This window comes from Helicoverpa armigera, chromosome 17, assembly GCF_030705265.1.
Source record: "Helicoverpa armigera isolate CAAS_96S chromosome 17, ASM3070526v1, whole genome shotgun sequence".
NCBI classification, from domain to species: domain Eukaryota; kingdom Metazoa; phylum Arthropoda; class Insecta; order Lepidoptera; family Noctuidae; genus Helicoverpa; species Helicoverpa armigera.
In genome coordinates, this window is record NC_087136.1 from 3808179 (window position 1) to 4038077 (window position 229899).

Consider the following 229899-nt stretch of genomic DNA (forward strand, 5'->3'; position numbering starts at 1 on the left):
ATATGTATTTTACGTTATCGTATTTACATAAATAAGTTATTTCATCTATCAAAATCTAAACTCATTAAATTGATTGTTTAGGAGCTTCGCATGAAACAAATTGAACGCGAATATAATTGGATCCAACATGGCCGCCGGAAAATCGAATGATAAAACCAAAACTCGTGTTAATTTGATCCCATCTAATCTTAGAATAGACAATCTTACGATGCTACGTTAATTTAGATCGTAAACAAACCATATCGATTTTGTTTTGTATTACAACAATGCAAACGAAGAACAAAACGAGTATCCACAATTTAAAGTCAGGCATTTAAAGGCTCCAAGAAAAGAGGTGGTGATAGGAAAAGTCACAATAAGAGTAATGTCAAGTTATTACAACATTACTGACAAGAAAAAATCACTTTATTTGATGTTTTGGTAATAATCAGAGGGTCGAAAAATCTATAATTTTTAATTAAAATTAGCCATGATAAACGTTTAAATACTGGTTTTATATTCAAATATCGGGACCACAAATATTTATCAGCATGCAATATTACATTAAATTCTCTATTTTATTTTAAAGAAATAAAAACGATTTAAAACAAAAATACGTTTTATCTTCACATACAATTTTCCTAAAATCAATCGAACGATATGTGTATAAAATTACTTGCAAATACTGGCTGATATTTATTGCTTCGAACGTTTATTTAAAATAGTGCCTTTCAATCAGTATATTTACTTTTAAAATAGATTTATTGCTGGCTTGAAAACTCGAAATACGAAAAAAAAGTGTTCGGAATTCTAAAAAAAACTGTTTGAAATTGGAATGTTCAGTATGTTCAAGCGAACGAGTAATAGACAATAGAGAGCCCACATAGTCAGATTAGTTGGTGAACTGTAGGCACGTTGCAGATATCTGCATAATACGTACGTACCGACAATTTATTATTGAACGTGCTTTGCAGTACTCGCCAAGCTTTACACTGGCGTGGTAACTGCAACGCTGGTTCCAGATTTGAAAGATTGAAAAATAATTTAGCTTTAAGTAATAATTTTTTGTTAATAATAATTTTGTTTTCTTTTTTGTAAGTAAATTCTATTTCAATTTATGTAGGCGTAAATTTCCTAAATGTCCTCTAAAATGACTTAATTTGTAAGTCAGTTCAAGGGACAAGCGAAACGTTCCTTTTAGACCTCTACAACCGGCAAAGCAAACGCCATTTACTCGATTTAAACATCCCATTTAGAAAATAAATACGAACTCTCAACTCTAAACGAGGAGACAAAATAAATAGCTTAAATAATTACGTACACTAAGAAATAGCATCGTATTCCTTGGGGATTGAACTAAACTTTTGTCCTCAGTTGCCTCGCTTCACATGCTTCACAATTCAACTATTTCTAAGAGTTCCCGCAGACGAACAACTTATAGTCGACGATACTTTGGAGTGAGAAGATCAGAAAACCTTTGATTCGATTCGATTATCTTTGCATTAAATTGTAAGTTGACTATCGTCGGGCCAACGTTGGACTGACAATTTACAACTCTTGCACACTAGCGGAATTTGCGATCGTCAGGATGTTGCCACCCCGATAACATGTTTGGACTTTAAAAGAGACTATGACCCTTATGTTTGTTTCGGCGTTTCTTCTCAGGGATCAGTCAGTTAGGAAATGCCGACGTTCTTAAAGTGTAAAAGTGATTTAATGAACAAATAAACAAATAATAATTTCGATAATAAACAAATTGATATCTACCAGTTCAAACGATGACTGTATGTCGCGCGTAGAAAAACTGAGCGTACACATGCGACAAAATTCACTAGTGTGAAAGTCTCCAGTGTGCGGAGGCAAGTCAGATGACAGTGTTCCTTCCTCCATACTTTAGCACAAACTCTGCTTGAAATGCGTTTATTACGTAGTTGGAAGTTTTGAAACATATTTATTACCCCTCGTAGACCGTTCACAACTCCCGTTCTCATAGCATGCGAGATTGGAGTTGAATTTTTCACTTTGTTGCTTCGTTTTCGGTCACATAAAGTTCAAGCAACAAGTTGCTTGACCTTCTCTGTTTTGTCTTTTGATACCATTCTGTGAATAGTTTTTGGTTTAATTAAAATAGTTGGTATTTGAGTGACCTGTATTTGTTTAGGCTTTGATTTTGGAATGATCGAGAACTTTTAGCAAACAGTTGATATTTTATTTGGGCTTGTTACTGTAGTTCAATTTGTTTGTTTTTTTTGCACTAATTTGTTTTACAGTTTGTTTATTTTATTAGTAACAGAAGACAAAAAATATCCAGTATTTAATTGGGTACAAAGATTAAGTTCTCCCTTTTAGTCTAAAATTCCTTCGTGGAGTCGTATCTAATCGTACCGTTGTACCAGCTTTTAGCTAAAATAATATCGAACCACACGAACATCCCCTACATTGCTTAAGTACTAAACGTGGTTAATAATAATTTATTAGTGTGTTACACGTATGGTAATGGTACGGAACATTTTGGTAAATTAATTGTTCGATACACTTGCGAGCAAAATTACAGACAAAATGTAGTAATGTATTTTATTTAATTAAACAACGTATAAAGCAGGGTTCAAGTTAAATTACATTTCAGTAAATAGACGTGTATTTTAATCAGTATTAAATTATTAATTGAATATCGTAGATAAATATAGGTGAATTTGAAATGATGACACGTATGACGTAAGTCGCACGTAGGTTTTTGGGTAGCATACGTTTTCATACAGCGGGCAAGACAATTAAATTGTGGGAGTGGAAGGCAAAGTTTTATAAAACTGTCAAATAGCTATAGCTCAATAGTGCAATATTCTCAAATACTCTAAAACAATTCAAAGAATATTATAATATCTTCTGTGTTCCCTTATTTGTGGAAGTTACTGTAATACCATAGAGTACATTACCACAGATCCTCACTTGGGAATAAGGCTGAATACGTCTAAGCTTGCTTTCTAGTCTCATAACAGATTATAATAATTTGCGCAATTTCGCCGCAAACTGCCGATTAAATAGTCGGCCGACAGTTGGCCGATGTTGGGAAAAATATTTTTTTAAGAAAGTTTTAAATTCAATGAAAGTTTTTAATCAATGTGATACCGGCTAAATACCGTATCATTGTTATTTCACTCCCATACATCTCCATACTTATCAAGAGCCTGATATAACAGTCGGCCAACTAAAAGTTTGCAGTTTGTGTGTACTCTTAATATAGGAAAATTAATAATTGTTTTAATACTAAGACAAATATTGGAATATGAACTAACATGTTAATTAAAGTTAGCCGCAGTTTGTTCGGTTGTTCCGCTAAAATATACAAATATGGAATAATGGTTTATTGAACTGATTTATTAAAAAAAAAAGTAAAAGGTAAAAGGTTTTTCATAATGGAAAGTTTGTGGTTTAAGTGGTTGAGTAGCGCTGAGATAAATTATAGATAGATAGAAACGCAAAAATATTTTGTATTAGTTATGATACAAAGTTAAAAAATATCTGCAAAATAGCGAAGTTTTTTAAGGTAATTTAAAAGAATTAAATATTATTGTAGCCTTTCCTCATATAATTAATAGGTAAATGTATGTACCTGATAAATAACGTTCTTATGTGCGAATTTACAGTTCTGAAGGTAGTCATTAAACCATGTATGTAGCTACAAAACGCCAAAACAGCATCAACAGCCTAGTTTTCTGATCTCAACAATAAAAACAAGTAAATTACAGATTTTTATGAAGTGTTAACGAGCGAAACTTTGTGGAGGCTCATTAAACCATTAAGTACTGATAAGGAAACAGTAAGAAAGAGTTATAGCCATACAAAACACCGAACAAACTTCAGCCATTACAAGTTTATCAGTCGATAAAGATAGCCTTGTGTACTTGCCAGCAAAGAAAATTATAATTTCAAAGGTTTACGCAACTTTTGGATGGTGGTACCAAGTTTCAAATAAAGGGTGCAACCGAGAAGCTTGAGTTTCCTTGGTAGCTTGCGACGAACCGCCAAGAAATCACTGCATATTATAAGTAAAATAAAATCTTCTGCAGAGTCTGTCTGTTTGTTTGCGATAAACTCAAAAATTGTGTCATGTATTTTCATGCAATTTTCAATAAATAATAGAGCAATTAATGAGGAAGGTTTAGATTTCGATCTAAGTTTGAATGTGCCTCCGCTTGTTCTAATAATATTCTTCAGTGAAATGAAATGATACGCTGTGTTATTTAAGCATACATACCTACAATATTTCTTTACACATCATTTTATATTACGAATATCAAGTACCTATAAAATTAGGTACTTGTAAGTTGCATGAAAATATTTTTATTTTGAAAAATGATTTTGTTGTAGAATTGCATATAAATAGACAAACAGACGTTTGAAGCGATTCAGAGCGGTTCCTCCCTTTGTCCCAATCTAAAGTTGTGTGACATGCGGCAAGTTATGGAGCCCGTCGAGTTTGTGGCCTAAATTAAAGGCGATTTATACATGTGAGTTGGTAAATAATAATAAATTATATTTTAATTATATAATAATATTTTATTTATTTCACCAAAATAGAGAATAGAGAAACAAAACAAACAAAATAGAGAAAAGAATTTTAAGTTCAATAAATTAGTTTTTACTATACACATTTATAAAGACTAAACTTTTGTCCGTCAGTGTACCTTATGCTTTTAATTTTAGGAACTCAGACTTTAGAGGCAACGATTAAAAATATAGTGTTCGTGGAAAATAAGGTCGAGTGTATTTTCGTGAAATGAAAATACCAAAAGTCAATTACTGAATTAAGTTCAATCACAATAACATGAAAGAAAAATACTGAAACATTCGTGCTTACTACACGAATACTTGTCACAGATCAATAAATACGATAGAGAGTACACAACAATATCAGTAAACAAACTTTTTATGTGAGTGCGTAGTAAAATAACATGTTACAACGTTAGATCTATATTTATATTATTTCCCTAAACACGCATGACGAGATTATGTTACTGTAAAAGCTAGAAATTCGGCAAATCTTAAGATTTAAGAGTAATGCTAGGTTTTATCGCTGTCAGCTTAGTATATGTTGGTTTAAGGAATACCCAATGAGTTTTTCTTAAACAGTTAGTTAAATTGGCTGTTAGTCAAAACCGGAGGTACATAGTATACAGGTATCCGACTGCCTGTTTTCTTTCCAACATTTACCGTTAATGTGAGTCCTAAGACTTACCAACTGACTGGTGGTAATAGTTCGAATCGCAAACCTTTTTAGACATTTACAGTTAGGTACTGGCAAATCTTAGGTTAAAATGGAAAATTTTAGGTTTTACCATGTTTACCATATTTCTAGCTTTTACAGTAACAATTACACATATTTTTTATTCTATTTTCCGTGATCACACAATCAGTGAGTACAGTCATCGACACAAGTGTTTGGGTAACTCGCTCGTCCCTTGCGGCTGCAAAGTGTTAGGGATGAAATATGAATCCTCCTCGGACGTGCTTCCCGAATCACCGCGAATATTGGGTCTCAGCAGACTGCCTACATATATCATCCTGGTTATTTATATGCGGTCGCTTTCGAAACATTACCACCGTGCCAGGTTTTTTCGCCGGTTCACGTCATAAATTGAGTGCAGTTTTGTTTTTTGAAATGCTCTAAAATGTTTTGATAGTTCAGTTTATTCTCGATTTTGCATGTATTCCAAAAACTAAACCGTTATGTTAATGGAATATACGTATGTTAGGTATTGGATGTTATTAGAATTTTTTTCTAAAGTTTACGCAAAAACCTTTTCGACGTAAAATAAAACGATGTGAATTCCAAAAACTGATATCTGCAGACACCCTTCAAATAGAGCGAAAATACTCACGTTCTATAAAAAGCAATACTACAGAAACACTTAACTGCTACTCCGATAATAAATAAACAGTTTCTTACGAAATCTATATTACATTGAATCGCTGGAACGGTTTACCGGCTTGATTGTGAAGCGCTCTCAGCGGTGAGCACGCAATCGCTGCGATTTGTTGTTCCGCGGAACGGTTCCACTGAAGATTTTCTAAAAATACTCATCGGAACAGTAATAGAGTTATTGTCAATACGAACTGTGCTTGAGTGTACACTGTACACCCTTCAGACGAAATGAGTTAGTTTTTATAGCTATTAGAAGTAATGAAAAATGTTTTTATATTGCGTTTTGGAATTGTGTTGGATTGCAACGTTTTTTTTACAAATAGGTATTAGGGAAAATGGAGGCATGAACTGAGGTTGAATAAAACTTCAATTGATAAAATCTGGCCTACAAACTTTAATGTGAAACATCAGTCAATCATCAAAAAATATTTAGCCAGCTCCAAAATATGAATATTATATTTCAACCATAATTTACGTATCAACATAAAATGTGAAGCTCACAATTTCTGTGTTAATGATGCTCTTATATTCATGAACCTTCAAGAGCGCGGCCCGAAGTGGAGTCTATCATTTCATTTTACGTTGTAGACTAATAGTTTTGCCTCCAAGACGTTACAATTTTCAGAAGCCAAGATGTAGACTGCCAAATTAATTTCGCACGAGCGCCGATGAAATAGTTTTTTTCTTAACGTTTTTATTAGACTTTATGTAATGAGTTTTCACAAAGAAGCTTCGTAGAATAAATAATCCCCTCGCTCCTTTACGATCGTTTTAAAAGACTATGGAAATTAACTATGGTATGCATTTCTGAGAAAGGCAATTACTTATGCTAAGTAATTTAAAGAAAAATATGCGAGTAGGAAAGTAGGTGCCATTTTTCCTGCCAAGAAAGAAGATTACCGCAATTTTAAATGGTAATGAAGCCTGTACACAATGGCCCAAGCTGGTGCATTTGTGACATCGGCTTAATTGCTATATCAGTATGCATTATAACTCACTAATGTACACAACGATTAGAGTGTCTATTTACATAAAATGGGTCAAAAACCTACCTACCCTTTTCTTCTAAAATATTATTTACACCAAACCTTAGAGAAGATAAAACAATAAATTCCCTCAGTAATCCTCTCAGGATAATAATTTATCACTAAGCGCAACTTTTTTTATGATAACCGAAATTTTAAAATATGGTGACAACTTTCACAGCTTGATTACACTTTTATTAAAAAACTCCCGAATGAAGGTTCACAATATTAAAAAGTCCAGGAGTATAATTTAGTACTGAGCCAAAGGAAGCCTCGACTCCGTGTTATTTTTTTGTCTGACCTTTTTTGAAAGAATTATTGCTGTATTTTTAAAGAGAGAAAAGAAGTGCTGAATTAAATATCTAGCCTAGTTCATTTACCCTTCATTATGACAAATACATTTTTATCATACTTTAATCAGCGTTAACATAAAAGACGGGAAAATTGACCTGATAAATTATGTGTCTTGAAGTAGTCCTGACTTTTCTGGAGCTATCAATATAGTGTAAGTTGATTTTCCACTAACTTTTCAAATTATACTGATTTGAAGATGAAAAAAATAATAAGATAAATAAATATTGTACTTCTTTAAAGTTGCAAACATCTCTAAATATATCCCTGTATCCCCAGCCAATATTAGGAATTTTCATTTCGGGAACATGAAAACACTGAACAAAAATAAATTTATCATTCAATTTCAGTACAATACCTTTGTAGAACCTTTACAAAGTACAACGGTATCACAGGCAGAAGCCATAGTAATCTAGATCTTAATTAGTTTTCGGAACAGTGAAAGAGAATATATATTTTTTCAATAAATTCGAAATTTGAGAGGAAATATAGGAAATAGTGATAGCAAAAAATGCTGGCAAATCTGCTCAAAGGTAATTCATGCTTGTTGAAAATATAGATAAAAAACCCCTAACATACTATGTTTTGTTCAATAAAATTGTTCTGACTATATTTATTATGCTTCCTATGAAAAAAATTAGAATATTTATACGTACCTATTTCTTGTTCATTTTCAACTTCAAATAATAAATGCCTTCAGGAGTACCTAAGCATTAGCAATATGTTTTTATCAACCGACTTCGATAAAAAGAGTGGTTCTTTTTTCAGATGATTGTTTTTTTAACGGCACCTGATTTACTGAGTATTGGTCACAGAAGTAGTCAATAAAAAAAAACAAACCGTATGTCTCAAGTAGGTTTAGCTATATCACATTTCTTTTACATTTTTGCACCTACAAATTGAATGTTGCAAGACTTTATTCAAAGCTTTGAAATATCAATATCATAAATATCATTCTGGACTTAATACTGCAACATTTCTCAAATAGAAACAGTTCCCGAAATAATTTATCCAACTCATACAAGCGACACTCGAACAAAGCTGCATTGGTCAGCTTTATTTCATATACAAACAGTCAGAAAGTGCTTACATTGCACATTTAGACGTTTTTCGTTGCGTTCTTAGAGCACTTAACAAACCGGATACGACATTGCCAACCTCTGTTAAAAGTACAAGAGTGCCGCTCAAGATATGGATAGAAAGTCATTTATTCAAAGGAGGCTGAAATTCCGCACTTTTTGAAGGTTTTTTTTTTTACAAAGGTAGCCCGACATATATGCCCTTCCCCACTTCCTATGTTTTTTGGAAGAAGTAATGGTGGAACTGCTCTGTTTCTATGATTTAAAGAACCGGTTCCATAGAAAATTAATATTATGCTTGTGTTTGCCAATCTTGCTGTTTGCGAGGATAACGTTGTGATTGAAAATGTAGGTATGAGTGAGCTATCACAATTTGTTGCGTTGCCGCGCTGATTCGCATACAGATTGTGGTCATGGCAGTTCCGGTTGGTTACGTGCTCTAAGATTTAGACGTTTTTCGTTTCGTCGTCCATAGGGCACAAAGTTTCAGTCATGCGGACGAATAATGTGGTGTCCAAACAATTTTGTAAATGATCACATTGTGTAGTAACCAGGTTTATCTTGATTAGTTTTAGTGTAACGTAGTGCTTGGTGGACATTAATAACAAAAGTATGTGTTTTGTGAATGTATCACTGGGGATACTGTAGTAGCCAAGTAGACGTCACTTGTTCTTTTTTTGGATACAGTAGGTACTATGCATGCAGAGTGGATATAGTAGCTATATTTTTTTTATATAAATGCAGGATTTTGATAATGTATTTGACTGTCCAGTAGTATCCTTTCATGTTTATTCGTTCTACAAACGTAGCGAAACTATGCAGGTTACTTGTATACTTATCGTCATATGCTTCCATTAACTAGATCATATAAACTGTAAACGTATGATGCATTAAGAACGGCTATAAAGCACTTAATGTCTCCTTACTTAACGTTAACGACAGTAAATATAATTGCTACACGTCATAACCATATGGGTTTATGTCTACCTACCTATATATATATATATATATTATAATATTGCTAGTGAGAATGAAATTATACGGTCTGATATGATATTTTCTGCAAAAGAAAGTACGCTGAGACGGGTGCCAATGCGATTATTTTTCGTCAGATTCTCTTCTTTTTTCCAAAAATTATAAAGATATTTTGGTTTTTGACACTAAAAGTACGTAAAAAGAGAGAGAGATAAAAAATGTCAGTGCAAGTATTTTTTTACTTTGTTTTGTAACTTGCGCATAATAACTGAACTCTAGCCACAGTTTCGCTGATAATAAAAGCGTCATAATATGCAGCCGTTGTTTTCTATATAAAACACGAAAATATTGTTATAGTCGCCATTGCCATAAATAAAAATATATCCGATATTATATCAGACAGAAACAAAAGCCCGGATTTCGATGCAGATTTGTTTTTCGCGGAGCCTTATTCTGAAAAAAGAACCACTATTGAATTCACTTTGTATTCGCACTGTCAGGTACCTACAGTGACATTGTCAAAACCATTTTTCACGAGCACAGAGCTTGCACAGAGGTAAGTTCGTGATCCGTTTTTATATAATAATATTGATGAACAAAAACTGTGAACAATAAAATAACAATCCATGTCTGCAAAGTTTGTGACAGGCTTTGCGAGTTTGTGAACAAAACTGAATAATTGATACTTTCTAATCGAATATGGATACCATTTAATACTAAAAGCTATTTTGTTCCATTCTATTTTCAAAAGGTGAGTTTAAATGTGTTCGTAAGTTCAAAAACGAAGCGTAATTCTGCTAACTTTTCAGACTTGCCTTTTTACTTTTTCTTTTGACGAACTAACGAGGTCTAGTGATTTTATTTGGAAGTTTGAAGCCCGCATGTAACTTGTGTCAGCAACAAATATGGCAACAAAGGGTTGTGGTCCAGTTCGTTATAATCAAAGAGAAAGTCGTCGGGTCTTTCGTGTATCGAGTAATTCAAAGGAAATTGTTACAGCCGATGTACGATACTGGTTAGACGTTCCTTGATACGTAAGTAATGAGTAAAAAATGTTGAACGTCATTTGTTTATTAAAATTGTGTTTCATTTTATGGTGGTTTTTTTTCGAATCGAATTCTGTAAGTATGATTTTTGTTTTTGGCTTAGTAGTATGTAATAATTGACTGTGATAGTGAGTGAATATCATAAAATATTATAACTAAGAAGATAATAGTTATGGCAATGTTGCTTCGTGAGTAAAATATTTTGCCTTCTAAAAATGTTGAAAAATGGTGTAGGTAAGTAAAAATGTATTCAGCACTATTTCAGCTATTACAATGAACAAAAAACGCTACGAAACGGGCGTATACGGTACAATTTTAGCTTTTCAAATGTACGTAAAACCTAAATAAAATGATGACGTTGCTATTTTAGCATGATAAAATATAACATTCAGCGCAAAAATATAAATGCATGCATATAAAATAATACTTGTAACCAAAACTATTGTTCAGGACTTGAATATATTCTTTATTTAACCTAACTAACATTAATAACTTTGTCTGTCTGTCGAGTTCTAGCGTCCAAACTACTGATCGGATTTAAATGTTTGACACACGGATAGTCTAGCTATAGCCCATTAAGGCCATAGGTCTCTTTTAATCCCGATGCAGGAAGAAGTTCCTTCGGTACACGTCTATCAGTTAAACAAATACCTACCTATAAGTCACGAATAATTCCGAAAGTAGCTCCGTCCTTCTACATTAAAAGTATTCCGATAAACTATCAATGACATTGACGGTAATTAAATAACAAGCCACAAAAGGATAACGAGGCCTTGTCAGCACAAATGTACTAGTTTTGATATAAATTGGCTTTTCGTGAACATCGAGCAAACACTGAACGTATTGTCTGAACTATTTATTTCAGTTGTTTTTTGTTTGGTATCTGTGAAAAAGTAGATATTAGTTTTTCTAGTTGAATACTCGGTTTTGAGAAGCTGTTAGTATATTGTAATCTAGGTTGTGTTTAGGTAAAAAGAAGCCACTCTAGTTGTCATAGTACCAACATATTTAAAGCTTCAAAAGGGTAGAGGACAGAAAAGCGTTTTCCTTATTGATAAGCACTATCACCAAGATCTCTTACTGGGTATTTAACAAGAAAAGGACCCACAAGAAAGTTTTACTCGCATAAGAACCACTTTCATATGAACTATGAGAATATTAGTAGATATCAACCAAAAAAAGTTTGAAAAGAGACACGTACCTATACTTAATTTCTAATCCTCTAAAGCTACTTACTTACATAGTTCATACTCCTAACATCAGATCAATGCCGTAGATACAACATCCCGACGCCATAAACTTATCAGTACCACAGTTGACTGCACGAAACGTCAGTGACGCCACGTTACAGATTGACGTAATTATCATGGCGACGGCAACATAAGTCACCGTCATTTTCCGACGTTTCGTCATTTTTTTGCTCGAGTATAAATTGTGTATTTTTATGTTGGAAGGCTGGGATGGAAGGAGAACCTTCGCTTTTAAATTAATTGTGTATTTACGAAACGTTTGTTTTTCCAAGAAATGGTAAATTCTGGGTTTTGTTTATGTAAAACAGATATTTTTTACACCTTCTGATTTACTATAAAATTTATACATAAACAACTGGGACTTGAACCCAACGTACCTTTATTATTTATACCATTCGTAAAATCTATGTACATTATTTTGTTAATAACATTGCTTTAATTCCAAGGTGATAAGGGAAAACAATTTGTTCTCTGACTACTTAATTATTTTCATATTAGAACAATTCCAAATAAACCACTCAAAAAATCCGTGGCGTGTTACAAAACGAGTCTCTTTTAAATAATTAAATTTTGTTTTATCTCATCTCACTTTCAGAAGTGTTAGTAATTTCATCTCAAGTACACAAAGAACACTTATTCGAAGTTAATTGAATAATTCTGTGAATTCAATCATTGAGACAGAAAGTATTCGTTCCTAAAGTTTTCTTCAATTAAGAAGAACTTTAACCAATTAAACGTAATCTGTATCGATTTCATTGTAATTGAGAAGAATTAAAACGTCTGTATTACTTTGGTTCTTGAATTCTAAAGAGCAAGTAACATTAATTTCTTCGGAAATATATTTTATTATTAAAATTTTCCATAGAGAAACACTACAAGAAACTGTTCTTTTCGCTCCACTAAGATTACCAAAGCTAATTGGCTACATTCTCCGACTTCAACAAATCCATAAGCATTTAACAACTGGCCCATATTTATTGCAAACCAGTTTATTTCAGCTTTAAAATGTTCAACAAAGAAGTATACGTGACAAAGGCTGTACATACCAGAGTACACTTAAGGTCAACTGCAGCCACTTTTGGTGTTATTTATGCATTTATGTGCACGTGACCTGGGCTGAGCACACACTTAATAAAGAGAGGCGGAAAATAAGCAGCCATTTTTATGTTCGTTTTTGATGGAATAAGTAGGTTATGTAGACATGGAATGAGTAACTTGAAGTGATAGTTGGTCTAGTGGTGGCGAAATGCGACTGCTGTATACAGGTTTGATTCCCGGGTCGAGCCAAAATGGGTCTCTGGGTTTTATAGAAAATTTCACATAGCATACTGGAGTCTTTTAAAGTATGTTGGCACTTTTGAACTACAGAATTCTTAAGCGTTTTCAGACGTCGTACTAAGAGTCGTACTAAAAAGTACCTACAAATGTGATTTTAGAAATTAATCGTTTTCATTATCACCATATTCCGCATTATAAAAAATATACTTTACTATCTACCTATTTCCCTGAATCTTATTAGATAGGTACTTTAGTTCAAAGACTATCTACGTCATGTAACATTATGTACGCCCTAACCTTCTCTGTTACATGTTTTCCTGGTATACTTAAGGCAACATTATTAGGTAACATAAAGTAAAATGTATTGTTTATTTACGGTAACTTTGTTCATAAAAACAACCCATAGTCTTGTTAGTTCGCACAAAATCATTATTTTGAATATGTAGGTATCATGTTTTAGTACAAACTATGTTTATAATAATTAGGTATAATCTTTAGTAACGAAATATCTTTGGAATGTTTACATTATTATAAGCCTCGTTAGTCTGGGTATCGAAATATTTTTGATTAATTTCTACGAAGTTATTATGAATTTATGCCAATCTAACTATCTCAATGCCCTAGATTTTCACGAGAAAACAGTAGTTATACAACTTTTATACAAATAACTCTAACTATACGCATGCTTTTGAGTTTCTCGTAGAACAACTTGTAGAATACTTTTGATTTATAATTAAGTGATTATGGCCCATATTCAGTAGACTTGTAGAAGACTTTTGATTTAGAATTAAGGCCTATATTCACCACACAAACGTTTTTTTCTTAAAACAACGGTTTACTACGAACTTTCAAATTTCGTTCAATTTTCCAAGTAAACAGTTGTTTTAAGAATAGCAGACGTTTATATTGTCGGTGAACTTGTAAACGTGTTATCGGCTGGTCCTCCATTAAGTAAATAAAACCTTTATCCCTCACCACGACTAATAGCTAACTTAAGCATTCCAGTAAAACCATCTGGATGACATGTATTAGCTAATATTAGACAACAAACAAACATACACAAACATCTCTAAGTAGTTACGTCAATTATCTAAATGAAGCAACTTCTCGAGCGAAATGCTTCATATTAAAATAAAATAACAACTGAATTTAACAGAGAGTAGTACAATACCTTGCATATAGGGTTATCACTTTTACAAAGGTAACTAAATAGAAACTTGTTTTTTTAAACTCAGTTAAATATATTGGTATTCAGACTAGTTTCAATTATTATTAAAATGATGTTAGGATTACTTTCTTCAAGCGATCCGCATCTCACCACTGTGACCACTTCGCGAAACTGGATAAAAAGTCTAAATAAACACTTTCTCGATAAGTGAGCTATGTAATACAAATATTTTTGCTTTATAAGATTATGCGTAGAAGCCAAATTACTTTATCACAAGCGTCCAGTAAAACGCTTGTCAAAAAATGCATAATTTAACAATTAAAAAACTTGCATCAACCCTACACACAAGTACAAACTTGACCTTCTACAAAACGTTCCTCTCTATTATTTCTCCTTATATTTCCGTAAATATCTTGTACAAACAACGCTTAAGTACTAAATAAACGGTGCATTTACCGTCTTAATACGAAGTTATTATTTCCTTCCTTGTTACGGACGAAACTTCATTTACCGTAAGCGCAATTTCCGTAGTATCTCAAGCTCCTAATTAGATCATTATTATCAGCACACTCTAAGTACAACTTGAATTATGTTTCATTAAGTAAATAAACTTGAGTATATTTTGTAAGTCATTATTATGGTGTAACAGTGTTTTGTTTTGGTAAAATGTACTCGTATGATAGTGCAAAGATGAAACACACAAAAGTGAATTATTTTTAGGGTTCCGTACCTCAAAAGGAAAAAACGGAACCCTTATAGGATCACTTTGTTGTCCGTCTGTCTGTCTGTCTGTCTGTCAAGACCCTTTATCTCAAGAACGCGTGGACGTATCAAGCTGAAATTCACATGAAGTACTCAAGTCTATTGTCCCTTTAAGCTGTGAAAATATCAAACTTCTAAGCCAAGCCAATCAAAAGATACAGCCGATTATGTCGATATTTTCAACAAATTTTCGACACTCGCAAAGGAATCAAAACCTATAGGATACTTCTCGTAAACTCAGAGTCTTGAAATTTGGCATGAAGCATTGTCATATAATGCAAATATAGGAAAAATTACGAAAATCTCATTTTTTTAGTTATATAATGTAAAAAAAAATATTTGAATAAAATGAAACTTACTACCTTATTTCTCACGAACGAATAAAGGTATCAAATTGAAATTTATACCAAATACCAAGGTCTAATGTCTCTTTAGGCAGTGAAAAAATCAAACTTCTAAGTTAACGCGATCAAAAGGTACAGCAGTTATACCGACACCTTAGACGAATTTCCGTCACACGCTAGGGAATCAAAACCTACAAGGTACTTCCCGTCAACTCAGAAACTTGAAATTCGGCACGAAGCAACGTTATATAGTACAGATAAAGGAAAAATTGCGAAAATGATAAATTTGAAGTTACATAAAATATTAAAATATTATCAAATCAAATCAAATATTTTCCTCATTTCAATGGGGAATTTAAACGACCAAGTTTTACGGATTTGAGAAATCATTTCTTTGTAGTAAAAGAGTATACTCGCCGTTTATTTCCATTGTCACCAGGTCAGGATCTGATGATGGAAATCCTGAGAAATCGAGGGCAACTATCAGAAATTGCAGGCATGCATAGGATTAAAACTTGATTCTCAGATGTATGTCTGGTGATACTATCAAACAGTGAAGGTTTAGAGCTTTCTTGATGATGGAGACGTGAGAAAGTCGAGAGAACTCCTCAACGGTATGATTTAGTAACGTCGTGTTTGGGCTTATATTATTCGTATTAACGAGAACTTTTCACAAAAGTTAAAAATAAAAACTTTTTACAAAAAAAAAACAACTTCTAAAAACAACAAGAAAACTGTTTATATGCATCGGTCTAGATCTCGGTGGTAAAATAAATATAGATGCATCCTCCTAGACACCGACTTCTAGACCGATGCACCTAACATCTTTTTAATTTCTTTCTTGCTTTTGTTTTCTTGTTGCTTTTTTATATGTTTGAAGTTGGATTTGTTTGTAAAATGCTACAAAATAAAATAAAGCCGACTTTATAAAACAAAGAAACGGACAGAATTACACTTTTGTCAAGGCTCTAGAAACATAAAGCCAGCAGCCCTGAATCCTACTCTCTAGCAGTCGTTGTTACAATTCGACAGTTACAAGTCGTCAGGCAGTTTCGAAAAAAACCTGAAACTGGGGCTCGTTAGGTGATTAATCCCTCAAAAATAAAAGATCCCATTGGTACTAAATTCTCATCACCTAAAATAAAATAAGCTCCAACACAAGGTTACGTTATAAATTGTAAAGGAGTTCCCATAACTATATCTGATCTTTGCTATCGATCCCACAATGGCAGTCAAAACCTATCTATGTGGAAAGTTGCGGTTGGCGCGAGACTCGCTTTTTATCTATACAGGATTTGTACGGAACCCTCGGTGCGCGAGTCCGACTCGCACTTGGCCGGTTTATTTGACAATCTTTTCACTTAGAATTTTGTCAAAGTTTGGCTCAAGAATCTCCTCAAGTATTATAGAAGTCGCGGTTAGAACCATAAAGACAAAAGCAATTTGCTGTATTGCCGAAATAGAAATATAAAATAATATCTGATGTACTAGCATGTAAGCTGCCAAACACTATATGCTGCCAATACCCACAAAGCTTGGAAGATCTTCGAGATTTTGGTTCAAACGCACGTAGCGCTACGACGTAGTCTCGCTGTGATGTAGAGCTACGCTGTAGCTGATTTATCGCCGTATTACATTCAAAATAATATAATAAATATGTGGGTACATTATGTATTATGTACATTTATTAGATATCGGAGGGTCCGTTCAGATAGATCGGGGAGAGCATCGGCGCGAACTTTTCTTTTCACACAGACCGGAGCCGATTGGCTGCGCGAGCATTAAAGAGCATGCAAACGAAGCCAAACGTCAAGAAAAAATACAAGATCGGAGCCGGTCGGCTCCTCTTATTATTTCACACCGAGCGCATTCGAGCATTCTCAATGACAAAAACAGTGCGCCTGCAAAAATAAACCTTACTTCAAATACTAAGTACTCAATTTTCAACTTGTTAAGAATTTGCTCTGCTCTGTACGCGGAGACCGATAGGAGCAACCCTTAATTTTATTCAGGTGTTAAAGTGGTACATCCTGAGTACATGTGAACCAATGTCCCTTCTGAGGGTTTCCAAACCGACCTTTTTTCTCTGTATATGAAATGTACACGCATAAAATAACTTTTACACAAATAAAAAAGAGTTACCTTTCAAAGCTTCAAAACTCCAAACAAATCACGCACAAAAAAAAACTAAAATAAAAACCATTAGTTTGAACATTGAACATCAAAACTGGAAATTCTGGCCTCGTCACGTAGATTTTGAGTCGTTGATAAAGGGCTTGTCCGGACCACGCCGGTATGAATGATGGCCGCACTTTTTGCATGGCTTCATCAACTTTTTCCCGACTACCAAGTTGGGTAGGATGATGTTTTTCACGAATTATGTTTGACACCTGACCTGGTTTGGGGAGAGTAGGTCTAATGTATGATGGTACAGAAGTTGCCTTTACAAACGTACGTGGGTACCTATGTATTTTTTAGGTTTGTGTATTTATTGCTGGGGAGTTTGTTTTGCAACTTTTTTATAAATGTGTGGTAAGTAAGAAGTTTAGGTTACTTTCGGTTCGGTTTCCACCAGATTTTATTTTAATACCAATAAAAGTTGTACTATTGTTTTAATTTCATATTTTATTCACTTGTTAAGTTTGGTTTCACATTCACGTCATGTCAAAACATCAATCTAACTTTCATTATACATAGTGAAAATTTTCAATAATTATTAGATAAATTCACGTTTTAACTTTTGATATGTCTAGACTGGATTTGTGTTGAAATATTATTTAGCGATATTTGAGTTAAATTCTGTAAAGGCTTGTTACATACTACAAATTAATTACTAAGCACATTGTTTAAAACATTTAGCAAAATACACGTCGAATGTTCACAATTCATTTTAAGTTACATAAACGCTCAATACTTGGCTTGACAAGTATAGGTAAAGAAGTAACGATTGACCCTGATGATATTTTGCCAATGGGTTTTTATTCAGCTAGATCCCAGTTTTATCCCCTTATGCAAGTGTGTTTGTAAACAGTCAGAGTCAAGTAAATTGAATCCTTTGAATACCCATTCCCTTATGAACAAGTGACAATGACAAGGTTCTAAGACTTACAACTCCACAATTAAATATCATAGTTGTTAACTTCATAATTACCCTGTCTCTCCAAACTACAAAAGCATAACCGACTAGTGCAACTTCACATACTATGCATATCTCGTTAACCCTACAACGCCGACGCCTATTATTGTACCCCCGGTACAATAGTTCGTGTACAATATAATGCTTGTTCACGAATATCGATTGAAGTGAAGCCTGCACCAGGTTTGGCTAAGATATGGAGCTCTGAAAGGGTTATATTGGTGCAACGACACCTTGAATGCTATAGGTAGTTACGATATACCTAGTCATGTAGATAGATAGATAGATCTTTTCATCGTCCCAGTTAATATTTTAGTACAGCATTTGTAGTGCACTCTAAAACACTGGCACTCAGCTGAATCCGGCTAGACTGGAAGTTAACCCCAACATTGTTGGGAAAAGGGCTCGGGAGATGATGATTTGTAGTGGGGCCCACCAGGGCCAGAGCTTGCCGGGGATGCGGGATTGTTCGTAAATTACTGCCGCCCTGGTACATAGAGGTGTTTAGGAAGAACAGTGTGGGTTTTAGTAAGTAACACTGGCACACAGGCTTAGCAAGAGAAATTATTTGATAATTTCCCACTAAAAAGTATAGTATTTATGGCCGTAAGATGTCTAATATTAATGAATGAAAAAAACAACCACAAATAAACCGGCCAAGTGCGAGTCGGACTCGCACACCGAGGGTTCCGTACAAATCCTGTATAGATAAAAAGTGAGTCTCGCGCCAACCGTTCAGTTTAGAACAATCATAGTTATGATATTTTGTGAGACCAAAATAGTTAATATTTTTTATTGTATAGTAGTTTTAAATCGTGGAGAATGGTATGACGTTTCTTTGAATATAAATATTTTATCAAAATTCCATGGAGACGAATGTCCAGGATCGTTTGAAAAATATAAAAGACAAGCAGTTTCAGAGGATTGTACAGGTTGCAATGCTAGTTTTTATTATTAAAAACTTTTCATAAAGAAGGAGGATGTCAATTCGGATGACCAGGATCTGATGAAGATCTGGAAACCCTGAGAAATCGAGGGCAACTCTTGAATATTGTAGGCACGCATCGAGTCAAAACCAGACATGTGAGTGTATTTTTGAGGGTACTGGTAAACAGTGAAGGTTTTTAGCTGATTTGATAATGGAGACTACAGAGAGTCGAGGGAACTCCTGAACGGTATGTTGCAACTACCACGTGTTTGGGCTTATTTTATTCGTATCGGCGAAGACTTTCCACATAGACAATTTTGACTGCCATTGTGGGATCGATAGCAAAGATCAGATATAGTTATGGGAACTCCTTTACAATTTATAACGTAACCTTGTGTTGGAGCTTATTTTATTTAAGGTGATGAGAATTCAGTACTAATGGGATCTTTTATTTTTGAGGGATTAATCACCTAACGAGCCCCAGTTTCAGGTTTTTTTCGAAACTGCCTGACGACTTGTAACTGTCGAATTGTAACAACGACTGCTAGAGTGTAGGATTCGGGGCTGCTGGCTTTACGTTTCTAGAGCCTTGACAAAAGTGTAATTCTGTCCTTTTCTTTGTTTTATAAAGTCGGCTTTATTTTATTTTGTAGCATTTTACAAACAAATCCAACTTCAAACATATAAAAAAGCAACAAGAAAACAAAAGCAAGAAAGAAATTAAAAAGATGATAGCTGCATCGGTCTAGAAGTCGGTGTCTAGAGGATGCATCTATATTTATTTAACCACCGAGATCTAGACCGATGCATATAAACAGTTTTCTTGTTGTTTTTAGAAGTTGTTTTTTTTTGTAAAAAGTTTTTATTTTTAACTTTTGTGAAATGTTCTCGTCAATACGAATAATATAAGCCCAAACACGACGTTACTAAAACATACCGTTAAGGAGTTCTCTCGACTTTCTCACGTCTCCATCATCAGGTAAGCTCTAAACCTTCACTGTTTGATAGTATCACCAGACATACATCTGAGAATCAAGTTTTAATCCTATGCACGCCTACAATTTCTGATAGTTGCCCTCGATTTCTCAGGATTTCCATCATCAGATCCTGTCCTGATGACAATGGAAATAAACGGCGAGTATACTCTTTTACTACAAAGAAATGTTTTCTCAAATCCTACAAACTTGGTCGTTTAAATTCCCCATTGAAATGAGGAAAATATTTGATTTGATTTGATAATATTTTATGTAACTTCAAATTTATAATTTTCGCAATTTTTCCTTTATCTGTACTATATAACGGTGCTTCTTGCCGAATTTCAAGATTCTGAGTTCACGGGAAGTACCTTGTAGGTTTTGATTCCCTAGCGTGTGATGGAAATTCGTCTAAGGTGTCGGTATAACTACTGTATCTTTTGATCGCGTTAACTTAGAAGTTTGATTTTTTCACTGCCTAATGGGACAATAGACCTAGGTATTTGGTATAAATTTCAATTTGATACCTTTATTCGTTTGTGAGAAATAAGGTAGTAAGTTTCATTTTATTAAAATATTTTTTTTTACATTATATAACTAAAAAAATGAGATTTTCGTAATTTTTCCTATATTTGCATTATATGACAATGCTTCATGCCAAATTTCAAGACTCTGAGTTTACGAGAAGTATCCTGTAGGTTTTGATTCCTTTGCGAGTGTCGAAAATTTGTTGAAAATATCGACATAATCGGCTGTATCTTTTGATTGGCTTGGCTTAGAAGTTTGATATTTTCACAGCTTAAAGGGACAATAGACCTGAGTATTTCATGTGAATTTCAGATTGATACGTCCACGCGTTCTTGAGATAAAGGGTCTTGACAGACAGACAGACAGACAGACAGACAGACAGACAGACAGACAGACAGACAGACAGACAGACAGACAGACAGACAGACAGACAGACAGACGGACAACAAAGTGATCCTATAAGGGTTCCGTTTTTTCCTTTTGAGGTACGGAACCCTAAAAATAACGGTGATGTTTTGTTCAACAGAATATTGAGGTCTTACTCAAAGCTATCAATTCTAAAGAATAATAACCAAACATTTAACAATGTGTATTATTTTCTCTAACAAATTATTGTAAGCCGAACTCTTTTGTGGCGGTTTCCATCAAGTTGACTTAGTAGACGTTTGACATTTAACCTGGGCGCTCTCACTTTGAAGTTTAACGACCGCCTCGTTATAACAAGTTGTCTACTTCTATTACACAATACTATACTCTGTTGTTTGGATATTTTTAGTGGTGGAGCCGGGAGGCGTTTATTGTTAAGTTTTTTCTGTCTTCAGCTGTCTTTCATCTGCCGGTGGACGATCGAGGTAAATCCGCTTTGTTTCCTGCCTAGAGAAAATATGGACGTGCCTAAATGTTAATTTTGTCTGCTTTGAAAGTTACTTCGTCTACAGAGATGAAAAGAATTTAAGACAGATTCAAAAATATAGACAGTAAAATTAAAAATTATATCATAATTCTATAAAACTACTATTAAGTGATGTCCATAAAAAATCGCATAAGGTGTCGTGGTCTCCGAGCGAGAAATATTTATCGTAAGGTTATACTTATTTAACCAAAAACCAATATAATATATTATGATAACTAGTTGATATAACGCCTGTATGTATCCAGACTTTCAGAGTCAGAACCCGACTATTCAAATCAAAGTTCAAGTATCAATATTCAAGGAACGTATGTAAATACCAGGAAAGCATACGTAACGGAGTACTTTGAGAACCACAACATACATTCACATTCATATCACATGGTCAATTTCGTTTCTCTATGCTATCTCCAACCCGTTCATCCGGAACAAAATAATACAAAACAGTAATACAAGGAAATATACAAATAATTCTCAGAAAAGAAAAAAACTCAAAAGGAAAATGGTAATTGTCGTATGTGCAATAAACAAGATCTTCCATATTCTGTCGCCAAGTTTGGGAAAAATATTTGGCATACAAGAACAATCCTACCAAATAACATTGACCCTCTATATAAAGCTTATCTATTATATTCGAGTGTCATCTGTAAGTGGTCGTGTAAATGTGTGGTATGGTAAATATTTACAGAAATGTAATACTACCCTTAGGCTTGGTATTACGAAAAGTCAATTTATGCTAATATAAAAGTTTGTGGGAGATATATCGTGCACTATATGAGCTCGGAAATTGGCATGTACTATTTATATACATAATATAAAAAGGAAGAATTCCCATATATTAGTTACGGTTGGTATTATCTTATCAAACCGCTTCTTAGGTATGTAATATACATATTTGGTCAGGGCTACGTCCCATGTTTGGTCGACCATATTAAATTCTTCCTTTCGCGCCTTCGTCCGGGTATTTTACTTAACAAGTTAAACTGGAGACACGGGTCTTGAAAAATCCACTTGCTTTGCTTTTGTTAAAGGAGCCTTTTAAATTGAAATTCCTGTCTTAAAAGTGTTGAGCTTGCATTTAATTTGCCTTCAATAATGCATTTACTGACAAGAAAAGATCCTTTTATCTTAAGTTAAAAGTTTTTCACTTATTTGATATACCAAAGACTGAAAAAATATCTTACATTCGTATAAATCCGGCAACCCTATCTCGCTTATCTTCTCGAGTTTATTATGAAGAACTATTTGGTATGTATACTTGAAATATCTTCCACTAACCAGCTCCTAAGAAGTTATCCACTGTCTGGCAACAATATTAGGAAATTCTCTATCTATTTGGAACTCGAAAATAAAGTTGAACGACTCTGCTGTATTGTAGCAATATGTGATCGTTTAGATATAACTAAAATGGATATAGTGTATTATATACTTGATCGAATTTCGTTGCCAAACTACTTTATTATGCATTACTTATTAAACGACATACATTTTTATTTGAATAACCCATCTCCGACTGGATAAGGATTATTAACTATTCATAAAGATAGTCGATAACAAATTATATGTCTACCTATCGCTTACGGCCCTCCCTGAGGCTCCATACATATATTCAACAACTTTATCGACGAATTATTCTAGGGATGATATGAAATAGATAGGTAAGGCCGAAAAATCGCCGTTGGGTAAAAAACAGCCGTAAAATTGTGGTAATACCTCATTTATATACCCTTTTTATTGTTTGTCAATAATCACTTGGGGTCAAAAACAAATGGGAGCTTAGGACAAAGACTGGTTAATGCTGTGAAGGCAAATAAAGTTTATTTCGTGAGTTAGGTAGAGTCACGGAGAACAAAATGACTACCAGAGAGGTCATAACACTAAACAAGATGCTGGTATATGGGGGACAAAGAACGTTACTAGTTCCGCCGTTACAAGCCTTCTATTATTACTTTAAAAGTAAAGTCGACAATCGATCAATACCAATCTTGGACATACCGGTTTTCTTGATCGTGCTCACCGCAAGTTGCTTGACCTACAAGAAGGCGCCTGACCGAGCTTCCTTATGTCATCTCCGCTATATTTCCTTCTTCCGTGGTGGAGTCCATTCTACCAAGTAAAACGCTGTAACCACGCGCGTCCATACGTGTTTTACCCTATTTTCTACTACGTGTGTTTTAGACACAAACAAAAGTTACATAGCTATAAAACTTGTTCTGTAATCATTGTGTATCTTAGACACAATATCTTCAGAGAATTTTAGTTGAGAGTTGGTTAAAATAATGTCAGGTTTTTCTACAGTCGATAATTTACTATTAAGACGATCTGGACTGCAGAAAGCCCGAAGAAGAATTAGGGTTTTCTTTAAAAACAGACACGATTTTGTTTTCGATATCGGAATGTTAGTAATGGCGTTAAATATTTGAAAAAAAGTTTTCTTACCTTCTTTAAAATTCCACCGAAGACTTTTTATATAAAAACGGCCTCGACATTTTTTATAGAAAAAAGGGCTTTCTAACGCTTAATAATCCAAAGTAATAACATTGGTGAGCTCTCGGAAATTTCTAACAAAAGTTATCAATCTAAGTCGTAACCCTTTCAAGTCAGCCTTAGTTTTGAGATTTCAAAACAAAAGTTATCAATCTTGATTATATTGCTTTTATTATTGTCACGACATCAAAGGACCAATCTGCTGGATTTTCTTCAATAAGTGTGAAAATTAATTTGATTTCAGTATTTGGTTGGTTTCTTTGATTAAGTGCTTTGATTTACAAATAAAGCATTCTTCGTTTTATATTAGATTTGTGTTTATACAAACAATACTTGATAGGATAAAAAAATGATAACGTAAAAGTCAGGAACAAAGCCGACTATATCTGTATCTGTGTCTATTTTTATATAAAAAAACACAAACATCAAAATTGAGCACAACCTCTTTTTTTGGGCAATCGGTTAAAAAATCTTTCGTCTTCACCATTAAAGGACTGTACCTACATACGCAACTGCTACCTAAACATGACAAATATAGAATGGAGTCATCTCACGCCACGCAAAAAGGAGTAGCTACGCAACATCAATTTTCATAAAAGACGGTGAATATGCAAATAAAACGATACATTTATTTACCAACGTTATTGCCAGTATTACACGATATTGCACGTTCACCTGTTTTTATTTATTTATATTTGAATATATGAGCTTTGGCTTCTACCCCTTTACGCAGAAATGATGACCCTTTTGTGCGAACATCTTTAAAATGCTTTAATTAAATTGTGACTATGCTGTCTATGTATATCGGTTCAGAAAAAAATAAGTTTTTTTATAAAGCATTCCATTTTTTGTAACTTCTTGGTTAGTTCTTGGTATGTTGAGTGTGAAGTTCATGTTTGCAATTTGAGGGGTTACAAGACTCCTAAGACTGCAGATTCATTCTCTTGTCATTATTAAAAAACATCTAAAGGACTCATATGTTAACATTATCATAATACTCCATAAAAAGTTAACATACTACCGGAGAATTTTCAGATGAGTAGTACCTAATCAACAGAACCAATAACTACCTACTTATAGATAGACTTCGTTCTTCAACCAAACTAACTACAATCTATATCTTCTTAATCCACCAACCAAACCCCTAATCCTGATCATCGAAAAAGCAATTACTCAAAATCGTCTGTAACCGTCACTGAGATAAACACGGTGGCATCGTTCCAACTGGGCGGTGTACGGACAACGAACGTGTTCTATCGGGCTGACAGATCTTGGATCACAAGAGACCGACTTAAATCCGATCGTCCTACTTAATCCGAAGGGCTAAGGAACGCCTAAGCTTAAAGTTTTTGCAGGAGCATTTTGGTGCTGCTTTGTGATTTTGCTGCCAAGCTTAAAAGAGGTTTTAATCCTAAGAATTCTTGGGATATAACTGCTGGTAAAAATGGTTTAGAATAGGTATATAGGTCATATTTGTATATACATATAAGAGAATTTCTCTACTAATAAATGTTCGGTTGGGTGAAGATAAGGTTGTAAACTGTAAGATTTTTTTGATATGATTAAGCCATCGACACCACCACCACTTTCACACTAGCATATCAGGGAATGGCATTTTTATGACAAAGTTTCTGTAAGGTTAATATCCAATTTTGATTTTTTGTCACCACCAATGTGGTCTGTTTGTCAATTTAACGCAATATCCACGTGAAAGAAACACAAATAAAATACGTAATAGACACAAAAACCACGAAACTCAATTATTTTTGCATTTGCAAAACTGTATCAATAAAAATGTATTGGATAGCACAATACATAGAAGTACGTTTTTCACAGAGCAGGATAAGTCGTTTATTTTTTATTGTAAAATCTGCATATTTAAAAATCAACAAAATTGTAGTTTATATTATGTTCGATTGAAACATTCAGTATGCTATTCTTTATTCCGTGTAAATAAAAATGTAAATTGTAATCACTGAAACGTACGCAGAACATGCTAACATGATAGTTTTATAGCAGCTTTTGTAAATATCACTATCATTTAAATTCGCGGGGTTTAAGTATTATATTCCTCTTAATTTTAGTTCTAATTCCATTCAGCCTTGTTGCACAACATGTTTGTTTTATTACTAAAATACCAACCCAAAATAGGGGCAGAAAGACTGGCTTTTTTATGAGCCAGTATCATACTGATTCGACCTTCTTTGTCCGACACAGAAGTGTTGCGAACTTTATTCCCGACCTAAGCAGATGACTAGGGTTAACTTGACTCGGGTCACTCAGAAAGGCTTCGCCACTCATTCGTAAAATAGGTCAAGAGACGGATGAACAGTCCTATACGCGGCGATTTATCATTGTCGCCGACTTTCACATAAAAAAGACCAATTGCTCTCGTGAAAGGCCGATAGAACAGTTTGGCCTGTTTTTGAAATGTTCCACATTTGACCACTAGTTTCATAGACAGATGTCCTTTTCGATATCGGCGGCATTTCACGGTCTGTTTCGCGCATATAATTTGACAGATATAGGAGGAATATAGGAGACAAAAGCATATTCTTTGATTCTACATACCTACCTTACCTATATACATTTGTATCGTCGTGTAACATTGAACTAAATTTTAGAACAAAGACAGCTTGGAAAATCTAAGTTTGATATACCTACATAACTTTCACACAATCTTGTTTATGTAACTTAATACCTACACACACTTAACTTGATACTTGATAAACTGAAAGTTTCAGTAACAACGTTTGTTAATAAGTTATAAAGTGACTTCTGAAGCATAGGTGGTATGAACTTGGCGCGTGTGATTTGTAGACTGTTGGACTTAGCTGAGCTTTGTCTCTTCAAGTGAGATCTTTCTAGAATGCCTACTGTTTTGTTTTCATAATAATAATTTCAAGTGTTATTTATAACACTCAGCTTACAATCGATACAGATTAAGGAGGTAAAGGCAGACCTGTGTTGCTGGGGAGTCATTTGCGTCACTTCTTCTCAGCAAAAACACATATGTACTTAGAAAGTGGTCACGGGTGGCCGTTTTGGGAGTTGTGTTTTCTAAATTTTTGACTTTAATTTGCAGCCGAGTGATTTTTAATTTGAATAAGCAATTAGTCACAAAAACATCACAGGTGCATTTCACTGCAGAAACTCAAATTGTCTCACGTACTTATAGTACCAAGGTTCTATTTCAAAGCCCCTTCAAGTCTGACCAGTCCAGCAACGAAGCCACAATTCCTGATAAGTTAAGCCGCACGTTTCCTTGTCCTATCACTTGCAGTTTGAAGTGGTCTTCGAGCAATTGCGAAGGTGGTGGCCACGTCCAAGATGTAATGTTGGAGTTCTGACCGTTATATCGCTTCCTAATTGGCGGGAAGGACCGTCGGGTTGCAATTGTCTAGAATTTGTGTGGTGCGATTTTTGAATTAATCTTAGTTTTCTTACTAATAACATGACTCTTATCCCGTAGCTCTAAAAAAGAGCTATTATATTTTTAAATTAAACCGACCTTGAAAATTTTAAAAGCGTTAATTTTAAACACATGCCACTTTTTGTCATAACACCATCTACTACTATCTTTAATGTTATTCTTCTCGTAATAAATGTAATTAAAAGTGCAGCTATTCCAGTTAAAGGATACCCCCTAAATTATTAACATGACCCCCAGAGTGTATTTTATGCAATTTAAAAAGGTTAGAACGTGCTGAATAAAATATAAAAACGTATCTAGCCTAAAATCATTTATCGGTGTGAATAATAAAAATCTAATCCCATAGTGTATCGACCAGGGTTTGAGCGTAGAGCAATAGACCCGACTTGTTTACGATTCCATTTTCAAATGCATTCCATTTGTCTAATCGATTATCGAGATGTTCTCGTATCTTTATTTTGGTTTCGAGTAGTTGGTGTGTACTTGAATCGATTTGAGATGTTTAGAATCGACTTTCTAAATTACAAAGATGTTCTATGTAAGTTGACGTGATTAACTCAAGGTTAGATAATTAACTTTGAACATGAATTAGTTCTCTCAGGGATTATTTTATGAACTAAGCTTTACAGTAAATATAATGAAAGTTGTCTGCAGACATTAACGCGCGCGACTGTGTTTTAATTTCAGTCAAAAAGAAGTTAATTATCTAACATTAGAATTGGGCAAAATAATGATATCTAACGAATGAGGGTGTTTTGACAAGATATTCTTGCAAAATTCTCTTTGATTAAACTTAATTTTTCAATGTATAATTATACATATTCTCCCTTATTTTCAGGTGTCAACTAACAAGGAAAGCCAAAGGAACACGCTTGACCAAGCACAAGACCTAACTCCTGACTAATTGATTGGGGCGTCAATTGCAGTCAGCTTGTATGTCATAGAGGAATATATCTTGCAACAGAGACAGACATATTGTATTCTGATACTGTTGGAAACACTAGCCAACTAGTGGCACTATGCATTTGTAGGTAACTGACATGAGATATGTACTGGACATGGATAACAAATGACGAACGGAGATATCATAAAATACCTTATGAAAAAAGTGCGCTAAATACGGGTGTTCGACGGACGAGGAAATGTTACTTTTTTTTTACTTATCAGCAATCAATCAAGACCAATCTTTGAGTCAAGGAACCTGAGCACCTCATATTTAACTAATCTGACTGATCGTTTCGTCACGCCCACTGATAATTTTTGACCTAGAAGAAGGCGCCTAACCTACCTGCCTAATGGCACCTCCGCTCATATTTCCTTCCTCTATGGTACAGAATAAAACTTTATAGTAAGTTTACGCCACTTGCACTGAATAAAAGCTCACATCAGCCGTAAATCCAACGTTTAAATAAAATGCCTAGCTATTAGCAAAATTGACGAACTCTATTTACACAAAACGAAAATTCATCAACAAAAACATTATACCATTTTTTTTTTTAATCCAGCTCTCAATTCAAAATGTTTGTTGCTATATAATAAAGAATAACCCTTAAATGAAATAACGTACAATTTTGTATGTATTTTTGAAGGTTTTAAGCCACAACTGCTCTCCTGGCTCTAATAGATGGCGCGATATAAAACAGCGAACGCCATCATGTTGGTACCTAGTGGTCGCGGATTCTGGTGTGCGGTGTGTGGTCGCGCACTGTGGTCGCACATGAGCCCCGTGGTCGCCAAAATGTCCGTTTGTCGAACCACATTTTGTATACAATGTAACATCCACGACATACGAATTGGAAAAGCAAATTGGAACATTCGTTTCCGGTCATTTATTGTTAAATGAATGAATACATTTTTATGTAACATGCGCATGAATTTGGGCTTTTAAAATTAATGTAGCTTTTAATTTAAAATGAATTTTCCTCGTTCCTCGTTTTGGTTGCTGCGAATCTGCGAGTATGGGGTGGTTTACATTTTTATTACGTCACTTCGTTTTTACGTGCCAGTTTTTTGATTGTGTGTACAATCTTTATTGACTGTTTCAGGAACTTTTTGTACCGTTGTTTACCTCATTTATAAATATTTACTTTACTCGCACTTTGATAGCAAAGGCCTACTTGGAGGCTGAAATTTATGCTGAACTGAGCTGCTAAAAAGCTGAAACAAAGTATGGCGTGACAAAACTAACAAAAATCTAATCTATTTTATGCATGAAAAAACCGTCCACTGTCAATGCCCATTAGTCACATAAACCTCTCTGTAACACAAACCCCGAGCCCAAAACAAATGCACTTAGGTATTCCAAAATCCAGTGTTTTTGTTTCCCCCATACAAAGCCACAGTCTAACAAATAAACAACGACACAGTACGTATAGCTGTTTCACTTACCCAGTTAGTCCATTAACGTAGGTCCACTAGAATGAACCTAAGCCTATGTGAGCCTCACATACATAAATACACTAAATGGATGTCTCTGTATTCAGTGCAAAAGCACGTTCCGAAATAACAGACACCTAGTTTTTTAAACTATAGGTATAAAAAATGGCTTAAAAATACAGATGCTTTATAGTATATATATTTTTTTCATTTTTCAATTTTCCTGTTACTCAGTTTTCTTCGTACCGAAGTCAATTAAAAAATATGTTCTAAATTATTTTTACTGGAATTCAATAGTTCCATAAACTCGTATGAAATCCAAATTGAAATGTAAGGGAAGACGGGTTTAATATCGCCCAACCAAAATAGTTCATAATATTGAGTTCCGTGAAGACTTTATACAATAACCGTCGTTTGTAGGAACCGCAATAATCTTATGCTATATTGTGTCATACGAACATATGTAATATTGGAGACCCGGAACCACGGAGTAAGAAAAGATGAGCGGAGCTGCCGTAATGCAGGTGTAGGTCACGCGCCTTCTTCAATGTCAAATTTGTACGGTGGGCATGACCAAAACGATCAGTTAGTGAACTATCGAGGCGGTCGGGTTCTTTGGAACATCTATCAATGATTTTTTGTGAAATATATAAGGGTGAAAACAGAAACGTTCCTCGTCCCTCGCACACCCATATTTTGGCGGGCTTCTTTCTTAGGTAATTTTCCGTTATACCTACTCCGCTAGTCATTTTGTACTCCATGTCTGGAACGTACTCAAACCGCGATATGAGCTCAAATACTCCGGAATGCAATAACTATTTGACAAAACGCGAAGTTGCGACAAATATGATGGTGATAACTGCAATATTGCATACCGTCTACCCTGATAATGGTAACCCAAAACCGTTTGAGGACGCTTATTAAAAAAGTTACTTATTACGGTGACACATTGAAAAATTTGATGAAAAAAGTTTCAGCTTAAATGATAAGAAATGAGGAAAAATTTCTGGTGTTATATCAAAAAGTAATACGTATTAAGGGTATTTTTAACTTCGAATACCTTTCTTCTTTTAAAGATGGCTGTCGTGGACAAGAAGTTAAAGCATCTGCCTCTCAGGTATAAGTGTGCAGGTTCGACTCCAGGTGAGTGAACACATCATGAACACCATGGACTGAGTAAAGTAGAAGGAAAAAATCTTGCAGAAATCTGGGACCTAAAAGTCTGATTTCGCCAATCTATGTACTCTGCGCAATCGAAGTTCACTACTTCTCTTCATGAAATGTACTGTCATTATTTCTCTGTATGAAAAAAGTTCTGTACCCTGTGATAAAAAAAAACTAACAAGCTTCACAAGCTAGCTATATTACAAACAACAAAACTTCTTCAACATAACTATATAACTAATAACGTTATCAATTCACCGCGTGACTAATCTCCAAGTGTTTCAGACAGTTCAATATCAGATTAGGTTCCGGGGTGTTGAGTGGTTGCCATACATATACATATGCGTCGGTACGTCCGTTTCACTCCCGTGCTGTTTATTATGTATGCCACTCTGTAGCGTGGTAATACAATGGCATTTCTACCGGGAAAGGGGGATGATATGGTGGAAGGACTTCAGATACTTTTACCAGTGACTAAAGAGTAGTAGATATTAGATGTTATAGTATAGAGTATGTTGACGCCATTATTTCATCTGTTGCAATTACAATAATTACACATAAATAAAACGACTCTTAGAGTTGTCTGTGACTGTTAGAAGTAATTGTAATATTCATTTTTAGTTAGGGTGTGCATAGATTTTTTTCGCCCTTACTTTTCGATATTATAGGTCAGTTGCTTCTTTCTTCTAACCATTATTGACTTTCACACAATCCATCCAACGTTTCTTTGGCCTTCACGTTCCTCATTATATTCTCACTCCTCTGCACCATGGTTACCGGTTTCTCCACAGTTTTTCCACCAAATACCGTCACAATATACTTATCCACTTACAAAAGTGGCTGCAGTCTCTACGGACCAACTGACAACGATCAAAGTTTGCGTAGAAAATCTACATAAAAGAAAAAAAACTTCTTGGTACGGCAGCGGATAATTCCTGTGAGATCTTCCCTAAGCTATTTTAATTTTATGTAATGGATGCCAACGATCTAGCTGAGTTTGCAATTAATGGATAGAGGCAAATGTAATCATATCAGTTTGTGGTACTAAGTTTACTCTTAAAGTCAAAGAGAAAAATATCCTGCAGAAACAAGCTTGATGGGTAGAACGAAAGCCTCAACCTTTTTGTCTGTCTGTTTAGACTTATCTCTGAAATAGCTGGACTGTTTGTAACGGGAACTTTATTAGTAAAATAGCTGACATAATAAAGAGTAACTATGTATATTTCCGTATTTAGATAAAAATAAATAAGCTTTTTAGACAACTATTAGATTATTAGAATAATACTTAAGCTTCTATGTATGAATTGTGTATGTGTATGTATATGCTGTGGGTGAACCTAATAATAATAAATAAATAAATAAATAAACAACTAGTCAACATAACATTTTCGTGGAGCGGGATTGCAAAAAGGTCCTTTTAAAGGCTCTATTTATAAAAAAAGGCTTACAAAATACATCACTAAATTATATTTAGCCACGAACCACGAGCCACACATTCCTGGTGCGACTCAGGTGTCGCCTAATGGATTAACTCACTCATGTATTAACTTCATGTATGTGGGATATTGAATTAAAAGTTTATTCCGCTGATGTGATAAACACGTTGGTTTTCTTGGAAAGGAAAACTTGGTAATAACGTGCAAAATTTAATGCTTTAATGGTATAATTTGACGCGTGTTTTCTTTGTGGTGCGAAGTTAACATGCCTATTTTTTGAAAAACGGTATCCCACTAAATTATAAATGCGAAAATTCAGTTGTATGGACGTATGGTGGTGTCTCTATGTTTCCCAGGATGTAGATGAGTCCCCTGTTTTCAGAATTTATCTTGAAGATTGTTCATAACCCATATATTTTTTCCTGTTCCAGTATATGTATTCCTTAGATAGCTACCTAATTTTGAAATAACATTTAATAACTAAACTTTATCTTAATAAGCTAATTTTGTAATAATAACTAAGTAGGTCCTATTTTCTCAACCATGTTAATGAATGTTAAATAAGTTTATTAAATTAAAGTTACAAAGTTCAACAATATAAAACAGTGCCAATTAGTAACTAAGTAACTTTGACAAGTCTCGGTATATAATTCTTCGAAAGATCTAAAGAAAACAATGAGTACTTATAACAATAATCTTGGCGTCTGCAAAACTTGGCTATGCAAACTAAAAATGAAAGACTGAAAACTATTTATTAGCTAAGAGTTTGCAACAAATAATTAAGGTTTTATCGAGACTGTCGACAATGTTAATAAACTTCGCTCAGACCCGCTTCGAGAAAAATTAAAAAAGTAAAAAAAAAGAAAGATAAGTACGCAGTAATAAAACGATATTGAAAGATATTGTAAATTATTTACAGTGCAATGTAAAAAAATATATTTGCAATGCAAACTGCCAAGACTTTTTGAAAAAGGAAATTCGTAGAAGCGGAAAGAAGAATGTAGTTTTGAGTAATTTAATTACAATACTTTATTTACTATTAGTGATATTACTAGCTGGATTTTTTTCTTGTGTGATTACGGCAGATAGAAGAGATAGAGAAGATAATATGCTGCATCTAGGTACCTACCCTAAATGAAAATATGAGTACTACACTTTACTCGTAGCATCCCATATCATTGGTACAATAAAGTCCCGTTCATTATACATGGAATCCATTACGAATTCAGTTTCATCAAGCTACTTCAAAAGCCACCAAAACCGCTTGCAATTTAGAATAGTTACTCTATAGCTTTTGTGGTGCACAAAATTCTCCGAAAATTCGCTTTTTTATCGGGTTAATAGAACCATAAATTTCATTAGAAATACCACATACTCATACAAAGTCTTACCGAGAGGTATCGGGTGTTACTGTCAACTTCAGGTCAGTGGTAACAGTTTTATAGGAAAATCGTACTTATTACTATTGAGTTAAGGTGCATGACGGTTAATACTGATTTGCGGTCTACCGTACTGGTAACTGGGTTAAGGAGGTCAGATAGGCAGTCACTCTTTGTAGGTAAAACACTGGTACTCAGTTGCGTGTGATTAGACTGGAAGTCAACCTCAAAATAAGGCTGCCTGTCGACCGGAGCGGAGCTAGGCTGCTAAGATTGAGGAGCGGAGATTTTGTGCAATCCTATTGGTTAATATTTCTCAGTTTCTCGACTCCGCAGCCTAACTCCGCTCCGGTGGACAGGCAGCCTAAAGCTAGGAAGGTATATACATATATACCACATACCTATTCCAAAATATACAACCGAATGAAAACTAGCTCATGAAAGTGCTATGAAACTTTATGAAACTATCAACCTAATTATGCTACCGAATCTCATTCCATTTCAATACAATTGCAGTCATTTAGCTTGTTCGATGATACCATTATGTAGGAATAACTGTAAATAAGTCCAATTGAACATGTCATTTTATTGGCAATGTTAAATAACATGGAATTGGGATGCAGGTGACAAAAACATTTTATGTTGATACAATCTAAATTGCAAACCATTTATTTGTCACTAAAAATATTAGTTAGAAACAAATCAACAAACAAGGCTAGACAAAATAATAACGAAAACAGCTTAAAACACAATTTTACAATTCTGTTGTCGTTTTGTTTATTATTTATGGCACACCAACGATTTATTCACTAATACATTTACAAATCTTACCCTAATGCTTAAATCTAGAGTGAATTTGTCACTTACAGGTGAGCACAACACTGACATACAGTTTTCAGGAACATTAAATTAAGTTATTAGTTTTCAACAGAACGTAGCAATCTCCCATAGTACATTACTATCTCGATCTTGAGCAGTTTGCTTCTACTCACTAATAGGCCTTCTAGAACATTCGATCCATCATACCACAGATACTTAAACATTAAAGATTATTTCTAGTCCCAATGAAAATCGCGTTTTAATTAAAAGCAGTTGATTAGCCCACATCACTCTACCGTACAGCGTAGTGCGAGCATAGGTGTCGGCAAACCACAGCCGAATTATATAATCATAAACAAAGCTGAGTTAATGCCTGGTCCAGACCACAGCGCGTACCTGGCCAACTATACGTGGGATTGTAATTAGGGAAACGCGGTTTATTTGTGTGACGTAAATTCTTTTATATTGCCTAGTAGGTTACACCTGTGAAACTAATTGTGATTCTACGCTGTCCCTCAATCAAAAGCATCTTCGGTTTTATTAGTCTCTGAGATAATCTACTAAATTCTGTTAATTTTACTATCCACACTGTCTGCATTTTTTGTAAAGAGGCTTCATAAGAATTTTGCACTATACTTTCTCAGGTTTGACTTACCGCGAAATGTCCCGGTTGTCATTTATTGTAGCTATTTTTCCCCATAATGTCAGAATCGTCCCCAGACGTTTGACGTTCACTAATCCCCAAATAGTGGACTATCTTATTCCTAGGTAAGATAAGTACATAAGATTCCTTTATTGGTGGACCAAATTCATGACCCCTGAACCCCTAAACTGAAGCAAGTTTAAAATTATAACCCGGTTGTGACTCACTCAACGTGAAGGTCGTACCAGTACCTCTGTTATAACTTATTATAGCTATCTAGTTTATACCCGGAGTCCATTAGACCCACCCTGGGAATACTACGCATCTGTTATAGGGCACTTTGCGCAGTCCTTACAACGACCAGGCTCTAGGGACCTAATTAATTTCTTGTTCATATTTGAAAGACGTAAGGACAAAAGCTTTTGCAGGAGCAGGTATAAGCAAGAACGTTTAAAAAAGTTTTTATTCACAGTTTCTCACGACGGTAGTCCCTGAAGGGACAGCTGTAAATGTGTTAAAACAAGAAGTAGGTACCTATTTAAAGAATAGTTGATTGCCGGTAGACAGCAAAGGTTGTGAGAAAATAGTAGATACCTTTTTTGGAGGAAAATCATCAAATGACTCCTCCCTCTGTGACTCTTACTGACTAAAACCCCCATGTTTCTAGTTAAGTCCTTTATGTACCAGGACCGCGGTAACTCTTTCGAATGATCCCGCTGCCCTGTCAACAATTTAGTAGCATAAGGAAACATCTAGATAACAATCACTATAAACTATCCTTAACGCTTTCTCACTATGTCCAGATCAACATAAGCTGCAACAACCGATCATCTCCGATCTCCGCCGAATAGATACGAAGATATCGCATTTACCATTCAGCATAATTCGCTCCCCAGCCTAAGAAACGAGGATTCATTTAAAACTAGCCTTTTGCATGTTCAAAGCGATGCAATTATAGTCTTTTTGCCATTGATCTAGCATGCAAGACTGGTCTCAAGATGGTGGGGTCTCTTGTCTAACGGACGGACTCGTAATTGGTTTTTTAATTCAGTTCCATTTTGTTTTTGTTCCTTGCTGGCTGCATGTTCAATCAATGAAGCGTTTTTTATTGGAACTTTAGAAGAAGGATAATTTAGTGCGGTTATTGGAGAATGGTATTAAAAGTGGCACTAGTAACCACATTTTGGTGAAGGAGGTACTACAAAAAAGGTATGCACAAATCGGGTCAGGCAACTTTTAATAATTGGTCAAAATATTGTAAGTATCAGTTATTATTTTTTGTATTGTAATAAACTCACCGTTAATTAAGAACCTTATATATTTTTGAAAGTGCAGTACCTAGTTAGTAGAAGGAAATTAAGGAATAGTGAAACGTGTTTAGAAATAAGCATTAGCTTTGTAAATTATTTCTTTCCTGTCTTCTTTCTTTATTATATGTGTGTACAATTTGTAAATAAATAGGTAGAAAGAAGGAAAAATAATTGTACTTATGTTCAAAGTTTTCGAAATTATTAACATAATAAACGTTAAGTCCAGAAACATAACATTAAGACAAAAAAAATCTCATCAACAAAGAGTATCTACCTAAAGTAGACTCAGAGTTTACAAAGGAATAGCTACTTCATTAATTAATTTAAAAAATACTCTCTAATTAAACAATTTCTGAGCAGGAAAAGATTTTCTTGGACACTGATTTAATTTCAGAGATTGCATTAGCATCATAATACACCTGTAGAGAATGCTTCAGGCGTAGGGTAGAATATAAGTGAACATAATTTGTTTTACTTTAATTAATTTTAATATGTCATTGTAACGATTATAATGTAACAGTACTAAAATTAATAAAATAATATACTACTATTATGTACTAAGAGGTCACTCAAAATAAAGAATCATGCCATTTAAATCCTGACGTTTCAACACATTCTACATATGTCTATTTTTGTATCATAATAATGCACCTTTTTGTTTATTATTCTAATTTTATAAGGAATTCAAATCGACGATATATGCGTGTGTATAGAGATACGATACGTTAGAAAATATTAGAGCACTCTCCATAAGTGCAGCACTTTAAATTCCGTAAATATTAATGTTTTCTTAGGATGAGGGAAATTCGATGAACCTATTCCTGGGATAGAGGATAAACTTGTTTTAAATAGTACCTCCGTGTTAATCATTTGCCTTTTACCTTTTAGTTTTATAGAGAAAAAAATGCGGTATATCGAGGCGTAAAAGTTACAAATAATTAAAAATCGAATCTTAAGTACCTATCTCAAATTCCTATTTTAAGTTTCCACAAAAAAAAACCTTATCCCAATAAAACCTTTCTACCTACAAATACTCTTTCCCGCAACCCCAAAACGCAAAGCAACTGTATTCTCAAAGAAAATCTTCCCAAACACCGTAAGATCGATGACAATTTAAATCGCGACTAGCGAGCGTCCCTGCGCGGCCCGCAAGCGATACGAAACGGGCAATTTACATTAATTCCCTATATTTTTGTTGGTACTCTACAAGGAGTAAGGAAAGATAGGCGGAGATTCCATAAATGCAAGCATGTCCTGCTTCTACGTCAAATTCGTACGGTGGGCATGACCAAAACGATCTGTTACGAGTTAAGTAACCAGGCGTTTGAATTCTTTGAGACATCTGTCAACGATTTTTGGTATTACGGGAATGCTCGGGTCTAAAAAAGGCATATAAGGGCTAAGTTCCTCGTCCCCTGCATACCTGCATTTTGATGCGCTTCTTTCTTAGGAGAGGAATTATTTTTTAGGTGAAATTTCCCCTCCCGTTTTGGGTTAGCATCATGAGGGAGTATCAGACTCTTACTGACTTAAACCCATCTTGTTCCTTCTGAAGCTGTTTATGTACCATGGCCGCGATAACTCTTTCGAACAACCCCGCAGCCCCGGCATCGGCAGACCGTTATGGCACCTCCGCTAGTCATTTTATTTTCCATGGTAGTCGTTCTTTGTAATCTGCCGTATTATGCTAACTGGTACCGTGACCTGGTTCTAAACGGCTGACAGTTTAGTTTTACGAACATTAGACATCTTGTTTCCATGGGTGTTGGTTTATAATTTTATTGGGTAGGTACTTTTGTTTCCAGTTAAGGTCTGTGTATTGTGGGACTGTGACAGGATTTTTTTAGTTTTGAAACAGAGAACGTCAGTTTTCTTTTACGATTAGTTTCATAGATTAATTGAAAGAGAAAGTAAACCTCAGAATTGGGATTAGATCAGACCTAAAATATTTTTTGGCTAGTTATTATGTACTTCGAAATAAATTCAGCATGTGAAAATGTTGCTTTGCGAGCAGAAATTTTGCATTATAAATAAAATTATTTAAATAAAAAATTATCTTATTTTGCACCTCCTCTTTTTCTTCTTACCCTAGTTGTTGATATGAACAAACCCTTATCTCTCTTCAAGGATTTTGTGTCCACTTTCCTCGAAACTCGTAACAAGCAACTTAAGAATGATAGAGGGAAGATTTGGAATTATGAATAATTCATGACAATATGTGATCATTTCTATTGCGGACTCGAATTTGCAGCGGATGATCCCATAGGATACTGCCTCTGGTATTATCATAAGCTAAAAGGCCTAGTGGCAAGAAAGACCCCTACTTTAGCAATATATTGAGAGCGAATGTAAGTGTATGAATTTTTAATCAAACACAGAACAATATTTTCAGATTAAAATATTACCTATATTTAAAATATCATTTAAGTGAAAACAAAAATATCACACAAAAAATACACATTGATTAGGATCTCAAAGGATTCTATACAAAAATGCCACAAAAAATCACCGTGAAAAAAGTGTTCCAATTTCAAAAGCAGATAAAGTCAGAGACACACCGCAGAATATATTTCAATATATCATAATAAACAGGGAACAGCGATATGATCTCGTGTGTACGACGATTTACGACTCTCAGGAAATGAGTCGATCAACGAGCTCTCTCCGACACTTTGACATAGTTCTCATTGTGTCACGAGATTAAGTGTCGTGTTCCAGGTTAATGTCAGCAACTTAGATTTTATTGGTTGCCGCGGTATCTTTAGGTAATTATAACTTAATCGGTACGAGGAGACTAGTTAGATAAGATTTTAGGTTGTAAGTTATCATAATCCTTTGTAGGGAAGGTTTATATTTTAGGGATTTAATAGGAGAAAAAATATGTTTATTAGGCCTATTAAAAAGATATTGCCCTTTCAAACAATTTTACTCGTAAATGTTATTTTGATGGAAGCCATCGACGAGTAATTGTACAAAAATCTGTATTGATGAAAAACTCGAAAGTAATCATAAAAATGTTTTAGAAGCTATATTTAAATATCGCATTAAAATATCATTAGCCATCCCAGTGGGTTATTGATGCGATTTTTTCACTGACTCCGCAGGTGGGTGGAAGATTCCGTCCTAATGATCACTCGTTGTGCAAACAACTTTATAACGATTTTACGAACTTTATAAAAATAAATACCGAAACTCATCCTTTTGATGCTCCCCAAATGTAATTAAATAATAATCGGGAATGACAAAATTTTACGCTTATTTCGGAATAGCTGGAGTTGCAAATTAAAATCATTTCTTCGAACAGTTCCCAAAGTCATTTTAGTTTCATTTGAAATGATATTGCGAGGAAATTAAGTCATTCATTTTGTGTGAACTTCATTTGAATTTTGATTGAGCGAGAAAATTAAGTTTAACAACTTTGTTTTTCATTTAGGAAAGTCTATTAGGGCTCTTTTACAACAAGTCGCCCAAATTAAACGAATTTGAAAATAAGGAATAACAAAAATAAATCAAAGTGTTTCATTATTCCGAAAGGTCGGACTTTGACTGACTTGTTTACTGAACCAGAGTTCTTTTTACTTGTATAAATCTTGCATATCTAGATCGTGTTTAGAAATAAATCTGACCTTTTTTCTTTTAGTCAAATTGTGTGTCTTGTTTTAGGGATATCTTATTCGTTCAGTAATTTTATCTTCTGTAGCCTAACATGACCAACACATTGATTTACAAATCATTTATGTTAATGTTAATATACTGGAGGCACACTATAGAGATATATTGGTTTGTAATAACATCAAGGTTTGCATGTTCTGTCAGAAAACAAGCCCATGAATTCTAAATAGGAAAATACATATATTATGAGAAGTCAATCGTATTTCTTATATTTAGAGTACCTTCTAGATGAGATCCATCTAAATTTTTTTGGCTCAACCCTTTTTGAAGCACTGCAGAAACGTAGAACTTATACATAATTTAAAAAGAATAAATATATATGTACTAAATTACTTATGATTTCATTTTACCAACTGTAAATATCCAAACGAGATACGAATAATTTAATTCCAATGAGCCGGTTCCAATTAACCCTACAATACGATGTTGGTCGCCGAAATAGTATCATGAGGGCGGGGAAATAGTGGTAATTATTAATATAATACTATTAATAGTAACTACACATTCTGCTGTCTGTTTACTTTTAGATCAATTGAAGTTATTTATTATGTCTGGCACACTAGGAGTCCTCTTGCACTTAATTATTAAAGACTTGTCTTATTTTGACTTTATATTTCCTAGTATGTTGGAATCAAATCATGACCTTGTTAACACCACATGACTTGTTGTGATTAGGTGTACATAGGTACACCTAATCTGCCGATCCTTTTCCCAACTATGTTGGGGTCGGCCTCCAGTCTTACCGAATTCAGCTATGTATCAATGTGTTACAAGGAGCAACTGCCAATCTGACCGCCTCAACCCAGTTACCCGGGCAACCCAATACCCCTTGATAAATATAGTCTGTAAGTCCACCTAAAACTAAATAATTATAGCCTCAATTTCAGAACAAAATAGGCCGTAACAAGAGGCGTCTAATAACATAGTTTTACAAAGTCAATAGCTGTGATTACTAATTAGAGTGATCTGAAGAAATTCTTCGATCAAATGAAGCTGTTTGTTCTAGGCTAGTTATCTTATTAACGAAGTTAGCTTGCTTCAAAGTGATTGAGAAAATTTTGTACAAGATCAATGTTCTTCTAACTAGAAAAATCATTTTTTTTTAAATTCACCTTTGTTTTTAGAATATGAGACGCTTTTTAATTTGAAATTGGAATCTCGCTAATGAGATGAAGGTGAAAAAGAACTTTATTATTAGATAGATAGATTATACCTCTTTCGTAGGTATATTATTTACAAAATAAAGGCTATTTTCGTCTCTAATTACTAAGAAAACTAAATCAAACGTTCTATTTCTGAAATTAAGCAAAGAGTTAATTTATAAGATTTTCTTAATATTTTTTTAAATCCAAAAGTATCTAGAGAAAATGTTTATTTTTCACGATGTTTTAGCTTCTAAAAGAAAAACAAATGAAGATTTATTTGAAAAGAACGTGTTACGTAGGCGTAGATTTATTTTTAATCATTTTGTTATAATTTAATTTGTTTCCAATTATTTGAGTTTGAGCGAACAAACTTGGAAGTAAAGCCGGGCTATATTAAGCCCAGCTATGGAATTATTTTCAGCGTCAATTAGATAAAAAGACGATGGAAAGGTCACGGAGGTCAATCCATCATACTACAAAAATAGAATATGAGTCTCGTTTCACTTTGCTTAATAAAATATCAACAATGCAATTAAAGTCAATTTTTATTTTCGTTAGTACTTGTGAATCAAGAAAAATATTGCTATCTAAAAGCATACATGATGAAGATGTGGGATTTATTATTTGTTTAGTGGGTGACGGTAACCACATTATGTACTAGCAATAACGTGTTAGTTTAAAAAAAAACATAGGTTCACACCATAATATCATTATAATTAAACTTCTTGTACAGTAACACACACCATCGTACATAAGTAGCAACTATTTAGTTATCTGTCTGTCCGTAAAATCGACTCATTTATTTAAAAAAAACAACTGTTTCTAAATAAAAACCACTTAATAAAGAATACAAGTATATCCAAGATACAAGTTTAAATGTATTTTTCAACGAAGACTACATTTGCACTGGACGTGACCAGAAAGCGTGGCAATGCAGGCGCCGCTACAAATTCCCCACTAAAAGTGCTTGCATAGGAATAAAAGAAGAAACTCGTATTTTCACTGTATCATCGGTTTTCTGTTATTAGTTTACTGAGATATGTATACTTGCTTTATAAAACTGAAGAGTTTGTTTGCATGTCAGGAATTATTGGTCGATTTGACATTTCGCACTGTTAGATAGCCCATCATCGTCCTCCGAGCCTTTTTCCCAACTATGTTGGGGTCGGCTTGCAGTCTAACCGGATTCAGCTGAGTACCAATGTTGTACAAGGAGCAACTGCCTATCAGACCCCCTCAACCCAGTTACCCGGGCAATCCAATACCGCTTGGTTAAACTGGTGTCAGGCTTACTGGCTTCTGACTACCCGTAACGACTGCCAAGGATGTTATGTAGCCCATTTACCGAATAAGGTTATGGGTTTACTCCAGGGCATGAAGTAAATTATATGTGATGCGAATTAAACCACTGGTGAATGCCATTATACCTCTAAATACTTGTAGACGAGATAAATCTTTTAAATAGTTTCTAACTTTGTACGATCCCTTAATGCTGACAAACGTCTTTCAGCGGTTTGCCTAATAAGAAAATCTTATTCTTGTTGAATTACCACTTTAATAATACTTTTCTAAAGTAAAATTGAATGGATTAATTAAATCTTGTCTCCCTAGAACGAGTGTCCAATTTTCAACTAAGTTCGGTAAGACTGTTTATAACTTGATTAATTTGGTTAAAAAAGAAATTAACTTCAATCTAATTTTTTTGCTTTTTATTTAGATAGATGCTCAGAATTAGTTTATGTCGGATTTAAGGTCGTAATTGTAAAATTAAAGTAGAATTTTCCAGAGTAAGAACCCATTTTGATTTTAATAATGAATTCTAATTTATGAGACGTCAAATTAACTACAAGTTTTTAAAATTAAATAGAGAACACAAAAAAAAACAATCGAATCTACACTAATATTGTAATTTGTTTTCAACGGCTCCGAAACTACTGAAGTATGATATGGGCTACATTTTATCCGACTACGGAAAGAAATTTCTATGAGACGCGGATGATCATAGAAACAGCTGGTATTTCATGGCCTTTTAAATTCGTCAAATGATCTTAATTGTTTTTGGTGTGATCCTACTTATGAAAATCTGTAAGGATTTTTCCTTAGTGTTTAAAAATATCCTCATGAACTAACCTGCCCTGTTACTGAGCGGCAGTCGTCGACTAGATCATAGTCTTGCAATTGATCTCACCTTAGTTAAATCCTGGGTTAAATCACTTGTCACACTCGCTATGCCAAATACCCATAATGACTGTCAGTGACGAAGTGGGGATCCCCAAAGTACAGATATCTACAGGCACAATTATACCTATCGATCAAGAAAGTACCAATTCAAACCTGTTCTAAGTTTGTGAACATAGAAAATTGGTACTTTCTTAATATCTCATGGAAACCAATAACTAATTAAAGGTGATGGAAAACATCTCGAGAAAACTAGGACTATAAAGTCTGAAAACAGCAGCCAGCATTATGCAAGCGTGATGATAAGTACTCAATCCTTCTCTGTGAGAGAAGGCCCGTGCCCAGCAGTGGGATGATATAAAGGCTGATAGTGTTACGTTTTAGATAAAGTAACATAGAAGTTATGAAACATTGATGTATGATAATCCCATACAAAAATGAATGAAGTGCAATAATGAACATAGGTTATGTAAAGTTTCTAACCCACCAGCCTAAAACGTGCATAATCTTGATTCGGAGGCACAAGGCTTGCACTCTACTCGCTCCAATTTCCACATCGGCCATTTTTCTCTAGTCAGCGAACTGAAAGTTATCGATGCATCCCATCACTTCGCACTATAAAACCAATACCGCTAGCAAATAAATCCTTCCACCTAAATGCAGGTACGAATCCGTGAGTAACCGTTGACTGCAAACATAGGATTGTCGTAATTCTTTTTGTACATTTTTTTTATAGGTACAGTAGACTGCACATCAGTGGTAACTGTCATGCACCTTAACTCAATAGTAATAAGTACGATTTTCCTATAAAACTGTTACATCTGACCTGCAGTTGACTGTACGTGGTACCGTTTATTTGCCACAGGCACTGACAGTGTTTTGTTTTTGTGAAGGAAATGGACCGATTTCGCAATACAAGTTATGCGGCTAAATTCGAGATGTATGACGGGAAATTGTCAGGAAATGTATTTTGGATTTTAATAGTTTGTGTTTCCGTAGATTGATTTAAGTAGGACAGAAACTATTTGTGTCTCTGATTGTGGTTTCGTGTTTGACTCATCTCGCTCAAAACTCGAGCTTTAATTAAAATTATATCCAAAAAAATACTTGATTGAATAGCAGACTTTGTGAGGGTCTTATACTTTTAAAAGGGTAATAAATATTCATATTTTATTCGAAAAGCATAATTAATAAAACTTTGTTATTACTAGAGTGAAAAATATTGCTTCAATTTAATGGTTCTTTTTAAATTATCACGCACTCACAGCCAAGCGTCTCTATATTTCATCGCGAATATGATCAAGGATACCTATTCCCATACAAAGGAGCGCTAAACGAAACACTTTTCATAATATATTTCGTAGTAAATCTCGCAGCGTCGAGCAGACATATTGAGAATTTGATAACAATTTCACTGACATTTTTAATATCCGCTTAGAGTCCGTTAACACGAAATCATGTTTCTTTATATACGTAGCTATACTTTATTGTGTCGGACACAATACGGGCTACCTCGGTTTCTTTTCAAGACAGTGTAAATAAATCTCTTCTTTATAAAACTTCAGTGTTTGAAACTGTAAATGCTATTTTTCGCATGGCAGTCTCTTTTGTGCAGCGAAGACAAGGGTTAATAATTATTCAGAGACAATTTCTTTTTTTTTGTTTTTGTGCTGCTATCATTTGCTATTTATTCTGCTAGGAAGGGTTATTTGTTTTCTTGAGTGGAACGTTGAATTTATAAATGGAATACTTACGTACAATATGGAGGATATTAATTGTGTTTCTTTTTATTTCTTTTTAAATTATCTTATAATTTTCTTTTACCTACCTTAACAAGTAAATAAATGTTTTGAATTTATGTTCCATTTTATCAGCATTCGGCTACTTGAGAAATATACATAGCGGTTTATCACATTTTCTGTTCATAATCTCTCAAAACGTCCAACATATTCTTCAAATAAAAGTTATCTGGCATTAAAAAATCTGTCCTTAAACTAACGAAATATACTTACTTCTAAGGTTCTCAAATCAACTCCATAAATTCACAGAACAATAACCAAAGCTACATTTAACTGTAGACCGTTTAACTAACGTAGTAGGTAATCGCAGATCTGTGTAACTAGCCGTTAATGTCAAACGCCAGGTGCAATATGTACCCGAGATAGTTTAATTAAATCGGCATTGTAGTAAGCTGCTAGCTATGAGGATCTACGGTGAGTGAGGAAGATTGTGGAATTTATATCAACTCTAGTGTAAGATGACTTGTTTTATTGTAGGTAATAAAGGTAGAAAAGAGAGTTTTAAGTAGAAGGATAGGCACCTGTTTTTATTTCTAGCATATGCAAATTGACATGTTCACAAACCCAACATAGTTGGGAAAAGACTAGGCAGATGATGATAAAGAAGAATAAATATGTCTTTTGGTGCTGGAGATTACCTCCGACAAAAAAATATACAAATTTGATATATTTTTCAAATGTAATAACAAAATTATGTCTATTATATGTAAAGATAATAAGAATTATATACTAAGCAAATTATATGTATGAGTTGGACATAGGAGACTCGGCCACCACTATGCGCTCCCGATCTTACGCATATACATAGGTACACATTTACACACACATACACAGCCCACCCGTTGTCGTGAGATAAAACATTTACCCTCAAAGAAGGCGGAATAAAATGAAATGATGCACTAACACAGTTCAGTGATAAGTACACCATTGGTATGGACGCTTGGCACGCGATGCATCCTCGTGGACAGATTCATCATGCTTGCTTGTCGAAAGCTCAGGGAGTCTTGCTTTAGATTAATGTTATTTTTAGTAGGTGATATTGATATTGGTTGGTGATACTCAGCTTTGTTAGTACTACTTACATATTGATTTCTGACACTTACGCGAATATTACCCAGACTTTTAAATAATACTACTTCTACGGATTTTATCGCGGTCACGTTCTGTCTGCCGGTGACTATCTAACTATGGATGCTGTAAGGATCCGAAACGTCAGGATTAAATAATATTAATTTACCTAACGGCGATAAAATCCGTTGAAGCAATTTTATTTAAAAGTACTAAATAATACATAGTATACATATTTTAACTAAGAATAAAATTAAACTAAAACGGGATTCGTTTTAGACAGAACTGCTGTCGTCAAGTCAACTGCTATCGTCAAGTAAGTAGGCACCCTCTTAATCTAGTTACATAGAAGACTTAGTTCTGCTCGCGTGTCCCAAGGAAAGTATTTCCCGCACCCAAAAAAGGTAGCTTTTATTTTATTTTGATGTAGGTAAAGGTAAGCCTATGTTCAGCAGTGGACGTCCTATGGCTGAGATGATGATGATGATGATGATTATAGGTAAGCTTCTGTTGAGTTACGTCAAAATCCGTGTGAAAAAAACTTTTTGCGTGGAAAAGTAACAAATTCATCCGACTTTTTTTACAGAATAACACGCAATTCTCAAAATTCTTCAATAGGTAATTCTTTTCTACTTAATCTTGTAAAACGACTTAAAATTACACGAAACAGGAACCTAGTATCATCATATTTTCACCAGTGTGTAACGAAACGGCTTTCGGCACGCGATGCATCATGGACGTCGTACATTGAGCCTCCAACGCTTACACCACTTATGTTATAAACGAGTCTGTGTTTCAGGAGAGTGATAAATTGTCTGGATTTTGATATAAGGAATATCATTTTAAATGTAATATATTATGTACGAAACAATAATGTTGGTATCTGTTTCTTATGCAGTTTGACTCAAGGGGCCTTTTAATATAGCAGTATTCAACAATCTGAAGAAATTATCATAAAGTTTTAGTTAGGTTAGGTTATACATGTACTGTTTACTTAAATTATTTTTCAACAGGTAAAAATAAAAAACGCTTTACAGTAAAAACATTACTTAAAAATATTTAATTAAATATCCGAGGTCACTAAAATTATATGTGTACAAATGCAAAAGTATCTCATTGTGCAACTACTGAGTTGTCTAAAGCCCGAGAAAGGACATAAGTAGGCTATATACTTATTGATGCGGGTGAAGCCGCGGGGAACCGCTAGTTTACAATATACGAGCATCTTTATTAAACCAAATGTAGTTTCCCAGTCACTCGAACTTCACTAAGGTACAGTTAACTTTTTAATTGACTTGCCAACAGTACCGTTAGAGTGTGAATTTCAAATGTTGCAGAACATTTACAAGACAGCCCTTTATTGGCCTTTGTTGCTAACTTCCCATTGAGATGGGAGCCAGTTAGCCGTAATGGTATTACCTCTAATAACTATGAATTCCTATAATAGACTCCTTTGTGGCAATAGGCTTTTAATGGTTTATTGAACTGCCGATAAGTTTTAACAAATGAAATTGAGCTGGAAGTTAATAATGTACCTTACCCTTGATTTTATGACTATCGTATTAGATTTACCTATATATTAGAACTATCACTGATCATCTACCTGATTCCTTGTCCTACTAAAAGTATTATTTTTTTTATTTCACTAGTGCATACTTTTACACGCTTTTACAAACCTCGATCCAGGTGCCTTAACTTTTAGGCGCACCAAAATTAACTTACCAAAAGTTTATCTTATTATTATTAATTAGTGAAATATAAAAGTTTTTCATAATACTTACAATATTTTTGCGTTACTTAGAAGCTGAAAATCGTCGATTCCTGTTTATACAGTACGAATTTAGAAGCAGCAATGTAACATAACCAATAAAGACGTGAATGTCTCAATTGCTTACAAAATGGCTACCCTATTAGCATAATGCAAGCATTTCTATCTTTTCCTTAACAACGAAAATTTTGTTTTAAGCAAATTGAAGCTTCTACATAGGGCTTTAATGAAGTTCAAAGTTCTCAAGGTTTTCTTAATTTGGAATACCATATTCGAGGAGGAAAATAATAACAATGAGAGTGTAAAGTGATAAGTGAATTACTTAAAGGAGCTGGAAAGAGCTTTAAGCACTTTGAAAAAAGTAAAGGAGGCAAATTAGAACTGGAATTTGTGAAACTGATGTTTTTTTCTATATTTATCAAAGATGTTTTCTAACCTAAGTACTAAGTTCTCTTTAAGCCTCGTCTACTTACTAACACTTACCTGGAAGGTTACCATTTTTGAACATTTTCATTTTATAGGAGAAGCAATAAAACTTGAACAATAGACAAGAACATATATCTCAAGAACGATAACTAGACCAATTAAATGTTTATCTAGTTCCATAAAATCTTCTAAATCTTTGGCACACATTACTTCGATTAATCGGCATGTCTGTAACTAGTTTACACCATTAAACAAGACCAAAGAATCGGAATCAACCGAACACCCAAACTCAATTAAAGTTTACTACGTTCTCGTATTATCCGCAACACAGTTAAAATCGGGTAAAATCGGGTGTACAAACTACCTATAGTAGTTTATCTTTCTACAAGTATGTTAACTAACAACCCCTTTTTGTCTAGAAAAGTTTTTAAAACTTAGAAGTTAATAATATAACGCACAATATTTTTCTATTATTCACACTTCCAGCTGACTTTTCTAGACTTTTTTTAAATAGCAGCTAATATTGCGAAGTTAAAGCTAAAACTCAATTTTGTAGATTCGCTGCTTATAACTAAAACAGATCTTAAAATGTGCAGCATTTGAATAAGTAACAAATATTTTTTCAGAACACCGAAAACTACAACGTTACTTTTCCACATCACTGGTGTTCCAAATAGCCGTGGAACAGTTCACAAATCACTGTTATACCCAGCCCCGCAATGAAGGCCGCTATAATAAATAACGTGGTACCCGAACTGGACTCCAAGTCAATTAGCGTCACTTGTTTAAGGCAGTTTTTTTTTAAATAAAGGTGCTTCCAAACAACCTCGTAATTACTCCAACTTTTACGGAATATGGGAAAACGAAATTAGTTTGTACACGCGCAATGTTCGGTGGAAGTTCCTAATACTTTTTTTTTCTCGTATTTTTTTGCTGCACCATTTTTATGGAACATTTTTAAGGCACGAATTTTCAAGCTGCGCGTTTGGAAATTTGAATAGGATAGAATTCGATAGGCAATTAAATAAAGGGAACCTGTAGTACTTCTACATATTTCACTGACTTTCAAGTATGTAGAATATTTTCAAAAAACAGACAAACAATCTAGCGTTTAGAATTTATTCCATATTTTCTTCTTGTCTCATTATCACAGAATATTGTATATCTAGAAGCTACAGTCGCAATTCTGCAATTCTGCCATTACAGTCCTTCACAATACGACGCAGTCACCAAAATTAAACATAACCATTACTTTTCACGGCTTAAAGGACATATTTTTTATTCTCTCTTTGTTTCTGCCACAGTTATGACATTTTTTACTACCATGTTTATTATTTGATGTTAAAAAAACGACTTAAAAGCTGGAAGCCTGCCAGTTAATAAAAACATCGGCTTTCATGGGGAACATGGAACGGAGTATCATAAAACTGAGTAGCATGACAAAAAAATACTCGTCATCTCTGCGACATCTTTAAAAATTCCATGAATTTCCACATCACAAACTATAATTAGAATAATCATATTTTACTTTTGTCATAATGTCTGATCCAAAACTATGAATATTCGAATATCTTTAAAAATATTACATTTCAAGTACCTACATCTATATGAAAACTTCTTGAGTAAAAACTTTCGCATCACATCAAAAGATCAAACTAGCAGTCGAAACTTGAACCTCAGAAGATATATCCATATATCCGTTGGTTTTTTGACAGGACATAAAAAATAAAAAGTGTCACGTTGACAAATTTTTAGCGACGCTCAGTGGGGGTCCTCACTAATAGGATCAGTGTGAGGACCCCATAAATAATGCCCTCTTCAATTTGAAGGGACATGGTTACAATCTCTGCGGAAAATATTTTTGCAAAATTTTTAAGAAGTGCGTTTGGAAGAGTCCTTTACGAGAACCTCGAAAACATTGCTACTGGTGAGAAATTAGATGCCTATGTATGTATTCGTTAATTTTAACTCCCCTTTCTCATAGACGCCTGTTCCAAATAAAGTAATACTTAGAAATGATAAAAAAACTACGCATACCTAGGTACAAAACTACCTTGGTAACAAGAAATTTGTTAAAATAACAAAAGCTTTAAAAAAGAAAGCTTTTTATTTTTAAAACTCAGCACATCGACCTTAACCATAGTCAAACATCGAATTAGGTAACTAAAATATGAGCAGGCATCATCCCAAACACGTACTTATTTCCTACGCATACACAATCCTGATTATACAAAGGTCATTAACCTACCGAAGCTGACAAAGGCCAAAACTTGGATGAAATTCTTGGATAATTAAGGGAACATAACTTGGTTAAAGTGCGCCTTACATCAAGCACTTCCTCTTCAGTTTAAAATCAATCTAACTAGACTTTAACTCTGACTTCAATAGTTAAATGAACTTGCGAACTAAGTCTAGTGGAAAATTGCTGGCATTTAGTTTAATCTTAGATTTAAATTGTGTTGAACAATCAGTAACGGCAAACAATCAATAAATGTCGTTGTGGTTTAGTGATTAAACTACCTGATCCTTGTGCGAGTTTGAAACTTGGCAAGCAACGTTGTGACCTTTTCTCATAAAATTATACGTTGGTGAATTATACATGGTCCTATTTTCGTAATGCATTTTGGACGTAGAGAGTAGATGCAGTCACGTCGCTTTGCTTGTCCGAAATTAGCTATCTACAACTTCATGCTAGTCAAATGTATGAACAAAACACTACTGCGCATGCGTGAAGCATCAAATGCCTAACTTCGGAGAAGCAGAGTTACAATTCGCACCCAATATGTTCACAATTCCTATAAGCAAATCAACTATAAGAAACACATTGTAAGGCCACCTGATATCCAAATTTCTAAATCGCCAATCTACCTTGAACGCGCATGGTGATTAATGCTTGTAGCTTTACAAAGTTTGTGTCAAGAAACCTTTACCTAATACTAGTAGTCGTATATAAGCCAATGAATCACTTCTACTGTAAGAAGTTGAGTAACTATTTGCCTGACAGTCCTCAATCTTGTTTTGGTTTTGATGTTCTACAACCATTAAGCCTGTAATTTGTCTTGAGGTCTAGCAAATCTTTATTGAAGTTTCAGACAGTTTAATGAGATAAAGTTACTCGGATTCCGAATACTCTAATCTCTAGTACCAATTTTGTTTTTCTTCTGGTAGGCAATACTAATTTCACTATATTTTGATTGGAAATTATATCTTACCATCTCCCTAAACAAGTTTCCATCCAAGATTTTCCCAAAATGTTTTGATTGGCTCCCATATAAATTCAGCAAATCGCATATAGCAGCTATATTGTTTCCGTATGTTATTTATCTTCCCACTACGGTAGATACTTCCCGATTTCAAAAAACAACTTTGTAGAAAGTTACACTTCTGCAAAATTCTGTATTTTGGGACCAATCACATGTCTTAAGTTCGTCACTCATCAAACAGATGGCGTTGGCTGTCCCTTGTGGAATTCTGGTTGTATTAAACTTATAGGTACCACAGATTACTATAATATGTAGTTATTGCGGTTACACTCCTTGTGCTTTTTTTACGTTGAAATAAAATACGAAACGTCTCACTTATACCTCATATTATAGGTACCCTTAATATTTTCTGCACTTAAAGAAATAACAAGAAATGTAGACGTCAAATACACCTTTATACGAAAAGTAGAGTGGGTAGAAATGGCCATTTTGTGCAGAAATATTCGAAGTTATAAAATTTAAGAAGTCCGCTGAGTATTACTGCAATATTGCATTGAGAGCCAAATATGAAACGTATACTTTGAAAGTGCACATACAATTTGTGAGATATTACTTACTTTAAAGTGTATAAAATTGGGGTATGATCCTGCTAAACTGTAAGTACAATCATTCCTTTTTTTCTCTAAAGCATTAAAAACATATTTAAATATTTTGTTATTTTTTTGCAATTCTTATATTATAAATGCGGAATAAAACGGCTTTACTGATGCCATAGACAGAAACAAAGGGGCACCCTGTATTACCCACCCTGTATTATTAGTACTTTTTATCTGACACATAGTTCTCTCGGGACGCAGAAAAACTCGTGGGCGAAATCTAGTATACTCTATAGCTTTTAAAAATATGTGGCTTTATAACGGTACTTTTACTTACCACAGTTAGTTTTAATATTGTTTGCTTGCTGCCTTTATTCAGCCTGCTAGTATTGTGTGCTGACAAACTTATAAGTTATGAGCACGATACGCGGACCGTAAGCTTACTTATTTTGTGTTGTTATTTTCATATACATTTTGTATTTATGACTTTTTTTATCGTTAAAAAGGACCAATTATTGTTAAAGAACTAAATCAATAGTTTTTTTACTGAATAAATCCAATAATGGTTCAAATATCCGCCATTGTTTTAAGACTACTCGTACTAATACCTAATAGTTACACAACCATTTTTCTTTCTGCTCAGAAATTCAGATCTTTTGGCAACGCTTATTATTTACGTATAGAACACAAAATAATACATAAAATTCGTTCTCTAATATGTAATAAATAACCTTGAATATACACAAATCATTTGTCTTGTTTTCTTTGTCTTTGTAAAAGGGGACTACAAAGAAATAAGCTCTGATCTCAATTACCCGACATTTTGTATCTTGATGACGCAGTAGGATTGGAACTGATTACCATCAAATATCTTTTTGACATTAAATAAACAAATGTTGGCCTATATTTTAAATTATGCGTATGTTTTCTTTTGTAAGGTGACTGCTGAAGATGTTCAAATGACAGTCGGGACCTACAGTTTATCGTGCTCTCCGAGACACGATCAGTGGTGTCTAAGATACTGAATACCTAGAAAGCCTGATCTGGAGTCGAAACCACATATTAAAATTTGAGAGGTTAGTGGTTTACATACTATCCCAGCACGTCTTTCACCTATACTGTTACAGCCTTTTTATCGTCCCACTGCTGGGTACAGGCCTCCACTTTTTTTTTTTTCCGACGTTAAAAATCATCAAATGACCCCTCCCGCTGTGGGTTAGCAGCGGTGAGGGAGTGTCAGACTCTTACTGACTAAAAACCGTCGTGTTCCGTCATAGGCCTTTTATGTACCAGGGCCGCGGTATCTCTTTCGAACAACCCGCAGCCCCGGCAGGCACAGGCCTCCTCTCACACGGAGAAGGATTGAGCATTAATCACCACGCTTGCTCAAAGCTTTCACCTATAATATAGAAAAATAGAAAGTCTATTTCCTCTCCCAAAAACAAGCAAACAAACAAAACTCCTACGTTTTCAACAAAAATACTTTACGTCGAGTGGATTCCCCGTGATTTCTGCTAAACGAAGCAAAAAGCGATAAAAATTGCACACGCAAGACACTTGGCTACCGTTCCTGGCACCAGATATAATTTATCTGAACAAGGTTTAATGTGAAGTTTTTATTATAAAATACCGCTGTGACCGAATAATATCATATCGTATTGGTTATTGTGAATCGTGGCTGCATGCCCGGTTTTGGCAAGATTAAGAAATCTCTGGATATTTTGAATCTAAGTAGGTATTGGATATTGACTGGAAGTAGATAAATGATGCAGCCGTTTGCATATCGTTTTTGGAATAGCTCGTGATCCAGTAAAGTATAAAAATAGCCATAGTAGTTATTGTTAATTTTTCCTGTCGAAAGTTACCTTTCATTTTAGCTATGGTTGTCGCAGCCATACAGTTGTCTGAACCCATGAATTCATTGAAGATATACTTTCGGTGAAGATTACCAATTAAACATCTTCGTCAGATTGAAAAGACCCACAGAAGTGTTAAATTTTACAGGTTACAGAATCCATACAGCTGCATTTTAGGTGACTATTATTTATATTCTTCAAGCAAAGTAATTACTAAATTAATCAACGATAATGCTCAGTATTAAAATTCTGCCCAAAATTTTCTGTACCACCAAGTAGATCGATAAAATATCCGCATTAGACAAAAAACACTCGTGTTTTGGCAGTGGCGGATTTACAAACTTGCCGCTAGTAGGCCATCAATTTTTGCCGCCTCTAATGATTGTGAACTTAATGATATTTCTGTCAGTTACTAGATTATTTTTGCAAGCCTCTATGCATGTACCGAAGAGTTTAATGTTAACAAGTTTATATGACAGCGACTTTGAAGCGTAGACATATTACAGCGGCTCAATCGATTTTCATCATACACTAAAAAAAAACTAAATTGAAATCGGTTCATTCGTTCGGGTGCTATGATGCAGTGGCGACGTAGCATCGGGTGGCACCCGGGGCGGACTACCTATTGTGCAGCCCCCCAAAAAAAACGACAAATGTAAATACTTTTCTGTACCAAAACTCAATAATTTTGTAAAGTGAAAAAGTCGCGAGCGAAGCGAGCGGGAATTTTTTTTCAGTTTTGGTACACAAAAATATCTACCCAAACAAGAGTGGAAAAAAACAGTGCAAAGAGAAGAAGCCGCGAGCGTAGCGAGCGCGAAATTTTTGATGTTTGGGACGCAATAATACCTATAGAAATCAGAAAACAGCCACTGTCAAGTGAAAGGCGCGAGCGCAGCGAGCGCGAAATTTTTTGAGTCTTGGAACACAAAAATACTCAAACAAGTTTGAAAAAAATCAGTGTAAAGTGAAAAAGCTGAGAGCGCAGCGAGCGCGAAATTTTTCGAGTTTTGGACACAAAAGTCATCCACGCGTCAGTTGTTTTTACTACTTCGGTGCTTTAACTTTTTGTTACATTGAGGACTCAAAGAGCGCAGAACAAACCAGGAATGATGAAAAAAGCCGCGAAACCGCGAGCGATGCGAGCGGATTTTTTATTTTATTTTTATTGAAACGCTATTAGAATATTTTAAAATTCATGATCACGTAAGTACCTAAGTATATGTATATTACAGTTTATTAATTTTGCGTTTATTAATCGTCTATTTATAAATGGATTGTGTACTCATATACTCAATTATAAAAAAAACCTGTAAAAAAAATTGCTAATTGTGCCGCCCCTCTAAATCTGCCGCTCTAGGCACTGGCCTACTTGGCCTATTGGTAAATCCGCCACTGTGTTTTGGTCCTCATACAACGTAGGTCGATATCGGGTATCGGTGTATCCCAAGGATAAGCCGGGGTACACTAACTAAGTGAGCAAACTAATTGTAAGCTCTAGTAATACACACCACTCTGTTGTTCGTATCAAAAGTTCGTCCGTGGAACAAACAGGCCAGTGTTTAGGTAGGTGATATGAGGTCTTATCCACGCGGGTTAGAGTCTAAGTTGTAAGCTATGTATTGATAAGCTTGGGGTTTGGATATACCTGACACATACCTACATTGTTTTTACACTACATTACATAACATGTACTTCTTTAATAGGCGTAGTGGACAGTCAAATAGGCTTCTGCGCTACGTAACTTTTATTTGAGTTCGATTCCCGCAAAGTTGATTCTGGATTGATCTGCATGTGAAATTGAATACCATGTTTGGAAAAGCACTCACAATACTATAAGAAATCGTAATATGGACCAACGTCTTGTTCCAAAATTCTGTACTTAGCCCCCTTTTCAGCGTCGATTACCTACCATGCTTGCACAAAGCATCTTAGTGATTATCTAGCTATTGGGTATTAACGTTATGTGAAGTCATATAAGTATTTATAAACAAAATACTAACATGGTTACCTAATGTTAGCACCTTCATAGGTAGCTAGTCGGAACTAGGTATTCGTCAATCCGCCTACGCCTCATATAGGGTAGGTAATATAACGTGAGCAGAATTTCTTCCAAGACTACAAAAGATTGAATTATGTACCTAGTCCCAAAAAGGCTCTCTGATGGATTATTCTGAACCTTATATATTTAAAAATAAAACTGTTTATGCATAGAATATAAGGTATGTAAGTAAAGACTTGAAAGAGTGCCTAAATGTTTTATTCTTAAAGACATTTAAAACGTTTCTAAGTAAATTGTTCAGTAATAATTTATTTATTTGAAAGCTTCAAGTTGCGATAAGTATCTAGACTGAGCCCCTATCTAGATCTAGATTCTAGATGAACGAGAATTCGGTTTCTTTTTTGTTGAATAAAGATCTCAGATTTGAGTTTTTGTGAATTTTGTGTTTAGAAGTGATGAAAAACAGTCGCGTCTCAGCCATTTTAGTACCTAAATATACTTTTATTTTAAGTTGATACCTACCTACATTAGATAAATCAGTTTAAAATAATACTTACAGGTTCTATGGTTTCTCTAGCCCTGATGGTTCCATCTTTTGCCCATCTATACAGACCGGGTCATAACCAAGTGTCTAATTTCATTAAAAGGTGTGTGTTGCTGTTATCCTTGTATAGAACTATTTATTTTAATTACTTTATGAACAAATATTTGTTTAACTATAGCCTTCCAAGTACCAATGACAAGAATGACCATACTCGAAAATCAACCGCTTGCAAAACTATTGTTTCAAAAATTCAACATTGAATGTTAAATGTTTATGATGTGGCAGTACTTTTTTAAATAAATAAATAAATAAACATTCATTTGTCAGACCAACATTGTGGTAGTTTCGTTTTGAGTTTCATAATGCCTGTAGCACACCTCCGCTGCGAAACAACAACTGCGAAACCGCTGCGTGAGTTTCGCTGTGCAACAGTACTACACTTACGCGAAACTATAATAGCGAAACAGAGCGAAACCTAAAACTAGAACAGTTGATTCCTATTTCGCTCATAAAAATTGTCGATTGCTACAGACGCGTCCGAGATACACGCGGAACCGCTCCAAAATGGCGAACAACGGGCGGAGATGTAGACGGCGCCTAAGCAAATGAGCGAAATCATGTCAGAAAGAGACAACTTCATAGTCAGTTTTGTACGTTAGAGCAGGGAATTTCGCTATTGTTTCGCCGCTCAACAACTCACAACTCACAGCGAAACTATGGCGGTTTCGAACTTTGGGTTTCGCAGCGGAGGTGTGCTACAGGCATAAATGTAATTATTTTAATATCATGATTATTTTATATGAAATGAATAAGTAAAATGCGGGTAATTTGAACACTTACATAATATGTATTTTATTTGTCTTTACATAATTGTAATTACAATTTTACGAATTAATATTCGTGGAATATTATGAGTAGGGGAGAGCGGGGCTGAAAGTGCCGGGGGTAAATTGTGCCGACGCGAATATCTCAAAAACAGAAAGAGATAGATATACGATCGTATTGTGTCGCGTAAGGCCTAACAGTCGCGCACACGCGGCTGCCATTTTAGTTGCGTTAGAGTCGCGGACCGAGTCGTACTGCATGTGAGGGTCCTCCAGCGCCACGTACGTAAATATTTTCGTTTCAATACTTTTTGGTCTCAAGCTAGCATTTTTCGTGCTTTTAATATGTGAGTTTTTGTAAAATGTTTGTTATTTATCCTAGTTTGTTATGCAGTGTAATTTTAATGCTTTGTGTACAGCGATTTTTATATGTGAGACAAAATATCACACTATCATAAACGGGGTAAAATGTGCCGTTCATGTGGGGCTGCTTGTGCCGCGGCACAACCAACCCCTAACCAACCTATATTGTTTATATTTACGCGAGCAATTATGAAAGAAAGAAAATACTTTTGGACATGATACTTCAGAGCACCATCAGGTAATCAAGAGCAAGAGACACGTCAGTGCTCTCCAGAACCTATCCCTTGCTGCAGTTTCCAGCCTCCTCAATCAGTTGATAATAACACAGGAGATAAAAATGCAGCAGTTTTCTCACCAGAGCTAATAAGACCACTGCCTAAAGCACCTCCCCGACTAATTGGACATACTAAAGCACGTAAAAGAAAGACAGCTGTTCTTACGGAAACTCCAGAGAAAAACGCTTTAGCAGAAGAACAGGCTAGTAAAAAGAAGAAAAAAGAAAGCGAAACTAAAAAGAAGGTTAAGGGAAAAGGGACGGGAAAATGCAAGGGAAAGGGTAAACAAACAAAAAAGCCGACTAAAAACCCCGCTAAGAGAAGAGTATTGCAAGATGACGAGAGTTCTGATGACGAACAAGAATGGTTCTGTATCATTTGTTATGATGCCTATTCTAACTCTGCCCCTGGAGAACAATGGATTGAATGCAGAGAATGTAAGAATTGGGCCCATTTGCAATGTATTGAAGATGAAGAAAACCAAGCATTTGTATGTCCTAATTGTTATTCTGATCAATCACCTGGAGAGTAACTAGTTTTGGTATATTTTTTATTTCTTAAAAAGACTCGAGACTGATTAAAAAGTTAATAATTTTGGAACATATTAATAATTGATCTCATTCGCATAAAAATAAGTACAAACTATTGATTAAAAATACGTTTTTATGTTTGAATAAATAACATAAGAAGCTTCCTTGTTTTTTTTAATTATAATACTCAGTATTATACAATTAAACTTTAAAAACTGTTGATTTATATTTAAAAATATAACGAATAAATATATTATTATAAAACTGATGTGTTTTAATTTCCTAATTAATTTTCATTCATATAAAGCTCCCAGCATTATCAACGGCACAACCGACCTCAGCTACGGCACAACTTGCCCCAGATTGGGGTTGGTAGTGCCTAGCCGCCTCTGTATAAAAAAATCGCCTTTTGCATAAAAACTATTAAAAATTTGCAAAATCTGAAGTTAACTTCGTAAAATAGATTAAATTTGGCTTAGGATGAACCACTACTTTCAGACATAGTACTTGTTTTATCCGAATCTTAAAAGGATTTGTCAAAATCGGCACTTTCAGCCCCGCTCTCCCCTACCACATGCATACGGTGAAATGATTATTTTTTTGACAGCTTGATAGACTCAAACTTGAAAAATTAAATTGGGCTCATTACAATATGAATGTGCATCGAAATACGCCATGTATATTATTGTTTATAACAAAGGTTTTCAGTCTTTAGAGCTTTCACATTATACACTCTTTTGCAAAAAAAACGGGCACCCATGCGAAACCTAGGTTTTAAGGACTTTACGTGTATCTCAAGGGGCTTTAATAACTGTAGTATGTTTCTAGCATCAAAAGGGTTCGCCAAGCATGCGTGACAGTGTATTCTAAATTTGAATTTTGTAGATTTCCTAAGAAACTGGTTAAACGTTGTTTTGGACTAATTTCTGGTAGAAAGTTCGTGGGCGTTTTGAAAAGTTTTTGACGTGATTTTTAGAAAACTAATGATGCAGTTGTAATGAATCATTAATGTACCCTTCTGTCACATCAAAACATTTTTGGAAAACTGCATATTTGTAAGAATTTTCACCTGCTCTAAATGGTCTATGCTGATGATAGAGTTTCTTTATTTTTGTGTAAAGCGTTTTATTGTTTAAGTATTGTTTCCAGTCGGTTAAAAATATCCCTTTCTCATAAATAAACACCATTTAGAGGAGTATCAGTACTTTGGGCAGCAACAAAACCAATGTAAAGTTAGCAGTGCCGTTCACAACCCGTCTCTTATCACAATTAGACATTTAAAAAATAACAAATTTTGTTATGAGTGTTAAATTAGCCATATGAAAAATGATGAGGAGGGTTAAAGTTATCCAAAAAGTCAAATTATTGCCGCGTTGAAGCTCTCGATAACTCCATAGGTATTGGGTTACTAAACAATGATTTAGCAGAAAGGGAGTCAAGAATTCAAAATTATTGGCCAAACATATGTTTCTTAAAAAAATGATCAGGTAACCAATAATTGTTATGATTTAAGCAGGACAGTGCTGTAGATACCAGAAAACCTCGGAGCAGACAGGTTTGTTTAATAAAATGTCCGTGGGATGAAAACCCGCTATTTGAACGCTCAGACTCATAGATCTTCAGATGTCTACGGGGTTTCCCAAGAGGTGAGGTTATTTAAAAATCAATTATTACGTGACCTTAATACCTCGTGCTCACAGTCTATGCGTTATTTTCTGTATTTTGTTGAATTTCAAAATTTTTCAAAATGTTAAAGTCTGATAGGAGACGGGTTGTGAACGGCACTGCTAACTTTACATTGGTTTTGTTGCTGCCCAAAGTACTGATACTCCTCTAAATGGTGTTTATTTATGAGAAAGGGATATTTTTAACCGACTGGAAACAATACTTAAACAATAAAACGCTTTACACAAAAATAAAGAAACTCTTAACATTGACGTCAATCATCAGCATAGACCATTTAGAGCAGGTGAAAATTCTTACAAATATGCATAGTTTTTCAAAAATGTTTTGATGTGACAGAAGGGTACATTAATGATTCATTAAAACTGCATCATTAGTTTTCTAAAAATCACGTCAAAAACTTTTCAAAACGCCCACGAACTTTCTACCAGAAATTAGTCCAAAACAACGTTTAACCAGTTTCTTAGGAAATCTACAAAATTCAAATTTAGAATACACTGTCACGCATGCTTGGCGAACCCTTTTGATGCTAGAAACATACTACAGTTATTAAAACCCTTTGAAATACACGTAAAGTCCCTAAAACCTGTATTTCGCATAGGTGCCCGCTTTTTTTGCAAAAGAGTTTACTTACCAAACAAAAAGAAACATACTTACTATAGTTGGAACATAAATCTTCGCATCCATTTTGAACTAAAGCAAAATAGTTTACCATTTGAAACAAAAGCTACTGTTACACAGGTACGCAAAAATCCTTTTTGCCGACAACCATAACGATATTCCACTACAGAATATCGTATGTAAACGACCCCCCTTTTGACTTGCGAACTTCAGTTGAGTTTGAAAAGATCTCGATAGCTAGAGATTGGATCGTTCTTTTATTTCTCCCAGTAGACCAGCGAACTGTCTATAAAAAGCGTAAAAGCCTGTGTCTATATAAAAAAGGCCTTAAGATAGTTTCACATGGTTTGTTTTATAACTCAACAGAGACGTAACGCAGTGGACAAACACGGTTTACGAGCTGTTAACGTTATCATAGCGAGCTGTGATGTACGGCGACACGCCCCGTCTCACTCACCTACTATGATTTTATATGAGGAAAAAGAATTAGGTCATGCGGTTGACACGTTTTTAGAACGCGAGGGATCTTTGAAACCAATCCTCATTCGATTATTGGCATCAAATGAGGCGGAAGAGATGTGGAAGGATCGGATCTAATTATAGAGCCCTTTATATTATTTACGATCGTGTCTATAATGTTCGCACATCTTTTTCTTACAATGTATTTCTGTTCAACTTTCAGGAAGATTGTATCCAATTAGCGGCAATACTTTCTGATACAAAAAGTTCAGAAACTTTTGAAAGGAAAATTAAGGCTCATTAGATCGAAATTAAGTTCGACGTCGGAGGAAGTTGGAAGTTTGAAAATTCACAACATTAAAGAGAACTAAAGAAACGAACGGTTCGTGGGGAGTATTTCTTTTTATTTTAATGAAAATGGGATCCGTTTAAGCGGAATAATAAATTGGACCGCGTACAATGGCCGGTATTGAACGAAGACGGTGGGGTATCGGCACATGAGCACCATATAAGCGATGTGAGGGGAAACGATATTATTTTTTTCTCCCCTCTGTGTAATTATTGGTATTTTCGGATGAATCTTGAGCCACCTCGTGACAACGGCCCGAGGGGTAGGTATAGCGTCGATTTACTTATTATAGTTTGCTGGAAGGGGCTTTTATTTAAATTGTAACATTGTTGCAACTTTAAGACTTCCATTAAAAGAAAAAGTCAGCCAGGTCTTTGAAATCTGTGGTAAACTTGTTCGTCTAATCCATTAGAATATACGGAAAACTCTTTAGCAATTAGGACATCGAAAGATGTGTATAGCAATTGTTCTATTGTGCTATGTTCTTATTGTTTATCCACTACATAAACCTATTCTACTTGTCTAGCAGAGCCCTAGTATTGTCGGCAGCATCTGTATCTACAGACTCAACCATTCAAGCCATACTTCTACGTCCAATATTTGTCCTACCACCCTAAAAGCATCGTTGTTATCCCAAGTACATTCTCCCGCAATAGGGTAGCACAGTTGTTACTGGCACCTCACTAGGCATTATATTACTCAATACATTAGCTTTATTGATCGTTCAGGAGCGTTTATTTCGGGGGGACTCAATAATAATGGCCGACAGTGTATTTGGTCAGTGAGAACAATGTCACGTCATCTTGTGTTGCTATTTGTCTTAGTAAGTCTGTTGTGTAAGGGAGTCTATTCTATTTCTGTTTATATACCTATAGCTAGCGACAATGAAGTGGCGATAATCTCGCAAGTAAGAATTTTTCTATCATCTTTAGTGTGTCAATGCCGATTACTAATAGCATGGGCGAGAAAATGTATTTTTGCGATTCTAATTTTCAAAGAAGCAGCAAATTCAGCTATCATATTAACATAGTGTACCCTACACCTACACATATTAGGACAAAGACTATTTTATTTGTACCTATTCTTGCTCATTACGTAGGTAAAGGTAAATACTTACCTTTGCATACTTACCAACTCATTTTCACATGCATTCCGCAACCCAACGCAGGTCTAATAAGAAGAAGGCAAGAAGAAAGCATTTTAATAAAACAGCGTATGAAAATAGGAACTCGTTTATTTACATACAAAATATTTACACGGCACCAAAGGGCTTGGTACCTACACTACACAAACAATCTGAATGGCATCTTGAGCAAATACACCTAATATTACCTAAGCTAATATTACGCGATTATTATGACGTCATCATATTACCTAGTTAAAAAGTAAAACTAAACAATCGGAATTAAAATTACTTTGAGTCTCTTTGAGGGAATCTCAAGCCTTACAAACTAAGTTAGAAAGAAAATAAAAGGAAAATAAAAATAAGCAAGATTTTGAGCCGATTCAATTATTTGAATTAGGGAAATGATATCGACATCTAAGCGGGGTGAATTGTATGTAGCCCCTTTTAGAAGTAAAAGCACCCCAACAACCAATAGCTATGGGGACCGAAAATAATTTAAAGATCAAAAGATTTTAACCATTATTTTTGGAATGGAATGTTTCATAATACTCTATTTACTTAATTATCTAAAAAGTAATTAAGAAAGAAAATTGAAAAATACCAATAAAAATAGACACAACCAATATTAATAGTAAAACAACCGCATGGAATAGAAGCTCCAAAAGTCAAGGAACAGAATTTGTAGAAAACATTCAAGAGTTTTACAGCTCTTTGGAATAATTTCAAAATAACCTCAATGTTTGTACGAATTGAATCTCGTTGCACTAATACTAATTCATTCACATTCTAAAATATTGTGACGGCGAATGACAAATATCACAACACGAGCCCTGCATTTGTTTTAGAAACCTAATCACTAACTGTCACTTGATCGACGAGTTCATAATACTTATTTTGGAATGTTAACAATTGCTATAAATTCAAATCGTCATCTGATTCGCTCTCGCTACAATCTTTTAGAGCCTTGTGTATTTCCTCTTCGACTTCCATAGCGCTCTGCAACTTTTCATCTACAGCTAGTTTGTTATAGAGCACGTTTGGCTTGTAATAGCCGCCGCAGCAGTACCTTTTCACGGCACACGATAGCAGGAAGTACACACTGACAGTACAGACTACAAATAGGACAACAACGAGAGCAACGTTCAGCCTATAATGCCAATTAGCGTCCTTTATTTGCGAGAGCACCGTGTTCGGATAACAGTAGAATTTGGGCTCGGTGTCGGTCAGATTGAAGAGTTGAGCGTCGTCTAAACACGACAAACATTGATTGTTGTGAGGGCCCACGCATGTGGCGCATGTGTAATGACACGGAAGGCACGTGAGAGGGGGCTTGGCGCTCTCGTTAGCCGCAGCCTCCATATCTAAAGCTTCTAACGCGGTCTGCTTAGGCACGTCCCCGTACTGCCTTTTCATTATCGCGCCCTCCGAAAAATATGTAAGGTTACGTCTTCTTGAGCTGCGTTCCATGGAAATCTCACTGGCATACGTACCGTCCGGACAACGTTTGTAGCATCGACCGGAGTACAAATGCAAGCCCTTCGCGCACTCTAGTAAAAGAAAGAGAACAAAGATATTTAATTACATGAAAATTTGAGCGACAGTCCTTCACCACCCAGCACCTGATCCAGCGTCCATGCAGCTTACGTTCTCTTGCTTAATGATGCTGATGCACGTCCGAGCGAGACACGATGTCAGTTCACAGAGAGGGAAGCAAGTTTTGGAAAACTTAGGAAAGGTAAACATAGAATCTTGTCACTGATCTCAAATAATTTTGTTCATACATACACTGACGAATCACACAGTCGTTGAAAACAAACTAATGTTAAAGTAGAAGTAGAACATGCAAAGACGTGCACAAAATTAAATGAAATCAGACAGAAATAAAGTTTAATTATAAGTGACGTAAATGAGAAGTGAGAAGAAATGAAATGTGGTTGACAAAATTGTGCTGGTGCATAACTAAATTGACGTGTGAAATTAATAAGCGTGGTTTGCGGTGAAACAGATATAAGCCAGCTTAGTGTAAGCAAAGCGACACATGCAATAAACAATGTAAACCAAATATACATCTAATGAAACACAGTTTGTTTTCTTATAACAACACGTAATGCTACTAACTGCTTAACTATTAATATTATAATCAGAGACAAGACACTATTACAAATGTTGATGTCAAAATGAAAACCTGAATGAATTTTGTAATAAAAGATTGTTTTTATTATTTCCCGTTCACATTAGATTCAATATATACAAATTATGCTTCAACATTTACATTATTAGATACACTTCATTGGGCTGCTACTTCGAAATCGGTGAACAATTTTACATTTTACACAACTATTATAAAAATGAGCCTTTTGATGATTCCTAGTTCCATCGAGCGACAGATGCCTGTTAACTAATATCGTTTGCATTGTTACCTGTAGAAAATGAAGTTTCAGAGGTGACGATGTAGGAGTATTTCATATACTTAGCTATTATATTAAAATTACGATAATTTTACTACCAGTCGATGAGAAATCATGAACGTTCAGTCGTTTTCAATTTACAGGTTTGTGAGCAAATTTGTACAAGTCTCCAAATTTATTTATATCGATACATACCTATTTATTATTTACAATTATCTTTATATTGTTCTATGCTATATGGATTGGCAATCTTCGCTATGATCACAACCACAATATGCAATTATGTTAAACCTACAGTTACGTCCATATACATGAAAACTACATTCTTTTTTATTTTGAGTTTATCGTAGCATAAAGGTTCAATATTCTGTTTATTTGCTCATCAATGAGAACGTAAAAATCCCTTTAAGAAAATGTTTAAAGCTTTGTAAACTTAAACTTTATGAGTACATGAACTGTTTATTATTTGATACATTAACAGTAGAGTATTTTACGCAAAAAAGCTACTAATTAAGCAGAAGAAACATTAAACCTTATCAATATTATTTTTGTTCAATATTGATCCTCTACTTGAAATAGGCTTAGGCTGCCCCCTATACAGATACAGGTACAAATAAGAAGTGAATGAAAGTCTTGTGATTGAGTAGACTCACAATGCCTCAATTAGACACACTTTTATTACAAAAAAATATCCTAAGAAATCATGTATGATTTTTCTGAAATCTTAACTATTTAATTTTCTCTTTATGCTACGACAAACACGTTGCTGTGGATAAGGACAATTTAACCATGAAACTTATTATAACAGATATGTATTCCTGTTCAAACATACGTAGAGGCGATTTTTTCATAAAAAAACATATCATATTTCTATTTATTTTGTACAGAAAATTATTTCATAACACAATACAATGAAAATGGAACGTTATATACTTAGCTATAAAATACAATATGATAAAGCAACAAACTATTGAAAAATATCGCCAAAACGATGCTGTAAAAAATCGGAACATGATTTATTCTAAAACAAATTTATTCTATTATTTTATTATAATATCTAAATATATTCATTAATAAATAAATTATGTTATAAACACGTGAAGGGCTACAGTAAATGCGCTAACATTTGGTATCATTTTCATAGTTTGTCGTACCTATAGCAATGCGTTTTCATTGAAATTACAAGTTGCACAACTAGCGTTATTATAAAATAATAAATCTTAAAATATTCAAGCGACCAAAAAACCTGAATTCTAGATTCCAAATTAAGTTTTTCTCGATGAAAAATATTCTTTTCAGTGCAAAATAAGTACGTATCATGGTCGTAAGTTAACATCTCAAGTAAAAAATGTAGGTTTTAAGAAAAGTCTATTCACACATTCTCGTCACTTACACATTGCAATTACTCGTGAAAAATGGACGTTATCAACTTGATATCGTAATTAATACATTATTTATACGTAATTGCACTTGTTCACTAGCTCTTCATTAATATTTTTGCCAATAAAATGATGGTTATACAAATTAATATACTTAATTCGTAACACGTATAAATACATATTTATGTTCAGTTTCCAATTTGCAAGTAAGATACTCTTGTCCTTATGAAATACAGTTTTAGTAGAGTGTTAGAATGTGAAGCCCAGGCGATTAAAAACAGTACCAACTGTAGTTTTTAATTATACAAAACATTTTTTAAGTGTTTCAAGCCCCCGAGTCGGGGTTGTCAGCACAATAGCCGTCATTCAAACTATCAATATGAATAGAAACTTGAATACAAAAGAAAAACAATGCAAAAACTCCAATGAATTTGATCTATTGTACCTCCAGTGAAGGCTGTCCAATACCATCAAAGTTTAATCAATAGAATATGCATACAATCAAAAACTAAAAGCTTCAATTTAATAGTTTTCGAGTAATTTGATTCGATATTGTTTTAGATTTTGATCGAATCGATAGACGATACAAGGATTTGATTGAACTTTCGTTAATCATAATTTCAGAAAATGTTGATATTTTACTTGTAAAACAAATGTTTCAAATCTAGTTCGTTTAACGAATTTAAATATTGTTCTATAATTAGGTACTTTACTTAGTAGATTGTTAATTCTGATATGTTAAATGAATGTAACTCGTGTTTTTAGTGAATGTTGAGATGGCGTCAGACCAATAAGTGTGGAAGAAGATATGATGTGCCGACTCCAAATTAAAATTAGGATATGGGTCGAAGTGTAGTGATGAATTAGTAAGTACTTGTTCGTCTGGACTTGACATAATAACAAGCATTGACACAGTGACTGTTAACTAGTTATTGTTAACATCCCCTTAATGAACAGTAGGTACGTATCTTAAGTACGATCTCTAGGTACAAGACGCGGTTTTATTTTCTAACTATTGGTTAACATTCTAACATAAGTTTAGCCGTATGTATCACGATTTTGACTGGCTTTGACGGGAGAATTTAATTTCTATTGAATCGAGAATTAATTCGAGCTTTTTGGGCAAAAATTCGAGCGCATTGGTGAATGCAGTATTGTTAGCGAAATACTCCATAATTTCGAGACTTTTCTTATTTTGCAAGAAGGTAAGGTGTTTCTATTAAATTAAAGCTACCATCATTAGTATACACAGACTAGACAGCCCATTAACGAGTAATCTGTCAATCCTGGCCGGCTTTACTCTAAGCCAATAGCCCAACAGTATTATGGAATATCCAATGAATCCAACGTTCAATACTGTCAAAGCTGCCTGTATGGCTTTAATTACCGCTAAAGCTGCATCGCATTGGAAGCTGGTCCTTTTGCCCGTTCTCTCCGCGGATCAAAGCTATGAACTAGATATTAATATTTAAGCCTCTATAATTGTATCATAACCTACATTTTAAATTAGACTGGTTATTTTTCTAGTGCCAGACAAAATCGGTACACACACGGCGGCGCTATTTCCCACATTGTGATCGGACAGCAGCATAACCGTAACTTAAAAACAAACATATCAATAATAACAGCTTGTACTTATATATAAACCCGGTAAATTTAACTAAAATCACAATGCCTTAGGCGCAGCGAGTACTAGGGACCCAGCGCGGTTACAGCGGTCGGTGTTAGGTGTCGCAAGCACGGCGCGCGTGGCGGCCGGGCCACGCTCGCGCGTCTTAACTCTACCCTTACGCTAGCAGTTAGTGCACAATCGCGCTTACTTACGGACCTTACTCTATGGGGCTGTCTGCGTTGACTTACAGTAGTGGACTCTAAACGCAACGCGTCGGCCGCTGACATTAACATGATGATGAATAGGCACAAACCTAGGCAGTGAAGCGATTGTGGCACGTGTGTGGCGCAACCCGATGAGTTGCCCGTGTACTGGCCCGCGTTGCCGGGGTCCACCGTCTCGGGAGGGCTGTCTTCGCTTATCTAGTGTTAAAAAATCAAATTTTCGTTTCTTTATGTCATTCTTGAAGACGTTAAAGGATAGGTTAAAGGGGAATAATTGAAATGAAGTTTTATTTTTTTTAACTTTTGGGAACCTATGATCATGAATCATAAGCAAAACGAAAAACGTACCTACCTACAAATATTCAAAACAAAACATAAAACAAAGATTAATCTTCAAACGTTACGATTTTAATTACAAACTGACACGCACAAAACGAACTTTATCTACATAGTATTAAGGTTGACTTTTGTTATGAACATACAGGTTTCATACCATAAAACTTTACCGACTTCCTCATGCGTTTTCAGCATAATCCAAATATCTAAGCCGAACGAAAACATACTTTATTGAACCAGTTATTTGGAATTACACATGGAATCTTCAATTCTGCATAACACGAATATATTTTCGTACTATATAAAATTGAAAATAAAAAGTGAGTAAGTATTGGAGTTACCAAATCGTTGATATGCAACGTTCTTATTGACAATACCCAAAACAAATGTACAAACAAATCCTTGAAATATTTTGCTGTTTTAAATAATATCTTGCTGACACTAACATGAAAATAAAATCAAATATTTGTCTGACAGCATGTTAGTTTAAGTTTTAATTAAATGAATATAGTTTTGTTTTTAACTATTTCATTTTCTTTTATTTTTCTTACATAGCTAAGTAAGTTTTTGTGCAAATTATAGTGCATGCAGTGCTCTTCTTTAAGTGATGAGGCACTTAGATATAAGTTTAAATGTACCTTTAGTTATAGATGTAACCATGCTCATTGTTGAAGAGCCAAACTAAATAAATAAATAAAAATACTAAACTTCACATAAAGCATTTGCAATATTTTACGTCAGACCCGTCTCTTAGCTATTCGTTCCAGTAAACTTACAGCACTAAAGACGAACAACAATCTTCATAAAATCCTTCATTTCATCATCGTATCTCTTTATCAAATAACATAAAAAACTTCCATCAAGTATATGGAAGAATTTAGTTTTATTACAAGTCTAGCCGTTTTCCCGCGATTTCACCCGCGTCCCGTGGGAGCTACTGCCCGCACCGGGATAAAATATAGCCTATGTTACTCGCATATAATATAGCTTTCTAATGGTGAAAGAATATTTAAAATCGGTCCTGTAGGTTTTGAGTTTATCCATTACAACCAGACAAACAAACAAAGTTTTCCTCTTTATAATATTAGTATAGATAAGAAAGTTCAGTTTTTTATCGTTAGAGGGCAAATTTGTCAGAACGTATTCGTTTTAACCCTACATTAAATAGAAATATGTGTGAGCGTAAATTTCTGAATCGCGTGAGGAGATTAGCCTAGATAAAGACTCAGCATTTCTCCTAACTAATATATAAAATCTAGAGTTATTAATCTTCAGAATAGAAATAAATCATAACACAAGTTTTTTGTAGTGGTTGTGACGTATTTCATTGTGTTTTCGTCAAAGGAGGCTTTAATCTTTCGCTGAACATATTACTTTACAATAAGATGGATTACGTTAATATTAAATATTACTGAATTGAGGTTTATAGAATTTAATATAAATGTCTTTTTCGTAAAATAGTTTTTTTTTTCGGTAAGATGAGATCTATACACAATATTTTTACGTAAGCATAGAGTATAAATACAAGTATAGTGGTCTCCATCAATAAATATAAAAACTTCGCTATAAAAGCGACATAAACCGTTTTTATAGGAAAAGTTAGAAAATATACGCAAGTTAAAATAAATGAATTCATGGCCACCGCGGTGCACTGTGACGCAAACTAGTACGGACTTTTGGGATTTTTTAAACAAATTATTTGTGAAACTTTCACGTTTGGGTGGTGGACTGTGTAGCTGTTTGGCTGTTTCGAATCCTGGACTTTTTGCTACTTGAATTGATGGACCATTGGTCCTTCTGTCCCGGTCCTCTTCTATTAGGGATTTGACTGGATAATTCTTTTCCATCCCACTATTTCATGCTTAGTTAATTCTCTTGATAGGTAAGTTTTTTATTCCATTTTAAGACGCTTAGGCAACTCTTACTCATTCTTTCTTATTAAGCATGAGTTTAGCCCTCAGACCACATAATATTAATTATTCCAGTCTTTGATCTACCTAAAAATATTCATATTGTTTGTATAAATAGGACGTCCTAAAATTGTTTATACTAAAACAAGTACAAATGGTCGACTGTCGGTGAATGTATATGAAGGGTGGGACAACTGTTTGCGCTTCCCATTTTCTGCTAAATATGTCGTGTTTCGCTCAAAGAGAACTGTCAGTTACACTCGCTTTTATGTCGCCGGTAATATAATATAATTCAGACTAAAGCTACTGTTTATCAATAATTATTTAACTTTAGAAATACGGAATTTTGAAATTAAATTACATTTAGCTAGTATAATGAAAATATTTTTTTGGTTGTTTGCACTTTAAAGACTCCGAAACTATTGAACCGATTTGAAAAAAGTATTTTACTGTTGGGTTCCTAAGGGACGTGGGAGAAACCTCCGCAAAACTTATTATATATATTGGAAAGCATAGAATACGCCCCTTTCAATAAAAAATATTCTAAAAAATAATTCTTAAAACCAAAGATTTTTTATTTGACTCTTAACAACGTCATCCAATTAACACGTTGACATTAAAAATGTGCAAGCTGCGATGCTAATTGGCGGATTGAATCAACCGTTAAATTAGGCCGATAACACACTGTGGTACATTAGCAAATCTGACGCCCGCAGCAAGGATGCATTAGGCAATTAGTCGAACCAATGGTCGGTCATGGTACGTTGGCTTAGTTATCCTTGCAAGCTTCGAACTTCAATCACTAATTATTATTAACAAAATAATGTACCTACAATATTGGTTTTGGTTATCAAAATATGGTTTTGCTATTCTCGTGTAGTAATTTTTAATACAACCCGTTTTGTAGTCATAGACTTATGAAGTGTTAGATGCGGCAATGGTCTTTTTTAATTCAAATTATTTTACCATCTCATCCTTCTTGTTTTGTCTTCTGATTCGTTTGGTCTTATGCTAGTTGATTTATTTCTTATGTAAATTATTGACATTGTATTGATCTGAATTGTGTGTAAGCGGCTTTTGATGCCTTTAAGTATGTTTACAATATCCACATTTTGTTGTTCATGAATAAAAATGTTATGTTATTTTTGTGATCAGCTGTCATACAACTGTTTGACGGGTGAAAATTTTATTTATTTATGAAGCCTATTTTATATGTAGCATTTTGTGAAGAAATTTATTTCCTATGAATTATGAATTATGCTTAAAACATAAACTTAATTGCGGTATGCACGTTTACCTAAATAAAAAAGGAACAGACAAAGGTTCGGACTTTACCTTTTGACCATAATTGTAAATATTTTAGTTGACTTTCTACGTTGATCACTAGGTTTATAGCATTAGGTATAGCTCATCAAAATGAATTTGATGTTTACATAGGAAACAATAACATTGCTATTGTCTAGTTATTGCCGTATAAGTCAAAACATTTATAGTAAAACAATAATATGGAGACAATACCGGGTGCCATCATTTGTCTGTACCTATAGATTTTTGAGTTTTATATGTTTTTTTTTTAATATCACTTTCTGTTTGCTTTTGAGTCTGAATTAATACCTATTTGAACTATCAAAGTCTGTCAGACGCCTTTGCGTTAAAATATAGAAATTATATGTATGTTTAGTATCATTCCCTGCCTAAAATGTTTTGGTGTGATTCAAAACCAATTTTGAACTGTGCTTTGAATTTAATAAAATAAACACCTAGCTTCTACGAGCATTTTAATACATTATTTCTGTTCTCCTACGCGTAGCTTAGAAACAAACTTCGCTTCCATTGTGCATCGAAACAGAAGAAACAAAATATGAATCAAGGATTTGTTTGCACAGAGTCAACAACAAATAGAGTGTACAAACTCACCGTGTGCGAGTGCCAGACGAGCGTGAGGTCGTCGTCGAGAGCGTTCTGTCTCACTTCCTCGACGGATTCCGGCTCGTTCGCGCCGCTCCATGACGTCACGCCCCCACCCGGCGCGGCATCGGGCGGTATCAGCACCGCGCCGGTACCCGCCACCGCCGCCACACCTCCACTCAATGAATTCGTCTCCGGAGACGCATCGTACTCTTGAGGCGGTGTCTCAGTACCGTAGAATATCAGCTCCCACTGGGTCAGTGGACCCGCTGGAGAAACAAGCTCATGTAAATAGACAGCTCGGGAGTAATTGTGACGGTGCGACTTTCTCACTACAGTTAAAGCATATCAAATTGTTACTACGCAGTTATTATACACAAAGCGTCAACAAGATACTAGCAAAAGAAAAAAAGAATGTCGTGATGGACGGTAACGACTACAAACAGAAAAACAACAAAATAAACTGAAAAATTCACACAAACGAAATTAACCGTCACTGTCTACTTCAGGAACAATACAGTTAATTACTTAATTGAAAACAGAATTCAATTCAAACCGAAACTGTTTCATTAAATAAAAGTTCCGCTACAAAATAAAATGTAAACAATGCAAACACACGACATGCAAAGAGCGGCGGAGTCTGGAACAAAGGTAATTGACGTGCAGGCTCAAACTAGGCGGCGAAATGAAACGGCCGGGGCTAAACGAACGGACACGGCATGCAGGGCGGTACCGTGGGCTTGCAGCGGCGCGGGGTATATGCGCTGTATCTTGGGGTACTGCTCGAACAGGCTGGACATCTTGCGGCCGCGCGCGTCCGCCAGCGGGTCGGCCAGGTCGGCGCGCAGGTTCAGACTCAGGTCCGCCGCCGTCGACGTCGTCACCCGCGCCGTCGTGCTCTCGATGGGCGAGCGAGTCGCCGGTCTACTCTGTTTTGACTTTTGCGAATTCCTATTTGGATTCTTAGAATTTTTATTCTTTTTCCGCTTAACCAGCCCCACGGTGTACGTGGGCACTATCGGCATGGGTTTCCCTCTGTTGTTTTTGCGGCCCGCCTGCACCACTATAGGTCGCGTTGCGTTGCCCTTGTTGCGTATAATTGGATTCCGGAACGGTATGGGATCGTTTTTAGCTGCAGGCGTGCTAGTTCCATATAAAGTTAAAGACCAATCTTGCAACGCTGCTCGCCCTATGACGTGAAATTGAACAAACAGATATTGATTTACATTTTATTGTCGGCTCAGCTACCGAGGATTAGCGAAAATCTTTTCAGGCAATAGAATGATAAGTAGCTGAGCTGAATAAACAATCTCCTGAGCTGTCGTCTTAAGCCTTTCTTGGGCCTTTGAAATTTCCAGACCGCCGACTTGTGACAAGCCATTCGTTATAAATGCGGTCATAAAAACTTTGAGGATTAATTTCAAGGGTTTTGTTATCATGATTCATAAAAATTACATGGGGTAGATTTTCATATGGAAATTGAAGACATTATTATGGGCTGGCTAATGATACCCGTTGTGCGAAGGACCTGTTGGAATATGGATTGTAAAAAGTCGTGCTTACCCATGTATCGTCCTTCGTTGGTGACTTCTAGTCGCCAGAAGCCGAGCGGTGACTCGCCCCACATGTGCACAGACATGAAAGGCCACGAGTTGAAGCCGGCGCGAGACGAGTCGTGCGGCCTGCCGGAAAATTAACTGTCTAATTACACCCGAGCTCTGTGGTTAGCGACTTGTGTCGGCTTTAATAAAGTTAACAACTACAACTAACAACACACTGTACATGATTAATCTCTCTGAAGATACTTCCATGGAGAGCGAACTGAATATGTTAATTGAGAAATGTTATTATGCCATAAACGAATTTATGGGAGATGAGTTTTCAGCATTTAGAGTCTGTTTACTGCCTTGCAACGCCCTAATAGTATATGTTTGTTAAAGTTTACTACTGTAAAGTATACCTGCAGTGTATTATTTAGAAACCATAAACAAAGGTTGTCTTCAATTCAAACCTAAAATTAAACATTTATTTCTCTCACAAACAATCTATTCTGGTACATTCAACATTGCACGACAAATATAATATCCAGAAAGTAAACAATGATGGACGAAGCAAAACATTATCACGTCTATTTTAATCTGAATAGATGGCGCATTTTGTATCTGTGGTCACAGTGTTCCATGTCGTAGAACATCATAGCGGTATGCATTAGCTTTGAGGAAACACACAATGTTATAACAGTAAGTCAACTTTGTATTAAATATTATAAAATTTTCTATTATAATAAAATATTTAATGACGTTGGTAGTTAGTTCCGTATGAGTGATCGTCTGTGGTCAACAATATCAAGACGGCATCTCTGCTTAATGCATTATTTATATTGGCTACAGGCCAGCAATTTTATGTTAAAGTTGAAATATACGATTGTAAGTAGGTAAAAAGTACCTACAAGTATGGCTTTGAGCTCAAACCGACTAAATACATCTAATCTTTCGAAGGCTATAATACAACAATCGCTCAAGTAAATAAGCAATTGATGAAGCTAGCTCCTTTGAGCATTGTCAAACAATCTGCACATCTAGTGCGAAATGTCAAGATCTCTATCAACCAGAATCTATCAGTCCATGAATCAGGTGTTCACACGTTCACCCATCTCAAACACTCACTATACATATAGAAGTAGCTATATCTCGCCATTCAATGGACGCTGTAAAGCTGCCAATGCGAGAGCCATTGTGTACCAAAGCCATTATACCTCAATTACTGGCCGAGCTCCCATCTACATAGCAACGACGTTATATACGAACTCGACAAACGAGGTGGTTAGCTCGTGGCTCCTGGTTTAAGAATAGCCGTGACATTCACTGTCCTTTATCTTATTTTATGAAGGATTTAGGAATTTACAAGGATTGTAAAGTGGCTGCAAGAAAGCAATGCGGAAGTTTTGGTATGACTTATGATTTGTAAAGCTCCGGTTGGTTTGTATGCGTTTACATTGTGAAGTTTACAATATAGGCACTTTACAGTAACTTATTGGTTTGTCTTTACATAAACATACATATCCTTGCAAGTGTGTAAAATAGAAATAGGGATCCTGATTTGAAAGACCGGATCACCGCACTACCAATTTTAGTTCCTAAATGAATCAGTGTACTCTATTGTCTTATATATGGCTCTAGGGACCCTGAAAATCATACATCGGTATACGTACCTGGGTGCGAGCAGAGTGACCTTGGTGCCAGCTGGCGAGGTCAGCACGATGCGCAGATCACCACGACGTGCCGCAGACAATGACACCCTTGCTTGAACGTGCTCCAAGTAGTTCACTCCTGGGCATGCGCCTACGTCCAGCTGGGAAATAATGGCTGGATTAGATAGATGTATAGCTATTGAGGAGGTATGATGATAAACGAAGGTGGTGATGGAAGATAAGAGGCAGTTCTTCCCGTTTACATCTTGAGTTTTATAGAGAAGTAGGAATACTGAGAACTTGGTACAAAATAAAACAGTGCTCTTCAGTTTGTATTTTCCACCTCCTCCTTTCTAGCTGGAATAATGATCGGCCCCAAGTGCAATAAGATAAGCATTGAAAATGATATATCATATCAACTTTATGCAAAAATCCGCAGTATTATAAACGAAATAATCCTAGCTATCTATCTGGTACTTACTTAGAGCTTTCATAAGCTGGGAGTTTAAAAGGCTATGAACGATGCAAAAATCTTAGCAAAGAAAACATTTTGACAGCTTTATACAAATCCTGTATTTTAATATAGCTTCAGCGATTCTTACAAATGCTAAACAAACTTTATTCCGAGCGTCGCTTGTAGACATCACTTTATTCGGAAGATGGGCTGAGATGTTATAAGCTGAAAACACATTTCACCCGTACATACGTATAAATGACGTACGCCTGTCGAGATACGAGAAATTCACTAAGATACCTACATTTAGGACTAAATTGTAGCAACACCAGTCAGAATACTACATATTTTAATGATACCCATACATTCGTTGATTTACTGAATTTAATACGACAGTGGACTTCGTGTAATGAATGGACAGCACACAGATGCGAATGGTTATGTATGGTAATGTGTGTGAACGCTTTTCCGACTACATTAGCATAAACTGGCAACCCCGATAGTGATACTAAAAGGCTTCGTGGTGCATAATATCACTTATTTCGAGTTCGGAGTGCACTTGTTAATGATGGCAAATGTTCTTTCATGGTCGTTTAAGAAGCAATTAAAAATCATTATTGCTAAAGTTCCGTGTCTTTAACGGGCCTTATCGGGCAATTTAAGTTCGGAAGCGTAAGAAGTTTTCAGTTTATATTAAAATTTCTGAAGTGGCGTATCATTATGAAGGAAATGGTGTATAACGGAGGAGTTAATACGGCTTATCGTGATCTGTCATTAATTTAAATGAGAGGGTAATATGACAGAGGCTTCTGAGCACATTAGTTACCGCAGCTTTGGTGTCAGCCACATTTGTTCGTGACGTCATTCCAGTCACGCGTTGGCGCTCGATCATTCACCGTGGATTGTCTTACGAATTTTTTATGTGCATTATGCGCGCATTTGTGTTCAAAGAAGTACGTTATTATGCTGGCATTTTTAGACTGAGTATGAATCATGGTTTTGTCATATTATACAGTTTAGTGACCTGCTAGAAATGGTCGGTTCTAACCAAGAATATCCAGGCTTATATAATATCACTCACTATCAGTTAGATAGGTAGATTTGCTTTGCTTGTAAAAAAGAAACATTATGGAACAACTTCAATATATGTCCAATGACAACTATGTACGTAAGTATTTACCAGACATGCTAATTTCGCTTTCATATCTTTATTCGCAGTGAAACGATAGTGACAACTAACAGGTAAATAATCAAAAGCATCAAAAACAAAAAAAAAGCATCCAAATTAAGAACCTCTTTTCTGAAAAATTGGTCAAAAGCAACAAACCTGCAGCGTAACAGAAGCTCTCGGTGGTACATTCCGTTGCGGTCTGGGAGCTGCCAGTTCACACCTTCGCTGCGGTGGCACAGTGCGCCACGTTTTGGCGAGGCGGACCATGCCGGCTGCATCCAGTAGACCGTAGCCGAAGGAATGGGAGACATTGCGACCGACGCCGTTGACGCGCCATTCGCCACCAATGCTGAGTCGTTCGGGGCGCGCCGTGCGTACCACTGCGGGGGAAAGGTTAAGTTTTAGAGAATGGTAGATTGCTTGGTGTACTTGTAGATGAAGTGTAATGTTGTAGACATGGGCTTAAAATACGGAACCACACCCACTGTCTAAAATATAACTTATCATTAGTCTCATTTTGACTGGTGTACTTAAAGATAAACTAGCTATTATTAAGTAAGTAGGTAGGTACGTATGTGTGAGCTTTAAATTTTGGTTTAATGAATCTTTTGATAAAGAGCACAACCACTGTCTGAAGTCCAACATATCATGTACGTAAATATGTTCCAGATAGATAGAAGAGTTCATTTTAGCTGAAATAAGCCACTTAGAAACAGGCATACTTATTTCATTTTACATTATTCATATGCCACTTTATTCATTAACATTTAAATCTAGACGAAATAAAACTACCAGACAGTACCTAAATACATAAAGAGATTAATAACTCAGTAAAATCCGATTACAAGAACCAAGAACGACTCGAATCCTCTTCAACCAGTCACAAACAAATACCAATATACAGACACAAAGTTACCAAAACATTCCGTAGTTACATCGCATAGGTTTTGGATTAGTTCTATTCCAGTAACTGATGGCTCACAGAATTCGTAGAAATAAGGCGGCGCTTCAATAACTGTGTTAGTGTTAGCACATTGTTTACGAACACGGTCGAAGGACTAGATGGGACTGATAAAGCGCGTTCAGGACCCAATATTTGTTTTTCTGTTAAATACCGAATGGTTTATGTGGTCATAGAGAAACAGGACCTCGGTTTATATAAGACAGTTGAAGGTGTATTATCAATGCCTAATAACTTAATCCTAAGCCGTATATCGTGTATGTTTTGTGACAAAAAGAGCCAAAATATACCTTACATGTGTGGGAGGCATTATCAAAAATAGCTTGCGGAACAAAGGCAGTTCCCAAACTACGTTATGTAAAACACTTTCTTCAGTCTAACTTGTCACGGACAATAGAAAACTTTACGGCTTACGAAACAAAAGTACTTTTAATACACTTATAGTACTGTTTTGGCCAAAGAATTCCCGGGACAATTTGGTTAAGCGACAGCTCCGAATCGAAATCCGGATAAACCAAGTATTAAATTGAGCACCAACTCAAACATGAAAAAAACATGAAAATCAGCATATAAACAAAGCGTCATACATAAATCATTTGGTTCGACGATGTTTTAATAAACGCAGAGCATATAAAACACACATATTTTCATACGGCGTGTTAGTTTTGCATTACCATTAATGGAAAATAATTTGGTTCAGTAAATCTACGCGTAATTAAATGTGAATAAACATTAATTTGTCTTCTGAATACATGTTTAATGTTAATATAAAATATACAAAATTCAAAGGTCGGAATGATAAAAACATTTTTGATAAACCTTTATAATGTCACGTTTGAATGGACCTGTAATCTCGTAACCTTTTTGTAACTCAACATTTAAAAAGAATCTAATCGAATAAATTAGGGATTTCCAGAAGCTTTCCGAAACAGTCCTTATGTGATGTAAATAAGCACTCAATTGTATTAGGAACAAGTATTTATTTCTGTCAACTGACGCAGAAATAAGTAGGGATGGGGTACAAAAATATTAAAAACGAGTTCTTTATTTTTATAGATGTGGATAGTCATACTAATGCGGATTGGATATCGGATATTGAAACCAAAGGTTACCAATAAAAATAGAGCAAAAAAATCTTAAAAAATGCCATTTATAGGATCGCGTGAATTATTGCGAGTTTGGTGGAAAATCTGGGATCATTGGTTTACTGGTTATTTTCATTTTATATTTTTTACTCCAAAATACTAACACCTACCTTGATAAAAATATCAAATCACGTGATTACACTTGATTGCCTTTCATTTAATGTTACATTGATTATTAGGTTTAAAGCAGAAAGCCAATATGCGTTTAAGAAATCAGCTATAAAAATATTACAACTCAATCCGTCACACTTATCGTAGATTTATTCGTCATAACTTAAGGTTTTATGAATACCAAGTTATGGTACTTTGAATGTAGATAACATTGAAGTACATACCATATAACTTTTCTTCCTGTTTTTCGTAAAGATACGGTAACAAAAATATGAGGTGAATAACATAATAAAAATCTAATTTCTTTCAATCCGCATCCAGTGGGAACTACCTATTCTACGCACCCGGTCAAATTGACTATCCGTACTTCCTCGATAAATGAGCGATCTATCACTGGAAGACTTTTCAAATAGGTCTGGTAGTTCCTGGGATCAGCGAGTCCAAACAAACAAAGAAACATTTCAGCTTCATAATATTATTACATAGATTTACACGACGTTTTCTCGATAACAATTTTGTGAAACATTTTCCAAATAAGTACTAACTACATTCATTAAATATTAACTAGTGTGAAATTAATTTTATACTGTAACATTTTCATTAAAAACCTTTTTATAATTTTAATTTAATTTTCACTTAAGCCAACAGTTATTTTAATTTTATTTCACTAAGTGAATAAGTTAATAGCTAGTCTATATTCTAATCGGATTATTAGCTAGTTTTTCAGAAATTTAATTTGTGCTATAAATTGCAATTTAAAACTAGCGAGAATACGATAACTTGAGAAATTAAATCAGCTCTGCCTCTTAGGTAAGGTATCTTGGCTCGTTAAATTCCTTACTGAGACTTCAATGGAGTTATTTTCACTTATAGACTGCCAATAGTCTTAATGAGCCAAAAGATAGCTCTTGATAGGCGGAAAAAATCCTCTTTGCAGCAATTGTTCACTGCAGAATTTTAGCTTAGGATGAGTCGTATATTTTATTTGTAGTAGGTTCTTGTGCTAGGCATTGGCCTTTTGGGCAATTCAATCTTGGTATGAACTTCTTCGTGATATGATTTAGTATTAGTACCTCTAATGATTACTCTTTTGAAAATATTTCTGTGTGTGTCTTTAAATATAACTTTACAGCTGGTGCGACTATTTAGAAACGCAGACAGAAGACTTAAAGTTAAAGAGTTCGTAGAGCATAACAAATGCCTCAAGGCCTAAAAAGATTTTATGAACATTATATAGTCAGGATTAAACTTACCAATATGCTGCATATCTCTCCAAGTGAGGTCCCTGTTAGCTTGTAAGGCCAGAGCGCAGATGCCTGCTGCGAGAGGCGCAGACGCCGATGTCCCGGTGTGACCCGCCGTGCAGGAGTGATGCAAATCTGTTGTTACCACCTAAATAATGGGAAAAGAAAGAACAATGTAGAAACACTGTTACTAAGGGTTATGTTTAACCCGTGAAATAATTGTGTTTCAGTAATGTATACCGCTCTTATCAAGGGTATTAGGTTGCCCGGGTAGCTGGGTTGAGGTGGTTAAATAGGCAGTCGCTCCTTGCAAAAAACTGGTACTCAGCTGCATCCAGTAAGACTGGAAGCCGAGCCCAGCTCAGAGTGGTTTTAATTTGAGTCGTATAATGTATAATAACAGGAAAAATAATGTCTTAGTAACGGTTGTTTTTGGGGAAGGTACCTTTATCTTAATAAAACAGAACTTCCTCAAATCGCCTGATAAAAATAAACGCATCAATCACATCCCGACTTGTGAAACAAAATATTCAAAGCCCTGTTACCAACTGAAATATTATTTTTACGGTTACTAAGGAAAACCGCCGATTTTCCGATTCATATAAGCGGTCGGACTGACAGCATTTGGATTAAGAGGACCTGTACACTGAAGACTAAATAGTCGGCCGACAGTTGCTCTGATGTCTAGCAACACTTTTTTAAAGAAGTTCTTGATTCCAATCAAAGATTTCAGTCCGTCTGATACCGGCTCTGTACCGATCTTTGTAACGTGCGTACTACTTACTATTCATCTTTATACTGATTTATGAGTACTATCGGCCGACTAAAGATTTGCAGTGTGCATTCACTGCGAATTGTATTACCCCACCTTTACTTCCGAAAAAAGATAACCCCCATAAATAATAGCATAACAATACAAGATAGAAAATACGAGAAACCAATCTCGGTCTATCTAGCGTGGCAGGGGTTGATTTAAAACTACTACTGACTGGTACTTGAATAGGAATTTTCTTTTTGCATGCTTGAAGCAACTGTATCGTGTTAACTTTACTTGAGTAAAACATAAACATTTTTATTTTGAGACAGAACATTTTAAAAACATATTGGGCGTGTTTTGTTCTTCTTTGAAATCCGTAAAGCATTTCTGGAAGCCAGAACAATATAATACAAAATTAAACATTTTAATGACATCCAGAGGCGGCTCGCGCTAAGGAGCGCTGGTGCAGTGAACTCCCTCTCATAAAAAATATAGGTAGGTACCTACTTAATAATAAAATTAAACTCCATAAATTAATTACCAATATTATTACTTATTCAAAAACTATTGTAAAGAACTACTGTAAATACTAATTAAAAAAAAGACCTTTACACATTACCTACCCATCCCACAGCCCACACCCGTCATACCATACACGGCATCACCATCATGTCATAGGTAACGCGCGAAGCGGAGCGCTCGCGATTGCGCTCCAATGAAACAGGATTCAATACATTGCATAATACGAAATCCAACAGGAGTGAAAGAGAAATTTCGCCATAGGCCTGCGCGTGAAACAAAAGATTTTCTATGCAAAAATAGCCAATTTTGGAGCGCCGCTCACGCGACGTTGTCGGTCGGTCTATTTTACCAATCGCGCGCGCCCGACAGCGATTGCGCGCGACGTTGCCACTCTGATATAAACAAACAGATGACAGATCATGCATGCGCGCGAACTGCGAATGTAATTACTTACTAATTCGGGATTTTTTAAATTAATAATCACATACGTGTTGAAATAGATTATACTTGTTACTTATTACTATTAATGTGAGTGTTAAAATGGACAATTATAATGTGGAGTTCATTAAAAACTGTGAAATACCTTACAAATTCGGGTTGAATAAATTAGGAACTTTGACTTTGACTTTTCAAGTGAACACCCAAACAATTTTGTCACAAGCCGCCTCTGATGACATCAAACAGATTATGTTGTAATAGGTAACCGTGCCAGAGTTATGTGAAAATAAATTAATTCATACAAAATTAAAGTACAAGTCAAACTGTCACATTTATTTTATTCTTTTGAAGACAATTATAATTTTATGGTTATTGTTTAAATAACATTTTTAAAAAGGAATAACGCTTAGAGGGCTTCAAACCCCATTTCACTCGTTTTACTAATTCTAGATTTCATAAATAAAATAGCGGTGAAACGATGTAAAATAAAATCATTATTCTTTGAACACGCTTCCACAAAGTGAATGAGCGACTATTTTACTTCGAAATAAACAATCGAATTTGCATACCGATTATGACAAACTGAAAAGGTTAATATTTACATAATTGCCGGAGACTGTTTAATATTTTGTAAACAATCTACATGCATACTTAGTTTCAGGGTTACTGTCTAAATAAGGAGGAATTTCTCGATATCAATAAAGGTTCTAACATATCAGTCGAATCGATCGGCTACCAGTCGTACCAAATAGTTTATCTATTCGGAACTATTTCGTTTGACCCAAAAGTTAATACAACTTTGATTGAGTAAGCAGGCCCTTTGTATTGCGAAATGCGAATACAAAACTTGTCACAAATCCTTCGTTTCTATGTACCAAGACTAATCTTGTAATTTATATTGAAATTAAATAATTTTATTTATGTTGTCTAGTGCTAAAAGGGCAAAAGGAATATTGTGTAGGCAGTATGTGTAAAGCCGTGTAGGGACGGACGTAACTACTTTTAGGGTAAGTGGGATCGAGGGCCCAAATACGTAAAAAGGTAAAACCCTCAGTAAAAGATAATAATAGCGAGTTTCTTTCCGAAATCCGAGCGAGTGAACCACATTTGTGTTTATACTTATGTTAATAAAATATTTTCACACCCACTATTTTAAGGAGTGCTAAAAAAATTAAGCTTTCGGATTACAAACACGAATCAAAGAAAACTAAATACGTTTAGCAGTGAGATGTGTAGTGTAGTCATAACAGAGTGGAATAATAAAAACATTCTGGAAATAGAAAACGTGTCATTGATCTTGGACATCCCAAGTTAGTCGTCAGTCTTAATAGACATCAAACGAAATGTTTATGCTGGGTACTTTAATTTTCTTGTTTGGTAGAAATTAAATCTCGCGAACGAAGGCCTATTTCTGGTACTAATTTAATTTTACGCGACAGTAGGAACATGTCGCAGCGTAGTAATACTCTCTGGTGTATTTTCAGCCTGTCAAGTGCCTATTATGGAATATTCCTAACTTAGATACAAGTTTTCGCGAAACCAAAAAGTTATGACTTTAGCCATTTATTTTTGTTAGCGACTAGACGACAGGATACTGATTTTGACAAACGATGTTTGCCATCGATTTGTCTTAATGAAACGCCTATCTCAGTTATTAGCTACTTCTAATAATAGTCGGACGAGCCTCGATTATTTATCTTACTGACAAAGGAAAACTACTGAGCAAAAGGTTATGATTTCAAAATCTGGAACAACAAAGTGGCTTTAATTAAGGCTCAAGAGAGGGCGTAAAACAACTAAGATAAAGGTCTTATTAACATGCGATTATTACAAGATAAGGAAAAGCGTTCGGAAACCATTTTCCTGGTTCATTAGAAAGAATCTATGGGTAATGATGATAGCTTACCTGCTTCTCATTAATGGCGCCGCTGCTGTAAGTAGCTGCTAATGTCGAGCTGCACATCTCTGAGTACCAGGGCACCTCGCCGCGCTCCGTCGCCGAGGATATTGATAACGTCCATATAGAGTTGGTGTAGCCATCACAGTTGCAGTTATCGTGCTCCCGTCCGCCATTTCCTGAGGCCCATACGAAAATGGAACCCTTGCCGTTACGACCCTGTTTCGGAAATAGAAGCATTAGTCTAGTCAGACGTGGTACTTTTTCTTTTATCGTATAGCCGTTTCATACGTGCCTCTTTGGAAAATATAGGCATTTGGGAATTGTTACCTAAGACTGGCAGTGTTATTTATCATTGGTTTAGTTCTTATTCGACGTGATAGGTGGCGCTACGTGCCGATTTCGGCAAGGTATTCGTTGTGGTTGAAAGATAGTCGATAGGCCTTTTGATTAATTTTATTTTGCTTGTGCCGAAGTTAGTAAATATTTTCATGGAATATTAAGTAAGTAGAATTTGAAAAACTTGAACTGTTCTCATGTACATAATGAATATCTTATCCATGTGAAGGGTTCGGCTCAATTATATTCAACTGTAAAATTATGTGTTTAATACCATGAATTTTAAAAGGAAACAAAATACCACTATTTGCCACAAAAGATCTATAAAATCTGCCATCATTTTCATTTTCACGTAGAAATCCCACTGGACGTCTGCATCGGTTGCAAACATAGACAATTTTTTCGCTACAGTATTCCGTTCGTTGCGTAAAAAATAAATCATAGCACAATTTTTGATTCCAATCACTAGGCTTGAATTTATCTGAACACGCATGAATGATTGGTTTGACGTACTGCGGCACGACATAAATGAACATCCATTTTTTTTAAATCGTAACTTCATAAAGCGTGAAGGGAAACGTCACGGCGGTGGTAAATGACGTACTAACGTATTGTCGCCTTCAGGTGATCATATTCAAATGTCGAGTCATTTCCCGATCCCACATAAGGTACATGGGGGTTTTATAGACCAGTCGTACCATGAATTCAATCCATTGAACCCCAAACTCCACATCTACATACATTTCCATAAAGTCGATTCCTGTAAACGCGCAATCCGAAAGCAGAAAGGGTCAATTAAAAGTTTTCAAAAATAAAACCATGATGCGGCTAAAGTCTAGCTCGCAGTGTGTTAGAATAAAACCGCAGAGCCGGGTAAAATACACTTGAGAATCCAAGCGTCTTTTTATTCGGTTCAGCGGTTCCACATTTTGTTACGCCAACTTAGAAAATGCTTTTGATACTGAAGGGCGAATAGATCGAAATGCGAATATAAATATAGAAGCGAGATCCGGTTGTTGAGACGTATCTCGTTAACGATTAATTAGTTCCCGTGTGATTGGCAGCTAAACAGTCATTGACATGGTCGGCGGTTCGTCCCGCGATCCAGCACAATTGGACGCGATTCGCTCGATCAATACTTAGTGTTCAGGTATTTGCGATGGTAATTCAGACTCTTGAAATGTAATCTATATCAGGTACTGTTTTCTCGTTAGATACGTAATGTAACGTGATACAAATAACATATCTCTTTCATCCTAAAAATAAAAGCCGTATGCCAGTTGTTTTTGTTCCAGTTAGATACTTCTTTTGATGTTGATAACGTACGTCGTTTACAGCCAGTATGTAAATACAAAGAAAAAAATGTAGGTAAGCCCACGATGCGTGACTTTGTATATCTAAGTACGAAAATCAGCCTTCTTCCTCCCATTTACAATCATACTGAGCACTTTAAATAAAAGTCACATAAAAACTTGCGACGCAGGTGTATTAAGCGCAAAGTTTTTTCTCTCGGCTACATTACGTTCTATTTAAATTCGAACCCCGAAAAAAGCCGCGGAATGTAATAAAAAACGTAAGCAAAGAAACTTTTGAACCTCTTTAAGTATAAACAACCGACCATACCTTTAAGCCGCTTAGTGATCAAAAAAAGAAAATGGCGTTATGTAAATGTGTTTAGTGACTACCTTGACCATATAGTGTGGGAAACAGAGAGGGAAAGTGTGAGAGTACAGGAGAGAGAAAATAATTGCATCATTACAGTAATTGCTTCAGCAGTGTCGCACGGCTAGTCGGGTACCCTTCACTAACTTAGTTACAAAATCGACGCGGATCACAATGTGACTGAAAAGAGACCTTAGCTTTAAATACATAAGTGTCAATATCACGTGTCAGCGAAAAGTGACAAATTAAAGTTGAGGATTTAACTTAGTTGGTGTTTTGACTTTTCATTAAAGCGTGTATACATGGTTATAATGTACAGGAAAATTGAAGAAAATCAAGTCTGTAGTGTTTCATTTATCCGGATATTTTGAATATACCGGGAATTCAGGACGTGTGTGTTTAAGAGAAGATCTTACATAGTATTAGGTAAATAAAGTGTTGGTATATAATAGAGATGTTGTGCTTTTGTTCTCCTAAAGTAAACTAATAACATATACAGGAAAATAGAACACGTCACGAGCTGTAGTTAAACATGATTTGAGATAAACTTTGAGGAAGTTTATGTTTTCAGACTAGAATGTTAGGAATAAATACCGAGTTATTGTTTAGAGAGAAGAATAGAATACATGTGTGATTGTTTGAGATGACTTATATGTTGCATATTTCTATACTAATATAGTAACTCTTTAGTTATAGTCTGTGACTTTGTAACGTTGTATCTAGGGAGAAATGTCTGGATCTACCGAATCAATTTTGTAGTTGGTTTTACCAACAGAAAACTACATTATTTTTGAGTGTCATCTACACTTTATTTGGGAACGGGAAGAATTTATTCGCAATAGTCAATTTTGTATAATTTACACAGTTACACATTACAATTTACACATTAATACATTTATTAATAAATAATATGTACTTTCTCGAGATTTATAATATTTTCATTTCATTTACGTAAATAACACTGAAAAATAAATAACAATAAATCACAAAGGAGACTTGTGTTTAATTAATAAAGACAGGCTGTATCAAAGAAAATTGAATATAAGCCAACTCCTAATGAAACTTTTGATCTTAACTTATGTCTGTAGATAATTGAAAACAGGCAGAGTAATCAAATACATAATAAGTGGGTGGCAAGTTCGCAAATCAAAATAAATTATAGTAAAAAAATAAAACTTCAAAGATCCCATCATGGATGATGGTAAACATATTTCTTCATTCATTTACGCAATCCGCGGATTTATATTTTAATAGTATGTGATTACTGTAACCTAAGCATCAGCCGTAACAGACATCATGATGAGACATCCCAAACAGGTATCCATAATTAAGCCCGCAAAGCACTAACTGATTGGCTCACTAGGAAAGCCTATAAAAACGAAGTTACGATCAAGAATACTGTCTGAGATGCAATGTCTGGGTACATTTTTCATATTGGAACATACTTATACAGAGCAAAATTATGTCCTCCTAGCCGATTATTGGCTACGGCGGCTGTTCTCATATAAGGAGATTGGCTAACTGCGCAGGACTTATTATAGTGCACTAGCATTTGAGCAGACACGGTGCACTTACTATTCCTTCACTCTCATAGCCCAATGGGACGGCAATCCGCACGAACGGAGAGTGATCAGGCACAGACAAAGACAGAGCACAATAATATACTGGAGAAAAGCATGAAGTGCAGTAAAAGATTGGCCATCAAATAATGTCCAATCGACGCTACTAACTTATAGAGTTCTATGGTCAGCCAATACTCAAGCACGCTGCGGTCTTTGAGTCGGACACGTCCCGATCGCTTTGATGTGAACACGTTTGCTTGACGTGGGTTATATACACGGAGTAAGGAAGGAGCAGTGATACCATAGTGTAGGTAGGTCAGGCTTCTAGGTCAAAAGAACGGTGGGTTTGACTAAAACGATCACTTACGAGTGAACTAACGAAGCTTTTGGGTTCTTTGAGACATCACTCAACGATTTTCGGTATTACGTAAAAGTCGTGCCAAAGAAGGCGTATAAGGCGCACACCTGCATTTTGGCGCGCTTATTTCTTAGGAGCTTTTGCGTTATGGCATCTCCGCTAGTCATTTTGTATTCCGTGGTTAAATATACAGTGTACTAAGTTGTGGATTACACTTGATGGATTCTGGAATTCACTAATTGGGTTCAGAACTAAGTGTTCCGTAGTTGTGAAGCGGTCGAGCGTAGATTAGCTGACGTCATGGCGTTGATACTCGGAGAGCACGCATGAGTGTTAATGTTTTGTGATCACGCATGTTTCCTTAGGCATCCTATATCTTTCGGTCGCAAGACCTATATATGTAAAACCTATTGATAATTTCAAATACTTCAATACTTAAAAGCCTACTTACTATTTCAACCATAACGTGAAAAAACAAAAAGTACCGGCAGCATTTGAATTCTTGATGACTTTTTTGTACCACCTAAACATTATAAGATCAACTTTTATTGTAATCAATAAATAGCTCTTACCTTAGTAACACCTTCAATAAAAGCTCTAGTAGCCAGTTCCCCTGGTCCGTCAACAGTCTTCCCATCATCATCAGGTCCCCATGAAGCGCTGTATATGTCCACATGTTGAGGATTCAGACTGAGAGAGCGGGCTTCCACGGCATCTGTGACGTCACCGTCCAACATGCGCACTCCTGGGGAAGAAGAGGCATGTTTAGTTTAGGAATTAAATTATGAAACATTCGTGTTGGGAAGAATGAGTAGTAAGTATTTGACAATAATTGTATTTTTTTTAAAGCGTGTCTATGGATGTAGTTCCTTGCCGGTTCTTCTCCATAAGACCAACTCTTTGGAACAGTGCAACTAGTTTGACATTTCGAAAGAGCTTTCGTAGGTCTATTTGAAATATTTTTTTTTACTTTGACTTTGAGTGTGCGGGACCTTCTAAATAGGAATGCAGAAGTTGATAGTGGATCTCCAGTTTCACTTTTAAAATAAATAATTAATTTAAAAAGTTTGAAATATGTTGTAGTCAGGCTTTTATAGGCTGGCTTAAATCATTTATAGGTTCAAGTAAAGATACTGAATTCGATTTTAATATAATAGAATTTGACTCTAAAAATCATTTGCTATAAATCAAATCTGCGGTAAATAAATAATAAATTATTATCTAACGAAATATTGAATTGCAATAAATTGGATTATTATTCATTAGTAATAAATTGATTTAATTAATAATCTAGAATTACCTGTTTAATATTTTACTTAAATGCTACTGTATTACGAAGAGAAATATAATATCATATTTTGTTATATTAGCATAATTTTGCGGAGGTGATTCTAAGCTTGTTCGAAAAATGTGCGCCGAGAATGGCAAATAAACAAAATTAAATTTTGTAAGGCGCTACAAAAGTCACTAATTTTGCAGTCACAAAACCTATGAAACAAACACATGACTTAAACATTTATTCTGACTTGCGTTTCCACGAAACCGCAGCCCAAACTCTAATGGGCTAGTTAAACTCGAAGCCTAAAAAGCTTTAGTTACGTATACTGTTTCTAAAATTCAAAAGGACTCGTACTCGGACAAAAGGGTAATTAGCATAAAATGTAAAAGTCCCCGACTAAAGATAAATGTTAAACCCAACAAAAACATGTTTTGTTATCCCGTTTGTTACTGTTATTCGCGTTAATTTAGAGTTCCGTACGTGTCAGCTTGCGTAATTTATCTCAACTCGTCCCTAAGGCCCATGTTTGACGTAATGCGATATTTCGACACTTCTCTTGCCTTCCATAAATTGTATCAAAAACAAATTCTTATCGTTAATTTCGTGATAAACATAAACTGTTTTATAACCTTATAAAAGCTCTGTGTCGTGTCAAAAGAAGCACGTAAGTCTTATGTGGGTTTTAATTCCCAGAAATCCGTCGAGCTGCCTTTGATCGCGACTTTATAATAAATTGTGTTAAAATAAATCCTTCAGATTTCGTACATGTACGTCATAATTAAATAACGTAAAGAATGCCACTGTTTATATAAAGAAAATTCTCGTTTAAATCCTTATAAAATTCAAATATCAAAAGACAAACAAGAACGTGTTTGCAATAAAATCCCGAAGTTATGCGTCGAGACACGTTTGCACTTTTGTGCTGTGGAATATAAATTCAAGATTATCTTAGACTAATATTTGTTTAAGTACCTATGTTAACATAAAGGCTGATCGCAATAAACTTTCAAGTTAACGTAAGCTTAAGTTAAACAGTTTGCAAAGCGTTACACGAAATTTCTTCGTGGCAGACGACCCGCTAATAACTTTATATCCTACAGCGTTTTCATATTGCTTCACCCTAAAGCAGAAAAGTTAATATTTTCGTGTTTGCACAACATTCGCTAAAGTACCTACCTAACATTTTGAAATCTTCTATTTTAGTTTAGCAAATATGTACGTTGTACTGATTTTGAGAACATTATATATAAGTCAGTACAACTATTTTATTACTGTAAGACCACTTTTATTAGTATTTATACGACTCTCTTTATAAAAAGAAAAATCCATCTCTACCCGCGTAATAAAATGTAATATCACATTTTGAATAATTCATGCCACATAGACACGCTACTAGTTGGTTTTCTATCTGCTAATTAAATATAATGTCCGTTGATATACAATAAATCATTGCTTATCGTAAAGAATGTACAATTGTACATTCTTCGTTATACCGGTATGTATTGATTATTCTATTTATTGCCGGCTCTGAGCTAAAACTATATTTACGATAGCAACAATTATTCAGGAATATTTTCAGATAGATTTGTCGGGTAAATTGACAGAGGAATACTTCGAAACTGAAACTGTAAATATTTCGCTTAGTTCTAGGGTCAATGAACCTTGGGAAAAGGTTAGTCTATGTTTTGATATTCATTTGATTGTCTATTCTATTGTAAGCTTTCACTTTTTCTTAATGCTAATGTGAACTTATATTTCTGTAATTACATTTTGCACATGGAAAATGATTAATTAAAATTGTCGGTACACTGAACATCGGAATACCGTAATTCCCCATTTTATTAGCATTTACTTCCTATGTTATATACCAGCTGTGTACATAAAAAGTCATATAAAAACTTACGAGCTAACATAAAAACATGCATACGGTGTAACAGTAAACTTGAAAATATACTTTTTGTTTCTTTGTTTTTCTTAACACAATGAGTTTTGGTGTTTTGGTAAGTCAGTGAATTTCTTTCTATAAACTGTTTTATTATACCATTTTATTGCACGAAGTACGCCTATCGCTAGGTGTGATGGTCTACGTTTGAAGCAAATAGCGCAAAGTGATTTGTTTCAATGTTCCTATCTCAACTTGAAATGTCTTGAATTTCATTTGATAATATTTTTAGTATTAGAAGTATTTGCAACTTTGTAAAATTTCTTCATCGATTGTTATTTTTACTGTGCAGATATTTTCATGAAACTGTGTAACGCAGGAAATGCCGTACAAGTAGCCATATAAACTGTATGTAGGTATCTTGTATAAATAACTTAAGTAAATATTATTCGAACAAGCAAAGACCTTATTAAGCAATCCTTTTCCATCTATCTTACTTAACATATATTCTGTATCTAATAAATTTTGTTGGAATGAGTTGTTGTTTATCACTCATACATAAATTACTACACAAAAACATACTGGACTTAATCAGTGATTTATCTTTATTTCATCTAGTCTGATATGTACGTAATCCTTTGGGACAATTCGACGTCACTTTTTGAGCAACACTAAGCTATCCGATTTTCAATTGTTTGCTAACCTATTGATTTATTTGCGCTAAAAAATATAGTGCACGGGTGAGCAATGGAATTAGGTTAGAAGAAAGTGCAGTCCAATGTGGACAATATATGTATATATGAAGGTATACATACTCTTATTATATAACAAAGTTACCCTTGCAAGCGTTGATAAACTATTGCAATCTCAAACCTATGGACATCATCAAACAAAATTTCATATAAGACCACTACTTTCTCATTTATTTCTTCACAAACTATTCGTTTGCAACTAAACTTTAGTGTATGCCGTAGCTACACTCTTCGCCTTAAACAATAGTGATGTTCCTTTCCATATTTATCATTACCAGCGTCCGTCCGAGGTAAGACAAATCATGACAATGCATTTTAAAAGCACGTTTGTCTAGTAATCTGCCGTCAGTACTGCGAGGCACTTGGAAGTGCACTCCACCGTACAATGCCTTGAGTTTGTCACACTTTAACATCCATTAGATGTTGAGAGGAGACAAATTGTTTGGTTGTATTATTTTTGTGGTTCTGAGATTATGAAGGATGGGCTATTCCGAAAGCGCACAGATACCTACTGAGAAAAAGTAAAAAAAAACATATTTTCGTACATGTTATAACAGTTAACTTGACATATAATCAACAGCCGGACAATTTTTTATTGGTAAATTGACTGCCCCGGGTGGCTCGGGACGCAGCCCGCTTCCAACCGTCGCTTTAGGAAATCAATAGGAGAGACCTATGTCCAGCATTGGACATGTTATGGTTGAAACGATGATGATGACTGTCCTAAATAAACTCTCAACTAGGTTCCTGAATTCCAACATACTAAGATTAAACACACATGTCAAGTCATTCTTACAATTTCACATTGATATATCAATCTATGCGTAATACATAACATCGATGTTAATGAATATAATGATGTATAAATGATGAATAATGAATAAAATGTTAATTTCAAAACAGCCTTACCTCCAACACTAGCCCCATAAGCCACGCCCACAGCACAGAGCGAGTTGTTAGCCGTCGCCGCGACCTCACCGGCGCAGCGCGTACCGTGACGGTTGGAGTCTATCATGTCGTACCGCGGCTGCGGGTCCGAGTCGTGGGAGTTCACGTCGTATGACGCCATGGGGTCCTGCGACGCAAATAACTTAGATGTAAACAAGAAAGTGGTTTAAAATCACAAGGCACAAAGTGTTGAGGAATAATGAAAATTGCAAATGTAACAATAGGTAATCTCCCATCACATCCTTGAGCCGCTTACGTCTTCTGCGTACGCAGGCTTCCTCCCTAATAACGTATGAAAATAAATCACGTGTTTTGATACTAATCCTGCTATAAGGTCTTACGTTTTCGCAAATAAATCGCCTCGCGTAAAACCGCGACCCAATTACCCATTTTTTTCGAACGCCAACAGTGAAATTAAAGCCGCACGGGCGAGATGAATCGTGTAATTTGAAACTCCGAAGCTTTTGTTCAGAGCACAGATGTCACTCTACGCCCTTTTATCGCGAAAGCGCGGATCCCTCGCGAATTACTTGTTCCCGTTTTGATTTCATCGGTGTTTTTTCAAACATTCCCCCCAAGCATACGTGGAAACTGCGCCTCTTATTTCCCAATGAAGATTTTAGACTACAAAGGCGGGCAACACAAAGTACCGACGTCATAAAACACAAAATGAAACAATTTCAAGAAATTCATTCGATATGTCGAAGGAAATGTAATCTGGGGCGTGTTGTTTTACGACGCAAACCAATCGACTTCCTACAAGTCCGTGTTGAGAGCTAGCGAGAACAATAAGATGCATGACGCATGTACTTACGTAATTGGCGACTAAGTCGGGATGATCAGTCTCCAGACCGTCGTCCAGGATGGTGACCACCACGCCTCGGCCCGTGATGCCTTCCCGCCATGCTGGGATCACGTTCATGTCTAAACCACCTCCTCGATTCTACGTCAAACAAAAACAAACACTTTAACACACATAATTCAAGTTTCTGTATACAATTTGAAAATTTATTGGGTAAACATTTATTTGTGTTATCATCCCGCACATGATTTATAAAACGTTTGGCAATAAAATCAACAAACAAGAAGAAATAAAATAAAAGTAATGATCCACTTAATCTTCGGCGGTCGTAAAATCATAGAACGTATCAAAAAGTGAAATGTACGAGCGAACCAATTACTCAACTTCCATCGGCGTAGATTTTTTTTTTAATTTACAAAATTGTTACTCAAACGAATTTGTAGAAATATTTGCAACGGTAGCAGAACCAAATGAAAATGAAATTTCAGCCGCAACACCGGAGCGACCACTGGAAATTTGTATTGACGAACCGTTTCACTGATATCTATACGGAATTGGTTTTTATATCAACTATTTCAGATCGCTCAAACAATAAAAGTGAACAAAAGCTAACAGAATATTCTAAATTGGAATTACTATTGTGAATTGATCGACGCGAACTGTTGTGTTTGTGACCTGGGGCTCGGTAACATTGTGAATCGAAATAGGGACACATTGCACTTGTAGAGGTACATTCCAGAATTCAGCGCAGCTCCTGTCGTTATGACGGATTTTTGGATACATTTACTGACTCATAATGTTTAAGTTAAACCTGAATTATATTGGCAGGTAGAGCTAAATTGTATCATTATACGCAATCAAATTCAATTACACACGGTCAACAACACTTATACACAAAATGATATACCACCTCTACCTAAGGTACTTCTCTGCCTACCCTCTGGGAAATACGGATGGGCTGTATGTAATGTCAAACATAATTTAAATTAGGCCAACGTTTACATAAAACATGGTATACAAATTAATTCACTCGAATCCTTAACAGCCGAGAGATGTATAAAGATACGAAATCAAAAACATCCCTACCCTCATTACGGTAGTTAAACCGATTTTATGTAAGAATTAGGCAAATTTTCAACGATAGCTTAATAAAACTCAAATTTTTGGCTTCCACTTCGTCAATATTTTGTAAGAGCGTTATAAACTTTAGCCGAAGAAAATTAAACTTCTCTCTTCTCGTTGTGCGGTTGAATCGCTAAAGAAAAACAAAAACGACGCGATTCGAGTGCTTACACAGTGTAACTTTGCAACTTTCTGATCATTTGCGCCGACAATATTCAACATCGTAATCGAATGACACGTTTGTTGTGACAATATAATATAAATTAATTATAAATTGGTGGTCCGTTGTGTATAAAGTGTCAGTTTGATTCTTGAACGAGACAATAGTTTTAGAAAACACAGGTAATCTTACGTAAGTAAGAAATACATAGAACTTATAAATTGGCAATATTTAATAAGAAACAGTGACCCAAATTGAAGCGCGAAGCGAAATCTTCCAAGAGAGTACTTAAGATGAGTGTAAGAGGAGTACATATGAGAGTACATAAGAGAGTACATAAGAGGAGTACATAAGAGAGTACATAAGACAGTACATAAGAGGAGTACATAAGAGGAGTACATAAGATAGTAAATAAGAGAGTACATAAGAGGAGTACAAAAGTGAGTATATAAGAGAGTATATTAGAGAGTATATTAAGTTGAAACACTAGTAGTTATTAACTTAATAATTTAGATTAACTTTCAGACCTTATCCCTCTTATTATAAAACGCGGTATCAAATAAGTATCGGCTTTTGTACTACCTTTAATCCAGCTGTAAGTACGACCTTGAAAAAACGTTATTACAAAACGCAGTTTATCGCAAGTCCTATTACTATCTGTAGTACAAAAGATAAACCATCGAGCCCCCTAGTTTAACTGCAGTACTTAGTCGACAAACGTCAAATTCCGTCATTATTTACTTTTGAGGTTATTTGTTTTGTGATGAAAAAAACGAAAGTGGATATAAATATGTGTGATTTGGAATACTTGGATGTGTTAGAATACTATTGAGAGTGTCCGGGGTCCCAACAGTGTGCGTCATCGACAAAATCTCTTCAAATTACCTGACGACAATTTTCGATATAAATATCGATTTATGTTTTTCGAAATAATAGTCAATTGAATGCATGATGATAATCCATGATGATCCTATGATGCTCAACTGGGCTTGCCATAAGGTACGTAGCCTTTACAGGGCAAGTAAGTTGCCAAAACATCCTATTAATTATATAAGAGTCGAAGTTTTTATTATGGATGTTTGTTTATGATTTTGATGAAACTTCGAAAATATATCAGATTATCATACAGTTTACTGTTTATTTACAGATTCAAGACTTTTTTGGCGTTTTGCACGCCGTATCTTTGCCAGTAATAGGTATGCAATGTTCGTAAAAGACTGGAAGCTTGCTAAAATGTAGGTACAAAAATGCCAAGATGAGCAAGGGAACAAGATTGTGTGATGAAGAACAGTGTCCAACATGTATCAGTGCGTTTGACTGTATAAATAGACATCGGAATAAAATATAAACTTTACTTTTATGTTGTTTCATTTTCTTTTGGTAATTTAATGCACACGATATTCTGTGTGTAAGTTATTGTGCACTTAATTTTGAAGAGGTTCTAATTAGATGCACAACGTCTTATTTAATCATTTAAATCGGGATGAAAATAATCCAAGTTATTTCTAACCTAAAAACAAAACATAACTCGGATACGCGCGCTGACGTTCCGTTATACGCGCAAACTCGATAGTTGTTTAAAAGAGAATAATTGGATCATGTATATCGTTAAAAGATACTAGAAATATAAAATTACCTTTAAATAATAAAAAGTAATATTTTCAACTGCAGAGATATTTTTTTTATTATCATAGTTATTAATTTTTCATCAAATTAGACTTAACAAAATAATGGAAAAAGGAACGGCGCACAGAATTCGGAACGATTGAACGAATGATTTAAATATTTGTTGCTTATAATCTGTGGATATTATTTGAACCACACACACACACAGACAAATCGAAGTACCAAACAGTCTTCTCTTAGTCTACGTTTTGTAATAAGGATGTAAAGACTATCGTAAGTACCGTAACAAACCAAGACGTCTTCAGTCTGGTTTAAACCACTACTTGCGGCAGTTTTTATAATAAGAGGGTATTTAGTTAAGATATAGTTTAAGGCAGCTCGTTGAGTTCTTGTTTATTTACTTTATAACTTTCTCGTTGAAAAACTAAATACAAGAGCCGAAGCCGGGTCAACAGAAAGGGGTACAAAAGGTCAACAATTGGGTTAATATTTCATAAGCTATGGTATGTTTGGGGTTCATAAAGGTTTCTTTGGAACATTGTGTAATTATTTTGATCAGGTAGCTGTAAAAGCTCGTGGTACATGAATGGGTTTAAGGAATTTTGACAGACTTTAAACTCACAAGCACATTAGTTCGCAAGAAAATATATTTCGGCTCAAGAATTTTATTTTCAACATTCCATATACGAAAAGTTTATTTCTCTTTTCCTTCAAGAGCATGCATTAAATCCAAAAAATCTGCCTTACGTCTACAGAACTCCTTAAATTTTTCAAAAGTTCTCGACTGTGAAGAAACTGATCTCATGAGCCCGCTCTAGATTTTATATTTTATTTTTATGAAGATGGTTTTCGTCAAAAGGACAGAACTCAGTGCCCATACTAATCGCATTGGCACTCCTCAAAGTCACTCCTTAGACGGGGCACTCAAGAGTAAAATGGCGGGCTTTTATATCTTTGAATATTATATAGCTACCTTAATGTTCAAAGGAAATGCTGGCTATCTTGAGAGGATTGATTGAGAACAGACTGCTATATCTTCTAAGCATTGATCGGTCGAAAAGGTGGTGAGAATTAATTCGTCTGATGTCATGTTAGGGCAACTTTAGAAACATTCATCAACTAGGTATACTAGTCTATATTCAGTGTGGATCTTTAAAATGTGAACATAATATATCGAAATGCGGGAATCTATGCATAATTTTATCGTCGGAAAATATTAATCAATCTACATGAAATTGGCCTACATATGTATCAGTAGCTGAGGTAGACTGCACATGATGTCAAGAGTTGCAGTTTGCAGTTTGATTCTAATTGTCACAGAGAAGTCCTATATGTTATCTCTAACACCTTCAACAAAGACCACAAAACAAATAAACAAACTCATACTTACTAAGTACCACATATGAGGCCATTTTGGGTCGTTCAATTGAAACTTGGAGTCTGCAGCTCTTGGCCGTCCCTTCACCCGTGACGGTTGGAGCTCTCGTCTCGAATTAGTGTCGCGCTTCGACGCTGCCGACGGCGTGGGCGCATCAGATGACGTAGTTTCAGCTAAGACAACAAAAAAATCGTCACGACAAGTCGTACGCTTAGTTGGGTACGGTACGTACCACGGAGTAGGGAACATGAGCGGAGATGCCATAATGCAGGTAGGTTAGCCCCTATTTATAGGTTAAATACGCACAGTGGAAATTACCAAAATGATCTGTTATGAGTGAACTTAAGAGGCGTCGGGGTTCTTTGAGCCTTCTGTCAACGATTTTTAGTATTACAAAATATGGTCGGGTCCAAAAAGAGAACGTTCCTCGTGCCCCGCACACCCGCATTTTGGCGCGCTACATTCTTAGATTTTCCGTTATAGCACCTCCGCTAGTCATTTCGTTCTCTATGGTACGTACTGTCTAAAGAGAAGGTCTCTTTTGAATCTGGGATTGTATGTCGCAAATGTCATTGTGGATACCTACATTTATTTTGATTACAATCTGTTTGGTAGGAGATATTATAGGGAAAAACTTGAGTCGGTTTAATTGTGCTAGTGAAATTTGATTTACAAAATGGTGGGCTAGTCTTCTTGCAACATAATTTATCTAAATCGGATATAGATATTGTGTTGTGCAAACATTAATAAAATTATTGTTAACTCTTTGTGAAGGGCGTCTTAGTTGGCGTTTCCAAGAACTTGTCTATGGACAAAAATCAGCTGTATAAAGGTACTGACATTATCATCATATGTACATACCTGTAGAATGATATGAGTCTGGTAAGACCTGGAAGTCCCTCTTCTTCCTGGACAGCGCTCGCTGCTGCTTCGCCCATCGCACCCTGTTGTCTCCTTCGAGCTTGTCGTGGTGATCGTGCGCAGGGGTTATTGACCTCCGCACGATCGCGTGGTGGTGGAAGTGGTAGTGATTGTCGAATATCTGGGGAAGAAGAATTCTTTATTTAAAAAATGTTTTAAGGAATCTCAATGTCAGGAACTACGAATTCTAAATTTAAAAAATGTTTTAAGGAAATTCAAATCTTGTAAATATGACAGTGTTGTTTCTTGGTATTCTATGACTTGAGGTTTGTGCCCTGTGTGTGTCATTATTTAACCTATCTAAGTATTATACAAACATGTATTGTATGTAACAACGTGTAAACAAAATATTTAAAATCAAATCTTGTATCAAAAGTCAAACGAAACTAGAATAAAGAGATAAAAATAATTCTAGTATCTATTTACCGCATAATAAACATAAATAAACTAATTGACTTAATTTGCAAAGCTTAATTATAATAATAACCCAATTTCAATTCAAAGTGCAGAGCGAAATATTTATGAAAGCGCCACTACGGGTATACGTGACCGCTCTAAAATTAACTTTGTTTATCTAATTCTTTATCAGAACTGGAGGTTTATGAATGTAAAACCTCAGATATTTCACAGTGGTTTTGTTGGTTGTAATAAACATCATGTACTTAAAAGATACTCAAAAGTAAAAGTGTTATATAAAATCTTAACTAAGATTTACCAATTAGGCTGATCGGGTTCCAACCGTATGCAGCTGAATATCAGTGTAATACATGCAGCAACTGACTATGTTTTGTTGGCTGAATTTTTGGATACTCTATGACCTAACTTTAAGTTATTTTTAAGTAAAGAGCATTCTTATTGCGCAAGATTTACTTTGGTTCCAACCAAAATGATCTGTTAGAATCATCACACGTGTAAAGATTTTTTTTTTTTTGAAATACATATTTGAAACCCAAAAATACACTACTATTAAATTCCTTTTAACATTCGTAGAAAATATTTCTTTATCCTCAATTACTAGATTTTTACTCAACATAGCTGAAAAGAATTTCAGTACTAATGACGTTAATTTACGGTTCAATAGAACTCGGTTCAGTCAGCTAGATTTGAAATGTGTTTTGAAATAACCCGAGCTTCAAGTGACCAGTGACCCGGGTCTGTGTACTCGTGCATGGTAATAGTTCTGTGGTATGCGAGCTCAACACTTCTGTGAATCTAAAAATTCTAAACAGAAATATACGTGGCACAGAATATGTTTTACAATTTTATGCAGCATTTCAGTAACGTGACACATTATTTGAACAAAAAATATTTTATACAAAACTAGAGGGTGTATTTTGTCGCTGAAGTTTAAATCCGTTTTAAAGTCATATAAAGTTGTCATACAATTCTGTAACGTTAATATAAAATGTCTCTCAGTTTCAATACAATTTATAACGTTTTCCATATTTCAGTTTTTCCTTGGCATATAAAATTTATGAAAAGACGCCCAGAGTCTCTAGAGTGTGAGTGGCCTGTTAAATGAAAAAAGAACGCGCCGAGTGTTCTATTTGTCTAGTTTTTGAAGTACTTTTAATTTCCAGTTTTAGTGAAGTCATATTTACTCGTCTCTCGTCCCAACATGAGTAATGATTTTAAGCTACTTGAAAAATCGGGGTTTGTAGGAAAAATTTTGGCAAAGCCATCGTTCCCCACGACGATTGCTGAAATTTTCAGATAACTGCCATCTCCGCATTGCGGTGTCGTACTGATATGTTATTTGAATTTTATTACATAATGCTGAATAATGCGCGATAATATTTTATTTCGCATTACGAGTGACGTACGTACGTGAAGATTTCATTACGCCCGTAACATATTCATGTGGGATATAAATATGATACTGAAGGTATTAAATTATTGGCAATACGATATTGTTTTACGTTAATAATTTTGAATGAACTTTCAAGTTTATTTAATGGGTACGGGCGTATCATTTAAAATGGAATAGGGGAAGGAAGTCCTTGCTGGCATCATTCAGCGTTATTTGATTATTCAATTAATTTTAAAGTTTATTTTCCTCGGTTGGTGTGCTGGCTTTTTTCCGCTGGTCCCCCGCGGGACAGATACGAGGCCATCCTGAGAGGCTATAAATATTTTTGGCTTGCGAATGGGTTTTTAGCGTAGCAACCTTTTTCGTGGAAAATAAAATATTAGAAAGTAGATAAAAGTTGAATTTGAAACAGGGTTGAAAAAGTTTTTTTACTATTATTTATTCAGAGCACCTATTTAGTGGTTAATATTTATTTACACCTTTTTGGGTTGGAAATAAAGAAATTGTTTTAGGAGTATAAAATATGGTAGTAAAAGAACCTAGACTCATGAATGTATAAAATCAGTCTTAGTGATCTTAGTGAATTTCAAAAACACTAGACTTTTTGTTATAAAGAAGGCAGCTTAAGGGAGAAAGAGTTAAACATTTCGTTCTAAGCTCCTTAGGACAGACTAAACAAAACACATTTATCTTCTGTTTTCTTTGTTTTCGTCTGCAGGATTCATTTTAAAACAGCCTTTACGGTCAACGAGACTTCGGACAGTGTGTACTAAGGGATCCTTGCCAAGAGTGCCCGCAGGCGCCGCGCTCCCTATTTACGAACTCGCGTGGAAAAGGGGATTTCACAGCCAAGCCGTTACAATATGCAGGGACGTGAGCTAAGGTGGTCTTACTCGAAAATTTCGTGGATTTACCTGTGTTGGAAAAAAAAAATGTTATAGACTCAGCGAACATCAAGCACATAAAATATGCAAATTCATGTTTAACATTGTAAAATAACACACCTGTTCTGAAAAATACATCGAAGAACATGAAAAATGAGTAATATTTGTTGATTCAAAACAAGAGTTTACTGTGCAATGAGACACGTTACAAGTTTCTCATCTCAGTTTATGCTAAGTAATTTAACAACAATATTCAAGATTATGCTTAAACACAAACTATGTCCAAACGAGAGATTAAACAACATAGCCAGTCCATTATAAAACCGATTCGGTGGTTTGTGTTTAAAAAATCGCACAAAAATCCATCGAACAATTTTCTATGTATACTAGAGCTTTGCACGCATGAATAATTAATTTAACGAACGCAAAGCCGCGGGCAGGTCGCTTGCCTAACAAAAGTGTCAAACATTTGATAAAAAAAAAACATTTGACTTTGAAAACATCAATGTTGAAATTCAAGATAATTTTGGTAACTACTCCTGTCAATCACAAAGTCAAATCTACGCATTTCTTTATTATTAAATTGTCCAGATTGATCAAGCAATTTTCATGACAACAATATATAAGCAAAGACAGTGACTCTAAGCTAGTTGATAAAAAAGGTATGGTACAATATCAATATTCATGTCGCTATTAAATAATACAAGGACACAGTTTTCCTGCTTCCATAATTTCAAGAGGAAGAAGGGTAGTTTCGTGTCAGTGCACATGGTCCTTAGAAACTCCGCCCTTAGGGCGAGTCGTGACCTGCGCCGACTCGGAGACTAGTGACCACAGAGAACAAAATGACTAGCGGAGGTGCCATAATCGAAAATCGCGACTTACGCCGTTCCACGCCTTCTTTGGACCCGACCATTTTTCGTAATACTAAAAGTAGTCGACAGATGTCTCAAAGAAACCAAAGGCCTTGTTAGTTCACTTGTAACTGATTGTTTTCGTCATGCCCACCGTACGAATTTGACCTAGAAGTAAGCGCCCGACCTACTTGCACTACGACATCTCCGCTTATCTTTCCTTACTCCGTGCTAGTGACAAATGACACGAACACCTTTGTATGTGATATTCATCCATCTTGCTTATCCTTTAAGGGGTAATTGACGAAAATATGAATTATCACTGCATACTTCATGCAACATTAAACACTGATAACTGTGGAGTCACTGCCTAATTTGTCTCTCGATTGAAAATTATACAAGCTGTTGATTTGCATCCGTGCCATATTCAAGGAGGTAATTATGCTGATGATTCTCGACCCAAATCAATAAAAAAATTGGTACGTAGTTTTTTTTCTTTAATTTTTTTTCGGAATTCCGTAAATGTCATCTAGCCTTATTTAAACTTGGCGCGTATGTTACTGGCGTTAAAACCGTGCTGCACCCTCACACAAACGCAAACACAAAGCATACGCAACGATCACTCATAAATTTCATTCATAAAATTGGATTACTTCGGAAATACCACGACATTACAATGACAAAAAAAGCAGTGCATATTAGTTATTTCCCATCTACTGTAATTCCAATCGATTATTTACGTATTGTATGTCCTCCTCCTGAACTATGGCACAAATGCAAATCAACACCTTGTATTTTATCTGTGGTATGCGTCCAAAAAGTTTGAATGTATTTTCCATGCCGTATTTGACAGTACCAAAGTAAAAAAAAAATGTTGTGCTTTAAGAAATAGACTGTATTTTAATATAAATTCTATGTCTCTTTACTGTATGCGCAGTTCGTGTAAGAAATGTTTTTCTTTTATTAAAAATGTTCACACTAAGCTGGATTAAAGCTTACGTAAATAGTGTGGAGAAAGATTGTGAACATAATATATTTATTCTACATTAATCTGTAGACGTTTCATATATAAGATATCTTCTTGTAAACCAGATAGTAATGGAAGAAGATTTAAGTATTGAGATTTAAATATTCTGTAACGTATTCGCAATTTCGAGAGAACATTATCTGGTGTAATACATGTAGATATTATAGAACATGTAGTTTTGAAAAATTCTGAGATTATAATAGTTGAAATAGCATGTTCTTAAGAGGTTCTGAGGTAATTGATACTATTCTTTTTTGTTTGTTATTTTCTCTATTTTGATGAAACCTTACCTACTGTTAGGTTAGGTATATATCTGATTGTGGGAAATCATTCTCTAAGGAAGGGCGTGAAACTACCGACGGAGGATATTAAAATATAAAATAGTTACGTGGAAACTATTAGACAAGGATTCTCACTGCTCTCTTTGTGTTCACTCACCAAAAAGCTTTTGAGAATTACGTTCGTCATGTTCCATGCGTAATTTTTTTTCAATCAGACCATTCTACACCCAATGTTTTCATCTACTTTTTCTGTTTTTTAATTGCAATCGCGAACGTGCAGCTACAGGCTGCCACTCACGTTTTCAGTTTCCGAACGCACCACATAAATACTCTGTGCGTATAGTTTTCTTTTTTATCTATTTTTTTTTTATTTTCTTTTGTTCTTTTTTCAAATGAGGAATGAAAATCGCGTTCCTTATCCCGCTTTGAAAACTTTCTCTGCCCCTTTTATACTTAAGAAAAACATTGTAGTTTAAACGCCCATCTATACATATAATAAAATGATAGGAAAGTCAAAACTGTACATTAAATATTTTTTTTAAAGAATACTTGGGGGGTGATCTATTATCGATTCTGAACCCAAATATATAGTTTTTAGAATTTTTGTCTGTTTGTCTGTTTGTCTGTATGTTTGGTCTCACTGAACTCGAAAAGTACTGCATAGATTTAAATCAAATTTTGCATGAATATTACCTGGGGGCCGGTTCAACATATAGGATATATATTATCACGCTATCACCTACGGGGGATGAGCAATGAACGATAATTTCTGTTAACGTTTCTGTAATAGCGGGTGCAATAATGACACATATTTGAATGTTGAACTTTGTAAGTTTATCGGCCTATTATCAATCTTTACATAGAAAATAACGCTTTTATAAGTAACTTGAGCAAAAAAATGAATTTAAAGAAATGATATCCTAAAATTATAGAGGAAGAAAATCATGCAGAAACAGATGTGCCATAAAACTGGTAGTAGGTAAAATATCAATGAAAACAGACTTCACTTTGTCATGGTATGTTCTTACTTTCAAGAAAAAAATATATGACAACGTGTGTATTTCGCTACTATAAAAACACTACAAGAAATATTAGCGCATCATCAGAGACATTTTTATAATTCTTTCACCATTAAAAAGCTACATTATCTGCGAGTAACATAGGGTATATCTTATCCCGGTGCGGGCAGTAGTTCCCATGGGAAGCGGCATTCTTAAAAAGTCTGCATATGTTGTTCTGACATAATATAAGCTATACCTCTCATAAACATGAATATCCATTCATTTCATCCAATAACAAACATGCATCACACTGAAAGTGCATTGCGAGTCTAAGATTTTATTATTATAAAAAAAAAACATTGTAATTAATATTCAAACATCCTTAAAAATAAGTTCCTGGTTTTAATATATTACATTATTTTGAATTCACTTACATATAAATAGAAGGTCCTTATTAACATAGGTACTTTTTGAGTAATGAAGAATGTAGGCAAAATACGACCGAAAACATTGTGTCACTTCTAAAATTAACATCAATGGGACTACCTGTCACAATACGTCAACAAGATGTCAACAGAAGACAAGAGTTCGTTCGTTCTGAAAACGTACAAATTACGCGTCGCAGGCTAGAGACATACTTGCTTTCAACTTCTGATCACAAATCATCGAGCTAAGAATTATATCACAAATACACTGTTTACAATTACGAACAGTCACATTCAGACCCACGGACTGAGTCTAAAAAAAAAACTTTTATATAGCTACGTTTATATCATTTATATTATTCAGTTACAAAGACAGAATTACTATCAAACGTATTATCGCTAAATGTTCTATTAGTTTTTGCAAACTCTGATCTCATGGAGGTGGCGCCCGGGTGTCACCACTGTGCGGACTGTGCGACCTATCGCACCCGGCCCCGGTTTAAACCATGATCTGGAGCGAGAAGAAATGGGATGACAAAGAATGAGGCGGCGGAGCGACTGAAAATTCCCAACTCTCATCCCAGCCACTGCGGTAAGACACCACGAAAGCGCACGTGAGCGATTAGTTTTGAGTGGGTCATCGACCTTCCGGCTTCTGGGAGACCTGTTATTTCACGCGCCCCTCAAGGAGATTCAGCAAACCCCTTTGAGGTCCACTAGGGCCAAAGCCTGACACTCCCTCACGCTGCTCAAACTGATGGCTGAGTATTACGTAACTTTCCAGGATGCCATGCAACGTGTTGCAAATGCCCAGGCCTTTGGGAACTTGGTAATCCTTTTCTCCACCTTAACTTGAGTTTTGTGGTACATGAACAAATTAGAATAGTATCTAATGAATTAGGTCATCTTCATCACGTATTTACCAACTCTTAATGTTCATCATGCACACCCGCTTCTCTAACTTTATTGAAGGATCACTAAAATTGTTTCAGTTAGTTTAACTACGCTACTATAGCCCGTTGTCAAACCTTTTAATATCAATTCTGTAAAAGTGTGAATATCGAATGTGTAATATATCGAATTTCCGTTTGTGCATTGCACAAAAACCAACGTTATTATTTTCGAGAAGTCAAAAGAGTCGGCCGGCTAAGAATTATATTCATCGTTGGTTAATTGAATACATTTTCAGAAACCACAATAACAGTAGGAACCAAAGCAAATGATCGATTCATAGAGCTCTGTTTTTCTCGAGGCGATCAAGTCAGTTCTGGTCTGTTCGCTCATCAGATCTTTGAAAGCGGTTCGATGATAATATACTGTTGTCCTGTTTACCTACGTGTGACACATAATATGGTATTTAAACGTCCCCCGCAAGAGAGCAAACGTTTGTGCTATTTATAAAGACGAAATTTTACCGTTGTGCAGTAGTGACGCACAGTATACACAGCACTTATGTTTCTTCTGATCTGCTGGCTCCACCAAGAAATGACAAATTGGGAGCGTACATTTTGAAAATCTTGGAAGAACTGCAGGCTTCAAGTGCCAACACACGAATTGGACTTACTCTCTCGGACGTATACTTTACCTGATCGTGAACTAATGCAAACATTTCGGTGGAATTCCAACATAACATAGTGAGTGAGTGCACAGAAAATCCCCGAAATACAAGTAGTAAACCTATGCGCTTGCCTGATGACTCAGTCATCATCCACCCAGCTATTCCTCAATTGTGTGGAACACCCACAGTCAAACCGAATCGTTTTGAGTACCAATATGTTTACTTGGAGTGCCTATCTGATCTCTTCAACCCAGTGAACTAGACACCGCGTTATCCGTGGTAAGTAAAACTGTTTGACAGACTTTCTGGCTCCTGATTTGTCGCAGCTGCTGCAGAAAATGTACAAATGACAACTTTGTCAGACCTTTGTTTTATGTGAGAATTACGTAATAATTTCGGTTGACTAGATCCAGAGATTTCCTCAACGTCACAAACTTTACTTCTTTTGTTTAGATAAATAGTCACACATCGTCGACACTACCTTGATTGATCAACCCGTGCTGCTGCTAAGTGGTATTCCTAATTATATTGTTATGTAAAAGAATACACCTACGCTACGGCATAAGTAGTATTTTGACAATTCCAAATTTGACGCAGACGAAGTCGCGGGCAACAGCTAGTAGGGGAATATTAGGTTACTCGCTTAAAGCAACAAACGCCTGGAAAGTATTTTGTATGTATGAAGAGGGTAAGGCTTCTAGCAATCACATTTACAACAGCTCTGTTGTTGTTTTAAGATTGTTAAACAACTTTAGGATCCTATTTCTACCAAGAAAACTTAGTACCTACACAATTCTATGTTATAAAAACACAGAAATTTCTAACAAAAGCTATTTCAACAGAATAGAGAACGAATCTAATATCCTGTTATTTATCACAAAGCTCTATCCGCGAATACTGAATTTCTCGTTAGTAAAAAATATCTGATAACATACTCATTTCCAATATCGCTTTTCTCTAAAAGAGTTTTTTAAACGTCAGCAAAAAATGCAATCTCAGCTAGATTCCGAGTTCGTGCAAAAGACATGCACGCCTGTCAATTTCCGCACATGCCCATTTCATATAGACGTCTTTGAAGCTACGAAGTAAATTTCACCAAATAGATGCTCGATTTAAAACTGTTTTGTACCAAAGAATTACCATTGGAAAATGAGGGTTTTCGATTGCTTTAAATCCCCTATTCTCGGTGCGGATTAACTGTGGGAATAATTAGGTTTCTTTTAGATAATTTATTTTGTCTTGTTTGGTCAGAAATAAATAGGATTGGTATCCATACTAACAGGGAACTTATACTGTAGATAAATCGACCACTTCTATTCTAATAGACTTTGGCATTATCGATACTACGACACACTTATTTTTAAACAAAAGCCCATTTGAGTTTGTTAATTAGCAACCTTAGTCAAAATAATACGCCCAAATTTTACTACATCGCCACAGGAAGAATTTAGTTATAGCGTCCTAATTTCGGCCTAACTTCAGTACCTAAAGGCGCTTCGAAGAAATACTAACAAAGTTCATTTTGATGCTTGTAGTTTTAGTCTATTCAGCAAAATCATTTACCTGTATACTAAGAACACACAGACCCAGGAAAACTTCCCAATGGTTACTAGAATTCATAACTGGTCATACATTACTTAATAGTTCCCAAAATGTTTGCTAACAGTTGCTTTGCATAAAGTTATACACTCGATTTTCAGATTTTGAGGTATTTTACGTCAAAGAACTTTCTGGAAACTGCCTAGGCATATATTGACACACATTTATTGGAAATAGATAGATTCGTCCCCTAACTGACCTACTTGCAACATTAAACAAAACCACAGAATTTCGGATATATGGGCATATAACACATCACTGCCGTATTTCTCCGAATTTCAGTTCAATATATGACGTTGAATAACTTAAAAGGGATCATTTCCTAGAACATATCAGAGCACTATTAACTTATTGCCTACGGCCTATATCAAGTGACAGATTTATAAAAGGTAAGCTTCTTCTATGAAAATTCACGTATTGTCTATAAGAATTTTAATAACCTAAGCATAAACCATTTGCGGAATAAGAATATTTATTGATATATTCTTTAGTTCTATTTCACATATTGATCTTTTTTTTGCATTCATTTAGTACCTCTGCCAATTAACTTTCTACCTAAACCAGATTTCAAAACGCAGTCAAAACAAAAATCTAAGCAAAAAAATCAATACAAGCCAAAAATCTGAAAACGAAAAACTCGTTCGAGTCGAAAACAAACCGAAAAGTGTGTACGTAATCTTGTTTAACGAATCCCTGTACAGGTAGCGTGCGTCCCGTAACCATGGCAACGGGAAACCTCCGCCCAAAATGGGTCCGTGAAGCACCCCAGCCATAACATAAAATATCCGGGCCCTCCAACTTGGGCGCGTAAAATAAAAGGCGAACCGAACCGTTGCTTGGTTGTTAGTTATTAACGTTCGACAAAAGCGGGTAGTGCAAAAACTTTCCTATGTAGCCAGCGTGTTCTCATTTATTTACACGTTCGAGAACTTTCGACGCGGATGGTCGTGTTCGTCTAATCATTTTATGAGCGTTAGTGTCAGAATTTATGACTACCGTTGGATATTATTTTCAAATACCTCAATCAAATAAACTTTTACAAAACAATTTTAAATTATAGCGATAATAGCTTGCAGCTTTATTTCATTTAATGTTAGAAGCAATTTCATCGGTCTATCATTAACTGTTTATGATGCTAATTCAATTAAACTAAATAGCTATCATTAGATAGATTCGCGTTACACTACGCTCTGGTGATAGCTAATTACAAGATTATTTAATGACATATAATTTCTAGTTAGTCGGTATTTTAATGAAATGAAACTAACCGACAGCATAATACTGAACGAGTCAGTAAAAAACAAACACAAAAAAGTTTTATGTTTTATCTTCAAATAGTGCAAATAATATCAAAACGTGCAAGAAACATTTCTCTAACAAACCTGAAAGTTGCAATTCTGTTAAAATCTTGATTTAAAAAATAGTCACGTTCTAGACGAAGTACACTCAAAGTATTGTACAGTATCATAGAACTAATTAAGTAAGTGAGTTGTTAATATTTTAACTTTACTTGGATGAAGTTGTGTCTAGACTGGAAGCTTAATTTTTAAGAGTTGTTGACTTAACTGAGAAAAGTCACGTAACAAAGGTTTTGGAACAAATGTATTTATAAATATACCTAAACAAACCTCTATCTACGTGTACTCTTACAAAGCCACAAACAAATTGAATATTTATATCATTTGCTTTTCCGAGCGATCTTCGCAGAACCAAAAGATATTGCGTCTCCCAAACGCTATCACGAGCTTTCACAATTGCCTCTTTTCCAATAATGTTACCCCACCAAAAATAAACGGGTAGAAACGGCGAAGGTTGCCATGACAACAACCACGATGTTATTGCACAAACAACGCAAAACAATCAATTATACATACATTCAACCCTTACTGTATATTTTTAGTTAACATCGCGACGGAATTTGGTGTCATTTCACAAAAAAGTGCGTAAAGTTTCCCCCCTCACGATAATTAAATGCTACAAGGAAAAACCGTTTTGACGCATTTTTCATTCCACACCGACTGTTCGTAATCTTCATAAATTAAACTGACCGAATAAATCAGGCAAGAACGACATAAAGACTGAATGAATAAAAAAGTTCGAAGTATTATTTTAAACTGCGAATTTTATTTTCGCGCTTTTTCCGACGAAGCCAACTCAATACCTCTTTTTTGCATTCCGTGGCCAATGAAACTGGCTTCCTTTTTATCGTGTCAATGAAACAGAAAAATGATGCCAGTCAGCTTTTTTCGTCAGAATAAAATATTTTTCTAAAACTTTTCAAAAATGGAATACACAATGCAAATACTTTTTGTCATTTCGTAGGAATATAAACTTTTTGGGTATTATTTTCACAGAATCACATCATAATTTTGAAATTCGAATTGTATTATATTCAAAAGAGCAGAGCAAGCACCGTACTTTATAAGCATTATTATGGGCCCTAATATTTTCCGCACAATATAACAGAGGCGAGTCGAGGGGCTTATGTGTGAAACAACACGTTTTAGCTTTCAGGCTTTGGAATTATATTAGTATTTGCACCGTAAATAAAACATCTGGACATTTAGTTGATTTGGTGGAAAATTTTAATTTATTACCTAGGTACCAAAATGTGTTTGGTCAAAGCTTTAGGGCTTCACAAAATCAAATGTCTGTACATTGAAATGTGTAGCAGATTTGTTTATTCAATGTTGTACGCCTGTCTCTTTCACATGAAAAGTTCAAGCGAAGACAAAGACCTTTAAGCCTAACCTTTAACGACGATCTTTGCCTTTGTTCATAAAATTTATAATCCAAGATATATGCACGGTATAAATTAACGTACGGAGCAATAAACATGTTAAGGATCACATTGTTCTTTGTATCGATAAACTTGAACAAATGTCTTGTCTCGATTAATCTTATACCAGAAACAATGCTACAATATTAGAAGGAAGAGTTCCTTCAATTCCAAAGTATAACGTTCATTTTTCTCAGATTTCTTTCATTATTTTCAAAGAACTACAATGGAAGTTTCGCAATAAAATAGTGCAGAGTTATTTACTCTCCCGGGAACATTTGCTGCAGTCGATGCGAACTATTTGATGTACGAGTGGTTTCCACCGGGATTCTCATTTGATACCTGAACTTTGAATGCTGGGAAAAGATTGCCCATCATGAGAGATAAAGATACTTTGAGGCTTTGTTTAAACTGAAACGTATGCTGAATTCAACAGATTATATAATAGATCTATATATTGTCAAAGCTAAAAGGTATAAGAAAATTAGATCGATAAATCTGAATCTGAAATCTGAAAATTTAAGAATGAATTTTTAACACTTACAGATTAGGTTGGTCCAATACTGTATTTATTTTGACGAATTTTAAATTTTCATGGTTTTATTCAAACATAAACATTTTTTTTTAATCTAAAAGGATGTCATTGATCTACTTGCATAAAAGATCTTTTTCAATAACCGCTACATATTACAAGCACAAAGGGCTCGCTGCAGATCCAATATCGACTAATAGGCTTTCCACTTCCCTCATCCATTATGAATTTTAAAAAAGAGGATGTAAAAGTCGCAAAAGGGGGATATTGCTCTCGTATTGTCAATTTTGATATTGTTGAATCAATTCTTTTTTGGTGTACTAGTACTGTAAAAATCAATTTAACTAAAGTGGTAGGTATGTAAGATGGATAGACAACATTTTTCGTTGCAAAATTACACTCTTTATATTCATTTATTTTCTTTTTATTTTATTGTAAGACTGCAAGCGTTATTGATTTAAAAAAACTCTGGAAGATTTGCTCTAAAATTCTTTATGTAAAATAACAGTCCATCATTTTATTTCTGCAGACAGTATCAGTAAGCACAACAACCTAAACGGCCATTGTGAATGCATAAAGTAACAGTTCCGATACTTCACAATGGCCGCCACATCGGCTGTCGACGACACGGTCGCGTTCGCTCGTGCCGATGCAAGCACTGATTCCTACGGCAACTCAAATTCATTGGAAATAAGATCGGAGCAAACGCAATGTAGTGAAAACGTGCGCTTTTCTGTGAGGCGAGGCTTTTACCGGCTACACTCCCTCCCCTCAACCCCCCCAGGTTATCCCCTCCCCTCGCTCTCAGCAGACGGCGTGGCGCTCTGCCCCATTGTAACTACACTTTCCTTCAACTTACATCGGTTTCCTTAATCATGTTTAATTAACGGTGCACTATTGTTAACTCCGCCGTCTCGGCATTATTTTAATTTCTTTTCATTAGTATTTCTTTTCAACTTTGAAATAGGAAAAGTATTGTGCTTACCGCAAATTGCGTACTTATGGAAGCTATCCAGTTTCTTATTCATAAAAATATTAGTATACGCTAACAGTAATGGGAATAAGTGGTGAAGTGATGACACTTAAAACAATTTAGTTACCATAAAAGAGGCATAAAGATAGATTCAGTTTACTGCCTCTGATATGCTGATAAAATCTTACGGAGTATTTAGTGAAATATCATGCAAATATCAGGGTTCAACAATGTTGATGTAGGATAAGCAGGATTGTAGGAATAGCGTGGTGTTATTTCTTCCTGTTCTTGAGGCTATAAAGCCTATTTATATCACTGTTTACTGTACTTATCGATTCTAAATATACTCTGGATAATACATTGTTTAGTTACTTGTTTTTCAAACATAGTAACTGTCTTTTATTGAAGGAATCTTCCTTCTATTTCTTGGTCAGTTCCCAATTAGTGACCAGCAGATTGCTTACTATGAAATAAATTACTGTCAACTTTTATTACTCAGAGGAGTACCTAGTACCTACACGTAGGTGCAAAATGGTAATACCCCAGTACGTCTTACATACTACTCCTGCTAAGTACATCTAAAAGTCTTGAAGGTAAACCGTACAAGTGAACTAAGAAACTTGATAAATCATGGATGAAGGAGCCGGTTTGCTAATCAGACGACTTTCCTCCCTCCCACAGTTCTCGGTACTGCAGATTTGAAGCACTATGAGTTGAACTTATTAAAATACTTGCTTTTGCCCGCGGTTTTACCAACGTCTCGGGGAACGACTTCTCGCAACCGGGTTAAAAATAGCCCGTATCCTTTCTCAGGCTATCTAGACTATCTGTTGCTAGGTTTCATTTTAATTGATATTTAATAATAAACAGATAGAGTAACTTTTATATATTTTATGTAGCAAGGATTTTCTGAAAATGTCTGAGAAAGATTCTCTGAATAAATTGACTGTTTCAATAAATTACATAGAAAATATTTTCCCTGCTTTAACACATTTAGTTAGATTAGCATGAAAGATAAACACACACTCAAGAAATGCTCAAATATGCTAATATATACTCGTAAGTGCTAACGGGTTGTAAGAAAAACCATCTTTACATTCAAATGTATGAGATTAACTAAATCACTTGGTAGTGCCTAGATAAAGATCTCTAACCACCTAACCTAAACGACCCCACACTATCTTCTAAATAATTTCTACATGAGATAGTATTATGAGCCAATTGGTACCTCTATCGACCTCTACAAGTTACTTGGGTACTAATTATAATGGATCACGTGTTGCGGTACAGATTTCTATAGATATATTATAAAGAGAAAACAAAATATTTTCGTTAGGGATAAACACAAAAACTACTGGACCGATTTTAAAAAATCTTTCTCTGTTGGAAAGCTACACTTTTTCCGAATATTATAGGTTATATTTTATCCTGGTATGTACGGGTAGTATTACCCACGGAACGCGGGTGAAACCGCACGAAAACGGTTGATACGTAATACAAACCTCCTTATATCGCGCCTCGAATCCAACATTATCATATTTTAATTTTACAAAACATTGTGGTAACCGCGCTGAGTTTAAAATTAAAGCTAAATGAAACCTTATTTATGAATTTTGGTTATAAAGCTATGAAATTATAAATTTTAATACAGTATTTTGCGGTTTAATAAAATCATTTTTTTTTTCACACTTGTGTTAACTTTAAGTCTAGGTGGTGGTACAGTAGACCGCACATCAGTGGTAACTGTCATGCACCTTAACTCAATAGTAATAAGTACGATTTTCCTATAAAACTGTTACCACTGATCTGAAGTTGACTGTACCTAGTCATTAATTCTCGATTAAATTATTATCAGTTTGTGCAAATAATAGATGCATAAACTACATAATATACCTAACATATGCCTCTCTTAAAAAGTCAACGACCCCTCCTAAAAAGGATGTCTTAAACATTGCAACAAAGATTAATCATGCAAAGCTAATTAAGCCGTGATAGATTAAGATAAGATGTATTCTTACATAATGTACGGTAGAACCACTGTACTGTAATACAGACGATCACTGAAACGGTTAAGCTATGGGCTTATCTTAATCGTGACGGATGTAGGAGCCCTAACGGGACTTCATAAATAAAACGTTGTGCGGACTGTATTACATAGGCTTTTAATGCCGTTAAAATTACAATATCAACAAGAATACAGGTAAGTGCCCGTGGTCAAGCGCGTCGCGGAGAGAAGTGAAGGGAGCGCGGCCGCGGGCTCGCCAGCCGGGGCAGCCCCCGCCCCGGCCTCCGCAGCACTCCCTTCGGTCGCCATCGCGGTTGCTCGCTGAGGTGCGCCGACATACTCCCCGGGTTGAAGGATGCTCTTCAAAAGTCTTCGATAGGGAGCGGGCAGATGCAGTTGAAGGCACGACGAATGGTGCCCCTCCTCGTCTTCAGCTCAGCCACCCGCGTGACTCCGTCGACGCCGGGATAGGTCTTAGTGACCCGACCCAGGGACCAGAGCAGCGGTGGCGTCGTCTTGTCCTTGATCAGGACTAAGGACCCTGGGGTCACTTCGCCTCTGGATCAAGGACAAGACTGAATGATGAGAAGAAGAAGAGAGATGAGAATGTCGGCGCACCTCAGCGAGCAACCGCGATGGCGACCGAAGGGAGTGCTGCGGAGGCCGGGCGGCTGCCCCTGGCGAGCCGCGCCCCTTCACTCTCCGCGACGCGCTTGACCACGGGCACTTACCTGTATTCTTGTTGATATTGTAATTTTAACGGCATTAAAAGCCTATGTAATACAGTCCGCACAACGTTTTATTTATGAAGTCCCGTTAGGGCTCCTACAGTTTGGTCCTTCGCTATAAATTAACGCCAGTCGTGTCGTTAAAATTCGTCGATTCTGCATCGTCATTTTCAACGGTCAACGGTCATCGCCGATGCCGCGTGGAACTTCAACGTGGCCACCGAACACGAAGACAAAGAAGTCGTACCCGTGCAGCGTGCTTCGCCTTATAAGGAGCTGAAGTCATTTACTGGGAGTATAAACTACTTATTTGAGTGAGTCGTTCCAATTTAGTTATTTTTTTTCCAATTTTTCTTGGTGAATAATCGTTTTTTCCCATTTATTTCGTTGAGCAAGTACATTTCCCCCTTCACAAGTGATTTATTGTCAATAGTGCTTTAACGTAGTGTTTATTTCGACGCTTCTTCATAATTGCATAATTTGTAGTATCATCTGTGCGCGCACGCCACTCACGCCACACAGGTGTTAACGTAACTTTGACCGATCTCAGTTATTAGAACCGGTCCCTTTTGTTTGCGCGCAGCTGTTTTTTCTATAAGAAGCTCATTAGTGGTATCTATCGCCTTACTGCAGTTAAACACGTGTGGTTTTTTGCTTTGTTAATTGCACTTCAAAATGGCGGACGCTTTAAAGACTTTACTTAGAAAACGTAGTTCATTAAAATCAAAGCTTACGATTTACAGCAACTATCTAAATTTAGTTAAAAGTAGTGCACATATATCTGAGATGCAACGATTAGACCTGCAGGAACGTTTTAATAAGTTCGATTCCTTACATAGCCAATTTGATGAATTGCAGACAGAAATCGAAATGCTTGCCGATGATGCTGAGACTGCGTTCGTGGAGCGTGAGGAGTTTGACCGCCAGTTCTTCAATCTGGTGGCACTCACGCGCAGCCTGCTCGGTTCTTCGGTCAACGGTGCTGGTTCTGAGGCGGGCTTCAAAGATGCTGACTCAGGTGCACATGTTTCTAATAGCTTTGTTCGTTTGCCAAAATTGATTTGCCTCACTTTGACGGGAACTACCAATGCTGGCTCGAGTTCCGGGACACGTTTACGTCATTGATTCACAATAACGCTAGCATAAGCAACATAAATAAGTTCCATTACTTGCGTGCTTCTTTACAAGGTACTGCAGCCTCTTTAATTAAAAATATAGAATTTAGTAGTGATCATTATAAGATTGCTTGGGACTTGTTGTGTGAGCGGTACAACAATGAGTACCTGCTTGTGGCCAATCATTTGCAAGCTTTATTCTTTGATGTTAAGTCAATAAATAAGGAGTCTAGTGTTTCCATTAGAAATCTTGTTGACGTTATTAATAAAATATTCGGGCACTAGCAAATTTAAAAAGGCCTACTCAGCATTGGGATGACATCATCATTTTTGTCATGGTCAAAAAGCTAGATTTAATCACAAGTCGTGAATGGGAGGAATACAGGAATAACAATATAGTAGGTTATCCAACAACTACTCAATTTTGTTCTTTTTTAAACAGGAAAGCAGACTGGTTGGAATCTGTGGAAAGTAACTTTCAGGATAGTAATATTGTGGCCTTGAATAGTAACACTAATTTAAATAAACATAATAATAATTCATCTAAACAAAAACACTCAAATAAATCAAATAATAATTCTCATAAAATCAATAATAAATGTCCACTTTGCTCCCAAGTACATACTTTATATAAATGTGAATCTTTTAGAAGCTTATCTATAGAAAATCGCATACAAAGGCAAAAGACTTAACTGTTTGTCTCAACTGCTTACGTATTGGGCATTCTGCTAATAGCTGTAAGTTTTCAAATTGCAGATACTGCAAACTTAAGCACAATACGCTTTTGCATTTAGAAGCTAGTGAACCCAAACCACTTTCTAATCCTCTGCCTTCTGCACTTCTTTCTGTATCGCCAACTACTTCAGATGTTGCGCTTTCGGCTAATTCTATGCAGCTTGCTACTTCTTCGCATGTTTTCCTGTCCACAGCTTTGGTGAACGTGACCAGTGCGACGGGTAAGAAGTTCACTGCGCGCCTACTGCTGGACAACGGCAGTACGGCCAACTTTATCACGCAGAGTTTAGCGGAGCAACTGGGTTTGTCACAACGCGGTATGAGCACCAAGGTAACGGGTATTAACAATCATGTTTCCACCAGTACACAGTCTTGTCACCTTTCTATAGAGTCTTTATGCTGTGCCTTTACTGTAGACATCGATTGCCACGTTCTACCTGAGATCACAAAGGTCCTACCATCTGCGTTTGTAAATGTTAAACATTTATCCATACCTTCAGGCCTTACATTGGCAGACCCGAACTTTAACGTTCCGTCGGCTGTCGACATTCTAGTAGGGGCTGAGGTATTTTGGAATGTCATAGGGTCAAATACGATAGACTTAGGAAAAAATCTACCTAAATTGTGCGAAACTAAATTTGGATGGCTTGTATCTGGTAGTATTTCGCATCAATCTAGTTTTCTTTCCTCTGCGTCTACTCACTTTTGCCATCATTCCAGCGTCACTCCCGACTTAACTCAATTTTGGGAGCTTGACCAAGTCTCATCTAAGCATTCGCTCTCTCTTGAAGAGAGAATGTGTGAACAACATTTTGCAGAAACCACCGTCCGTAATAGTGATGGCGCGTTTGTTGTTAAAATGCCTTTTAAGGAAGATCCGGCTCGAAGGACCAAACTGTAGGAGCCCTAACGGGACTTCATAAATAAAACGTTGTGCGGACTGTATTACATAGGCTTTTAATGCCGTTAAAATTACAATATCAACAAGAATACAGGTAAGTGCCCGTGGTCGCGGAGAGAAGTGAAGGGAGCGCGGCCGCGGGCTCGCCAGCCGGGGCAGCCCCCGCCCCGGCCTCCGCAGCACTCCCTTCGGTCGCCATCGCGGTTGCTCGCTGAGGTGCGCCGACACGGAAATTACGTAAAACACACCTTTATTAAAAGGTAGGTCGTTAATGTATAATAAATTCGTTTACCTGTATGGTTAATGGAATTGTTATTAGTATTGCATTTCAGATGTAATGGAACGTTTAGTTGTTAATAAAATAATTGTTTTGATAAGAATTCCTTAGAAATCATTTTAAACGTTCATTTATAAATTGAACATAAATTAAGTTTTATTCATACAACCGTAACATAAATACCATTGAGTTTAATTTAAATATTATTTCAGTACAATAATTCAAGATTTCCGCGAATATAATCGACTGTTAGCTAGTTCATTAGTGAACTCAGAGCTGGAAAACTGTTTAACGTTCAAAGCCCGTCATTTTCCACGCCGTTGGTCTTCTATAGCTACTTAATAAAGTTATTGTAAGTCGCGGCGCCGACATTGATATTGAACTTAAAGTTTACTTAAACCACACTTAATGAAACAATATTGTTTGTCACTAAATTAAAGGGAATTTAAATAGACTTTAAAATGGGAAAGAACAATGTCCAAAAATACCCGTTAATTAAGTCTTAAATAAACATTATGCGACAATAACAATAAATCAAATGAGACAGCGCAAACAAAATTTCGCTTTTAATAATTCAAATTGTGTACTTCATCAACCCAGAGAGACCACATTCATCAAAAAATTTGAATAATTAAACCATTAATTAAAGCCTCATAATGCAGCTCTCAGCTTTTAACACATTCACTGCGGCAGCGTTAAATCTAAACTTTCTACTAGTGCGATACGAGACAAATGCTGCCCGTATCTATATTTCCTGATATGCGTTACGGCTTCTATTTTGCCGTACCAGAACCTGGCTTTCAAAGCCTATACAGACGTGGAAACCACCTATATCAATGGTTTTTATCAACAAATCGATAGACTATATCCTTGTATACACCTAGCTGCAGTCGCCCCGGGTTCTCTGTTATACTTTGAAAGATACAGAGATTTTTCAAAATCTTTCATTCGCGGCAATATATATGCCGTACAGCGTAGAAGTGAAAAAATGCTAGGGATGGGGTTTACTTCTGGAATGATAGTCGATAGTTTAAAAATATTTTTTATTGTAGATAAAATATTCATATTTATCAGTGTTATATTATTATATAAATCAACATAATTATGTAACCTAATTATATAATATACATAAATATGTATTTATATTCTACCACAATCACACTATAGCGCCAACTAGTCCCAAATACATATAATGCATAGTATAGTTAGAAAATACACCCAGACCAAGACAACTAGACAAAGAATGTTTGATTTGTGTGGGAATCGAACCCACAACCACTACGCCAACAGACCAATTAAAAAAAAAAACACAAAACTATTAAAGGACGTGTATGAAACTTAGTAAGTAGGTAGTTATTCCACTGAATTATTTTCACACTTGACATCTTTGGCATCAAGATGATGATTTCCCCTCTCTCTCTCTACTCAAATCCAGTTTTTTTATGTGAACGTCTCATTGTAGCAGAACCGCGTAATATTTTTCACAAAAAATATTGTTAGGTTTTGCTTACGGCCAGCACTAGCGCACACTGAACCGCCGCGCGGACGCATGCAGTGTGGTGCGGGGTTGGGGGGGTACGGCAAGATATTCGCCGTACCGCACTGAATGAAAATAATTATTTTACTGTGCGTTACGGCAACTATTTTGCCGTATATTGTTAGTGTACAATATTATTATATTAAAAGCAACAATATTGAAAATATCACTATCTCATTCCTACGCGCAAGGGAACTTAGATAAATCGCCCCCGCACAGTACGCAAAACAAGGACAACGAGCTACCGCACTGGCTGAGAGTCAAATACGGCCAAATACTTGCCGTAACGCAGTGAATGTGTTAACACAAGAAAACAAACTTGACTGAACTAAAATACGGGTCTGGTACTTTTGGAAATTTCGATTTAATTTGCTAAAGTTCGGTGCTTGGCGCAAATTCAGTGGTCGGCGACCTTTCAACTATGTAACCGGGACGCTGGCAGGCTGCAAACTGCAAAGACCAGGGTATAGACACTACAAAAGGTGTAGTTAATATAGCAGTGTAGAACACAGTAACATAACAGGCTATTTTCTGGTAATGAGAACCACAAAGGTAGACAGTGCTGTTTTTACTACAACTACGCTTTGTCACTTGTCGAGAATCTTTACTATAATTATACATATTATACAAATCTTGGCTGGCATTGGAATTTGAATTTGTCCTAGCATCTTTCTTTGTCCAACCAGTAAATCAAATTCTTTAGTCAAGTCGGCCAAAGATCAAATTTAACTTCATGATTCTTGCCCCAAGCCCCAAAGGGCACATTAGTAAGTTGTATGTTAACAAACATTGCTCATATATTTTACATAATTAGCTAACTTTCTACATAAAAAAAATATTTTGCTTCTAGTTAGCAAACTGTAATTTGGCAAAAGTATGATACTTAAGAATGTACTTAGATGTTTTTTCGAGCTGATGATCAGTGCTCCTATGGTTCTTCTGGATTCCTGCTGTGATGCAAACTAGTAACTATATTAACACGGCTTATATCGCGGGTGCAACATTTTCCCTCCTCGCAACACACTCCATAGATTCAGTGTTTGCTAGAAGTTCTAAGCAAACACAACTCCGCCTCCTCCTGCCTTTTGCCGTAATATTTTCCTTTGTGCACTCTATGAAAAATATTTACGTAACAAATAACACAATTTACTATTCCTATATACGTCCATTTAAAATGAATACGAGTGAAACTGTTGTAGATTTATTTTAGTTTTGTTGATTGAAATGTTTGCTAAATAAATTGATTTATTGATAAACGAGTACATTAACGGGTTGTATCGATATTGCACTGAAGACGTTTCACTACTATAGCTTTTTTTAATAGCCGTACTGTCTTTAGTTCTCCGTGTGATAGGAGGCCTGTGCCCAGCAGTTAGACGATACAAAGGCTGTAACAGTACCATGTAAATTGTTCCCTATTTATAATTATTACTAGCTGACCCGGCGAACTTCGTACCGCCTTTTCCTTATTTGCTCACCGTTTAGACCTACCCTGGACTACAACAAACATTTTAAAACCAAAATCAGCTCAATCGGCCCAGCCGTTCTCGAGTTTTAATCAGACTAACGAACAACAATTCATTTTTATTTATATATAGAAGATAGAAGATATGTGTTTGCAGTTCTCTATACGTTTCATGCCCTAACCGATGTTATCAAACTTATGTTATTTTTATTTACCACATCATTTTTCCTTTTTTACCTCTGCCATACCTACTTACTATTGTTATCTTATAGTTGTACTAATTTTGAAGTATACAACTTTTCCGGGTGCAACAACCTGCCAAACCATAGAGGTACTAATTTGATTTATTATATTGTCTCTTCCAGTCCCGTTATAGTACGACGGATTTATATTTTAGCACCTCGGTCCTGCGTGCTCACCTTGTTAGATGTCAAGCCTGTTAGAACCTTACTGGTGGAAATTTACTGATAACTGACAGTGTACTGTTGACCGTACAGTTTGTGAATATTCACGAGGAAAATTGTTTTTGGTTAGGAAAAATGACAATGTACATATGTTTAGGTTTCAATCAATATTCATATCCTTTCCCGTGTAACTTATTTATAAATGTAAAATTAAATGTGTTCTATTATGTTTATCTTATGTATTAAATGGTAAGATATGTATGACACACATAGGTGTCAGGTTATAAAATTCAAAAAATAAAAATACCTAAATAAAACATCTGTTTCGTTTAGCTCAGTCACATTTATAAAGACTGCTTTCAACCAGATTCATGTAAGAGCTGGACCTCATTTCGCAACGACTCCATTTAAATGCAAAATGCGATCTCTATATTATACGTTTTACCTACATACGTATGTCTGTGGCCACTCAACATTTTTCTCATACAGAACCATTTTATTATACCTCAAAACTGGTTCAAACCAGTTTAAATAAAACAAAACTTCAGCTATTAAAATTTATTATAACCGCGGGAACGTCAAGAGACATAAAAAATTACAACCCCCAAACAAAACCTTCAGTGTATTTATTTTAAACTCAAAATAGACATTAAGAGTCCATTAATTCAACGGTCCAAAAGTTAATAAAATTCGTGTACTTCATTCGTTAAATGTGCACATAAAACATCTGAAAAACAAGTCGGTGCGAAATAACGGCCTCAAAATAATACAGAATATGTAGAATGTTGATACATTTACAAGTCTGTATAAAGGATGTACTAAATACCACGAACACACTGAAAAAGTATTAGCGTACCAACGATAATTACTCTGTAGACACTAATAGAGTTGTGCCCGAAGCAGTCGACAATTGAAATGACAAATATCGATAAATACCGGGAACAAGTCGTGTTTTGTTGGTCATCTGTCAAGCTGACAGGTGAGCCAGCGATCCGTTATGTCGACACCTCACAATGGTTTATGATGACGTATCAACGCGTAATTTACGACAGATTGTTACTGAGAATATTATAATATTAATGTACAAAATTTCTACATAATGGAAATTGTGATCTATATTTTAGATATTACAGAACAAGGGCATAATGATAGACATGACAGCTCATTAATTAACTGAAGTCTTTTGCGCCTGTTTCTAGAAACTGTAGATGGAACTTAATAAATAATAATAATGTTACTTTAATTATTGGCAAATGGCGTTCATATTCCTAATACAGGAAAATAAATAGTAAACATTTATCTAAATCCTAAATCACGACTCATTACCATACAAATAAGGGCTGGTCTCTCAGCGGCAGAATACGTGACATTTTTACGAAATCCGCCGTAGTGAAATCTGGCACTAAGGGCGACGGAGACGCCATTAGCAAGGCTAATGAAAATCGAAAATTCGTGAATATGCCAAATATTCCTTTGTGGGACCTTTGTAATTGATACGCCCACTGCCACTTGGAAAGGAAATAACTTTTGAGTACCTACGACTTATGTTCTTGACCCAAATTATTGACTTAGTTTTTTTCGGAGCTTACCTTAAATCCCGGGCTGTATCTAAGAGGAAAAATCAGTAGATATCTATTTGCTCTATTAGTCGATTGAAGTACATTATTTAATTCGAAATTATTGTAGGTACGGTACTCATGATATAACTTTGCCACTCTGAAGATACGTCGTAGCTTCATGATGTCAAAATTTCTGTTTTCAGAAATGATTTGAAAACAACACATAAAAGAAAAGTGTGATACTAATACGAATTTTCCTAATACTCTCACATTCCCACCGATACACATCTAAATCGATTGTGGCTCTCGGAATTAGTTTACACGGGCCGGGACTTTATTTATACTGCCAGTGATATACAGGGGCAGATCGAAGGCTGACGTGACAGGGCGACTTATTGCGCGTTCGACAAGCACTGTTTTATGGCCGTGAAAAACGACCGATATACATATTGGCTGAATTATATCGTGCAGGTGCCAAATAAATGGTATTGAGGCGGTTTGCGTAAGTATTGTGATACTGGGATATACCTAAAGGGTGGTGAGACTGAAGTATTGTCCTGAATCCAAATGTTTTTATTACAGTTTTTTTTTTTGAGTGGAAGAGTGATCAGATCATACTCGTGTTTTATTGATGTCCGAAATCATAGTACCTACATTATAAGAGTAAATTGTACGATACTTGATAATAAATTAATTCCAATGCCACCAACTTTACCGATAACTATATCTTTTATTTACTTTTATTAAGCTTTTAAACACTACAGCTTTTGTTTCTAGAAGAATATTCAGAATGATACGTACTCTATTAAGACGGGAGCCTGGAGGCCGACCCCAACCTCGTTACGAAAGGCATGGTGGATGATTTTCTGGGACTAAGCCAATTTCAAGGAACACTTGTAACTTGACGTGCTGCATATGTGATTGATGGTATCAGACCCTATTTGAACAGTTTTTTGCCCTCGCAAATCTTAGCTCAAATACGGTTAGGTCATCAACCTATTGTACTAGAAAGAAGTTGAACACACTATACAATAATGTCGAAAATCGAAACAACAAAAAAATCCTCTTGATATTTCTATCATTTTATTGTTTTAATTATTATATTAAATTAAGCACAACATCAAAAGCACACGTTAAATGTTCACTTTAGAGAGAAACTTCAAAAACGTTTTCCTTTAATACTAATAATCTATCTAATATACGTCAAACGTTGGATACACGAGCAGATCCCCCTTACAAATATCGCTTGAGCTATATATTCGCTGGATATATCAAAGAAGTGCTTTGACGTGTCACACGACGCTCGTGTAATATGGTATTAATTTCAGGAAGATAATATTAAATCGACTGCCTCGTGTATTGAGCTACTACTCAGTAAAAAGGCCAATTTTTTATGGGAATAAAATGACCCCTCCCGCTGTGGGTGCAGCGTGAGGGAGTGTCGGACTTTATACAGTACTAGGTATGATTTCGAAATGATCCAGGTTTGCAATGAGAGCAAATACTAGACAATAAAACTTCTTTTAGGAATTTTATCGCAGACAGTCTGCACGTGACCATGGATGCTTTAAAGTATCCGAAACCTCAGGATTAAATAATATTAATATACCTAACCGCGATAAAAACCCGCGGTAAAAGTAGTTTTATGTAAGTGAGAGCAAAGTTAATGCACATAGAACATTGCAGGTGTAAAGAGGATGTTACAATATATATAACTAGGCTATTCGTGAAGCGTGGTATTATGTAAATATTAAATCTAGGTTAAAGGTCGAGGTCGGAAAATGCTAATGTGAACTATTAAAGGTATTAATAACCACCATATAATGGTCTACGGGGCTTTCGCATGCCATGAATTAATCGCTTTGATCTACCTATATAGATATTAATCACAAATTTTCCTAATTACCAATTAGTGCCTATTATAACACAATACGTGTCGTTATGTAATATTTTGGGGAATATCGGATTTCTACTTTACGTAATTAGGTTGTTGCCGGGGAGTTGGTGCGCCATTTTTTTACAGGGGCAGATCGCCATTTTTTTGGTCCAACAAAAAATATTAGAAAGGGCGTTTTAGTGGCTTGGCTTATATAACCTTTAACCGAAAAAAGTGCTGAATTTCAGCCAAGTTTTAAGAGTTGGAAGAGATTTAGATTCTTGATAAATAAAATCACACTTAATGAAGTTATACAAACTTATTATTGAAATTCTTTAAAAGAAAAGGATAATTTCAAAGAACATACCTACATAGGAAATACATTAGCATAGTACCCATATTTATTATACGATAAGTACCTATTATCATTTTCAACAATGAAAAGAAAACCTTTGACAAATTAGATGTCTCGATAACCTCCGCGGCGAAACGTGTCTTTGAAAACTCAATTTCTTATACTCGAATATCTGTAATATGAGAACCACACACTCAATATTCTAAGAATTTTCACTATAAAGCCTTGGGACATACTAACTGAAAACATGCATTCAGTTAATGGAATATCTGACTCGATAAGTTTTCCTCGCCTTTTCATAAAATAAAATGGTTGAGTCACAATGGAAGTTACACTGCATAGAATATTTTAAGTCAGTTTTCAAGTTATTTTGTTGAAAATATACTTGTGACTAGAGTTCTTACTTTTGAGTATAACAACGAACTGAAATACTTAAATTTTAGAATTTTCCCCATTTGTTAGGTACTAAATAAATACCTAAGTAAACCACGGAATAATAATAACAATTAAAGGTGTAATAGACAAGAACAATTTAACAAACAACAAACATAATGAGAACCTTCGCAAAACATCAACTGTATTCCGTAATAGCAGGTTTCAAAAGTTACCATATCAAATTTTACAGTAAGTAATAATCTACATAACTTGAAAACTAACTACATAATATAGACACGTTATTAGCCTTTGTTGAATAATATAGGCTAAATGTTTCCACAGAAAAGTCAAAGTATTTACATTCCTTTATCTTTATAATATTAACGTAAAACATAATATATGATGTAAATGGCGTGCAATCATTGTCAGCTGAACCCCAGATAATAGGCTTTCCACGCCTTCATAGAACTTAGTAATTGCAGTTACTCGGTTTTAGCAAGTTGAATAGTTTGAGATGTCAACGAAAGTACAAGTGAACTCTGGAACTAATATGCGTCTCATAAAACTTTATTAAACGTTAAAGTGTTAAGTTTTCAAGTTAATACTGGAAGCATTAACTTGGATGTGCGGGAAACAAGCTGTGTTCATGTAAAGTATTTTATATTTTAAATTAAGCTAGATTGTGTTGGGAGTTTGCAGAAAATTTACATCGTAATAGACAGTGTAAAAAGAATTTTCGTAGTTTTGAACCTGGATAGAATTTTCGTCAGTACATAAAGATGTCTTTATTTTAATTAAGTTAAAGCTATCTTCCAAGGACATTCACACGAATTGGGTCAAAATTGGTAGTCACATTCCGAAATACATATAAAGCTTGTGCCCCACTGACATAAACCTCTTAAATCTACCAATTGTAATTACTGGGCCGCAATCTCATCTTATCTAGGTCATCGGATCTGCTTCGTCGTCTTCCGAACACACCCGACCCTCTTCATTCGCATTAGACATTCCAGGATCATTTTTGTAAGGAAACACACTTTTCCACTTATGCGAATTTTCGCTTCAGGAAGTTTCGACATTCTAAGTGATTGTACAGAAACTATTCGAGTTCATATCGATATTGGATGTTTAAATTGTTATCGACACTAACCGTTGGCACAGTCAGTTTAAAGTTAGGATGTAGTTTGATATAATATGTTTTAAAATATATGAAATTGTAAGGGTTTTTTGCACTGCAGTGTCCAATACGTTAGCCTTCACTGAAGCGCGGTGCGTCATTAAATATGCACGCCACTTGCACCTACTAGATGATAAATATTGCTCGTCTGTTGCCACTTCACCGGCTGCTACTAAGTATCACGCTAACATTTTCAATGTTTGTTGCGAACATTTTAGCTCCGTTTTCGACCTGATATATTTTATGCAATATTTTACAAATAGGAAGCAACGATTGGTATAAAGAACTTACTATTAATAATATTGATGTATGTTCCATTTTCCTACCGTAACCAAAGCCAGAACACACATTATGTACAAAGGATCATGGCAAAAATATCCTTGGGACTCCTTGACATTTGCATGACAGCGGTTTTCACTTAACCGGTCAGTTTCGTCCTAAACCCCTGACTGACTAAGGTAGACCGCATTTATCACATCAAAATATGATTAACCTTTGACAGGGAGTGGGCGAATGGATGAAACGCGCTTGTCAAAAGCTACTTTTTAGAGTAAGGGACTCGAAAAATCACGCATCACTCCCGCAAAAAGGGTTCCCATCAAAAAGCTTTTAGGCACCTAGGTATTTTCGGCACTAATGTAGGTACATAAAATTTTCGACCAATCATAATTTTACCACAGCAAAACAGTACAAATGAGGCATAATACCTAGTGATCCGTTTAGCAGCCGAACTAAATAAATGGCATTTGCAATTCGCTATTGTTATAAATTAATTGTATTTAATGGACTAATTCCAGTGTTCAAATTCATATGACTTTGTAAGGTTGATGACCTGAATCCTGTTACTGTACGGGGAGACCACACATTGGATTTGGATTCTCAAAGCAAGACAAACGAAGTTGGAACACCTATACCCGTAAGGTTTCCACGTTTGAAAACTTTGATATAAGTAAAGCTATGGAAAATTTTGCTTGAGATCTTTATCAATCAAAGTGACAAAAAGTTATAAAACATACTTTAGTTACTAGTTACTTATATCTTAAGTCTATTTTGGGAAATAAATCTTCCTTTATGTATATGAAATCGAAGAAACTCTTTAAAACAAAAAGAAAACAATGTTTCGTATCGTTAGCCGTGTCCCCATTAATTCTTAACAAAATTTTGCGATAACAGCTTTTAAGTTATAAAACAATTTGCGATTCTCAGCCATTAAGCCCGAGTCGTATTTTTTATTTGTCCAAACACCAGACACAAAAAAAACTCATTATGACCAAAATAACACTGGTCGAGATGGATATCCAATTTTTTGAAATCAAAGTTTCATTACGCCCGAATTTGAATTTGAAATATCGCTGTCTTACGTTTAAGATTAATTCATAAAGTCGGCCTTACTCAAACGGGCACAATTGCTAAACTTTTTGACAAGTAAAGCGCTTGAAATTAACGTCGCGCTAAGTTTTGGCAAAGTTCGTGCGAATTGTTTGCGAATTTGAGATCCGCACGGCGTAGCGCCGATGACAAAAAAACCGGACACATTTGAGTTTGGAATTCAGATTTCGCTGTCAAAACTCTCGTACTTGTATTGTAGTCCTGCGTTCAGTTACCGGTTTTTGTATTCCAGTGAGAAATGACCTTGTCAGCGGGTTTCAAGCCGTCGCCCTTCCAGATGTTATCCTACTTGTCGACACTGACGCTATTTCAGTAATAAATTGTCTAGACTTTAGTAACACTTTGACCTCTAATTTTGTTTCGGCATCTTGTCTAGGAGAATTACGTAATTAATTATAAATTAAATATCTACGTTGTAGTTTACCTAATCATTTTTATTGACATGTTATAAGTCTTATATGACTGGCTTGTAAAACTAAATGATTCCGTTCAATCAACAAGCAGCATTTTATATACCCCGTCTTTAATCCTATTTCAATATTTAGAAACGGCATTTATTATGTACAATAAACTTAAACTCGGAAGGGCAGTCGTGTGTTTCGAATCAGTTTTATCAGTTTTCCTCTGTTTTTATGATATCGTAGTTTTATTGCCGGCACTGTTAAGATAGTTTATTTTTTTGTAAGTAGTACAATAAATGAGCTCAAGGTGAACCGTTCAATACCTGACATTTTGTACATCAACAATAAAAGGTTGGGATAGTGGACACCTGTAATTTAAAACAGGTAAGTATACCATTGCCGCCATTTCAAATGGATTATTAAACCAATCCATTCGTAGTAAGTCTCTTTTTTTCTTGAAGGATATTTAATAAGTCGGTCTGCAGCGAGTTGAGTATCATAAAATAATTAAAATGTCAGCAAAATCTTTCCAATGAACGATTTAAATGCAAGGGATAAGAGCTCTTGTTAAATCGGCCGATGGTTCGTATTGCAGTAGCCTGATTACCCGCAATGCAACTAGTGATCCGTGACAGAAGTACAAAAAACAACCAAGTCGTAATATCATAGTAGTTTACAGTCAGTATTCTGGCAATATCATATTTAGTACGTCTATTTTTATAAAATCAAATCAATTTTTTTTTATTCAAACTTGGCTGCAAAACAGCACTTTTCGAACGTCAGAAATTTACAAGAGGCAGCCCCCAAAACGCCCACCCTTCACTACTTCCTATGTGTTTTTGATGGGAAGAAGAAGTATATTCGAGTAATTAGTAGTACGTTCACATGGAAATAATATTAGATCACGATGACTTAAGACAGAAGAGAATGGAAGAAGATAATATGATGCGCCGACATCAAATAATAGTGAAATAAGGCGAAAAGAATGTTGATAAAGTAACATAAATACTTCAAAGATTGAAAGCTAAAGAAATTAATTAGCGGCAAATAATACTAAGCAGAATGAAAGAGGGTCTATTAGCAACAGTTTCAAAAGTAATTTAAGTAAAGTCTTCAGTGATTTATCAAGTCAGCACCGCAAACTTAGTAGCCTAACTTTTACCAACACTTCATTACCACGATAATTAGCAATCAAATAACAACTATAGGGGAGATAATTTATTATAATACCAGTGAATATCATTATAACTCGACATAGAGTGAAATTATGGAAGGGATCACAGAAATAAAATCTTATTGCCATCAATAGCGCAAAAATATTGCATAAGAAAAAGACATGTCATACTAAAGACCTCTCAAAACGACTAGACCAACAAGGTAACAAATAAAGTCCCATAAAAGTAATAATTTATATAAAATATCGTGTCTTTAAGATAAAACATGTAGGTAAGTACGTACATAAAATAATTCGCCCGACAGACAGTAAACTTAAAACGCTTTGTTTGTACAGAAACCAAATGTCAGACATCTTGAAATAAATTACAGGCTCAAGATAAAAAGGAAAACATCGAAATGGATATAACTCGATTAAATTATTAAGAATATAATAAAACGACGGTTTAACGTGTCTGGCTGTCTTGACGTCTGACATTTTAGAATATCTAGAGCTGTTGATAAGAGGTAAAATTGTAAACAAAGTGTCTTGAAAATAGGAACGCTAACAATGTTTTAGGTTTATGTCTTGGCAGCGTTATCATCTTTTTGCGTTTTAATCGTTAACTCATTTTGTGTGAAAATACTGACAAAATTATTACTTAGATACCGAGTACTCGTAGCTACATATACAAAGTAAGAACATACCTATACAAAACAAGTAGAGTTTCCAATTTTAAAAGGTCCAAACGATTTTAAATCGATCTAATATGTAATCAGTATCGGTAACGACACTCATCGAGACCCTTAACCGCCCTTAACCGGTCTCCTTCTAAATGACCCACCGGCTGACCTATAAACGCGGTAAGCTAATGACCAGTGGAGCCGTCTATAAAATATGATCCACATACGAGAAAATGTTCACGTTAAAGCGACCGAGTACATAATGCAAGCTGTTATCGGAACCGTGTCCGCGTGTAGGATAATGAATGGCCAGTTTTATACGGCCATTGTGAATTCAAATTTAATTCTCTCGATAGAATTAATTCTGAACGCCGCGGCTGAGACTGTTGGGATAACAAAATCGATTGTTATTGCCCTGTTGTAGTGGAATTAGTGAGTGTTTTGCGCAGGAATTTGGGGGAAATTATGTTTTAATTTTTTGAACAAGATCGAGACTGGGATAATTGGCGTTCATTGGAGGAGGTCAACACCCCCTGGAATGGAATCTACAGGATGTATAATTAACCCTATTTCAATTGCACTATCAAAATTCAAATTCAGAGCTCCATTTTAGCAAAATGCGCTTGAGCCCACTGAGTCCATGCGATGGTCCTTTGTTTTTAACTAACTGATATTCAAGCGAGTAAGTAAATTAGCTGTCAACGTAGCGTGTCGACTTCCACGCGATTTAAAATATAAAGAACCTAATCCCCAGCTCCATATTATGATAACGAAAGCGAAAATGCAATTTCTCGCACGCTACCCGTTTAATAATTTCAGAAGAACGACCTTAAGACTGGCACGGCTCCCACGTCATAAACGTTGACTACCGTGTAAAATGATAAAACGTCGTATTTTAACAGAACAAGATAATTTTGGGAACACGAAGATAAAGATAAATATTCAGTGTACAAATGCGGGTTGGCATTATTTGGCGCAGCCGTCGATGCGAATTGTAAACAAAAACGCCATCGACTACCCGCACATATGTAGGACATACTCGGCTCCACAATTATCGGAACATCCGAGCGATGTGATAAAGATAGGCTTTGTGACGTCACTACATCAATAATTAAATTATATAGTGAATGGAGGTGCACAAACCAATGACCACAGTTGCTAATAGGCAGTCCATCTTCTCTGTCTAGTGAACTGTCAATCGGACTTGGGATGCAACAAGGCCTATTAGGCAAGCTTTCATATACTGAGCTAACTGAGCTGTAACCCGAAATGTTAGGGAAATCAAATGAAAACATCTATGCTGATCGGGTTAGTTGATAACGTTGGGTGAACCCGAAAAACCGAACAGCGTTGGTAGCTAGCGGTTTTGAAGCCCGGGCGAAAATAAAAGCCGAACATATAGTAGAAGCTTGGGTCGGTTTTGTTAGTTCACACGAATACTGCTGTAAACCTAAATAAGCATTTCATCTGAAATTGTAAGTAGGTCAAGCCTAACATTTCTTGGCATCATAAAACCCTGGGATAAACAATAAAAGAAGGTCTTTCTTCATAAACACAAAATCAATTAATCAGTGGCTTAATTATAAGCTATCCCTTTATACTTTCCATAAAATTGGGTCAACAGTAATCAACAACTTGACGTTTAATTGCCCTAAAAAAGGACGCGATTTCTTACGATCAGAAGGCCGTTGACCGACATAAAATGGTAAAGAAAGTAAAGTAACTAAGTGCCCATACAATTCCAATCAATAGGCTATTGAGGGCGTACGACTGCTATTTACCCGAATAAAAAATACTTCAATTAAGCCATCAAGTAGGTAAATATAGAGACCTTGGAACAATTTACCCAACAGTTGACTAAACAAGATAACATTTTTATGTCAACAGTATAATGTGAACATAGCGAGTTACATACAATTGAAGGAAATGAAATGCATGAAGCAATTAATTTAATCATTTATCCGAGTGACATCAAAAACTGCAGAAGCGTTTAAGTGTGACCTAATGGAAAGTAAATGGACGGGGAATAACCATTTACGATAAACCTAATCACGACCAACCTGCATGACCTGCGCCCCTATGTAATATTATTATTATCGCGAACATGTCGGTGTAAATATGCAATACTTTAAGAGGAAAACACTGGAAACCCCATACTGATGATAGCTATGAATCGATCTAGCGATTGAATTAACCCTGGTTAGCCTCAGGACTGGTGGGAAAATTTAGAAGGATACAAATGCATCGTGAATTCAGAGCACAGAAGCATTGTGCACGGTTCCACTGTAATGTTTTGTGTGTCAAACACATCATGATTACGATCCCCGGCCAGCTTAATTACAATTAGTGACAACGCAGCGATAGAAATCATGGTTGCGTTAAAATTGTGAAATTGCAATTTGATACATTCATTTTCATATTGTTTTACGTATTTCATGCCACGTAAACCACTGCGGTCCAATTTTCATAATGCAGATGCTGCCTTTGTTCAAGACCTTTAAATAAATTGGAGAAAGGTATCACAGAATTTCTTAAACTCGGTGTTCAGAGGGGAAGTAATTTAGCTCCGAATTGTTAAAAGTAATTTAGGCATGTTATAACTTTGTCACGTAAGCGAGAAACTGGCTTGCCTCTTAAGTTTGGCAGGAATGGCGACAGAATACTCTGGCTTAAGGCCAAGCACATATCGACCGCCTGTCCTATAATTCTGACGCACAAAATTTTGACTGAATGCAATCGTGGCGACGTTGATTTGCTTAGAGATATGGACGTAAGCAAACAAACAAACATACAATGTGTTGTGTGCGTAGCACCAATTTGGAAATTGATTTGTTTATCATTGTTTAAATAGGAGACTATGGCAGTTATATGCCAAAGACAATAAGATGATTGTGAACGAGCAACAGGTGCTACTTATGGGAATAATCATTAATTATGGAAGTGTAAAAGATATTTTTGCGAAATTTAGTGGCCCAGATTAATTCCTGGTTATACGACCGTGAATATTTTCCCTTTTCTTTTCGGAACTTTGTTTTAAAACATTGTCACCACCGTTGTCTTTTTACAATGTATGTATTTATATCCAAAGAAAACAAAGTCGTGTGTGGATATATTTTCCTTTAGTTAACCACTTTCTATTAGATTGTTGTCTACAGAATAATTTCATTGTTGACTTTGCAAAAGCAGGGCAGATCGCTAGTTCCTGATAATTAAAACTTAAACAAAGCTGTTACAGTAATATCAATACTGAGCGATATAATAAGAGAAGTCTCGTTCAAATAGTTCGTGTTTATCCTGCAAAGCTTGCCAACTTTAATAACTAAACAATACAAGTTAATGTTCAATTACAATACAATATTCTTGAGATCTTGAGAGTACTTATTTACATTTTAAGTTTCCTACAGTTTACTTTAAGTATTTATTATTAAGAGATTTTTAGCTCTATTGTACACTGTTGCTGCCCGAGATTTCTCTAACAATCCTACGGAAACGATTAAGATGGTTGAATAAGTTTTGGCGCAAGTTTTCTTTGGCTAAGACCTTGCCAAAATATCAGGCAATATTTAATGTTATTTTCAGACTAAATTAACAGTTGAAACGTCAATTAGCGGCTACAAATAAGGCATAGCGATGAACAATCGTCAGTAACAACAGCATGTGGTAGAACAAAAAAATGTTTTAAACTTGGAACGTTACATAATGATAAATATTAATGTAAAGTAATTAAATGGTAATTTAAAGAAAGTGATAATTTGCATTTATAATCTTAATACATATTACTTAATTTCACAAGTTAGCTAACCAACAGACATAATGACTTGAGAACAGTGTCCAGAACTGAGCAGATGGGGCGTGAAACTGCTATTAAAGTTCCATCTCTGTCCATTACTAAAGCATATGACGTGGTCAGCGTAGTGAACATCTATCATGGCTGACTGCATAACGTGCTTGTTACTGGTCAGCTTCAAAATTTAAACTACACATAGATAGAACTTGTATGTACTTGTAAGATGACTGTAGATAGCAGAGTATGAAAGAAGAAAGGCTGCGCAGACCCCAAACGAAATTATATTTAAATTATGAATGATTTGATGATTGAATGATGATTGAGGAATGAAATACTCGCATGTTTTTATTTTATTTTGTTTATTTAAATGTACCTTATTCATTATCTAGGGATACTTTATTAAATGTTCAGCAAACGTGTACATCTATACTAATGTTATAAAGCTGAAGAGTTTGTTTGTTTGAACGCGCTAATCTCAGGAACTACTGGTCCGATTTGAACAATTATTTCGGTGTTAGATAGCCCATTTATCGAGGAAGGCTATAGGCTTTTTATCGGGGTTCGTGTAGAGGTTCCCACGGGATGCGGGTGAAACCGCTGGCAGAAGCTAGTACATAAGCGTGTTTTAGAATCACTGGAATGTCATTTGTATTGCACGAAGCAGATGCTAGACATAACAGCAAGACTTTCTGATTCTCAATTATTTTTCGTCGAATAAAAAAGGATTTATAATTACATAATAAACCTATAACGGATAAAATAAATCAACAGCATTTCCTCTAAGTTGTACTCTTAATTAGAAATGTACGAATAAGTAGGCTTCTAGATATCAACCTGTCGTTAACAGTCCATTAAGCTAATTGAGTCTGAGTACAAATTGCATTTCACCGTTTCACTTCTTTACATTACTGATTGAAAGTGCTTTTCAGTTAACATTTAGCGAGCCTGCACACTTCGAAGTTTCAGTCGGCCGATAGTTTGTTTAGGCTCATAAATCAGTATGAAGATGAATGGTAGTACACATTACAAAGATCAGGTAATTGTCCTGTATTAAACCTACTAAAATCTTTGATTGAATTTGATTTTCTCAAAAAATTTTTTTCCAACCATGCAACGGGCCAACAGTATAGTCTGCAGTTTTCGCGAAGCGTGCAGTGTTAGCGTATCTGATAAATAATTAGTTTAAAACTCTATTTTGGCAAAAAAAAAACCTTCCTAATTAGCAAGCAATGCTAAGTTAGATCACGGAATGCACGATGCGATGGTTTTCAAAATTCCATGTTAATCGGGCTAATGAGATACACGGAATATGAAACACGGAACATTCACAATCGGCACCATCATTGACAATCGATTAATTATCTCGCCTTTGTCTGTTTCACTCGATTGCACCAATATTACGATATTAGCAGGATGATACAAGTCACGCTTGAATTACCTACAAGATACAGAGGTTTGGTCCAAATGTATTATTGATTATCATCATCTCCCGAGCCTTCCCCCAACCATACGCAGCTGCACCAGTGCTTTACAAGGAAGGCGACTGCCTATCTGACCTCCTCTACCCAGTTACCTCGTCGGGGTAACTAGTCGGGGCAATCCAATACCCCTTGGTAAGACTCACTGTCAGACTGACTGGTCAGACTTACCGTTCTATCTATTATTGATTATAGAGAGTCTTAAACTCTTCCTTGAGGATTTTGATTCTATTCTATCGAAAATAAAGCTATAGTGTTGAACGTTTTTCTAGATTCCGGCCATCTTACTCTTTTCTTAAGTACATAAGTATGTATTTGAACAAACGCATTTCAAAGTTCTTTTTTAAAAGTAGCTCACTGCTTGTGACAAATGCATAATTATGAACTACATTCTTGACTATTTAGAACAAGACTTTTTGCTATATTGAGTAGGTGCAAATGGTTTTTCCTTTTTCCCGTAGATTTAAACGACCTTCACATCATCATTGCGGGGAATTCCGGGCTGTGATCTTAATATGATTGATGCATAGCGGTCATCACGCTATATTTGTGTAAGTCAACATCATTAACAGTAGCAACATTAAGTAGGTGATTAAAATGAGATGTTCGAAAATATCCCAAACATTGATGTACTACAAAACGCTATATCAAAGAAACAGACTTAGAAAAAAGGCGAGAACATTTTTACCCCTACCCGTTAGTAAATGAGACTTTAAACTTGAGTTAACTTGTTCAGACTTGTTCCCAACTCTCCCATTCAATTCAGACTTGGTAGCATTGTATAACGTTTATTATCTTATCGAATGTTTTACTCACAAACGTGAGTTCCAAGTTATTTTCTTTATCATGAGTTCTCGAACGAATATCGCTCATTCGTATATAGGTATTAGGGTAAATTTAGAATGCATATAAAGTTTTATGTGAGCGTTTTGAGTAAAGTTAGCCAAGATGAGCTACTTTAACGCTTTAAGTGTGTCGTTGACGTGTTAGTACTTGTAGACTGTAAAATACTGAAATATTATTTTATGCATTTGTGTATTGCTGTAAAACGTTCGTAGTGTATGTTTTATCGATTCCTGGTTTAGAATTTCAGTAGGCACTTATTTAATGGTTTTAATGCCATATAAAAGCTCTCTACACCATTAAGTCAATATGTGACGAGTCAAGTATCTCCTTGTGCGAAAATAAGACAGGCGTTTGTCATATCGCTGTCCCCACCGAATAATATCGTAGTCGATTGTTACGATAGAAGTGCTTTTATGGGGAATTATTGTTCTAGAGGTGCGATTACACCCTGTGATTTTTTTTCACGTGATTCGTGCTATTACTTTTTGAGTTAGACATTTTGTAATGAATTTACCCATAGTATTCTACTCTAAATATTTACTCTAGATATTTCAGTAAACCGTTATTACAAACTTATTCAAGTAGAAAAAATAAAACTGATTTCGGTAAAGTATGTTACCATATTATTCGCGTTTACTGTTACCACAATAGATTGTTTTGAGCAGTGAATACTATGGCAATAATAAGTTACCATTATAATGAACATCGCTACTTTACAGTCAAGACAATCGCAATGGACTATTGCCGTGTGTAGGTCATTGTCAACAATTTACATGAATAAAATCGTATTGTGCATTATGGTTCAAAATTGTGTTCCATTTCTGGTAATATACATTTTTAGCTATAACTTAATGAGAATAAATCCAATATTTATTTATATGGCAAATAAATATTTAAGAAAAAAAAAGCCATTTTTTGATATACCAACGGTGTTGTTATGTAAACCTGTTAAGAAGTTATAAGCAAAAAACGGTTTTTTATTTTTCCTGTAAAATTTTAAATTTTTGATTACGATATTATTCGGTGGGGACGGCGTATGTTTATGGGAAATTAACTAAACACTTTTGAACGCCCGTTTAGCTGTTTGGTAGTAAGACCACAAAAGGTCAAAATAATTAAAAAACAGAATTTAATATCACCTGCAATTGACTAATTTAATACCATAGTAAGGGAAATCGAGTATTGGTGATATTTCCGAGTAATTATTCACAGATAACGTTATCGATGCGGGGTCAACGCCGCGGCTACATCACTACGTCAGAGCCTACACTTAGACCTAGCTTCAGACTGCTTACTTGTACACTACAGTTTTGTATATTTTGGTAAATACATATTTGGTAAAGTTCGGAGTAAAAAAATATATTTAAGTTGGTAGGTGAATACGAATGTCACACTACATAATAAACGTATCTGTTCTTAATACGGCAAAGTTTGCAAATAGTCTTAAGTAGTGCACAAACTTGTTATTGATTTTGCTGAATATTTCATTTTATCCATCTTTAATTTCATCATTATTTTCATAATACATGTTTCTGAACATATGTAGTTAGGATTTTGGATTTGCTCAATTACAAATATTACATACAATCTGAATGCTCTTTTGCAATATTTTCAGAAGGCATGTAAACATACATGGTTTGGCCAACTGAGTACTTCAAAATATGTAGTAACAAACGACCTATGTATTACAAACTACAGCTTACAAAATCTACGTTAATATCTAGTTTATGACGTTGGTCGTTATCGCAATACCTGGAAATCAGGGCCCAACGTAATAAGGATGAGTTCATAAACTGTAATACACGTACTTTCTACAATTTCAGCAATGTGCACTGGATTATACATAGTTTGTGAATATAACGTATTTGATACAAGCATAGTTACGTAAAGTTTAAATTACAAAATTTTGTTGGAATTATTAAAATTGTTTATATATATATCTTTCGTAGGGTTCCGTAGCCAAAGGTTAAAAATTGTACTAAATTTTCTATGGCCGTTCCTTTTTCACCAGGCTTTATACAGCAATTGTCAAAGATCATGTATTTCTACTAGCGCTAAACCGTAATGCTGAATGTAAGATGTACATTATATCTGAAATATACAAGTATGTTTATATAAATATACTGCAAAAACAAACAAACTTAACTATAACAACAAAGCTACACCACAAGAATAGAGTACGAAGATGTGTGGGGTGACCCCACTCGTTATCATAGACACGGTAGGATCCCTTAGCTGACCCCAACAACTGGCGCGGGATATACGAGATAAACATATTCTGCGGTCTCTTATTTATTAATCTCACTAGTTTTATAGTTAGGAATGGCTGAATTTATTCTGGGAAAGCAGGAAGCATTTATTTATTGTAACAATTGCTTAGTGCTAGTGCCACACTTGGATAATAGGCCCTAATAACGAAACGAACTTTTTTTTTTAACGTTAACATTGTCAACCTAACTTTGATGTTAAAGAAATATAATGTACCTATAAACCTATTTTCAATATAGAGGTAGTTTACCAATCTGTATTTTATAATAATTATGGGCAGACATCCACCGACTCAAGTTTTTTTGCAGCCAAACGAAGCATTGAAGAAAATCAATTCTATATGATTCAATAACACAAAAAAGTTTTAGAAAAAAAAAGTTTTTTTAAGGAATTACTATAATGTTTCTATAAGTTTATATTCTAGTGAGTGCTCGCTCTCACTGATAATAATATTTGCAGTTGACCCAGATTAATACCTCTGGTCTATATACAAAACAATGGCAAAAACACATCATACTTTCGCAAACCCAAGTCAGTTTTCCCGCAAATGACAGCCATAAAATAAACAACGCACCAAACTTTAAAGTTACCTCAGCCATTTCAAACAAAAATGAAACAGAAATACAGAAATCTTACTTCAAAACTTGTACTGAAATGTGCTACATTTTATTTATACTAAAGCGTATGACACTTCGTTATCTGCCCGCAGCGCTGGCTTTAAGTGCTCTATGTTATTATGCTGAACAAATTAGTAGGTAACTAAATATAATTATTTTATATGTGAAAAGCTTTTATTTAAATATGTATTCATGACCGACGTCCAACTGTCCTCATTTTGGAAAGGCAACTGTTTTTCTTTTATCGCTGCTTTTTTTTCAGTTGCAAATTATCTGCAGTTTTTTTTAACTTGAAATGTGTACGGATATTTTAACCACATAATCGTATTGTGCTACAATTAGGTGATTATCCAACAAATCTTCGGATGTCAAATAAAACAACAAAGATTTTAGGTCATGTTTCTACAATATACAGTTCCTTCTCTCTAGCACTGAGAAATACATCACTTTAAGATGTCAGTATGCGGCTCAGTACTATCCAAGGAACTGGGTTATGGCGGACGATGTCAGATAAACAATGCTTCAGTGTAAAATACTGATATTGAATGCATCCGGTTCAATTGGACGTCGACCAAAGCTAGCACAGATGATTTATTCGCAAATACCAATATAAGATAAAGTACATTGTTATAAACTTATCAATGTGCCAACAAATATTATAAATTCGAATATTATAGCACATTATAATCGCGATAACAGAAGCAGCTTCGGTAATTCAGTCGTATCAGTTACGCGGACATACACAAAGATAAGTTTTTTTAGCGCCAGTACAATGTTACCAGCATCGTATTCTAAATTACCCACAATGCAATTTAAATTGTAGAAACTCCCAAAAAAAATGAGTTCGTAGGTTGAAGGTCGCATTAGGCGTGTTCAAAACAAATTACTGCTACATTCAACTTCTTCAAGTATAATCAGCGAAACCTATTATGCTGTATACAGGAAAATACTCGTGAATTACGCGTAAAATTTTACGTTAACAATGTTTTTTTATTGAATGTTGCCAAGTAATCTTCAAAAACGTTCGACATGAGTTTCGAAAGGCGATTTTACGTCGTAAAGCGAGGGATTAAGGTGCATATTAGCGCAATCAAGTGTAGGATGACAAAGTAAGCCCGGGTAAGTGACCCGGAAGCTTTTAAATTACGCCCGTTGAATATTTTATTTGACACAGACCGATGCTTCGATATTTCTGAAGCGTGTAAAATATATGAGATTTTTTTATCTCAGGTATGTTCTTCAAGTGTATACGAAAAATACGTCGCGTGATTTTTTATTCATACGGAAGTTCTTCATACAAAACAAACGGAACTTTCAGTTAATCTTTGTTATAAAAATAGCAGGCTTTGTATAGCTTTTGTTTTAGCGATAACCCACGAATCTGTGACTAGTCTAGGTACTATCTTTGGTCACGATTACTTATGGGCCCCTTCCAGTTTAGAAACCGGCTGTATACCATAAACCATAGTACAACAGCACCAATTAAAGTTCGTGATACAAGAAAAAACACACAAAATAACATAAGATCTTGTGTTAGGATACTTCAAGCAACATTGTTTTTATTTGCCCAAACTTAATCTCGTTACATTTTTACTGCTGTGAAATAAGATTATTGCCTGCCACGTATACTTACAAAGAAGATATTCGAAAGAGGTTTCGTACGTAGGTAGTGTTGCTAAAGCAAAATTTTGAAAAAAAAATACAAATACCTCATTATTATGCTTTACCATATTCGCCTGTTGCGTAGAACAACGTCAAGAACATTTTTGTCAGCATTTTACCTGAAAAGAAAAACACAAAATATTAATTAAGGGAACAGTCACGTAATTAAAATTCTGTGCGATCCGATTACTTCATACTGTATTTTTACGATCGACACAAATAATTAAATAGGAGGATAATTATTTTTTAGGACCTCGTAATGAGTGTAAATAATCGTGTACAAATTATTCTAGCGTATCAAAAAAGCACAGAAATTTTGAAACTTAAAACTGAAACTTGACAAACTTTCACCATCCTCCTTTAACATTTCTGCACTAATACGCCCATGAATGAACCATTCATTATAAAATCTATCAAATCAAATAAATTAGTAAGCTACAGAACCCAGATCAAACAACATCATCTCCCACTTAGCCGAGTTTTCAGAAGTCGCGTCTGTTATCGTCGGAGGCGTCCATTAAATAATGAAACGTTTTTTTTAAAAGCCATTACGTAGATTATTGGAAACATGGCAAAGTACCTTTGAGCAAGAAAAAATAAAGAAACAAAATGCTAAGGCGGCTTAGCTAAAATTCTTACATTTACTTTGTCGAGAATCGAAATCAAAGTTGACAGTGAGGGAGATGGTTGATATCATAATGGTAGGATGGCTTCAAAATGGCTGATTACTGATTTTCTTTGGCTGTTTAGTATGACAGCAGACTGTTTTAATAAGGAACTTAAGACATACGAAATATTAAATTGCCTAAATATTTTCTCAATATCTTAATAGTCTCTAATACTTGGCCTAGTTTCATAGAAATTATTTAGTGCTCACTTTTAATGAGAGAATACAAGTTCCGAGAAACAGGGTACTTTCACCTTCACAATGGGATCTAGACCAAACATAAATGTTTCTTTACCGTTGAAGTGAAACCGCGAGAAAAAGAGCTCATAAAAACCTATACGGCAAGAAAACGTGACTCGTTCAATTTGCCTTTTAAATATAGGCGAGGGTATAAGTAAGTCTTCACAGACTGTCTCAAAACTTCACTCGGATGCGGTTTATTAACGAAGTCTCCGTAGAGCATGGAACTTCCGAGCAGCTTGCCACAGCTTACTCGACGATAGAAATGACTATCCCGTCGAAATGTCCGTCGATTTCAAAACTTTTGAAACTGACGATCGTGCTAAATCCAAAATTGGAATTTATATTGAAAGTTCCAGAGAACGTGTAATTCCGAAGAACGAAGAACTTCATATATTGTAGGAATTTTACATTACTTACTTAAACTTGGAAAGGAAGAAAACACCTAACTGAGAGTTTTCTCTTGAAGTCGCTTTCTGCCAGCTGATCTTTATCATATTGCTTGGATAAGAAGAGCTTTGCTATCAGATATACACGCAATACAACGTAATCCGAAAATACACATTTTCAGCAGCTAACAAGCCGAAAAAAAAACAACTTTGCTTATCTGTTGAACAAGTAAATAAATGGAAATATATTCTGCAAAACTTTACATAGTCCGATGGGATAAAAATAGAAGCCAACGCGTATAAACTCCAAACTACTGCATCCGAAGTCATTGATATGCAACAGGAGCACTTTGAGAACACTAACAACTGTTGACAATGAATTGTGCGGACACACGGGAGGCGTAACGGTGTAAAGTTGCAAATTCGCAATCTTGAGGCGATTGGCGATGTCCGGAACTAAACCAAATGAAGGAGCAACTTGGAAGCAGGATAACTTGCTCCGGAATACCAGAGTCGCGGGACGAGCGAAGTTAAATAGGAGGGTATTGAGAGCGCCGACTCGGCGCATTTGGGAGCTAGTAATCAGGACATTTGCTGAGAACAAAGCAGCTTTATTTTTTCACCCCAAAAGATTTGCAAACTTTATCGACGACGCTGATGAGTTCCAACTTCGTAATACGGTTTACATATTGATGTTAAATTTTCTGCGATTGGAAACTTGAATGAATATATTTGAGACTCTTTTAATTCGTTTAAAAATGTTGACTTCAAAGGATTTGTCTAGCGAATACCTAAGTGAAACAAAACTAGTTAATGTGGGGAACCAAACTAAGCAATCTATTTGCAAAGTTCCTTAATTACGTTAACTTTGCAGTGGTTGTCGCTGTGCGCTGTTTTGTTACAGCATTGTAGATGGCACGGTGCTAATAACATCATTTAAGTTAAAAGAATACAGATATTGTAAGCAACATAATAAAGACTGCAGCTTATTTTCTTCCTGGGTTCAAAACTATTACAGTCAACGCTTGAAAATTAAAACTATCTTAAGTTTATTGCTGGCGCCAAGTTTTCATACAAACGCATATGTATGTAGCCATAGTGTGAATGAATATTGGGGTTTCCCTTTCGGAATTTCTCAGAAGTAGCGGTCTACGCTCCCTACATATGTCGATCTAATGGCAATGGACTCGCCCCTATCACAAGGGACTTACCCATTACTAGCGAACTAAATGGTATAAGAAGGTACACCTACGCCAAAACCTTCTGTGAACGCAACCATGTCATTATGATAATATCGAATAGCGCATGTTATGAGCTAATATTAGAAAGGCAGTATTGAATGGCGAGTTGACATCGTGTATAGACGCAGTAATATCAGCACAGACGAGTTAAGTCGAGAGCGACACGATCGCAGCTGTTCGCAGGAGGCGCCCCACTAAATTGGGTCACAGTCGAGCTGAACTAAGCGGTGCATAATTAATAGCACCATCCATTCGCAATCTCTTAAACCTCTCGGATATCGCTTACAATCGCTCACCAGCATAAATTAATAAATGTGTCAACGCTGAAACCGAGCCCTGGAAATATTTCAGTGTTCAAGTTACGAGATTTATGAATAACTTTAATTAAAACAATTATCTCCTACAAAAGCGGTTAATGAGGCTTACGTTATTTACTTAGATCAGTTTTATTAGTAGCCTCATTTGGTAAATTGCCAAAGTTAATTTAATACAAAAGTTTATCAACAATCACTTGGAACTCCGAAACCGCTCCACTGAAAGCCTCACAAATTAGGTCAGCATGGTACATGAGAAAATGAATAAACAATTCTTAAAGTTCACTGATACTCTTAATTTAATTAATTGCCACTCGCTATCTGTTCTCAATTTCAATTTAAATTAGTTGCTACATTTATTCTTGTTACAATTAAAGTGGAATGCAAATATAAACTTTACAAATATCTTGGCAAATTATAACAGTATCAAATATTGGTGCGGTAAGTAAACGAAATTTAATATCTTCTGCGGTGAAAAGAATCTTTACAAAGTCACATATTTTACGTAAATGTACATACCATGTGTTATGGATTCCGAAAGTTCTCGAATAATTTCAATACACATGACATTTTTACGAGATACAGAATTTATTTCGACAGGAATACGACCTACATGAATAATTGTGTCCATCGTCTTATTGACCTATTCGTCGAAGCTTGGCCTCGTTTATCGAAATTCGGACTACAAAGCTAGATTCGAAATGATACATAAAAAGTTTTATTCATTAGATTCAAATAAAGCTCTTACATATAATCGAAAACTCGAAACTCCACATTCCGTTCCCCAGATCGAGCAAAGTTTAATTGAGTTTTTCTATAATTCTGCATGTACAGTCTGAGGTTTAAAGTTTGGCTCTGCGCAATTTAGCCTTAATACATTAAGCATCACAATATAAGTAGTCCACCGACAATTTGTGGTTTTGGAAGCCAACACTGTGAACTATTATTTTGCCTTATCACTTCGTATTGTCTACATAAGCAAGCAATTTCACTGGCATAGTAACCATTTCAACACATGTCGTCGCCCCGGAATTAATGTACATTTAACAGCAAAAAATATAGGAAGAATCGGTTGCAGTAGCGTAGTCTTGGTCGGCGACATCGCCCACTGAGTGGCTCATTAACTTCGTATCGACCAAAACAATTGAAAGTTAACCATTTACCAATAGGTGTTATATGACAAAATTATACGTAGACGACTTTACTTGTGGATGATACTGTTTTGGCTCTTACAAAAGTCTTCATAAACCTACAGTTCGTAAGCAAACTGACTTGTTTCTTTTCCGAAGAACACGGACAGCAAAGGTTTCAAGATTGAAGGCAAACCTTTATTTATAAGCCTTCAATTAAGCTGTGTATCTCAATTATATTGACGTGTTCGCTTAAATATGTGTTTTCAGCGATTGTCAGAAACTGGGTCACAGGCATACTGAGAGCGCCGCATACTTAATTTCATTGCTCGGCTTGAAAACCAGGAGAGGATTTTTTCTGGAGTTTGACCCGGGAGTCCTGGTTTTGTTTTTCGGGTGGAAATTAAAAATTACGATCCAAATTCTTTTTACTGGCTTCGTTTTATGCTTGGAAAAATAAGTCTGTCCAAAAATATTTCTTAATTGAAACGGACTTCAAATAAGACCTATAAACTGATATCGTGTTATTTATTTTTGAAAGTGAATGCATAACAAAAATAGACGAATTACAGATTGATCTAAAAAAACAAATCTCAATACTCCAATGTTTGACGTCCATACTTAATCGTATCTCAAAACAGGCATAAAACGAAGATCCCTTTAGGAACCAACGATAAAATGTTTTATGGGTCTAAATTTGCTGATACCAAAAATACCAAGACCCTATCATATTCTGGTCTAAATATATTCATCTGCAACAAAGCAAGTTGGAGTTTGACAGTGGAACTTTAAATTGAGTTTAACATGGTGACGTCATTCACGTCAGGTAGCCTCCCCGGCCAAGTGAAGCAATACAAAGTTTATTCATCAGACTTCGCCAAGTTTACAACGGAAATAGAAAAAGAAATTCAGATATTCTCACTTTTATCCTGCACTTTCAAGTTATTTCCTCAGTGCTTTATGCTATATTTTGAACTCTAATGTGTCGCACAGAATTCTTCCCACTAGTGTGTTCCAACTCACAATGATGAGAACTTTCTAATCAGGCATATTAAAGACACATATTTGGCGATACGTTTTTGTTCTCTCCTCGCTCATAAATGTAATTTACACCCAATTATTCAAACATGTTTTTCAAGTAATGAAACTGAACATTTATAAAAAACGGATGTTTGGGAAGAAACGCCAAATATCAAAACAACAGCATCTACAGGCATTGGGAAATGCACAGCATGAATCAATGATGACTCAATATCCATTGTTTATTTACTCGATAGCATCTTGAAAAGATATACACAAGTATGATCAAAGACCATCGATGAACCAATCATCTTTCAGCACAATTCAAAAACGCATTAAGTTTACAGAACTATTTAGGTTAGAATCACAAATACAGCGACACTGTTCCAGTTCATGAGAAATTGAAAGATTCCGTATGAAGTAGGTCACTATTGACTTTGAAGCATGCTTGCATTGTGAGGAAAAAAGATTTCGACGGAACTGCTATTCGAGTCTCAGAAATGCTCGCAAGAGGGAGAAAGATGCATAAAACATTTATAGTTGCAATTGAGAGTACAGCTAAATGTTTGCTCGAAAGAAAAGTTTAGCAACGAAAAGGACCGATATTGCGGTTCAGTATTTTTATTAGCTTTTATTTGTGTTGCCTTTTTACTGTTGAAAGAAGAATGTAAATTATGCTCGCTATTTCGCTAGTAGGGGTTGACGTTTTGTCCAACTAGATGTGGTTTTTCTGTGTGGTATGTATAATAAGTATATGCATGTATGTGCATAAGGTTTCTCTACTTAGCAATCTAGTAACTCAAATCTACTCAGTATACCTATTTCTATTCTAGTTATAATAACAATAAATGCAAGTTGTGATAAATACGCGATCACGACCATGAAAAAAAGTCCATTACTATTCCAAACTAATTTTAAATTAACACAGAATTTTCTCAAACTTAATCCACTTCATCCTAACACGATTTCATGCTTAGTGTCTAGAAAACAAACTGCTGATACAGAGATCTTTCTAGTCTGTAGCAACGCCTACGACAAAGTAAACTGCTTAATCCATTTTCAAATTACGTAATGGATATCCAATATTAACAGATTCAAAAATAGATATCGTAAAGCTCCTAAAAATACTCCAAAAAAGGAAGATAACTCAAACATTCTTTGAGAAAGAAGTATTAAAGATTATCGAGAAAATTTATATTAGAATAAAATTAATACTGTTTGTTAGATGAAAAATGTTAATATTGATACTGTAGAAGACCTATTTAATATAACTGCTAACATTTCTAACGTTGTTGAAGTGTTCACATTTTGAGATAATCGCCTAAGCGTCGCGTGTTTATCTTACAAAGTGGCGCATCTATTAGCTCATATCTACAAATATAAACGCGTATCGAGTATGTTTGTTGACGCTATCACTTGATTTGAACGCTACACGATGAGAGGAAATCCTCGCTTAAGTAAAGTAACTTTGGTTGGAGGCGATGATTAGTTTGCTATGGTTAATTTGCAAATCTTGTCAATCTATTTTCAGAAGAGCACCATAGAGCACAACTATTCGTATTGTTACATTAATTTAAACATACGTTGTACCTCTTAGTATTGGGGACAAAGATAAGTAAAACAATTCTCTAGTTTTCACAGTGAATTAGAACTATTTCATTTATACTCGTCCTCCATCTAGATTTAGTACACCGCCGGCTTCATTGTCGTCTACAACCCAATTCCCAGCCACGGGATTTAAGAACAACAAGATTTTAAGTCCATTTGTTTAACGAAATGCAAATTAAAGACAGCTTCTGTTGCTAATGAGAGCCAAGCTTACCACAGGCGAAGCATTTAATAACTTAAGATATAAGTATTAGTATCTTTTGTTGATATTCGAAATCTGTATGCACTAGAATCGTCGAGTTGAAAAATCTCTGTCTTGTTTTCTAATCCTTAATTCTCATTAATGAGTTCTAAGATGAGCTTAGTTAACAAAAGTGTATTGGATTAGTGATATTAAACTAAAACCTTTTTCAAAGTTACAAAAAAATATTACAGTCTGCTCCACGTACTAAGAAATCCCGAGATGCATCTTTCAAAGTTAAGCCTCCTAATGCTAATTTAGAGAGTAATGAAAAAATCCTACCTACGTACAAAATTTAATTTTCTGGTACTGCTTTGTTGGCCTCTTTGCACAACGTGTAGACCTCGGCAAAAGATAATCTACCGTCTTTCATTTCGAGTATCATAAAACATGGCGAAGGGATTATGGCAACAGTATTGCTAGTCTACCTCTGAATACAGATCATTCCAGCACCGGTAATCTGCCTGCCAATCATGCTGATTAGCACATAATCTTCCTAATACTGTTCCAAGCTACATTCATATTCCTCTGCAGTAAAATTACCCAACATTACTATAAACCTATCAGATTTTTTTATATCTCTGAAACAATCAATTGTTTGTAAAGCTTTGATCTTATTGACGTTCGACGTCTTCCCTAGTTCCTCTTACTCTTAATTCCCTTCTAAAAGATTATAGGGGTCGACAAACAACTGCCCAAATTCGCATTACTTAGGATTACTTAACGTATTCTCTTAAAGTTTTAAGACAATCCTACAAATGGTGCCTAGATACTGGTGTGCTTAAAATAAAAGGGAAAGTAGAAATAGGATTAAGAAAACATGTCTTAACGGTCTCCTTTGGGGATGAGATAAAACAACACTACGAACTTACATTTTGGATCTTTAGTCTATTTTTTACTGTGGTTCTACATTTATGTCATATTCAGCAAAGTAGGCATATAAGAAATCTGACGCAAATATTATGCAGTTCAATACCGATGTAAGAATAAAGTTAATAATTGAGAATTTCCTTGACGGTGTTATTGAGAAAGTTTTGCGAGTCGATCCTCAATTTCTTGATAGTGAACTCAGAGCGGTAACCGACACTGCGAAAATTGGTTTCTGAAATTACGTTTTTATTGAGTTCTTCAATGCTGGCTTATTTTTATGAAGATCTAACTGGCACGACAGAATTTAAACCAAAATCAGTCTAACTTACTTATCCCAGAATCAAAAAAGCAAATCCATGTCTGGACACCTCGTAAATCCCAAGTGAATACCATCAAAATGTTTTACTCAGAACCTATCAATATAGCCCCAAGACCTGTATTAAAAACACATTCCAAAGTAGGAAGAAATTTTTCTTCTATTTCGTTTCAGATATTCTGCTCCCTTAGGTTCTTGAAAAAGTACTTAAAGTTGTTTACAGACGCCATTTTCCGCCATTAGTATTTGTTCAGACGTTAAAGGAGACATTAACGTTAACTATCTTCATTGTCTATTACAATAACAATAACGCAGTTGGGGAAATACAAGTTAATTAAAAGGCTGGTCTTAGCTGGCCGAGTGGTACACAAGTCATTTACGTGCGCTGTGCAAACTCTTGTACGTTCTAAATTGAAATAAACTTTTTGCAACGTTGCTTTAGGTACACGACTTGATTTATTTCCACAGGGTCTTTGGTTCATGTCAGTGGGGTTGTAATAGAAGGTACGAGCCGAGGGTCCCACGTCCCTTACACCTACGCCGCCGGGAAAAATTGCACCTTCACATAAAAATATGTATGGACTTTTCTCGCTGTTCCGGCTACATGATAAAGAATTCGTTAAATATTGATGCAACATAAAGCGCTTAGAGGGAAAATGGGAATGAACGGTTGAATGATAAATTGCCATACAATGCTTTGTTTAGGAAACGTTTTGTTTGTGTTCATGCATGTGGGACCTTGCAACGTTTTTCTAGTTATGTGAGCCGAATTCCGAACGGTTCGGGTGCCGCGCAAATATGCCAGCACATTCAACATTTCATACAGAATAGGCAGTAATTTTCGTTTAAATCATAACCGAAACTCTGAATTGCCAAACAAAATGTATACAGCTACTTCAGTTACTACCAGCAGCCAACATGGCTAGGAAATTACTAAGAATATTGGGACACCCTATCTCCCAAGAGAGTCGTAAAAGCGACTAAGGGGAAGTCCCTTACAACTGGTACAAGGTCTTTAAGTACATCTAATTACAAACTAGGATAACATAATTTCCCTTAGGACGGCACTTAAAACCAGACCTTGACATCCTTTGAGGAGATTATAAAATAAATTAAATTATTACGGAAATGAAATGAATGTGTATTAGTGTCCGTAACACAACAAAAACTTTCGTTTTATGTAATCGGTGCACACACCTTGGCATTAAATGACAGCACGATAAAACCTCTCAACCATAAAAACTCTCTATAAAATAAATGCTGAATACTGATTTTATAACTTTGAGAAAGTAGGTGCTCCATTCACGATAAGCACCAAACGAAGCCAATTAAAAAATCCTGATCCTCACAAATTATTCCACAGGTCACTCCAATATTCATAAACTTGTAATGAATCAAAAGAATTGAATTACGTCCGAACAATAATTCAATTAAAAGCAATCCAATACTTCTGGGGGTTCGAGCACTTGGATTCAATTATTCAGAACGATAAAAAGTATTAACGAGCGAATTGAAAGCCACAAAGAACAATTCTAAAAGCACACACATGTGTGCGTAACACATGGCACATTAATCTGACGTTGTTTACGTCATTAATAACAAAAAGAACAATAAAATTCCTTCACCCTGTGTAAAATATCTACAAAAAGCAATAATGCTTAAATTGTAGGATCCGTCGAAGACGACGGTCGTGGCACGCGGGGTCCATACAAACATTTATTTCGTCCTGGCAACACCTCCCGAAACAATATTGAGGCTATAAAGAATGGAGTGCGGGACCAAGGAGAGGGTGCCGCGACGAATAATGAGAAATATTCCCCCACACATAAAACTTGCATCTAACGTTAATTTGAAAAGCATTCTCGCAATGCAAACAGCTGTTTTTGATGAGCGGAATTAGTTCCGCTAAATAAATTATGTTTGCTACAAATTATTTGATTAAAATTCCAATTCCCTTTGGAATGTCATGATAAAAAGTTACTTATTTCTAAGGAAGTATTGGTTGGAGATTAAGCTAGAGGATCAACATTTAGGGGTTCAACTTATAAATCAAATTTCCTCTCACAACTTGTGACAGGAAACATACAAGCGTCGCCCTCTTATACCAACTAAATCTGAGGAGGGATCTACGGATATTAATTTATCTAGCTTAAATCTGACAAGACTTTACTTGATACATTTGAATATTCCTTTTCTGCATTCTAGTACATAGAATTGGTCCATTGTTTGACACAGGTTTCTTCAAAAGTGTGTCTTATCGCCTGGTTCTCAACTTGAAGCATCCTACTTTTATTGCAGCCTTTTTAAAACAGATTTCTATAAATTAAATGGCAGCTCAGTGTTCGGTCAACGCACCGCCGTCAGTTATTTATACCATGTGCGACATCTCTGCATATCATATATCAAACCAGTGGACATCCACGATCTCTCATCACAAAGTATAAAGTAACGACCACTCTAAAGCTGTTTACACACTTTATTTCAGTCCTCTAATGACGAAATACGCGAACAGCTTAAGTAAACACAACTTCATAAGAACGGCTAATAACTACGAATTTATAGCTGTCCACTGGGAATTTAACACACGAATAAAAACAGAAATACAAAATTAACCAATTTTGTCGCAAAATGTCAAAACATTCAATAATAAATTTAAATAAGTAACTATATTAAACATGGTTACGAAATCAGGACTAAATTTTGTCGAGTTTATTTAGTCTGACGAAAGTAAAAATATCAAAGTTACGAAATAAACTCGCGTCAGAGCTCCTTCTTGAATATCAAACTACAAACTTTGGATGGGTTACAAACTCTAGGAAGTTTGCCACTGGATTGCAGCTCGGTACGTAATCTGTATCGGCGTTAAAGATTAGTAAATGGTAGGTATAACAGTTTTCCTTATCGCGCAGGGCAGTGCTCGCATACGCGTATTATGCGCCGCGCGTAATATGCAAGCACATTGTGTATGGTCCGCAACGTAAACCGGCGTGACTTGCATTTCACGCCTGACTGACAGCGTGACATCATATTAATAAATTGCATTAACATTTGCTGTTTAGTCTGCCTCTGGAATTATATTTTAGTATTTCTATAGGACCACAGATTCATAAGATATTCCATTACATTTAACATGCGTTCCAAAAATACCCCTGAATAGTCTTTAGAAAGCACCGTAGAATTTATTCCAGTTGGTTCCCAAGGTGACAAGGGACGAGCCTATCTCCATTAATCAGGCATAGTTTTAATCCCGGGTTCAACCAACAAATCTTTGGGTGAAAAAACCAATTAAACTTGAATCCAAATTCCAACCAAAGGATTGAAAGGGCTTATGACCAAAGAGACTGTTGTGAATAGTAAGTGGAAAATTTTAAGGGCTGGACTAATGAATTTGGGGGTTCTAGATTTATTAGTAGGTATTTCTAGTCTAATAAAGCCTGACCAAACACTGTAAACATTCGCCTCTATTTAGTCTGAATATATTTAGAGAAAGTTGTATTAGACTCAAACGGAACCTAGCGCATGTGCAAAGCAAACAAAACTTTGATCTAGATATCCGGGTGCTTTAGCAAAGTTTCTGTTGGCCGTTCTGCGAAGACTAGGTTCTGTGCTGATCATCATTGTCTGTTTTTAGTATTTTGATATTTATTCAGCAATCTATTTTATAAACCGCTTTTTTAAGGGTTTAGTAATGATCAATGTATAGGTGAATTAGAAAATACATAGTAGGTACACTGTTAGTTATTTCCAGTTTCGTACGCGGTCACTCAAAAAATTTGACTTTGTCAAAAACAATTAATAAGGACCACTGACCCTTCTCACTAAGTGATACTGAAAAGCTTTTTGTTTAATACATTGTAGACAGATACTAGTTACACAGTATGTGTACTTAGAGCGTCTAGACTACTAAAATATTATCAAAGTTTAAGCTCATCCATTGATGATTTAGTAGATCAAACTTAAAACGCACCTTGCATGTATTTACATTAAACACATTTATTTATCAAATTACGATAAAGTAACTCAAAACCCAATAAAATGAAAATAAACAGCGTCCCTTGTACCATTTCTAACACGTTTCTTCGAAATATATCGCAAACATTATTTCCAATAGGTTTGACATTTTTCTCTTTACCAATTCTTGCGTGTAATTGGAAAAAGTATTGAGGCTTGGCAGGAATTAAACAAAAACATTTATAATAAAAGCTTCAGCTTCAGTTAAAAGTTACATGGTGTCAAGTGCTTATTTATCTTGTATTTTATTTTACATTGTTTCTGGATATTAGCGCTGAACACGCGATGTTAAGGATCGTAAACTGAATTATGAGACGCTTGGTGCGAAAAGGGACGGCGCTATTCGTTTTGTATAAATACTTTTCTTTCTTGCCCTAGAAGTATCTAAATATATCGTGGAATTAAAATCTAAAGAAAACAAGGAATTATTTACACATTTTAATAGACAATTTCGCAATACATCTTTGTGTGTCTCTGATTACGGACCCTTATTTACACCGAAACAGGTCTAAACAAACATGTGTTTACTATGGTAATACCTATCTATTACTTCTTCTCGGAAGTATAATTGGTTAGTCAGTGGAGCATTTCAATTTGTGTCACCAATTACAATGTGGCCTAGTTTAGAGAAGCTTCCATATTTATTATTCAAAACTATGATGAATTCCTGATAACTTTGACGGCTGTTCAGATTTTACCACAATTTGGCCCTGTTTAATACCTTCAGTGTGCTTATGATTTTGATTCCAATTTAATATACTTAGCTACCTTTAATTAGAGGCCCCGCAAATCGCAAAGTCGCTGTCGGCCGATAGTTTAATCGGGATTTTAACAAGGGATTACAATGATCAGGTCGAAGGGAATCAACCTACTCCTATCAGCTGATAGTTAGCCAACAGTTCAGTTTACGGTCTGCAGAGGCTTTTGATCGAAGAAAATTTCCATTTCCATAGTTAGTCATAGCAATAGCCATCCTTTAACGACCGTCTGCATTAACAATGACTTCGTGACTTCGACATATCGTCGGAATAGTTCGGCATACTTCGGCATAGTTCGGCTTCGCAGTGCGTGTGAATAGGCTTCTAATTAAACGTCACTATGGAGGGTCTGACAAAACGTTAAGTTAGTAAAGGAGATCATTCATTTCGTACCCAAAACTGAAAGTGCCGGCCAGAGTAAAAAAATACTTGATTCTTGTAGAGAATAATGCCCTGAACATTTTTTACTATTACAATAATCGTTTACAATTAACCCCCCGGCTGCTATTTGACTTTGAAAATACAAAAAATCCCACAATGTTTGGAGCATTACATTACGGCCCCAAACTGAGGAAGGAAGCTGCTGCCTTCAAAGGACTCCTGCCCAACCTGGGAAGTCATCAAATGACCCTCCTCCCGCTGTGGGGAAGTCAGACTCTTACTGACTAAAGCCCATCATGGGGAAACCAGGGCCGGGGTAATTCTTTCGAACAATCCTGCAGCACCGATAGGCTTTGTCCCGCAAAAATATCGTACGATTCTTGTCGAGGATGCCCTGAAGATTTTTTACAATTATAAGGAACCTCTTCGGTTAACCCCCAGGCTGCTGTTTGAGTTTAAAGTGGGAGAACCGTGAATAAAAAATCTATACTTGAATGTTATGGCAAATAAAGTCCACAGTATTTTTTTAACCAACTTCCCAAAAAGGAGGAGGTTCTCAATTCGTCGTAATCTTTTTTTTATGTATGTTCACCGATTACTCGAAGACGCCTGAACCGATTTGCAATTCTGTTTTTTTTTTTTTTTGATAGGGTATACCTTCCAGGTAGTCCCATAATCACCAGGTCAGGATCTGATGATGGAAACCCTGAGAAATCGAGGGCAACTTTCGAAAATTGTAGGCGTGCATAGGTTAAAAACTTGACAATGAGTTGTAGGTCTGATAACACTATGCAACAGTGAAGGTTTGGAGCTGACCTGATGATGAAAACGAGAGAAGGTGGAGGGAACTCGACAACTGAATATGTAAACTACCTCGTGTTTGGGCTTATATTATTCGTATTAATGAGAACTTTTCACAAATGTGGATAGTGACAAGTATGCTTGTCACTGAAAAGCCAAAAATAAAAACTTTTTACAAAAAAAACACCGTGTCTGATGGATGTTCCTGAGTTTATACGCCACCGACTTCTAGGCCGATGCACCTAAGAATAGTTTTTGTTTTGCAATTCAGTGTTTTTGGGAGTCGGTTTTATTTTTTTGTTAACTGACCGAACATCTACGATTACGGCCCCTGCTACACTGATTAGCTCCGATTAGCCTCTTACTGATTTAAACCCACCATGTTCCTTCTGACCATGTAGCCAGGCCGGGTCGTAAACAATGCATGCCGACGACACATGTTGTCTCCAAGGAGACAGAGGGACTATGACCCACTCGAAATTCTATAGGGGCGAGGGGGAATGGGATGCCTTCGTCTCCTTCTGTGAAGCATGCCAGAGAAGGAGGCGGTGGAATAACTGAGAATTCGCGCATCTCATCCCAGCCGCTGCCGTGGACGTGGAAGACACCACGCGCATCGTTTGTCGAGAAGACTCCCTGCACCATAGATGTCGGTCTGTGGGCGGTGAGTTTAGGGAGGCTCATCGTCCATCCCAACGCTCATGTGTCGGCGGCGAGCGTTGACCCAAGCCCTCCTCAGACAGTCAGCAAACCCCAGTCGGGCCCGCCAGGGCTGCGGGATTGTTCGAAAGAGTTACCGCGGCCCTGGTACATTATCAGAAGGAACATGATGGGTTTAAATCAGTAAGTCTCCTCGATGAGCAGCAGGAGGGGATTGTTCCCGGGTTCCGGGGCTGCGGGTTGTTCGAAAGAGATACCGCGGCCCTGGTACATAAAAGGCCCACGAAGGACACGACGGTTTTTAGTCAGTAAGAGTCTGACACTCCCTTACCGCTACTAACCCACAGCGGGAGGGGTCATTTGATGATATTTAACGTCGCAACCAAAAAAAAAAAAAAGGTGGGGAGGGCATATCTTAGACGTTCAATTAGTTAAAAAAATTGTGTGGACCTATTTGTCGTAACATTCAAGTATAGATTTTATATTCACTTTAAACTCAAATAGCAGTCTGGGGGTTAACGAAGACGTTCCTTATAAAAGTAAAAAATCGTCAGGGCATCCTCGACAAGAATCCTACGATATTTTTAGCGGGGAAAAAGCCTATCGGGGCTGCGGGATTGTTCGAAAGAATTACCCCGGCCCTGGTTATGATGGGTTTTAGCCAGTAAGAATCTGACTTCGCCACAGCGGGAGGGGGGTCATTTGATGACTTCCCAGGTTGGGCAGGAGTCCTTTGAAGGCAGCAGCTTCCTTCCTCAGTTTGGGGCCGTAATGTAATGCTCTAAATATTGTGGGATTTATTGCTATTTTCAAAGTCAAATAGCAGCCTGGGGGTTAATTGTAGACAATTCTTGTAGTAGTAAAAAATCTTCAGGGCATTATTCTCTACAAGAATCTACTATTTTTTTCTTCTGGCCGGCACTTTCATTTTTGGGTACAAAATGTTCGAGACTTGAATGATCTCCTTTACACTAAACTATGGTAGGTGTAACAATTAACGGTTTAACTTGTAATGTGACCGTGTTAAACAATCTTGACGCGTATTCAGAGGTTTTGAAGTTTGACTCTGGTAAATCGTGATTCGTCATTATGAGACGTTCACTCCTTTTTTTATTTTAGTAAGTGAGCCATATTATAGTGTGTTAAGCTCGGGACTAGTCACTTTCTAGTCTAGTTATTTCTCTTCTTGTCTAGTGAGCTACTGGTTTAAGCACCTAACAGCCCTTATGACAGAGTTTTCTCAGCGGTAGGTACTAAGTATGCGGGGGTGATACAATGATTAATTATTCTATAGCCTAGTTTAGTTAACATTGGTATTTTACACCGTTTCAAATATATTTTAGAGGTTGTTCGATTAAATGAAATATTATTATAATAACCAACCGAAGTAAAAACAAACTCTTCGAGTTACAAAAGACAACACGCAACTTGCAAGTTGAAATAAACTTAAGAAAATTATTGAAACAAAACTTTGCAACTTTAACACAGGTTGCTTTTATTGTATTCTTGTTATATACGAACTGGTGATTATTATATATGATAATATATAGGAATACTTAGATACCCACTGTACATAAGGTACGCTATAGGTATAGATCAAATCACTCAACTATTATCATTTGACTAGAAACGACTCCACTGTCTTTATCTAGTAATTAAGTTTTTTGAACAATTTCGTTTTATTTGGTACAGTCAACTTCAGGTCAGTGGTAATAGTTTTATAGGAAAATCGTACTCATTACTATTGAGTTAAGGTGCACGACAGTTACCACTAATGTGCAGTTTACTGTACAATTCATGTTGAAAGTCCCAAAATAACAAAGTCGCTACTTCGTTATAAAATAAATACAGCTAACAGTTTCATTTACGTATTATAAATGCGGTTTTAAATGCATTTACATAGCTTTTGTGATTGAAGAATTTGCACTGAACAACGCAAAAATTCAGCATTCCGTTTTACGCAATTATTCCTATACCGACCGACGTTTTGTGTGTATGACAAACGAAAACAATGCCCAAATATTTTAAATGAAAATCAGTCAACTTTGTTTATACTCTCAGTCAGAGATAATTCATGAAGTTATGATGCTTCTGCATATTTGTGGCTGTTGAAACGCCAGTTAGTAACTCACATCTTCAGAATATTTTGTTTGTATTAAGGTATTTTTATTCCTTTTGTAGATTTTTATTGTAAATACTACTAACTGTATTGCAGCACGAATATTTAAAAAATGATATAAATGTAGTATACCGAGCTATTTATTTAAAAGTACAGAATGTATAAGTATGTACAAGAAAACAACTTAATAAACCTTAATAAACTTAGCTAAAACTTTATTTTAAACAGCAAATTCTCCAGATTCATAAACTTCTCTATTTAATACCAGACCAAACAAATGCAAGCTTACTTTAAATTCCGTTTACAAACAACAATAGCGGCAAAACAATATTAAGATAATGTCATGGCAACATATTTTCCAAAGCGCTATCTAGTCTTATTTCAAGCAATTCTTTGCAGAAAGTGGCTAATATTGCACGGTAACCTCCCTGGAGAGTTATCAAATGGGGTGTAAGCGACGACACACCTGGGGGACGTTTGGAGTAATCACCGGTTTTTAAACGTACATTCGGGTTTTTAAACGTACATTCGGTTTTTAAGCGTACATTCGCAAGCATTTTATAATGCTATTATTTCATGTGGGTTTTACGTGCTCGTGAGATTTTGCAGAATGGTATTTGTGGTGACATAAAATTAAAAGAATCATTTTTGATCGGAAGAAATATTTGTATCGTATTCTATGCGTTTCTGTGTCGCACAAATCAGCTTATTGGTGAAATCGCAGCTTCACTGTAACATTTGTTTTGCAGCAAATTGATCGGAAATTGCAGTCCAGCAAGGTCGAATACATCGCCACTCATAGACAACATTTCTATGGTTACTATGAGAGACATAGATAATTCTAATTCAAATTAAGATTCTTAATTAGGCTAATGTCCAGATTGTTTGGCACAAACAGTACTGCCTACTAGTTAACAGTTTAAGAGGGCGTAGAAATAGCAGATTGTGAAATCTACAGACACGACAATACATTTCTTATGTCATCCCCTCCAGATAAAAGAAGACACTGCAGTATTCCAATAGTGACGTTGCAAAGAATCTAGCAAAATACATTCACCGTCTATTTATCAGCAAGACCTAGTTGAAAGACGAAGAAAAATATATTTCCCCGCACCTTAGCTATAAATTCTAAACTTGTTCAATACACTTAGGACGACAACTGGCAAATGTCACGCTAGGCGTGAAGAACTGGCGTGGCGTGGTGCAATGCTGAACATTTATCAAGTGACTCAGATTGATTTATCTATGCTAATATTATAAAGAGGAAAACTTTGTATGTTTGTTTGTAATGTATAAACTAAAAAATCTTTCATCATTAGAAAGTTTCATTATCTGCGAGTAACATAGGCTATATTTAATCCCGGTACGGGCAGTAGTTCCCACAGGACGCGGGTGAAACCACGAAAAACAAAACAAAAACTACTGGGCCGGTTTAAAAAATTATTTCACCATTAGAAAAGCTACATTATCTACGAGTAACATAGGCTATATTTTATCCCTTCACAGGCAGTAGTTCCGACGGGACGCGGGTGAAACCACGAAAAAACGAAACAAAAATTACTGGGCCGATTTAAAAAATTATTTCACCATTAGATAGCTACATTATCTGCGCGTAACATAGGCTATATTTTATTCCGGTACGGGCAGTAATTCCCACGGGAAACGAGTGGAACCGCGGGACGCTGGCTAGTTACTGATAACCTTAGAACCTAACCTAATATTAGCTGTAACTCATGAAGCAAACCGTGAGTAATACGCAATCAATTTCGTACGTCATTATTGATGCTAAATAGATGCGTATGCCTATAGCTGCAATACGTTGCGATATTAATGGCGGTGACCACCAATGTGGCTGATATTAACTGTATCGGAATTCCAATCTTGGTATAAATTTTATTTATTGGACACAAACTGTAGAGTTCAGTTTATTACTGCATGCAACATTCGGAATGAAGTTGAAAACATTTTACGAATATCACCGTAATATTTGTAGGAAATATTAATATCCGCAAAGAAATTGATTCTTAGATGAGTGTCGGAGATTGCTGGTTCGATTCACCGCCATCGAATACTAGTAACAACGTTAGTGCTAATTTAATACAAACATAACACTTTAAATAAAGCAGTCATAGATTGTCATAATGAGAATACCAAACAGTCTCCATTACGTTATTGAAATTTCCAAAAGAACCCTCATAGGGTAGGATCTGCTAAATAATGACCCTGACATTTTTATGGCAAAACAAAAGAAGTTTTGTGATTGTTTCTATATACTATATCAAAAAAGTACCTCTACTAAAATCATCATCGGTATTCAGAAATCCACCATTATCTGGAAATGCCAACCATTCCTGAAGAAACCAAACGGTACCTCAACAGATACAAGGAAAGGTTGAGCTCCCATCCAAATCCTCTGTCACAGTCACTACTGGTGCAGAACCATCTACTGAGACTCAAGAAAGCTGACATTGTGCTGCCTGACTAAATAAGTATTTTTATTATCCCACAGTAGGTCAAAAGCCTTTTCTTCTAAATGTTCTTAAAGAAGGTGTACGAGGTTTTTTAAAGAATATAAATGGCCGAAAATCGAAAATCTCTTTGTTACCGCAAATCCGTTGCAGCGAGCTAAAGAAAATAGCCAAGAAGAGTCCGATATTTATCTACTTACGGAGATTAAACACTATTGTAGCGAACGAATCAGGTTTCTAATACGTCTGCCACTATTTGATAGTAGATTAATAGTATATAAGGTACTATTGAAATGGATGACACTACAATTTTCTTTCGTGCTACTTGATAGGTAATAATTGACCTTAAGCAGTTAGGTCTTGCCGTTATGTCATGAAAATTAATTAAAAGGCATTTTGTTTAATCATCTTCTCGAAGGTCTAATCTAATCTGCCAATTGAGAAACAAATATTATTGGGACAACTGTGCACAAAAATAAAAATCATTGGTCCGTTTTTTTTTTCTTTCTGATGAATAATATACTTTTTACACCAAACATCACAGCGAAGAACAATGTAAGTACTCTTAAAGCCGTCAAGTTACCGTTAGATAATGAAATATGAAGCTATTATAATTATTTATACCTTTCTAAGTGCGGACTGCAAACCAATCAACCGTTAATGGTTGCGTGCATATCTGTGCAAATTGTTACAAGCCATGGAGATGATATATAGACGCAATAAATAGCAAATAAGAATAAGTTATCCGTTACCTTACTGCGGATACACACGATATGGTTATTAGTCATAGGACCCTGGTCATTTTCAAATCCTAACTAATATTAATATGCCTGAAAAACTGTTTTAAATGAATTTGTGTACATAGATCCTGAGAAAGTACTAAAGCTGCGTTTTATCCAGGTGCGGGAAGCAGTTCTCGAGACGTAGGTGCATCTGCGTGAAAGTCTAGTTCTGTTATAGATAGTGGAGACATTAGATTTGTAACACATCGCCATCAACACAAGGAAGTGAGATAGTGTGAGAGTTAGAGAGTGTGAGATAATTTTTGCCAATTTTATCCAACCAAAATCACCAAACCAAACCAACCAAAATCTTTCTAAAGCCCTAACATATCCAGAACGCCAAAACTGCCCCATTCACAAACTTTCAGTGTGCATGAAATTTTACAACAAGCCGAACTTCACATGAGTTTAAAACAGACCAGAACTATTTTCAACTATAAATTTTTAATCTATCGTAGAAGCTGATACTTACTGGTAAAACCCAGTAACTTGTGTTACAGTGCACTCTAACTTTGGCTGGCAAACCTAGTACTATAAGGCTTTACACTCGTATACACTTCAGACGAAGTCATGAGTGAAACTTCAGATTAACACGAGTCCAGACATGGTTCACTTTGACTTAAGTAATAGGTACCTACATCTCTACGTCTAGCCTATAAGTTTAGTAGACAAAATAGACAATTTAAAAGGTACTCCGATCTTTTCCGCGTGACCACTGGTGAATATTTGCATTTAAAATCATTCAAAGAAACCCCTGTAAATTTAACCATTTAGAAAAGCATAGGTAAATATCGTTTATTTAAGGTAATAAGGGCAAAACATTAATTTGCTTTTTTTATAATGTACAAGCAAAACGGAACCTAGTGGCGGTCAAGTGGGAGTGCTCCCAATAGTACATAAGGAATGGTTATTTTTTATTATTATGTCATTAATAGCTATTCCCTGTGGTTCCACCCGCGTCATAAGGCACTACTTCCCTGGCTAGATAATTAACCTTTGTCCTCTCACACTCTCTAAGTAGACTATTTTTGTGCTAAGTTTCATTAAAATCAGTTCAACAGTTTTAACGTGAAAGCGCGACAGACAGGCACGAGTTACCTCACACAATAGTAAGATGTATACGTTAATGAAACAATAATTTTCTGATATGATAAAACACACGTTACATCTTGATAACATTACACGAGAAAAGTAATCATAAAATCCGTAATAATTAAATTATCGATTAATTTTCACGGTTCTGTTATTAAACACTGATATTAGCGAATTGTGACGTCATGTAATAATATTATTATATCAGGAATATTCCAGAAAGACGCAAAATGGCCGATAACAGTATCAGTACATGCAATTAACACCTATTCTTGTATCATTTCTATTTAAGGAATTGATTGAAAACTATTGTGTCATGTATTTACGTCCATTATTGGCGTTTGTTATTATTTATTGCTTTACGTAAACGTAATAATAGAATGCGTAGGTTCAGCGGCATTGTTAATTATTATATTTGGATATTTTAAGAAAATACGGTGGTCACTTGAAACCAAAACTTAGGTATGATTCATTTTTCTAATGATAACAAAAAACTAAGACTCCAATCATTATTACACTTGAAAACTAAATCGGGTAATACTCGTGAATTATTTCCAGTACTCTAATTTGTCATAGATACTACATTTTTCAATTTGCAGAAAATATATTTTCACAAACATTTCCCACGTTCCCGTCGTGGCCTTTAGAAGAGTTACCTATGAGCGTGCATCTCATAATCATTATGGAAACACTTAAGCACTCTATGCTTTGCGGAATTGCGTATTTGATCGAGTGCTGGATGGTTCGTGTATTCTGCTTTCAGAAAAACTATATTTTTGCTTTGATTGTAATTCCACAAGCATCATCATGTGCATCATTTCCTAACTACCTCTATATTGTAGTCCACTCTATCCAGATATACTTAGGTACCAGTGTTTTATGTGGAGCGACAGCTTAATCAAGCGCCCCGGACAAACCCCATTTTAATTCAAATATATACATCAAAATTGATAACTAACTTCTTCCGATGCTACAGACACATTACCTATCTTTTAAACAAGATGAATTATATGTTATAATCGATGTTCATACCCATGTTTGTTTACCTTTACATTACTTGTTTGCAACAAATATGTATTTCCATTAGTTAGCTTTAACTAAACCCTGCTTTAAACTAAAGTTGGGCGTACCGTACAATTCTGAAACTACAAAGAGCTTCTCGTAGGATCAAGTTCACATGAAGAAGTTACCTGAAGCGGATACATAGGTACAATTAATTATGCCTGTTTATATACATAAAAGAAGACATGTAAAAGCCTTTGTCATTATACGCTCGAGTCAACGACTTTCTTAGAACATTAATCTATGTATATTCGAGGAAGAAGTTCCAATCTGAAAGTAGATTTATAAAAATGTCGGATTTTCTAAATTTAACTCCAATTGATTGGGCATGTTATCATCATTTAATATGTAAATAGAATAAAGGAGTTGATTGCCAGTTAGGTCAACATCATCATCATAAGCCTATCAAATCCTAGTTAGGTCAACGTAGGTAAGTATATTATAGAACATTAACAAATGTAATTGCACGGATTTTACATCATTAGGATATCCAAACTATAATTATCGACATTCGAGTGTATTATACAGTCTAACCGAATGCAGCTGATTATTATTGTGTTACATAGACCGGCTTCACTTCGTCTACCAGGGCAACCGTAACCTGGACAACCCGGTAAGACTGAGAAAGACTTCAAAATGACAGCCCACCAATTCAACATGTCTTTCGAAACACGGAGGGATAACATCATACCAAGCCAAGGCAAATCGTCACAATTAGTTCAGGATGTTCAAACAGCACAACTCCAAAACACGAAAGCAACAGCCATCCCTACCCAAATATGTGACGTTCCAACTAATATTTCTCAGTGATTTAAACTATACAAGTTTCCTCCCACTTCCGTGTAACTATGCTCCAAATTGCAGTTGTAAATGTGCAATGGAAACTTTAACTGCACGTTCGCGATCTAAACTCGTTAATCCTAATTAAGGTTTCGAAGCTGGGAGCCCAAAGCAGGGTAATGGCAGTAAATCATGGTTCTTTGGGAATTAGGAAATGTATTGAGCGGTTTGGGGGTGTACGACTTATTCGAAATACGGTAGTGAAGAGGGAGATAATAGATTGTGAATGGAGTGACGAAGATAGTCAAGATGTCGGTTTGTATTACACTATTTGTTACAATTAATTTTAAATAACAATTAAGTACCAGCAGTAAGTAATTTATAGCTATAGGTAGAAGAGCATAGGTAGTTTAAGGCACTTCGTGAGATGTCTCAAGACATACCTATTTAGAAGGCCAAAAATTAGGTCGTTTCTACATCAGTATTTTTAGTTACAGTTTTCGACACGAGGACCTACTCATATAAAACCCAACAAAAAATCCTTCCATTTTAAATCCACCAGCAACTGCACACAACAAACATTCTAAAGGAAGTACAAGAAGATAAATCATGAAGCTAGCCGACGCGACCACAACAAAACGAGACATAAATAGTCCTATTAAAAGGCATTGTCTTACAATCTCGCCTCAATGGGTTGCCGTCGATAGCAAAAATCGGCTTACCAAGGATTCAACGTCAAGCCGTTTTTTTATAGTTCCATTAAAAAAATAGTTTAACAGCCTTATTTCCTCTAGCTTCCGTCGTCAAGCGATGCTACTAAATCTCATTTGCTCGATTTCACCGGCGGTGTGATAAATTTCCTGTAATTTATCTGTAACATAATTCCGTATAAAATGTTTTACAAGTACTTGTTATAAACGACCTGTACTTACTCGTAGCTTTAAGAGTGTAATTATTTATTAGTGCTAAGCTTTTGTCTCCTACTTAATTCATGATTGTTCATTAGTATTTTTATGAATTTAGAAAAGAATAAGCATTATTAGGTAAGTCGTGGCTCAAAATAATTCCCCTTTTACCTACCTATTCTTGGATAGACAGATCTTTATCGTTATTCCCCGGCTGTTTCTATATAAAATGTAAAATATTTCCTCTTCTGAAAATATTTCCACAAGATTGCTAAGAGAAAGCAGCAGCGACGGCTTTTCAAATTAAAAAATCAGGTGGTGTTGTGACGGGCTCGCTAACGACCCTCGTGCAACTGAGAGCACTCGCGAGAATAACCGGGAATTACCGCCTTTAGGTCTAAACAACACACCCCGTGTTAGAGCGAATCAACTAACTTGTTTTCATAATAATGCAATATATATGTATGTGTAATATACTTGCATTCATTCAGCTTATTCCTGTCGTGCAAAAAACCACACAACTTTTCAGTCGCCCCAATTCTAACACAGCTTAAGTATTTAAGTAAATGTTTGAGTTAATAAAAGGCCACCAACTACCCTTTGTTTGCAGTCAAAACTATTATCCTGTTCAATGAATGTTAATTGCAATTTACATACTTAATTTCACGCTTTCAGCTTTTAACTAGAAATTGTTTTACATGAGATAATAGAGGATAAATAGCAATCGTTAACATCCGACTTACGTTTATTTTCATTAGTGTCTCACTCGCTGTTCACATCTCCACAGGGAAAACACGAGTTACGACTTCATCGATTGCCACAAATTGTAATTACACCCTAAGTAAGAATATCTTCAGTGAACAACATAAATATTCATTGATACCGCACCTAATTCACGTGGAATGTGAATACTACGAAAATAACTGTCCTATATTAAGCGAAGAACCATTAAGAAAATGGGAAGAGGGAGTAGTCAAAATTTATCGATGCCGTTACAAGGCGACACGCTAACGCAGGAACTCATAAAGATCCAGTCACCTCGAATGTTGCTAATTAATTGTTCAAAGGAAACAATCACTAAGAAGACCTAACGAAGTTGCTTGATGGAACAAGACAAATGAAAGTTGCAAAGGTCAAACCAACCGGCGAGGGAATTATAAACAGCGACGCCGAGCGGAAGAACTTAGTCTGAACTTCGTAACTTGCCGCGATATTACATGTTAACTACACACGCCTTACAAAACTTTAACATAACCAATATTAGAGACGGAAATGACTGAGCATAAGAGTTTTACGTAAAATCCGGATCCTGAAGCAGATAAAAGAGGAGAGATTCATTGTCATCAAAAGTATTATGGACGACGCAGCATCAACTTCTACTGAATCGACTTAATCCGATTAACTACTCCGACTAGATTGTACGACACAAGTTCTCATCAGCTCTGAAGTAGTTAGTGATTTTTCTGTTACATCACCAAGTTGGATTCACAAAGACAATTGCAATAAAACTTGGAAATAACTTACTGTGGACATCCAAGCCTTTGTTACGTAATCAGATTTCGAAGTAACCGAATATCCAGACATAAATAGGTCTACTTAGGACGAAGTTGGAGTAAGGTCATAACTTTTATTGTTCTCTGCTCTTATTCACGTCGTAAGTTTTATTCAGTTCTTATATTACATTGGCCGTGAACTTGGCATAAATGAAGGCGCCGTACTTGCGGATCGGATAGACTAATAATACGCTCGTAAAACTTAAGACTAGATTGAGTGGCTCGAGATAATTTAGCTAGCTATTAATAGCACATTTTTTAGAATTAGCTTATTTGAATAGTCCTAAAAATAGAGCCGTAGATTCATCCACATCACAAATCAATCCCGGATATTTTTTAAAATTGCGAATTATCATATTAATGGCAGATAACTATTACATATTTCAAAGATTAATACAAGGACAGGAAACTACCATCCGTATACTGGAATATAATTTATTGTACATCATAGATACATTCGTACTCAGAGTTTAATTGCGTGCATGCTTGGCGGGGCATATTGTGCCAATTTATCAATTGTGGTCCCGCAATTAGTGGTACTGCGCAGGTAACTAATATATTAGTGCAATTAAACATATCCTGGTCATCGGCCAGGTCACAGTTCGTAATTGTAGGGAATTAAGCTCATTAGTTTGTTGGCCAGCTAAACGATCCTCGCAATTGACTCGGTGGAATATTAAATGACACCCACACGAAATAATCAAACGTCTAGCGTCGAGTCTAAGTAGCGCAATAAAATTTATCCAATTTATGGCAATCGCTTTGAATGATCGTCGCTTTGTCTTTATTGGCTTGTGCACAAAAATAGCAGTTTATTTTTAAAACGTAATATTCCACCACGCATTTAAATTGACTGAACAGACCTAATGTAATGGTGCAAAAGTCAAAGCTAGTTATTAAAAAAATGGCTTTGATACTTTCGCCATCAGCTTAAACGGCGAGGCCTAAAAACAAAACAAATCGAATACTCAGGAACAAAAAGATTCGTCCGCAATATTATCTTCAGGACAAACGAATGGTCCCTTTCCGCCACTCCCGAATACAATATTCTCGTCAGATATGAAACAAATAATTTGTATTTCCTCGGGAATTACAACCAAATGGATTTATTGTAATATAAAAAACAAAAGATCGGCGCCATGAGAGGAAATTTGCCAATATCGTAAAAAATAAGCCAAGGGTGCAATTCCCTTTTGGAAACAATCACTCGAATTGGGTCAAGTATGTAGGTGAACATTTTACACCCGCTGTGTTTGATGCCAAGAATATAATTATTATGATGTAACCTAATTTTGCCATTTGGCATGACGAGGGACAAAGACATGGTTCTTGAGACGAAACTGCGGCGCCCTAATTTGGTCGAGATCACACGGATCGGATTATACTTAACGAACCCCGATACCGGCAAATGAGAGGAATAAACTTTGAATATTGAGCGTTACACAAGGAAGGTCACAAAATCAATCTAGTTAATAGTCTTTGTGTAGATAGCCAAACAGACAGCGGTGCCAAATCCTACTTAATATGTAAGCGTTATTACAGTTAACCTAAAACCGATATCTTGCAGGCGCGTTAGACAATCGAAAGCCCAACAAAATGCTTGCGGCCACCCCGAACTCACTACCGAGAGGTATAAAGCCACTCAGTGCTTCTAATATCTCGAACCGGGTTGGCTGAGCACATAGCCGTTCTAAGCGGAGTATGTTTACCACAGTTTTAGTACGGAAATGGAATATAAAATGTTTGATCTGATAGACTAACAAACTTCACTCTAAGGCTAATGTAAGTTTGAAAATAGACTATGCTTTTGTAACATTCAATGCTTTGTAAAATGTTGTTATAAAATAACATAGAGCGGGAACAATACAAGAAAAGTAAATAACTGTGCGCCAACAGTTTATCTAATCATTAGCATCATCATTATTTACACCAATCAGACGGGTTGTTTTCCAATATCGAAATATTAATTTCGCAAACATTTACTAAAGAGACAAATATTAGTTTTATCTGTGAAAATAAACTAAACTGCAGTACAGTTTGTGTCAAAAGTAGTTATCGATGGGGCAGTGGGTATCAAAAATGGCCCGTTGCCAACTTTGTTGGTTACATTTCATTGGAAAAGAAGTATTACCTTTTAAGCGATGCAGACAAGCGTTGAGCCTTAAGCCAGTATTTCAAACAAACTAAAAGACTCGGCTTTTAGGGAAAAAAGTCCTGTATGTTTGTAAATCCGTGGCCATTCTACATATCCGTGAAGAGTTGAGGCAGGCTTGAGTGCTCTCTGGATCGCCCGCGTAGGATTTAACGATGTCAGACTTATCGATAAGCTCTATGCGAGGACTTCAAACGGAGGTTTAACTATAGACATATCGTTTACCTGTTTTAGCTTCCCAACTGTCTAGTTTGGGAAACTTTGGAGACAATATTTCGGCATATGATACTTACTATGCAAAATTATAAATTTAAAAAAACCCCCGACCCAAAAAAGTACGCAATAATTATGACAAAAGGTTAAAAACGCTAAACCCTATAAAAAGCAAAAAATAACTTTTAACACTACGCAAACTAAATTTTGTCGTGTCGGGGGACCGCTCTAATTCATTACTTTAGATACGTGTTCTTTTTTTAAACGAATGTTGTAATTAGGTAGGTATAATTTGATTTATGTAAGTATTTATGAAGGTAAAAAGCGGTCCCCCGACACGTCAAAATTTAGTTTACGTAGTGTTAAAAGTTATTTTTTGCTTTTTATAGGGTTTAGCGTTTTTAACCTTTTGTCATAATTATTGCGTACTTTTTTGGGTCGGGGGTTTTTTTTAATTTATAATTTAATTTTATTTCATGCTTTTTAAAGGAGCTCCTTATTTTTTCCTTCTTTCGTTTAATTTATTTTATCTTAAGATGGGGTCGCTATATGCGATCTCGGCCAAAGGAAGCTGTATAACAATCCTCATGACAAACTGGCTCTGGGAGAATTGCACAGATTGAGAAACAATAAAGATTAACCTTTGGACATTCTAGATTTTCAGCAAAAATATAAATCGGTTTATCCGTTTCATTCCGGCATTTCAGGCTTTCATCCGCCACATTCCATTACCAGCATCAGGTTCTCGTCAATCAGAAACATGAAGAGAACTCGTCAAGACAAATTCAACGAGCCCAAACTCGATGGGTTTACTAAAAGGCAGTTCAGGGTTACGTCTCCTACCTTCGTGCCCTAACAGCAGACCAGCTCAGTGGTTCCAAAAGACATTAGTGTTTCAAATTTCAGATCCCACGTATACTTGCAAGTAAACTGAGCGTGTAACATTCCTATCACGCCTAACAAACGAGCTGATGACCTTGAAGACCTGAACCGATTTCCACCAAACATAGCTAAGAACACTCCCGACTGACATACCTTTTAAACAAAAAAAACCGCATTACAATCGGATCATCCGTTTGGGAGCTACGATGCCACATACACACACACACACACACACACACACACACAGACACGTCAAACTTATAACACCCCGTCGTTTTTGCGTCGGGGGTTAAAAATAGTAAATGGATTGCAAAAACGATTCTTGCAATTTAATTTGAAACGTTATTCAACGTATTATGTGTTCAATTTACAATTTGATGAACGGTAAATGAACCCATTAAAATTGCACATTTAGGTTAGTGCGTGCATGCGGTTTTGCCTATCGATTGATACGCGTATTGGACATCGCTCAATTAGAATCGGTTGCAAAAATATAGGTAATTTTGTGTATTACGTAATCCAAACTGAAAACAAACTTCTACCACATTTTTCAAAACATGATCTTAAAATATACCTTTTTAGTGCTAGGTTTAGAACATCAATTTTGTTCTAGACGGTGTTTAAACCTGGTACTAAAGACGGTACTTTTTAAAAACAACATTTTATGAAAAGGTGACTATTCTAAGTCTGTTTCATATCTTAAGTCAATACCATACAAAGCGGCGTTAAGGAAACATTGCCTAGTCTTCACAAAAAGCCCAAAGGAATCATACAGTATCGTTTCTTCGAAGAGATATCTTCGCAAAGCACTCTACAGACATAAAATAACTTTTGATCTTATATAAACTTGACTGATGTGTTTTGTTTCTTACTTTTTATCTATTTGTGTCACTTTTAATATAGGTGCTTATATAAAGGAACTGATGTTGTTATTTCATATCACCTAGCTACTTCAAGGCTTGTTTTTGCTTTTCTTCTTGAAATACATTTGGTTGCTAGGGGTAACAAATAAAATGAAAAAAGTTATTTCAGAAGTAAGACAAGATAGGTGTATGTATTTCCAGAAGTTCCTTAAAACATCTATGTACTTACACCGTCTTCTTTCGTCTAAATTTTACTCACATTATAACGCCGACCAAAGAGTTAATTGTTTCAACGCCCCAATCTCAGAAACTACTAGACCGATTTTTTAATGTATTTCCTTGTTAGATATCCCATTAATTTAAGAAGGTTATACGCTGGTCTTTTTATTCGGGTCCGCGCAGCATTTGCCACAGGACGCAGGTAAAACTGCGAGCTTTATCTAGTTGTTTATAAAACGAAAGCTAGTAAATACCGGTCATTATTCAGAGCCAATGCGTGCAGTGGGCCACAAGGCCACGCGGAACTAGCAAGTGACATTAACAGCGGCTAGCCTTCAGATCACTTACACATTCCGCATCAGGAAGATTAATACCAACGAGGTGTATTGCCCTTTGCAAATGTCGATCGTACCTGGAACAAACAAAACCAGTCGTTATTTTAATGTATGGATAATAAAGATAAATTAATAACTGTGTTGACTGAAAGTGGATCGGTTTTTGTTTATTTGTGTTTTTTCCTGTTGCCGTTGAGGAAGTTTGTTTATTAATATGTGTGGGCAAATTATTAAATTAGGATATCCTTAATTAATTTTAGAAACACGACAATAACTCCGTCTGTTGCGCTTTCATTCCAAAACTACTAGACCAATTTAGATTCTGAGAAATAACATAGGCTTCATACCCGGAACAAAATACGCAGAAAATGAGTTTAAGAAACACCTTTAAAACTACACCTCCAACAATTTAAAGATATCTAAAATATAAACGTCTGACATACAAAAAAGCCACTGGCCTCAGATAAATCTCTTTGTCCAACGAAACGTATTTACAACTGTATTTAGCAGTCAACTTATATAGACTTTTGTTGAACAAACTATAAACTCCGACGCATTTACTCCGATACAATGAAATAATGTCAATAAGAATTTGCATCGCAATACCAAAGCCTTTACACAAGTTTATTGGAAAACTTTATCGACATTCTAAGTAAGACGTTATTGAGAGTTTCTTACATCGAAAAATACCATTAAACATGAAATATTTACATCGGAATATAGCCAGCCATTATGAAACTCCACCTCTATTCGTGCTCAAGAAAAATGGCGTGCTATAAACAATGGATATATCTCTAATAGCAATTCACACGAGAACGAGTATTGAAGCGATCAATCAATAAACCAATGAAAGGTAAAACTCGAAACTTTTGCTTCGCCACGGAAGCATGGAACTTTTAAATTGAACTTGTTGTTTGAAAAAAAAGCAATAGGTCCAATGTTTTCTGATGGCACGTGAAACTAGGGCTGGCCTAGAAATTATAGAGACATAAAAATTCTGTCATAAGCTTGTTTTCATCGGTTGAATGGAATTGAAAGTTGAGCTTCACTGTTCTAAAACACTCATCTTCACTCATTCTTGATTTTTACCTGTGTTTACATATAAAAGTCGATTGTTACCTTATATAACGATGTTGTTAGAAGCAAAAGTACACATTATTATTTTGTACTAAAATGGCAATAAATATTTATGAGCATTTCAAAGCTCTTGCCCATTCCTTAGTTCGGGTTCCCTCAGGTAACGTACATTATACCGGGTTTAAAAGGCTGGCCTACTTTCTCTAGCCAAAAATCATATATCGATATGATTTTTGAAGGGCTATTGAAGAAAACATACTTTTTCACTCAATATGACAATACTATATTAGAAGGGAACTTCTAGTATTGTTGTTACGTCATTAAAGTCTTCGCAAGTATTTCAAACAATTACTAATATTATCATAACAATTAAGAGCACATTGAATTAAATAATGAACACGACAATATTGAAAATTTATCCTCAATTTGAGGGATGTTATCCCCAATTTTCGTTTTCCTATTTCCTCTTTTTTCGCAATCAAAAACGAAACATACCCTTATTAAAACCAGCTTAGGCTTGGTTTAGGAATAAGTTATGTAGGAGCGTGGACTATCATCAACATATTTTAATGAATTGAATATGTACAATGTACATATAAGGACTTACTCTTTAGATTTACTCGATAAACACTAAAAGAAAAATTGCTTACTGGTCACTCAAACCTGAATCGGTTTTTCAGGGAACAAATGATCAATACGCATTACTTTTAATGAATGGTTCAAACTGTCAGTATTAAAACTGCTTTCAACGTCAAATAGTGATGTAACATTAAGTACTCGATGATACAATAAAACTGAAAATAAACTTCACTATAAAACAGCTGACATATTTTCCGAGAAAGTACTGAGAATTGTTACATTAATTAATTTACATTACTGTCAGCTTTTAATTATTATTATACATTTCTAAGAAATGGTAGAATATTATAAAAATATTTTTTATGAGCACGTGTAGCTTTGCAATATTAACTGAGCACCAGCTCGTGAGTTCTTGTTTTAATAACATACTGCAATGTAAAATACTAAGCTATTTTCGTTCTCAACTTGGTCATTTACATATACTATATTCTATGCTGATAACACTATAAGGAGTACTGCTTTTGTTTTTTTGGATTGTACTATAAACGCTTCGAAACTACTGAGCTGATTTGAAATTATTTAACTGTTGGGAAGCTGCACAATCAAAGGGTGACATCGGCTGGAAGTAGTTTCCACGGGTCGCGGGTAAAACTGCGGCAAACGGTATAAGATGCTATTAGGTAAATGCAGTTACCAAAATCATGCATTTACTTTTTAAGGGAAGATAAGAGGCTTTGTCTCAAATCTTAAAAACCGCAATAAGAAATAAGTATGTAGAACATAATATCAAGTCCAGCTTATGTAGCGGTGGTACCTAACCATCCCATTTCCCGGGCCTTAGGGAAAGTATTTGCTTTCAACTGTCTCGGGGCGATACGCTCACAAGGTCAGATATTATTATTGGCACTCGTTCGGTTACAACGATATTTGGCCTCAGAACTACCACTAAAGTCCCTTATATGATATTTGGAATATTTCCTTTAGTTATTTTTTGTTTTAAAAGATATCTATGGTTTGAAAGTTTGTTGTTCTTTTTTTTTGATCGTGAAAATGGTTAAAAGTTTTCCGTTTTCAAATAAAAATGCAAGAATTTGGAACTTACCAAGGAATTTTGAAATTAATAAAGTTTTTGAATCTCGGTTTTTTTTTTATTTAAATAACAAGAACAAAAAGAAACAAGCCGCAGTCCTGTTTCCTTCCTAGAATTGGGATGTGGAAAAGCAAAAAAAGTATTAAGAGGAAAAATCAATTTTAACAGGAAAAAACGCGAGCAATTTCGGTATCTTGGCGAAAAATTAAGAAAATCTAATATTGTATTTTTTTCTAAGGTTTAATAGACATTGTTATTCCTGTCACGCTCCCAAGTATTTATGATGAGGGTGAACGAACGGATTACTAAAAAAAGAATCGAATTTCCTCGACATCTCTCAATAGCAAAGAAGATTACAGTTTGACTGGGGCACCGAATCTTTCGGCCTTCGCCAACTAACTATATAGTACCGCTTAAAGTATTTATTCGTGTCCACATTAATATCGTTTAGGCAACGGACATGACAAGGATATCAGTAACCAATTTCGTGAAAATCCCGGAGATGGAATGATTTGTGTGGGAGGTAGCGTTCCTGTGGTATCTACTTACCTATTGGATTGTGATATACTCATTGAATATTGATGGACGTGGAGATAGTAGAAAAATGTATAACCTACTTGCAAAGCTGAAGACTTTTATATTTGTTGATTTGACCGCGATAATATCAGAATATGCTAGTCCGATTTCGGACTGGTCGAGGTAAGCTATTAACTTATATTATTGCATTATTTTATTTATTTATCCGGGTGCATGAAGCAATCCCCACGACACTCGGATGAACTCGCTGGCAGTCTTTAAAAAATATTTTCGTTAAAATCATATCCTTGCACCGTACTATTTAAAAAGAACAGTGCCTTACTGACACCTCAAAGTACGGAAGAAAATCCTTCCTTCTTCACGAATTCAAGCGTATGCATTGTCAAACAATAAAAACGAGTTCAAATCACACAACAGCCGTGGTTCCATTTACGAAGACACTGCATCGAAATCCTTGCGACGACATGAACGCGAGACGAACATACATTTTCTCGCCGATATCACGATATTATTCAACATATACTCTGAATATATTGAGAGAAAAGCTCGCGTTGTTCTAGAGTACTGGAAGGTATTACTGATGTGTTGGATTATGGACTTACTAGTGCCATAATGGGCGGATTGTTTGGAGAAGAGGTGACGAAAAGGCAGACGAATAAATACTTGTTTTTTGTGAGAATACTATCAATAATTTTATGTCAAAGAGCGGGTGAGCCTAACTTGTGTGTGTAAATGTGCATACGTTGCCTATGTATGCGTGAGTTCAGAAGCAATCAGTATTGGTTGGCTCGCCGAGTCATACATAGACATTGTGCATATATGTACAGTCTTCTTCAGGTCAGTGGTAACAGTTTTATAGCAAAATCCTACTTATTACTATTGAGTTAAGGTGCAGTTACCACTGATGTGCGGTCTACCGTACTTACATTTACACACTCAAGTATTTATCTCTCAGCATAAAAGTGAGAAGAAATTATTCGACGATTTCTCACACTTAAAAATAAAAGGCAGATACGATCCGAAAATAAATAACTTGGAAAAAGAGTGAGGATAAACGAGTATAACAATTCCAACCTTTCATTATCTACCTTTCTTTGTCTTCGAAAGTCGATTAAATTTCAATCAGTGAGTATTTTTCCGATACACGTGTCTGAAAGATTTCTTTGTCTTTGATAAGAAGGAAAATATCTATAAGATTAAAAATTCTTTGAAAATGTGCTTAAGATCTGAAGATTGAAACAATGCCTAGAAGTTTTTTTCCTTGGTGTTTTTTAGCCTTTTTATAGATACGAAATTTCTCCCTAGATTAAAAACTACATACGACAATTTCTCGCCGTTTTGTATGAAAAATAAACAGCATTTAATATCATTTGTGAGTCATCTCAGTACCAATAATACTTGTTAAAAGAGAAAGTTTCACTGAATGTATGAAAAAAATTAGACCGATAAATATGCGTAACAACTTTCGATGCAATACGCTAGTGCTGCCTGTACGAGATCAGAACATTAAGAGTGCAAACTTGTTTGTGCTCATGAATCAGTATGAAGATGAATGGTACTAAGTACGCGCATCACAAAGATCCAGTATTTATATAGCTGGTATAGATACTGAAAAAAATTATAGGATGCATGATGATGAGTTTGATTCACAATTTTCTAAAAAAAAACAACCGTGTCGGCCAACTATTTAGTCTGCAGTGTACTCTTAAGTTTTAGATTCGACGCATATTTGTCACTTATCAGAACTCTGCCGACAAGAGCATGTGAATCATAGGTGTATTATACTATGTAGGTATATTATGATGGCATGATTATAATAATAAGTTAGGACTACATCTTAATCTCGTTAGTTATTTTTAAAACATATTAGTCATCTTAATTACATAATAAAAATATTTTATTGAGCTACCATTGTGCAATATTATTAAACATTACAATATTATTGTAGTATCCATAACAAATCCCAAAATATCTAACTATGTTTTAGACAACGCATTTATGTTTTGAAAACTATATTGACAGCCTTTGTTTAATATACTAGACAGCAGATTAGTAACAGATCCATCTAATTTACATTGTATTACATTGTGCTCAAAAAATTAAGCAACAATAATAGTAATAACTGAAACATTTCAAAAACTGATTCTTTTAATATGAAGTATTTAAAAATCTGTTTGTAAGCACATAACTCAAATAAATTAATCAAAGATAAAAATAACACTCCGAAAAACTTTAAGTTCAATTTCAAAACCCACTGCAAAGCGAATTCAATACCGAGCTCGAATAAAAAAAACCGTAATATTTAAAAATAAATATTTTCTAACAAAAAAAAACTCAAATAAATATTGTATTCTCTAGAAACAAGTCATGTTTGAAGCATCAATGGAACCCTTTACACTTCAATAAACCGAAAATGACTTTAGCGACTCCATTCACCCGTAACTGAATTACTGTAATTGATTTTAAAGGCTTCATGTAACATACTTGATGTTACAACCTTCTATCTTGTCAATAGAGTCTATTTTTGCTTGGCAACTACATACTTTGGAATAAAACTATACAAAGTCGTCTAAACTGCCTAACCTTTTCCCAACTATGTTGGGATCGGCTTCTAGTCTAAACAGATGCAGCTGAGTAGAGGTGTTTTATAAGGAGCTACTGCCTATCTGACGTCCTCAACCCAGTTGCTCTGGCAATCCAATACCTCTAGGTAAAACTGGTTGTCAGATTTACCTACTGGCTTCCAACTACCCGTAACGACTGCCAAAGATGTTCAGTGACAGCATAATATTATAATATGTATCAATACATACTATAAAAGTGTAATACATACTATATTTAAAAAGATTAACCATGGAGTTTTTTAACCGTTTGGAATGGGCAACTAGAATCAAACTTATTGATATTTTTGATGTTAATAAGTGCTTGTAACATATAATAAAATGAATTGACTTTGATTTTAGAGTCTAGTTTAAAATTATACAAAGTGATGCATGTTTTAATTTAGAAAGATAAACTGCTTGACACGGAATGCATCAACACCTTTGTTTCTATAACTAAAGACAAATGGATTGTTGAACATAATATTGTTAAATAGATTCTATTTCTATTATTGCCTATTGACTAACTTAATGTCATCAGTGTTAGTATGAGCAACTAAGTAAAAATTTTATTAATCACGTGTTCCTATTCATTAAAACAGCTTTGTATTCTTGTCGCAGTTTTTCAAGAAAATAAATAAACAGCATTAGTTACAAAAACATACAATTTATATTATAGTGCAAACGACAATACAAACAGACACATCCGTATTTCACGACGCCCCCGCTGCGATTTGGGCCAGCACAAAATTAAGTAAGTCGGAACGTGGACTGCACTGTAAGATCTTAGCTCGCCTACACTAAGCAAGATGAAGATAAACATTATTTAACTTAACGTCAATAATAATATCTCATTCAAGCAGTCGATAATACCTTATCTAAGTCACTTTGTATACACGATAATCTTAGGGTCGCCAAATTGGCAATATGCAAGTCGATAGCAGCATAAACTGCGTGTACATAAACGGTTAGATAACGCAGTCGCATCGTTATGTCTTGGAGGCCATAATAGCAAATTATAACATGGTTCCCTTTCACATACGAGCTTAGAGAATTTAATCAACCGGAGACGCTACTGATTGTCGTGATTTCACCATGATAGTAGTGTAGCTCATAGTCATCTACCTACACACATTTGCGTTAATTTCGTCGTGTGCTCGAATCTAACTAGCTATCACTATATTTTACTATATGCCCATACCATCCCGTCGGGCTATGAGAGTGAAGGAACAGTGAGTGCGCAAATGTGTCTGCGCAAATGCTTGTGCACTATAATATGTCTTGCCCCCGCGCGTAATCTGGTAGACTTTTTTGCATAGATACTTTGTTCGCACGGCGGTTCCTGTTGGTTGAATTCTCCAAGCATACGATCGGTAACGTGAACCGTTCCGCGTAAGAAATATCCGTCGAACATCCAAGTTCGCGTGTTTCCCACCTCTATATCTATGGGAAGAGAAGATGGTTGGATTTATCGTTCGCCTACGGACGGCTATTTGCCGGTTGCAATACGGATTCGGAACAAGGATACATTATAAATGTTGGTTGCTTGGCTATTTGAAGGTATCCTTTAGACAGATTTAGATTCGTCCGTCGTTGGTACAAAGCTGTACGGAACCAAACATAGCAAATAAAGCAATTTCTGCGTACACTACTTAGTAATCTGCGTTATAGCTGTTTGAAAATGATATTCCATGAATAACTTTGGTTTCTAAAATGTAATTTCTGGATATTCTGTTTCAGTCTAAATATTATGCAATTTCCACTGCAGCATTTATACATGGGCCGTTTAACCTGAAAATGTAGTTGATATTAATGACGCATGTTATTTAATCAAAGATGTATCATTAATTAACATTTCATTAGAATTAAATTTTTGAATAAACATGAAAATTGCTGGTATTAGTAATATGTATAACCAACGCTGATTTATAATTTATTATTTCTCATATTACATAGCTCATACAGTAAAAGTGTAAACAATGTGAATTTACCCTAACTATGACTGCTGAGTTGTCAAAACCATCGTGTTTCACAATTCTAGTATGGATTAAATAAAGAAATACCTATTCTATTCACACCATTTTTAAGCAATGTCACTCGCACTTTCGGATCTGCATTTCAAAGTTTAATTCCAAAAAGGTTTCAAACTTATCCTTCCACTATCAGATCGAAGTCAATCTATGCTAACATGCTAACAGACACATTGTCGAGCGACCATGACGTAGCAAGTCCAATCGTCCACCTGTATGATTGTAGACATTCATTGTTCACGCAAGTGACCCTATCCTGCCCACTGCCCACGTCAAGCCAAATAAAGGCAATCTACAAAGACCTGATATGCACAGTACCACTGTTAAAACATCAAATAAACGAAGTTTGTTTGTTTGCAGAAAAACTCAATTAAAAGTCCATATAAAAGTTACCAGAGTGATGTTGTTTTGTTGTGAAAAGATAAAGATTGGAAAAAATAAAACGAATAATACAAGCCACAACAATGCGCTAATTAATTTAATGGAAGACATCATCAGCAACAGTCAATTTTTACGGCATTACCTGCCAAACCCGATGCAGCAGAAATAACACCACTTTGCATATTAATTGAAAAATCCCATTGAGTTTACGTTTCATATCCCGTAATCCACATAAAGAAACAATTTTTGATCTCTGTTTATACCAGGAATCGATTAGTTTGCGTGGACGATGCTGATATGGCAGCCATGTTTGTTTTCCACTCGTTTAACGGTAAAGCTTATTTTTAATTACAAAAGTAATGAAGGGAGAGTCGTAAAAATAACGTTCAGTAGCTATCTTGTTAAGTTGATCAGTCTTTTACGTTTGACAGTTTTTATGTTCGCGTTAATGGCGTATCAAGTTACATTATCTTCTAATTTATTCAGTACATCAATTATGTAAATGATGCGTCATAATTTAGAAAGAAATATGATTTTGATATTCTTTTTTTGCTTTTTAATAAATAATTGGTGTTCGGTTTACATTGTCGGAGGTTGTACGGGAAGGAAATAATGAAGGACCCGACCTTGGCATTTAATGTTGGATTTCAAATCATATTAATATACGATGAAGAACGTTGTATAGAACCTTCAAGTATTCAAGCTAACGTAAAGGACTCATTCGACCTACGCGATTAATATTCACACGAGAACCGTGGAGCCACGGAGGGAAAGCTAGGAATGTAACCCGTGGGAAATACCACCGCAACATGTCATAATTTCACTCAGCATTTTACATCTTACAATTTATATTTCAATCTTGTTCGTTCGTTTTCCCAGCCTATCGTAAAACTTCGGTTTACTTCGAAAGAATCTATGACATGGCGCGTTTTTAGTGTCTGCGTCGCGATTGGCGTTTGACCTCCGTGACCTTTTGGGAAAACTGATTTGTTTATGGCAGACTTTTCTGAATTGGATTTTCGGCTTTCTACCACGTCACCATAACAGAATTATAAAAATTGCCATGCAATAAAGATCATCGTAGACGTCGGATAAATAAATTGCGTTTCCCCAAAAAATATAATATTTTGATATTCGATCCCAAGAGTATCTGAATAATTAAACAACTGGTTCATAACAGTCAATGTTTTCTGTTCAAGATAACAGCAGAAACTCGAACGAAATGCAAACTGCCGAACATTATGACCTACATTTGGTTGTCGCGCCAAAAACTAATCATAAGAACCCGGCTGGGTTTCCGGGTGCTTTTAGTGCGTCCTTTATTAGAATATCCTTTATTACTTACTACCTACGTGTTTTATACAGAATCTTTATGCCACTGCTAATTCATATTAACTTCATAAAAAATAATAACGTCATATACCCACCTACCGTCGCCACTGGGCTCGGAAAAATTATGCACGTAAAATTTTTACAAGGCATCTCTAAAAATTAATTGTAACAATTAAGTATGGTGGGGCGACTAGATGAGTTTTACAGCTCCCCTAAAATTTCCCCTGGACGATATTAAAACGACACACCGTATTAAAAAAAGAGGGGATGAATTTCAATTTCACCCCAATGGGAAAATTAAACAATGATGAAATTGAAACCGGCGTGTTTAGTATCAAACGCGGTCCCTTCTTTCCCTATACATATATTTTAAATTATACCAGAGAGCCTGATACACCAGCTCAATATAATGAACATTGAATCAATGAACAAACAGGTAACATCTACAAATACCAATTAGGTACAATTAATAATAATCACAGAACTGAAACCTATTCAACCTCATCTCATACATAGACTAAAACACTATTGAGGCGAGTTAATCCCAATATGCTAGAGCAACCATTATTGATGAGTTATACTCATCATATATGAATGTAGCTATACATATTATGAGCACAAGTCAAAGGCATTCTAATCTCGTCACTCTATGAATGTTCAGCACATACTCCAGCCACTTAGGCCGTTTAGTTATAATATTTAATGGCAACATTTAGGTTTCATGCATAGCTCATAAACGTCTCGGATCTTATACCCACATGACCTAATATTAATAGAACAACAATCTGAATAAAGATAGTAAAACGAATAATTAAAATGATATATTAGCATATTTTCTATTTTATCTGCATACATTACATGTCAAGACACGACTAACTACCATTAAAAGGTTGACGACCTTTTGACAGCTACAGAAAGGTGAAAAGGTACTCATATAACGAAACATAGACTAGAGATGAGAGCTGTCTACGAAAGATATGAAATCAAATAAATTAGAACAAATTGTTCGATGCTTACTCGTAAGATCGGACGCCTATTAAAAATTCCAATCATTGTAATTTACGCTTTGCCGACAGGACATAAATCCGATATTGTCTGCGATATTAATGAAGTTCGGTGCCGAAGCTGACAATGGAGAAAAGGGTATTAGGATTTTTTCCCTTTTCATGTTGATACGAGTTAGCTCTAATGTGGTAGACAAAAGCCAGGTTTTTCTGAGCGCGGAAGTCACGAAATTATTAATACGTACTACATGCCCCTAGTACCAGCGACTGTTTTAATTCTTTTTATCTTATTCTTAAGCGATATAGTGCAAAATGTCAACAAATTATAACTTTATATTTTGACAGTTGTGTTGAATCTATTACGTCATATTTTATTTCAATTTCATTACAATTTATTGAGTATTTATTGTTAAATACGCAATTGCATTAGAGATAAGACAACCGCTCTAGTTTCTTGTCATACCGGGAACAGATATCAGCTTTTATTTGCATTGTTCTTTATTAAGTTAACCTCAATAAACTCATATTGTTGATTCCAGGATACATATCACCATTCTTTTGTTTTATTCTACAAATAACACATTTATATTCTGAGAATGATTGCACGGGAACTTTGATTATATTATGATTTTAAAAATATTCTTATTATTTTAATTCATTAGTTTAATTACATTAATAGCTGATATCATGGTGTATTGTATGAAAAGGGCTAATTAGCCACAGCTGGCCAGATTATCCGCTAATAAGTAATTTAAGTAAGGTATTGTTCATTTAATCAGTAAACAAATGTTATTAAGAAACATTAAAGGCATGTATTGCAAATGCCATAATTGCATCCATTTTCGGATGGATTAAGAGCTCGTTATCGCTAACTACGTAATATCCTTTCAATTTCGCAGATAATTAAAAAAAAAGCTTATCAGCTTTCACGCATCATTATAAAAATCCAGTATTTCACAGTTCAGTTTCATAATTCCAAACACGAAATTTGTCGCCGCAACATAAACTCTCTTTATTAAAAATTTCGTGGACAGGCATCGAAAAACGAAAAGGCCACGCGCCAGATCAAAGGTGAAACATCTGAAAGTCTAGCCCACTGGACGGTTAAACCCGACGGTCAAAGGGGTAACGTGTTGTTTATACTTTAATTTGACCGGATTACGTTAACGGCGTCTCCCGAAATATGTGTCCGGAAAATTCGTACTTGGATTCTGCACTTTTTTAAGCCTTCGGTATTAACTGGATAACGGCTTGAATGGAGGCTTTTGAATTCCCAGATCTGTGGCAGTTAAAGCTGATGATTAAGTCATTTGAAGCTGTTTTGTTTGCAGTAAAAATGGATTTATCTGACGTGTCAAGCATGGCTGCTTAAAGTAAAATTAATGCTAACATATAGCTCTATATCATCATACACTGAAAAAAGTTTTGAGTAACAAATAACAAACAATTGAGTAACCTGTTACATAAAAATAGTGACTACATAACTATAGTTCTTATTAGACAAATTCAGTTTTGTTATTAGAGATCTGTTATTAGTAGCTCGACAAAAATGATAACTTCTTAACAAATTAATTATTCACGTTGTACCAAAGTGTTCTAGAATAAATAACTTAATATGTGTATTATAAAACAAAAGTGTTATGTAAAAATAGCCACATTTTATTGTTAGCGCGTACAAATCCGTTTGGTTAAAACTTGGTCATGGGTTTGGTATAGTTCAGTTATTAGTAACATCACTATAATATTATTGTAACCAAACTATTTTGTTATTTGTAACTGAACTTTTCGGTTAAAAGTAACATAACTTTTTAGTTAGAGTGACTGCTCCGATCAGCCCGCGAAATTCAAATTTTCGTTTTTTTGCAATTTGCAGGCCAGTGCTAGGTTGTATGTTGATTAAAATATTGTTCGCGATTGTAAGACGTATGTAGTTACAGAACTAATAATCATCAAAAGCATCAGTACAATCCTCCAAGTTCTAAAAGGTCTAGCAATGACTTTGAATTTGAAAAAATCTTTTGATGATTATTAATTCTGTAACTACATACGTCTTACAATCGCGAACAATATTTTAATCAACATACAACCTAGCACTTCAAATTGCAAAAAAACGTAAGAAAATTTGAATTTCGCGGGCTACCCTGTAGCATCAGCCTGAAGTGTTTTTTTTTTTTCTTGTAGATTTTCATTTACCTACCTAGAAGTTTTAGCAAGATATATCCTTCCCCAAATCTTACCTACTATGGTATTCATTTCGGTTACAAACTTGAGATAGAATAAGAAAAACAACTTTGTTTTTTACAATTATATTTATTTATTAAGTATCAAATCAATTAATTTTAGTAGGAACTTATAATTAATTCAGACAAAGAGCTAGCACACTATACTAGCCAAACTTAGCTACATACACCAAAATAGTATTTAATATTCGATCATTTCCATTTTTCATCAGGTAATGTCTGTATAACTGGCAAATCTTCCACTGTATACAGCATTATTTGGTTGTTTGAGTCTGGAGTAGTATTAGTACACTGAAATATAAAATAATAACCTGATCAAACTCTAACATAGTTTTATATGACGACCACTGTCCGAGACAGTGACAGGGACTGATGGCTGAACATGCCTTCCAAAGCACAGGATAACCTACTGGACAGACAACAACCCTGGATTTGATTCGGCCTGCATTATCCTAATCAAACTGGGAACAACTTCACAAAATGACTTTCATGCTCTAAGTATTTTCCATGGGATTCAATTCCACAACCTCTGGATCAGGTGCCAAAGCCCCAAATCACTAGACCACAGAGACAGTAATGAAATTAAAAAGTAATCATTACTAACATACATACATGAATTATAACATATATACATGTTTTTATTAAATATTTTAATGTTAACTAGCAAATGTCACGCGATTTCACCCGTGTAGTTCCCGTTCCCGTACAATGGAGATAAAAACTATAGTCTATGTTACTCAGGGTAAATGTAGCTTTCTAATTATAAAAGGATTTTTGAAATTGGTGCAGTAGTTTTTGAGTTTATTCATTACAAACATACATACACACAGAAATACAAATCTTTTCGCTTTATAATATTAGTGTAGATTTAAATGACTAATTAAGTATTAATTATTGTTATTATTACTTACAGTGTTCTCAAAAGCATTTGACATTATATTGGTCAAAAGTTTGATTTGTGTCGTCAGCTTAGCCCGGTGTCCAATAATTGGCACTAAGTCTTTCAGGTCAGCCTCTGACAACATTTGGAGAGTCTCCACATCAATGGATTCTTCTGAAATAATATGGATAAGTTTAGTCTTTTTATCTCCGCACTAAGTCAGTTAGTCAGCTTGTTTACTAGTACCACGGGACTTTTCTTAATAAAAATAAGAGTTGGTTGGGAGAGGACAGGCCCTAGGCTATGTAGGTGCGGGGGTCAGTGGTTCATCTTTGGGTATGGTAGGTATGCAGTTAATAATATCATACACTAGGAAAGCAAAAGATCTGCATAAATAGTCAAACAATAGCTCATAACAGTCCATTGCTGAACATATATGCGTTCTCCAATACTGCAGAATCTGTCATAATCTTCATGTTTGGAAGAAAACGCTGCTACCCGTTTCCTGGCCTACGAAGGTACCTATTAGGCGGTAAACCTTGACATCAGTCGCCTTGTGCGACACCCTGATGTGTAGTAGTATGGTGCTTGCTTTTCTACTTTTCGGCAAAGTAGCACTACGCATCTAAGAAGAATGCAAAAGTGCATCTAACGGGAAATGCCCTGTTTAAAATAGTGATTTAACGAATGAAACACTACCTATTGTCCTAATTATGTAAGAAATAGAAGTGAAAAACACTCACCCAAAAATTTTGGAATGTAAGCTTCCAATCCCCAAGACCGCAGATAATCCGAGATCGTTTTCTCTGCCGCCTCGTCTAGCGGCGGCGGCTCCATTCTTGAAATCTTCTTGACGTTGCTTGATGATATATGATTCATGCATAAAATCGAAAACGCCGGCTTTCCCGCTCGCCATAGACGATGCACATTGCACAACAGACACACATCCACTACCTAACCTACACTCGCCTCGCAAGTACCTACTCGCAACGCAACACGAGAAGAACAGGTTTCTACAGGACTGACCGTTAGTGTTTGATGTAACCAAAACGTTTTGTTATGCGCAGCATAACTTTATTCACCACCTATTATATTGCTGTATTACTGATAACCAAAAATATTCTAAAACCAACATAATCAATATTAGTTGATCTCAGCCAAATTTTTTGTTTATTTTTAGTAACTTTGCAAAACAAATCTCAACAATACTATTTAGCTGGTAACAAACTAATATAGCAGACTTGAAAAACAGCAACTATTCGTTAAAAAAATAGTTTTAGTTGGGTCAACTGTAAAGTCACAAGTGTGTAGAGTATAGCAAAACATATTATGTTGCAAAGTGCCGAAACCGAATTTTGTATTGGATAACATAAAATTTTGTAGCTTATAACCAACTCAAATAACAAAAATATTTTTGTAAAATGCAACAGAAGCAGTTGATCAATACGTAAATGAAATTCGTTTGTCTTTTATCAAGGTTTGGTTATTTGTGAATTAACTCAACTAGTTTTGTAAAATACTTTTTTCAGTGTAACTAAAATACTATAAAACTTGTTATTCTCATTAAGAAACAATTAAACAGAGCATTCAATAATTCGACCCTCTTTAATCACCAGGGGTAAATATAATTGTTGACACGAGCAAAGAATAAAGCTCAATTATGTGCAATTAATTATTAGTAAACAAACACATAGGAAACTCGGCTACAATTCATACTAAAAAGCAATACAGAATAATCTTTACCAATACAATTTGTTTTCTCAAAGTGTGAATCAAATCAGACAATACAAGTCCCATAAGTGGTAAGTATTTGATGAGTAAATATGAAATAATTACTGCGAATGGATTACAATTCACTCTAGGGATGTGACGAAGCATCTATATCATGATAAAGTTTCGATAAATCTCTTCTCCGTTTCCAATAATTTAAAGTCAAACGTTACGAGAATCGAATTGCAGTGGTCTTGGGCATCCAAGTTTTGACTTATTGAGCCAATTGGGAATCGTTCCGGCTGCAACTCCTGTGTCTTTTCCTAACAAGAAGGTTTTAGTTGGACTGCCTTGTTAAGATGATATGTACTCACCTACGTAACAAGATGAAGAAATGATTGATTTTTATGATATGATTTATTTTTACGCTTAACAGACTCGATGTTTACAAGATCGCCTGACATAACATCCCTAGTTTACAATTGTAATGCAATTATGGCAGTGGTCAATACGCTATTGGAGATCAGTCAAAGACGAAGTGGCAAAGTCATACAAATTACAAGTTTACTGTCATCCAATTATGAACAAATACAACTGGTAAAATTATATTTCAATCGCCGTTCATATTACTATTAAATCGAAAATTATATATCAGAATTATGATCATAATGAAACGAATTTCAAAGAATCAACGTTATTTGATAAATAAAATACCAGTACCTAGAATTTAATTTATCATGACTGAATGAGAGGTAATTAGAGAAGAGTTAATTAATACTGATGTGTATTTGGAATCCCTACGGTCACTACACAAACACACATATGTATTACACATTGCACGTAACACGGTCTAGAAGATCAGTCTATTAACAAGACCATCACTAATTCAGAATATAATATCGGGACAAATAAATAAAGTAGGGAATTTTTTTCACACACGATCGGTTAGCCCCATGGTAAGTAATTAACTTGTGTTATGAGTGCTAACACAATTGATAAACTTTACATATGGCTACATTGTATACATATTCCAGCACCCATAGCCAACAAGCATGCTCATTACACAAATGTCGACCGAACCGGGAATCGAGGATCTCAGGTTCGGCAGTCCGGTATGGTGACCACTGCGTCATCAAGGTCGTCAATTAGACATTAATTAGTCATCCCTTATTTGCACAACAGCAATTTGATAGCCAATACACAAACAGACTGCGCATACCTCGATAATGTAACAATAATAACAAATGCTAAATATTTACTTTTAATCAAACAATGTTATGTAATAAAATATTTTGTTTATTAGGGTTCAACGGGGAATTTTCCAACTGAAATAACTAAAGGCCTTCTGTCAAATAATGTTAGAATGATTTATTATACGGCAATATTATTATGGAGCAGATATTTCAGCAATTTAGTAGGTAAATTAGGAGGGTTCTGAAAATCTGATCTAATAGGGCGTTCACAGTAGCGGATTTCTCGACGAAGTACACAATTGACAAGTTCAAACGATGACACATGAAGCCGAGCGATAGGTTTTTTGGTACTCTGAATGTGTTGCGCATAAAAAATCGAGCGGAAAATCCGCTAGCGTAAAAAGCGTTGTCAGAAACAAGCTCCATTACTTAGTTCTATTGACAGTTAAAATGTCGAGACCCCCATTAGTCTAGGGGAATGCGCAAAGCTGGTGATTTCCTCTAATCCATCCCGCAGTAAAGGACTGCATTCCCATCAGATTCGGAGAGTGATTGGAATAGAGTGCACTTGCATCTACGCACGCACTCGTGAACTATAATTATCTGCAATATAGCTAGTAGATTCACACCTGTTCAGACTGCTTTCGTAACTGAGTTCAAAATGGTGAACATTTTTAAACCACTGCAGTCGTAAATGCTCGAAATTGCTCATATGAGATCATATGAGAAGATGAAATATCTATTTAAAAGTGTATCCTATAATGAGAATATATATTCTCGCTAGATAAATAGACCATGTCACAACCCATTGGTCTGTAATACGTTAACTCTTGCATCAAACTGTATTACCATTCGGGATGGTGTATGAAATGTATTTCACGCATTCCAGAATATTCGTTTAAGCTTTAGCTAGATAAATTCCATTATAATTTGTAGGGTTGTCACCAGTTAAAAACATAGCTGGGAAAAACTCGTTATTTTTCTACGCTTTTTCCAAAGAATATGGGATCCATCCAGGTTCCATTCGTGGAACTTGCATACTGTATCAATACTTTTATAAGAAAGCGACACCTGAGCTACACAACAAAAATTCTGGGTAAAACCGATTAGAACAGTTTTCAGAATTTGGGTTCCTGTCAACACAGTTCTCGAAACAGTGGGTTGATGACTCATCAATGAAGTTCATAAATGGGTACTATTATAATCATCTGAATACGCTTATTAAATGTACTTGTATTAAACCAATATTCATGTCATTAACCGAAAATAGCTGAATTTGCTTCATCAAATGATTACCTACCTGTGTTTGAATATTACGCTAAACCGCAGATCAAGAAGAATTAATTGCATGTTTGAATACAGTTGATTGGTTTCCCCGATAAAGTAAAACAACGGCTACCTTCGAATCGAAATCGTAATTAATTGGGAAAACTTAGCAAATACTCGAGTCGATATTCCATTGAACGAAGGCAATCAGATTAGAGTTAATTAGTAGAGAATTGGGAACCCTACGAAGTAAGTGTTGAATATGAGCGCGCGCGTGCGTGCTGCGCGCATTGTGCGAGGGCGCGAGATTGGAGCGTGCGGTTTGCATCCGGACTAACACAATGGTCATTTCGATTAGTATCGCGATGCGATCTGTGAACGGCACAGCGACGGCCATTACACATCCTGGAAATGATGTTAGCTTACCTGTGCCCGGTCAGACGGCCTGCCCGACGCGCAGGCCATTCAAATTTCTATTTAGCACATCCTATAACGCATTAATGTTTCACGAATCCATCATGTTTCAACGTTCGTTGCCAAATATATTTCTCATTGCGAAAAGCACAATGTTTTTGTCATTTCATTCAACTGTTATCATTAATTTAGAAACTTTATTTATTGTCCAATTCGTTAGTTGTAAAAGCAATCAAGAGGAGATTGTGAACTACAAAAAGCAAATCAAGAATGAGACATTTTTCAAAACAAACGGTCGTCGTAAAGCAAGTTCGCAGACGGTGCAGAGAAGGTGATATAGGGAGGAAAGTTTAAATTTATATCAAGATCACGTGGCCGGGTCGAGTCGACGTCTCACTCTATCGCGCACTGCTATAAACTCGAGCCATCTCCAATAAAACTTTGACTCGTTTGCACTTACAAGAAAATAATACTGCTTGCTTACTTTCCGATTCGATCCGCCAACGAGAACATGAAGACTGAAATGTTTCGACGATGTTTAATTTATTACATTTGCAAAGAGCTATAAAGGTTTTTTTGCAAAGAACTGTTATTGAGCGTTCATTAAAATAAAATAAAGGGCCACAAAAATTCGTCAAACGGCTGTTCTGTAATATAGAAGTAATCCGACCGTGTGAATTAATTTCGGTAAGAATCAGATATGAAATGAAACTATTAGTATCGACATTCGCCTAATCGTTTCTCGTTTTGGGTAATATGTTAGGAGCACAGTTAATACGACAAGTGCCTGATTTGTGCCAATAATTGCTTACATTAGACTCGGAGCACGTGCTAATGGCAGAGTAATCGATTAAAACGGTCCGATTACCCATATGTACGGAACACTTACACGTGTATCGACTTCTGCAAGAAATTTTCCCAAAATTATTTATTTGGTCCCAATAAATGTAATAACGTCTTGTACCGAATGAAGGGAATAATATATTCATTGTGAAAGTATGTATGTGGGCTCATAAAACATGAATTAAACGGAAAATAACTAAATTGGTGTAAGTTTTCCTAAGACATTTCCTGGAATAATTTTAGACACATGATATCTGATATGTTTACAAGTGTAGCTGCAGACCCTGCAATTTTGTGGTTACATTGTAATAGACTAGGACTGTAGTATCTAAATTGTAGAGAAGCAAGACTTTACATGACAAACTTGGCTACCTACAGTGCAGCTACAATTAATCTGTCAACTATTTCACCGCCCATAATTCACAGGTCATAAAACAAAGATGACACACAAAGAAAGATAATAATATCCCAGTTTTCACGTGCAGCCTAGTATTTAATTTAATTCAGCATCGTCTGTGGGCCTACTTGGCACAACGTCAACCATGCACTCGCATCCCACCCGACTGTGTTTATACACAAGCGTATTTCAACGTGCCAAAATTTGGATAAACCATAGTTTTAATGCAAAATCGTTGTACGAACAAACATTAAAAACGAGAGTTACATCGAAAGATTTAAAGCTTGTAAATCAACATCTTTAGGAAGCTTAAAATCGTAATGTAACATTAAAATGCTGGCGTTTCGTCGTAAACGGACATTGAACCGATTTCCGTCATTAATTTGTAAAAATAAACGTATTTAAAGCGGTCAAACTAGTTTACTGGCGAATTCTGTTGTTACTGAGGACTTCGAACAATTGTGTGGTTTCATTGAAACTATTCATGTGAATCGACAATACAGAGGTGATTTATTTGAATAGTGTACAGTAAGTTTCAGTAGCCATGATAGACATGAGTGTATTGTCAGTTGAACATATACATATTTGTAAAGAATTAACTTGGGCAGCTTGATATCAAAGTTATGATAGTTGCTAGTGATTGCGGGCAGCTCAGTAAGATAGGCAACAGTGTTCTATTGTCTCCTTATAATAACAATAACATGATGATCAATTCCCTCGAAGGGTGCGTGATTGTACGGTCGTTCACCAAACTACATGTACTACTTACTAACGTATGTACAGACCTATGACTTCGTGCAGTGACCTAGCGGTCTTTGTGAATGAAGAATTCCATGAGGAATATATAATTTGCCGAAAATTATATCTTCATCATCTTTCATCAATTCTATTAGGGCTGGCCACAGCATATTCTTTTAAACGACTTCACAAAAGGGTAGAGGTTCCCACATAGAGGATAGGACGTCTGACACGTGACATTTTGTATTAGGTACATTTCCATACGATTGAATTGTTAATACTTAATGTCTAATAAAATGAACATAAGACAAGAACTATTTTAAATTTAATTACACGCTCGCCACTTTCTCATGGCTATCAATAATAATAACATTAACGTTGTTTCTTTGAATGTAATCTTAAATCTTTTTATTCTAAGTATTGTCTTGTCGACTTAACGATAAGCCAGTTACACGAACTTATTGTTAGCAATATTTATCGCATATGACAATGACCGGTACTAAGTAAAGAGTTTTAGTCATTAAGGTTATAATCCTGGCGCCAGACGGGACAATGATCGTTAGGCTAAAAGAATGCCCTTTGTCTATGGTTTTCTATAGATAGGCGAGAAAAAAATGTCCTAGTAATAATAGATACAGGGATCAATTCTCCAAGAATAGTCAAGAAAAGTTAAATACAATCTTCCACCAACGGTTCAACCCGTTTCCTGAGAGAACTACTTATATAGACCATCGAAACTAATTATAGAAGTAAACCTATAAGTATGTTATTTATAAGCTCTACAATTTTCATCAAAATCCATTCAACAATTTCTACGTGGAAGAGCAACAAACCTGCATACAAACATTCAGGTTTATAATATCAGTAGGGCTCAAGACATAAATTATAATAAACCCAAGACAAGGGTTAAATCAAAAACAGATCCTAAATACACGTAAATAACAGTACATAATTGCTGTCTGCCGTCTCGTATCTCATTACAAATAGTACCTCCTACCAAGCACAACCAAGTTTTTATTTATTGCAAAACTTACTCGACTTTAGATTACAGCTGTTCTCACATTGTTCAAGCTTTCTATGTGAGTACAGAACGTAGGTACTTAGTCAAGTTCTTATAAAACCTGAGTAGATGATATATGTAAGTATCCATCATCATCATCTCCCGAGCCTTTTCCCAACTAGGTTAGGGTCGGCTTCCAGTCTAACCGGATGCGGCTGAGTACCAGTGTTTTAAAAGAAGCGACTGCCTATCTGACCTCCTCTACCCAGTTACCCGGGCGGCTAGACTGGTGTCAGACTTACTGGCTTCTGACTACCCGTAACGACTGCCAAGGATGTTCAATGACAGCCGGGACCTACAGTTTAACGTGCCATCCGAAACACAGTAATTTCTCGAACTTGAGAGGTTGGTTCTTTACCCACTAGGCCTTTCTACGTTCTTTTAAAACATGAGTAGATGACATAAGTATCCATCAAAAGAAATGAGTGAAGATATCATAAAACCCTCTATTTCTCGGGCAACAAAGTTATTACATGAAACTTTATACTGCCTGATATTACATAAAAATGGGGCTGCGTAAACAAATATAAAACATCATTTGCTTTATGGGTATATCGTTACTTAAAGTCCTGGTTATATTAGATTTTTTTAACTCAATTATGTTTTTATTTTATTGAAATACTAGCTATTCCTCGCGGTTTCAGCCGGGGAAAAGTAGCCTATGTCCTTTCGCAGGCAAAACTATATGTTTATGTGTACCATTCATTTAAAGCGGTTCAGTAGGTTTGGCGTAAAAGCACGACAGACAGACTTGATGTTATTAATAAGGATAAATAATGAATATAATATTCCACTGATTAATATTAATTAAAAAGGGAATTTTATTAGAGCATGTTTCGTTAACGAGCACCTCGTTACGAAAGCTGCGATGGACAGTAATAAGGTCTGCTAAGCCGAGAAATAAATGAATAACTACGTTTGAAACTAGTAGGTAAATATTTCCGACCTGTTTGAATTCAAAACATGCAGTATGTATATTGATGTCAATACATTTTGCAATTTGTTTTTATTTAGGTACATAATTTCTTTAAAAAATCCGAATGGCGGCCATATTATTTTACAGCCGATAAAAAACTAGGTACTACCATGTGATGTCACTACGTTGGACAACAGCTTTTCATCAAGAATTAACCAATGTTTTGTTCTGATCAATAAAAACAATATCATATTTCCTGGTACTGAAATTAAAGGCTTTAAGGGTGTCATTATTGATTCTTGGAACTCTCCGATTAAACACTCGTTGCAACATTTTAATATTAACTTCGAAGCGATTTCAATTAAAATTAAATTCAAAGCCTTCAGAAAAATAATGAAAAGCCATTTGATTACAGGATTAAATAAAAGTTTTGTAGAAATAATCTGAATTAAAGTTAATGAAGGTATAAACGAGATTAATCAAAGTACGATCCTACTAATGTATGAAACAAAAGCAAAGCGTTATTTAGTGTCAGACCACGTCTGTCTACGACAGCTATTGAAGCGTCAATGTCAGACCTTCACTTCTAACTCTTCACCTTTTGCGCGACGGGTCAATAACTTCTTACTTAATAAAGTAAAGTAAATAAAGTGATTCTTCATAAGTAGCTTCTGAATTTGTTTTTGGTAAACATGTTTAATTTACTCACAAAAATAAATTCATACTCGGCCTACATATTCCGGTGAAACGTGATATTACTTTTAAGTATTTCTAATTTATATGTCTCTAAAAATGCTGAAACCACTTAATGTCAAAGTCGTATACATGTGGCAAAAATAAAACTCAGAGTATCTATAATCGTTCTCAGTTCTAAAAATATCCCTTTGTCCGGCACTTGGGTAACCGTTTTATTTTAAAACAAAACGGAGTGCATGTGTCCGTATTTGAACTCAATATTTTATTTCTGGCAAAATACAAGCATTTCTTAAGCCCTTAATTGTTTCCACAAAGCCTTGAGCAAAAACAAATAGAATAATTGCATTTAACTAATTAAATTTAATGTGAACACAGGAAAATTATTCGGGAGTAAGACTGGAGGCTGCTAAACGCCATCCTTGCGTAATCCCTTGTATAAACAGCCGCTTGGTACAACAGCGCACTGATGAAAGAAAACAACCTTCCTAAATTAGATAAATTAATGTGGCCCACAAATCGCCCTGATTAAATCGCTCTAATTATAAGAGACTAGCTTTTGCCCGCAACTTCGTTCGCGTGGAATAGTGACTACCAGCAGATTTTTGATTTGACCAATAGATGGCGCTATATGTCCAGAATAATTTTAATTATAAAAATAATATTTTTTTTGTAATAAAAACTATCCTATGTCCTTTCTAAAGTTTCAAACTATGTCTGTAGCAAATTTCACACAAATCGGTTCAGTAGTTTAGGCGTGAAGAAAAGACAGACAGACAGACAGACAGACGGACAGACAGACAGACAGACAGACAGACAGACAGAGTTACTTTTGCATTTATAATATTAGTTTGGATTTAATTGTCTTAGGCGGCAACAAAAATTAATTAGAATCACAAGTGTTGAGCTAACATATCATGTTGTGTTTGACGTTAATTTGAAATGAGAGAAGACAATTGTTTGGTATATTTCTCCGTAATATTATGATGGCAAAGCGGGAATTCGTGTGACGTGAAACAAAGCTCGCATCTTTGTACTTGTGCACGGTATACGAAAATTGAGATACAAATAGAACATAATCATAACAAACTACTTTCATAAGACCACCAAATGTGTGCATATTTTTGGTACCGTACGTCCTTTTTCACGCTCAAAAACGGTTGTTTTGCGGCCAAGTTTGAACACGTAAATCTCGAATTTGAAAAACGAAATACATTATACATAGGAACAAGGAAACAGCCTACAAGCCAAAACGTATGAACGTGATTAAAGCTAGATGGCAACTAAATCAAAGTCTAGTCGAATGTCTAGCACAGCTGACTATGCATCAGAGCGTCAAGAACATTATCTGCCGTATATTTCATTCCCGCCATCACGCGAACTTAATTAATAGTTACCACTCCTGAAACGTACTATTATAACGTCACTGTTTTAGTACTTGGCAGCATGATGCCACGTTTTTATAAAGTCGAGTAAAACATGCAATGTGTTCTGGCCTTTAAGCGTTTGCAATTAGCTGTTGGGAGAATATAGACTGACGTATAGTTTATTCAATGTCTCGTAGAATAACTATCAATGATAATAAATATAGCAATAATCAATAAGTATTACGTACAACACAAAAAATCCTGAATACATATAGTACTTCTAAGACTACCTACTCTATCTTCTCTATTTAATTTTATGTCCACAAGGAGCACCCAAGAACACGTAAGATAAGAAAAAATAACGTTTACAAGCTTCAAAGTGAAAACACAACTTGAGTAACATAAAGTTTCTCCTTTTATTGCCACTTATGCGTAGGTCCATTTATATTCGAAGTGCTCATAAGAAGTAGCAAGTCATGCGTGGGTGCATCGCGTCGCCAGGAGCCCTTAAATCTATCCAATCCCATATTCATACAATCTCGTGCACCGGATCAAGTACTCTCGATCTAAAAGCTTCGATTCCGGAATATATAGGTAACAGTGCAGTAAAACCACCTATTTGTGGTTGCAGCAAATCGCTGTTTAACTCTTTCGTACAGTTTACGACTGCCATAAAAGGAGTAAATTTACCGTACCACTATTAAAATCTATTCTCGTAGGTGCAAACGTTAGGGCCGCTCGAAGGAGATCTTCGGCTATATAGGGCGGTTCTATCGCACTAAATCACCATTGCTCTCGTGAAACAGGTCTTTACGTCAGCCAACTTGGATAATTAAAGTACGTTTGAGAAACAACGTAAACAAACAAGTTTATGTGACTTCTTTATAGATGCTCGAGTGAGGTCTGGAATTATGACGGACGTTTATAGGCATGATGCAATTTTAGCCTATGATCTTAATTACTTTCAAAGCATGAAGCATGTCTAAAATGAGAGAGTGACGTTTAGCACAGATGGCTCGAGAATAAAAGACAATAACGATGATTCGAAGGAATATTACTAAGAAGAGCTGTGTTTGTTTTGCGCGTGCTCAGGAAACTGTCCCAGTTGCAACACAATAATAAACCTAGACTAGGAAGCCAGGCTTATGTACAAGGATATGAGTTTAGTTGGGTAAGTATTCTTGCTAGGTTCTAATACCTTTCTTTACGAGTAACATAAACTGAGATGACTTGTCTCTGATGTAAGTCTGCAGAGGATAGTCCGCAGCGAGATCTTATGGGAAATTAAAATTCTAGTTGTGTTATGAGTTTCTTGGCGAACTTATTAGCGCGTTTTTATTATTTTAGTAGTTAAAAATCACCACACGTCTTAAATGTAAGGGACTGTGATAAATAAACTAAGATATTCAATCGAGAATTGATGTCAACAATTTAATTACTCATATTGTAGCTTGACTGGCAGCAAAACTAATCTCAGAAAAAGGTCAACGTCCTGAAGACAATAAATTGAATGGCCCTAATGTGTATTGTTATATTATTGCTTATTTTGTATTTGCAATATCGCTAATGAAACATCATACATGTCATTGACACATGGTTAAACCCAACCAATAGACAATAGGTCTATCGCAATTTATACCTCTTTACCAATTAATTTACAAACAAGCCATAAATTAATAAAAGGCTCGTGTTATTGGAGTCTAGTAATTGTCGAAAGTAGCACAGTCTGAAGGTCCGGGTTCAATGACCGATCGGCTATGTAAGGTTTTCTATTAGGAAATTCTCAGAAGCGGCACTTAGAATTTATACACTAATTATTAATGGCAATAGAACCGCCCCTGTGTCAAGTAACCTATGACATAATTTAGTGGACACTTCGATATAGGAATTTCTGGGGAAAACACGTGTGACGTCATAAATCCTTATAAATTATGGAATAATGGAATACGTGCAATATTTACATGTCTTATTTATATTGAAGTTCTCTGTGGCAATATTGCCAATCCAAAGGTATCTCACTGAAGTCCAGTGTTGAACTGAATTGACGTACAAATAGGTAGATGTATATTGCGTACTATCTGTCGAACATCAGTTGCAAGAGTACAATATCGTAGCGGCGATCGGACGACGACGAATTTCGAGGTAACAGTTACAAATAGTCAATCCCAAAAAATCTGAAAGAACTACGTAGGACTAGTATAACACGATAACAGACGGCTCGCAACACGAAATCGCATCAATCTTTTGTCACGACACCATCCAATTCAGCATGAATTTCGATCATACGCCGTTTGTTTGCTATAGAAGAACAGGTGTTCCGATCCTCTGAGTTATTGCTTACTCCACACGTGAATAATGGCCGAACAGTTACAACGAACGTTTGCACTTTTTCTATAGCGTCCACCCGATAATTCGCAGTCGACCGTTCGACAGCACGTAGCTTGGACACTTAGTTTTATTAGCATCGAATGGACTCAGGTATTCGGAATTTACTTCGACCCATTTGTTTTTCAGGTCCCCCTTCACACTGTTTTTCACCCAACGCTGAAAGGATTTTGTTGTGCCGACTGCAATCACAAAATAACGAAGCGAAATGAACCAATATTCGAGCATATGGACGATTGAAATCATTTCAACAAAACGTTACTGAAAACAATTGAATAGTATTTAGTCACGCACTTTAAAAGAATTAACATAATAAAGAAAAATGAGGAAACAAAAAATCTCAAGAATACTTATGTTGTTGCTTGAAACTTCAAGAAACAAAAGAACACACATTTAAACACTTTTCTTTACAAAATGTGCGCATAAAGAGCAGTTCGTGCTGTATTATATGACATTTAAGGTTATTTTAGTCATTCACATTCCAGAAAAAGTGGCTTACAAAATTATGGCTTATCATTTTCTAAATAACTGGTAAACAGGAAAATTGAAGCATTAAATTTATTTGTCATAATTCAGGAAAATGACTCGTTACTAATATTTATTACTTATTATAGGTACAGGAGAATGTAAGCACCTAAATACATGTAGGTTCCATTTTATTCCTACCATTTATCAATGCAAGACTTCACAACGTGAGCACACCGGTTTGAAACAAACTCTTAATTAATTGCTTGAGTGCAAAACAAGCTATTATATAAATCTTCGGCGTTGTGCTGGGAACTTTCATGTAAATATATTTGTTTTACGCCAGCTGCCTGTGACGTTTCTGTATGAACATATTTGACAATCGCGACGCCATTGAAAACCGTGTCTGAACACGTTGGTTGTAGCGAAAACGAATTTTGCAAATACATTGTTGAACTGACAATATTGGTAGATGTTTGTATAAAGATCGAGGCGTAGGAAATTATGTAAGGTTTATTTATTGTAGATACTGCTATCAATAAGACTTAAATGAATTGATTTTTATTATGATAATCATGACCCGTTTGTTTTAAAGTTTTCACGGGCCTTTGCCCAACAAGGAATCAAGTCTCCTGCATAGAGGAATACGGGTTTTATAATCTTTTATGTTACCCAAACGTTCAGTTGATTACTCCTAGACATTGATATGAAACAATGAATTTTGTTGCATTGTCAAAATGAAAATTCGTTCGTCACACTGACGGAATGCGTCAACAGCCGCCAGCTAATTTAGTTCCATAATTACCGTTGATTATAATTATTTTGAACATAACCACAATAGCAATTTAACGTAGTGGTATGTCGTATTATTTAACTACAATATTGAAATGCTATTTACACATTAATAAGCACTTAAGAACATAAGTAGCTATGGTTGGATCATAGGATCAAAATTAGACTGCTCAGTTGTTAATGAATGGTTTAGATAACAAAATACCAGAGTGTTTGCGTACTCGACTACAGGACACTTGGTTTATTGAGAACTAACCTACAACTATAATGTGAAAATAAGGCACTTTTGATTTATTTTTAGATCGCTTGTTTTCGGAATTCACAGGTCAAAACGTAAACATTCTAGACAGTCGGGTAAAAAAAAGACTACAAGCGTAGCAACCCATGTATTATCCTATTAGGTATAGATATTCTATTAACAGCTGACAATGACGAACTACCGCCACCTGTGTCTTCGTATTAGTCATTATGGGAAATTTTATATACCTTTGATCAGTACAGTCTGCATAGCCACTACATATTATAAAACAAAGTCACTTTTCCTGTACCTTTGTACGCTTACATCTTCAAAACTATGCAACCGATTTTCATGGAGTTTTTTTTTAATAGATGGAGTGATTTAAGAGGAGGGTTTTTTTTATGTATAATGATGTATATTAAATAGCATTGCACCCGTGCAAAGCCGGGGCTGGTCGCTAGTGTATCATAAAAGGCGTTACAAAACTGCAACAATGGATATAGGCTCGTGCGAGACACACATACATTGCGATTGTTTGTTAGGCAACGTGCTCATCACGACGATTGGATAGCATTGTTTGCAATTACATAATACACTCGAGTCAAGTTGGCTTGATCTCATTTAGACGGCACGCTTCATGGAGTATGACCAATAATGAGGTTCATTTAATGCCTTTTCTCGGTTTTCCTCATTGTGTTAAGGATCAAGGAAATAGTTTTATGAGAAATAGTGATTTATAGTGATTTAAAATACTGGGAAAACTTGTAAAACTTGCGACAAAACATAGTTGTCGCTACAAAGTTGATGGTAGATTCTGTTACAATAATTTACTCACATACTGACATTCATAGAAGCCTTTTCTTATACGGAATCCAGAAAATAACATACCTGAAACAAAAAACAAAACAATTGTAATAAACCAACAGTTATAACACCAATTATTATAAAAGAGGTTAAGAGCTATATTTTATCTTTGTTTTGGTTAAAATTAACCACCCCTTTTTCTGAAGTTATAATTCCGTAAACAACAGATACATAAAACCAGACAAAATAAGGAAAAAATGGTAAAGACAATAATATTTATGATGCATAACGAAATGAACTAGTTGGGTGTAGAAACGCGGACGAAACTAGTGCTGCATTTTGTTAGCGATGGCTATTATTATTCATGGCTTGAAATTATAGAACTTTAAAATCATGTAGGACTTCACATAAACAAAATGATATAGGGATAGGAATAACTTACATCTATAAAAGATATAGATAAAATAGATATATTTATTGCAATGTATGCCAAATTATTCCGATCACGTAACATCTTATAGGTATTATATCCAGTATCCACACTTTTTGCTTCTATGACTTAAATTTTATTGCAATAATAATGATGATATTGCATGCAATGCAAATGTAATCCATTACAAATTCACAAGTATAAATTAAATGTGTTTTCTACTAATGTCGTAAAGACAGCTAAGTACTTTCTAAACAAAGCTATCGCCATTGAAAACAATATAGATATCTACAGGGCTCGTCATTTGTGAGTCGCAAAGCGTTCCGTTTGCCGTCTGTCGTGACAATGATCTCTTTTAAAGACCTTTTTATTCAAACGATGCAAAAGCTCTGACTCACTTCCTTAGTATTCGGCCAATGATTCATGGTTAGAAATATATGCAATATTTTTGTATGCGCTTGAATACAAAAATATACTTATTGGTTAATACTAACTGGATTAAGGTTTAGGCTAGAGTTAGGTGCATAAAATTACAGTTATGAGTAAACTCTGGGTTTTTTATTCTTAGACAAGTAAATTAAAAAATGGTAAGTTATCAGACATACAAATTACACATATCTAAAGATATTACAAGAACATGAGATACAAGGAAAATACTTAATAGGTAAATCTTAACTTAATTGCACGTGCGCTTAACTATTAACAATGTTGGCAAATCCCACCTGTTTGCTATATTTACCATTTTGGATAGAAAACTGAAAATACGAAATACGGAAAACAATCGTACCTACACTAGGTATAGGTAGCGTTAACTAGTGTACAATTGTTTTACGAATTTCCAATTTAAATTAAATTTTGCATTTATCGACTAAAGGAAATCCTGTATTTACTGATAGCAATTGGATTTTCAAAAATAAAACGATTAAACAAAATACAGCTCTGTTTCCTGTTCATATCAAACAGATAGGTTCAAAAATTTACACAAGTCATTTAAACAAGCGATCACAAATATAGAACATCAGATATTGACTCTCAAATCCCTTTGAAGTCTCAATAGAAGAACGCTCGAGCATTTTTCAACAATCTGAATAACAATAATAAAATTACTGAGTCATAAAAAGGCGATCAAAGCATCAAGGAAGGTGGCCTCGAGTTGAACGTTACACAAAGGGAGTAAAAAGTACCTACTGTGAGCATCCCGAGAGGAGATCATTCATCATCTCACGACAATCGCTCTACAATCGAGGCCGACGTTTGTCGACAACAGGACAAAATACAATAAAAAACAAGAAGTAGAAAATATCACGTTTTCACATCAAAAATAACTCATCGCTCTAATAACTTCCCTAAACGTCTTTTCTTCAAGATTAAAGTATAGGAAAACTGCGGAGTCACACCTGTGTTGTCTAAACTCTGAAAGCATATTCGGTACTCAACCTTTTTCGTCTTTAGTCTGACTCCTTGATATTCCCGGGAAATGAGTATTTCGGGAGGTAACGACGTTGTCCATTTTATACAGATGGCAACCCGAAATTATAGTCATTCCATGTAATCGTCGGCTCAGCCCGCGGCCGTTTACTTTTATTAGCCTAAATATTATTTTCGTCAATAAAACTGTGTTTTGTTTGTACAGAATGTCCTACCCTCCTATCCTCAAGAGCAATTTGGTTAGTTACAAAATCCATAAGTATGTCACCGAAACTTATTTAGAGGCATACCTACACATATACCTACGAGTACTAGGTAATGGTGCGTATACCTACTCTATACATATATCTTATTCATGGCACCTTTAATTACAAATAAAAACTCATTAATGATGATTGATTTACGTCAAGCGAAAATTTATTTTTATCAAATACACTGTCTGTGACGCACGCCTAACCAAATTTCTCGGTAGGATGAACAATAAAAATCGCATAAAACGCAAATGCAAGCCACGCCTATTGTCTCATAATATCGGTCCCTTCCACACAGGTGGTTTCGTAAATCCTCAGTAATCGCTGTACATTGCTGCGTCAATACAGGGTACACGAAAAATCCGTCATATCGAAGGCGTTATAGAATATTGCGTTTTGCGGCGACGTCGTGAATTCCTTCCACCTGTGATTTTCGATGTGTTCTCTGGGATTATCATATTCATGTCGCAACCCGTGGATTGGGAATAAGTCTTCCATATTGATAAAACAGCAAACTAAAATATCTGTTACAAAACTGAAAGTATCACATGTACCTATATGTGTGCAACATTTTGTAAACATTGCAAAACTAGGCAGGAATATTTGCATCAATTAAAATGGGCATTTTGTATTTTGTTTTTGAAATCCTCGTCAAACCTTCAAATCCGTGGGTTTCATGCGAATTTTATAGCAAAATTAATTCTTAATAGTAGAGTTAGTAGCTATAACTGCATTGCATCATTTTGATTTGGCATCTAAAGGTTTATTAAAAACACTACCTACATTTCGCAAACTTGGAAATAGCTACTGATCACATGCTTAATCTCATTCCATAGGATTCACCTACGAACTCATTAACTGATTTAGAATAAACAATCAGTACTAGATAACAGTAAATATTATAAGGCCGCAGCTTTTATTAACAAACTTTTTCAGTTTGAAAAATTCCACGAAAGTTAACAAAATATAAGCAGCTAAGTACCTGCACTTAGCAAAATTCTCCCTCGTCGCTTATGATACAAAATGTGTAGGTATCATAATTGAATGTCGTGGACTAATGATTGTACTCGTAATTAGTGTTGCCAATTTAGAAAACAAATTAACCAATGTTCTGTCCGATAAGACCGCAGTGGGGCCATAGCGTTATCTACATGGGCGATAAGATGTTACTCCGCCATCACCAACTTGAGACTTGACTATTCACTTTTTTTGACTCATTTTTTCAAAATTACCACTGTGCCAAATGTAGTCCCAGATGCTATCACAAGAATAGAATAATTAAAATTATTGTTTTTTTTCTGTATTTTCCCGTTTTACAGTGAATGCTCCCATTTCCATTGGGAATACCTCTGGTATTAGTTGATTGCGCTCCAGCTAAAAACTTACAAAAAACTGCGCCAATATCAAAGGCTTTCAATTTACAGGCTCACCCAAAAACGATTCCAATCAATGTTCGAAACATTTTTAACGAGTATTTTCTCGCAAATCATGACTTTTTGTCATCTATCAAACTTTCACTCATATTTTCTAAGCGTGACTACGTTAAAGGTCTAAAGCGATGTCAGATATTCAGCGAACTGTAAAAGTTCTATTTCAGCTTAAAAGATTTTTCTTTGAAGTTTTCCAAATCTTCACAATACCGTCGTATCTATCAAAGGTTGTAAAAGTAAAAAGAAGTTATCTATTCGCAACTTTCGAATCACAGTCGACGTAGCGGACGTAGCTATAACATGTGATGCAAAATCCAGAGGCGTATTCCAAATAACTTGTGAGCCAACATTTGTATACATTTGGTTCCTGCGAAGGAGCTCGTTGCCTGGGAGTGCCCTCTACGGGACGGTTTGAAAGGCCACGTTACCTTACCATGGTTGGCTTGGCGTCCTTTGACGACACTTGAGAGCACTTCGTTAGTTCACCGCAATAGGTAACAGTGTTATGATCCCGCACGTCTCAGGTTCGCTTCAAGTGCTCTTTTTAAGAAATAAGAAAAAAGCGGAGGAAACGAACAAACCGTAATGGATGCATATGGCGTGTTCTTACACACGTGCATTTTCATTAAAAAGTAATAAAAGACAAGAGTCAGCTGCACTCTTTGCATATGTTGAACTCGGATGTTAGTTTTTTCTCACATCGATGACTCATAGTGCAACGCCCAGAAATACTTCTTATTTGTGTCCTTTTCGTAACTATCGTATAATTGTACACTCAATTGCTTTATTTAATTTATAACTGCAGAACGCACGCAATTAGACTGTGTTAACCAAGTGAGTAATAAACGATCGTGACCTAAAAAGCTGATAAGGCGGATTTTTAGAGGTCAAAAGTGATGAAACATATTCAAACATCATACTACATGATTACAAACAAATATTATATTATGGCTGTATATACTTCATTTTATTTTAAATCGTATGCGCACTCCTATTTCTTTGATCTGAGTGCCCACTGCTCAGAATTTTAGTAACAGTTTCCATTGACAGATTAAACCATGAGGTTAGGGTGAACGGAACCCGCTCAAAATTCTTCAAAAAAGAGTCTTGGTTTAATTTAATTACAAGCAAGTAACGAGTTTGAATTTGAAGCAAGCCTTTGTGATCCTTTTCCTGTGGCAAAACTGTATCTTGTTTGACGTACAAACTGTCAGGACCTCGTTAGAAAGCGTCGTGCATGAAGTACCTGCTACTAATCCCATACAATATTTAACTATTATCACAACTTTTCCGATTGAACCTTAGTGGAACTTTGTATCACCTAATACTCATCGATGATGGAATAAAGCCGAATTTATTTAAAATTCAGTTTAAAACTTTGGAAATAAAGGTCTTTTAATTGGAAAATTTTGGGATATCTCAATTATTGATATCCTTTTAGCCAGAAAAGTAATGGATAGTATGAAAGATGATTCGGCTAGAAAGGGTGTGAATATTGAGATAGCGTGTGAATGAGATATGTGGAAGGTCGAGATTGCTACTCCGACCTCAGATAAAATGGGATAAAAGCAGGGGAATGATGAGTCATTTAACATGTTAGCACTCAACTCTTCCTTCCGTAGAAGATATAAATGTTCGAAATGGTAGTATTTAGTTTAATATTTTCCAATAACAATATGACATTATGAGCTTTGCCTCTGGTTGTTTTTTTCCATAGAAGGGAACTATAAATTACTATAATATGTACTATCTATAGCTACACATCTTCGACCTGGGATCTTAAGTTTCTTCGTAAACAGACAGGCTATTTATTACGTTCAAAAGAAACGTATTAAAAGCTTCGTTGATTCTTCGACGCGTTCTGTGATTTCCCCGTGGGTTTTTGCTTCCAATCTTTTGGGAATTAGTTGGATTATCTATCGGAGAGGTTTTTGTGGGCAGACCAAGATCGGCACTTAAATAATAAATTAAGTGGTTTCCTTTTTTTTTCGATACTACTAAACATGAGTGCCATTAATTGCTATTAATAAGATAATGTCGTAAAATAAAGGAACACCAGGTTATACGCAATTGACAAAGAAATCTAAATTTACTATAATTCGATACCGAAAGGTTAAAGTATTTTTCAATCTAAAAAAATCTACATCTAAATGGAACCTAAAGAAAATTTTTAAGGCTATAAAACTTGACGCAAACGTTGAAAGGTCAGTTTTACTTTAAGAATTTTTTATCGGGAAACATGAACCCCGGTATCTTCGACCAGGCGTTAAAAATCTAATTGTTTATCTACTTTTTTTTGGAAAGTGCTAGAATCAATATCCGCTTCGCACTGCACGTACATAACGCAATCTACTGCATCCTCGCCGTAAGTTTATTGAATCTCATATCGGTTTTTACAACATCCCGCCAGCGATGTGGAGCGAGGACTTGCATATAGCTGCCTGCTAAGCCTTGCTATACTGACTTGAGAGATCTACGCTTGTTGACTTTAGGAATCCATGTAATAATAAACTGGGATACGGTGTAATCTACAACTAGGTACTCGTGAATGTTTGATAAAATAATAAGGAAAATGAGCTCTGGACTGTCCTCTAACGTGATCGAGATGTTATCAGTGAACAGTTTGACCCGTAATTATACCTACTTTCTTTTTCCTTGATACCTTCCAAAACATCAATTAATTATGAGATCAAATCACGAAAAAAATCTCAGTCGGTAAATCAAAACAAACGAACCTTAATTCATTAAAATCCTAATCCAGCTACGAACATCTTTATATTCATTACGGAGCTTATTCTCACAAAATAGTTTTGGGATATTAATTAACTCTTAACACGCGTCTCGTAGATATGATAACTAATTAAAATGTAAATGAAAGTCGGCCCAAACCGCTCATGTTTTGGTACCACAAATAAAATTTAGTTTAAGGGTTTTTCTTTGCAGTACCTACCAACCTACTTGATCTTTGACAAATATCTACAGGATAAAGGCAACATAAGTATGATGGATCACGACAAATCTTTTCCTTATCACATTATTTATATATTTGTACCTTGGAACCACTGAATAATAAAATAATTTCGTAAATAATATCACTGACGGAAAAGAAAGCCTGCATGGTATGTGCTATTTTCATCCTTGAATTTGGGAGAACTAAATCGGGGCCAGCTGTTGGTCAAGTCATTAAAGATGAATAGGACGTTCAAGTTTTGGTATCAAACGATTATAGCAACGTTTGGAACCTACTAAAATAGTGAAATCTTGTTACAGAGTATCATCACAGTTGTCTAGCATAACCTGACGTGCAGTTACAAATGGTTGAATAATTTAAGGTATGAAGCCACTGCAAGGACCACCGACATTAATTTTATTAATTTTGTTGTTGATTTAGGAGACAGCTGGGAGCAGTTTTGTGCAGCTCGTATTGCAGAAATGTTGCGGTGTAGTTATATTCTCCGAAGTAATTTAATTTGCAAATAGGTACTGTTATTTTCAGCTCGCATTTTATATCAGCCTGTATTGCAGTTATTACAAAAGTGAAAAGGTTATTTGACCAACAACAGAATTTATTTCAAAGATAGAAATATTTATATTTCATGTTCATGAATAAACAATAAAATAATAACTACCTTCGTACAAAACTTCAGACATTTTATGTCGACTGGGAACCGCGGCCTCATAACCGATCTCAGCCCAATAACTTATCATTTATTGATGGAATTCAGGCCACTAACATTATATACGATTAGGGCCACTGAAGAGTTTTGTTGCTAAGCAACCAAGGGATAAAATTTTATATCATGAATGAATTTCGTATCATCGTAATAAACGTTAGAGAGTTTAGTGACGATGATGATGATGATGACAATATAGTATGAGACATTCAGGAATCTAGATGACATGTAAAAGCTATTGGTGTAGCATTTTTTTACAATTCTGAAGATCGCCTAAATGTGTTCAATAGACACTTAAACACATGGGATTTTACAAGCTCACTGGTATCGACATTTGCGATCTGACTGCCTCTCTGAAAAGAAATATCGAAACAAACTCAGGGTCGAGAAAATATCCGATAAGTTGAGGAGCTCTTGTCGAGGCGGCAACTGCGTAAATCGATCGTTCAGCGAGGTTAAAACCTTCCACGATCCGGCTACTGCAGAGTAACCAAGTAACACATTATGCCGTATTGATGTGTGCAGAAAATATTGAGTTTGCTTGCCAACTTTGAAGATAAATGATCACACCTTCAACCCATCGGTTAGGGTTGCCACTGATGTTCATTTTTACCTTGTGTATTCTATAGGTAATAATAGGTATTGCTTATACCTTTTTTGATGGGAAATCATCAAATAATTTAATCTGTCAGTTATTCAAGTAAAAATAAGTCATCAAAATTCTCCCACAGTTGCAGTAAGAAGTATGACCATTCCAGCTGTAGCTAATTGACTAAATGAACCAATGCAATTATGAAAGTAAGATTCACTTAAAAAAGGATTATCCAAGTAAGCAAGTTTGGTGCAGAAGCTGAGCGCGCCAGACGTACTCGTTAATCGCGAAGCTCCTATACACTGCGGTAGATTTCTACGTAGCTAAGAAAATACTCGTCGAAAGATGGAAATTCTACCTCCTTAGCCCGTTAGCTTCATCATTGTATTTCGCATTAGTGTGCGTGTAGACTGTAATAAGTTCTTTAATACGTAACATATTGTTCGCTCCTGGGAGATTTACAATAGGCCCGACGCGTTAACACGTGCTGTTTTCGCACAGATTAACAATACCAGCGTGGGCGTTTATTTAAAAGTAAATTTATTACGCGAAAATGTCATGGATGAAAAATTATTATTGAGACTTTTCATTCACATATCAAACTTGAAGTCTTGAAAGAAAATTCGGAGTTCAATGTATTTTGTTACGATGTTATTCATATATACAATGTAGTCATAAATTCAGGACAACCTGAGACTGATTGAATGAATACGTCGTCTTGCAAATACATATTTTTATCACAAATTGATTCGTCATACATACCTACAAGAACCACAAGCTAATACAAATACGAATAAGCAGCTAGCATCAATAGCAACTAAATGCATTCAAGTGTCAATATCTCAGCCACGAAGCAATTAATCTAATTAAGCCTACGTACCTACGTATTATTTGTTTGCAGCTAATCAAGTGTAGTTAGCAGTTTCCTATTTCGAGAGTACGCCATAGAATTAGTAGGATTCAACATGCAACATTTAGGTAGGCATCTATCCAACAAATTGGTCTGCACGCCAGGATTAATCTATTTATCAGAGAAACCGGATACAACAATAGCGCAGATAGAGCTATTTATCAGAAATCTGAATAGCTACGTCATATAGATTGTATCGTGCATAAAACAGATTAATCTTACGTATAAGAGCCACTTGTCGCTACTGTGATTGCCAACTGGACAATAAATTCAACTGTTATTAACAGAAGGAACATATGATGCAAACAATCATAAATGTAAACTCATTGATAACTAGCAGCCCGCATGAGGAGACAATGCACATTTGGCAGCCAGCTATCAATGATGAAGATATGATAGACGAAGTTTCTAGCTGTCAATACGTCGCTTGATTATTTTGAATTGAAGGAATTGATGTGTAATATCAGGTCTTTCCTCAAGAAGACAGAGTCAATACGAATGATCACATTATAGAGTAATGATATACAATCTTATGAATTCAAAGTCAAAACGACTTAATCACATAACTTTATTAAAGATATTCTCTGTGTACATAAATACCAAAATTCCCGGAATAGTCTAAAACAAAGATCCTTGTACGAATAACTACTGTTTTTAACAGTTTAATTCGTTAGATGACAAACGGACTCGCGGAGTAATTACGTACGTCCTGTAACAGTACAAGTTGCGAGTAGACTGAGGAGATATAATTAAAGCACAGATATAATTAATTAACTGTACCGCAGGTTAATAGACAACGGGTCTGTCGCACGCATGCCCATGATGTCAAATACCACACGAGCTTTATATTAAAACGCCGAGAGAGACTGGACCGCAGTGATGTTCCTAGCTGTGTTGTAGTGAAATATTTGAGCCATAGTTACAAGTCAATTTTTAAGAATTGTTGGAAGTGAGAGCTGCATAATAAATCGTTATTTAATATTAGAGTGATATTAGTCAAGACAAAGTTTTCATGATGTAAGAAATAGCTTTTTTTTGGAACATATAATAAATAAATAAATATATAAATGTACAATTTACAAGTTAACGTGACATTTTTCGGGCGGCGTCTTCGTGAATAATTCCAGTTTTAAAGTCAAGGCCTGAATAAACGTTTCACAGGATATTCGGAGCTGAAAATGCATCCATATCTAAAGCCTGCTTTCTTGCTATTCTAGTGTTCGGTCTGACAGTCAGACGAGCATTGTCTGTCCCTTAATCTGACGATGAACTGCAATTCAGATTAAATTATAAAGAAATGTTATTTGGCTGAATTGTAATGTTACATAAGTCGAATGGGAGGAAGAAGGATTAATTGAACTTCAATATCTATTCCATAGTAGTTATTTGACGTACAATACTTATACAGTGGACTATGTATAAGAAAATACATCACGGAATTTAAAAAATCTCATTTTGTTTCATATAACGTAATCCTGCACCTCCAAGTAGGTACAGTCACTCAAAATGATATCTGCTTTAATCAAAATTTCATCCCGGGCCCATGAAGGCACAATCCGTCCTTTATAATGGAACCCACTTTTAACTTCCATCAAAAGTTTAATTAATTTCCTATCAGAAAATATGCAAACTAGGTACGTGTTTTTAATTAATGCTTCGTACTTGTTTATAATGAGGTGTGAGCTTGGCTAAATGATTTATTTAATATCTAACGTCGCGTTGGTACTTCATAAAGTTATGTAGCAAGCTAATTAAAATTATCTTGTAAATTCCTAGAATACACTTTCATTATTTTTACTAATAAATTGCGAAAAACATACCGTTATTGTTGCTAACGGAATGTGCGGTAATGTTAACATAAATTCTGCAATAGATATTGAAGAGTAAATTAAAAATTAGTACTTAACAACCCATTCGATATAGAACATCAACTTAGCAACATACAAACTCTACGCTAATTGCGAGTAGAAACAGGTAAAATTGGACGAAATTGCAGGTGACACACTTAAAACAAATAAAAGAAAAACAAACGTCCACATCGCGCCAAATTTAACCAGGTGGACGCAACGTACCTCACGATAAAAATCGTATAAAATAAAAGGCAGGAGGCAACCAAAACGAAGAAAAAGATAGAGACGGCCACAACGGACTAAAGCAAATAAAAAGAGATGGAGGCAGATTGTTTCAAATGGACTTATTATTATGTCGGCGTACGACCTACCGCGAGCGCACGGGATGGGACCACGTACCGGCCACTAATCCTTTTTCCAAAACAAAAGAACAACATGATATAATTAATTATCTACCTCATTTTCATAATGTCAGGTATTTTTATAAAAAGCTCTGTATGGTTCTTTTAATATCTAGGCGTTAAGACCACAGCATCTTTTTAAAAGAAATTCATTATGATTAGAAGCCTAACTTACTTACTTCCAAACGAGATCTACAGATAAACTATACCTATATTGATTTTAAAAATAGGACCAGCAAAAAACAAAACCAGATGAAAAAATTGCAAAACATGATAGCTCGTCCAAACCCATTTTGCAGAAGACAAAAAAAGGAATAGTTCTCAAATGGCCCGCCATTTACTGATTACCTTTGTAATGTATGACTCAACATCCGGCGAAGGTAATAATTTGTCTGTTCCCAACATCGACCTTCATTAGGACAACGGCAGGTACAAGTTTTTTCATCTCGACCCAATGTCGGACCACCTTATTATCGACTGGTAATCGCTCCCCTAACATACTGACAACACGACTAGCTTTTTATTACTTACCTTCTTTCCGATTATTGTTTTGTATTGCTTTGTTATAAAATAGGATGATGATTCTATCCTTTCGTGCAGTCAATGATGGAATCACTATGTTAAATTGGTACCCTCTGTCAAGCATTAACTTTATGATTAAATCACATTGATTGGCAAGAGTGCCCAATGTTGCCTTTTTGTTATTTAGTTATTTTTATGTCTGTGTAGAAACCCCCTAGAGTTCCTAAGATAAATACTACTCAAACTTTAAGTATGTAGCTTTAAAGTTAAGTGAAGGCTTCATTCTTAACATTATTATGTTAAACATAATGATTTATGGGAATTCACCAGTTCTCTACTTATGAATTTTCCATTGTTCGTATTGGCCAGACTGCGGATAAAGCAACGTAACTTCAATACACACAGCGAAACACAAATCCAAAGCTTTGGCTTGCTAGCCTATGACAAACAACCCTTTACCACTAGGCTTTCGAAATGAAAACACATCTACAACATCAAGATCCGCTTGGCTCGAATAACGTTGTATGAAATCAATTGAACAAGCTAGTCTGCTAACAAGACGGTAAATCACTTTATGCGACAACAGTTTGACTTAAGCCGAAAATTCTCAGAGTGAAATATGAAAAAGCTTTATTGAACCCCTTTGATTTGACTTCTTTGTAAGATTTGCTGGAAGGTTTCCATTTTCGTCCCAAATCCAGGGACCGAATGAAAACTCGTTTGCATAATATAAGACAAGCCTAGTATCGAGACTAAACGCAAATAAATGGTTCCTTCAAGTTAAGACGACAATTTACCGGGTCAACGGAGCCAAGATAAATTTGAGACCAGACCTTACCGAATACAAAATCTGTCGCTTACTCTTTTTGATAAAAGACTACATAATAAAGAATTGTAAGCTTACCTTAGCCCTACTTACCTCCTTTGTTACGTAACCTAATATTAGCTTTATTTGAAAAATATTGTACCTGAAGAAGTTACTAATTCAGTAGCTTTTAGTAGCACAAAACTAAAGTAGTGTTTAGGTAAGGTATAACACACACACACAAGCTTTATGTGCTTACTCATATTTATTTATACCTACACTTTCAAAGTGGTATACAATACAAAGGTGTTTACCTAAGTTATTACAGGAAGTTGTTCACAATGCATGTTTGTATAATTTTTGATTGATTTTTGAACGTGTTTATTTACCAATTTCCATTGAAAATAATTCCTTCAAGATCATCTGGTAGTAAATATTTACCTTTAATTTCATAAATCTTTCCTTTATTTACTTTCCTATGTCAAAACAAAAACATCTTAGTAGCATCAGACAAATAAATCGCAGCAGCAAAACTTGTCTTAATACATATGAAGAGAAGTTATGCTATTTATTAGGCACATGCCTATATCGATAAGTTTGTTTGGTTCGTAAGCACTTAAGAGAGATAAAACTGAAACAAGTAAAACGGTGAGACATCTAATGAAGCAATCAGTGGATACCTTCATTAAGGGAGTTGTAGTTTCTGATTGTTCACAGTGTATACGAACTAAACGTTCCTACATATCTGAGCAAATATAACATAGGTACCTAGTTATCCACACACACGTGTACCAGATCAATATTATATCAGTTACTTTAAAATATTGATACTCTTTTGCTATTTGTTTTATTCTCAAACGACCTAGTTCAAATTATGCAAATTTTATTCCACACGCGTGCGTTTCTAATCTTTATCCAGTCTCTCCATCGGATACATTATTCAATAGTAAAAGGATGATTTAAATTGGTCGAAACGTTGGGTCTAAATTAAATTTTAACACCATTAATCTATGTAAATCAAAGGCCTACCGATCTGATTGGATGTACGGACCTTATCAATGTTAGCCGGAAATACAATCTGTGGAACACTAATTAATCTGTATCCCTCTTGAACTTTCTATAGGCTATACAATTTCTATAGACTCTTCTCCCTAACTCAGAATAATTTTAAATTGCTAACGGCACAAATTTCAACAGGCTAATACAGTGTTTGGTTCAATAAATAACAAGTGTTTCTTTTGTCTCAAGTAATTTACAGTTTACAAAATTCAGTGAACTTGTTTTCTACTTAACTTTGGTCCTAACGATGAATGATTCGTTTTAAATTTAATTAGCCTCAGCGATTCTGATGGAAGGCAAAAGAAACTTTTGGTTTGTCGCAATATCTTTTGTGATTCGTCGTTGCGGAGCGGTTATTTCTTAGTGGAGTTAATGCAATCGGTTTAGCGGAGGCTGGGGCCCGGTATTGTAGACTGTGTTTGTGGCTGGTTGGAGATAAAGCCGCAGACACACAAAAGCAGCTGCCCCTCCGCTCTTCGCCTCCTCCCCCCCTTCCCTCTAGCTAGGGAGAACGTTTAAGGCAACGACGATTGCCCCTTACAAAAGGCAGTCGTGACACCCGCCCGTCCTCACCCCGCATTCGACTGCAGAATGGATTCGAAAGAAAACCAAATCTCATTCCGTACCGGCGCTCATTGTTTGAGAATCTTTCACAATTGCTTTTTGAATTTTACTATCTTCCTCAACTATCCCTTGTTATGTTAGCGATTTATCAACAGTCTAACTTGTACCTACCCAATGACCATACAGCCTCTCATATTTATTGTTTTAACTTTATGTATTAAACTATTCTACTATTAGTTACTTTGTGGACTCATTAATATTCTATTCGCGTAACTTTATGTTTAGTAGGTCTATTCACGTTTTTGGCCCAATTTATGATAAATGATGTTATAAAATAGAAAGATAGGTACATAATGTGAGGTCGTTCGATTTCTGCTTCAATCTGATCACAAATCAGACATCCATTCTTTTCGCAAGTGTATTTGACACAGCATCATACGGTTCACAAACATCTGGTGAAAACTAGCACAAGCAAACAAGCTTAAAAGACTCACACATAACTCCGAGCATAAAATTCGCGAGACCGTTGACATTCGCATCCTAATTACCTAAAAAGTATTTAAAGGCGGAGTGAATGACTCGCACAATAAAGGCAGTCCGTTTCCGCGGCTTGGTTGAACATGTCCCCGTCAGTCGGCGCCAACGCATTTTGGCAACCAGCCGACAGTTGTGATGAGTTCACGTTCCGGCTTATGTACAAACGGAACTGGGTAGCGATGAAACAAACAATAATCAACTCCAACATAAAGAAAACAGTTAGAGCTCAAGGTAATTTCCTCTTTGTAGCTTGGATTTTTGTAGAAAACCCCACGCGAAAATGGGGCTATTGGCTAATGAATGACGCACCTACTGCCATTCTATTAATTTCAACAAAGATCTTTTGATTGTAAAGGGGTGTGGTTCCCGTACCCTTCCGCTATCCCTGGTTAGCACGTGGCATTCCTTTACAGCGGGTAGCCCTTTTCTTTCATTGCTTCCCTATTTAGGTAGATTGACTTTTGTGATTGTAGACACATGTAGCCTACACATGTAGACACATGTAGGTACCTACTTGATTTTATATAAACAGTAATCAGAAGAACAAAGGCTAAAATGCAGCCCGAGAGCGCAGGCGACAGCTTTTATCGTAAAAACAAAGAAAAGCACCTTGCCTAGTCTACACGAAACAAATGCGAAGTATCGCGATTAATGTAAACAGTCCGCACGCGACACTAGACGTCATGCCAACTAATACTAGTGTCGCTAAACTCAAATCTCACTCGAACCTTTGTCACCACCGACTCGAAAAAATCTTCAGCCGACTTCTCGAATAGTTTTCAAGAAACTCATCAAGAATATCTTCCAAATGTTACAATACATTTTACTAGAGAGCTATTACCGAAATATTCCTTTATTGCTAATGGAACAATTAAGATAATAGAAAGCATTGGAGGAAATATATCACCGTTTAGTGGGATATTTAGAAACGCGTTAACCTTTTATGAATTGGTTTGAATAAATCTACAAGGAAAGCAAAATTGACAGAAGCTTTAGTCCTGCTTAAAAATGGTGAATATGCTACTCAGCAGTTTTACTACCAGTGACTCTGAAGAAGCAAAGAGTAACTCATGATGATAAACTATACATGTAAGTACCTACACAAGTTGCTTGTCGGTTCTCGTCTGCCAGCTGAACAATGAGCACGGCACCATCAGTACCTACAAGTACAATGTATGTATACCCGTGTGATCCTATCAGACATTCTTTAGAGAAGCTTATGTTTGCACAAAGCTGATTTTGACAAAATAATTAAATATGCCTACTTTACAAGTATGCTTGAATGTGATGAACTCACGCGAGCTAAATGACAAGCTTAGGATAAAAAGCCTAATAAGTTAAAACATGTAGTTACTAGGTACATAACCGCCTCTTGACGTACCTAAACATTTGTTTAATATTCAGCTCATCCTAACAGTCTAGATAACAAGAAAAATAAAGCTATTAATCATCCGTCGGTACTTTTCTGCAACTTGTTTGCGAATGTATGCTGTGATAAAACTATAATTTATAACTCATAAAGTCATAACGTATTATAAAAGTTTACAACGAAGTTCACCTTTGTTATAACATAATAATGTGTCTATTTGTGATAAACTTGTCTAAAAATTTATCAGAAAGCTTTAAATAGAATTGAACCCTACTTTATACACACTACACAACAAGCAGTATGGATTAAAATGTTTTGAAGCATCAAATTTTGGAATAAGTAACTTAGGTACATAATATCAATTAAGAAAATAATATGATAATCTAGGTTGACCTGAACTGCTCTATATGTTATTGTGATAAAACGATGTCCCAAATCTTACGTCTGAGGCATTTATGAACTCACTAACGATCTTCGCTTGATCGCTCAAGCAAAGCAAACCACAACAAAGACTGCCATGTTGCACTCCTATGCTGCTTTAACACAGAAAAATCATTGAACGTTGTCATTGAACGTAAGACACATTTTCGCAAAAGTTGTCAGTACACTGAATGACGTCAGTTATGCCAGTATTTATTGTGAGAGCGTGTGACGTCACCCAGGTCTGGCACCAACGACAGCATTTTGTTATCGGATACATGGAAGCGATGGCTCGAGTGACAGCCCCCTTTTGTCCTCAGCTCAGTCTGCCTCAAAGCTCCCATTCTTCCCTCTGGCATCGCACAAACGTTGTTTCAGTAACAATAATACCTACTAGGACAGTATTATCAGCCTTTTGTTTACACTGTATTAGGTAAATACCGGAGAAGACTCGAATCTTATGAAAACAACAAGATATTTTAAGCCAAGCAATCCGTCGAATTAATCTGGAATTCTCCAAATTAGTTAACATTGTAATTGGAATGGAGGCTTATGTTTTCCTTTGTCGTTTTGTACCTTAAGACATAGCTGGATGTATATGGAGAGCTCTCGTGCTTATAAATAGATATCCATAAGCAGAAGATACTCCAAATGAAGTTGTCACTTTAAATAAATAACTGTGCTCGCTTAAATTTCCTGTTTATTTTTGTCCCCCCACTTCGCACACGAGTGCTTTCTAAACGTGGAGTTGGAAGTTTTGGGAGATTTAAGCTTCAATATTTTAAAAGTATCTCTTTTACTCAAATCTTACAACATAATCTTTTACTTCACCCCTATGACACTGCGTCGTTTTGAGTTTTGCTACAAAGAATTTCATGGGCACGGTATAGTTCTGCAGTTTTTCTTCCGAACTTGACGTCATGGATATAGCGACTATTTTTTAGCAGCGGGATTCCAGTGAACATGTTGCAATTTAGATAATTCTAGGATGAGTTTTCCGACAAGCCAAACTCTTGTTTCACAATCAGACCCAAAATATGTTTTCATACGTGTAGGTATGCAAAATATTTAAAGCACGTAGTTATTAAACAATTAATCTTCTTGTTCAAACAAAGTGTTTATGAAGATGTTGAGAGCTCGTGAATTGTGGTGAAGTGGGCGGCGATGCTAAATGGAACATTTCCTGAAATCTGTTGTTACAACACATGAGTTTGCAGCATTTGCCTCGAAATACCACACTAATTTTATCTCAGTGCAGTGTTAACGATGCGGTTCACTTGTTACATGATATGAACACTCATTTGTAGCAATTTGTTATGATCGCCTGGCTTCTTTCATATTTACGCGAACTACATTAAGGCATAGGTACATATATTATGGTAGCAGGGCTACCTGTCTGTGATTTAAGTTGTGCCACGCCACATACTTTTTGCCAGCTAAGATGTAACTTTGCAAAAATCATATTGAGCGGTCTAACTCTATTAACTCAAGTAAACAGGGCCTATGATCTATTCGTACCTGACTGTAACTAATTTATTATGCAGGTAGTCGGTCAATGTCAAAAATTAGGCACTAAATTATTGAAGCCAAAACTGATTACATTAAAGCAGTTTAATTGTTTAAGCAAACAATAGGAGAATACACCATTGATTTGGAAATTCAAACAAACCACTCAAGGTTAGATCAGTAGGCTCGTAACCTGGCAATGACCGTTTTAACCACGGAATACTGGGGCTCAAATCCGGTTTGTTCCATTGACATGAAAAACCAAAGTTTCTGATCATTGTACCATTAGCTGCTCTCACACAGAATAGATACCTCGTATTGTATTTTCACCATTGCAACCTTATTAACTTGAATTGGAACCCTGCGAAATCTGGAGTGCTAAGAATAATATTCATCGTGCACACTGCACACATAAATAAACATGATTAATTATAATCGCAAGCGACAGCATTTCAAAACGCAACAGAAAATCTGGCAAGGAGTAAATACGGCAACTCAAAATGAGGTCAGATGAACCTTTCAGGTCTTCAAGCAAATGAATAGAAGTCACCGTAATCGTTTGTATTTCTGGGTAAGCCACCCACGCCCGGATTTCCTTGACCAGAATAGGAAGAAATGGTAAAGCCAAGCTTGAATGTCCTAGAAAGTATTCAAAGGAAATAGAGCTTTGTATTATTCCGACGTTATCATTATATTGGCCATATATTAGCGACGCCACCGCTATTTTGATTACTGCCACTTTAGAAAAGATTTTATGTGGACGATGCACCAAAATATAATCTTAATTTCCGTCAAAAATCCGTTTTTATGTAGGTGCTCTTATTTTACGTTATTAACTTTTTGACCTGCGATATAAGCGAAATATAATTCGTGTTACAAAATGATATCATACAACATACATCATGTTATTGATTCGTTACAATCTTACCTCTCCTAAGTTGACGAACCCGTGGTCTCTCGCCACAGCATCGGCAGCATCCTTCCCTCCCGGTATGTGGACGGCCCATGTAGGTGTATAGTGCGCAAACGTAGTTTCCAATAATGATAAAATTGACACCAAAATGGTCGACGATAACACGGCACCCCGCGCCATCGCACGCACACTCTCACACTCACCGGCTAGTACTTGTCAGCATTGCACACACACTTTCAAAAGTATTTCTTGTTTCAACCAAGTCTCGAATTAAATATTCCTTGTAAATGTAACGTAGAGATTGTTGCTATATTTAATCATACGGCTGTACACATTGTTTTTACTGTAAGAAAAAATATTAAGGTTATCCATTCAGTGAAAACCTGCTCTAAAGCTGATAGAATCAGCTGACACAGATAAACCTTTACTTGTGGATTACAAGCATGTATCTTCGACGTGGGCCACATTGAAGTTCTGCTATGTCACACGCAATAGAGCTACTGAAATGGGACCATTTGAAATGTGTCATTAAAAGGGACAGAACTTGGGTTACCAATTACGGCTGATATGTATTTGTTTGATGACTTCACATAGGGTATAGGATTTCCTAACACGTCCGTACAAGAGAATTAGCAATCAATCGGAAATCGGTTTCCGCCAAATTAAAACTTGGACGAGCGTACGGCCTTTGGCAATACTTCCACAATAAGTGGGTCAAGTATACATGAAGGACAAAGTGTAGACCCCGATAGAGTTCCCTGTTATGCCGTTCTTTATTACCGTATCACCGGACAACCATTAATCACAGTGCGTTTCATCGGGCATACTTCAACCTACTTTGGCGAGAGCATTGTTATGTCTGACGTTTGCCCTTTTTCTGTATAAACAAGACATGGATCATTTCCGCGCGTCTGGACGGGTTTTCTATACACTTTTTTTAATTTAGAAAATAACTTGATTCATGTTTCATTCGCTTTCTTTTTTATTTTTGTGAGCCTGCGTGGAATGGAATTGTGGTTTGAGATTTTTTGTATCAGCTTTGTTTTGGCCCATATGGTAGCTGCGTGGTGCGTCCTATACAAAAGCGGTTTTGGTTGTTTTGTTTATTTATTATCATCTCATAAAGGAGTTCAGGGCATTTTTTGCAACTCGCACAACTTCTGTAATTTAAACGTGCATTGTATCGTGTGTTGTTTTCAATTGAATTTAAATTTCTCTGATTATACCTAATTTATACGTCTTATCTTGCAAAAACTAAGCAGCTACCTATCAATAAATTTATGCTTATTGTTATAATTTATACACTAGGTACTTAGTGAAATTTTTTCTGACTTAATTAAAGTGTTTTTTTAAAGTAAAGAAGTATAGTGCAGATTTTTTAACCCACATATCAACTATTGACAAATCACTAGTTAGTAGAGCTAGGAAATGTTTATTCGTTACATTGATAACCTCTCCGTGTACCACAATAGATATTTCATACAAACGCTTGTTATTGTATTCTTGTTGTGAGATGATGTCAGTTACTTGTTATATGTTTGTGTTGTTTTATCTACCGTAAACAGATTATCTTTAGGCACCTAAAGTATATCCATTATCTGAATGCAACGTGACACATCCTTGTTTTTTTAATAAGTATTAAATAAAAATGTTACGGGATTATTTGCAGATAAGGACATCAAATTGTTCAGACAGAAGTGCAAAATATTGTGATGTGTACCTACATTTTGAGTCAAAAATACACATTTTTGTTGTATGTTTTTTTACTGGTCATAATGTGGAAGATAAAATAAAGCAGCCTGTTAAACTGCTTCATCTACTGCTAGGTCCAACAGAAGAACATACACAAAAACATTTGGCTCAATAATAATGAGCAGTCACTGTGCGAATTCATTTGTCTTTAACAATTACCAGGTTACAATATTTGCATTTTAAAAAGTAGGCCAGTCATACCTTTAGCTGTGAATGCACGTTTACCTAGTCTGGCCGAGTTATTTACAGTTAGCATCGACAATAATTTATCAAGCATCGCATGCCAAACTAGCTCGTAATTTGCATAGTTATTTAGTTTAAAAAAACATTTCGTTCACTAAAGACAATCTACTATCAAAAGACAAGTTTTTATCTTATCTGTATCCATTGGTTCGCTATGTAAACATTCGGTTTTGTGACTAATCGTCGCCGCAAGTATTTCGCGTGCAGCCCACGTCGAAAGGCGGATGCTTCATCGATGGAATCCGATGGGAAGGACCAAGATTCCGTGGCACTTAGACAATAGTAGCCGGTGAGAGTCGGCGCCGCTGTGACGAGCGTTCACCTCTCGCATCCCGCCTCCCTGTTATCACTTTACGCTTTCCTAAATGCGTTTTTATGACAAATTCCTCACGTGTTTATTGGCAGCAACGATCACTACGTTACACTGTGATGCACTACAGTCATTACTGTACACGGCATAACTGTCAAATGGCGCGTGAATAATCCGTCGGCTCGGCACAAAACACGGCCGTCACGTCCGCGCACGTGATGCTGACTGGTTGGTTTGCTACTTTGCTCTCGGCGTTCGCCGCGATTGGAGGCCGAGACGACCGCTCTACCTTGCCACACTCGGGGAATTTACCCATAAATGGGGAAATTTTATCCGTCTCCGGTATATCACAGTAGATTGAAGACAATATTATTTTGCAGTAAACAAGTATTGTTTCAATGATTGTAAAATGAGCACTCGTATTTTAATGAATGGAAATCCATGGTTCAACAATCTCTCGCGATGTTATTTTTTGCACAACAGCGTTCTCAAACATTTTATGAGAAGAAAAATAATTGTAACTTAGATTGTAATGTAGGATGGACGTGGATTATATTTATCAAGATATTTATTATTATATTTATATTACCTGGCTATAAATGTCGATATTTCAGAAATAAATCTTTATTTCTCTGTGTAGACCCCAGTATAACTACCCATTGTACGCGAACGGAATAAGTTATTGAATGTATTGGTCAAGGGCGCACACTGACACTATTTATTTCGTATGCGAATGTTTTGAAAGTATATTTATTATTTATTGGATTTACATATCTATATCCAATTTAATTGAGTACCTGAAATACTGCATGTGTGTACAAAAATTAGAATTAGGTATTTTACACTCGGGGCTTTGATACCTATGTAGGTAAGTATACCTATGTATCAGATTGTACATACCGGGATGGGAGCCCCGAAACTTACAATATAGGGGTCCCAAAATAAACAATGTGTCCACAAAAGCTACTTCAGAATTAGTTAACTTAATTCCAGAACATTGGGGTCAAAATAGTGGGGTGAAAATAATCAATAGCCGATCATACATCGATCTTAATTTGTGTCAAATTGGCCACATTCATACCAAAAGCTTCGTCACGTATTCGTTCGTTCTAACATAGAATTAAGATTTGATCAATAAATAGCACTATTCTAAACCAACTAAATAAAGTTACTTATGTAATATACTTAAATGGGAAGAAAATGAGGTCATGCGTCTAGACTAGCTGAGGTTGCCTATTTTTATAAATACTTAACTGAAAATATATTATTTGTTTCGAATTTTAATTTCAGTTCCAAAATACTAAGAACAAACTGAAAATCAAGAAAAAAACTTAACAGTCATAAATATAGAAAAAAATATATTAGAAAAATGCAATATTTACAAATGACGAAAATCTTTGTGTCATTTTCAAATAAATCCGTCTAAATGTTGCATTTTCGATTTAATGCAATCCCAAATTAGATAAATGATATGATATATGCAATAAATGATATGATATGATATGATATGAAAAATCACATGAAATTCCGGCGTCAGATTGATTTGTAGCATTTCCCGAGGAAGCCACGCCTTGCTTCGCTCCAATGTTTTAATAAGACATCGGTTTTATGCTAATAAAATACACAAATCTCCATAGAAACATAAACTATCGTTTTAATTTTTGAAATATTACGTATATTTCTGCCAAACTATCCCTCGAGAACCCTAAAACATTCAAGTATTCGTATAACGCAAAAGGTTTTCTTGCCTTTGAAGAAAAGAAATGCTATTTGAGTCCTATAAATATTAAAACTTTGGAAACATTACTATCATACCCAGAGAATTCGTTAGTATGGATGATTTATCCCAACATTAAGTATTATGTTTATTGTAAGAGTTATGCTTAGATGAAAATAAACTCTTTTGCAAAAAAAGCGGGCACCTATGCGAAATCTTAGTTTTAAGGACTTTACGTGTATTTCAAAGGGTTTTAATGATTGTAGTATGTTTCTAGCATCAAAAGAGTTAGCCGAGCATGCGTGAGAGTGTATTCTAAATTTGAATTTTGTACAATTGCTAAGAAATTGGTTAAACCTTGTTATGGACTAATTGCTAGCAGAAAGTTCGCCGGTGTTTTGAAAAGTTTTGAAGTGATTTTCAGAAAAATGATAATGCAGTTTTAATTAATGATTAATGTACTTTTTTGTTAGATCAAAACATTTTTGAAAATCTATGCGTATTTGATAAAATTTTCACCTGCTCTAAATGGGCTATACTGATGGTTGATGGCAATGTTAAGAGTTTTGGTATTTTAGTGTAAAGCGTTCTATTGTTTAGATATTGTACCCACGTGTTTTAAAATATCGCTTTTTCATAAATAAACACTATTTAGAAGAGTATCAGTACTTTGAGCTGCGACAAAACCAATTGAAAGTAACAGTGCCGATCACAACTCGTCTCCTATAAGACTTTGACATTTTTGAAAGTCTTGAAATTCTACAAAATACGGAAAATAGCGCATAGGCTGTGAGCACGAGGTCTTAAGGTCTCATAATCACTGATTTTTAAACAACCTCGTCTCTTGGGAAACTCAGTAGAACTCTGAAGATCTATGAGTCTGAGCGTTCAAATAGCGTGTTTTCATCCCACGGACATTTGATTAAATAAACTTGCCTACAATGGGATTTTCTGGCATCTACAGCACTTTCCTGCTTAAATCATAACAATAAGTGGCTATCTACTCATTTCTTAAGAACCATACGTTTGGCCAATAATTTTGAATTCTTGACTCCCTTTCAGCTAAATCGTCGTTTAGTAACCCGATACCTATGGAGTTATCGAGAGCTTCAACGCGGCAATAATTTGACTTTTTAGATAGCTTTAACCCTCCTCATAATTTTTCATGTGGTTAATTTTAACATTTATGACAAAATTTGGTATTTTTAAATGACAAAGTCCGATAGGAGACGAGTTGTGATCGGCACTGCTTACTTTAAACAGGTTTTGTCGCAGCCAAAGGTACTGATACTCTTCTAAATAGTGTTTATCTATGAAAAAGCGATATTTTAAAACACGTGGGTACAATATCTAAACAATAGAACGCTTTACACTAAAATACCGAAACTCTTAACATTGCCATCAATCATCAGTACAACCCATTTACAGCAGGTGAAAATTTTATCAAATACGCACAGTTTTTCAAAAATGTTTTGATCTAACAAAAAAGTACATTAATCATTAATTAAAACTGCATTATCATTTTCCTGAAAATCACTTCAAAAACTTTTCAAAACACCGACGAACTTTCTGCTAGCAATTAGTCCATAACAAGGTTTAACCAATTTCTTAGCAATTGTACAAAATTCAAATTTAGAATACACTCTCACGCATGCTTGGCAAACGCTTTTGATGCTAGAAACATACTACAATCATTAAAACTCTTTGAAATACACATAAAGTCCTTAAAACCAAGATTTCGCATAGGTGCCCGCTTTTTTTGCAAAAGAGTGTATTAAACTTTGAAGTGTTCTTCAGAGTAATCAGAGTTGGTATCGTCTAGTCTAGCCGACTGAGGACATACACTTTGTCTCATTTTTTTTTGTATTATTTTCTTATAAAGAACGGTCAACCCTTTTTGTTTAAGTTGTTAGCAGTTAGGTTAAGATCGTACCGATTTTTAACGAAATTAAATGGAGGTTAATTTTTTTTCAACTATCAGCTCCGAGATTAAATCCGCAATCCGTGGGAACTACCAACTTCCCGTACTCGGATAAGAGGTGGCCTAAGTTATTATGCGATAATATGAGCTGTGAGCCATTAAAATTCGTTCATTAGTATTTATATGAAAAAAGAAGAAATATCCATCCATCCAAACCTTTAGGTCCGTTTTACATGCATATTATGTAGTATGAGACGAAGCAAGCGAAGAATTTGTAAGAAAGCAAAAACCAATCAAACGTTGGATGACCCTAAAAGAAGCCCTGAGTCCCACGTTTATAGTCTAACCATAATATCACCTTGAGCTTACTGTGGTAGATAATAACATATACCATACAGTGCGTGAGTACAGACGCAATGTGGTTTAGCCGCGTGCCAAGTTGCGGCCACGATGACCAAAATTTAATTAAACTCACTTCAGTACCTATTTCATACAATAGAGGAATCAACCTATGTATAGAGTTCTTGTGGTTTTAACAAACCTTATAAAAACTGCAAAGGTCAATGACGTGATATTTCATAATCTACATTAGAATAACAATTGAACAGAGGCCTGAGAAAAAATTTACCTGCTATCGATCACGTAGGTCCTTTTAGGTACCTGTACACAAATGGTATAAAAACACAGTTTCAGTAAAAGCCTTGACTACGAGAAAACCGAACTGAAAATATTGAAATAAGAAAATATCCTGCGGTAGTAGCAATGTCCCACGTGGAACAGCCACTAGAAAATCTCTATTACTAGGTAACATTTTTTTTATATATAATTAAGAATGGTAGTTTAAACTAGTAAAGATAAATGCATTGCATCACAAAACAAATGCTGAAAGTTAAAAATCATTGATAGGATAGGTTTCAGTTTTAGGAAAACAGAAAACTGATAGCCATTCTGGAATCCATTACCTACAGTTTGGTTTTTTATTTTTTTACTCTGAATATTTTGTTTTAGTACTAACAAAAAAAATTGGTAGTGATTTTTAGTCTGTAAATTGAAATGACGTAATATCAAAAAAGTGAAGTTTATTTACAGTTGGCCTATTTTTCAAAGCTCTCTAAAAAATGGGTATGTTTAAAACAAGTTGAAATAGGTTGAATGTACGTAGGTGTACATATTATGGCAATGACCTCCACGCGTTAATTTCTTCGAAAAATGTTAGCAAAAAGTGTACACAAAAAACGAAACGGAACATACCTAGTCGAAACGGCAACATATTTTGGTTTTAAAACCGTTAACTCCGTTATGTAGACCACTACTTATGACTTGTATTGATTTAGGTACTTTGCGATGATGTTTCATATCTCGCTATGAAAAAAAGGATTTTGCATGGTACATTTTGATTAGATGAATGCAAAATAATTCGTAAGACCTACCTACTTTATAAAGCTCACAGCGTCATTTGTTTTCTCAATCGAAATATTTATTACAAAAAAGCTACATAATGTTTTTTTCCTCGAAGACGTCAAGCGTCTGTTTCAATTTTAACTCCAGAGGTAGGTTGATGTTACCTAATTCAGCGAACCAAAGTACACCAATGACCTTTTTTACCCGGACCTGAGATTTGAAAGATGACTTACCCTCAGTGATTTGATTTATTCCGTAATCCCTATTTGTTTAGATTTTGTTTACTACATCGCATATAGCAGCTCAGTAACACATTCTCTTTTATCTCACTACGATATTTTCAACATTTTTCTGAAAGCTTCCTTCTTTTTGCAGACTGCCGCTGTGAACGCTCACAATGTCCACGCTTTTACCCGATAAAGGGGAAAATGTAACAGCGTGTAAGGCGAGTGCGAATTTTAATGTTTAGTTTTCTGTGCAGCATGTTATTACAATCTTTGATCCGAGAGTGAGACTGCAATGCTGAACGTCAAAGCTAAAGTCGTTTCTGTATTTGTGAATAAGAGGATGCTGTCACGTTTGCTCCAAAAAATCGTTAAGATTAACCATGCAAAGTTCTTGGGTTATACATAATAGGCAACGATCATTCGCTGAAAAAATTATAAAGTAATAAAAATAGCACTAAAATTGGTTAGTTACTGTAACTTTTTTACAATTCTATGTGCATTGCTTTTACGTAATTTTCGGATTCAAGTGTAAGCTTTTATCTAAGGTGTATGTAGCAAGATAAATATCAAAACATACATCTAAATATTATGTAGGTAGGCTATTTTTGACAGAATACACTGTGATGAATTTAGACACCTTTTACAAGTTTATGGAAATGTGTCTACAAATAATATTTTATCTTTTACGAGAAAATATATCTCTAGGATCCCTCAAGGCTAAATATTTCGAGCTTGGGACGTGGCGTTGCTACCCCAATATTAAATTTTGTTTTAATCTAGTTTAATCCTAATCTAAACGTCGCTTTCTTGCGTACCTACAACTCCCACCATGATTGATATAAGTCATGCATTAGGATCATTGGAAGTAATTCCCAAGTATTATTAAAGCCTGTAAAATCAATATGAGTAGGTAGTCTGCCTGGCTTATGATGCAGTAAGTATAAAAGATATCTAATACTCTCATGAGAACCGCATACTCATCGCGCTGTATGTGGTGTGTGTATTGCCATATTAGAAAGTGCAGTACAGGATATTATTTAACTTCTGAAAGTCTCCTGCCCATCTTCGAGCAAGACATCTCATTTTCACTTGTTGCTGTGACATGTTGGTCATAACGCCACCAGTCGTTAGCAAGAGCCTCGACCGTTTTCCAGCAGGTTGTACCACGGGCAGATGAGGCTAGTAATTGGGGTGGGACGATGATGGGTCGTCCCCTTACGGACCTAACTAGTGTGAAATTCTATTTATTGACAAATTCAGAAAAGAGCATTAGTATCAATTTGAACACGGGAAGAAAAGCACTACCTATCCATTACTTACTCAGCTTTAAGTAATACTTTGCCACGAGCCAGTACTGTAGTGTGTCTATTATATTATATTACACGTGACCCGATTTCTATATTTACAATACGCATTTCACTTAAGAGAACTACTTCGTCATACAGGTTTTCCCGCTCTATTGTCAGGGTCTGCTTCGCATAAAGGAAACTGGTCGTGTAAATAAACTTCTTAAATGCGAGCATAAAGTGTGCTACACTCAACTATCTTTTCATCGTGTCGCGCACTAATGGAACCTGTTACTGTGGCATAAAAGGACGCACAAAAGGCCCCTTCAAGGTTTAGAGAAAAATTGGACCACTATCTCATGCCCCTATTGCCTAAATTAAAGGTTTTTTGTGAAGCAACCCTCCAGGCTTTAAGAGCAGGTAGGTGCTTACAATCAAAGGTCATAGTCATAGGGTAGGTATCTATAGGTACTACCCAAGTAGCAAAATGTAGCCCTGTAATTATCCTAGGAGCACGTATTTTTTAATCCTATAGAAATCCTGTAAACGATAATATAGCCGCATTTGGGCGCAGTTTATTGGACTATTTCGCCCTATAGTCGCTTTTTTATAATCCGGTAAAGTGCTATTTGATTTTATAATTACCTTATCAAGTGCTTTAACAAAACATATTTGACCTATAAAAATCCGGTAAATGCATCCAAAAAGAGCGATTGGTCCTTTTATGATCTGGCGCGTGCCGCTACTAGAGTAATTGGTCCTACAGTGATCAGCGTAATATCATTAGTAGATTAATTCAGTCGATCATTCGTTCTTTTTTCGTTAATTCATTGTACTGTGCTTGTGCATGACATTGAATCCTCTTTTATTTTCAAAATATAAGTAAAGTCACATTATAATAAGGTTTGTCATTATGTAACATTTGTCGTGTGCCTGTTTCGTAAAGAGTGCCTACACAACTTGCGAAAATAATTTTATTGATTAAATGTTAGACGATAATAAACATATCTTCATACGCCTTCAAAATTTAACATTTTCATTATTTGTTAATTCAGTAATAAATTAATAAATACCTGTCCTACATAGGGCGCCATTACATTGCATTTATCAGAAC

The 229899-nt window shown here is 35.5% G+C and overlaps 2 protein-coding genes and 1 long non-coding RNA gene across 8 annotated transcripts; 1 reads left to right on the forward strand and 2 right to left on the reverse strand.

The window, feature by feature from the left end:
• Nucleotides 1–63280: 63280 nt before the first annotated feature.
• On the reverse strand, nucleotides 63281–222483 carry LOC126055824 (furin-like protease 1). 5 transcript variants are annotated; one of them, XM_064038729.1, is made up of 16 exons: nucleotides 222315–222483; nucleotides 219944–220208; nucleotides 99589–99769; nucleotides 98740–98900; nucleotides 94454–94582; nucleotides 93601–93766; nucleotides 89351–89523; nucleotides 84867–85076; nucleotides 81253–81391; nucleotides 77939–78162; nucleotides 76179–76318; nucleotides 74531–74649; nucleotides 73701–74156; nucleotides 72977–73236; nucleotides 68903–69011; nucleotides 63281–64737 (listed from the first exon to the last, which is right to left on the reverse strand). In XM_064038729.1, the coding sequence occupies exons 2-16, from the start codon at nucleotides 220106–220108 to the stop codon at nucleotides 64103–64105; spliced, it is 3267 nt and encodes a 1088-aa protein (XP_063894799.1). In that variant the 5' UTR covers nucleotides 220109–220208; nucleotides 222315–222483; the 3' UTR covers nucleotides 63281–64102. The 5 variants fall into 5 exon arrangements, with proteins under 5 accessions (XP_063894799.1, XP_063894796.1, XP_063894797.1 ...); XM_064038726.1 differs by having other exon boundaries at nucleotides 219944–220271; XM_064038727.1 differs by having other exon boundaries at nucleotides 219944–220271; nucleotides 222246–222483.
• On the forward strand, nucleotides 96250–97077 carry LOC135118002 (uncharacterized). The gene is made up of 2 exons (XR_010277294.1): nucleotides 96250–96722; nucleotides 96871–97077. It is a non-coding gene; the product is annotated as an uncharacterized LOC135118002 (long non-coding RNA).
• On the reverse strand, nucleotides 185157–187517 carry LOC126053534 (uncharacterized). Of its 2 annotated transcripts, none has more exons than XM_064038913.1 (3): nucleotides 186730–187517; nucleotides 186018–186157; nucleotides 185157–185397 (listed from the first exon to the last, which is right to left on the reverse strand). In XM_064038913.1, the coding sequence occupies exons 1-3, from the start codon at nucleotides 186863–186865 to the stop codon at nucleotides 185299–185301; spliced, it is 375 nt and encodes a 124-aa protein (XP_063894983.1). In that variant the 5' UTR covers nucleotides 186866–187517; the 3' UTR covers nucleotides 185157–185298. The 2 variants fall into 2 exon arrangements, with proteins under 2 accessions (XP_063894983.1, XP_063894982.1); XM_064038912.1 differs by having other exon boundaries at nucleotides 186018–186160.
• Nucleotides 222484–229899: the final 7416 nt, after the last annotated feature.

Bases quoted from the DNA above. Each gene is read 5' to 3' on its own strand.
- LOC126053534 (XM_064038912.1), bottom strand. From the start codon at position 186,865: ATGAATCATATATCATCAAGCAACGTCAAGAAGATTTCAAGAATGGAG. The intron at 186,161-186,729 runs GTGAGTGTTTTT...ATATTATTTCAG, and splicing joins TTACATTCCAAAATTTTTGG to AAGAATCCATTGATGTGGAG. The intron at 185,398-186,017 runs GTAAGTAATAAT...TTTATATTTCAG, and splicing joins CAAATGCTTTTGAGAACACT to TGTACTAATACTACTCCAGA.
- LOC126055824 (XM_064038729.1), bottom strand. From the start codon at position 220,108: ATGGCGCGGGGTGCCGTGTTATCGTCGACCATTTTGGTGTCAATTTTA. The intron at 74,157-74,530 runs GTAAGCACGACT...TTCACGTCATAG, and splicing joins CAACGAAGGACGATACATGG to GGCGAGCAGCGTTGCAAGAT. The intron at 69,012-72,976 runs GTGAGTTTGTAC...TTTTAACACTAG, and splicing joins TCGTCTGGCACTCGCACACG to ATAAGCGAAGACAGCCCTCC.